Below are 256,301 nucleotides of genomic sequence, written 5' to 3'. Positions count from 1 at the left end.
CTTGACTGGAGTGTTTTAAAGCAAATATCAGAAATCACATCATTTTATCCCTAGAATCTTCTTTTTCTTAACCATGTTGGGGGTCCAACTCATGGCCTTACATAACCTGGGGAAGTACTCTGCCACTGAGCTACATCTCCAGCCTCTTATTTTTTTTTTTTTGTACTCGGAATTGAACTCAGGGGTGCTTAACCATTGAGCCAAATACCCAGCCCTTTTTTAAAATATTTTATTTAGAGACAGGGTCTCACTGAATTGATAGTGCCTCTCTGAGTTGCTGAGGCTGGCTTTGAACTCGAGATCCTCCTATCTCAGCCTCCAAGTCACTGGAATTACAGGCATGTACCACTACACCCAGCTCCACATGTATCTTTGATCTGTTACAGAAAATGGGTCTGTCTGGCCTCATACATGCAATCCTGCCTTAGTCTCCCAAATCACTGGTATTACAGGTGGGCTTCACCATGCCTGATTTCGAGCAATAAATTTGTGAATGACAGGATAAATGGATATCTGGACTAGAGTAGAACATTCTAGGGATATCACTATGAGATATGAGGGGATGAGAAGCAAGTGGAAGATAAAGGTTACTTTTTTTTTCCATCCTAGAGATTGAACCCATGGGTACTTAACCACTGAGCCACATCCGAAACCTTTTATTTTATTTTATTTAGAAACAGGGTCTCACTGATTTGCTTAGGGCCTCGATAAGTTTCTGAGGCTGGCCTTGAACTCATGATCCTCCTGCCTCAGCCTCAGGAGCCACTGGGTTCATAGGCACTTGCCACTGGGCCCAGTGATAAGGGTTACTTAAACAAGTTTATTCCAGTTCATTGTATTATCAATTACCAGTCTGACACCTCTCACAGTGGAATCTGTTTTCTTTCTTTTTCTTTTCTTTTTTTGTGGTGCTGGAGATGGAACCCAAGGTCTCACACTTGCTAGGGAAATGCTCCACTATGGAGCCACACCTTCAGCCCAAACATGTTTTGTTTTTCTTTTGTGTGTGTGTGTGTGTGGTGCTGGGGATTGAACCCATGGCCTTGTGCATGAGAGCACTCTACCAACTGAGCTAAATTCCTAGCCCCTAGACGTTTCCTTTTTTTTTTTTTTTTTTTTTAATAATTTTAAAAAAAATTTATTTTTTAATTGTAGTTGGACACATGTCTTTATTTTATTTATTTATTTTTATGTGGTGCTGAGGATTGAACCCAGGGCCCTGCATGTTCTAGGTGAGCATGCTTACTACTGGTCTTCAACCCCAGCCCCCAAAGGTTTATGAAACCTTTATATGAATCCTCATATACTGCCTTCCCAGTTCCCACAATTTTCCCTATTTCTTTTCTTCCTCTCCTCTACCACCAAGGCCTTCCTTTTCCTCTTCCTCCTCCTCCTCCTCCTCCTCCTCCTCCTTCTCCTTCTCCTCCTCCTCCTCCTCCTCCTCTTCCTCCTCCTCCTCCTTCTTCCTCTCTCTCTCTCTCTCTCTCTCTCTCTCTCTCTCTCTCTCTCTCTTATTTTGGGTGCTGGTACTGTGGATTGAATGCATACTAATCAAGTGAGCTCATGCTACTACTGAACTACACCCAAGCCTAGGTTCCTCTATTAATATCTGTGGAATATTTGTTACAATTGATAAATCAGTATTGATTGACATAGCATCACAACCAAAGTCCAAAATTTGTTGGAGTTCAATCTCTGTGTTGTACATTATTTGGATTTTGCCAAATGTATAACTTTTGGCAAAAAACTTTAGGTATCCATGACTGTAGTGTATAAAATAGTTTCACTGCCCTAAGCTTCTCTGTGTACCCCCTAGTAATACTTCCCTCCGTCCCGTTCAGAAACAACTGGTCATTTTATTCTCTCTATAGTTTTGCATTTTCCAGAATGTCGTATAGTTGGAATTATACAGCACATAGACTTCAGATTGGCTGTTTGAACTTAGCAAAATGGCATTTAAGATTCCACCATGTCTTTTTGTGTCTCTATTGTTCATTTTTTAAAAATATTTTTTTAGTTGTAGATGGACACAATACCTTTATTTTTTTATTTTTATGTGGTGCTGAGGATCACACTCAGTGCCTCATACATGCAAGGCAAGTGCTCTGCCACTGAGCTACAACCCCAGCCCTTGTTCATGTATTTTTATTTTGGAATATATTCCATTGTCTGGATGTTTCAGTTTGTTTACCCATTCACATATGAAAGGCCATCTCGACTACTTTGGAGCTGAATTGGTTTGGCAGATGGCTCTTAAAGGGCACAGCCAGCTGGGCCTGTAGCAGGTAGTGACCACTAGAGGGCAACAGAGTCCCTTATTCTCTCTACCCTGGTAGATGTAAGACATTTCTTTCTTTCTTTTTTGGTGGTGGTAGGGGGAGAGTTTACCGGGAATTGAACTCAGGGATACTTGACCACTGAGCCATATCCCCACCCCTATTTTGTATTTTATGTAAAGACAGGGTCTCACTGAGTTGCTTAGTTTCTTGCTGTTGCAGAGGCTGGCTTTGAATTTGCAATCCTCCTAACTTAGCCTCCCAAGCTGCTGGGATTACAGTATGTAATCCCAACATGCCTGGCAAATGTAAGCCATTTCTTGTTGATCTAGACTTGATCTGGTATTTGCTCTGAGCTAGACATTTGTGGGAAAAAGATAAGTTGGACTGACTTTCTTTGATGTAAATACCAGGGTTTCATGACTAGATGTTTCCTTGAAATTGACTACAGTTTTCTTACTTCATCATTTATTGAGCTTGTCTAGACTAGCAACTTGTCCCAAAGAAGCTAACCGAAATGCCAGCTGGACTGTTTAGCTATAGAGATGAGAGTGCGGACATCAAGGAGAAAAAGCTGCCCTAAGTCCTGATTTACTAGGAGGGCAATGCCAGGCAGCCCCTTGCCCAGGCATGCTTGGACTGGTTGAATGAGAAACCAGGGGACTCAGTACAAAGTGGAATCACTTGGTGTATTAAGTTCATTTCCCATTACTGTAATGAAATACCTGAGGCTGAAGACTTTATAAAGAAAAGAGATTTAGCTGGGTATCGTGGTACAAGCCTGTAATGCCAGCAACTTGGGAGACTGGGGAAGGAGGATCACAAGTTTGATGTCATCCTCGACAACTTAGTGAGGCCCTAAGTGACTCAGTGAGACTCTGTCTCCAAAAAAAATGTGTGTGTGGGGGGGTGGCACCAAGGATGTAGCTCAGTTGTAGAGTGCCCATAGGTTCATACCCTACTACCAAAAAAATTTTAAAAAGAAATACAAGAAGTTTATTTAGCTCAGTTTTTGAGGCCAAGATCCAGGATCAGGTGACCCCATCAATTCATCCTTTGGTTATGACCTCCTTGGCTGGATTGCATCATGGTGGAAGCATGTACAAGAGAAAGAGATCACATGCCAAGACAGAAGCCAGAAGGGAATGGGATCCCACAGTCCCTTCTGAGGTAAGCATCCCAATGACCTAACAACCTCTCCCCAGCTCCACCACCCCCAGCATCACCACACTGAAGACCAAGCTTCCAACATGTGAAACTGGGGGCACACACTCAAACCATACCCAAACCTCAGTATTTAGGAAACACTTTCTCACTCTAGTCAGAGGGACTTACCTCAAGAGGATGTATCCCCTGTCCAGTGATGTGTTGTTATTTTTAATTTTTTTTAAGTTGTCAATGGACCTTTTATTTATTTATATGCATGTGGTGCTTAAGATTAAATGCAGGACCTCACACGTGCCAGGCAGCCCTCTACCACTGAGCCCCAACTCCAGCTCCCCAGTGATGTGTTGAGCAGTTGTTGCCAGCTGAAGATGGAACTTTCTCCTAGTGTATAGGGAGTGCTCCTCAGGAAGCCTCAGACATGGGTATGCACAGCCACCTGAGCAGTGTTCATCATTGCCGTCAACAAAGCACTGTAATACAGATATTTACAGATACTGATCAGGTTTGGGGTTTTGTTTTGCTTTGTTTTGTACATTGAACCCAAGGGTGCTTTTTCAGACAGGGCCTCGCTATGTTATCACACTGAGTTGCCACAGCTTGCTTTGAACTTGCAATCTTCCTGCCTCAGCCTCCTGAGTCTCTGGGATTATGGGCATGTGCCACAACATGCAGTCAGAAAAATTTTATTTTATATTTTTTTTAATTTTTATTTTTTTTAAAGAGAGAGATTTTTTTTTTAAATATTTATTTTTTAGTTTTTGGCAGACAATATCTTTGTATGTGGTTCTGAGGATCGAACCTGGGCGGCACGCATGCCAGGCGAGCACACTACCACTTGAGCCACATCCCCAACCCCAGAAAATATTTTTAAATTGAGCGTTCTTTTGAGACTACAGAGAAGTCTCCAAAGTTTTATAATAGATGGTCACATATTGTCTTCAGAGATGACAGTGATGCTCACATTGCTGATTATCTATCTCAACTCCTTGAGGCATGGCTTTTTTCTTAAAAACAAAAAACCAGGGGCTGGGGCTTTAGCTCAGTGGTAGAGCACTTGCCTAGCAAGTGCTAGGTTTGGTTCTCAACACCACATATAAATAAATAAAGGTCCATCAACAAACTAAAAATAAATAAATAAATAGAAACCCAAAGAACTCAAGGAGTGGAAGGAGGAGAGGGAGGGTAGAAGTGTTGGAGAGTGATATCGGTTAAATTTTATTGTTATATTGTGTGCATGTATAAATATGTAATAACAAATCCCTTCACTATATACAGCTTTTATACACCAATAAAAATGTAGGGTCAGAACAAGGGGCTGTGGGTGTGTTCCAGTGGACCATGCACAGTTCCTGGGTTTCATCCCCAGCACCACAAAAACAAACAGAAACCCAAAGACCAAATGAGAGACTTAATGCACGTGCCACTGGCCATGTGTAATAGAACTGTACACCTGCACTGGGCTTTGGTCACAGATTGGGCCCAACACACCCAGATGCACAGGTGCAGCTATTTGCTGAGAAGATGGCAAATGAAGACCACTTGCAATAAACCTTTTTTTTTTTTTTTTTGGTGTACTGAGCATTGAACCAAGGGCTGTGTTACCATTGACCACCATCCCCAATCTTTTTTTTTGTACCAAGGATTGAACTCAGGAGCACTTAACCACTGAGACACATCCCCTTTATATTTATTTAGAAATAGGGTCTCGCTGAGTTGCTGAGCCCCAATCCTTTTTATTTTGAGACGGGGTCTTGCTAAGTTGCTGAGGGTCTCACCAAATTGCTGAGGCTGGCCTCCAACTTGTGACCCTCCTCCTGCAGCCTCCCAAGTCGCTGATATCACAAGCACGTACCACTGCGTCTGCATTGAGGCTCTGATTTTAGAAGCAAGAAATGCTGTTTTTGCAATAATAATAATAATAATATACATACATGCAAGCATACATATATTTTTGTCTTTCCATTCTGTTGGAAATTTTAAGTTGAAAGAAAAATCTAGATCTGGGCTTCTAAGGGAGTCTGAAAAGCAGTTCTGTGATATTCAATTCCACCACAACAAAGGGACCAGCAGATGATCCTTACATGGAAAGAAGTCTTTGAGCTGTGCACCAGGGCTGTTGCCTGATTGATGCTGTCTTAACTCCATTCTGTCACATGGAACCCGGAACTGACCTCAAAGGGCTAAGGAGGAGAATGTCTTGATAGGGATCTCCCTATCCCCTTGATTTTGAAACAGCCCATAAATACTGATGTCGTGATCTTGGACAGATGAAAATTCTCAAGAAGGGTGCGATGGTGCACAACTGTAATCTCTGTGACTCGGAGCCTAGTCAGGAGGATCACAAGTTTGGAACCAGCCTTAGCAATTTAAGGATGCCCTGCTTCAAGAAAAAAGAAAAAACAAAAATACTGGGTATGGCTCATAGTGCTCCTGGGTTCAATCCCCAGTACAAAAATAAATACAAAACCAACACATACACACAAACACACACACACACACACAGAGTTTTCCAAATTTTCCAGGGTGATCAGATAAACAGTCAATTTTTTATTATCTTGGGTAGATTATGTCCATTTGTAAGTTAGTACCATCTCTCAGTTGGCATCTGGGGTTGGTGGTGAGGACCTAAGCAACAGTGGAAATTAGAATGGTCTAGATTGATTGCTGTTTAGGACTTTTTTTCTTTTTTAAAGTTTTGAGACAGTGACTTGCTACATGGTCCAGGCTGGCCTCAAATTTGCTATCCTCCAGCCTCAGCCTCCCAAGTAACTGGAATTACAGGCATGTGCTATAGAACCTGGCTTTTCTTTTTCATTCCCTTTTCTATTTTCCCTTCCCTTTTTTCTTTTCTTGTGGTACTGGAGACTGAATCCAGGAGTGCTTTTTCACAGAGCCATGTTTCCTATCCCTTTTTATCTATTTTGAGACTGGGTTTCACTAAATTGCCCAGGATAATATCAATCTTGTGATCCTCCTGCCTCCTGAGGAGCTACACCACAGACACTGGCTTTTCTACCTTTAATAGTGAACATCCTAAGGGTGTGAGGTGGAAGATATACATGAGTTTTAGGAGGTTGCTTCTGCCTTCTTAAAAGTGTATCTTGTGTCTGTAAAGTCATTAGAAAATTTGGTGATCAGCCCCAGGGGAAAGAAACAACCAGATGAGCCCAGAACAAGATAACTTCCTCTGGGACCAACAGAAACACTGAAGCCCAGACTGGCTGAGTTCCCCTTTCTGAGGGAGCAAATCTGAAGGTGATGTTTACAGAACCCCAGCTTAGCTAGAGACAACTTCTTGTTACTCTAGTTTAGGGTTGGACAACCTGTTCTGCCACAATTTCACAGAAGCCATCCAGGCTTGCTTAACTTGTGCTTCAGAGTGAGGTCAGAGGGACAAAGGAAGGAGAATGTACAAGGAGAGACAAAAGAGGAGGTAGAGAGAAAGGGTAGGACAGCTGCTGGGTTCTATTATGCCCAGATCCTACTTCAGGATGTGTTTGCCACAAGTGTGGGTCCATTCAAACCCTGGGCTAGGTGATGAATCATTCTTGCTATGGCCTTCCCAGAAATGGGTAAAGTAGTAGAAGGGTTAGAAAGTAACTTAAATCATGATTGAGTGATTTTGCCCTCCTGGGGATTTCCGGTCATGTGTGGAGATATTTTTGATTGTCACAACCTGAACCAGTCCACTTTTTGTTACTATAATGAAATACTTGGAACTTCATAAAGAAAAGAGGTTTATTGAGCTCACAGTTCTAGAGGTCCAAGGGCACAGTGTCAGCATCCCCCTCAGCTCTGGTGAGGATCTCACAGTGGAGAAGGACAAATCACATGAGCAAGACAGAAAGCCACAGTGTGACACCATGGACTCTGTGAGGAGCCAAGCCACGGAAACCACATTACTCCCTTCCTAGGCCACAACCTCAATGACTTAAGGGCCTCCCACTAAGCTCCACCTCTTTAAAAAAAATTTTTTTTAGTTGTTGATGGACGTTTATTTAATTTAATTTATTTATATGTGGTGCTGAGAATCAAACCCAGTGCCTCACATATGTGGGGCAAGTGCTCTATCACTGAGCCACCACCCCAGCCCTAAACCCCACCTCTTAATATCACACTAAGGATCAAACATCCAACACATGAACCCTTTGGGTACACACTCAAACCATATCCAAACTACAGCACAATGGGTTTTTTTGGAGGAGGGATGGTGTTTCTGTCCTTTGAGGAGTTGAGGTCAGTGTGGCTGCTTAACATCCTACAATGATCAGGACAGCCTACAACAGCAAATTATCTGTCCCCAGTTATCAGTAATACTGAGGTTAAGAGCCCTGGCCTTATACCGGGCATGGTGGTGGTGGCACACACCTATAATCCCAGTGGTTAAGGAGGCTGAGACAGGAGGATTGTGAGTTCAAAGCCAGCCTCAGCAACAGTGAGGTGCAAAGCAACTTAACGAAACCCTGTCTCTAAATAAAATACAAAATAGGGCTGGGGATGAGGCTCAGTGGTTGAGTGCTTCTGAGTTCAATTCCTAGTACCCCCCCCCCAAAAAAAAAGAATCCTAGCATTACTAAACTATATTTCTATGTTGAATACATATATAAATATGTAACAACAAATCCAACCATTATGTTCATCTATAATGTACCAATAAAAGATGTGGGGGAAAGGAAAAAAACCTGTCCTTAGATCCTCTCAGACCCAACCCTTGGGAAAATAATGCAGGAAATGTGGGTCAAATCTCATACACAACTCCTAAATATTTTCTCTACACAGAATGGGAGAAAAGTTACATTTCTAGGTGTTTTCAGTTTATATTCTGCTACATTCTTTTCTGTTTAGTTTTGTTTGGCTCTGGGAATTGAACCTACCATCTGGTTCATACTAAACACATGCTCTACCACTGAGCTGCTCCCGCAGCTTATTATATATTTCAAAACAGCTGGAAGAAAGGATTTTGAATGTTACCAGAACAAATAAAATAAATTATAAACATTTTTTGGGGGTGGGCTACCAGGATTGAACTCAGGGGCACTCAACCACTGAGCCACATCCCTAGCCCTATTTGGTATTTTAGCGACAGGGTCTCACTGAGTTGCTTAGCACCTTGCTTTTCCTGAGGCTGGCTTTGAACTCTCGATCCTGTGTCTCAGCCTCTTGACCTTCTGGGATTACAAGCATGAACTTGTAATTATAAATTATAAACTTTTTGAGATGGTGGATATGCTAATTAACCTGATTTGTTCTCTCTGTTTTTATATGTGTTGAAGTATCACATTGTACCCCATTTCTTCCATTGTGTATCAATGGAAGAAAACCCATTCAGTTTCCTTCCTTTTTAATGCTGAGTTGTATTCCCACTTGGAATTTATCTAGTCATCCTTAATGGACACATGGGTGGCTTCTTTTTTTTGGTACTGGGGATGTAACCCAGGGACACTTTACCACTGAACCTCATCCCTAGCCTCCCCATTATTTATTTATTTTTATTTTTAATGTTAATTTAGTTTTTAAAAAAATTATACATAGCATAATACCTTCATTTTTCTTATTTATTTTTATGCAGTGCTGAGGACTGAACCCAGTGCCTCACACATGCTGGGCAACTGCTCTACCACTGATCTACAAACCCAGCGCCCTTAGTCCTTTTTAATTTTTATAAATTTTATGTTAAGACAGGCTCCTGCTAAGTTGCCCAGGCCTCAAACTTGATCCTTTTGCCTTAACCTCCTGAGAAGCTAGGATTACAGGTGTGTGCTTCTTCCATGTATAACATATTCATGTATCTGTTCAAGCCAACAGTGGTGATCATTAGCAAAATGATGTATTAGAGTTAGAATATTGACACTGATATAATTCACTGATCTTGTTCAGATATTTTCATTTTTACTTGTTCTCATTTGTATGTGTATGTACGTGTAAACTTCTTTATAATCTAACCATTTGTATTGTTTTGCATATTCACCATCATAGTCAAAATACCACAGTCCCAACCCCTCAAGAATCACTCTCCTTTTAGACATGGTGGTGCATGCCTCAAGAATCACTCTCCTTTTAGACATGGTGGTGCATGCCTGTAATGCCAGCAACTCAGGAGGCTGAGACAAGAAGGATCACAATTTCAAAGTCAGCCTCAGTAACTTAGCGAGGCCCTAAGCAACTTAGCAAGATCTGGTCTCAGAAACTAACAAGGACTGGAGATCAGGCTATGGTACAGTGCCGTTGGATTCAACTCCCAGGAAAAATAAGTAAATAAATAATAGGAAAATTTAAAAAGATCACTTTCCTGCCTTTTCACAACCACACCCATTTCCCTCTTGGCAATTCCTACTCTGTCTTTTGTTTTGTTTTGTTACTAGGATTGAACCCAAGGGTTCTTAACCACTGATCCACATCCCCAGCCCTTTTTTCTTAATTTTAATTAAAGAATTATTTTTAGTTATACATGACAGTAGAATGTATTTTTGCAGAATATACCTACATAAAGTATAACTTATTCTATTTAGGTCCTCTTTTTAAAATTTGAGACAGGGTCTTGCAAAGTTGCTTAGGGCCTCATTGCCTTTGAACTCACGATCCTCCAGACCTCCCAAGTTACTGGGATCACAGGCGTGCACCACCATGCCCTGCTCTGTCCTTGTTTTGAAAATGTTACCATTTCAAAAATGTTATATGGATGTAGTCAGATAGTATGTAACCCTTTAGGGGTTATTTGTTTTTCCCCCTCTGCAAAATTCCACAGCAATTCATTTACCTGGGCGGTTGTGTGTCTCAATATCCCCTTTTATTTTGGAATGGTAGTCCATGGAATGTATGGCTCTTGATTTGTTGAACCATTCACCTACTAAAGGATACCTGGACTCATTCCAGGCTTTGAATATTACAGATAAAGCTGCTGTGGGTATTCATATGCACATTTTTTTAGTTGTTGATGGACCTTTATTTTATTCATTTTATTTACACTCAGTGCTGACAGTTGAACCTAGTGCCTCACACATGTGAGGAAAGTGCTTTACCACTGAGTGATCACCTCAGCCCTCATATGCAGGTTTCTGTGTGAACATTAAGTTTTCTTTTTGGGGGGCTGGGGACATAGCTCAGTTGGTAGAGTGCTTGCCTTGCATGCTCAACGCTCTGGGTTCAATCCTTAGCACCATCACCAAAAAATAAAAAGTTTTCCCTTTACTGCTGGGTGTGGTGATGAATGCCTACAAACCCAGCACCTCTGGAGGCTGAGGTAGGAGGATCACAAGTTCATGACCAGCCTCAGCAACCTAGCAAGGCCCTGTCTTAAAAGAAAACAAAAGGGCTAGAGAAGTGAATCTGTGGTTAGGCACCCCTGCCTTCAGTCCTTGGTACCAAAAACCAAACAAACAAACAAACAAAACCCAAAGAAACAAACAAAAAAAAAAAACTCTTCTTTTTTCTGGGATAAATGCCCAAGAGTACAGTTGTTGCATCCTGCTATAACTGTGGTTTAGTTTTTTTCCAGAACGTATTATTTTCCAGAGTGGCTGTACCATTTTATAATCTCCCAATGTATTCTATTTGTGTTCCAGTTTTCCCACATCCTTACCAGTATTTGGTATTGTTGTGTTTGTTCGGTTTGGTTTGGTGCCAGGGCCTTGCTATGTTGCCCATACTGGCCTCAAACTCCTGCACTCAAGTGATCCTTCTGCCTCTGCCTCTCTCATTGCGGGGATAGTGGGGTGCTACCACATCCAACTAAATTTTTTATTTTAGTCATTCTGATAGGTGTATAATGATTGCTCATTGTGTTTTGTTTTTATTTGCAGTACTGTGGCTTAAACCTAAGATTTTGTATATGTCAGACAAGTACTCAACTGCTGAGCTACATTCCCAGAACTTTTTTTTTTTTAAAGAGAGAGAGAGAGAGAGAGAGAGAGAGAGAATTTTTAATATTTATTTTATTTTTCGGCAGACACAACATCTTTGTTTGTATGTGGTGCTGAGGATCAAACCCGGGCCATACGCATGCCAGGCGAGCGCGCTACCGCTTGAGCCACATCCCCAGCCCAAAACTTTTAATTTCTAATTTAATTAATTAATTAATTAATTAATAGTACCAGGGATTGAACTGAGGGGCACTCGACCACTGAGCCACATCCCCAGCCTTATTTTGTAATTTTATTTAGAGACAGAGTCTCACTAAGTTGCTGAGGCTGGCTTTGAACCTGCTATCCTCCTGTCTCAGACTCCCAAGGGGTTGGGATTACAGACATGCAACACTGCGCCTGGCTGTTTTTATGTTTAATATAGGGTCTTGCTAGCTTGCTGAGACTGGCCTCGAATTTTCAATCATTCTGCTTCAGCCTCCTGAGTAGCTAGGAGTACAGTGTGACCACCTCTCCCCACTCATTGTGGTTTAATTTGCATTTCCCAGTGGCTGATGATGCTGAACATCATTTCATGTACTTATTTGCCATCTGTCTATACTCTTTGGTGAAACGCCTAAATATATAAAATCTAGCCAAAGTGTGTGTATGTTTACTATGTATATTTTTATTTATAAAATATTTATTATATAATTTAAAATTTTATTTATTTTTCAGGACCAGGGATGGAACCCAGGGGTGCTCTACCATTGAGCTACAAGCCCAGCCCTTTTAATTTACTTTTTATTTTAAGACATGGTCTTGCTAATTTGCCCATTTCTTCTTGATCTTGTGATATTCCTGCTTTAGCCTCCTTAGTAGCTGAAATTACAGTTGTTTGTTTTCTTAAATTTTTTTTAGTTGTAGATGGACAGAATACTTTTATTTTATGTATTTGTTCTAATTTGTTATACATGACAGCAGAATGCATTTCAATTCATAGTATACAAATGGAGCACAATTTTTCATTTCTCTGGTTGTACACAAAGTAGTCACACCATTTGTGTCATTATACATGTACCTAGGGTAATGATGTCTATTTCATTCCTCCATCTTTCCTACCCCTATGCCCTCTCCCTTTTCCTTTCCCCCCTTTGCCCTATCCAAAGTTCCTCCATTCCTCCCATGCCCCCCCCCCCCCCCCCGTTTATTTTTATGTGGTGCTAAGGATCGAACCTAGTGCCTCACTCATGTGAGGCAAGAGCTCTGCCAGTGAGCTATAGTCCCAGCCCAGTTGTGTGTTCTTATACATAGCTAAATTTCACTTTTGGGGGTTTATTTATTTATTTATTTATTTTTGGTATCAGGGATTGAACCCAGGGGCATTTAACCACTGACAACACCAGCCCTCTTTTATATTTTGAGACAGGATCTTGTTAAGTTGCTAAGAACCTTGATAAGTTGCTGAGGATGGCTTTAGAAACTTGTGATCCTCCTGCCTCAGCCTCCCAAGTTGCTGGGATTATAGGTATGCGCCATTACATTCAACTTCACTTACTTTAGGAAACAAATTTTTTTTTCTTTAGTTGTAGATGGACACAGTACCTTTGTTTTTATTTATTTGTTTTTATATAGTGCTGAGGATCTAACTTAGTGCCTCACACATATTAGGCAAGCTACAACCCCAGCAGCTTTGCTTACTCTTGATGAAGGCCCAAAGTGTCACATCAGAACTAGTGACTTAGAAGTGCTTAATAAGTTCAACGTAAGATAAAACATAGTAGAATTAAGATAAAACACCTACAGCTAGGGGAAGCTCACTGGTGGAGTATGTGCTCAGCATGTACAAGGCCCTGGGTTTGGTCCCCAGAACCCAAAAAACATTAAAAAAACAGCTACAAAATATATGACTGTTGGACCAGCTAGTTCAACTCACCTGTGGGTGGTGGGATAGGGTGCTTTAGCATAAACACAGTGTGACATGCCAGTTTTCCACTGAGTTGTGTTAAAACTACAACTACATGTTGAGGGAAATCTATTGCCCTGAGTTTCTGCTTTGGAAGGACGACTTCTTGCTTTGGGCACCAAACATTTTTTAAAAATGTTTTTCTTAGTGCATTATCATTATGCCTAATAGTGGGGTTGATTCTGACATATTCATGAATATATTTAACATGGGTCAGTTTCAGTCCTTAGTAATTGCCCTTGAACCATACATATTAATAGTCAGTTTAGGGAAAATTTTTTTGTGTATGTGCACGAGGCCAGTATTCGAGGGCAGTATTCATATTTCACAAATACATGCATGATTGGTTATTAAAAAAGTGATTTAATGTTTCCAGGAAGATCTGAGCTGGGTGCTGTGGCGCATGCCTGTCATCCCAGTGGCCAGGGGCTGAGGCAGGAGGATTGCAAGTTCAAAGCTAGTCTCAGCAATTTAGAGAGGCCATAAGCAATTTAGTGAGACACCATGTTGAAGTAAAAAGGGCTGGGGATGTGGCTCAGGGTTAAGCACCCCTGGGTTTAATTACCCATAACCTACCCCCCAAAAAAGGAAGATCTGAAAATATTACTGAAAAATTATTCATCTTAGCAGAGGAGGATGCAGTTTATATTTTTAGGCGCTAGACTTAGATGAGCTTTTTATTTCAAGCTCTCAGTGTTGAGTCATCAAGAGGAATCCATTCTACCCTAAGATGGTTCATTTTATTTACCAACTTGACTAGGTTATGGTACCCAGTAATTTCTAAACACCAGTCTGGATGTTGTTGTGAAAATACTTTTAAAGATGTGATTGAGGAACTGGATGTGGTGGCAGAACCCTATAATCCCAGTGGTTCAAGAGACTAAGGCAGGAGGATCACAGGTTCAAGGGCAACTTAGCCAGACCCTGTCTCAGAATAAAAAAAAATTAAAAGGGCTGGGGATATATTCAGTGATAGTGCACCCCTGGGTTCAATCCCCAGAACCCCCCCACCCAAATATGATTGAGGGATGGAGACATAGCTTAGTGGCAGAGCCCTTGCCTAGCTGTGGAAAGTCCTGGGTTCTATCTCCAGCACTGCAAAACAAAACGGATGTGGTAACATTTTTTACTTTTATATTTTGTAGTAGTACTGAAGATTGTACCCAGTGGTGCTCTAACACCAAAATGCATCCCTAGTCCTTTTATCCTTTTATCTCAAAGTTGCTAAGGCTGGCCTCAAACTTGCTAACTTTCTCCTCAGCCTCCAGAATTTCTGGTATCATAGGTGTGTGCCACCACGCCCAGCTCTATAACAATCTGCTTTTGTGGGAATTCACCAGAGTCTCAAGAGAACCACATTAATCTCTTCCTTTTTTCCCCCCAGTACTTGGGGTTAAATCCAGGGGCACTGTACCACTGAGCTACATCCTCTGCCCTGTTTTTATTTTTGAGACAGAGTCTCACAGAATTCCCATGATTGCCTCAAGCTTTCAATCCTCCTGCTTCTGCCTCCCATGTCACTGGGATTACCTGTGTGTGCCACCAAGCCTGACTATGTTAATCCCCTTATGAGGGCAGTACCCCCAATGACCTAATTACCTTGCATTAGGCCACACCTCACAAGGGACCAAGCTTCCAACACTTGAATCTGTGGGGGGACACACTCAAACCATATCCACCCAACAACTCAATCCCAGGAAGGCCCCATATTATGATCTCATTCCACCCAGCGTTTTTCTTCATGCTATGGTGTATCAGGGTCATCAGCATGGAAGGCAGTCATCTAGTCTCATGGACTGTCCTTTCTATGGGCAGCAGCCCTGCTTCCTTGGCGCATTGCTGTGGGTCTGTTACTAGCTCAGAGTTTATTGGCATGTTTTTTGTTGTTTTTGGTACTGGGGATGAACCCAGGGGCACTTTACCACTGAGCTACTTCCCCAGCATGGTCTCACTAAGTTGCTGAGACTGGCCTCAAATTTGTGATCCTTCTGCCTTAGGCTCCTGAGCTGTTGGGATTATATGTGTGTACTACCACATCTACCTTACTGGCATGTGGAAGGAACTTCAACAGTGAGTGAGGAAACCAAGGTGCAGACCTCATATGCCTCAATAATACTACCTCAGGTTCAGAGAGCTACCAGGTGACCTGCTTTCACCAATTTTGGGTGCAAACATGTACTATCATTGTTTCCATTTTACAGATGAAAATAGTGAGGCATAGACTGGATCCAATAAACTTGCCAGGTATCATCCAGCTGCTAACAATGGAAGTCTAGTTTTAAACCCATTCTGACACCTGCATAAGATCTGACTTTCCTCTCTATGCTCCAACAACCTACACTGGAAATGGAAAGACCCAACTTGCTGATGCAGGTACAATGCTTGGCATAAAAATACACACATCAGGCAGGCAGTCTCATTTTTTCAACAGTGGTCCATCCCTGAGCTACACCCTTGCCTTGTTTTTTAAAACAGGGTCTGAAGCTGGTCTTGGATTTGTTATCGTTCTGTTTTAGCCTCCCAAGTCACCGGGATTACAGGCAGGCACCATAGAACCTGGTTCAGTACAGTTTTTAAAATTATCTAGTATGTGGCAGAGAGGGTTACTGTGCTAAATGCTGGGTATTCCCTAGAGAGTGAAATAGGTAACATTTTTGCCACTTACACTGGAGTAAGGGAGACATAACTGTTCTTATTGTTTTTTTTTTTTTCCAATATGGAGACAGAGAAAAGAAGGTGGTGATCAACTACTTGGCAAGGCTGAGATGGTGTCAGCTGAGACCTGAAAAAAACCTAGGAAGAGTCCAGTGTGATGGCGCATGCCTGTAATTCCTGCAATTTGCTAGGCTGAGGCAGGAGGATCCCAAGTTCAAGGCCAGCCTCAGTTTCAAAAAGGTCTGGGGATGTAGCCCAGTGGTAAAGCACCCCGAGTTCAATTCCCTGTACCCCCCCCCCAAAAAAAAAAAAAAAAAGCCCCCAAACAAACCAGAAACCTAGGGCATGAGGAAAAGGAAGCAGGGGTAGGGGTATTAGGAGCTGAAAGGCTACAGGATTTAAGGTTGTTTTGGCAGAGTGCTTGTTCCAGAGATTAGAGGTCTAGAGTCGCAAGAGTCTTCACGCTTGAACAAGGTTCTGTCCCTCTCCACTTTCAGGTCCATACTCACTTATTTCCTTCACATTGAAGCCTTCCCTGGCTGCCCTATTTAAAATTCCCATGACCCTCCTAGTGTCTATCTCATACACTGTGCATCTTACTTATTTTATCTTGCTTCTCATAGATCCTGAGCTCGACGTCCGCTGGGACACAGTAGCAGGTCCATAAATATTTGCTAAGCTAATTAACAGCACAAAGAAGGTTCTGCAGAGGAGGCTGTCACAGCAGGGCCCCACCTGGCCTCGAAGAACAGACCCTGCCGCCCCAGGCCAAGGATCAAAGCTGTTCCCAGGTCCGCCCATGGTCTGCAGGTCGACTGTCTGATCTTGGTCCAGTCTGATCATCTCTCAGCTTCACGCACAGCCCAGAGCTTTCAGACCCTTTGCCATCACTACCTGAAGGAGCTAGGACAGCATGGGTCCCCTCCCCCAACTCCCCGGCGCCGCCGCAGTGGTGCCCGCTCCACGCATGCTCGGCTGCGTGGGGACGCGCAACGTGCGGAGGAAGAAGGGCATCGTGCGCAGGCGCAGGGCCGTCCCGGATCGAGGTGGGAGGTACGTCGGGTGCGCGTGCTTTCTCTGGGTTCCGCCCAGTTCTCCCAGCCCAGGGCGGGTGCGCACGCGTACAGCGAGCGGAAGGGCGAGCAGGCGCGCGCACGAGGCCGGACGGGCGGCGGAAGCTGAGGCGTCCGCCCGTGGGGGAGGGGAAGCGGCGAGTGCGCGCGCAGCGGGGACGCGGGCGGTGTGGGGGGGCGGCCGAGACGGGCGCGCGCGCGAGGCTTCCCCTCGCTCGGCGGCGGCAGCTTCTTTGTTTCGTGAAGAGAGGCGAGACTCCCAATCTGCCCCTGGCCCCGCGCGGAGGGTTGGGGGCGGTGCCGGGAAGGCGACGGCGCCAGCAGCTCCTGGTAAGGAACGCGGGCTGAAAGTGCAGCGCGGCGCGGGGCTTGGGAGGACGGTTTGAATGGAGCCGGGGCGCCGAGGGAGGAGGGGGCCGCCGGCGCCGGGAGCGGGGCTGGGGTACGGCGGCGCCCGAGGGTCAAGAAGCCGGCCCAGCAGTCGCGCGCGCGGGGAAGGCCACAGTGTAGCGAGGCCGCGGCGGCTACAGTATCCGCGGGCCAGTGGGGTGGGGGGGCCCGGGCCGCGTGGAGGCCGCGCGTCCCCCGCGCGCGTTCTCGGCGGGGTCTCCGGACAAAGCTCGCCCCCCCTCGGCGATCCAGGGTCCCGGTCCCTCATTCGAGAGCTCTTTGGCCACTGCTCCAACAATGGCCAGGCGTCGGGGCTTTTCTGGCTACGTTGTAACGGGTCCGACCCGAATGCTGCATTTTTGGCAAGGCTGCGGTCGGGGCACGGTAGCAGACACCTCAAATGTGTACACCGTCTCCTGGACACAAACATTAGGAGCCCGCGTGGGTCTCCACAACTAAAATTTTATTAAAAATTGTATCGTTCCAGATTTTCAAGGAAAGATAAATTACTCCCCAGTCCTTTGCAGGCAGTTACTTAAAAATGTTGGCCCAAAGTGAGGGTCGATTCACGGCAAATGGGGGAGGACAGAGGGAGGAGACTGTCTGCTGTTGAAAGCATTGTTTTTCTTTTGCGTCCTTTTCCCTCCCTCACAATTGATTTTCCAGATTAACGCTTTTATTTTAAACCTGGTACTTTTAGGCAAATGTTATGTGCTGGTGCGGAGACACCACTCTTTATTTTTAATTTTTTTTTTTCCAGTGACTCCTTAGGGAAAGTAGACAGGGAATGAGAGGAAGAGCCACTTCCCAGGAATTTGAAACAAGTTTTCCGTCTCAGTTGACAGACTGGATTGGAGTTTGACTTCTGGCGCTGTTGGTCACTTAGCTATGTGAGCTTAGGCAAGTGGCTGAATCTCTCAGAGCCTCTTTGCAGAAGGAGTATAATCTCAGAAATGGAGTTGGTGAAAGTCTGTTTCAGGGTTCCTGGCAAGTGGAACGCATTGTTGTTTTTGACTGGTCTGATCTCTCATTGTTCAACAAATACTCAAATCCTAAGAGAGTCACATGTTTGGAGGTTGGCTCCCTGAGGAGCCTCTTCAGTCTTATAGGGGACAGGCCATAAATAAGGGAACAAACTCTCTGGCCTGCCAGTCATCACAATCTGCACTATGAAAGGGCTACAGTGGATGTGCAGGGGAGACATTGGGGACCTTTATTCAAAATTAGGGAGGATGCCCAGGCTTATCTTTTTTTTTTTTTTTTAATTATTTATTTTTTAGTTGTAATTGCACACAATACCTCTATTTATATGTGGTGCTGAGGATCGAACCCAGGACCTTGCACATGCTAGCCGAGTGCTCTACCACTGAGCCACAACCCCAGCCCCCCAGGCTTATCTTTTGACTTTCCCAGATCCCTTTGGACCAGTTACTGTTCCCCTCTCCTTATTCCCCATCTCTATGGTTCGTTCTTATGTAGCTGCCATTCCCAGTGCCATCAGAACATGGCCTATGTCTTCCTGGTTTGCTGCAGTGTACCCCGGATCTGGCACATAGTATTCCTAAGCAAACATATTTTGAACAAGGAAGGTCTTTGGGAGGATCACCTGAGTATCTGTAAAGCACTTGGCACAAAATTAATAAGCAATAAATGTTAGTTGCTGTGTGTGTATGTGTTGCTGGGTATTGATCCTAGGACCTCTCTCATACTAGGAGAGGCTCCCATGCAGCCACTACATTCCCAGTCCTGTTGATGTTTTGGAAGTTTCTAGGCCTTTGTTTTCCATCCCCCTAAGTGAAGTGTGGGGTGATTGTTTCTATGGGATGGTGGTGAGAAATCAGACCTCTTTGATTCAATGCAGTTCTCTTAAGTCCTAGCTCTACCTCTCGAAAGGCACTTACCAGTAAGTCCACTTGTGAAACAGGTATGCCCAGGATGCCACCTCAGATGGTGGTTGTTAGAGTTGAATGAGATGATCTGGAAGTCTGGCAGCACCTGGCATATAGTGAGTACTCCCACTTTTAGAGGGAGTATTGTTTATTTTATTTATTATGTTATAAACCTATCTTTTTCTTTTGGTTCTGGGGATCAGAGCCAGGCCCTCATGCATCCTAAGTCATGTGCTCTACATGTGGGCTACATTCTCAGCCTAATAGATCAATTATTTATTTTACATTCTAGTTCTAGAGCTGGGTTTTTTTTTTTGGGGGGGGGGTACTGGGGATTGAACTCAGGGGCACTAAACAGCTAAGACACATCCCCAGTCCTATTTTGTATTTTATTAAAGATAGGGTCTCACAGAGTTTCTTAGTGTCTCGCCATTGCTGAGATTGGCTTTGAACTCCCAGTCCTCCTGCCTCAGCCTCCTGAGCCAACTAGAACATTAAAAAAAATTTTTTTTTAGTTGTAGGTGGATACAATATCTTTATTTTATTTATTTATAAGTGGTACTGAGGCTAGAACCCAGTGCCTCACATGTATTAGGTGAATGCTTTACCACTGAGCTACAACCCTAGCCCCCACTAGAGCATTTTTTATAAGTTCTTTTTAGAAATACTTGTCAGTAGAGTATATTTTGACATATTATACACACATAGAATATAAGTTATTCTAATTAGGATCCTATACTTGTGGTTGTACATAATGTGAAGTTTCACTTGCCGTGCAGTCCTGTATGAACATGGGAAAGTTATGTTGGATAGTTTTACTGTCTTTCCTTGTCTTTCCTATTCCCATCCCCCTTCCCTTCATTCCCCTTTGTCTAATCCAATGAACTTCTATTCTTCCCTCTCCCTAAATCAACTATTTAAAAAACTAATCCCCCCACCCCATAATTTAGAGTTCTCTTATATCCCAGAACACCCAGGCTTGATGTGCTGTAGACTATATATACACACACGTAACATTTAAAAAAAAAAAAAAACTTTCTTTAAAATCATTGCATACTTGATTAGGAAAATAATAGGTGTTCCTCTGTGTGCTATCTAAAATCATTATGTACTCAGCCCTTTTCCCCACTTTACTAGAGATTGAACCCAGGGTACTTTTCCACTGAACTACATCTCCATGCCTTTTTATTTTTAATCTTGAGACAGGGTCTTGCTAAATTGCTGAGACTGGCCTCAAATTTGAGATCCTCTTGCCTCTACTTCCTGAGCAGCTATGATTACAAATGTGTCTACCACCACAACTGCCTAGGCACCCAGCCCTTTAGGAGACACTGATTTTGCAGGTTTTGATCAGGGGAGGTGATATCATTAAAACTGTGGTGTAGGATAGTGTAGTTGTCCCAAATTTTTTCTGTCCTTGAAAAGCACCCAACATATATGCATATTTATTTACAGATTATTTGCATATTTTTGCCACTCCTCATTGCCACTCCTTGTGGATCCTAAAAACATTGGGAGGTGACTTTAGACACATTCACTCCATGTCTTAGCCTTTTGTTGAATCTGGTAGACCAGGATGGGACTAGGTATTTTGGTGAATGTCTGCTGAAACCATTCTACCAGTGAAGACCAAAGTCCAGGGGCATTTTTTTCTCTAGGGGCTTTCAAGTCAATCAGTTGGGTTTTACTCCTGTTTCTTCAAATGACAGTCTCTGGCACATAGTAAGTCCTCAGATGTGCCAACTGTTGTTGGCCTGGTCACTGGGGCTACCATGGCACAGATGAACCATTCAAATTGAAAGATAGAACACATCATGACTGGCGCCCCCTGGAGTAGTGCAAGAAGTGACCCAGCCACTCATTCCTTAGTCATGTAGTGAACAAATGTGCATTGAGTGCCTCTACCAGGCACTGCTGGAGATTCAGTGGGGAACAGGCAGACAAGGGATCTGTTCTGGTATGTTTACATCTAGGTCTTTATTTGCAAAGGGGGACAGTAATAGTACCCAACTTGTGGGATTATTGCAGGGACTGAACCACAAAATTACAACTGTCAAGTGCTTATAACAGTGCCTGCACCACTGAGCTACATCCCCAGCTCTTTAAAAATATATATATTTTATTTAGAGACAGGGTCTTGCTGAGCAAGAGTTGCTTAGGGCCTTGCTAAGTTGCTGAGGCTGGCTTTGAACTGGGGATTCTCTTGCTTCAATCTCCTGAGATACTGAGACTACTGGCATGTACCAGCATGCCTGGCCAAGCTCTGGGTTTGATCTCAGGCACCACAAAAACAAAATAAAGGGCTGGGATTGTGGCTTAGTAGCAGAATGCTTTCCTTGCACATGTGAGGCACTGGGTTTGATCCTCAGCACCACATAAAATGAATGAATAAAATAAAGATATTGTGACCATGTATAAATAAAAAAATAATAAAAAATAAAAACAGTTGGTGGCTATTATCATTTATTAGGATTTCTACATCATTCTGGTAGAATGAGATAGGTAATATATTCTTGCTCTGTTGTAATGGTTCTGATCTGTATATTTTCAAGGTTGTTGCCAATAAATCAACTCCAGTTTGTCCTGAAGTTTTTTAAATTATGCTTTGTAATCTTATTATAGGCTTTGGAAAGAAAGGGATATGTTTGGTGGTATGGCTTTTTTTTTTTAAATATTTTTTTTAGTCATCAATGGATCTTTATTTTAATTATTTATATGTGGTGCTGAGAATGGAACCCAGTGCCTCACACATGCCAGGCAAGTACTCTGCCACTGAGCTATACAACCCCAGCTCATGATGGTATGGCTTTTTAAGGATATTGAACGATTGGGCATTGTGGCTCATGCCTGTAGTCCTGGAGACTTGGGAGGCTGAAGGTGCATAAGTTTGCAGCCAGCCTCAGCAATTTAGCGAGAACATGTCTCAAAATTAAAAAAAAAAAAAAAAAGTAAATGTTAGTTTTTCATTTTGTATATTTTTTCTTATAACCTGTGTGTAGTGTTGGTACACTTGAGAGACTTGAAATTTCTAAATAATCAGAATAAAAGGAATGTACAAAACCTACAAAAGGAAAATAACATTGGCCTGGAATATTGGGAGTGAATGAAAGAGAACATAATCAGAATCAAGGCTGAGACCAAATTGAGCTGCAGTTGCTGTCAGTCGAGTATTAGGATCAGTAATTTCCTGGGATTACCTCTTTGTGTGTGTGTGGTGCTGGGGATTGAACCAAGGGCCTTGTGTATCCTAGGCAAGCACTCTACCAACTGAGCTATATCCTCATCCCTGGGGTTACCTCAGCATGCTGCTGATACTAACCATCAGGACCTGGATTGGACAGGCATGTGAACTCCATCCTCCACTTTTCTTCCACTCCTCTTCTGGTATGGGAAAGGATCTTGAGGGAGAAGCCTAGGTGTAGCTGGGTTTGTTGGGAGATTGCATCCACAGGGCAGAGCAGAGGAAGGGGATGCACCCTTTTCCCTCAGGGAAGGGTTTTTTTTTTTTTTTAACGAAAACAGGTAGATGTTAGGAGAAATAAGCTAGCCCTGGCCCCTTCCTGTCTTTTGATCCCCAGACTGGTTTCTAGGGCTTCATTTTGAGACTTAGTTACTGTGCTTAAGGGGAATATTTTCAGTTTTTATAGGGAACATTTGTCCTTAGGAACAGCATGGGTTTTGCTCCTTTTGCATTCATTAGTTGTGTGTGTGATAAAGGAGAATGGGACCATTTCTTAATGATGGCTCTTTGGGGTTTTAAGATCTCCTTTGCCAGCTGGTCATGCCCTGCTGGCTCAGGAAGCAGGTGGCCAAATGACAGTTGTTGTCTCACTTATGACAGTGGGAGACTTGGGGGTGGAGCATCTGATGTGCACCACCCTGGCTTGCCCTGAAAGTCCCAGTACAGTGGGCTGGTGGATGATCTCATTGTGAGCTGGGAGTTGAATCTGAGTTCAGGAAGGCTGCGTGCTGTGCTCATCGCAGCCTAGACCTCAGAGCGCCCTGCAGCCCTGCCTGCCTCCCAGAACATCCTCTGGACACTCTGGCCCGTTGAGTGCTACCTTTATTTGTACTTCTCTCCCTTTCAGTCCTGCAGGGCTTTCTTCCTTGTCCCTTTTGATTCTCAGTCAGAATTACTCAGGCCTCTATTCCTTCCATAGTTTCAGTAAAAGGCCACCTTCTGTCACCAGTCCTGATCAAGAGGATAGAGTTAGGCCTGAATCTAGCCTACACTCTAGGGCTTGATCATTTATTTTAATTTTAATTTATTTTTTAGTTGTAGTTGGACACAACATCTCTATCTATCTATCTATCTATCTATCTATCTATCTATCTATCTATTTGTGGTACTAAGGATTGAACCCAGCGCCTCATGTGTGCGAGGCAAGCAAGGCATGCACTGTGCCGCTGAGCCACAACACCAGCCTTGCTTGGTCATTTTTAAAAATTTGTGGACTTATTTTGAGATGGGGTCCTACTATGTTGCCCATGCTGGTCTTTATATTTCAAACTCCTATACTCAAGTGGTCCTGCCTCAGCCTCCCTAGAAGCTGGAACTATAGGGCTAGCTGAAGCCCTGCTGCTCACCTTTGTTATTCTTTTTATTTTTTTAGTTGTAGATGGACATAGTTTGTTCGTTCGTTCCTTCCTTCCTTCCTTCCTTCCTTCCGCTGAGGTTCGAACCCAGTGCCTTATACATGCAAGGCAAGCACTCTATCACTGAGCCCCAGCTCCTCTTTATTTATTTTTATGTGGCGCTGAGGATTGAACCCAGTGCCTCATGCGTGCAAGACAGGTGCTCTACCACTGAGCCACAACCCTAGCCCTCCTCTCTTATTTTTGATTCCTCGTTCACATTCATTCCCTCAGCTTATCCAGAGAAATGGCTTTTTGTTGTTGTTGTTGTGTTTTCCTTACAGGGGATTGAACCAGGGCCTCATGCATGTTAGGCAAGTACACTACTACTGGGCTACATCCCCAGCCCCCTAACCCTTTTATTTACTTATTTATTTATTTTAGAGAGAGAGAGAGAGAGAATTTTAATATTTATTTTTTAGTTTTCGGCAGACACAACATCTTTGTTTGTATGTGGTGCTGAGGATCGAACCCAGGCCGCACGCATGCCAGGCGAGTGCGCTACCGCTTGAGCCACATCCCCAGCACCACCCTTTTATTTTTTATTTAATATATATGTGTGTGTGTGTGTACACATATGTAGTTGATGGACACAATACCTTTACTTTGTTTATTTTTATGTGGTGCTGGGGATCGAACCCAGTGCCTCATGCATGCTAGGCAAGCTCTCTACTACTGAGTCACAACCAAGGCCCTTATTTTTTATATTGAGGTAGGGTCTTGCAAAGTTGCTTAGGCTGGCCTTGAAGGTTTTTTTTTTGTTTTGTTTTTTAATGTTTCTTTATTTTTTATTTTTTTTAGTTTTTGGCGGACACAACATGTTTATTTGTATGTGGTGCTGAGGATCGAACCCAGGCTGCACGCACGCCAGGCGAGTGCGCTACCACTTGAGCCACATCCCCAGCCCTGGCCTTGAAGTTTTGGTCCTTCTGCCTTAGCCTCCTAAGTAGTTGTGATGATTAGACCCTGTCACTCCTCTGCCCAGAATATTCTAGTGGCTTCCCATTGCTACTGCATACAACTAGTATAAACTCCTCTTTCCTCACTGTGGCCCTTAAGACCTGTGATCTGCCCCCACCTGCTACCAAGACTCTCTTGCCCATTGTGATATAACCTGAAATACATTGGATCTTTGTGGCCCCCATATGAGTGATAGGAAGTTTTTTCTTATTTACATAGAACCCCTTTTTGGTTACTTCTGAGTTCATGCCAATGAGGTGATTTAGGGTGTAGTCCCTGGCTAACTCAGGCTGGGGCTGGTCACCAGAAAGTAATTAGAGAGAGGGCACATACAAAGAGGCCCTGGCATCATGTACCACCTCCCCTGTGCCTGGCCCTCTTCTATCTGGTTGTCACAGAGTTACAATTTTGATAATAAACTGGTAATAGTGAAGTGCCTTCCTTTGTTCCAGATAATTTTTCCATTATCTGGAACAAGGAAGGCACTTTAATAATTCACCAAATTATTGAAGGTGAGGAGAGGGTTGCAGGGTTAGAGGAGAGGGAAGCCAGACATGTGATTGGCATCTGAAGTGGTGGACTCTCTTGTGGGATTGAACCCTTAGCTTTTGGATCTAACTCTGACTCTAGGTAGAGTCAATTAAAGTGTAAGGCCTGGGGCTGGGGATGTGGCTTAAGTGGTAATGCACTTGCCTGGCATGCACGGGGCGCTGGGTTTGATCCTCAGCACCACATAAAAATAAAATAATGATGTTATGTCCACCGAAATCTGAAAAATAAATATTAAAAAATTCTCTCTCTCAAAAAATATTAATATTAAAAAAAAATAAAGTGTAAGGCCTGCTATTCATAGAGTTGGAGAATTGCTTGTTGTGGAAACCTCCCCCTCCCCCTACAGAACTTAGGAGTGTTCTTTGTTGAGAGAAAAAACTCTGGTTTTATTGGAGTTGGCATTAGAAGTGTTATGTGAGAATATAGAGAAATGAAGTGTGTTCCCACCCTCTCCACTTCGGCCACTTTGACTGACTTGCTGTGCCTCAGAATGTGCACAGCAAAGTCCTACCCCAGGGCCTTTGCACTTGCTGGTCCCTCTTCCCATAGAGGCCACGTGGCCCCTCACCCATTTCACTGTAAATCTCTGTTTTGATGTCCCCCCATTACTTAGACTGCCCCTGGCCACCATGATTGAAAGATTGTCTCCCTTTTGTTATCACATTAACCTGATTATTTTTTTCACAACACTTTACCCCCTGTGTAACACTGTGTCATAGTTAATCTCTGTGCTTATCTCTGTCCTTTGGTTGTCCACTCCACCAGGCAGGAACTTTGTTCTCTGCTAGTCATCTGCTTGGCACATTTGGTGATCCATCATTATTTTGTTTTTATTTTTAAAATATTTTTTAGTTGTAATTGGACACAATACCTTTATTTATTTATATTTATGTGGTGCTGAGGATCAAACCCAGTACTTCACACATGCTAGGTGAGCGCTCTACCACTGAGCCACAACCCAGCCCTATTTTATTTTATTTTTTAAATATTTATTTTTTAGTTGTAGTTGGACATAACACCTTTATTTTATGTGGTGCTGAAGATCAAACCCAGGGCCTTGCATGTGCTAGGTGAGCTCTCTACTGCTGAGCTACAACCCCAGCCCCCTATTTTATTTTTTAAAATTTTTATCTACTTATTTATTTTTTTAGTTGTATATGGACTCATAAGTTGTGCCCTTATTTGGTTTTATGTGGTTTTAGGACTGAACCCAATGCCTCATACTTACAAGGCAAGTGTACTGAGCTACAACTCCAGCCCCCTATTTTATTTTTTAAAATATTTTTTAGTTGCCAATGGATTTTTTTTTTTACTATTTGTTTATTTATATGTGGTGTTGAGGATCAAACCCAAGGCCTCACACATGCCAGGCAGGCACTCTACCACTAAGCCACAACCCCAGTCCCCCCTATTTTATTTATTTATTTTTCTTTTAAAAAATACTTCTTAGTTGTCAACAGACCTTTATTTTATTTATTTATATACAGTGCTGAGAATTGAACCGAGTGCCCCACACATGCTATTCAGGTGCTGTACCACCGAGCCACAACCCCAGCCCCCCTATTTTATTTATTTTTTAATATTTATTTTTTGTTTTAGGTGAACACAATATCTTTGTTATTTTTATGTGGTGCTGGGAATTGAACCCAGTACCTCACACATGCTAGGTGAGCACTCTACCACTTGAGCCACTACCCAGCCCCCTGCTCTTATTTATTTATTTTAGTTATAGGTGGGCATAGTATCTTTATTTTATTTCATGTGGTGCTGAGAATCAAACCCAGTGCCTCATACATGCTAGGCGAGTGCTCTACTGCTGAGCCACAACCCTAGCCCCCCTATTTTATTTTTTAAAAAATATTTTTAAGTAGATGAACACAATACTTTTATTTATTTATTTGGGTACTGAGAATTGAACTTAGGGGCCCTTGACCACTGAGCCACATCCCAGTCCTATGTTGTATTTTATTTAGAAACAGGGTCCCAGAGTTGCTTAGCACCTTGGTTTTGCTGAGATTGGCTTTGAACTCACAATCCTCCTGCCTCATCCTCCTGAACTGTTGGGATTACAGGTGTGCACCACTGCCCACCTTATTTATTTATTTATTTATTTTAAAAATATTTTTTGTAGTTGTAGATGAAAAGAATGCCTTTATTTTATTTGTTTATTTTGTGTGGTGCTAAGGATCCAACCCAGTGCTTCACATATGCTAGGCAAGTGCTCACTGTGCCACAACCCCAAGCCAGATCCATTATTATTTGTGGGGAAGTTATCATTAGTAAATCCTCTGCTCCGGTGGCTGGGAGGACCCGGGTGATATTTAGTAGGCTGGATTCTGTGTCTCCCTGCCTTCTCTGGCCACTGTTCTGCCCTCACTTATTATGCTTGAGGTTCAATGTGCAGCAGCAAAGCAGACCTTGGGGGCATCTAGTGAGCTTGATTAACTCTAAGCCAGACAAAGAATAGGGGCCATCAGTGTTTTCCAGGGAGCATGGGGCAGGGCAGATTTATGAAACTGGCTGCGGTTACTTGATGTAAATTTGTGTTATGACTCTGTTATGGTCAAGTGAGTCTGAAACAGACCTATCCATTGGATAGATAGGGTAGCGTTTGTGTTCATGCATTTAGACCAATATCTCTCTGGTGGATTAGAGGGAACTCCCTGAGGACAGAGAATCATCCTTCTTGTCTTAGATCCTCTGGCTTGTTCTGAGGTGCGTTTATTAGTTTGTTGCACTGGGGATTGAACGAAGGGGCACTTTACCATGGAGCTACATCCCCATCCCTTTTTATTTTTCGTTTTGAGATAGGGTCTCACCACATTGCTGAGGCTGGCCTTGATTGAGATCTTCAGCCACAGAGTCTTTGGGAGTACCTCAGTCACCACACCCAGCTGAAGTGGTTTTTCAAGGGAATGAAAATAAAAAGAGTGAAGATCCAAGTGAATGAAATGATACATAATTCCCAGTGCTAAAATTAATACCTGGTAACAAGTTGGAATGTCTACTGTATAGGTAGTACAGAGAAGACATCATGAAGAGATCCTCTTGTTTGTCTCCCAAGTAACTGGGATTACAGGCATGTGTCTAGCCAGACATTTCTTTCTTAAATGATTGATTGGTTTTTGCAGGATTGGAAGTTTAATACTGGGGCGCTTTACTTGAATTACATTCCCTTCCCTTTTTTTTCTTTCTTTTCTTTTTTTTTTGGTACCAGGGTTTGAACACGGGGCATTCAACCACTGAGCCACATGCCCAGCCCTATTTTGCATTTCATTTAGAGACAGGGTCTCACTGAGTTGCTTATCGCCTCACAGTTGCTGAATCTGGCTTTGCACTCGCGATTCTCCTGTCTCAGCCTCCCAAGCCGCTGGTGTGTACCACGCGCCCAGCCAAACCCTGTTTGTATTTTATTTAGACAGGGTTCCACTGAGTTACTTAGTGCCTTGCTTTTTGCTGAGGCTGGCTTTGAACTCGTGATCCTCCTGCCTCCACCTTCCAAGTCACTCACATTACAGGTATGTGCCACTGTGCCTGGCTCCCTTCCCTTTTCTAAAATTATTTTTTATTTTGAGACAGGGTCTTGCTAAATTGCTGAGGCTGGCCTTCAGCCTGCACTCCTCCTAGCTCATCCTTCCTGTACAGGCATGTGCCATCACACTGGCCCAGAGTACTTTTACTTCCCATCACATGGCTTCTGACTGCCTACCAGGATTTCCAGGCTCTGTTTCCTTTTCTAGAGGCCCTAGGCTCACCTGACCTGAGGCCCACACACATCTGGATTGGCTCCCAGACAGACACATATGCTACTTGCCTCTTTTGTCTGTGTGTGTTTGTCCTTGCTTCTTTCACTTGTGAGGTGTGGCCTCCTGGTTTGTTTCAGTGCCCATGAAGGAACTTGTAGAGGGACTCCAGGGAGCCTAGGTAGCACCATACATGCTCCCTGCAAGTTCAAAGACCACAGTGATGATCTTAGAGATTCAAGCCCTTTGCTGAAAATACCACCTGCTTTGATTTAGAAAGGTCAGGGATGGGAAACAAAAGGGTAGGGATTGGGGCATTGTCACCCTCTGATCCTATCCCTCTTGTTATTCCTGGCTGAGCTTGCTCAGTCCCCTCCCTGGGTAGGCAGCTTACTGGAGCCCAGTGGCATCTAGTTCCACAGTGTCTTCTTTTTGGGTGGGTGGGATACCGGGGATTGAATTGAAGGGCATTTGCCTACTGAGCCGCATCCCCAGCCCTATTTTGTATTTTATTTAGACACAGTGTCTTACTGAGTTGCACAGAGCCTTGCTTTTGCTGAGGCTGGCTCATTGAACTTGCCATCCTCCTGCTTCAGCCTCCCAGCTGCTGGGATTACAGGGTGTGGCCACTGCACCTGGCCATGGTGTCTTATTGTATTTTCTGTTACTATAATTGAATACCGTAAACAGGGTAATATATGAAGACAAATTTATTTGGCTTACAGTTGGAAGTTGGGAAGTCCAAGGGCATGGTATTATATCATGGTAGAAAAGAGACAGCATGTGGGATGCATTCACTTTTATAGTGATCCATTTTCATGATAACCAATCTATTCTCACATTAATGACCTTAATCCATTCACAAAGACTCAGTTTATCCTTTAGCCTGTTGTATAATAACAGGCTATATAAGCCTGCTATAGTATAGATGTTTGTGTATTACCAAAATTCCCATGTTGAAAATCTGCTGCCCAATGTGATGGTATTAGGAGGTGGGGCTTTATTAAGATGACTGTGCCCAGTCCTCGGGAATGGGATTAGTGTCTTAGAGATCCCAGGGACCCCACCCCTTACCCTTTCTGCCAATTGATACAGTGAAAAACCCAGACATTGAATATGCTGATTCCTTGATTTTACACTTTCACAGCTGTGAGAAATGAATTACTATTGTGTGTAAGCCACCCTGTCTAAGGTGATTTATGATAGCAAATTCCCTTTAATCTTATTTTTTGGGGGAAGGAGTCATCCTGGGGATGGAAAACCCAGGGCCTTATCAATGCTAAACAAGCACTCTACCAATGAGTGTACCCTTAGCCTTTCCCTTTAATCAAATGATTTAGTAATGCCATCTCATTGTTGATACTTAGAAAACACAAAAGTAAAGAAGCCTAAAATCACCCATGATACTTCCACACACAGGGGGTGAGTGTCTATTGTCCCTGCAAATGGCAAGGAGTTGTCTGCTCTCATAATCAGCTAAATTTTGTGGCACGCAACCACTGAGCCACATACCCAGCCCTTTTTGTATTTTATTTAGAGACAGGGTTTCACTGAGTTGCTTAGGGCCTCACTGAGTTCCTGAGACTGGCTTTGAACTTGTGATCCTTCTGCCTCAGCCTCCCAAGCTACTGGGATTACAGGCATGTGCCACTGCAACAGGCTCGTTTATTCTTGATGAAGGCACAGAGTGTCATCAGAACTAGTGACTTAGAAGGGCTTAATAAATTCAACCTAAGATAAAACACCTACATCCTGAAGGAAATTTGTTGCCCTGAGTTTCTGGTTTGGAAGAACCACTCCTTGTTTGATGTACCATACATCTTTTTTCTTTCTTCTTCTTCTTCTTTCTTCTTTCTTCTCTTCATTCTTTTAGTTGTCAATGGACCTTTATTTTATTTATCTATATGTGGTACCGAGAATCAAACCCAGTGCCTCACACATTGTAGGCAAGTGCTGTACTTCTGAGCTACAATCTCAGCCCTTTTTAAATGTTTTTATTAGTGTATTATCATTTTACATAATAGTGGGGTTGAAATTGAGGACATGGGCTGGGGATGTGGCTCAAGCGGTAGTGTGCTTACCTGGCATGCGTGCGGCCCGGGTTCGATCCTCAGCACCACATACAAACAAAGATGTTGTGTCCGCCGAAAACTAAACAATAAATATTAAAAAAATTCTCTCTCTCTCTCTCTTTAAAAAAAAAAAAAAAAAGAAAATTGAGGACAGGTGTGGTGATGCACGCCAGTTGATCTAGAGATTTGGGCTGAGGCAGGAGGAGCTCAAGTTTCAGGCCAGTTGGCAATTTAGCAAGACCCTATATCCAAAAAAAAAAAAAAAAAAAGTGTGTGTGTGAAAATTTATAAAATTTTTCATCAGGTTCGGGATATAGCTCAGTGGTATAGCAAGTGCTTAACATGCATGAGGAACCTGGGTTCAATCCCCAGCGTGCCACACATACATCTACACACACCAACCCGTGGTCCTGTCATAGCAAGCCTAATTTACCAATATCATCAGTTTTCCCTTCCCCAGTACTGGGACTAGAACCCAGGGCATTGCACATGAAAGGCAAGTGTTCTACCACTGAGTTACAACCCACACTCTTTATTTCAAGACACATCATTCTATTTTTAAAAAATATTTATTTTTAGTTTTAGGTGGACACATTATTTTGTTTTTATGTGGTGCTGAAGATTGAACTCGGTGCCTCTTGCATGCTAGGCCTGCACTCTACCACTGAGCTACAACTCATGCTATTTCAAGACACATCTCCAGGCTAGCCTTGAACTTAACCATTCTGCTGCAGCCTCCCAAATAGCTGGGATTACAGGTGTGTACCACCTTGACCAGTGTCACCAGAATTTTTTACATCTGTGGGGGCTGTGGGTTATAGTTCTGGGTATCAGTTTTTAGTTTACAGCACTATTCATCTTCAGACATTTGATATTACTGTCAAAGTGTATCATGGTGCCATTTTTTGAGTGATACTTACCTTTGTATTAGCCTACTTTTTTAAAAAATATTTTTTAGTTGTAGATGGATACAATTCCTTTATTTATTTATATTTATGTGGTGCTGAGGATTGAACCCAGTGCCTCGAATATGCTAAGCGAATGCTGTACCACTGATCCACTACCCCAGCCCCCAGTTTCCTTTTTTTGTTGGCTTGGTGGGGATTGAACTTAGGGCCTTGCTCTTGTTGAACATGTGTTCTACCGCTGAACTACACCTCCAGCCCTGAATTTACTTTTTGAATTTAAATTCATTTAATTAATTAATTGATTATTATTTGGTGCTTAGAATTGAACCCACAGGCACTTAACCATTGAGCCACATCCTCAGCCCTTTTTATTTATTTTTTTTTATTTTGAGACAGGGACTTGCTAAGTTGCTGAGGCTGGTCTTGAACTTGCAGTTCTCTTACATCAGCCTCCTTAGTCGCAGGGATGATGTGCGCCATTGTGCCCAGACCAGGTTCATTTATTTTAAAGAAACTTGTTCTCACTGTTTTCAGTGGAAAACGGGTGTCACTTGTCATAATATTGGTTTTGATTGAATTTATGAAGTTCTAATCAGATGCTGTTTGAGCCTTAGTTATGAAATATGAAGATTTGCAATTATTTGAGCAGTATGAAGGATAGATTAGTACTTCCTCAGGTGTTTTTTTTTTTTTTTTTTTCATTGTTATCAGAAAGATGTTCGGGGAGCTGAAGAATCTAGTAAGGCAGTGGTACATGGCCCTTATCTATGTGCCACCCCTTCCTAGGTGGACTGTGATTTGATTTATATGCCTGAGATGTATTTCTTTCTCCAAAAGGAATCAAGAACAGATGCAGGTCAGGGTAATGGCACTGTTAGATGGATGATTCTGACATGACTATTTTAGTCCTCCCTTGCTGCCCTTGACCTGCCTAACCCATTCCCCCAACCCCTAGAATGACTGGGACTTCTTTTCAGCAGGAGACCACCATCTGCAGCTCCCGTGAAGATGTCCACTCCAGACCCACCACTAGGTGGAACTCCTCGGCCGGGCCCTTCCCCAGGCCCAGGCCCCTCGCCTGGAGCCATGCTGGGCCCCAGCCCAGGCCCCTCACCAGGCTCTGCCCACAGCATGATGGGGCCCAGCCCGGGGCCTCCCTCAGCAGGACACCCCATCCCTACCCAAGGGCCTGGGGGGTATCCTCAGGACAACATGCACCAGATGCACAAGGTAGGGAGCTTTGTGCTCTTCATATCATTTACTTGCCAGTTTGGCTGACTCCCACCCCTTCCCTCTAGGCTGTGGGAAGCCTCTGAACTTGAGCCTCCCCTGAAGGCCAGTGGGAAAGCCTCCTTGTCAGTGGTGGCTGTTTTGGTCCAGATGCCTGCCCCAGGGTCCGTTGTGGGGAACAGAGGGGTCAGGCACACAATCTGACCTGAGCTGGGAGTGGGGAGCAACCACCCTACCCTGGATCCCCTGCACGCCTTGTTCTGCATGAGAACTTTCAGAACAGTACTCAACAATAAAGAAAAACGCCTGAATCACTAAAGGAGGCTTAAGGTACATGGTTTCCTTTTGGCTGCTCTGCCTACCTGGGGAATTCACAAAGCAGGGCACTGGTGTCTCAATTCCTGCCCACAACTTATGCTTGAGCTGATCAGAGCTGCTTTTGCTAGGAAAGTGGATACATTAATTTCCATCCCTTTATGTCATTTTACATCCATTTTTGTCATTGAGGGGGCTTGGAGGAGGAAATATCCCCTTGTATGTACCAGCATCTGTAAGAAATGGTGACATTTCTGTCAGGGCCCTCAGGAGGCTGGGGTCTGCATAGATACAGGTGGAGGGGTGGGTCTAGGAGTGGGTCCCACCACCTGGCACTGACGGCTCTTTACCTCCCTACTATTCCACTTGAATACCCCCAAACCCACTAGGTCTGGTGGTTATTACATAAATTTTATAGATAAGGAATCAGGGTTGCAGTCCTCCTGATGCCGCCCCCTGAGCCCTACATTTGTGCTGTTTCTGAGGCCTTCAATACATTGAGGCATTCCCTTGCCAACCCTCTCCATCTCCTGTACATTTCTCTCAACTTATGTATAATATCTGTCTTGACCCTTCTATCCTGGAAACTATTGGTAACAAGGTAGGGAGCCCTGTGCTCTTCATATCATTTGCTTGCCCTTTGGCCTGTCATTCACTCACACTCTTGGTTTATAAGCCAGCTCCTTCTCCAGCACAGCCCCCACTTTCCTTCTCTGCCCTCCTGGCATGGCACATACACACTGTACACCTCTGATGTATGTTTGTCAGACACCTGCCATATGTTCCACACCCTGCTAGGATCAGGGTCCCGTGCTGACAGGGTGCCTGTGACTGCGCAGAGCTCATTCTCTCCCATAACCAGGGAAAGAGGGGTGGGGACAGGCCCGTACCTTGGGTCTGGTCAGCATCCTGAGGGCCTAACCTGTCCCTCATGAAGCTTCCCCTTACCTGGCCCCTCTTCTCCTTGAGCACAGCACACATTGAGTTAGTTGTAGGTTTGTTTTGTCAGCTGTGAACTTGTGAGTTCCCAGAAAGGAGAATACTTGTGCTAACCTAGGCCTAGTGGGGGCCCACAAAAAGATTTTGGATGCCATCCCCTTTGCCAGCGGTTCCCCTGGAGGAATAACCTGCTACTGAGTGTAGGAGGGACATACACATCATCATTCTGCCAAGACCTGCCCTTAACTCCTGTGGGGGCTAGAACAGGTCTGTAGTCTCATTTTCTGCCAGCAACCAAAGAGGTGCAGAGTTTGGGAGACGTCCGACGTGTTTTTACAGTCCTTGTGGGCAGACTTGTATGTCTGTCTGATTTCTAGTCCCTAAGGAAGAGGGTCCTTGGTTCCCAGATTCATGTTCTGTCCAGTCACGATGAGCAGTGAGATTTGTGTCCTGGATGAAACCACTCCCTCCCTAAGACCTAGTGTCTTTTCCTTTCCTCCTGTGGTTGCTGACTGCCTCTAGAACATCTTCCTGCCCTCTCTTGTCCCCCTAGTGCAGTTGCTTCCTTGCCTCCAGGCCACCAGTTGTCCGGTTGGTCATCCTACACTGGGTGGCATTTGTTTTGTGTGTCTACCTTGGTGTCGTGTCCATTCCTTGGAGCTGAGCCCTTGGTCATGTTAGTGACTCAGTGGATGCTGTGGCAGCATTGGGTGGATGTTTGTTGTCGTCCATCTTCTTCCCAGTGATGCTTTGCTGTGTCGCCTCTTCCTATTCCCCTTGTTGACCCTGCCTTATTGTTGGCCACTTGCAGCCTATGGAGTCCATGCATGAGAAGGGCATATCGGACGACCCACGCTACAACCAGATGAAAGGAATGGGGATGCGGTCAGGGGGCCACGCAGGGATGGGGCCCCCACCCAGCCCCATGGACCAGCACTCCCAAGGTACTGTTCTGTATTTCTTCTTGCTTAGTGTTGGTCATACATAGTGAGCCCGTATACCCCTTTTCCTATCAGGGTTCCCATAGATGGGTTCTGTGATGACCTCAGGGAAGGCCCTGAGGTTAAGCTCCAGGGAAGGCCCTGCCATAAAGAGTGTCTGGTTGAGGCCAGGTGGTGGTCTGCTTTGGCCCTCTTGTTTTGGAGCAGCCCTAGAAGAGCATACATGGTGGGCAGAGTTGGGTGTTAGAGGAGATCTTGTTAGGAGCTCCAGTGCCATCTGGGAGCTTAGTGGAGATAGTGTCTCAGGGCTCAGGACTCGGCCTTACAAGCCAGTTGGCTTTTCCTTATGGGGATGATGGAGAAATGATATAGGAGATGACTTGCAGAGCGATTCCAGGCATCAGGGACAGGAAGCTCAGGCTCCTGAGGAATGGAAGTGAGAGGAATGGGTCTGGCTGATCTGAAGATGTGTACCCTGCTCTGCCCAGGCAGGAGGGCAGGCCTGGAAAGATCCTGGATTTCATTCATAGCTTCACCATTAACCATCTGTACTCTACTGAAACATGGGCCAAAGCACTTGACCATGTGGGCTGCTGGGCCAAGGCTATGAGTTGAGAATATGTCCTCTGGGTGCCTTGTGTTTGGCTCATGAGAATGAAGCCATTGGGCTATTCCGTGTCTTGGAGGATGAGACAGTATAGGTGTGACAGAACAGTTTACTGTCTCTGTCTTTATCTCAAATGTATGCTGCCAAGTGACCATTGGATTGGTCTTTCCTTGCAGGTTACCCCTCACCCTTGGGCAGCTCTGAGCATGCTTCCAGTCCAGTTCCAGCCAGTGGCCCATCCTCTGGTCCCCAAATGTCATCTGGGCCAGGAGGGGCCCCACTAGATGGTGCTGACCCCCAGGCCTTGGGGCAGCAGAACCGGGGCCCAACCCCATTTAACCAGAACCAGCTGCACCAGCTTCGAGCTCAGATAATGGCCTACAAGATGCTGGCCAGGGGGCAACCTCTTCCTGACCACCTGCAAATGGCTGTGCAGGGAAAGCGGCCAATGCCTGGGATGCAACAGCAGATGCCAACACTACCTCCGCCCTCTGTGTCTGCCACAGGACCTGGACCTGGCCCTGGGCCTGGACCTGGCCCAGGTCCGGGACCAGCACCTCCAAATTACAGCAGGCCTCATGGTAAGGCCCACCATCCCTGGTCCCTAGGGTGGGGAGGAAGTCCAGAGTGAACTGGCCAGAGCCTGGGTAGCAATGATAGATGATCCTGAGCTCTGTTGTTGGTGGGCTTCTCAAGTGATTGCTCAGGTGGCCAGGTCGTTGTCATGATAAATGTCATTTTTTCAGCTCCCCTTCAGATCTACACCTAAGGGCTTGTGGATAGGTGTGTGCCCTAAGCCAAGGATGCTCATGGATAGGTGTGGGTATGAAGACAGTTCACATTTTATTCTCCTTTGTTTGTTTCCCCCTGCATGTAGGTATGGGAGGGCCCAACATGCCACCTCCAGGACCCTCAGGTGTGCCCCCTGGGATGCCTGGTCAGCCCCCTGGAGGGCCTCCCAAACCCTGGCCTGAAGGTAAGATCACTTCTCTCTTCATCTGTGTCCTGCCTCTCTATTATGAGCTTGGAGCTTGCAAGCCCTGAGATGAGCCTGATCAGAGAGAATACTTAGGACACTCGCTTGAACAGAGCAGAAACCACATGTTTTCCTGTGGTGTCCTCTTGGTCTCATCTATCCCTGGTCAGTTCCCAAAGTCTTGGGCTCAGATCTGCTTCACAGTTGCCCTTCTGTGTTGTGGTTCAAGGTTATCCTGGGGTTTCTTTAAACCAGTAACAAGCAGAGGAGAGCAATGAATGGGTCGACCATGAGACTCAAGGGAAAGGCCTGAGAGGTGCACCTGGCACCACAGGCAAATTCCTTCCTGGAGGGCACATCTCAATCTGTCTTCCTTCCCAAGAACATCCCTGTGGGAGGCAGGTAGGATGATAAGAGAGTTTAGGGTCCTATCACCCTCACTGACTATGTGTGTCCTTGGTCCAGTGCTCTCTGAGGCTCCATGTCCACGTCTGTAAAAGTTGGTTATATTTCAGGGTCCATATATGTTTGGGATAGATATAGTGGGTAAGATGGATTCATTTGCAGCCATCTTAGAGTCTGAGGTGTATTGATGTTCATCAAAGAACTAGTCACTAAAATTGAATTCACTTTGAAGTAGAGTGTAGTGGTTCCCACTTTTCCATGGAGGATATATTCGTTCCAAGATCCCCAGTGGTTGTTAGCTACCATGGATAGGCCCAAACCAATCTCTCATCCTTTTCTTTTTTTCTTGGTGCCTCCCTCCCCATTTCTTTTGTAGTACTGGGGAACTGGGGATTGAACCCAGAGGTTCTTTACCACTGACCTACACTCCCAGCCTTTTTTTACTTTTTGCCTTTATTTACTTATTTACTTAACTATTTTGACAGGGCCTTCCTAAATTGCTGAAGCTGACCTTGAACTTGTGATCCTCCTGTCTCAGCCTCTCAAATAGCTGGGATTACAAATTTGTGACACCACTCTTAGTTATTTTTTACTTAACATGAATACTGGTGACAAAGTTTAATTTATAAATTAGTCACAGAGATGAGAGACAGCTAGCAATAAAATGGAACAATTATAACAGCACACAGTAGTAAAAGGTGTGAATAAGGTCTTTGTCTCTAAAATTATCTTACTAGCTAGGTGTAATGATGTGTGCCTGTAACCCCATTGGCTCAAGAGGCTAAGGTAGGAGGATGGCAAGTTCAAGTCCATCCTGGGAAACTTAGTGAGATCCTAAAATAAAATTAACCTGATCACAGTGGCACACACCTGTTATCCCAGTGACTTATGAGGCTGAAGCAGAAGGATCACAAGTTCAAATCCAGCCTCAGCACCTTAGAGAGGCCCTATGCAACTTAGTGAGATTTTGTCTCAAAATAAAACCTAAAAAGGGGGCTGGGGATGTGGCTCAAGTGGTAGCGCATCGCCTGGCATGCGTGCGGCCCAGGTTCGATCCTCAGCACCACATACAAACAAAGATGTTGTGTCTGCCGAAAAACTAAAAATAAATAATATTTAAAAAATAAATAAATAAAAATAAATAAAACCTAAAAAGGGCTGGGGATGTGTCTCAGTGGTTAAGTGCCCCTATTATTCAATCCCTGTTACCAATAAACAAACAAACAAACAAACTAATTAACTAAAGATGGAGCTCACAGTAAAATACCCTTGAATTCAATCCCCAGTGCCATAAAAAAATAAAAATACTTGGGCTGGGGATATGGTTTAATTCTAGAGCACGTTCTTAGCATGCAGGAGACCCTGGATTCAATCCCCAGTGCTGCAAAAAACAACACTGGTATATTGTCCTCACTCTTTGTGATGATGTGTGGTGATAAGATGGAGGGAGGCAAATGATGTGATGTGACTGCTCAGGACAGGTTACAATTTTAAATTAATGAGTTGTTTGTTTCTGGAATTTTTCACATGATATTTCAGACTGTGGTTGACTGAGGGTAACTAAAATAGCAGAAAGAGAAGCTGCTGATGAGAGGGGGGACTATTGTAGAGGAAAGACAAGAAAATGTGGGTCCTTAGAGGCCAGAGGCCAGAAAGATGTGGGTGAGTGAAGACTGGGGTCAGGGAGCGGAGTTGAGATCAGGAAGAGAGATGATCCTCGAGGCAGGAGGGAGGCAGATGCCTGGGTGAGAAGCAGGGTGGCATTTGGTGGGTGAGAGGAAGGAGGTGGGGAGAGGTTGGTCTGTTCCCATGTGGCAAGCTTTGCAAAGCTGGCAGGCTTTGCATTTTCACTGAAGAATTGTCCCTGGCTCAACATGTCCCCATCCTGCTCGCCTCTCCCCAGGACCCATGGCGAATGCTGCTGCCCCCACAAGCACCCCTCAGAAACTGATCCCCCCGCAGCCGACAGGACGCCCTTCGCCTGCGCCCCCTGCTGTTCCACCTGCTGCCTCACCTGTGATGCCACCTCAGACACAGTCCCCAGGGCAGCCAGCCCAGCCCGCACCCTTGGTGCCATTGCACCAGAAGCAGAGCCGCATCACCCCCATCCAGAAGCCCAGGGGCCTAGACCCTGTGGAGATCCTGCAGGAGCGGGAATACAGGTGAGACGTAGCCCACTGGCTCCACTTTGATTGGCTAAGGTGTGGTTCCCCATCCTGAGAGTCACTGGAGTGGTGATAGCTTTGCCCAACTCCCCCAGGAGCCTCCCAGCCTTCCAGTTTTGCAGCGCCTCCTTCAACATAGCAGTGTAAGTCCTTACAGTTGATTTACATCCATTTCTCAGGTTCAGACCACAAAAGTGGCTTCCCACTTTTGTCCCCATGTGGCCATTGAGGTCTCCCTTTGTATAGAAGCTCTTCCCAGTCCCCCTCACTCCAGGCCTTTCCTCCAAGCACTAGCCACTCTGGAATTAGTGGCAGGATTTACTCCTCTCCCTCCTCTGCCCTAGTGCTAAGGATGAAAACTATGGCCTTCCATCTTCGGCAAGCACTGAGTCACAGCTGAATCATATTCCCAGTCTACTATTTATTTTTTTATCCCTTTTGGCCTTTCTTCCCAATGAGATGGCAAGCTCGACGGGAGCAACAACCTTGATGGTCTCATTCAGTGCTGAGACTCCATACCCTAAAAGATTGATGCAGCATAGTAGGTGCTCTGTAAATAAGTGTGTGAAAGACTGAGCAAGAGGATTGTTTCATTTAACCTTCAAATCAAGCCTGTAGATTACTCTCAGGGGTGTCCTTAGTTTATGGATGAGGACAGTGAGGTTAATAGGCTCAACAGATTTCTTATATTTTTAGTTGTAGATGGACATGATACCTTTTTTAAAATTTATTTTTATTTTTTAAAAATGTTTATTTTTTAGGTGTAGATGGACACAACCAATGCCTTTATTTATTTATTTATTTTTATGTGATGCTGAGTATTGAACCCAATGTCTCACACTTGTGAGGCAAGCGCTCTAACACTGAGCCACAACCCCAGCCTGGCTCAAGAGATATAGATTTCTGTGTGTGTGTGTGTGTGTGTGTGTGTGTGCGCGCGCGCGTGCGCGTACTTTTGTTTTTATTTTGATTTGATTAGAAGCCTTGGAACTATTTTTTTTTTAAATTTTATTTTTTAGTTGTAGTTGGACACAACACCTTTATTTCACTTGTTATTTATTTATTTATTTTTTTAATGTGATGCTAAGAATCGAACCCAGAGTACGAGGCAAGTGCTCTACCACTGAGCCACAACCCCAGCCCCGGAACTATTTTTTTTAAATACATGACAGCAGAAAATATATGGAGTACAACTTTCCATTTTTGTAGTTGTTCATGATGTGGAGTTATACTGGTTGTGATTTTATTTTTTGGTACTGGGAATTAAACTCAGGGGCACTTGACCGCTGAGCCACATCCCGGCTCTATTTTGTATTTTATTTAGAGACAGGGTCTCACTGGGTTGCTTAGCACCTCGCTTTTGCTGAGGCTGGCTTTCAATTGGCGATCCTCCTGCCTCAGCCTCCTAAGTTGCTGGGATTACAGACATGTGGCACTGAGCCTGGCTCTTCTTTAAAACATATATGATTTTTAGTTGTCAGTGGACATTTATTTTATTTATTTATTTGTAGTGCTGAGAATTGAATTCAGTACCTCCCATGCACTAGGCAAGTGCTCTAACACTGAGCTACAACCCTAGCCCTGTTCGTGCATACATATATAACCATAGAAAAGTTATCTCCTATTAATTCTACTCTCTTTCCCATTCCCATCTGCCCCTACTCCCCAATCTAGTTAACCCGCCCCCTACCCACCGCCATTGGAGTCCACATCTGCATATCAGAACATTTGGCTTTTGGTTTTTGGGGATTGGCTTATTTCATGATAGTCTCCAGTTCCATCCATTTACCAGCAAATGCCCTAGTTTCGTTCTTCTTTATGGCTGGGTAGTATTCCAGCCATACATTATGTATATGCACCATATTTTCTTTATGCATTTATCTGTTGAATGGTACTAAGGTTGGTTTCATAGCTTAGCTATTGTGAATTGATCTGCTGTAAACATTGATGTGGCTGTGTCACTATTGTGTGTTGATTTTAAGTCCTTTGGGTGTATGCTGAGGAGTAGGATAACTGGGTCAAATGGGGGTTTCATTCCAAGTTTTCTGAGGAATCTCCATACTGCTTTTCAGAGTGGTTGTACCAATTTGCCATCCCACCAGCAGTGTATGATTGTACCTTTCCCCTACATCCTTGCCAACATTTATTGTATTTTTTATAATTGCCATTCTGACTGGGGTGAAATGAAGTCTCAATATAGTTTTAATTTGCATTTCTCTAATTGTAGTGATGTTGAACATTTTCTGGCTCAGTGGATTTCTGAGGCCCCATGTCTCATCCATGCCAGGGTAGGGACAGATTCTGATTAGTCTGATGCCAGAAATTCACTACTAATATGCCATGAGCCAGCCAGTAGGTGTCTTGATTTTTGTGGTTTATGTGGCCTGGTCCTAAGAAACTTTCTGGCTGCCTTCTCTGTTCTATCTTTTGGCTGGCATCCTTTTTGAGGGAGTTCATGTCTCAGAGCCAGGTCTGTCTGTCTTGAGAGATAGTCTTCAGAAGCTCTGGCTTTAAAGACAGGCACCAGGTGGCTTCTTATAAATATAGTCCCTCTTACCACCTATCCTTTTTTTCCCTTTCTTTGTGCCTAGGCTGCAGGCTCGCATTGCACACCGAATTCAGGAACTTGAAAATCTCCCCGGGTCCCTGGCCGGGGATTTGAGAACCAAAGCGACCATTGAGCTCAAGGCCCTCAGGCTGCTTAACTTCCAGAGACAGGTAAGTTCCAGTGTGGTCCTGGATCTAAGGAATAGGCCTTTCCCACCACCTGTCATGCTGAGACCCCAAAAACTTCTTGCGGGACTATCATCCAGAGTACCTGTATAGTTTAGGCAGCCATGCCAACCTGCATATATTTACCCACTGTCTTACCCTCTCCTTGTGTCTTGTTCCATGGTAGGGCAGTGCTGCTCACATAATATGCAAGTGTGGGCCTTCCCTAAGCTCCAGTTGCCCACAGAAGCAGGAGAGTGGAGTGACTCTCCAGTGTTTCATAAGGAATTGTGTTGTGTTGTGGGAAGACCAGCTGGAGACATGAGGCACAAGAAGATTCTCTGACCAGGTGTGCAGAATGCTCACCTTCTGCTCTTGCCTGCACCACCCATGGGTGCATAAGGCAGTTAATTAGGATCCTTTGGGAGGCAGCATCGCCTGCCTTGTATATGATCGGCAATTATATATTTCACTGTGGGCACAGTAGAGGTATCTTCCTCAGTGTCAGTGTTTCTTCTTCCTCCCTGAAGCTACGCCAGGAGGTTGTGGTGTGCATGCGGAGGGACACAGCCTTGGAGACGGCCCTTAATGCCAAGGCCTACAAGCGCAGCAAGCGTCAGTCCCTGCGAGAGGCCCGCATCACTGAGAAGCTAGAGAAACAGCAGAAGATTGAGCAGGAGCGCAAACGCCGCCAGAAGCACCAGGTTAGTTCCAGGCAGTTCCTGGGCTGCCTGGGTGCCTGCTCATTACAGCTTGCACCAGGATGGGACCTTATATGTTTTGTTTCTAGACACTAACTAGTCTTTTCTGTTCATTTTACCAGTCTCCTAGGCACTGAGAATACACTGGTGGACAAAACCGAGCCACAGGGAGGGGATGGGCAATAATGAAATCCCTGTATCCCATTGTGAAGGTGTAGGATCTGAGGAAATTACAGCAAGGAAAGAGTGAGGAAGACATGATCAGGGAAGTTTCTCTGGGAAAGTGAGATCTGAACAGAGAGACCCAAAGGAGGGAGTCACAGGGACATATGGGCAGAGAGCAGTCCAGATACAGGGGCAGATGAAAACGCCCTGGGGCTAGAATGTGCCTCTGTTTTCTTTGAGAAGCCAGGATCCCAGTTTAGCTGGAGTGGAGTGAATGACAGGGAGAGCTGAAGAGGTGAAGGCAAGGAGGTGACAAGGCAGACGGTATAGGGTCTGTGACCATGGAGAAGACTTTGACTTTTGCTTGGCGTGGGGTGAGAGCCACAGAGCGTGCTGAGCAAATGAGAGCCTGACATGACTTTACGAGGTCCGCTAAGCAGTCTAAAGTCCTCATCGGAGAGGATTTGGAGCTAATTCTGTGCATTTTGTTGCTCATTGATATTTCCTGAAGTTTTTAAATAACGAACATGTATTTCTGATATCTTTTAATATTCAGTGTTAACTACTCTTAACTTCTTTAAAAAAATTTTTTTAGTTATAGATGAACACAATATCATCTATCTATCTATCTATCTATCTATTTATTTATTTATTTATGCATCCTGAGGGTCGAACCCAGTGCCTCATGTGTGCAAGGGCAAGCGCTCAAACAACCACTGAGCCACAACCCCAGCCCTACTGTTAACTTTTTTTTTTTTAGAGAGAGACAGAGAGAGAGAGAATTTTAATGTTTATTTTTTTTAGTTTTCGGCGGATACAACATCTTTGTTTGTATGTGGTGCTGAGGATCGAACCCGGGCCGCACACATGCCAGGCAAGCGCGCTACCGCTTGAGCCACATCCCCAGCCCAACTTTTTATTATTTGCAATTTGAATACACAATTCCCTTTTTTGTGTATTCATGAATTAAAAGCTAGTTAAAAGCTAAAAACTTTTGTATGAAATTTACACATAATCTGTTTTTCTTGTTTATTTTGCAATGCTGGGGAAATTTTTATTATCTTTTTCAAGATAAAATAGCAGTTCATCACTGAGCTACATTCCCAGGCCTTTCTATTTTTTTTATTTTGAGGAGGGTTTTTTTTTTGGTACCAGGGATTGAACTCAGGGGTGCTCAGACACTGAGCCATATTCCCAGCCTTTTTTTGTATTTTATTTAGAGACAGGGTCTTATTGAGTTGCTCAGTGCCTTGCTGTTGCTGAGGTTGGCTTTGAACTCGCAATCCTCTTATCTCAGCCTCCCGAAATGCTGGGATCACAGGCGTGCTCCACTGCGCCTGGCCATGCCCAGCTTTTGTAAACGAACTGCCTACAGAGTCCTGTCTGACTCTGGGTGACATTGTGATGACTTCCGTTGAGTGTTCAGTCTTCTTTTGCACATGTCTCTTCAGGAATACCTCAATAGCATTCTTCAGCATGCCAAGGATTTTAAAGAATATCACAGATCAGTCACAGGCAAAATCCAGAAACTCACTAAGGCAGTAGCCACATACCATGCCAACACAGAGCGAGAGCAGAAGAAAGAAAACGAACGAATTGAGAAGGAAAGAATGCGGAGGCTCATGGTAAGAGTTCTGTTTTCTTGCTTTTGGTCCCTTGTGTGCTTTGAGTGTTTCGGGTACCAGCAGCCTGTTAACCCAGGATCATGCTAGGCATTCTGCTGCTTGGATTAGAGTTGGGGCTTGGGTTTGGGAGGGAGCGAGTCCTGGGCTCAGATCTTCTGGTCCCTCTGGCCATCAGAGTGGCTAACATGGTCTTAGGGCTTGTTCACTGACTGTCCTATGTCTCCGGAGAGAAGGAGCTGGTGCTCTCTGCCTTAGGTTGAGTGAGAGCCGCAGAAGATGCAGTCCACACTCTTTACCTTCAGAATAAACGTGTCTGACTGTTTATGAATGAGTCACTAGTTGGGCAGACATTGCTGGCCCACTCTTCCAGGCACTGCTGAGAGTACAGAGGATACACGGGGGAACAGGACATAGTCCCTGCCCTCTTGGGTGGTATGGGCACTTGAGAGAGTTAGTTTTTTGAATGAAATGAATATGCTAGTTTGGAATGATGAAAAGACAGTGCAGAGAACAGAGAAGGGGAATGAGAAGGCCTTAGAACAGAGGCTCAAAGGGTGAGCATGACCCTGCAGAGATGTGCAGGAAGGACCCCCAGAAAGAGAGGGCAGAAGTGGCAGACAGCCAAGTACAAGATAGAAGAAGTGGCCCTGTGTCTGTGAAATGTTGCTGTATTGGGGCAGGAAGTGAGGTCAAGAGCTTGCAAGGGCGAGCCATGTGGGCCCATGGGACCTGCAGGCCATTGCTAGGACTGGAAATTAATTCTGAACATAAGGGAATGCTCCAGGAGCGCTTCAGCTCCAGGTTGAAGTGGTCTCAGAAAGGAGAGGGGATTGCTGTGGGGTTTTGTGGCAATGATGTAGCTTAGAGAGGGTTTAGATTTGGGATGTGTTTTCTAGACTGAGAGGACAGGACTTGGTTGTGGTCTCTCTGAGTGGCTTGTGGCAGGTCCATGTCTGCTTTGGGGTCTAGCACTAGGTATGTGTTGAGGAGATACTGAAGGGGGAGCTGATGCCTTTGAAGCAGGGTGGGATCAGAGCCAACTGCTCTGAAATGTTCTGCGGGTTGCTGGTTAATGAAACCCCCAGTGGGGCTCTTGCCCCTGGGTTTGCTGGAGGCCAAGCAGATGTGCAGGTCCTACAAACCAGTGTCACAATCCCACACTTCTTAGGCTGAAGATGAGGAGGGCTACCGCAAACTCATCGACCAGAAGAAGGACAAGCGCTTGGCCTACCTTTTGCAGCAGACAGACGAGTATGTGGCCAACCTCACAGAGCTGGTACGGCAGCATAAGGCTGCCCAGGTTGCCAAGGAGAAAAAGAAGAAAAAGAAAAAGAAGGTGCGCTGGGCCCTGTCTGGAAGAGTGTCTATATGGGTGGCCTTAGCCTGTGGGGTCACCTATGTCTCTCTTTACTTCCAGAAGGCAGAAAATGCTGAAGGGCAGACACCTGCAATTGGACCGGATGGCGAGGTGAGGAAGCAGGGATTTCTTATGGAAATGCCAACAGCCCTGCAGTGTGGGTCTGTATAATTTTCTAGAAATTCTGGTTATGGAATTCAGGGTTCGTGTGTGTTAGCCTCCAAATGCTATATTACTGAGCTCTATCCCTAGCCCAGAAGTCTTTGTTTATTTTTAAAAGTATTATTGATTTTCTAAATTTATATTTTTCCTGAACCCTGTGCTTTATGCTAGGCAAGTGCTCTGTCACCAAAATGCATCCTGTCTCCAAAATCTTTTCTTTGTAAATCACAAAAGCCATATATAATGAGCATTTATAAGAATCCAGTGTGTACATCACTTTCATCCCACTTACTGGGTGTGTTTGTTTCCAGACCTTTTTTTTCCCCTTTTTTCTTTTTTTTGGTACTGGGAATTGAATCTAGGGGTACTTTGCCACTGAGCTATATCCCCAACCCTTTTTATTTTTTTATTATTTTGAGCCAGAGTATCACTAAGTTGCTTAGAGCTTTGCTAAGTTGCTGAGGCTGGCCTCAAACTTGAAATCCTCCTGCCTCAGCCTCCTGAGTTGCAGGGATTACAGGCGTGCACCACTGTGCCTAGCTAGGCCTATTTCCCCTCCCCACCAAACCCCGTTTTTGTGCAACTCCTGTCCTGCCTTATTTGTATATAGATTTTTTACTTTGTTGTTTTCACCTGTCTTCTTTCCTAAACAGTTTGAGAGTAAGGTACATGCTGACAGCCCTTCACTTCCCTGATTTTGGTGTTACTTCCCAAAGGCAAGGTCATTCTCTTCCATCTTGCACCCTGGTAGTTATAATGTTGATGTGATAGTCTCATCTTACATACACACCTTTGCATTATGATTTCCCCCATATCCCTCCAACACCCTTCCCAATAACAAAAAGCCCCCGATGGCACTTACTAGAGATCTCTTATTAGTCTGCTTAGATCTTGAACCTCTCTTTGCTTTTTCTATGACCTTCATGACCTTGATTTTCTGAAAAGCACAGGCTGGTATTTCATTTGGTGGTACTCAGTTTGGGTTTGATGTTTTCTTGTTACTAGATGCTTATGTGTTTTTGGCAAGAAGACCTCAAAAGTAACCCTTTGTCCTCCTCTGTGCATTATGTTGAAAATGTGTTGCATAGGTTTGTAATATCACAGATGACATTGACCCTGATCATTTGCTGTCTACCTCTGTTATAAATTTATTTTGCTTTTCCAGTAGTCAGTAAGTACCTTGTGGTACTAGAGACTATGTGAATATATTTTAGCTCTCCAACTTTTTCATGCTGCATTGTTTTTTTTTTGTTTTTTTTAATATTTATTTTTTGGTTGTAAGTGGACACAATATGTTTATTTCATTTTTATGTGGTGCTGAGGATCAAACCCAATGCCTCACATGTGCTAGACAAGCGCTGTATCACTGAACCACCACTCAGCCCTGCATTGGTTTTTGCGATGAAAGTTACCCCATCATTTCTGTGCATTCATTAGTTGCCTTTCTCCATAAATAAAGCTGCATCTTCTCTCCCATTTGGTCTAGGGGCCATAGTCTGATAACCCTTGGTATACATAATTTTATGGATTTTTATTTTATGTTTTAGATTTCATCGCCATCATTATCATCATCATTATTTTTTTTTGGTGGGGCACCGGGGATCAAATCTGGGGCTTTGCATATGCTCAGCAAGTTATTTACCTGAGCCTCATCTCCATACCTTGTTTGATTTAATGGGTTATAATCTTTTACTATTACTCACTTTGATTATTTGATTTGGGCCAGTATGATCCCCTTCATATTGGCTCCTGTGTTCTTTTGATATGTCCCTATCATTCTTTGTATGCGTCCTTCAACTAAGCTGCTTCCGTTGCCCATGCCCTGCCTGAGTCAGTCTCTTTTCTTAGAGTCCTGGTTCATTTTATTAGAGAAAAATAGAATTCAAATCTTGCTTTGGGTGTGCTTATTGCTGGTGGCTGTAATGGCTCTTAGGTTCTCTTAGCAGCTAGATTCAGGAAATAGATGTGTGTGCACTTAATTGCCACATGCCATCACCCTGATACCTACAATCCTAATCCCTTACCTCAGTGTTATTTCTTTCCTTCACCCTTTCCTTATTTCTGAAGTCAGTAACCTGGCTACCATCAGCCATGATACCCTTACTTACTAAGTTCTAGGATACACATAAAGCATACTAACCTGTAGTCTATGAAGAAGTCTCCCAGCTAGCATTAGTGTTTGCTTATTATCCTTCAGCCTGAGAGGATATGTTCTAGATGCTTTGTTGAGAAGTTACTTGGGAGGAATTCTTCCCTCATGACCCCATTAGTGGTAGTTTCCTCCATTCTTTATTTTTTTTTTCTTTATTAATATTTATTTTTTAGTTATAAGTTATAATATAAATATCTTTATTTTATTTTTATGTGGTGCTGAGGATCGAACCCAGTGCCTCATACATGCTAGGTGAGTGCTCTACCACTGAGCCACAACCCCAGCCCTTTCTTCCATTCTTACTGGTTTCATTTTTTTACACACATGATTTATTTATTTATTTAGAATATGGTTGTAGAAGTCAGAACAGTATGAAGTGGCTCACTTGAAGAGGGGTCACTATCCCTGCTTGCCTGTCTTTCCCACGTGATAATTACCTACCACCGTTCTCATTCCATGTGCTCATTTGGGGAAAAAAATATGTATAAAAAGATGAACAATGTGTTGGAATTGTAGCCCAATGGTAAAGCACTTGCCTGGCATGTGGCACTGGGTTCAGTTCTCAGCACCACATATAAAGAAATAAATATGTCAATTGACAACTTAAAAAAAAAAAAAAAGGTATGAACAAAGGGAGCATTTCCCATCCCTCTCAGTCCTTCTGGGAGGGAAACCATGGTGCATTGTTGGGGTGTTTGCTTGCTGTGCTGTACTTTTCCTCTCCATGCCTTTTTTTCTTTTTCTTGTGCTGGGGATTGTACCCAGGATGTCCTGCGCACAGAGAATATGCTCTTCCACTGAACTACACCATAGCTACCTCGTACCCTTCCTTTGTATGGCCCCTGAGTGTTTCTGATTCTTGTCTAGAATTGTATCTGAGAAGTCTTTCCAGATGACTTCATGTACTTTTTTCCCCCTTTGTCCGGGGTTTGAACCAAGGGATGCTTTACTACTGAACCACATCCCCAGTCTCTTTAAAAATTTGTTTGATACAGGGTTTCACTAAGTTGCTGTGGCTGACATCGAACTTCCAATCCTCCAGCTTCAGCCTCCCAAGGCTCTGGGATTACAGCTGTGTACCACTGTGCCTAGCTTACCTTGTCCTTTCTAAAGTTCCCTGATAGAGATGGCTGCCACCTGCTTAATTGAAAATCATACTCCCTGTAGGAAAAAAATGATCACATGAAACAAGCTCTCTCATAGGCTGGTGAGTCATAGACCTTTTTTCATTTAGGAGGTGTTTTGGGCAACTTTCCATATTGAGGCATGTACTTCTATTTTTCATGTCTTTCAAATTTTGAGACAGGGTCTTGCCATATTGACCAGATTGGCCTGGAACTCTTGATCCTCCTGTCCCATTCTCCTGAGTAGCAACACACCTGGCTCTCTGTTTTTGTTTTAATGTGTGTGTTTTTTTGGTCTTTAAGATTAATAACTTTTTTTGTGTGTGGTGCTGGGGATTGAACCCAGGGCCTTGTGCACACTAGGCAAGCACTCTACCAACTGAGCTATAGCCCCAGCTCAAGATTAATAACTTTTTAGAAGGTTGCTTTCAGTTCATAGCTGATGCAAAGGTGCTGCTCTGAACTGTTCTGTATCACACGTGCTTAACTCTTCTCCCCTAGGGACTTTCAGTTGTCTTCTTCCATCCTGTTGCACATTAATCTGTTGGCATCATTGTCCATTATGTTTTTTGTCTTTTTATATTTTGTGCTGTGTAGGCTGGCCTTGAATTTATAATTCTCCTGCCTCAGCCTCCTGAGTAGCTGGGACTTCAGGTGTCTTCCACTACACCTGGCTTGTCCATTGTATTTTCATGCTGTCATGGTTAACTTGTGTTGCCATAGTAAAGTAGGATAGACTGGGGAATTACACAACAGGCATTTATTTTCTCACAATTCTAGAGGCTAGGAGTAAAGATCAAAGTGTTCACATTGTTAATTGTTGGTGAGGGCTCCTTTCCTGGGTAATGGGTGGCCATTGCTATTCTCACATTGGGGATTGTGGTGTGGATGGGGAGAGTAGAAGAAATCTCTTGTGTATTTTTGTTTGTTTTGTTTGAGGCATGGTTTTTCTATGTTGCCCAGGCTGGTCTTGAACTTGTGGGCTTAAATGATCCCCTGCCTCAGCCTCCCAGAGTAACTGGACACCATACACAGTTGTACCTTCTCATTTTTTTTTTTCTTTCCAGGTGTTGGGAGTGACTCCCAGAGCCTGATGTGTGCTAACATGTGTCTACCACGGAGTTACAGCCCCTACCTCTTGGTGTCACATATGAGAGCACTAATCCCATCATGAGTGGGCTGCATTCATGATTTCATCTGATTTGATTATGGCCAATGGGCTCTGTCTCCCAGCACTGTTGTCTTAGGTGTTAGGGCTTCAGTGTAGAGATTTTGGAGAGACAAAATTGAGTCTTCAGCAGATGCATGTTTTTTCTACAGACCAGTCTCCCAGAAGTGAATGACTGTTGCGAGTTACCAAAGACAGAATTCTCTGAAACGATTTCACCTGAAAGAGTTCTATTGAGTTGTTGCTGTGGCACTCCCCTGTTCATGTCTGTCACAGGATGCTGTGTGGGGATTTTCTTTGTTCTCAGCCTTGGCTGTGCTTTCCGTCATCTAGGTAGCTTTAAAAAATTGACATGGCCAAGCCTCTCCCCAGGGCACATCAGTCAGAATTTTGACATATTCAGTATTCAGAGTTCCTGGTTGAGTTAATCTGTAGAGCCCATTGCTTAGGCAGAGGTGGGCTGCTCTGGGTGAGTTTTTCATGTGCATGGAGATGATATTCCTCGGAATACAGATGGTGTTGACAGTGAGTGCACCATTTTATTTTAATTAATTTATTTTTTTTAAAGAAAGAGAACTTTTTTTTTTAATATTTATTTTTCAGTTTTCAGTAGACACAACATCTTTATTTTATTTTTATGTGGTGTTGAGGATCGAACCCAGTGCCCCGCGCATGCCAGGCGAGCGCGTTACTGCTTGAGCCACATCCCCAGTCCGTACCATTTTATTTTTATTTTTTAAAAATATTTTTGTAGTTGTTGAGAGACCTTTATTTATTTTATTTATTTATAGTGGTGCTGAGAATTGAACCCAGTGCCTCACACATGCCAGGCAAGTGTGTTACCACTGAGCCACAGCCCCAACTCCATGAGTGCACCATTTTGAAAAATAGGTATACCAAGAGCTTCATTCTTATCCTGGAGGTTTTCTTTGGGAAATAATGAGGAACTGAAAAGGAAGAAAGCATTCATCTAAAGTTAATAGCTTCAAATGAGGAATTCTGTCTTTGTTGCTATGGGAAAATTTGTTTGTTTGTTTATTTATTGGTATTGGGGATTGAACCCAAGGGCACTCTACTACTGAGCTACATCTCTACATCTCCAGCCCTTTTTATTTTGAGACAGGGTCTCATTAAGTTGCTTAGAGTCTCTCAAGTTGCTGAGGCTGGCCTCAAAACTTGATCCTCTTGCCTCGGTCTCCCAGGTTCTTGGGATTGTAATCATGTATCACTACACTGGTCTAGAAACAAAAATTTTCTAAATTTATTTATTTATTTTTATTTTTTTGGTAGTGGGAATTGAATTCAGGGGTACTTAACCCCTAAATCACATCTCCAGCCCTTTTGATCTTTTTGTTCTGAGACAGTCTTATTCAGTTGCTTAGAGACTCACTGAGTTGCTAAGGCTGGTCTCAATCTTGGGATCCTCCTACTTTGACCTCCTGAGTCACTGGGATTAAAGGTGTGTGCCACCACGCCTGGCTAGAAACAAAAATTTTAAATAATATTTAAAATATTTCCCATCCAAATATGGGTTGGTTGAATGCAGAACCTGTGGACACAGAGGGCTGATTGTATAATTCGCCCATTTTTTTTCTATCAACAGCCATGTTTCTCCAACCTTTTCTGGGTGTGAGGTTGAGAGATTCCTTTCTCAGTTGGTCACAATTAGTCCTGTTCCCTCTGGGTGCCTCAGGGATGGAGCCCAGGGAACCTCAGTTCATGTGGTAAATTCTCTTTCAGCCTCTGGATGAGACCAGCCAGATGAGTGACCTCCCTGTGAAAGTCATCCACGTGGAGAGTGGGAAGATCCTCACAGGCACAGATGCCCCAAAAGCTGGGCAGTTGGAGGCCTGGCTTGAGATGAACCCAGGGTAAGTTGGACTTCGCATTCCTGATGCAGCCAGGTTACTAAGGCAACAGAGAGCTCCCTTTAGATGTTGATAGCTAGGGTTATTTTGCTTGCATTTGGATATCATTGTCGGGGAATGTAAATTCTGCAAGTTCTGAGGAGGTTTTATGTTAAAATACTGTTTTTTCTAGGTATGAGGTAGCTCCAAGATCCGATAGTGAGGAAAGTGGCTCGGAAGAAGAGGAGGAGGTAAGAGTCCACTTCCTGGCTTTCAAGACCCTCAGTTCTCAGTAGTGGGTCCTTCTACCTTGTGTGTGTGTATGTCACCCTGTGCGCCGTGACCTTCACTGGTGGGAAACCTTATGGGGCAGGGGGCAGCTGAGGCCCCAGCTGAGCTGAAACTTGATGCTCTAGATCTGCGCTGGACCCATGTGGTACCTTCATACCACATTGACTATTTCCACTTGAAGTTAAATTAATCATTATATAAAATTTAAATCCACTTTATTGCACTAGCCACAGTTCAAGTGCTCAGTCAACATCCCTGAATGGTCTTCTTTGCTTGCTCATTTCTAATCAGTTGTGAGTGTGTTTTAACTATGAATTTTATGCACTCCTTATATATATTTAGTCTCCGCCTGACACCAGCTCCATGTTCATCATATGTTTCTTTTGGCTCGTCCTGCTGTCACCCTTCCTTGTTGAGTTTTTGTTTTCCTCCTCAGGTTATCTGGAATTTACCAGCTATAGGGTACGCAGTGGAACTCTGATTTCTTCCCCCACTCTGAGTATTAAGTCAGTTAGTGTGCCATTTATTATATCCCTTCCCCATTGCCTTATGCTACTTAAAAATGGATATATTCTGTTTTTATATCCACTGCAATCTTCTGAGAGTCGCCTGTCATGTTCAGGTTTTTAAAAAATATATATATTCTAATAAGTCTCGGGTCAATAACATTTTGTTATGAATTTTTAACTATGACTTACATACTACAAAATGTACCCATTAGAAATGTTTCTTCATACATTTACAGTTGTGCAATCATCACCACACATCAGTGTTAATGCATTGCCATCACCTGCCAAAAACTAGCCTTTTGGCAATTAGCTCCTGTTCTCTCCTCCAGCCTCAGGACTCCACTGATCTGCTTTCTGTCTCTGTTGATTTGTCTTTTATAGACATTTCCTATAAATAATCTTTATTTTTAAAATATATTTTTTAGTTGTGGACCTTTATTTTTATTTGATGCTTAGGATCAAACCCAGCACCTGGTACATGCTAGGCAAGTGCTCTACAGCTAAGCCACCACCCTAGCTCTGGACATTTTTTTACGTAGCATAATTTGAGATTTATCCTTGTCATTGTGAGTGTCAAGAACTTATTTTCCTTTATATTGTGAGTCATATGTTCCATCAAGTGGATATCGCAATTTGTTTATCCACACACCCATTGATGGGCAGTTGTGTTTCCATTCTTTTTGCTATTATGAATAATGTTGCTGTGAACATTTGCAAACATGTCTCTGTGTGGACATATGTTTTCATTTCTCTTGGGTAGATACCTGGGAGTGGAATTGCTGGGTCATATGGTAAGTTTATGTTTACCTTTTTAAGAAACTGCCAAACTGTTTTCCAAAGTGGCTATACCATTTCACAGGTTCCTGTTCTTCCATGTCCTCACCAACACTTGGTATTGTGTGTCCTTTTGGTTATAGTCATTTTAGTGAGTTTGTGGTGGTTTTTCATTGTGATTTTAATTTGCATTTTCTTAGTAACTAATGGTGTTCAGTATTTTTTCATATGCCCACATGTACCATTCATATAACTCCTTTGATAGAAGTCTGTTCAGATCATTTGCCCATTTTTAATTGGGTTGTTATCTTACTGAGTTGTAAATCCTTTACATAGTGTAGATCTTCATCTTTGATCTCATATATAACTTGCAAATTTTTCTTCCAGTGTGCTTGGTTTCTAATTTTTTTTTAGTACTGGGATTGAACCCAGAGGCACTTGACCACTGAGCCACATCCCCAGTCCTATTTTGTATTCTATTTAGAGACAGGGTCTCACTGAGTTGCTTAGCACCTCACTTTTGCTGAGGCTGGCTTTGAGCTCACAATCCTTCTGCCTCGGCTTCCAGAGTGCTGGGATTACAAGCGTGCGCCACCGCACTCAGCTGGTTTCTAATATTTTTAAAATTTTTATTTTTTCATGATAAACAGGATTGAACTCAAGGCCATTGTACCACTGAGCTACATCCCCAACCCTAATATTTTGATACAGGGTCTCAATAAGTTGCCCAGGCTCGCCCCAAACATGCAGTCCTCCTGCCTCAGCTTCCCTATTCACAGGGGTTACAGACTTGTGCCAGTGTGTCTTGGTTTTAACAAATTATTATCACCACCCTAATGCCACCCCCTGGTGTGAGGGATGGAACCCAGGGCCTCATGCATGCTGGGCAAGTGCTGTACCACTGACCTGCACTCCCAGCCCTACTTAACAGTTTTCTTAATGGTGTTGAGTCTTCCAGTATGTAAATGTTGAATGGCTTTCTTTTCTTTTTTTTTTTTTTTGGTACCAGGGACTGAACCCAGGAGCACTTAACCGCTGAGCCACGTCCCTAGCTATATTTTCTGTATTTTACTTAGAAACAGGGCCTTTCTAAGTTGCTGAGGTTGGCTGTGAACTCCCCATCTTCCTACCTCAGCCTCCTGAGCCACTAGGATTATAGGTGTGCATCACCATACCTGGATGTTTAGATTATCTTTTAATTTCTGTGTGCAAAGTGTATAACTTTGCTACTTTTCAAAAATGTATTTTTATATATTTTATTCTTTTTGATGCTATTGTGATTAGAACTATTTTATTAATTTTTTTGATTAGTTTTAAACTTTTTCTGTTTTCTGATGTGGTGTGGATTCTTTAGTTTTTTTCACATACAGGACTATGTTATTGTTGAATAAAGTTTTCTTTCTTTCTTTTGTCTTATTGCTCTTGGTAAGTCCTCCAGTAGAATAAAAACTAGGAGAGCACAAATATTTTCTGCCTTTTCCATTTTAGGGGTAATATGTTCAGTCTGCCACTGTTGATATTAGTGATAAGTTTTTGATAGATGTTCTTTATTAGGCAAGTTCTCTTCTGTTTGTAGTTTATTGAGAATCTTTTGTCCAGGAATGGGTGCCAGATTTTGTCTCTCTCTCTCTTTTTTTTTTTTTTTTTATGTGCTAGGGATCAAATCCAGGGCCTCACACATGCCAGGCAAGCACTCTACTACTGAGACTTCCCCAGTTCCCTTGTTCTAAATATTTATTAAATGTTTTTTTTCTTTTTTTTGGTCTTTCATCTGTTAGAATGCTTTATTCGTTTAATTAATTTCTGGGCATTCAGTTTGTATTCCAATTTGTCGTAGTATGTAATCACACATATTATAATCATATATGTTGCTGTGTTGACAATATTTTTTTTTTGAGGTCTTTGAATGTGTATTTAGGAAATTTTTTGTATTTTAAAATTTTTTTAGTTGTAGATTGACACAGTACCTTTAATTTATTTTCATGTGGTGCTGAGGATCGAATCCAGTGCCTTCCACATGTGAGGCGAGCACTCTACCACCAAGCTGTAATCCCAGCCCTTGTTTTTGTTTTTGTTTCTGTTTTTGCCTTATGAATGTAGGCCCTCAAATATGCTAGAGGCAAGTGTTTTAGCACTGAGTGATATATATATACTCCCATCCCTGTGTTGCTGTTGTTTTCTTCTATCATTGTGTTTCTGTCTGATTTTAGGTTAATATAGACTCTATAAAATGGTTTGGGAAATATTCCCTCTTCCTCTGTTTTCTGAATTTTTTGTGAAAACAGGTGTTCTTATAATTGATTAGGTTTACTAGTGAATTACTTTAGGCCTGATCTTTTCATTGCAGTTTTTTCTTTTTTGGAACCAGGGATTGAACCCATAGGGTGCTTAACCAATGAGCCACATCCCAGCCCTTTTGATTTTTTTATCTTGAGATAGGGTTTTGCTAAGTTGCTTAGGGCCTTGATAAGTTGCCGAGGCTGGCCTCAAACTTGAGATCATCTTTCCTCAGTCTCCTGGGTTGTTAGGATTTTAGATATGTGCCTGGCAGTTGTTAAGATTTTTTAATCATTTTTTCAATTATTTGTTATGGATTCTTTTCAGATTTTCTGTTTCTTGAGTTCATTGTAAACCATTGTAAATTTTGACTTCCTAGGAATTGTCCATTTTTAGTTACCTAATTTGATTTTTTGGGGGGGGGTGGGGGGGTTTGGGCATTGGGCCCAGAGCCTCATTCAAGCACTCTACCACTGGTGCACATCCCCAGCTCTTTAAAGATTTTTCTAATTTGAAACAGGTTCTTGCTTAGTTGCTAAGGCTGACCATGAACTTGTGATCCTTCTGCCTCAGCCTCCTCAGTTGCTGAGATTATGGGCATGTGCCACAGTGCCTGGCACCAAGAATTTTTGTTGAAAAAAATCTATTTATTTAATTATGTCACTTTTTTTTTTTTCTTTTTGACTGGGGATTGAACCCAGGGTCTCGTGCATGCTATCACTAAGCTATACACCACAGCCATTTTTGTGGACGATCTCACTTAAGTTGCCCACATTGGCCTTAAACTTGGAATCCTCATGCCTTAGCCTCCAGAGTAGCTGGAATATAGATGTGTGCCACCATGCCCAGCTTTTGTTTCATGTATTTTGATGCTGTGTTGATAGGTGTGTGTTTATTCTGTCTTATATTTGTGTAGTCACTCCGGTTTTTTATGATTTTTGTTTGTATGGCATGTTTTTTCCATTTTTAAATTTATTTGTTTATTTGAATTTAAAAGAACATACAGCTGGTTGTTGCATTTATAGTGTCATGTGGCAGTAATTGGCCTGTCCCCCCTACAGGGGATTGAACCCAGGGGTGCTTAACCACTGAGCCACATCCCCAGCCCTTTTAATTTTTATTTTGAGACAGGGTCTTGCTCAGTTTTGAGGCTGATTTTGAACTCAGGATCCTCCTGCCTCAGCCTCCTGAGCTGCTGGGATTATAGGCATGTGCCACCGTGCCCAGCTCCAATAAATTGCCTTTTGGTTGAGTTAATTTTACACCATTAACATGTGATACAACATATGATGAGGTTAACATTTGTCATTTCTGTGTCCTGTTTTTGTTCTTCCATTTCATTTTACTGTCTTTTATTATGTGGGTTAAATGATTTTTAGTGTAAGGACTTATTCTGTAAATTTTAATTTTTATAGTGTTTTAAAAATTACTTGGTAGTCACTCTGCAATTATAATATGCACCTTAATTTATCACATTTTTCTTGAAATTAATACTCAGTTCTGATAAAATATAGGAATTTTGCTCTAATGTAGCTCAATTTCCTCCCTTTCCTTTGCTGTTTTGGTCATGTAGATTATATCTATATTGTACAGTCTTATAGTTAATCGTGATGTAGTCTTGTGAGTTTTTGTTTTCTTTTTTTTTTTTTCAGCAAACACCTTTAAAGGTCATGCTGTTGTTTTTTGTTTTTGAGAGAGAGAATTTTAATATTTATTTTTTAGTTTTCGGCAGACACAACATCTTTCTTTGTATGTGGTGCTGAGGATCGAACCCGGGCCGCGCGCATGCCAGGCGAGCGCGCTACCGCTTGAGCCACATCCCCAGCCCTTGTGAGTTTTTCTTTTTGGTACCAGAGATTGAACTCAGGGCCAATTGACCATTGAGCCACAATCCTCGCCCTGTTTTGTATTTTATTTAAAGACAGGGTCTCACTAAGTTGCTTAGTGCCTCGCTTTTGCTGAGGCTGGCTTTGAACTCATGATCCTCCTGTCTCAGCCTCCCAAGGAGCTGTATTACAGGCATGCGCCACCATGCCTGGCTATAGTCTTGTGAATTTTAAAGGTGTTAGTTGAGAAGAAATAACGGAAAACATTATTACCACTTCTGGTGCTATTTCTTCCAGTGCATTTCAACCACATATACTGTCATGTCCTGTATGATTGAAAGACTAATTCTAGTTGTTCAGTTTTTGTTTTTCCCCGTAAGGCTATTTGATAGCAACGTGATATCTCATTCTGTTAATCTGGGATGTATTTCTGTTGTCTGCATTCTGGAAGCATAGTTTAGCTGGACATAGAATTCTTGGTGTCAGCTTTTTTTCTTTCAGCACTTAGAATATATTATTCCAGTACTTGCTACCCATTTGTTTCATATAAAAATTTTGCCACCAAATAATTGTATTGCTGCTCTTCTTTATTGTAGGATACTTTGTTTTTCTTTGTTCTCCTTTCTAGACTTAGTCTTTGTCTTTAACTCTTAACAGTAGACTGTAGAACTCTGTTTATTCTTTTTGGTGTTTGGTTAACTTATTTTATGGGTAGTTTTGTTTTTTCATCAAATTTGGGAAGTTTATAATTTGCTTTCTATTGGCTTTCTATATTTGTTGTCTTTAGTTCATATCATTTCCTTTAGTTCCTTGAATATATGTACAATAGCTTTAGACATTTATAATAATAGCTGCTTTGAAGACTTTGTATGCTAATTCCAACATCTGTGAACAGAGGTTCAGTTGACTACTATTTTCCCCCTGTCCTTTTTTTTTTAAAAAAATATTTATTCTTAAGTTTTAGGTGTAAATGTAAAATATTTTACATTTATGTGGTGCTGAGGATTGAACCCAGTGCCTCATGCAAACTAGGCGAGCACTCTACCACTGAGCCACAACCCCAGCCCCTCCCTCTATCTTTTGAAGTTCATTTTAGCCCCAGTGGATTCTGACTTCCAACCCTTGGCAGGGGTGTGGTGGTATTTTTTGTCTTTTAATTACTGTTTGAACCAATTCTGTGAAATGTTTTCCTCATGATGTGTGCTGCATTCGATGTATGCTTAGTTTATTTTTTGTTTTCTCCTCTTTGAAAGTCCTGGCTCTCTAGGAACAGATTGTGTTTCTTGGTGACTTGGTGGTCATGAAGTGGGTAGAAATTGTGTTCAAATGCTTTGAGTCAGAAGCCTGTGTCCTTCAAAAGTATCTGCAGGTAGCAGAACACATTCCAAAATGGGGCCATTTTCATATCCGTATTGGCTAGTACTTGTGATAGGGACCTTTCTTGTCTCTTCTGCAAATGTGTACAGTGTTGCCAGTAATGTGCTCTCTTTTGCCATGCTGAGACCCCCCACCTTCTCCAATAGTGCCACTCCATGTGGGCAGTGCCATTACTGCTACTGTATGATTGAACCAACCTTCTGAGCCATAGCTGCCAGACCTCATGTCCTGCCCTGGCCAGCAAAATCTTCATGTTGAAGGCAGCGGAAGAAATAGAAGTGGTTCCAAGTAGCAGTACTATAAGCTCCCTCTCTCCTTTTCCCAACTCAGCAGTTTTTCAGAGATTAGCACTTTTTTGACTATCATATTTTTTTTTCTTTCTTTCTTTCTTTTTTTTTTTTTTAGAGAGAGTGAGAGAGGGGGAGAGAGAGAGAGAGAATTTTAATATTTATTTTTTAGTTTTCGGTGGACACAACATCTTTGTTTGTATGTGGTGCTGAGGATCGAACCCGGGCCGCACGCATGCCAGGCGAGCATGCTACCGCTTGAGCCACATCCCCAGCCCTTGACTATCATATTTTTGGTTGACTCTCAGACCTCTAAAATAGTCACTTTTGCCAATTTAGTCCAACTTTACTGTTGCCTTTTGGGGAAAAAATTTGCTCACCCCTCTTGGATTTAACCAGAATTCCCTTCCTTGTTTTAATTCCAGACATCATGTTATTAGTTTGGATAAGTTGGTGCCAGGTGCAGGTCTTTGCATTGTTCACCATTTATTTTAAATAATTTGGAAAACCATTTTGCATGTTCCACAGGATATCTTGCTGTTCTTTGGTTGGAATTATTTAACTGATTAACTACAGATGTTTTTTTAAAAACTCTGTAAACAGAGTTCCATTACAGATAAGGAAAATAATCCACTGTGGTATTAAATGATTTATACAGGAGTATGAGAATGGTTCAACGCTAAGAAATGTGTTTTTGTCTTTTATTAATCTGTCACGTGAAGTCCCAGTATCACTTGTTCAGTAAATGTAGAAAAGCCCTTTAAGGAAACCCAGTACTCCCACTTACTGTACAAGTTCATAGAAAACTCCTTAGTAAGCTGTCTGTTATCATTAGAATTGTGTCATATTGTAGATATTTGAACCATGTCAGTGAAGCTGGAAATAAATTATGAGCAGTACAAATTGAAAGTTGGCTATGAAGTACTTAAAATTTAGGGAATCCATGGGAATCAACTGAAAAACTGCTTGAGTAGGTCAGGCAACAAATAAAGTTTAATATTGATTACCTAATGGGGGTGGGAGGGATATGGTGTCTACTCTTCCCCCCAAATTTTTTTGTAGTTGAATATTATCAACTAAATAAACTTTTGTTTATTTTTATGTGGAGCAAAGGATTGAACCCAGTGCCTCACACATGCTAGGCAAGTGCTCTGCCACTGAGCTATAGACTCAGCCCCTGGTGTCTACTTTTAATAGCAACAGAACTATAGAATACCGAGGTACCTTTTAAAGAACTGTGTGGAATCAGTTAGAAAAACTAAAATAATTTACGGATTAATTAAGAGGCATGTCATTCTGGGCCAGGAAGAGGGAGTAATGGTTGTAAGAAATATCATTTGCTTCCAAAATCTCTTTATCTTGGGAGCCCTTCACCCCACTCATGGGATAAACTGGGATAACAACAAGCTTGTCTCTTGGTAGGAGGAGGAGGAAGAGCAGCCGCAGCCAGCACAACCTCCCACCCTGCCTGTGGAGGAGAAGAAGAAGATTCCAGACCCAGATAGTGATGATGTCTCTGAGGTGGATGCTCGGCACATCATTGAGTAAGGGATCCTGTCACAACCTCTCTCACTAGCTTTCTGTAAGATGATACTGGCAGAAGCAGTTGGAGCCCCAACTCTTCTTAGATGGGATTCCCACTGCCCCATCACCAGCCACAAGAGACCATAAACAGAACAACTTTCTTTACTGCAGATTTTATTTACTTTTATAGGATTTGATGTAGGAAGAACACTCATGGTTCATCATAGGCTATGAGGTACAGTAGGTTGGACAACAGAAAGCTTCTCTCTTCTCACCATTTTCCCAGCCCCTCCCCACCATTTTCTTGCTGAAGGAAGCTTATTTCCAGCATTATGTGTATCATCTTCCAGAGAGATTTGCTCCATTAATAAGCAAAATGTGTTTTTTTATTTGTATGCCTGAATCGAGGTCATACTGGGGCAAGCCTTATTTTTCTCATCAAGACATCTCTTCTATATACAGTCCTGTGTCCTTGCACAGGGAGTGTCCCCACTGTCTTCCATAGCTGAATATAACAAATAGCTGTACTCTAATTTTTCCTCTGGTGGTGGGCACTTAGATTATTTCTTAACTTTTGCTCTTGCAAGTGTAGTTATAATTAATGTGCTAATTTTATCATTAATTGTGATAAGGAGGTTATGGGGATTGTTACAATGAAATAGCACATCGAGAGTCTTATGTACATGATAGTTATGAAGGTTACTGCTAGAACAAAAAAAGATTGCAGGTTGAGCATCCCTAATCTGAAAATTCAAAATACTCCAAGTTCAGAAAGTTTTAGGTATCAGGACATTTTGGATTTCAGATTTTCAAATTTGGGATGTTCAATTAGTTACTCTATGTAAATATTGCAAAATCTGAAAAATTCCAAAATCTCATATACTTTTGGTCTCGAATATTTGCATAAGGAATTTTTACCGCAAACATGGATGTCAACAGAAGTATATTGGAGGCAAAAACCTGCACTAAATAAGAAAACACAGCTCACTGTGAAAGATTCCTAAGAACATAAAAACAGAAAGCCCAGTATAAAGTGAAATGTCAGAAGATAGATCACACATGTCTGATGTAAATAAATGTAGTTGAATATAGGCCACTTTTTAAAAAGGAAAGAATTCAGATTGGATCCTCAGACTGCCAAACTGTAAATGGTTCAGTGTGCATTTATTTCCCTGGAGGCTCTGGGAGCTTTCAGAGTAATAAATGAACTACATGATCAGTTTCTCATTAGCAGCAATGTTGCTAATGTGACAAGTATACTTAGGCTGCAAAGGTGGGATGGGGCCCCACAGCACCCAGTCTCTGGTCCTTCTGGGAGTGTGTTGGCTGCCCTTCCTGTCCTCAGGCTGTTGGTCGCACTTCTTCATATCTTCTAGTTTAGGCCACAGGTCATTGGACAGAAAGGGCCACTCAACACAGATTGCTTCAGCAGCACATTGCCAGAAATAGGAACGTGTGTCCTCACGGAATTTCCATCTTGCTCTCAGGAATGCCAAGCAAGACGTTGATGATGAGTATGGTGTGTCCCAGGCCCTGGCTCGTGGCCTGCAGTCGTACTATGCAGTGGCCCATGCTGTCACTGAGAGAGTGGATAAACAGTCAGCACTTATGGTCAACGGTGTCCTCAAACAGTACCAGGTAAGGCCAAAGGAGGTGGGGAGGCCCCACCAGCATAGCTATCTTGATAGAGGTTATCAGTATCTGTTGTACTCAGACCTGAGTTCATATTCCACTTTTTGTTTTTGGGCAACTCCCACCACCGTTTTTTGGTACAGGGGATTAAAATTTGAACCCAGGGGCACTTTACCACTGTGCTACATCCCTAGCCCTTTTTATTTTTTATCTTGAGACAGGGCCTTGAAAAGTTGCTGAGGCTAGACTAGAACTTGTGATCCTCCTGCCTCAGCGTCTTAAGTCTCTGGGAATACAGGTGTACACTACTGTGCCTGGCCCCTCTTCCCCTCTATAAAGCAGACATGATCTATTAACTACCAGAAGGAAATGAAGCTGCAGTAAATAATTTGTTGGCCGCCTGATCCATATAGGTAAAATTAGACTACTTCATCACTCTGGGTTTCTAAATCCCTTGATAGTCCTGCAATGTCGGCCCCACTTTCTCCTCAACATGTGTGATGATGGGGAGGAGAGCACAGAGGTTTAGTAATAGCTCAAAATCACATGGCTCAGGAATGGCCACATCTGTTGTAGAACTCACCACGACTCCTTTGTCTGTATCACCCAGAGCTCTGGGTAGGGCGAGAGTTGGTAGAGTTGGGAAGTTGCAGCCGTGGATGTACCCCTTCTTTGTTGCAGCAAGGGAGCAGGTCCTTTTTCCATGGCCCCACATCCCTACCTCATCTGTAAGATCCCAGAAGGTAACTGGCCTAACTCCAGCCAAAGAACACATCTCCCTGATTTTGTTTGGTTATAATCTCTATTCTCCAACTTTCCATAAGGGATTTCTCAGATCTTACATGCTCATATCAGCTTCCAAAATCCCACTGGAATTTTGCCAAGGCCTTTGTAACCAAAAGGATTGCAAATTAGCCAGAACTTACTTCCCTAATCATTTGGAATAACTTAAAAAATTTCCTTCATAATTTTGTATTTAGTGTAAAAGCAGTGTTCACTTTGATGCCTGTATTTTTGAAAGCTCCCAAGTTTCAGAAAGCCCATAGTTCATCCAAGATGCTATTTTGGGATTCACTGGTCATGGGATAGTGTCATCACCATGTGTCCCTGAAGCCCTAATAGTTTCTGGAATTTGAAAAATCACATTGTGTGGGCAGGCTTCCCCAGGTGCACTGTATGGGTCAGTGTCAGGAGGGTCAGATGGATATCATAAAGGTTAGAAATGAAATGTTCTAATGTGCACAAGAATCTTCATTTTTTTTAGGGTGTTAGTGATGGAACTAGGGCCTTGTACATGCTAATTTATCACTGAGCTAAAAACCTTACCCTTACGAAGTAGAACTTTTGTATACATACATTACTAAAATGCATAGCTACCCTGAGATTTCACAAAAAAGATTGCTAAGAACGAGACTAAGCAAAAAGGACTGGATTGGTCCAGAGCAAAATCTTTATTCAGGTGGCTATGGATGGGATGTGGTCTGTGTGGGTCTTGTGACTAGCAGTTCCTTGGAATCTGCCTGGGGTTTCAGTTGTAAGATGGCCATTTCTGTTCCTACAGATCAAGGGCTTGGAGTGGCTGGTGTCCCTGTACAACAACAACCTGAATGGCATCCTGGCCGATGAGATGGGTTTGGGGAAAACCATCCAGACTATTGCGCTCATCACATACCTCATGGAGCACAAGCGCATCAATGGGCCCTTCCTCATCATAGTGCCTCTCTCGTAAGTGCACCTGCTCCCGATTCCTGTAGTTGGACTTCCCTCATACACACCCCACCCCCCTGCCCTGAGTCTGCTGGGCTCTCCTAACAGTTTTACAGACTGGCCAGCTTAAACAATAGAAATTTATTAGGATGTTTATATTGGATTGGGGCTGTCCTTTGACCTCATTTTAATATCATTACCACTAAGGACCATGTCTCCAAATATGGTCATACTTTGAGGTATCAGTTATTAGAACTTCAGTATATGAAAAGTGAGGGCCACAAGTCAGTCCTCACCAGCCTGCCTCTGACTTCCAGGGGCTGGAGGAAGGGTCCCTGTCCATCCATCCCCTGGGGCAGCTTTTGCAAAATGTTTTGACTTCTCCTTTGTGCCCACAACCAGGCAGTTGTATACATGGGGGTTGCTGGAGACAAAAGCCTGCCATTGGAGATCAGAATGTCTGTGGCTCTGTTGAGCAAATGCTCTTTACTCCCTTGTTATCTTGTGCACCCTGCCAGGGACCCCAGAGCTCTCTTAGTCACATCCCAGTTTCTTCCACATATCACAGATGCTCAGGCATGGTTGGATCTGGGTACCCAGCAACTATCTGGGAGGGGGGGGGGTCTGTCATTTATCATCTCTTACCTCAACTGCTGTCTTCCTTCCAGCAGGCTAAGAGCCTGCCAGCCACCCTGGACATCTATCCCTCTTCCCAGTTTGGCACCTGCCACAAAAAGGGTTTTGCCTAGACCTTTTCCAGAAACCACAAGATGTCCCTCCTTGTCCAGCTAGGGTCCAACATCTGGCCCTAAACCAATCCCTGACCTGGTATGGTCTGCTCTACGTAGCCAGGCCTTTGCATGTTACCTGACCAGGTCCCGGAGCACAGCCCCCTAAGCCCAGCCAGATGCTCACAGGGCCACTTTAGCCTACAGTCAGCATTTTCTAGGCCGTCTTTGTCCTTCACAAGCTTGACACATCTGAATCCCGGGCAGGCATCTGGGAGACTGGCTCTTGGTTTGGGTTTGTCTGGTGTGACCTGTTGTGGTGCTCTGCCCTGTTCTGTGTGGTGGCCAAAGACACAAACTGCGAGGCACTCTGTCACGGGAGGATAACTTCAGTTTCTCAGTTATGAGGTGCCTACAGGTTTCCCTGCTATGAAACCTATGAGTTTCTCTTTGTAATTAGTATCTTGTGGGTGGCACTTAGCCTGTGCATGAATATCCGACTTCTCCTCCTTTTCTGTAATTGCAGTCACCAGTGGGTGAGCCTTGCCTGAAATGATCATTACACAGGAGTTGCCAGATTCATGGTCATGTGTTTCCATCATTCCTCTCAGCATGTTAGTTGAAATTTTGCCATTAAAAGAGTGTCCCAGGGGCTGGGGATATAGCTCATTTGGTAGAGTGCTTGCCTCGCATGCACAAGGCCCTGGGTTCAATCCCTAGCACCACACACACAAAAAAAGAAACTGTCCCACCGGGCATGGTGACACATGCCTATAATCCTAGCAGCTTGGGAGGCTGAGACAGAAGAATTGGGAGTTCAAAGCCAGCCTCAGCAACTGTGAGGCACTAAGTAACTCAGTGAGACCTTCTCTCTAAATTAACTACAAAATAGGGCTGGGGATGTGGCTTAGTGGCCGAGTGCCCCCTGAGTTTGATCCCTGGTACAAAAAAAAAGAGCTGTCCCTCCCCTCATTTATTCGGCTGCTCTGTTTTTTGCAGCAGAATGTGCTCATGGATATTTGATAATATTGATATATTTGTTTATTGCTTAAATTGTCCTGGATTTGGCCTAGGATCTCTTCAGCTGGTTCCTGTTCTTTTTACACAAGTCTGTCACTCTGTTGTAGAGTTGGTTCACAGTAGCTTTAGATTTACGGAGAGGTTGCCAGCTCCAGTGTGCTCTTGCCTGGTTTCTCTTACTGTGGATCCCTCTTCCCTTCCCTCTGCCCCATTGCCAGGACTGTGGAGCCAGTGCTAGCCCATTGTTACTAAATAAACCGTGTACTTTATTGGGGTTCACTTTTATTTTCCTCACTGTTCATTTATTTTCCAGGATCCCATGTTGTATTTAGCTGTCACCTTAACCTCCAGATCAGTGACAGTTCCTTCAACTTGCCATAGTTTTCATGACCTTAGAGTTTCTATAAGTTTGGTTTTTCTTTTGGTACTGGGGGTGGAACCTGGAGCCTTGTTCATGCTGGGCATGCTGCCTCCACTGAGCTACACCCGCAGCCCCCCAACATGACAGTTTGGAAGATTAATCAGGTGTTTTGTAGACCATTCTTCAGTCTTGGGTCTCCCTCTGGCCTTTTTTTTTTAGTGATTGACCAAGGGCTGACTTTTAGGCAGAAGAGCACAGAGGTGAAGTGCCCTTCTTTTTTAATTTATTTTTTAAAATATTTATTTCTTAGTTGTAGTTATTTATTTTTATATGGTGCTGAGGATCAAACCCAGAGCCTTGCACATGTGACGTGAGCGCTCTGCTGCTGAGCCACAACCCCAGCCCTGAAATGCTCATCTTAACTCATCGTGTCAAAGCTACACACTGTCAGCTTGCGGTCACTGCTGATCTTCAACATGAAGCAGGTTAATCACATGGCTTGCTATGAAGTTACTCTTTTTCCTCCACTTTCTTACTGTATTCTTTCAAAAATGTTCCTAATCTCAGTCCACACACAAGAATGTAGAGTGCAGTTCCAGCTTTCTGAGTAGTGAGGTTGTGGACATTATTGGAATTCTCCCCATTTATTACCTTTCTCAGTCATTTTACAGCAACGACTGATGGATATTTAATTTTTCATTGGACTACACACCATTACTGGACTGTGTTTTTTTTTTTAATTCTTTCCAGCTTTGGCCACTGGGAACTCTTGGGGACATAACTGCCCCTTTGACAGGCCCCTCACTGTGGTGGTTTGGAGATAATCCAGGCTTATCTGTCCATTTCCTGGAATTTGCCCATTCTCTTTGCATATAATAACTTTATTTTATTTATTTGTTTATTTATTTATTTACTTTTATCAATGCTGAGGATGGAACCCAGTGCCTCACCTGTGGTAGGCAAGTTCTCTACCACTGAGCTACAGTCCCAGCCTTGCCTCTTCTCATGGAGCCCTGCTTTCTCTAATAGGAGGATGGTGTTGGAAACCTTAATGGTAGAGCACTTTTGTAGCATGTGCAAAGCCCTGGCTCTAACCCCAGTACCACAAAACAAGCTAACAAAGCCAAAAAAAAAAAATCCCCACAAGCTGGGTTCCACATGTGCCTGTTGCTTTTGAGTGTCATTGTTCCAGGCCCTCAGAGTGGAGAGCACTAGAATGTGCAAGTCTCTGTACTACCCCTGTGCACACACAGTCTTTAGCGGCTTCTCTTTCATCTTTGGTTATGTTGAGCTGAACGCACTTAGCCTGGTCTGCGGGGTGCATGGTAACTCTCCTTCCTTGCTGACACATCCATTTCCAGGAGCTGCACAAAGCAGTTACAGAACAGTTCACCCCTGGAGAAGTCATTTCCTCACTGGAGTGCAGTGTGCTTCGTACCTTTCCCCTGTGTCCAAGCTCACAGATTGCAGTTAAAACCCCATTACCAAGGTTGTTGGTGCTAGCTTACCCTACTCACCTCAGTGAAGTTGTGCCCCAGCCTGACCTGTGGCCTTTTCTCCCCATGCCTCCCCCAGGCAAGCATCCACTCTGTCCAGCATCATCTCCTCCAGGCCAGAAGAGCTACTGTGCCCCAGGGTGTATTTGGTGTTGTGGCATCGGGCTGCCCTATTCCACCCGTTGGGACTTCACTACTCTGCCATGAACCTCTGGCCTTGCCTTAGATTGTTGTCACTCTGGCCTGTCTTCTCAGTTCCTTTCATGACATAGTGGCTCTTGCCTCACCTACTGTAGACCTTGGGCTTTGGCTGTTAGTTTCTCTCTCTGTCCCTCAACTGTCTCCTGTTGCTCCTTGTTATAGGAATAGGATCTCTGACTGAACCAGGGAGGTGTTTCTGATCATAAGGGGAGTTGCACGCCAGGCTGTCTGGGGCAGGTCTGGCAACTCTACAATGCCATCAGGTGTTCAGACTTCTGAAGTTTTCTGCTCACACCCTTAGCCAGTGACACCTGCTTTCAGGTTCTTGCTTCATGGTTGCAAGATGGTTGTACTGCCTTCACCATCTCATCTGAGTTCCAAGGCTGATAGGCAGGGCAAAGGGCAACAGTAGCTTTTGGCAGCCAAACATTATCAGATATTACCAGTCTACCTGCTTCCTTCCTTTCACCCCAGTGATTTGAGCTTCATCTCATTGGTTGGGACTGTGCCCACTCCAATGACTGGCTGCTAGGGAGCCTGGGAAGTGTGAGTTTGTGATGGACTCACCACCACCTCAGTGTGGAGGTACTTGGAGAGAGGTGCTAAGGGAGACTTGACCATGTCTGCTATTCATCTGTGTGTGTTGTGTCTTCTCTTTACAAATCACCTGGTCTAGATGTTCTGAGTGGCTTCCTTCCATTACCAAAAACTCATGTCTCAACCTTTCTCCCAGAATCCTACTCCTGTGATCTTAACTTATCATCACCTTCATACTCTCCTGAGTGTGTTCCCTCCAGGGAATGGTTCCTTGCCACTCCCTCCACCACGTTCCACCTGCTCCATGTTCTCTTGTATCTTCCCTCTCCCTCCTGTCATCATCTGACCTAGGTTGTCTAAGAGGAACAGCCTCAGCTTTTTGCTCCTGCCCTGTCCCTGCTGCTCTAGCCTTCCCCTTCCCCTAGCATGACCAGACTTCTGCTTATGGCCTGTATTCCATGTCTGACTGTCAGGACACGTCAGTAGTGCCATTTTCATTCAGAGATGGTGAAAAGAACCCTCAGTGTCTCCTACCTTCCCAGGGGGGAACAGCACAATCACTAGCATGGTTCTGAGCTTGAGACCCGGCTCTAAGAGGCTATGTGGTTTTCCTGGCACCAGTATGTGGTGTATTCCCAAAGAGCTAGTCTCCGGGTCTCCCATCCAGATTCATTCTGGCTTATCCCATCTGAGCAGCAGCTACCCGTCCTCATCACCAGTTGGCATGCTTCTGATCCTACATGCTTCTGGAGTGCCTTCCTCTTCTCTGCCCAACTGCTCCTTGGGGCCCCAGAGAAAGGGGCCTCCTAGTGCTTCCTGGCCTTTCTTCCCGCACTCAGCTGCTATGTGACAAATTCAGTTACCCTGTCACCTCGAGAGCCGTGACTATGTCAACCCTGATGTTTCTGACCAACATGAAACTTGACTATCCCTTCCTTGTGCCACCAGGACACTGTCAAACTGGGCATATGAATTTGACAAGTGGGCACCCTCTGTGGTAAAGGTGTCCTACAAGGTACGTGACAGCCTGCAAAGGTTTCCTGTGACTCTTTAAGGGATGTGGGCAGGGGAGGGGAGGGAAAGAGAAGACAGGCACATCCATGCACACTAATGGTACAGGATTTTTATGTGCATTTTTATATTTTGTATATATAGGGTCATAATATTGCAGAATTGGGGTCACTTATTTGGGGGTATAAATGCATATTTTTAAAAATTAAGTTATGGACTCGTTGTGGAATACAGTTTTCACATTGTGTACATTGAAACACATAGTAGACATTGATGCTTTGCTGGAGGATTTTGTGGTTTTCAACCAAGCTTTGATTAAAAATCCATTAGTGTATGAGGACCTAATGAACATACATCATGGGCTGTTGGGTGACAGGGTACACAAGGTGCTGTGGGCTCAGGTCAGGCCTGGTCAGCACCAGCTGCCCTTGCTGCAGATCTCCCAGGTCCAGGTCCTTCATCCTGTGCTGTGAGGCTCTCAGCCCATGGCAAGTTAGAAGCTTGACAGAGAGCACTTTGTGTTTGAGGGCCTAGAGAGGACAGCAGCTGTTGGGTTTGAGGGACCATGGGTAGCTCTATAGATAACAGTTTAGGGAGCCTTGAAGCTCAGTGTGTCTGGAACATGATCCTGGACAAAGCCCTGGTGTCCATCTTAGACCCTTGTCATGTGGGTTAGGGATTTGGAAATGAGGGACGGCACAGGTTTGTGGCTAGGGAAAAGGCTGGAATGATCACAGTGTCCGTCAGTATGCATAGGAGGGGCTCTAGCTTCTGGGTTGGGAACCTGTGAAGAGGGGTTGCTCAGCCAACAGGCATGCAGGTGATGGAGGGCCGGGAAGCAGTAGTCCCCTTTCTCTGGGGCCCCAAGGAGCAGTTGGGCAGAGAAGATGAAGGTACTCCAGGTAGTAGGCAGAACAGCTCCCCAAGGGGCCCCACACTCTGCTATCCTCTCCCTGTAGTTGGTGCTCTGCATATCAAGGTCAGCACCAACCAGTCCCTTACCCACCACCTTTGCATGCCACATCTGACAAGACCAAGCCCTTCTTCCCTGTCAGGAGTGCCATCCAGGCAGCTGCTGGGGTGCCACGCTCACTTGCATTGCCTGTGATGCTGAGGTATATTTGTCGTGTCCCCGCAGGGCTCTCCAGCAGCAAGACGGGCTTTTGTCCCCCAGCTCCGCAGTGGGAAGTTCAATGTCTTGCTGACAACCTATGAGTACATCATCAAAGACAAGCACATCCTAGCCAAGGTAATGTTTGCTGCCAAAAACACATCAGGCCAGGGGCTCCTGGGCTGCTGGGAAACTGCTGCTGCCTGATCCATGCTGTCGTGTGTGTGTGTATGCCCCAAAGCCCCTTGCAAGGGACTTCTCAGTGACTCACATAAATGTACACACATAAGAAGACAGCTACCCTGGGTGTGGAGGAGGTGACCACAGCTTTGCCTTTCTGAACGTCTCAAGGCTGGCCCCAGTTCAGATCCAAGGGTTGGGGCTGTCCTCAGAACATGTGGACTAGCTCCTCTTGGGTGTCTTCCTGAAGCTGCTTCTCATACAGTGTCTCCTGACCTGCCTGCATGTCCCACTTGGGCTGAGGATAGACTGGCCTTGTCGTCCCTATCTCTAGTAGCCTCAATTTCCCCTCCTTTGGGGCCATGCCGCCCACCAAAGACCATGAGACAGCTAGGGTTTGAGGAAGAGGATGACGGCTGAGAACTCAGGCTGAGGTGCTGTTGGCCTATCAGCCTCAGGCCTTTATGTTGGGGACTGCTCAGGCCTGGAAGTTTCTTGGGTGATGTGACTGAAGGCACCTCCTGCCTGCACTGATGAATTACTGAGCATGTGCCATGGTCCAGGTATAGGCAGATGCAGTCCCATGCCTGCTGTAGCTCCTCCTGTCTGGGAAACTTCAACTGAATAGTGTACAGCAGGCCTCATTGCTGACCATAGGGAGCACTGAGTGGAGAGTTTTTGACCCAGGGACATTTGCCATTTACCACACTCCTCACTGTATGCTGGTAATGGTGGTATCGGGCCCTCTGTGTGTATTCTGGGGTTGACAGGTGAGGAAACTGAGGTCCTGGAAACTGAGGGTAGAATCTTGTCCTCCAGCCTGTACTATAGTGTCTCTCCTGCAGGTGTAATATAAAGGTAGGCCCATCATGAGCCCAGGAACAAGGCCCTGAAAATCCTGTTTATCTGCCATGGCTGGATATTATTTGTAGAAGGAGGCTGCTGAACCCCCAGATCAGCACTGCCCTTGGGTACCCTGACCTGACATGTGCTGCCTTCCTCAAGCCTCACAGTATCCTTAGGAGGCGTGCATGGTTCCCATTAGAGAAAGGTTGAAGCTGGGCTCATTGTGATCCACAGAGACTTGCCTTGAGATACCCCAGAGCTCCTGCCTGTGGTCTCACACTGTGTCGAGCCCTGTTCCATCTGAGAATCACCCACAGACTCTCGGGGTGGCTGGATAAGGCAGGGCTCCTTGGCACTGGAGTGCCTCACGTTCCGACCTCCCTGGGCTCTTGGCTGCCCTTTGAAATATGCTCTGCTTATTGAAATAGAGCTGTCACCAACCTTATTGCACAACCCATACCCCAGGGGGCCTCACTGATCAGTGAGCATTTTCTATGTGCTATAACTAGCATATATATATATATTTTTTTGAAAACCATAATACTGTTCTGCTATGTGCTCTTTATCTGACAAAGTGGTCAGAGGCTCATCTCCCTTCCATGTATCCTGGAGCCTGTGTGGCTCTTCCGTGTGTGTGCGTGTTGGGGGTGGTACAGTGTAATGCCATGTTCTCAGGAGCTCTCCCTCACCGAGCCTTCCTGGTTGGTGGTGACCATTGCCTCTGTTTCCAGCATGAGGTCCTTCAGGGCAGCCCTGCTGTCCCCCTGACCACCTGTGCTCTGACCTGTAGATCCGCTGGAAGTACATGATTGTGGATGAAGGCCACCGCATGAAGAACCACCACTGTAAGCTGACACAGGTCCTCAACACGCACTACGTGGCCCCTCGGCGTCTGCTGCTGACGGGCACGCCACTGCAGAACAAGCTCCCCGAGCTCTGGGCGCTGCTCAACTTCCTGCTGCCCACCATCTTCAAGAGCTGCAGCACTTTTGAACAGTGGTTCAATGCTCCCTTTGCCATGACCGGGGAAAAGGTGGGTGTGTGCCTGGCCACACCCTGGTAGGGTGGGAAATGGTGGTCATGGTTATGCACCTTGCGTTAGCAGCCACACCTGCTTGGATCATCCTGGCTCAGCTGGCTCCCAGGATCAGTGTGTATTGTGCCCCCACAATACACTGCCCCTGGACCCTGAAGCTAGAGGAGCCACAAGGGGACCCTTGTGTAGAGATGGACAGATCAGGAGAGAAGTCCCAGGGGTTTATGTGGCCCTGGGATGGCCCTAGGCCCTCAGGGTATGAATGGCACATTGAACTACATCCTATTGGGCATTTCAGGGAGTCCAGGATTCACCCTGAGAGCAGGAGGGACCTGTAAGGTCTTGGTTGAGGCACCTGTTGTTGGGCTCTGTTTTATGTTGTTTTCAGAGATTGTTGTGACCAATGTTGAAATGTCTGGATACTGTGGTGGCATGGTCAGTCTGAAGGCCACACAGTGGCACATTGGCTGTGAGGGGCCTATCTACATGGTTGATAACATGTCCCTGAGCTAGCTCCGAGCACAAAGTCCACAGCACGTTGTGCTTTGGGGGTTTGACATATTGTGGGATGGCCTATGTGACCTCTTGTTAAGGTGACTTAAGCGGCCAGGCCCTGCAGACGTGGGCATAACTTAGGGTAGCAGTAGTGCTACAGCCCCTGGAAGTGGCCCTGCCACTCTTCCCGCTGGGCATCTTTCTGTAGATGTGTCCTGTTTACAGATGGGCCTTTACTGGTCTCATCCTCACAGTCCGCACTATCTCTACCACAGATCAAAATAGCAGCCCTTTTGAAGGAGAAACCAAGGCTTTCTTCAGGTCCTCATGATGAAGGAACCACGGTCCTTAGGCCCCTTCCCCAGATGCAGGACCAGATCCTACAGCTTCATTTCTTTTCAAGCAGGGCACTTCTACCAAGGGATGACCAGGAATTGACAGAAGAAAAGTTCAGGCTTTATGTATATTTTCTTCTTATATATATATTTTTTCTTTTTAAAAGAAAGAAATCAGTGAAGTGTGTTACATGGGCATTTTCTATGTGCTAAACACCAGCATATAGAATTTTTTTTTTTGAAAACCATAATACTGTTCTGCTACTTGCTCTTTATCTGACCGTGGTCAGAGGCTTATCTCTGTGGCCACTGTGTGGCCTTCAGTCTGATCGTGCCACCCACAGTCTCCAGACATTTCAACACTGGTCAGAGCCATACCACCCTGAACACGCCCAATCTCGTCTGATTGAAAAAGATAACTTTTGGCCAAGGAGCAGGCACCTGGGAAAGCAGTATTTATTTTACTTGTGTCTCCTCAGCCTGAGAGAGGCTTGGGGTACCTCGTGACAGACCCCTCCCTGGGAATTCTGCAGTTAAAGTCAGTTTTCTGTGTGCTCAGCCTGCTCCAGTGCTGTCGTGTTTTTGTTTGTTTGTGCTTTTAGGTTTGTAGACACACAAGTTCATATTACCCTTAGGGAAGCCATTCAGCAGGCTGCCACATTTTTGTGGGGAGGCATACACAGCATGGTCTCCCAATGCCCTTAGTTCCATCCCCCAAATTCTGTGGACAGCAGATCCGTCAGTCATACCAAGAAGGAGGGTGCACTCCTTGCCCCTGAAAGCTTAGAGCACTGTGGTCACTGCCTCCCCTCCTTTGGAGGTGACATTTGGATTTTGTTCGTGGGGCTCCAGGTGGACCTGAATGAGGAAGAAACCATCCTTATCATTCGTCGTCTCCACAAAGTGCTGCGACCCTTCCTGCTCCGGCGGCTCAAGAAGGAAGTTGAGGCCCAGTTGCCTGAGAAGGTAAGTTCTGCCTAGGAGAAGCCACTTTGCCACAGTGTACTGTCGGGTTTCCCAAGGTTGGGTATGCTCAGGGTCTCCCCAAGGTCCAGATCTAGGCCCTATTCCATCCAGCCTTTGGATGGCAACTAACCTCTGTTAGTAAGAGCCTCAGTTCCACTTCCTATCAGTGTCAATGCCTGCATTTCTTCCCTCTGTTATTAGCATGAGGCTCTAGGCCTCCAGTGTGGGAAGGCTCTGGGTTCTTGGTCTCTGTCTCCCTTGTCCCCCAGCCTCAGGGGATCCTCACCATCACCCCTTTGTTACTTAGTCAGAGCTCATGTCCTGAGGTTTTGGGTGCTTCCAGCAGGGCTTGGAGATATAGTTGGGTCAGGCGTTGGGGCTGCTGCTGCTCCCCTGAGCTCACTGTTTGCCCTGCAGGTGGAGTATGTCATCAAGTGCGACATGTCTGCTCTGCAGCGCGTGCTCTACCGGCACATGCAAGCTAAGGGGGTGCTACTGACCGACGGCTCCGAGAAGGACAAGAAGGTTGGCTCTGGGGATCCCTATTCTGCACTTGGATGTCCCAGGAGGGTGGAGCAGAGGCAGCCTGGTATTCAGGGCTGGAGTGTACGCTAACCAGTGTGGTTCTTACCTCCATAGGCTTAATTGTGCCCTGTAAGGCCCACCTGGCTGTGATCCCAAGGGCATTTAAATAGTCATGAGTATAAGTACCAGTGGTCTTTCTTAGGGGGCACTTTGGAGACACTGGCTCCTTCCTTGGCACTGTGGGGCCCATGCTAACCCCAGTAAGGTTTGAATATTATAGTGAACCGTTCCACCCCGTTGTTACAAAGTTACTTTGTCGAGGGCATATAGTGGTAAGGAGTCCGGGTCAGGTGAGCTCTCTCTAAGGGTACCAGGCCCCTCCTGTCAGATTCCTTGATCCCGTACCCAGGATCCTAACTCCCAATTACTTCCCCTCTGTGTTTATTTAGGCCCTTTCTTCTCTGACCTCATAGAACAGTGTGCACTTGATTTCTTCTCAGCCCAGAGCACCACCCTGGTAGTGCTCTGGGCTGAGCCTTCCCTCTACTCTGCAGCCTGAGGGACCCCTCCAGTGGCTCCCTGCAATGCCAAGGACAGAGCTGGTGTCAAAAAGCATTTGTGTTCATTCAGTTCAATCCTGCTAGCTTCCTACCCTAACCCTGTAGTATGCCAGGTGGTCTCTGCATCCCCCAGTGCTACTTATGACCTCTAGGTCTTCACATGAGCTGTCTCTGCACTCTGGGTTGTGTTCCTGGTTGCTCTGCTACAGCTGCAACCCCAGCTTCCCCAGAGCTCTTCTCCCTTTCTGCATGCCAGCTCCACCCTACCGCAGAGATAAGACCTGGTTTTGACCTTTTTGTCTGCCTCCCTAGGGCAAAGGTGGCACCAAGACCCTGATGAACACCATCATGCAGCTGAGGAAGATCTGCAACCACCCGTACATGTTCCAGCACATTGAGGTGAGGTCCCATGTGCCACACGCCCAGCCTCAGGGACAGCAGTCCCTGCTATACCCAGAGCTTGTTGGCAGCAGTTCTCTCTGATGGCCCCCATCCTCACTCTGTATGGGCCCAAAGACACCAGTCTGTGCTGAGCTCCTAGGTTGACTTAGGTTGCTTGTCTCAGATATCTGACTTTGCAAAAGTTTTTAGTATTTGGAATAGGTAATGCATGTATATCTGTCTGTTGGTTTTCTTTTTACAAATTATTTATATACATACGTATGTATTATTTATGTATGTACATATGTATGTATGTATGTTATTTACTTTTTTTCGGTGCTGGGGAGGGAACCCAAGGCCTTGCATATGCTAAGCATGTGCTCTACTACATGTGCTCATGTATGCTAATTTTAAGGAATCCAAATATTTATATGAGAGAAATAAAGTTCCTGAAACCCCCTCCCTGAAAGATTCCCTGAGACTCCTCTGTAGGGATGAGCCCTAGGAGTTGTGCCACATCTGCTCTTTGGCATCCTGGCCTTTTCCATGTGGGAGAAATACAAGCGCAGCCTCCTCATTTAATCAAGGGTGTGGACCAGAACCCTTTGGGAACTTAGTACTCTTCGAGAGTCTGTATTCTTGTTTCTGAAATGTGTACATGTGTCCTTATTTCTTGGCTTAAAGTTCAGTGTGGTTGAAGATCCCTCGTGCCCACCACAAGTGCCCCTGGGGTTCTGTTCCAGGGTAGTTTTGCACAGACACAGTCCTCTTGCACTCATGAGGGTGACCAAGCGTGTTGTATATTACTTCTTCCCTTCTGTTAGAGCTGCATGAGGCTCAGGATTTGGTGTGATAAGCAGTGTTCAGCATCCCTCTCTTGGCCTTGGTGCTGCCATGGGCCATTGCTGAGTGCCTGATATGAGGGCTCCATCCTTTTACAGCAGAGGCCTGGACCATGAGGTTGGAACAGATGGCCTGTCCCTGTCCCAGCACTGACCTGTCTCTTATTCCATTGCAGGAATCCTTTTCTGAGCACTTGGGCTTCACCGGTGGCATCGTCCAGGGGTGAGAAGCTGCCCAACTGTGTAGGGTGGGCTGCTTGTCCATGTGGAAGGGTTTGCTTTCTCGCTTATTTGTCTTTCTTGCTGTTGTTACCTTTGTCCAGTTTTCAAACCTGAACATTTAGAAAACATAGAGGAACCTAAAGAAAGGAGAGGGATCTTGTATACTGAGAGTTGATCACCATTCACCCCAAAGGCAGGATTCCTGAGGCAGGCTGGCTTCTGGACCCTGCTCTGCCACCTCCTTGCTCTGTGACCCTGGATAGCTTTCTCAGTGTCTCTGAGTCTACACATAATCCATTAATACAGAAATATTTTTGTACTGTGTGAATCTGTTTTCTGCAGCATCCTTTGTAAAAGCACAGGCCACACTTCTAGGATTGAACCCAGAGGCACTTAATCACTGAACCACATCCCCAGCCTGTTTTTATATTTTATTTGGAGATATCATCTCACCAAGTTGTTTAGGGCCTCGCTAAATTGCTGAGGCTGGCTTTGAACTCATGATCTTCCTGCCTTTAGCCTCCTAAGCCACCACAAGCATGTCCCACTCATGTGGCTAGGCCACACTTCTTGAAGTCCCTGGTATTAGACATGGATGTCGTCTCTAGAGTTTCACTTTTTTTTTTTTTTTTTTTTTAAGAGAGAGAGAGAGAAAGAATTTTTTAATATTTATTTTTTAGTTTTCGGCAGACACAACATCTTTATTTTATTAGTATGTGGTGCTGGGGCTCGAACCCAGCGCCGTGCGCATGCCAGGCGAGCACGCTATCGCTTGAGCCACATCCCCAGCCCCCTAGAGTTTCACTTTTACAAAAAGTCTTGCTACAAGTTCCTTTTATGACCCTGGATACTAAAGCAGTCTCAGGAACAGCATTACTTAATGAAAGGACAAGAAGTTTTGGTGTGTCTTGTTTTCATCGCATTGCATCATGAAATTTCTCTATGTGGGATCACCCTGTTCCTGCCCCCGAGCTTCAGTTTCCACATCTCTGAATCCAGGGGCTGTTGACTGGAAGAAATGAGAGAAGCTTCAGTGGTCCCCTTCTAAGTCTGGCAGGGTGTGGGCACTCTCCAATGTGAACATTTGTTCCTGAAGGTTCTTTTTTTTTAATATTTTTTTAGTTATAGTTGGGCACAATACCTTTATTTTATTTGTTTATTTTTCTGTGGTGCTGAGGATCAAACCCAGAGCCTCACATGTGCTAGGCAAGCACTCTACCGCTGAGCCACAACCCCAGACCCCCCAGAAGGTTCTTTAACAAGAAGGGAGATAAGGCCTGGGTTTCTGGGAGTAGCCCTGGCCCTGCCTTATTAAAAGTCACAGCTCTTTCATTCTCAGAGGAATCAGGTTAGATGATAAAGAAGTGATCACCCTTCTAATGTGCTCTTAATCAAGGGTGACCTGAGTTTATTTTAGTTGGGTTGAAGTGGCTTTGCTGAAACTGTAGTAGGAGGTCTGCTTGGGAGACCTCTGTGCCCTCCAGCCAGTGTGGGAACATGACACACTCCTATTCTTTAAAACACCCAGAGGTGGCATTTTTAATGTTCTGAATGTTCTTCCCTTCCTCCTGCCACGCCTTAGACTGGACCTGTACAGAGCCTCGGGGAAATTTGAGCTTCTTGATAGAATTCTTCCCAAACTGCGTGCAACCAACCATAAAGTGCTGCTCTTCTGCCAAATGACCTCCCTCATGACGATCATGGAAGATTATTTTGCATATCGTGGCTTTAAATACCTCAGGCTTGATGGTGAGTAGAAGAGAGACTTGTTAAGGGGCTTTGTTGTCCAAGGATACCCCAGCTTTATGCTTATGGGCCCCCCTCCAGTGCCACATTGAACCCAGTAGCACACTGAGCTCCTCAGGCTTGGAACTGGGAGGCCAGACCCTGGAGGTGTCATGGCAGGATCACAAGCTGAGACTCTGAACACTGGCCAACTTTTCACTACAGCACTGGGAGGAAGGGGTGCTTGGCGGTCCTGCTTAAACAGGAAGCAAAAAACCCATGAAAATGCATAAGGTAAAAAGCATAATTGGGACCCAAGGGTTTGCTTGCTTTAGCCTCAGTTGGATTCAGGTACAACAATAATGCTTCAGGGCTTTTCTCCAGCTCATAGCTCCGCTCTCCTTTAACTTGGCCTCATCCTCAGGCTTCCCCTACCTGCTCCGTGTCTCCAAAGCAGAGGCAGCTCAGCTTTCCCCTCAGAAGTCCAGGGCTGTCTCTCCTTTAGCTACTTGGAGTCATGTGCTTTTCGCTGGACTTTTACAGCAGCCATATGGCTGCGGTCCTATCACTCACTGGTCAGGCCTGGAGTTGGAATCAGGATTGACTGTACTAGAATCAGGAGCCACTGAGGGAGAGAAGCAGATGTTGCAGGGCAAGAGCAGGAGCTTCCTCCAGGAGGCGATAGGCCCTGACCCTGTGCCCAGTGGTCCCTCTAAATATTTCTGCTTCCCCTCACCTCCAAGAAGCGCTCCGGGGAGGAAGAGGCTGGGCAAGAGGTGGCCAGCACTTATGACTAGTCGGGAAGGCCTTAAGCGAGTTCCCCACCTTCTTTTTGCTTGAGTAGTGGACAAGGCTTACCAGAAAAATGGGGTTAGAAACTAGCAAGGATGCCAGGCACAGTGGTGCACACCTGTAAATCCAGCAGCTCAGGAGGCTGAGACAGGAGGATTGCCAGTTCAAAGCCAGCCTCAGCAACTTAACAAGGCACTTAGCAACTCAGTGAGACCCTGTCTCTAAATAAAATATTAAAACAGGGCTGAGGATGTGGCTCAGTGGTTAAACACCCCTGTGTTCAATCCTCAGTACAAAAAAAAAAAAGAAAGAAAAAGAAACCAGCAAGGTTAAGCAGTTCCCCTTGCACAAGGTCTTGGAGACTTTACTAAGTTCATGTGCAGGGTGTGTTGCATGGCAGGATACCCCAAACCTTTGTGCACCTCCCCTGGGCCCCCAAACCTGTTCTCACTGAGGATCTTTTAGAAATGTTGTTTCATAGACTCTGCTTGCCTGGCTGATCCTGCTGTCCCTCTCTGGACCCTTACCCAAAACATGGCCTGCACACTCACTCGCCCGACCTTCAGCCCCTTTTCAGAACTCTCCGGGTCCACCTTCACAAAATGCAAGTCTCCCTTGCTGCCCTGTCCTCTCTTGGGGCTTTCCACTGCTTTCAGGCTGTAGGAAACCAAAACCCTGGCAAGGCCATGTGTCTAGGTCTCTCCTTACTATGTGCTCCAACCTTCACGTTGTCTCTCCCATCTTCTGGAGGGCCAAACCCAAGCCTTCTGAGTGCTGACCCTGTCTTTGCAGAGGACAAGTGCTTCTGTTAACTTGGCCTCAGTTGCTTCTGTAGCACCTCATATATAGTCCCAGCCACGGAGGCAGAAAGTCTATCAAATGCAGAGGAAGACTGGGAGCTCAATGAAGTCATGACACTGAGTCTCCTGCCATGAGGGTGATGAATGTGAGGCACATGCTGGCATCTGGGGGGTTGTTGTTCCCCTCTCTCAGGTGGGATGGCTGTGGTTGCATCTGGAGCCCAAGGAAGGGTGGCATATGACAGGTGCTTTGGCTACAGTAGGTACCAGCTCTTGTGCTGTGCCTGGTGACACATGGACCAGTGGTAGGAAGTGTTTAGTTTTGATTGTGACACCAAAATGATTGCTCAGTGCACCAAAGGCAGCTTTTGTTGGCGCCGACAGAAGCCTGAGTAGCTTAAGACATCCTATGGATACTGTAATACCAAAGATCCACATCCTGGACTGTTATTTGAAAGTCACTGGGAACCCTTGTGGGCTCTCTTCTTAGGGTTGGGAGAATAGAGCCAGAGGGGTACCAAGTCCCCCTTATGAGGCTTCCCTGAGTGTGTGTGGCTCAGGGAAGAGCTCTTGCCTCACATATGCAAGGCCCTGGGTTCCATCCCCAGCATCACACACACAAAAGTAAAGCTCCCCTGCTCTCGCCCATGGGGATTCCCTGTGAACCAGCAGAGCCTGTTGCAGTAGGGTCAAGAGCACATGCCAGCCCTCTGGCTATTGGCTCATTTCCACAGCCACTATCCAACCGCATTGAGGCCCCTTGAATGTTTTTAGGAGGAGTAGTCTTGGCGGCATCAGCCACTCTGCCTCTTGCCCATAGAGCAGAACAGGCACTTGGAGAGGTGCCAGGGTCTGGTCATATCAATAGCACTGGCTAGGGCGTCCCTGAACTCAGGCCCAGTGCTCATAGTCCTCCCCGCATCCCATGTCACATGGAGATGCAGCCAGATTAGGGCACTGATGGAGCCTGTTTTTATCTCCTGGTATGGGAGAGGTGCCACAGTGTAGTGATGTTCTGTGCATCCAAGTCACTGGCTAATTGTATGTCCCACTTTTGTGGATAGAGTGTAGCTTTGGCTCTTGTGGCCTCTGGGTCATGGTTTCTGCTCTTGGGAGTTCCTGTGTGTCTCCTCCTAACCCTGGTCCCCAAGCCACCTGCTGACCTCCTTGTCTCCTGTGCCTGTCAGGAACCACAAAGGCAGAGGACCGGGGTATGCTGCTGAAAACCTTCAACGAGCCCGGCTCCGAGTATTTCATCTTCCTGCTGAGCACCCGGGCTGGGGGGCTAGGACTGAACCTCCAGTCAGCTGACACTGTGATCATTTTCGACAGCGACTGGAATCCGCACCAGGTAAAAGCAGCAGTGCCCTGGTGAGAGAGGGGAGAGGAGCTTCCAGAAGCCCTAGAGGGCTGACCCACAAGCTTTCTTGTGGGTCCCAGGAGCTGGCAGGAGCCACACCTACCCCAACTAAGTCATCAAGAAGCAGATTTCTCTTTCTGTTTCTAAAAGTAGATACAGCTTTGTCCTCTGGTTAGGAAAGCAGCATTTCCCCCACCCTTTTTTTAATTTATGGAATTACATAACAGAACAAGGTGGAAGGTGCTGTAAATCCCATTGGCTACATCCACCAGGTTATGGGGCACAGCTCTGCGGACTTGTTCTGTGTGGAACATTGACCCATGTGGAACAAAATCTGGGGCAGACTCTTGTTTCTTAATCACGTACTCCATGTTGGCCTCCACGCCAGTAGGTGCCAGGGCGTGCTGTTATATAGAACTGTGCGTTCGAAAGTGAGTAAAATGGTCTCTGTCTCATTATAACAATAATATGCTCTTGCTTTTAATTTTCAACGCAGATACAAATAACACAAAGAAAAGAGGCCTCTTTCTCTTCCCCACCAATCCCGCTCTTTGCTAAGCACCCTCCAGCACCTGTCTGCAGGAACACATGGATGTGCTGATTTTGACACAGTGTCTCCCGTTGGAGCACATGCCTCTTGTGTTCAGCAGCCAGTGTCAATTGCCTCTCCTCCAGAGGACACATCTCCTCCACTGTTGCATCAACTCCCAGATGTCCCGGTATATTTGGCTCCAAAACATCTTAATTCCAGCTCTGTTTCCATCTACCAGCATAGGAAACCCTCTTGTCCCTTTTGGGGCACACTTGTAAGGTCCTTCTAGCTGGGTCAGCCCTGAGAAGTGGGATCCCCATGCCTGTGGGAGTCTTCCCTTCATATTCTGGTTGCTTCTGCCCAACTATTTATACTTCCATTGGTGGGGTCCAGGTGTGCCCTCTTCTACATCCAGGTGTACCCTCTTCCACACCCTGGTAGCCCCAGCATGATCAGTGATTCACTCTGTTGGGTGAATGCCCTGGGTGAACCATCTGAGGTCTTTCCTCTGATCAGTCTGGCATGTAGTTCCAGCCCAGATTCTAATGACTGGCCAGTTTCCTGAAGGATGGTCAGAGTGTGCAGATCAGCAAGTAGACTGCAGTTAAAACCCCATTACCAAGGTTTTTGAGGTCAGCTCCTTACCATCCTCCTTCCTCCCCATATTTCTCAGTTTGAGGAGCATGGTACCTTGGTGGCCCATACACTGGGCCCAGAGACAGGGTTTCAGGGAGCCTCCTTGTTCTAAACTAGGGATAATTAAAATATTTGTGCTGGGCGTAGTCTCACGCATCTGTATCCCAGCAACTTATTGAGGCACTTATCAACATAGTAAGACCCTGTCTCAAATAAAATATAAAAAAAGGGCTGGAGATATGGCTCAGTGGCTAAGCACCCCTGGGTTCAATTCCTGGTCCCCCCCCCCAATTTTTTTTTCAGGAGCTGCTGTCGCAGTTGTTGGGCCACACTCTTGACACCTTTTCCTTCATGTATTCTATAAGAGCCATCAGAAGAGGGGCCGCATGTCATCACAGTGAATTCTGAGGTTGGGTCGGGAGGGTAGGCCCAGGCCTAGGTTGCACAGCAGGGAAGCATGTGGGCCCAAAACCAAACCAGGCCCTGCCACACTGCTGCATGGTATTAGCCCTGACCTCTGAGTGGTGCCTCAGTTGTTACATGGCCACACTGAGGACCTCTGGGTCTATGACAAGGGCTGCTTGGGACATAACCCCTTGTGGTTGTCCTCTGAAATGGCACTATTGCTGAGCACCTTCCAGCACCTGTCTGCAGGAACACATGGATGTGCTGATTTTGACACAGTGTCTCCCGTTGGAGCACATGTATTTGTCAGATCCCTGTAGGGTAGAAGATCACAACTGGGCTCGTTACCTAGTCCCCCCAGCTAGGTGATGCAGGCCAGGTCACATTCCTGAGCTCTGGCTCGTGCCACTAGTGGTGAAGAAGGGTAGAATTGAGGCTGGAGGCCCACACAGAAAGAAGACCCTGCCTTCGCACCCTCCTCCCCAAAGCTTCTGCCCTCTAGTTTGGAATTGACTCTTGCCTCTCCCCAGGACCTGCAAGCGCAGGACCGAGCCCACCGCATCGGGCAGCAGAATGAGGTACGCGTGCTCCGCCTCTGCACGGTCAACAGCGTGGAGGAGAAGATCCTGGCTGCAGCCAAGTATAAGCTCAATGTGGACCAGAAGGTGATCCAGGCGGGCATGTTCGACCAGAAATCATCCAGCCACGAACGGCGCGCGTTCCTGCAGGCCATCTTGGAGCATGAGGAGCAGGACGAGGTGAGCACAGCACCAGTTCCGACCCTGACCCCCGCCCCCCCAGCGTGAGTGGTGAACGCATGAGCGGCTTTCATTTTTGTTTTTGTACCTTTTTTTGCACTCTTTTTTTTTTTTTTTGCATCCCTTTGGAGTAAAGGGAGTGTGGGCTGAGCGGAAAGAGGATGAGTACTTGCTTTCCCTTTGAAGTGGTTTTTTTTTCTAAACTGCTGGTGACAGACGCCGGATTGACAGCCCTGGAGACTGAAGTCCTCTATTTATCCACAGAGCAGACACTGCAGCACGGGCAGCGGCAGTGCCAGCTTCGCCCACACTGCCCCTCCGCCAGCGGGCGTCAACCCCGACTTGGAGGAGCCACCTCTAAAGGTGAGAGGGGTAGTTCAGTCTCCACGCCCATCCAGTCCTCGGCTTCTCAGCTGGGACGGCCAGCAAGGGCCCTGATCCCACCGAGCGTGCGTGTGCGTGTGCGTGTGTGTGCCTCTCGCTGCTGTGTGGGTCCCCATCCACCGCAGCCGGACTGGGACCACCAGCTCATTTCCCATGGATCGCCACTGCTCGCCTCCGAGCCTGGCCGCCGCCCAGCCCAACCCCTCCACAGTCAGACTAAAGGTTTGCAATCTTGTAGGAAGAAGATGAAGTGCCCGACGACGAGACTGTCAACCAAATGATTGCACGACATGAAGAGGAGTTTGACCTGTTCATGGTGAGTGCAACATGCCGCCACAAGGAGGCTATTCTGCCCCCCACAGCTTCAGGGTGCCCTGCAGGGTGTATGTGCCCACCCTGCCAACACCAAAAACTATGCAGAAAGTCTCAGTGATGCCAGATGTGGTGGCCCATGCCTATAATCCTAGCTGTGTGGGACACTGAGGCAAGGAGAGTCACAAGTTCAAGGCCGGCCTGGGTAATATAGTAAGACTCTGTCTCACAATAAAATATTAAAAGGGCTGGAATGAAACACAGTGGTAGAGTGTCCTTGGGTTCAGTTCCCAATAAACTCCCAGGCGGAGAATGGACCTGGGGACATCTCCCAGTGTAGCCTGCTCATGACTCCAACTGACCCATCCTTGTTCATCCTTGATCTCCTGAGCTTGTCATAAGGACAGCCTGGTACACACTGGCCTCCATGCTGTACGTGACCCTCAGACTTGCCTGTCTTCCTGAGTCTGTTTGCTGACAGCTGTTAAGGGCTCTGCTCCCTTTCAAAGGGAGCCAAGACCATCAAGGCCATGGGACTTCGAGGGCCTCCATGGCAGGCCCCAGCCCCATAATGATGGGGCAAAATTGGAGCAGAGGTCCTCTTGGCTCGAGCAGGCCTGTGTCTTCCACTCAGGCTGTTGTAGAGCTGCCACCCTGTTGCCCCTTCCCTGGGGTCTGTGTTCCCCTCTTTCCCACCTTCTCCAGAGCCCCTTAGCAGGGTCTGTTTTAGCAGCTGCCAGGTCAGCCCCTGCAGTCAGAGCTGCTCTGTTAACTCCTGAGCCAGCAATGGCCTCTGTGGGCCTTGTGAGCCTTTGAGTCCCTACTGGAGCCTGCCCTGCTGCGCTCTCCTCTTTACTGACCCCTCTCTTCGCCCTCTCTCCCTCATTTTGCTTCTCGCTTCCCTCCTCCTCCTGCCCACACACTGCAGCGCATGGACCTGGACCGCAGGCGCGAGGAGGCCCGCAACCCTAAGCGGAAGCCGCGCCTGATGGAGGAGGATGAGCTCCCATCCTGGATCATAAAGGATGACGCGGAGGTGGAGCGGCTGACCTGTGAGGAGGAGGAAGAGAAGATGTTTGGCCGGGGTTCCCGCCACCGCAAGGAGGTGGACTATAGCGACTCCTTGACAGAGAAGCAGTGGCTCAAGGTACATGCTGGAGAGGGCCGTGCCTTCCCCCGGCAGGTGCTGGGCAGGGCCTACAGAGCGGAGGCACAGCCACTGGGGTGCAGCCTGGGTCCAAATGCACCTTCTAATGTAGTGAAGCTGGCTTCGTGAACAGCAAAGGGTCTCTGAGGTGGGCCAGGCCCCGCACTACTGCAAGTAGGGGGACACCATGACTCTCTGAGCAGCTCCAAGCCTATTGCCAGTCCTTAGAAGCCCTCTGAGTGTGAGGGTTTACCTCTTCATAAGGTTAAGAAAATGCTGCCACAGTGCTGTGTTCCAAGCACCTGTCGCTAGAGAAAGCATAGTGATAAGTCAGTCCGCAGGCGCCCTGGAGGTGGGCAGGAGTGCCGACTTGGGGCAGGGCCAGGCAACTCCGTATCAGGCAGGCTGCCCCTAGGAGCTGGCCTCTCGCCAGCTCTGAGGAAGGAGGGGATTATAAGCCTGAGGTCTGCTGAGCTGTCTGGCTCTGCCTGAGGCCACTGCTGCTTGTGGAGACGCCACAAGTCCTCATTTCAGCAGATGGCAGCTGTTCCTGCCATAGCAGCTGCAAATGGCTGAGTCAGAGCTTTGGTTCCTGCAGAGGTGGTCTCCCCCAATCTGGGGAACACTCCATCTGGCGTCAGTAAGGTTATGGTAACAAATCAGACCCTCCCCACTTCGGGGGCTCTAACTATAGAGGATGACTAAGAGCCCAGCCAGCCTGGAGTTGCATCTGGGCTGGGCGTGCTGAGCATACATCCCAGGATTAGCGATGAGGCCCTGCAGTGTGGCCATGCAGCCCTAGCCCCTTCTGGAAGCTCAGAACATCAGACTTGTGAGCCTGCCCACTGCACTCTGCACAGTGGGAACTGTGAGGAGACCCCAGCAAGCTAGGAAAAACTTAGGGTGGGTGCTTGCTTCCCAGGATACTGTAGGGCCAAGAAGAGGGATGTAGGCCCAGCCTCAGACCTATTTGGCAGCCTTTGTGCCTTTTAATTTAAAATTAGACCATCTGCTGATTTTGTGTTATGAGGGGTAATTTATAGGCCATACAGATTACCCTTTTGAGATATCCAATTCAATAATTTTTATATATTCCCAAAGTTGTTCAGCCATTATCGTAGTCAGCATTAGAACATTTCCTCCCTCCAGAAAGAAGCCTTGCTCCAGTTTAGTATTTTGCCTTAATTCCTTTGTCCCCCCATCCCTGGGTGACAGCTGATCACCTGTCTCTTCTCTAGTTCTGCTGTCCTGGACCATTCCGATCAGTGGCATCATGCAGTGTGTGGTCCTGTGGAGTTGGGCCTCTTTTGCTTGTAACATCTTTGAGGATTTCCGAGTGGTAGCATGTACTTCATTTTTTTTTTTTTTTTTAAGAGAGAATTTTTAAATATTTATTTCCTTTAGTTTTCGGCGGACACAACTCTTTGTTTATATGTGGTGCTGAGGATCGAACCCGGGCTGCACGCATGCCAGGCGAGCGAGCTACCGCTTGAGCCACATCCCCAGCCCTGTACTTCATTCTTATAAGGCTGGATAATATTTTTATCATATGGATCGTGCCACATTTTGGTTTTCCACCCTTAGTTGATGGACATTAGGGTTGTTATTATTTGAGTGCTGTTCTTAATTATGCTAGTGTAAACTTTTCATGTGTGTGTGTGTGTGTTATAGATGAACACAATATCTTTGTTTTTTTTTTTTTTTTATGTGGTGCTGAGGATCAAATCCAGGGCCTCACCGTACTAGGCGAGTGCTCTACCACTGAGCCACAACCCAGCCCACCTTTGCATATTTTTAAAATGTGCTGCCTTTTTATTAAGTTATGAGAGTTGTTTGCCAGAGATTTGCTTTCAAATACTGCTTTTCCAATCTGTGGTTTCTCTTTTCAACTTTTTCATGGTTGGCCTTTTTCTTTTTTTTGGTATTGGGAATTGAACCTAGGGACGCTTTGCCACTGAGCCATATCCCCAGCTCTTTCTATTTTTTATTTTGAAACAGGGCCTCATAAAGTTGCTGAGGCTGGCCTCAAACTTGGGATCCTACTGCCTCAACCTCCTCTGAGTTACTGGGATTACAGGCATGTGACATTGTGCCTGGCTCATGGTGTCCTTTGAAGCATAAAATTTTTTTGTTATACTTACCATTCATCTATTTTTTGTTTGCTTCTGCTTTGGTGTCATAATGTAAGAAAGCTCTGTCAAATTCAGAGTCACAAAGATGTACCCCTTTGTTCATTTCTAAGAGTGTTGTTCTAGCACCCTCTGCTGTGCTACTGGTGGGTGTGTAGCATTGGTGCCAGTTTTTGGTAGCTACTCTGGGTGCTGTATGTACCAGAAGCCGTCAGGATGCTCTGGCTGTTACCCAGCTTAGCCAACCCCTTTCCTTCATTGTTTCCCGTGGCTGCTGTGACAAGTGCTCCAACCATGGCGGCTTCATAAATCAGAAATACATTTTTTTGCTATTTTGGAGCCCAGTCTGAAATCAGTGTGTTGGCAGGTCATGAAAGCCACAGTTTAGGGTCTTGGCTTCTCCAGCTTCTGGGGGCTCCAGCAGCACTTGGCTTTGTGCCCACTGTACTCTGGTCACTGCCTCCCCTTGGCATGGCCTTCTCTGTCTTGCCCAGCTTGTTGCTTTCTATCTCTCGTGAGGACAGTACATTGGATTTAGGGCCCACCCTGGTGCAAGGTGATATTCATTTTCATCCTGAACCGATAACATCTGTACAGACTCTGTTTTCAGGGTCGCATTCTGTGGCCTCAGATGTGGGTTGGGAGGATAATCGTAAGCCCTCTTCTCTTCCCTGGGATGCAGCAGGACCTTCGGCCTCAGTCCTTCCTGCCTGTAACATCCCTTCCCTCCTCCCTCCCATTCTCCTTCTGCTCTCAGCCTAACTACATCTCCTCCAGGAGGCTCTCCCAGCCACCCTCAGACCCCACTCACTCCTTTTCCTCACCTCACCATACTTGTCACCAATTTCCATCTCCCTTTCACATGGGCAAAGGCCCCACTTGGTTCTGTTCTTTGCCAAACCCAGTGTCCAGACCTGCGGGCATTTCTGATTCCAAGATTCCCTAGAAACCTGGCTTCCCATCCCTTGGGATAAAACATACCAGTTAATTATTATCACTGAAAATTAATAGTCAGGGATTCTTGTAAGGTTAGTACTGTTCAGGCTCATGTCCTTTACCTCAGCAGTTCACCACGAGGAGTTTGTGTTAATGAGTCAGCTGTCAATCATGGCTTGACTTAGAACAGCCTAAAAAGGGGGCGGGGGAACAACTTGAAAAACTTGGTCTAGGGGTATGGCTCAGTAGTACAGCACTTGCCTATCGTGCCTGAACCCTGGCACGTTCTATCTTCAAAAATGAGAAACCAAGCAACCTAAATACCAAGAACAGGCCAGAGGTTAACCTATCCACTGATAGACTGAGCAGACATAGGAAAGTTATTCTGTGGAGATGACAGGAAAAAATCCATGACTCAGCACCATGGCATGTGGGCAGTTCAGGTGTTCTCAGTGGAGCAAGTGGGGGAACAGGAAGAGACGGGCTCTGAAGGTGACAGTGGTGATGTTTGAGCTCTGTGGTTAAAATCAGCAGTTCCATATTCTGTGTAATTTATCACGACTTGAAAAAATTGGTGGGAATGCATTTGGCAGGGTCGTTGATCATGACAGCTCCAGGTGAGAGGATTTCAGAATTATGTCCCTCCTGGTCTCAGTGCGGTGGGATAGGACCCCCTTCACTGGCAAAGAACAGATTTTTAAGGCTGGCTTGAGTGGGGGCTTTTGAACACTGCCTGGAAACCACCCAGAAGGCTCAGTGTGTGCTGCACCCCAAGCCAGCCACGCTGGGCGGATGATGGTGTGGGGCCTCCTCCCTGCCCCAGCCGGGGCCCCAAGTATGCGTCGCGGCCTCTTCTTGTCAACCTGGGTGCTGGCTGTCCTATTTTACTACTATTGACCCTGAAGGCCATCGAGGAGGGCACGCTGGAGGAGATCGAAGAGGAGGTCCGGCAGAAGAAATCGTCACGGAAGCGCAAGCGGGACAGCGATGCCGGCTCCTCCACCCCGACCACCAGCACCCGCAGCCGGGACAAGGATGACGAGAGCAAGAAGCAGAAAAAGCGAGGGCGGCCACCTGCCGAGAAGCTCTCCCCAAACCCACCCAACCTCACCAAGAAGATGAAGAAGATCGTGGACGCTGTGATCAAGTACAAGGACAGGTAAGTGGAAGATGGGCTCGGGCAGGGGCGTCGGGGCCTTTGCGCTCCAGCCTCCCGTGTACAGAGTGTGGGTTGTGGTTAATGGCCCTTTGCAGACAGTGGATTTTTGTCACACCACTTATGTTCTGGAACAGGGAAGCATGCAGCCATATGGCCATGAAAGGGAAGATAACACGCAGTAGTGAGAAGGGGCAGCTGTATGGGGTTCAGAGGAGGTGACATGTGAGTGTTCCCCGAGGAAGAGACAGTCTAGTCGGCCTGCCTGGCAGCAGCAGGTGGATCTGGGACCTGGTGAGATTGAGGAGGGATGCAAGTAATGCTTCTTGGTGGCTGTCCGAGAAGACACACGCACGTTCCTCCCTCTCAGGGCAAGGTGCGTGCAGCTAGGCGAAGGTCCGTCCCTGCCACCTCGGGGCTCACTCTCCCCCTGCTTTCTGCTGCTTGGTATCTTATTCTTCTTTCTGATCCATGCTAGCCAAGACTGACCCCATAATGGAAGGCTTGTACAGTTTGAGTTTATAGTGACAGTAAATAGTGGGTCAAGAAACTAAGCATCAGAGTTTGATTTATTTTTTTTTTTAAATAGTTGGACACAATACCTTTATTTTACTTATTTATTTTGTAAGTGGTGCTGAGAATCAAACCCAGGGCCTCACCTGTGCTAGGCAAGCGCTCTACTGCTCAGCCCCAGCCCCAGCCCCTGGACACAATATCTTTATTTTTGTTTTATTTATTTTTTATGTGGTGCTGAGGATTGAACCCAGTACATCATGCTTGTGAGGCAAGTGCTCTACCACTGAGCTACAATCCCCCTTTTTTTTTTTTTTAATTTTTCTAGTTATTATTAATTTTTTTAGTTGTTGATGGACCTTTATTTTATTCATTTATGTATATGCAATGCTGAGAATTAACCCAGTGCCTCACACATGCAAGGCAAGCAACTCCACCACTGAGCCACAACCCCATCCCAGAGTTGGATCTTTCATAGGGAAAATGTCAAGGTGTGAGCTATCATGCCCAAGTGTGGAATTTTAGGGAGTGGTGGTGGTTGTGGTACCTCATTGAATGAGTACAAATTGTCCTTAAAAAGACTAATTTAGTATCAGAAGAGAAACAAATAATGAAGTTCACCAGCTAGATCTGTAAATATAATAGTAGGTGTTTTGAAAAAATGTATTGATTCTGTATCTCTGGGGCAAATTCCACAAAGAAAGAAGTAGAAGGATAAGATAGCGGATATGCAAAAATCTAATGAAATAGACCTCCGGAGGTGTTTTATTTTGGTTTTGGAGACAGAACCCAGGGTCTCATCACATGTTCTGCCACTGAGCTGTCCCTCTGTTGATTTTCTTGAGAAGGAAACTTGAAATTACCACAGTGAAGTAGACCTTCTTAAGGTCGGTGAGGAAGGTAGGCTGGGCTTTGTAGTCAATCCTGCCAATGTTTTAGATTATCTACATAGAGAAGAACCATCTTGACGCCCACTTTCCACAATACACATATATTCCTTTGAAGTGGATTATGGAGAGAAAACTGAAAGGTAGAAGCAGTGTTCTATGTGTCAATGGAATGAAGATTGAGTCTCTGTAACAAAAAGACCACATACCCCAACACCAGGAGTTTGCATGGGGAGATCAAACTGTGGCAGCTCGTGCAGTTGGGATTATGATCACAAAGGACAGGATGGAGGCAGTGCTGAGCATGACTGCTGCAGCACATCATGCAGAGGAGGAGGACGATCAAAGCTGCTCAAGACAGGCATCAACTTTACAGAAGGTGGTCACCTTCTCCTTACTATAGTCGTGGGGGATAAAGTCTCGTTCCAGATCTTGAACTTAATCTCCTTGTCACTATTAAAGCATGAAGTTGAACACTTTCTGAAACCTGCCGTGGAGCTGGGATATTGTTGGTAGACAATATTTTTTATTGTCTCCTGTTTCAAAAATAAATTGTGCCTAGTGAAGTTAGGTGACTTTTTTACACCTTTAAAGATGAGTAATTTTGGTGGAGTTAAAATGCTGTTTTCATTCTGCATTTGTGTAGTTCAGTGTTTTGTTCAAAGTTAAAGTGTTTTCAGAAACTTCATTTAAAACTTCATTTCAAAGGTTTTTCAACCGAATCCAGGATATTCTGAAGATGGAAGCCTGTGTGTAAAATGCTACCAGATTGCATGAAGGAACAATAAACAGTTTTGTTTTGTTTTTTTAAATCAATGTTCTAAAAGAATCCATGGGAGATCTTCATGTCCTTTGAGTAGGCAGTCTTTTCAACAGGACACAAAGCCATGGGCCATTAACCACTGAAAAATTAGACTTCACTAAGATTAGGAATGTTCCGCAAAGGACACTCTTATTATGACAGTGATGATCCACTCCATAGACTGGGAAAGACCAGCTACTTTGAAGACCGACAGTGAATGTGAAGAGCCGCCACCGGGAAGGACATGCTACTGACTGCTCAGCATGGTGAGGCGCAGCCCTCATGACACGCACACCGCAGCCCCCGGAAGTACACATCAGAACCAGAGCTGCGGCCTCCACAGCCAACAGGAAGGCCAGGGCTCATGCTGGCAAGGCTGGGCAGCACCTGGACCTTGTGTCCTGCTTTCCAGGAATTGGCCATTCTCAGCAGCATCTAATCCTATCATCTCCTCCCAAGAGCCCAGTGCATGTCCCAAAAGAGGAATCAATCAGGCCAGCGTCCATCCTTAGGGGGACAGATGCTCATATTCCTTCGATGCAGAGATTTTTTTTTAAGCCTCCTGAGTAGCTATATGGGGAATCCTATCTTTTTGAGTGCAGGAAACAAGACACTAAAGAGTGCCAACAGTATACTTCTAGGTATGTGATTCATGGACTTGAAAGTTAAACCCTGTATACAGGGGAAAGCAGCACAAGTGCGCTCCTGGGATATCAGGAAAATTCTGGATATAGATGTGAAAACATTCCTGTCTGGATACCTCAATTTAAACAATAACACAAAGACCTAGAAAAAAGTTGTGGATGTTTCTCAGAGTAAATATTATTTAAATTATTATTCTGGGGCTGGGGATAAAGCTCAGTTGGTAGAGTGCTTGCATCACATGCACATGGTCCTGGGTTTAATCCTCAGCACCCCCCCCCCACACACACACACACACACACTATATATATATATTTTTTTTTTTTTTTTCCATTCCATGTCTCATTAGCATCATATTTACCTGTTTAGCATGTGACGAGAAAATGGCTCACCCAGCTGTTGAACATAATCCTACATAATCCTCTCCCAGCCTAGGACCTGAGATGATAAATCAACAGGAAGGTGAAAATAACTCCTAGGCTTTGTGAAAGGACTGACTTGTTGAGACAGTCCAGTTGCAGGACATCCAGTGTGCCAAGAAGACCAGCTGTGGACTTAACTGCACTCCTTGCTTCTGTCTTCTCATGGGGCACAGGGGTCCGTGTGTGGTTTCCACATAGCCTAGCATCCTCCTGGAACAGGTGGATTTGCAGAACTGGGAGTTACCTGCTGGGTATGGTTGATGCACATCTATAGTCCCAGTGACTAAGGAAGCTAAGGCAAGAGGATTACAAATTCAAGGCCAGCCTCAGCAACTTAGTGAGACCCTGTCTCAAAAAGGACTGGGGATACAGCCCCTGGGTTCAATCCCCTGTACCAAAAAAAAAAAAAAAAAAAAAAACCTGCGATTTACCGACAGACCAAGAGGGGACCATAGAGAAATGATAAGTGGCACAGCACTTATCAAGGGAAGCCTGCAGAGTGGACTTGGAGGAACACTTGGTGTGCACTCAGAACACCATTCCCTAGAATGTACTTTGCTGGTGGTCACACAAGACGAGGTCTAGCTGGACACATCAGCTAAGGAATGGGCATGCACGTGGGCAGGTGATGCACATGTGGAATCCCATGGGATCAGAAGGCAGGCGTTTGCAAGTTAGAGACCAGCCTTAGCAACTTTGCAAGACCCTGTCTCAAAAACAAAAAGGGCCAGGCATGGTGGCACACACCTGTAATCCCAGCGGCTTGGGAAGCTGTGGCAAGAGGATCATGAGTTCAAAGCCAGCCTCAGCAATGGTGTTTACACACAAAATTGACTCATTTAGCAGATATTTCTGACATCCTTAACTAAGTTTGAAACTACGAGGGTAAGCCAGGATAGGGCCAACCTGTCCCTTGTGAAGACAGGGAAAGTCTGGAGTCCCCATCCCTTCTACAGCTCTGAGGTTCTCTAGGATACAGGACTCACTGGAAGCTGTTAAACTCATGTTATAGATTAAAGTCAGCCAGAGGAAGAAGCATACAGGGCGGCATCCAGGAGACCCTCCAGCTGAGCTTCCAGTGGAACCGCAGTTAGCGCTTTCCTAGGAGCAGTGAGACAATGAAGTGTTTTCAACAAGAAAGCCTCGACTTTTGGGAGGAATTTTCTGGGATCAAGTAGACCTGACTGACAGCCCATATGACTGACTTCCAGCCTCTGCAGGTCAAGTTGATGCCCCATGACCCAGAGCTACCACCCTAAACCACCTTCAAGACATTCTAGGCCTAAAGCCACAGAGGAACAAAGCTACCCTGTTGGGCATGACATTTCAGGGGTTCAGAGATTCCTTGCAGGATCTTAGGACCAAGGCCACACCTTATTTTGGGACAAGATAGGTTCTTTACACTTGTTAGATACCTGGAAGGTTCCAAGCCACCAGCCACCATGGCAGGGGGTATTCACAAGCCATACCTGGTGCCCCTTCGCCCTGTATGCCTGGACCACACCCAGGAGAGCTTGAGAGGGATAAAATGAGACAGAGCATCGCAGTTCACTTTTTTCTCTCAAAAGTTTCTGTTGCTTGCTGGGCACAATGGAGCATGCCTGTAATTCCAGCAATTTGAGAAAGAAGCAGAGACAGAAGGATCTCAAGTTCAAGACCAGCCTGACCAGCCTGAGCAAGACCCTATCTCAAAATTTAAAATAAAATGGTCTCCATGTAGTGATGCATGCCTGTAATTCCAATGGCTCAGGAGGATAGCAGGTTCAAAGCCAGCCTCAGCAACTTAGTGAGGCCACAAGCACAGTGAGACACTGTCTCTAAATAAAATAAAAAAGGCAGGGGGAGAGCTGGGGGTATGGCTCAGTGGTTAAGTGACCCTGGCTTCACTCCCTGGTATCAGAAAAATAAATAAAGTAAAACAAAAATGACTAGGGATTTGGGTCAGTGGTAGAGCACCCCGGGTTCTATTCCCAGAACCAAAAGAAAAAGTAATATTCTATTCCTTTCCAAAAAAGAAAATTAAATGTTCAAGGAAACATTTGGACTTTTTGTTTGTTTGGTTTTTTAATTTGCCTTCCAGAACCCTCTAAGCCACTAAGTTCTATGAGCTGAACGTGGAGCCTGAAGAGGGGAGCAGTCATCACAACTCAGTTCTTTGTGAACATTGAAGAATGATTGGGGCCGCCTCATTTGAACTAATGTCAGGAGCCTGCCTTATCAAGCAGGAGTGCATGTTGCTGCTCGTACCATACCCGGTGACCTTAGGTGGCAGCTGCTTGTACCTCAGTGCAATGGCACCTAAGGGACAACAATGGCACAGCCATGTACCAACTGCTGTGTTGCAGCCAGACATTCATGGAGAGGCAGGGGTGTCCTTCCTCTCAGTTGCCATTCCAGATGTTGCTTTTGATTTATGAGGTGGAGGTTTGGCCCCCAGGCTGTGTTGACCCTGGCAGAATTGTGCTTGATATCGCCTTTGTATGACTCCTTCAGATGTTTGCAACCGTCTCGCTTAGGAAACTCTCCCTTCGCTCGTACTCCAACTTGTGGCCAGTGGGCCAACTCCTCCTGAGGCTCCCTGGCTGCATTTGGGGGCACTCCCTGGAGTGGTGTGTGCCCAGCCTCTGACACCGAATGCAGCGGGTGGATTGAAAAGACACTTTGTACTCTGGTGCTGCAGGAAAGGAAGACGGGACAGTTCTGCAGGTCCTTGTGCCTAGTGCTGGTCAGGGGCTAGAGGGCCTTCAGTGGGAAGGACCACCTAAGCAGAGCCTGATGAGCAGGTCCACTGGAAAAGAGGCAGAACGAGTATCACAGGCAGAGGGGACAGTGTGTGCAGAGAGCTGGAGGACACTGGCTTCCCAGGGTCAAAAGAAGCTGAGCAAGACCAAGGGGCTCAACAGGGACTGAGTCCATGCCAAGGAATTCCCAGGGGCCCCAGGCAGAGAATGCTTCTTGTGATTTGAAATCTCAAACCACATTAAGGAACTTCCAGAATCAAAATCAGAATGGTGCCTTGCAGCCGGGCGCAGTGGTACATGCCTGTCATCCCAGCAGCTCAGGAGGCTGAGGCAGGAGGATCATGGGTTCAAAGCCAGCCTCAGCAACAGCAAGGATCTAAGCACTCTGTGAGCCCCTGTCTCTAAATAAAATACAAAATAGGGCTAGGGATGTGGCTCAGTGGTTGGGTGCCCCTGAGTTCAATCCCCAGTACAAAAAAAAAAAAAAATGGTGCCTGGCATGTGCAAGGCACTGGGTTCCATCCTCAGCAAGAAACCAGAATAAAGAAATTAAATTGGAAGTAGGGATTTATACTTTGAAACTGAAACATGTGCAAAGTTAGGCATGGCTTTGAGGTCAGGGTTAGACTTTGTCAAGGCAGGGTGTGTGCCGCCAGATGGTATTTGGTTCCCTTGGGTCCTGGAGAAGCTGTTTGGTAGCTGGTGGCCAAGGCAGCAAGTAGGTGTCCTGTGTGCCCCCTTGGTGCTTTTGGAAAAGTTTGAGCAACACAACTGCTGGAAAGCACTGCCTCAGCAGGCCCGTCAAAGGAGTATCCATTGAACCCCTTCAGTGCTTCCAGCCACTGCTGGCTTATTGGGCCAGGCCAGGCAGGAGCAGAGGAGCTCCACCACGGCGCTGGCCTTTGGGGAGACCCCTTGCTGCACTGCAGGCTCTGTGCAGCAGCAGAGGGCCTGGGTCTCTGGAATTTGACCAGGAGGAGGCCATGTTAGAGAATGTGCTGCTTGTTAGGAGATGTGTATGGGCTCTAAGGTAAGGAGCAGGATGTCTACAGCTGGTATCGGGGCTCGGGAAGATGACATACATACAAACCTCCCAGGCTAAGCCTGGCCAGGGCTCTGAACCCCACTAGGCAGGCCCTTGGGCTCCCTAGGCCTCTCTGCAGTTCTCTGCCGTACCACAAACCTGGACCACTTCATGGAGAATCAAAAGTGGGTGACTTTACAGAGCCGAAAGACCACTCTTTGGACAAGAAAAACACAAGACGTGCAGATGGTTAGGCCAAGGTGTGCTCTGGTGAAGGAGGTAAGAGGCTGTATATTGGGCATGCCACACTCCTCAGGCCCCAGGCACGACCCTCCAAGAAAGGGAGCAGGGGGAGGATGAGTGGGTGAGGGGTCCCTTTTTGACAGGTCAGGAAAGCTTCAAGGCTTTCTGGCCCTCAACCTTTGGAGGAGGACTTTTCGGTAGCCCGGGGTGAGTGGGTAAGCACACTCCATCAGGAAGAAGTGGCCCTCTCTTCCAGGTATGTGGTCAGCATTGTCTGGCAGCTAGCCTCAACTTGCTACATGCCAGCTCTGACCAGATGAGGGTTTCCAGCTGGTGAGCCCCAGATAAAGTCAAGGGTCCCATGCCCAAATAATACCTGAGGCAGAGGGCTCAGAAACTCATAGAGTAAATCCCAGGAAGCCTGTGGCTGGGTTGTGTGTCTAGCAGAGCTGAGGTTCTGAACTTGCCTTGGAATTTGTTAGAAAAAGCTCCAGCTGCCCTATTTGTAAGGCTGACTCCATCCTGGGCTGCATGCCCTGTGCTAGGGACATTATATGCTCCCCGCCTCCAAATCAGCAGCTGTTGTATAAAAGTTTAAAAACATAAATACACATTTAACATAACGGCTTAAGGCAGATAGGGACCAACATAGGTGTAGGTGTCTGGCACCCAGGGGAGATGGATCTGGGTGGGCAGCCCACACATGTTTATTTCTGCCTGCCCCCCCAGGAGTGTCTTCGGTTCAGCAGCAGGTCCCATGTCCTGCTCCCTTCCCCTGCCAGCATTTGCCAAGCACCTGCATATGCCTTGTGGGCAGTACTTCAGTTGTACATCCTCCAAGCCCATACCCCAACACTCCCCTGCTCCTCCTGCTAGACCAGAGCACCCTGAAAACTCCTGCCCCCCAACCCCAGTGTCAGGATCCTTCTGTATTTGCCATTTCAAGAGGACCTTGGGCATCTTGTGAATGTCACTTGGTTTGTTGCTGGTTCAGAAAAGGAACTATGCATCTGGGGCTTCTGGCACCATCCCTGCAGTCAGGCCTTGTGTGCTCGACTCCAGGGCTGCCGCCTGGGGGGCTGCAGCTCGCTTCCACCTCTGTCTGCATCACTCCCTGGTCTGGAGAAGCGTTCTTGGCATGGCCACAGACCTGGGATCCCACCGCGCTTTTCCTGGAATGTGAAAGCACAGTCCCTGCCTGCCCAGTGGTGTTGGGGAAGCTGCCGCGGCATACGTGCCAGGTAGATGCCGTGCCTGGGTTAGATCCAGATGTGCCACCAGCAGAAGGGAGGGTGGGTGTCAGGATCTCATTATGAAACCCATAATAAAAAAGGGTGCTCCTGGACACATGGTCGGCTCATTAGAATCTATCAGCTTGTCCAAAAGTTGGCTCTTTGGGAACTGTGCTCATGGGAACTGCAGCCAGGCTGGCTCTTGGATGGGCGGACTCCAAGCTGCAGCTTCTGCCTTCTCTGTACTGGAAGAGTGCCGAGGTTGCAGGCCACTGTCATGGGGAATTGTGTTTAACTCGTACATGAGTGAAATGAATTTTTCTGCAAGTAAATTAATCTGCTCTAGATTTCTCATTTTTTAAAAATTCTCAGGGTGCTTCTTAACTTCATAATGTGTCAAGCATTGAACCTAGAAAATTGTTTTGTACTAAGAACGTACCTCTTTTATGTTTCATTTTTTAATTGTATGTGATTGTCCTTCAGACTATTGTTCTACTACTGAATCAGTTTTGAAAATCCTGAGCTGTTCTTTTCTGGGACTCTTGCTGGTTCTCTATTGATTTCAAGTCGAGAGAGACTGGTCTCAGCCAGGCACAGTGACGCACAACTATAATCCCAGCGGCTCAGGAGGCTGAGGCAGGAGGATCACAGTTCAAAGCCAACCTCAGCAACAGAAAGACGCTAAGCAACTAGATAAAATGCAAAATAGGGCTGGGGTGTGGTGCCCCTGAGTTCAGTCCCTGGTACCAAAAAAAAAAAAAAAAAAAGAAGATCCGTCTCCAAAACAGAGAGGAGAGGTCACAGAACGATGGTTTGAGTGGACCATAGGAAGGTGAGTAGAGCTGGAATCCTGTGTTAAATGAGCCAGGACCACTTCTGTAGTGAGCAGACAGGATCTAGGTTGAGCACCATCTTCACCTGATTGCTTTTGCCTCACTGAGGCCATTAAAACTCAAGGTATGATGCTGTGATCCATTTGCAGTGTCTGCCATGGCCAGAGGATTAGGAAACCAGGTACGTGTTACCCCTGATTCAGACATTCCTTTGTTGATTTTTAGGATTCACCATAGAGGTCAGTGAACCAAAACTGCAAATCAACATTCAAACAAAAACAAGAAAAGAGCCTGGCACAAGCCTGTAAGTCCAGGTACTCAGGAGGCTGAAACAGGAGGATGGAAAGTTCAAGGCTGGCTAGCCTGGGTAACTTAGCAAGACCCTGGGGATGTAGCTAGGTGGTAGAGGAACCCAGTCAGTGTTCAAGCCCCAGGACTGGGCAGAGAAAAAGTAAATAAAAACAAATTATGTACAGGAATATTTTAAGTTGCAAAAATCATCAGATTTGGGGGCTGGGGTTGTGCCTAGCATGTGTGAGGCACTGGGTTTGATTCTCAGCACCACATATGAATAAAATAAAGGCCCATCAATGTCTTAAAATTTTTTAAAAATCATCAAATTCAGACTTCATTGTTGACAAATGAAGTTTTATTGGAACATAGCCAAGGCCCATTCCTGTATATATGTGGTCCCTGGCTGTTGATTTTAGGATTCAGAACTGAGTAATTGCCGTAGTGTTTCAGACCCACAAAACCTAAAATCTCTCTACGCTATTTCAGAAAACATTTTCTGAAGCTGGGTGTGGTGGTGCACATCTGTCATCCCAGCAACTCAGGAAGCTGAGGTAGGAAGAAGATCATAGGTTTGAGGCCAGCCTCAACTTAGAGAGACCCTGTCTCAAAGTAATTTTGCTGACCCTTGATTTAGAACAGTAAATGAGAAAGTGGGTGGAACTAGGGTAGAGTCCATGACTCAGCCTGAGTCCTGCCACCAGCTTCCTGTTGGCAGCCTGCTCTCCTAACTTCTCTGGTTTCTCTACTAAGGGATATGGACACATGATCTCTCACGTTCTGTCTTATATCTAGAGGCGTAGTGGTCTCCCACCCTGTCTCTTCTCTTCTGTTGTAATTCGGGTTTAAAACTAAATACTACACTTGAAGAGATGTGTCAATTAGGACAACAAAGGTCCCCACGAAGGCTGCTTTCTCCAAGAAGGGCCTGTACCTCATCAAGACCAAGACCCCTCCCCAGGTGAGGCCTTGGTCACTCCGAGTCTCTACTCTAAATTGTGTCCCTTTCTAGGGAATGAGGTTGAGGAAATCCCTGCCCCAGGAGTTGATATCCAGAGGTAGGGCAACGAAGGTGGCTTTATCGTTGTCATTTTTCAGCAGTTGTTTCCAAGACAGTGAAACCTGGCCCTGGAGGCATTAGGCCATGGCAGCTGCTCTTATCTCTGTCTGGTTTGGGGTCACAGGGCTGATCCAGACGGCCTGCGGACACTTCACTAACCCACTGCTGCCAGGCCTTGGAGGTTCCCAGACAGTGCCCAGCCTGCAGAAGTTTCTCCCAGAACCACTGCCACAGAGACAGAAGGCTGCTCCCGTGGCCACCGCTGCATTGCAGGGAGCTCCTGGTAGAAGAGCAGAGTAGAAACGACCTCTCAGTAGTGGGGCACCTGAGGCAAGGGGCACCTTGGTGAGGCTGAAGTGTCCATCATTCAACAAATGTTTACTGAGCACTACTGTACCAGGCTTTGTTCCGGATGCCAGTGACAGAGCGGGCGCTCCTCAGGCATGGTTTGTGCCCTTGGGGCCTGTGTTCTGGCTGGGGAGATGCATGGTAAGGACGGGATGACGAGGGCTGATGTGGGAGAACTCTCCAGGGTTAATGGCCACAGAACTAATCATGTTAAAAAGGAAGAGATCAAAACTTCTGAAGAGAGAAAATGGAATTCCTCCGTGATCTTAGGCGTGGGTGGGTTGTGTGTGGGTGGGTGTGTGTGTGTAAGAGAGCATGTGGATAAAGAGGACTTAATTAAGATCCACTCAGAGGACACTGTGAGGAGACACACACAGCCGGGAGCAGAGATAAGCAATAAACATGTCCAATAACAGACTCCTTGGGGGGCCGGGCTGTGGCTCAGTGGTGGAGCACTTGCCTAACATGCGTGAGGCACTGGGTTCGATCCCTGGCACCACATAAAAATCTAAAAAAAAATAAGGTATTGTGTCCATCTACAACAACAACAACAACAAAAAGACCTCTTGGGGACACCTGAGCAAAAGATGGGCTGTGGTCCCAGCTGAAAGGCTTTGAGCAACCCACAGCCTGTAAGGCAGTGCTCGGCTTCATTGTGCCCCAGGAACATGGATCAGAGACACCAGGTCACGGCCATGCTATATAGAGAGAATTTTGAGGCCTGCTCATGTGTCACAGGGAGCAAAAACACTGGCTCAGTGTCTGAGCATGTCTCACCCTATGGCAAGTACTTACTTCCTCTCAGGTAAATCTCTGAGTGAAATATGAACCAAGCACTGGTATCTGAGTGCCCACAGGTATTGGCTTCTAATATCCAATGCAGAACACAGCTCAGGCGCTTATCACAGCAATAGTGGGTACCTCTTTGTGTGTGTCCACAGCGGAGCACAGAATAGCAGGGACCCATCTCCCAGCAGTGAGGCTGGCCAGGACCGAGTGGGAGCCTCCCGTGGGATTCCATCAAGAGGAGGCCAAGCCCAGCTAGAGCCAGGACACCCCAAAAGCCCAGGGTATAGCCAGTGGTGTTAATCTTGTGTTAGAGGTGTGAGGGGCTGGGCTGTGGCTCAGTGGTAGGACACTTGCCTGGCATGTGCCAGGCTCTGGCTCCATCCCCAGCACCGCACACATACAAAGAAAAAAAACGCAGCAAGAGAGCAAGGCATGCAGGTTTAGAAGAGGGAGGGCTGCCACTGAGCTTGCCAGAGCTGTGAAGTTGGTGTCCCCAGGTGGAGGGTGTGGATGTCCCTCTGCACAGTGCCAGGTCTGCTTCTCCAGAAGTGAGCAGCCAGCATGGCTGCTGCAATCTAGTTTTCGGAGCTTGTATAAACCAGTTCCATTTCCTGTGGCCAAACTCCCAGTCTGCTCCCTAGAGGCAGGAGGCACATCTCCAGGGGGGAAGTCTGGTCCCACACAAAGGGCAGGGACAGTGAGTGGCTAAAGATACAACCTGGAAGCAAGCACATAACCCCACATATGCCATGGAAGGGAAGCCTGGCAGGGAGGAATCCCAAGGCGGGTAGGGCATGCCGAACTTCCACCTGCCTAGCTAGCCCTGTGCCTCCGCCAGAGTCGTGTGTGGGGTCTGGCACAGTGACTGACCTCGCCCAGCATGGTTGTGGTCATGGCGGGGTGGGGGTGGGGGTCCCTGTCCATTGAATCAGGGCTCTGTGACACACAGAAACACCAAAATGAGCACAAGGGACCTAGGACCCAAGCTGTGAGCAGCCCTGGGAGGCAGGTGGCAAATCTGCCCCTTGAGGATGCAGAGAAGTAAGGCTTCATTTCTGCTGATAATTACAAAAGAAGTTTCGGGGACAACGCTGTGGTCATCCATTTTTCCCTGCTACCTGCCTAGGGTTTGACACTGAAAAGCCCAAGTGACAAAGCAGCCAGGAGGAGCAGGATAGCATATTGGACATAAAGCCCTAGGTGGAGCTCGTGGCAGGCATCCTGGGAGAGGAGGGGACCCTTCAGAACAGGATTGACTGGGTCACATGGCTTCTTGGATGGCCACCCCACATGCTGTAGCCTAGCCCACTGTCCACACCCACCCAACTGTCCATATCCTGCAGGAGCCCTGGGTAGGCCAGCCTGGACTTGAGGACAGAGGAGGGTGCTAGAATGCAAAGGGTCGTCTGCTTTCCATGTTCTTTTTTGTTTTGTTTCTTGTTGCTGGGCTAGAACCCAGGGGTGCTCTAACACTGAGCTTCATCCCCAGCCCTTCTTTTTATTTTTTGAAACAGGGCCTCCCTAAGTTGCTGAGGCTGATCCTCTCCCTCAGCCTCCAGAGCCACTGGGATTACAGGTGTGCACCACCACACCCGACCTATGTGTTCTGTTCCTGAAGCATCTGTCCACCCATCTTGGGCTGTGTTCTTAGGTGGTCCTTTTTGTAGGAGGCAGGGCTCCTGGCTTCACCAGGAGACAAATGCACACAAATGCACACCCAACCACACTTCGTGGCCTGTGGCTCTTTCCTCTGCTCCCTTATAGTAATTGGTACTCACCCAGTGGAAAGCCCTGGAAGACATCTTTCTCCTCAGATTCTTCCCACCGTTTCTGAAGGTTACAGGCTCACAGTGCCACCTGCAAGAGACACACCCACACGGGAACCCCGTGGTCTTTGGAATCATGTGTATGCTACCAGCACAAGCAAACTCCTGGTAGCATCAGATAGGAATACCAGCAACTGGTGAGGGGCTGAGCGCACCACCATTCCCTCCAGGGCTGGGGCTGTCCAAGACAGTGCACTTGTGGCAGCTCCCATGTCTACATTAACATCTCGTCCTCTCTGCTGTCAAATGGCATGGGGTGGAATCTCCCCCAGGAGGGCGGCGTGGGAATGACGTGTGCCATGTCCTGCCTTACAGTAGTAGTGGACGTCAGCTCAGTGAGGTGTTCATCCAGCTGCCCTCGCGCAAGGAGCTGCCCGAGTACTACGAGCTCATCCGCAAGCCTGTGGACTTCAAGAAGATAAAGGTAACTCCGGCCTGGGGTGGGTGTCAGAGCTCTTGGCGAGGTCAACCCCACATGTGGGGTGTGTGGGGTTTGGGGACAATGTGATAGAACCCAGAGGCTTCCATGGGTAGCCCCATCTGAAAGAGGCATATGGGAAAGATCATCAGGGACCTGGCAGGGGGTGGCCTTAAGCCTCCCAGCATGCAGCTGGTGTCCAGGGCTGCCTGGAGGTTACCATGGCCCTGGGCCTCTGAGTTAGCAAAGGGGGTTAGAGGCTGGACCGTAGGGTCCGCAGCACAGGGTGGGGGTAGGGAGAGGAGGCCCTGAGGTAAGGCCTTCCTTCTCCTGGCAGGAACGTATCCGCAACCACAAGTACCGCAGCCTCAGCGACCTGGAGAAGGACGTGATGCTGCTGTGCCAGAATGCGCAGACCTTCAACCTGGAGGGCTCACTGGTGAGTGGGCACCGCCTGGGCTGTCCTGGCCCAGCCACTTCACCCAGGCTCCAGACAATCTGCCCCTTGGTTCAGCCGATGGGATATGTATTGAGTCCAAATGCAACTAAAAAATAAATATTAAAAAAAAAAAATCCCATTCTGGGAACTTGGGCTGATGTGCTGTTTATAATAATAGCACGCAGAAAACAACCACCTGCCCCGCCGAGGAAATGGCTTCAGACCTGTCCCTCCAGGTGGAGGTGTTGGGGTTTAAATGCTCTAGGGGTCTCTCCTGGAAGGAATCCTGTGGGCACAGCCTTCCCTGTGGTGACTGGGTACGGCCCATACCCTCGTCCTGGCAGTTTTCCTAGTGTGTGTGGGATGGGCGCCTCCCAGGAGCGGGGTTTTCCTTTGAGGAGCCTGTGGAGATGGTGGCTTCTGCAAGGGACAGGCCTCACTACCCACCTCCTCAGAGATGCTTGCTGGGGGTCTTCAAAGGAGGGGAGGCGTGTGATCATTCAAAAATTAACATCCCAGCCCTTTTTCCAGGGGCCTTTAATAAGCCTGATGCTCTCAGGGCAGCCGTGGGGAGAGGACTGTGGACACGGGCACCCTGCTCTGTGGGCTGGGCTGGCCACTTGGTCTCCATGTAGAGGCTGGGGATAGGGTAGCCCTTCGGACCGTCCCAACTCAGCCCTGTGTCCCCACCAGATCTACGAGGACTCCATTGTCCTGCAGTCAGTCTTTACCAGCGTGAGGCAGAAAATTGAGAAAGAGGACGACAGTGAAGGCGAGGAAAGTGAGGAAGAGGAGGAGGGCGAGGAGGAAGGCTCTGAATCTGAATGTGAGTCCCGGGGAGGGAGGTGAGGTAGGAGCAGAGTGGCGGCGGACCTCTGGCTCCCCAGCTCACCCCCTCTCCTCTTCCTGGTCCCTCCGCAGCCCGCTCTGTCAAAGTGAAGATCAAGCTCGGCCGGAAGGAGAAGGCACAGGATCGGCTAAAGGGGGGTCGACGGCGGCCAAGCCGTGGCTCCCGGGCCAAACCAGTTGTGAGTGATGACGACAGTGAGGAGGAACAAGAGGAGGTGAGGTCCCCACAGCCCTGCAGCAGCCTAACTGGACCAGCCAGGGCCGGTGGGCAGCGGGGTAGCCAGATGCCACACCCCAAGCTGCTGCTGCAGGTCCAGGCTAAGGCAGTGTCCCCGCAGTCATGGCTGCTGGAATACCCTGCTCTGCAGTGAGGGAACTGAGACTGGCCATTAGGTGACAGGTCACAGCCAGTCCACGGCAGACCCTCTACCCCAGCCTGAGTCTGCGATTCCAGAAGCCAGTGGTCATCCAAGATGCGGGCACAGAGGCCTCGGGCTTCTGGTTACAGCCCAGTGTGGCCCCACCCTGGGACACCAAGGCCCCCATCCAGGCAGATGGGCAGGATCTTTTCCAGAGTTGGAGGCAGCACTAGCCAATCCCCTTGGACTGACGTAGCACCCTCCATGATAGAGGCATTCCTGGTGTCCTTGTCCCTGTGTAACTAACATGCCATGCCCTTGGGCCTCCGTTCCTTACTTCTGCTGTAGCACAGGCAGGACAATTTCCAAACAACTCCTGCGCATTAAAATAAAAAAAGGCTGGGGTGTGGCTCGGTGGTAGAGCACCTACAGGGCTCTGGGTTCTGTCCCTGGCACTGCTAACAACACACAGCCCCTAGACATGGTGATAGGCCTGTGCCACTGTGATGAGCCCACAGTCTCTGTGGGTCCCTGGACCCAAGGAGAAGTGCCACACTACGCCACAGTGAGCACACTTCAGCAGGGGGAGCTGGCAGGTGCCCTGGCTGTCCTTAAGCTTGGGACCTGGGAGGTCACTTTTCTCTCAGGCCTCCATTTCCTCTGGGGCAAATCAGAGAGGTCCTGCGGACTCCAGGGACACCACAGCTCAGGGCCAGCTGCCACTGAATCTCTATCAGCCCCCTTGTGTTTCCTGGTTTCTTCTTGTAACTTTTGCAATAGCTTCAAAATAAAGTCCCGGGAACGAATCTGACCTCTGAGGACATTAATGATGTCCTGACCATGAGAGGGCGGGCCCTGGGGCTGGGTTGTAACAGTGTTCCCTCTGCATAGTCCAGATCCTGCAGGGTATTCTGTGGCTCTTCCCAGACTAACTTGTTCACATGGAACAGCAGAGATCTCGTGTGGTCAGGAAGGATGCTCGTGGTTTTGAAGCCACAGATATTGGCACAGGGACAAGCAGACAGCAACAGAATGGAACATGGGGGGCTGCGTGGGTCCCCAGATCCCAAGGGGGAGGGATGTGGATGCAGAGCCAGGCCCCTGGGAAGAGCTCAATTTGCTCAAGTCACCCAGGGAAGGGGCTCTGTGGCCTGCCTGGTGCTTTGCTGGACAAATACATTTAAAGCCCAGTGGCCCAATGGAGTGCCTTGTCAGATGGGGTGACTCACACTCTCTCCTCCTGTCCCTTGTCCAGGACCGCTCAGGAAGTGGCAGTGAGGAAGACTGAGCTCCGACATTCCAGAGTCTCGACCCCAAGCCCTCGTTCCCGAGCCGAGACGGAGTAGCCCTTAGCAGTAACGGGTAGCAGCAGACGTAGTTCCAGACTTGGGGGAAACTGTATAAACAAAAAATCTTCCATATTTATACGGCAGAGAAGATGTAGGACTGTTTGTGTCTGGCCCTGGCCTGGCCTCCTAGCGTTTGTAACAGCATTAACTGTCTAAAGAGAGAATCATGCATTGGGGCGCCGCAACCGTTCTTCTCCCTGGCAGCACCGCAGGGCTGCGGCTTGGAGTCACTGTAGTGTAATGTGGGTGCATGTGTGTAGCCGTCCACTCCTCGTACTGTATTTTATTGGACAGGTCAGACTCGCCGGGGGCCAGGGGCCATGGGCCCGGCGGGGTATGTCAGTGTCACTGGATGTCAAACAGTAATAAATTAAACCAACAACACAACGCAGCCTGCCCTCTGCGCGACTCCTTCCTGGCTCCTGGGCTCCCGGCTGCCAGGAGTGGGGGCCACGCTGTGTCCAGGTGCCTGTCCTCCATCTCCAGGACCCGTGGGGTCCATTTCACAGAGGAGAACACTGAGGCCTCAGGAAAGAAGAAAATCTTGACCAGGTCACTGGCTTGGGCTCTTGGCTCTGCTGTGCTGGCAGCTCCATCTCAGCAGGCAGCAGCCACATGAGGACATGGTGCTCGGGCGCCCAAGTCCAGCGCGGACCTGGAGTTATGATGCGTCATTGTCGCCACTCACAAGCACTTCCTCAGGCATGACCCCTTTAGTTCTCTGGACAAATTTCAGCCTCTCAAAGTCTTAGGCCAGGGCCCCACCAGGCTCCACCGTGTCTGCCTGTTGCCCCTTTCACACTCGAGCCTCACGGCTGACACGTTATATTGCTTTGGACAATTTTGTCTAGTTTCATATTTTGTTTTTAGAAAGAGGATTTGCTGGGATCCTTGCTCCATTATCCTGGAAGCCCCCTTTCCCTTTGTTTTTGTAATAGACCTGATTCATTTTTCATGGTATTCAATATAAACTGGGACCAATTTTATTTTATTTTTAAATATACTTTTTGGATACTGGGATTGAACCCTGAACCCAGAGGCACTTTACCACTGAGCTAATAGCCAGACCTTATTTTTTTTTTATCTTAAGACAGTGTCTTACTAAGTTGCTGGGGCTGGCCTCAAACTTGCAGTCCTCCTGTCTCAGCCTCCCAGGCTTCTTGGATTACAGGTGTATACCACCACACTCAGCACAGAGGCCAGTTTTAAAAATTAGTCCCTTAAGCAGGGGGAAAATAGGGACATGTGAAACCTGTATATTGCAAAAGTATGTGTTATAATGATATAGTTTGTGAATGGCAACAAAATCCAAAATAATACTTAAATTAGACTTGAGATATGACTTCTTATCTCTTCGCTATCAGTCAGGTATTGGTGTCACATGGTATCAGAAATAAGCTTTTATGTAACTTCTTCACTGGGCACCAACCACCTTTTTGTTCAAGGTTATCTCATGGCCCAAGATGACTGCCATGGTTCACTCTAGCCAACCCACACTTCTGGCAGCAAGGACACAACAGGGAGAAAGGCTCACCCCATTCCCACCCTTTGGAGGTATCTGACACCTTACTTCCTTCCCACCCCACTTTTTCTTTGTAGTATTAGGGATCAAATCCAGGCCTTCACAAAGAGTGGTAGGCAGGAGCTCTACCACTGAGGTACACCCCAGCCCCTTTTTAAAATTTTACTTTGAGACAGTTTCCCAGGCTTGCCTCAAACTAGTGATCCTCTTGCCTCAGCCTCCCAGGTTGCTGGGATTGTAGGCATGTGCCACCATGCCCAACAAGGAGCACTGGCTAATAACCAGGGCCTTTGTCAATCTGGCCTAGTGATAGCTGCTTTCCAGCTACCAGCTCCCGGCCTGCACTCTCACCCTCCCTCCCCCACCTGCAGACCAGGACCTCTGCACAGATTCTCCCGACCCAGTGGAGTAGAGGGTTCAGAGAAGTTTAGCCACCTGCCCAAGGCTGCACAGATGGGAGCCCAGGTTTGGGCCCGGGGCTGGGGCCATAGCTCAGTTGGTAGAAGTTGGTAGGGTGCTTGCCTCGCATACACAAGGCCCTGGGTTCTAATTCCCAGCACCAAAAAAAAAAAAAAAAAAAAAATTCCAAGCCAACCAGAGCAACTTAGGGAAGCTCTAAGCAACTCAGGGAGACCCTGGCTCTAAATAAAATTTAAAAAGGGCTGGGATGTGGCTCGGTGGCTAAGTGCCCCTGAGTTCAATCCCTGGCACCAAAAAAAAGGCTGGGAATCCAGGTCCAGGCACAATGGAGCCCATGCAGGGCCCTGACGCAGCCTGGACTGGGAGGCCAGTGGTCAGGAATGCCCCGGAACATCCTGTGTGGCTAACAGCCACACATTCTCTCCCGCCCCAGATCTCCCCACTCCCCGACTCAAATCACAGAGTCTAATTTCCTCCTCTCGTTTTGGTGGGCTTGGGGCTCACTGGTACCTGATGAAGGATAGTGAAACAGCACCTGGCTGCCACAGGGAGGCCACCAGGGTACTGCCACTTGCACCCTTCCTGCTGGGACACACACTCAGCTTTAAGCCACTGGCTGCCATAGGACAGCCCAGCTGCCAGCAAGCCACCATCCTGTGCAGAAGCCAAAAAGTAGCAGCAGGACCATGTGGGGAGTGAGACCACTGGCCGGCCCTGGAGCCCTGACCCTCAACTCTCATCTGTAGCCTTCACCCAAACTTGAAGCCAGAACCACCGGGCTGAGCCTGTCCACAGAAACCAGGAGATAATAAACTGACCGTTCTTCAACCACTAAGCCATGGTGTGATATGTTACACAGCGACAGGAACTGGGGCGTCATGAAACAATTTTTAAATGAGACAGATCTCATGAAACTAAGAGCTTTAGAACATTGTCAGGATGGAAAGCAAGCTGGACCACGGCCCAGCCAGATGCCAGTTGGCAGAACAGTTGAGCTTCTGTCAGTGGCCTCAGGTTTCAACAGCAATAAGACAATCTTATCTTCCAGAGCAAGATCTTAACAAGGTGTCAAAGTCCAGTTAATCCACCTACTTCTGATTTTGCTTCTGTGTCCCCACCTCTCATGGGGCCCCACTGGCCCCACCATTTCCTTCGATGCAAGTGAGCCTTCTGTCCCTCCGTCAGGCCCCACTGAGCTGTCTCCACCTCTCCACCTGCCGCCCTGCATCCTTGCCCGCCCCACTGGTCCAGGCCAGTAAGGTCAGCTCTTCCCTGTGGTCTTAGCATCCCCCTCGCTCCCCTCCCTGTAGCCAGGGAACCCAACTCTCGCAGTTCCCAAATGCACGTGGGGCCCCACTGAAACTGCACCTCGCACATTTCCAGGTATTTGCACATGCAGGTTGCTCTTCCCATTCCCATAATGCCTCACTGGCCAATTTCCTCCCGAGCCTCATCTCAAATGTCACATTCTTGCCCTTTAAGCCTGCTTTGATAGTCCTGGGCAGAACATATTTGTAGCTCTCCTAGGAGAGGCTTCAAAAGGCTTGCTTTGTTTGGAGGTGCTGGGTGGGACCTGGGACCACACCTCCCAGCCTTCTTTTTTTAAAATTCTATTTTCAGACAGGTCATGTGCTACTGGAAACAAGGAAATCTGGGGAACGTTTTTTAATTGAGTGCCTTATAGCGTGAAAAAAGTCTGGGATACTACAAGTAAAAATGAAAATGGAATGGGCCCCAGAAAATGGGGCAGTACTATGGGAACAGTAAGGCAGCTCTTCAAAACACGAAGCATTAGAATCAGCATATCTGTGGGCCAGGGCTGGGGCTCAGTGACATAGCACTCACCTAGCACGTGTGAGGCCCTGGGTTCCATTCTCAGCACCACTTAAAAATAAATAAAAATAAAGGTATTTGTTCATCTACAACTAAAAATAATAATTTTAAAAAATCACCATATCCTTCGGCAATCCCACTTCTAGATATATAACTAGAAATAGTGAACCAGGGTCTCAAAGAGGTATGTATATACCCGTGGTCACAGCAACGTTATCACCGCACCAAAAATGGAGAGCAACTTGGGCATCCATTGATTGGTGGGTGATCACAATGGTGCATGCACATAATGGAATATTACTTAGCCTTTAAAAGGGAGGAGAGCTTAGGACACACTACATGGATGGACCTCAAGGTCATGCTCAGTGAAATAGCCAGTCCCAAAGAGATCCTGTGGGAGTACCCTGATGGCCAGTCCCTAGAGTGGTCAAGCTCAAAGACACAGGAAGTAGGATGGTAGGTGCCAGGGCTGGGGAGGAGGGCAGGGGGTTGGTATTCAATGGGGGCAGAGTTTTATGTTGGGAAGATGAGAAAGCTCTGGATTGCATGTGGTGATGGCTGCATCACAATGTGAACATGCTGAATGCCATGGACACCTAAATGTGGCGAGGTGGTAAAGGTTGTGTTGTGCATATTTTATCACAATCAGTCAAAACCAAGTAGGTCTACCTAACTTAAAACAGAAACACAAGGAAGGAGCCTGCCTGAGTGGCTGGCAGCTTGTGTGGCCAAAGCCCCCAGCAGGGAGTGACATCTGCTCCCTGAGGGGGATGGGCAGGGTCCCCAGGGAGGCCATGGGTTACCTGCATCCTCAAAAAGGACTGGGGTGGGGCAGGGGCTGGTACACAGCTCAGCTGGTAGAGTGCCGGCCTGGCAAATCCCCAGCACCACAAAAATAAATAAACAAACAAATAAATGTGGTTTCTGACGATTTTTTCTCCTTGGATTCCTTGGATTCCTGTGGGTTTCTGGTACCAGACAAGGTCACCAGACGAGAGATGACGGAGGCTGTGACGCCCTTGTGGCCCGTCAGCACTGACGCAGAGAAGCCCTGGATGCCAAGGCCAGCCAGGTGGCGTGGAGTTCTGAGCACGCTCCTGCCCTGCTCCCGCCACCTTCCTAACTGCAGCAAGATGAATATGAAGGCGCCATCCCCACCCGCCTGAGGGGCAGTTCGTGGAGCTAAGCTCATTCCCACTGTTGTGCAGCCGTCTCCACACCCACCTCCAGAGCTGTCCCATCTGCCCAAATGGGACTTCTCTGTACCACCGACCCTCCCTCCCCTCAGCCCTGCACCACTGGCCTGTCCCCATCTCTGTGCCAGCAGTGGACACTGCAGGAGCCCCCTGGTGACCGGCTCCCTCCTTCTTCTCAAGCCCACACTGGGACGGGATGAGCCCTTTCACCCACTTGCCTCTTAGCCAGGACCCAGGGCTACCGGTTCCCTAGGCTGAACCCCTGGATGGGCTGCTGTCCTGAACTCCCCAGGGCGCCCAGGCTCCTGCCCATGTCCCCCTCAGCCTTGGGTCTGCAGCTTTCAGGCAAATGTCCAGATGTAGAGCTCATTCCCAACCATTGTCCCCGCCACCAGGAAAGGGACACCGAGCTGTGCAGGCCTGGGAGGTCTCCCAGCCAGTCCTTTGCTGACAGGAGCAGACTCCTGGCCTTGACCTTTGCACCCATGGCATCTCTGCCCAAATAGAAATGGAATCTGACCCCCTCTGCCTCCCCCATGGCCCACACTGGCCCACACCCCTCATCTTCCCCCTGGACCACCACCTCCTGCCCTCACCCCCAATTTCCCAGACAACTGCAGGAGGGCATCAGAGCCCCCGAGGCAGAGTGCCACCCTCTTACCTCAAAACCCTTCACAGCTCTCACCCCACCTTGGGTAGAAGCCAATGTCCTCCCTTGCAGTGACCCACAAGGTCCTGCAGTTTTGCTTTGCCACCTCCCTGCCTCGCCTTCCCTGATGCCCGCCATGCCTACCACACTGGCCTCCCTTCTCCCGTGGAAACCTTCCAACCTCGTTTGCTCCCTGGGGGAACTTGAGTCTGCTCCTTCCAGAGCCCAGGTCACCCTTCCTTCAGCTGCCTCGTATCAATAGCCCTGGGCTCCAACAGCCCGTCCTCAGAGGGTCTCCCTGGCTTCCCACCACGGGACGGCCTGCAGGGCGGCATGTTGTGGGGCCGTATTCTATGTTTTGCTCTGTGGTGGTGGATGTGGTGATGGCTGGGGTTCAGGATACCCCACCTGAAATATGGCACCTTGGCACCCCCTTCTCTGCTGAAGCAGGCCATGAAAACTGGAAGGAATTCTGACCCCCCTCTCTCCTGAAGTGGGTTGTAAAAGCTCCCTGAACTTCCCCTGCAGAGGTCACAAGACTCATTCCAGAAGTGTCCTCCCTATACTGGAAGGAAAAAAATGTTCTGATCTCTGAAGACACAGAGACACAGAGAAGACCCAGAACAAACAGCCCTTGCTCAGTCCCACCAGTTTATAAGCATTTGGTCTTTCCCTCTGATCAGCCAGGCCTCTCCATGACCACCCACCTCACCAAGGTTAGCATCACACACAGATTCTAGGGCCTGACTATAGCTCCATGGTAGAATGCTTATCTAGCCTGTATGAGGCCCTGGGTTCCATCCCCAATACCACAAAGCAAACAAACAAAACCCCCCCCAGATTCTCCTGTTTCTTTGGGTCTTCATTAATAAAGGCTCATGTGTCACATAAAATTTTTATGAAGCCAGGCATGGTGGCACATGCCTATAATCCCTGTAATCCTACTGACTTGGGAGGCTGTGATTGACCCAACCTGATTTTTCTCTCAAAATTGGGAGCCATCTCGCCACAAAGCCATGAAAAGATAATTTCGGCTTTACTATAAATTACTGCAAATTCTGAACCTGCTTGGAATGCCTGCCCGTGCCTTGAACTCACCCATGCCTGGCTCTCTGACCAGATAGCAGCCCTCTCTGAAACTTTAGTGACACCTCATAAATATTGGCCTTCCCTGGCCAGACAACGACCCTCTCTGAGGCTCTAATGATCCTCATAAATTCTGATGTTGGGGCCAGCAAAAATGTAAACTACCATTAGTGTGATGCTCCTCAGAGTTTTGTTATCTGTAACCCCCCCTTTGTGTAACTTTCTGGGCTATAAAGCTGGGCTGCAGGAAAGCTGGGGTGCTGTCTTGTTCCTGCCGTTTTGGGAGGGAGAGGCAGCCCGGCCGGTCGAAATAATAAGCTTGCTTTATTTTGATTTTAATTGGAGTCAGTGATCTTTTCTTGCATCCTGGTCTAACAGCTGAGGCAGGAGGATCACAAGTCTGAGGACAGCCTCAGCAACTTAGCAAGACCCTGTCTCAAAAGAAAAACAAAAACAAAAACAAAAAAACAACTGGGCAGGCTGGGGATGTGGCTCAAGCGGTAGTGCGCTCGCCTGGCATGCGTGTGGCCCGGGTTCGATCCTCAGCACCACATACAAACAAAGACGTTGTGTCCGCCGAAAACTAAAGGAAATAAATATTAAAAAATTCTCAAAACAGCTGGGCATGGTGGCCCACACCTGTATTCCCAGCGGCTCAGGAGGCTGAGGCAAGAGGATGGTGACATCAAAGTCAGCCTCAGCAACAGCGAGGTGCTAAGCAACTCAGTGAGACCCTGTCTCTAAATAAAATATGAAAATAGGGCTGGGGATGCCCCTGAGTTCAACCCCTTTACCCCCCCCCAAAAAAAAAAAAAAGAAAGAAAGAAAAGAAAAGAAGCTTCTTTGGCTGGGCTGTGGCTCAGTGGCAGAGCATCTGGTTACCACATGTGAACCTATTCAGAACCTGGGTTCCGAAGCTATCGATGCAAAAAAAGGAAAAAAGAAGTTTCTTGAATAAGAAATAAATGTGAGGAGACTCAAAAAGGAGAAGGGATTTGTATGAAATGGTAGAAGTGACATCACCAAGATGGACCTCTGAAGTCTTCCTACTTACAGGCAGACCACTCATCTTTTTAAGCTTTCTAGGTACTTCTGGTTCATTCCAGATACTTCAAAACCAGTCATTAAATCCTCTAGCTAGGGCCTCGGGTTGTGGCTCAGCGGTAGAGTGCTTGCCTAGCACTTGTGAGGCCCTGGATTTGATCCTCAGCACCACATAAAAATAAATTAAATGAAGATATTGTGTCCAACCACAACTACAAAATATTTTTTTTTAAATCCTCTAGCTAGGAGTAGTCTGTAAACAATACACTTCACACCAACACACTCATAATCTAGGACAAGTCAAGGATGGTGAATGACAGAAATGTTAACTTCATGATTCATGTAAATTAATAACCAGCCTAGAAGTCTGAATAAGAGATGTAAATTTACTGCTTCCTCCCCGCATTCCTGCCCAGCCTTCCTGTCAATCTCCTGCCCCCCACTCCCGTGAAATAACTGAAGAGTCCTCTGCCCAAATTACAACTTTAATCCTGCCACTCCCAGGCTTAATGGTCTCCAGGTTTCTTACTGCTATAAATATAGCTTCCTTCATTCAAAGGCTACTCCCAGCCTCTATCTTGGCCCTATTCCAACCTCCCGCCATTCCACACCTGTCTCGGCCAACTTCTTTCCCTTCCTCTGCCTCTGCCTGTGGAAATCCTGACCATCCTGGACTGATTGCAAAGTTATCTACTCCAGAATGTGCCATAGGACACATTAGTGAGCAAAAGCAGAGGTGTGAGTGAGCGGTGCTACACTTTGTGGAGAAAATATAGAGGCACACTTCCTTGTATATGCCTAATGTTTCTAGCAGGATACCGCAGAAGTCCAAACTGTCAGAAAGGAGAGGACCTGGATGGATGGGAAGTGTGAGACCTCCAACAATGCTCCTTTTTCAAGATTGTTTTGACTATCTGGGACCCCTTGAGGGTCCATATGAATTTTAGGATAGACTGTTTATTTCTGCAAAGAAGTGGTTGGGAATCTTTTTTTCAGTGCTGGAGATGAAACCCAGGCCCTTGCTAGGCAGGAGACCTACATGGAGCTACACCCCCAGCACTTTCTGTGGCATCTTTAAAAGGGTTATTTTCATAGAAGATCATGTTGTCTGTGAACAGAGATAATTTTATTTCCTTTTTTTCAATTAGGATGCCTTATATCTCTTTATCTTGTCTACTTGCTCTGGCGAGGACACCTATAAGAGTGGTGGGAGCAGGCATCCTTGTCTTGTTCCTGATTTTAGGAAAAAAGTCTTCTTACTTTTAAACTATAGGAATGTTTCACCTGGGGCTGGAGTTGTGGCTCAGTGGTAGAGCACTCGCCTAGCATGCATGAGGCACGGGATTCAATCCTCAGCACCACATTAAAAATAAAGTAAAGATATTTAAAAAAGGAATATTTCACCTGCTCAAAATAAATTTAAATACGCTTTTTAATTTTTTTTTAATTTTAGATATTCATGGACCTTTATTTATTTATATGCGGTGCCGAGAATCGAACCCAGTGCCTCACACATGATAGGCAAGCACTCCACCACTGAGCCATACATAACTCCAGCCCCTTAAATATACTTTTTATCTAGTAGCTTCCCATTGCCCATAGTAGAAGCAGCCTCTGTATTATCTGGGTACTGCACAGGTCTGTGTTTATAGAGTACCTGCCCTGTTAATCTCTCAGGCTTTTTTTCCCCTCCCAGTACTTGGGATTGAACCCAGGGCCTGTACATGTTAGATGAGCTGCTACCACCAAGGTGCACTCTAGCCCCTTCACTTAATAGTTTCTGGTGCCATGGCCTAACAGGCACTAGAAGAAACCATAAGATCTGCACCCATGTGGCTTATGGGCATCTGGGAGAGATGGTGGTGGTGAGCCCAGGCATGTTCTGAGCCATACCCACTGGAAGGCATTGTGACCTGTGTAGTTACCCTTTCTGAACTGTCTAGCAGGCCAAAGGCCAGGCCCTAGCTGCCCTGACTCACCTTGACCAAAGCCTGTCTGGTTGGCCAAGGTTGGGGTGGAAATCTATTCTGGTATGAGGCGCTGCATGAATTAGAGGAAGAAACCAGGACAAATTAGATAGGCTGTTTGTTAGATCGCATGAGATACCTATGCCAAATCAAGATCAAAGACGTGGGATCTGGGGTGTGATCAGTAGTAAGGCAATTGTCCTGCATGCATGAGGCCAGGTTCCAACCCAGCAACACACACATACAAATACGGAAGAAAAAAAAAAGTAAAGGATCCCACAGAAGGATTACTTACTCAATGCCTACTAGAAGAAGGCAGGAACAGACAGCTCTTCCCCAAAGAGATTAAAGGGAAAAAATAATGCAGCACACAAAGGAGCCAAATAAAAAAGCAAACTATATATGGCATTTGTTATGTGTCCAGGGTGCTCTGATCATGTTACGTCCATCAGCTCACTCGACCCTCCTGAGAACCCTGTGAGCTGGGCAAGGAGCTTATGGAAGCTCCACAAAACAGAAGCAGAAAAATAGGGTGTGATCTGTCCTCAGGGCAACACAGTACCACAGCCTTGGGTGGCAGGGACAGGAGAGGCCTGAGATTTCTGTAGTCAGGTGAGAGGGCTAGGAAGACTGTCTTGGAAATGTTGGCAGATGGGGACATTGCGGTTAGAAGAGTTTGGAAGCCAGCACTGATCTTTAACTCTGCAGGTAATTTAAGCTAAGTCCCTTTGGGGAAGAGATGACTTACTGGTGACTGTTTCCAGGACTGTTAGGAAAGAAGGACTACTTCTATGTGGATAAAGAGAGATGGTTTGTGTGGTGGTGCTTGCCTGTAATCCCAGGGACTCCAGAGGCTGAGGCAGGAAGATCCCAAGTTCCCAGCCTCAGCAATGTAGCAAGGCCCTAAGCAACTTAGACTCTGTCTCAAAATAAAAAATGAAAAGGGCTTGGGATATAGCTCCGTGGTAAAGCAACCCTGGGTTCAATCCCTAGTACCAAAAAAAAAACAAGAGAGATAGCCAAGTGTAGGCACATGACTCATACCTGAAGTCCCAGGTACTTGGAAGGCTGAAGCAAGAGGACTGCTGGAGCCTAGGAATTCCAGACCAGTCTGGACAACACAGGGAGACCCTGTCTCAAAAGAAGAAAAGAAAGAAAGAAAGAGAAAGAATGAGATATCAAAAGAGAGCTTGTTATGGCTTGTAATTTTTCTAAAGGAAAACCAAGCGTAATGATTCAACTTTATTTATTTATTTATTTGTGGGTGGTGGTACTGGGGATTGAACCCAGCGGTATTCTGCCACTGAGCTACATCCCTGGCCCTTTTTATTTTGAGATAAGCTCTCACTAAGTTGCCCAGGCTGGCCTTGAACTTGTGAATCTCCTGCCTCAGCCTCCTGAGTAGCTGAGATTACAGAAGTGTGACACTGCACCTGGATGAATTTTTTTTTTTTTTTTTTTTTGCATATGGGATAAGGAATGAAATTCAGTGGGGACATGTTCATAAATGTTGTGATAACTTCTATAACTTGCTTATCCTTATAAACTTCCTGGGAGATTGCTATTTATCTCTTGTGACTTTGACCCTGGCAAAGAGGCTCAGGAATTATTTCCCTTTACAGGCTCAGAAAGCTAATTTACTTGCCCTAAGATCTGTTTTTTGTTTTAATATATTTGGTTGTAGATGGAAACGATACCTTTATTTTACTTATTTATTTTTTTGTAGTGCTGAGGATGGAACCCAATGACTCACATATTCTAGGCAAGCGCTCTATCACTGAGCTGCAGCCCCAGCTCCTAAGGTCTGTTTGATTCAGAAGGCTCCCCTTACTACTAAACACTCATAAGTTTCCGCCTCTGAATTAATCACATTTTCCTCTTCCCCTCCCCCGCCCTGTACTGGAGGGGTGCTCTACAACTGAACTACATCTGCAGCCCTTTATATTTTTTATTTTGAGATAGGGTCTCACTAAGTTACCCAGGCTGGCCTTGAACTTGTGATCCTCCTGCCTCAGCCTCCCAAGTATGGCCAGGTATGAGCCACTGTGTCAGTTATGAGCCACTGTGTCAGGCAATCATATTTTTCTCAGGGTTTAATTGTCCTCCTTTCTCATTTCTGCATTCTCTTTTGGGTTTCCCTAGAATCCTCCTGAGAGGTTCCCACCCCTGCTATAAACAGTTTGCAAAACCCCAGAACACTGGCTCATTCCCTGAGGATTCCTCCCAGCCTGTTAGATCCTTTGTGGGGGTACAGGCAAGTTTCTCATTGGTGCCTTTTAATTTTTTTTTTCCAGTGCTGGGGATGGAACCCAGGGCCTCACACATGCTAGGCAAATGTTCCACCACTACATCCCCAGCCCCACAGGCACCTTTTTAGCAGATGGCCTCTGGACACCCCATTATTCCAAAAAGATCTGGGTGTGGTAACACTTGCCTGTAATCCCAGCGGCTCAGGAAGCTGAAGCAGGAAGATTGCAAGTTCAAAGCCAGCCTCAGCAACTTAGCAAGACAACTCAGAGAGACACTGTCTCTAAATAAAATATAAAAAAGGGTTGGGGAGGGCTGGGAATATAGCTCAGTTAGTAGAGTGCTTGCTTTGCACACAGGACCTGTATTCAATCCCCACCATCATACACACACACACAAACACACACACACACACACATACACACACACACACGGCTGAGGATATGGCTCGGTGGTTAAGTGCCTCTGGGTTCAATCCTGGGCACAAAAATAAATAAATAAATAAATAAATATTCCAAAAAAAGACTCCTTGATTCTTCAAAGTTACTTTCCATCAGCCAGCTGTGGTGAAGGCTCTCAGGCTTCACTATGAAAGCCCTATTCCCTGTTTGGTTCTAATTTGGCTTTGAGGAAAGGAAACCATCCTCTGTTTGTTTAACTCTGCCCTAAAATCAATATTTCTATCCAGACCCCAGGTATTGGGCTAATTGATTTTTGAGATGTTTTTGGTCATAATTTATCCAAGTGCTAGCTAGATAAAACAAAATAATGTTTTGTCTGTACTTTCCTGAAAGTTTATTTAAATTCCTCATTAATTACTGTTTATAAGGCGATTTGGAATATCCATCAAAAACTATATGCAACTAAACTTAGAAATCCACACACAATTGCTAGAAAGGAAAAGGCAAATACAGAAAGGAGAGAAGAGGAAAGGAAGTTTCCAATATTTCTATTTTCCTTTTGCGGCAGAAAGGAGATCCTCGTTAGACCATGGGAGCATTTCAAAGGATGAAGATTATTCTTTGGGAATGAAAAAGAAACGTGGCAGTTTCAAAAGTTGAGACATTTCAAGGAATCTTTCAAGAGATGCATTTCAACTGAGGGGGGGAAATCTACTCTTCACGGAGGACTAAATCAAGCCCCTGTTTTGGAGCAGCTTTGAAAGAACTGGAATCCAAGTCAGGGCTTCACGGGTTAAAAAGCCGATGTCACATCGGCCGTTCGAAGCTCCTCCTCCGCAGTGAGGTGAAGAGTTTTGAAAATCACCCCACTGCAAACTCCTCCCCCTACTAGAAACCTCACATAGAAATGCTGCAAATGACTCTAGCCCCGCATGTAGTCGCCGCTGAGCTGCTCGAAGCCTTGGTTTCCAGCAGGGATAGAGGGGTTGTAGCCGGGCGGAGACACTGTAGGTGGACGCTGTGAACATGAGGACCGCCGACTGGGGGCTGCACTGGGCTGTCGCACTACTCTTCGCTGCGGTGGGGGCTAAAGGTAAGGCTTGCTCCAGGATCCCCTGCGGGGTAAAGGCAGCCCACTGATCTCCGGGAGCCTTTTGGTAATTTAGAAGTGAGGAGCGAAAGAGAATCACTCCTTGCTTGGGAGACTTGTGGGTACAAGGCACAAGGATCCTCCCAAGCGGCTGGAGAGAATACTCATGGGAGGGAGGAGCAAGGATTGTGGGAGTCACTGTAGGCTCAGTGGAAACCTAGCTCGACTATTCCAAGTCTCCGCCTGGGAAGGGGCCACCGCAAATTCCTCAGAGTGGGTGTAGGGACATCCAGGCCTAAATGTTGAGATTTCCACCCCCCATGCTTGGGGCAAGGGTGACTCGAAGCCCCACTGCCCAACTTGGAGGCCTGGTATACTCTTTCACCTCTGCCCACAGGCAGTAGGGTCCAGATGGGCTTTGTGCCGGCTGGAACTCTTGTAACCTCCCAAGCTCCCAGCGCGGGATAGCCCAGGGGTACCGCCCCAAGCCCCGCCTCCAGGACCCGCCCCCAGGCTTCCATTGGGTGCAGTCTGAACAGGCGAGCCTCGAGCCACTCCCCTTGTCCAATGGGAGTCAGAGGCGGATGTGTAAGGCATGGCTTGTGAATACGCAGGGCGGGACTGGCGTGGTACCCTGGGCAGGCTGAGTCCTGTCACAAAGGAGGCCACACGTTCTGAAGCTGCTTCCGGGAGCATGGAAAGGACCCGCTAAGCACGCCTAGGCAGAGGCTGCAGTTTCTTCTCCAGCTCCACCTTTTTCTTCACCTCCCCGTCAATTACACAGATGTGGCCCAGGCCACCCTTAGACCTCAGGGCTGAAATGTTACCTTAGAAACTCCCATTGCTCCTTGGTCCAAACCTGAGACTTGCAGCCAGGGTGGGGCGGGGACCACACCCTTTAGGGTGGCCGAGTTGCCCATGTGGCGATTTTTCCTTTTAGGAGGGCAAGTTTGAATTTAGATTTGGCCAAGAGGCCAGTTGGTACAAGATCCCGAGTTACGGCTTTCTTAGATGGCTTTAAATTAGCTTCCTAGAGGCAGTCGGCGCTGCTTTAGGCAAGAGCTAAATGGTCTTTTTCCTACTCAGAACCGCTTAAACTTATGAAAGGACAGGCAATGCCTGAGCAACCATGTAGAAAAAGGTTTTGTTGTTTTACTGGCTGGCGTTTGGCTTCGGAGGAAGAATTCTGAATGTCTTGTCTTGAAATTCCCACTGTGACACACCCATTTCCGCTGGGAGAAGGAGAGAGGATGCTTCAAAATAGCCAGCATGACTGTTGGGATATTTCAGCCACCTAGATGTATATATAGAATGGATAGAGCCAGCTTCCTCAGGGTGCACCAGATTACCTTGTCCTTCACTCACTGATCCACTTTAGAAAATGTGGCCAGTTAAGTCTTGAGCAAGACTAACATGAGTGGCTCAATTTCGTTTCCTGTCTCTCTGGTTGGCCAGGCTGAGGATCTGATGTGTCTTCTCTTCCCCAGGATGCTGTTTCCCCAGACTTCAGAGAGCCCCATCATACTGTATGTTTTTAGTAGCCCTAAGGGCTCCAGCTAGCTTCCCAGCTGTCTTCAGAGCACTTCCTGAAACATTTCTTGTCAGTTTCCTTTAAGAATGGAAGTAGTTGGAATCCAAACTGCTTGCCTTCATTTAGCTAAAAATCAGATCGGGATCATCAACTATTGTGTGTGAGGTGTCTACAGGGTGATCTTTCTTGAAATTAAAACCTTTCTGGGAGAATTAGTTCCTTATTCTTTCTAGGAAATTCCTGCTCTTATCTATAGGATTACACTTCTGATAAGATCCAACTCTAGATGCTTCTGTTGCTTGGTGCTTTTATGAGCCTTTTGATGTCCCCTTTTCATATTAAGTACATTAACAGCGTTCACACCCTTCCTGGATATCAAGCAAATGGCCTTTTGTTGCTAACTGACTCTGGAATTAAGCAGCCTTGAACAGTGACAGAGACAGGCTATCCTTCCCAAAAGGAACAGGTGACAAAATTTACCTGCCTTTGGGAAAAAGCATCCATGCACTGACCTGTCTTGTGGTTTTCTTTGTTGGTGCTGGAAATGAAATCCAGGGCCTCTCCTTTATTTTTTTATTTTATTTTTTTTAATTTTCCTTCATTTTTTTAGTTGTCAATGGACTTTATTTTACTTTTATGTGGTGCTGAGAATCGAACCCAGGACCTCACTCATGCTAGGCAAGTGCTCAACCCCTAGGCTGAGCTACAACCCCAGCCCTGATCTTGTTTTTGGTACTGAAGATGAAATCCAGGGCTGCTCTGCCACTGAGCTACCTTTCTGGCCCTTTTATATTTTTATTTTAAGAGTTTCGCTAAGTTGCTGAGGCTGGTTTCAAACTTGCAATCCTCCTGCCTCAGCCTCCTGAATCGTTTTCCCCCTTTTTAGGAGACAGAGTTTTTGCTATATTGCCCAGGTTGGCCCCTAAGTCCTTGGCTCAAGTGATTTTTCCCAACTCAGCCTCCAGAGTAGCTGGGACCACCAGTGCATGACACACTGCTCAGTGGTCAATTGATTTCTCAATTTCTCATTTATTTTCAATTTGAGTTTGCGACTGCCAATGGATTTTCTTTTTTCAAGGAAACAATTGTATACACTATTTTGTTTTCTCCGCACCACAACTATGTTCAATAGCCTGGGAAAAACATCGAAAGCATTCACCACCTGATTTGTATGTGGGCATGAAAAGCAGAAATGTGTGTTCTTCTTTTCTGTTTCGATAACTTTGTTTCTGGCTTGTCATTCATGACATGAGAGCGCTAAGTTTTGAGTCTAAGAGATGTTTTTTTTTTTCTTTTTTTTCCTTTTTTTTTCAATGCTGGGGGGTGGAACTATATATATATATATATAGTTTTTTCCATATATATATATATATATTTTTTTTTAGTTGTAGATGGACACAATATCTTTATTTTATTTATTTTTATGTGGTGCTAAGGATCGAACCCAGTGCCTCATGTGTGCTAGGCAAGCACTCTATCACTGAGCCGCAACCCCAGTGCCTCCCCTCCCCTGGACCAAGGGTATTTGCATGCTAAGCAAAGCACTCTGCCACTGAGCAACAGCTCCAGCCAGGAAACTTTTTTTTTTAAATTTGGTACCAGGAATCAAAACCAGGGGTACTTACACGGAGCCACATCGCCAACCCTTTTTTAAAAATATTTTTTATTTTGAGACAGGGTCTCAGTAAGTCGCTTAGGGCCTTGCTAAGTTGCTGAGGCTGGCTTTGAACTCACAATCCTCCAGCCTCAGCCTCCTGAGCTGCTGGGATTAGAGGCATGTGCCACCATGCCTGGCCCTTAGATCTTTTTTTAAGGGAGGGTGCAGTGCTTAGAATATCGTAGGCATCCCTAGCATGAGGAAACAGAGATCTTGAGCACCTGTGCTAAAAATCCGAATTGTAGCTAGGGGAAGACTTGATGTCCAGGGAGGGGATTTTATTTTATTTATTCATTTTTTTTTTTGGTGGTACTGGGGATTGAAGCCAGGGGTGCTAAACACCCCCAGCACTCCTTTTCCCGGACTCCTTAGTTTTTGAGACAGGATCTGGCTGTGTTGCTGAGGCTGGTCTTAAACTTATGATCCTCTTTCCTCAGCTCCTGAGAAGGTGGGCTAAAAGAAGTGTGCAACCACTCCCAGCTTCTTTCATTCTATAAGGGGCTTTTAGGTGTTATTAGTATTTCCAGTCCTTCAAATGGCACATTTAGTTTGTAACATGGTCCCTTATGCAAAGATGAGAGCAATGGATTGATGGTCACCAGAGCTGCTGTCGCCAGATGGGGTGACAGAAGCTCCTCCCCCAAGATCTTTATTGCCAGTGCCCCATGCCTGAACTTCCCTTTTTATTTATCGAAATCCTGGAATCCTAGTTGCTTTTTGCCCACTCTATGTGCGAGTGAGTCATTTCCTTCTTTTAGCCCGATCACTACTCAGCTATGAGTCAGTAGGGTGTGGGGTACATTGTAGCACCTCTAAGGGATTTATCCTGTTCAGATAAGTAATGGGGCAGTAGAATTATCAGTATCCTGTAACCACAGCTGACTTCAGAACTCATTTGCTTCTCTCTTCCCTTCCTGTTTTCTACCCATATTCCTATCATATGGCTCCCAACTGGGGCCACTCAGGACAGGCCTACTTGGAACTTACAGTTATCAAGTTCTTTTTATTCTTCTGAATCCTCCTTTATATCTCCCCATCATTACAACTTCCATCCATCTTTCAGCCCTCCTCATGCCTCTCCTAATCTCACCTGGACTGCTTCCTAACCTCTGCCAGAGGCACAGAACTTGAATCTGGAAGATCTTGGAAGATCTTTTCTTTTCCCATGCTGGGGATGGAATCCAGGGCCTTGCTCATACTAATGTTCTCTACCACTGAGCTCCACCCCAGCCCTGTTTTTTTTTTTTTTTTTTTTTTAATTGAGATACAATTGACATTATTAAGTGGACAGATATTAAGTGACCAGTTACATGAGTTTTTATCATTCTCTACATCCATGAACCACACACCTTCCATGAGGATACAAAATACTTCTAGCCTCCCAGAAAGTTCCATTGTACCCTTTTCCAGCAAAATCACTCCTCCCACAACACACACACACATCTCAGAGACAACCACTAATCTGATTTCTGGAATTAGAAAATTAGTTTTGCCTATAAAAGAATGGAACATAAATGCAGAGTATGTACTCCGGAGCAAAAGAAGTCAGAGACAACATAAGGTTTTTGGGATCTGTGTTGATTTGTGTGATAACCCTTTGGCTCTTATTTCTGAGTAATACACCATTAGATAATATGTTGGAGGAGTCAGATTATTATGATTTTACACATACATCTATATAAATCTCTCTCTCTTTTTTTTTTTTTTTTGAGGCAGTCTCCCTAGGTTGCTTACAGCCTCACACCTCACGAAGTTGCTGAGGCTGGCATCGAACCTGCATGATCCTCCAGCATCTGCCTCCTAAGCCATGGGGATTATAGGAATGTGCCACCATGCCCAGCCTGTACTGTATCTCTGCTTTTTTCTAAATTTTATTTAGTTTTTTTTTTTTCCTGGTGCCACTGATTGAATTCAAGGATGCTTAACCACTGAGTCACATTCCCAGCACTTTTTTTTTTTTTTTTTTTTTCAGTTTTGAGACAGGGTCTCACTAGGTTGCTTACAGCCTAACTAAGTTGCTGGCTTTGAAACTGCAATCCTCCTGCCTCAGCCTTCTGAGCTGCTGGGATTACAGGTGTGAGCCACCATGACTGGCTTATTTATTTTTATGTGGTGCTAAGGATGGAACCCAGTGCTTATTTATTTATTGGTACTGGGGATTAAACTCAGAGACCCTTGGCCACTGAGCCACATCCCACCCCTATTTTGTATTTTATTTATTTAGAAATAGGGTCTCAATGAGTTGCTGAGCACTTCGCTTTTGCTGAGGCTGGCTTTGAACTTGTACTCCTCCTGCCTCAGCCTTCCTAGCTGCTGAGATTATAGGCATGTGCCACCACACCTGGTTTATTTAATTTTATGTGATGCTGAGGACCAAATCTAGTGCCTCACACATGCTAGCCAGCACTCCACCATTGTGCTACAACCTCAGCCCTCTATATCTCTGCTTTTAAGTTGATGTTTATTACGTCAGCATCTGGGTGGGGTTCCTTTTTTGTTCTGTTCTTTTAATCCCCATGATACCCTTTGGGAAATAGGAACCGCTGTTCTCACCCATTTCACAGATGAAGAAATTGAGGCCCAGCAAGGTTAAGTCAGTTACCCAAGCTTTTCTAGTTAAATAGCTTGGAAAGTTAATTAAACCCAAGGCTGTCTAAGCACCTTATGACAGTGCCTCTCAGAGAATCTATAAAAATCCTGAGTGAGCTATCAGTGCAGAATGGATAAAGGGGCAGATATTTCTTACATGGATCCTTGTACCAGATATGTTAAGTCAGATGTCTCTGTCTGTCCATGTGTATTTGAAAATTCAAATAAATGCACAGATACATACATAAATAGAGAAGTAAATCAAAAGAACGGTCTTTCAAAAATCACTTTTTGTGTGTGCTAGGGATTAAACTCAGGGCCTTATGCATTTATAAAGAAATCAAAATATACCAAAAAGAACTAAATATTAGTTTAATTTTGATTCACAGATTTTTAGGCAGTGAAAGAATACTCATCTGGAAGTTTGGAATTTATAGAAGTAAACCAGGGCATGGTAATAATGTATAATAGGGGCCTGGACTAGATCCCCAGACCAAAACAAAACAAAGGAATAAAGTCTAACAACGTGGTGGTGTCCAGTTCTCTAAGGTGATTCTTCAACTAGATCACCCCCAACCCTAAACCCAAGGTCAAGGTTGAATGAGATGTTCAAGGGCATCCTGAGGTCTCCTGCCTCAGCCTACTGGTTAAAACTACCAAAGGCAACCAAAACAGCTGACAGCAAGGAGGGCTAAAGCCAGAGACAAGCACTGACCTACCTCTAGGTTCTCCTGTGCGATTTTTTTTTTCTTTTTCTTTTTGGTACCAAGGATTGAATTCAGGGGTACTTAACCAGAGCCACATCCCGAGCCCTTTTTTGTATTTTGAGACAGGGTCTGACTGAGTTGCGTAGCGCCTCGCTAAATTGCTAAGGCTGGTTTTGAAATCGCCATCCTCCTGCCTCAGCCTCCTGCCTCAGCCTCCCAAACTGCTGGGATTACAGGCATGCGCCACTGCACCCAGCCACCTGTGCGATTTCTTTTTCTTTTTCTTTCTTTCTTTTTTTTTTTTTTTTTTTTTTAAGGTTCAAGAATAAAGCATTCTTAAAACGAAACACTCCTAAAGCGAATACTAAAAAGAAGCCCCCTTGCCGTGATTTCCTATGTGACACCCAGATATAGCGGATTACTGGGAACTACTACAAACTTCTGCACCTGGCTTTTCCCGGCGTAGTACGTTGTGGGCCGCCCGTGTCCCCTGGTGGATGACTGACGTCACCCTTTCGATGGCTGTGGAGGAGTCACATTATCATATATTTTACTTGGATATCCATGTAGATATTCTATATATTAAAATATATTGTACATAAAGGAAAATTATTTAGCTCACGGTTCTGAAGGTTGAAAGGCCAGCACAGGACCGCCTCAACCTGTCCGGGCCTCGCGCAGCGAGGAAAAAGCTGAAAGGCAAAGTGTGCACACTGCGCATGCGGAGGGGACAAGCCTGGGGGGCAGCTTGCTTTATAACCGCCGGCTCCCATAACTGATCCAGTCTCGCGAGAACTGCGTGACTCCCTCTCACCAGCCCAATCGCTTCAAAGTCCCTCTAGTTCTCACATCCGCACACCGGGAGGGGTTTTCCTCTTCCTTCCTTCCTTTCCTTTTTTTTTTTTTTTTTTTGATACAGAGAATTGAATTCAGTGTTGCTTTGTCACAGAACTACATCCCCTGATTTCACTTGATTTTCTTTCAAAAAAATTAAAAAAAAAAATATCTATTTTCCAGTTGTAGTTGGACACAAATACCTTGATTTTATTTATTTTTATGTGGTACTAAGGTTTGAACCCAGTGCCTCACACATGCTAGGCAAGTGCTCTGCCACTGAGCTACAGCCCCAGCCCCTGATTTTACTTACTTTTTTAATTATTATTTTTTTTTAGTTGTCAATGGACCTTTATTTTATTTATTTATTTATATGCGGTGCTGAGAATCGAACCCAGTGTTTCATACATGCTAGGCAAGTGCTATACCATTGAGCTACAACCCCAACCCTGTTTTTTTTTTTTTTTAATTTTGACACAGGGTCTGGTTAAGTTGCCTGGGCTGACCTCTACTTGCTATCATTGGCTGGCCGCAGTGTCCTAGTTGCTAGGAGGAAAATTCCAATATGAATTTGGATGGATTGAATCATAGTCAAATCATATCCTATATTATATATATCTACATAGAGATCTATAAAACATAAAATATCTATAAAATAAATATGTATGCCTATATAATATGTAATATCAATATAAATGCATGTAAATCTATTATATATGTAATAGATACATAGGTATAAATATAAGCGTGAATCTGTACTACAAATATTTAACGGACATGGAAATGTAAATGCGTGTGTAATGTGATATTTTTATGATAGCCATATAATAGATGTATGGTTATAAACATAGATATAGGTAAATCTATATAATATTCTATAGATGCTCTGTATTTCATATATACTATGCTTACATATGTATATAATGATGTCTATAGATAGACTTTTTCCCTGCAGTGCTGCAGATGGAATCCACAGCTTTGTGCATGCTGGGCAGTTGTTCTGCCACTGAGCTCTGCTTCTAACCCACTAGAGATACCTTTCACATTAGATTATATTTTAATTATCTATTGCAGCATAGCAAGTTCCTCCAAAAATTAGTGCCTTAAAACAACACATTACAGTCAGTTGTGGTGGCACACATTTATAATCCCAGCAACTCTGGAGACTGAAGCAGGAAGATGGCAAGTTTGAGGCCAGCCTGGGCAACTTAGTGAGACCCTGTCTCAAAAGAAAGAAAAGAAAAAGAAACTGGCAGTGTAGCTCAGTGATAAATCCCCAATTTATCAAACAACAACAACAACAAAAATAAAGACATTTTTGTTTTGTTGTTTCTGTAGGTCAGAAATTTGGAAGCAGCATTGCTAAATGGTTGTAGCATGGGGACTTTCACCAAGTTGCTGTTAAAATGCACTGCAAAAACCATATTTGCAGGGGCTGTAGGTATAGGAAGGCTTGGCTAGGGTTAAAGGACCACCTAGTGGCTTTATTTACTGGTTGTATGGAGCTCTCCCTGGGACTGCTTGAGTGACCTCATGACAAGCATCTGACATCCCGTGCAGTAAGAGATGCAAGAAGCTACAGTGCCTTTGGTGACCTAGGCTCTGAAATGACTCCCCATCACCTTAATTTTTCCTATTTGGTAGAAGCAAGTCCCTCAATGTCTAGTACACACTCCTGAAGAAAAGCATCAGGCCTCACCTTTCAAAGGGAGCACCACTGAATTTGCAATAGTATTTTCAAATTACAGCCAGTTCTTCCTTCTTTTCACTATTATATAAAGGAAGGATTCACTGGGTATCCTTGAACTTACTATCTATGTGCATATGTGTTAGTATTTCTGCAGAATCATAAGGATTTACTTGGCATTTTAAATTTTGATAGATTCTGTCCTATTACCCTTTCAAGTGTGGAAGAGCAGCCCTTTTATCCAAGTCAGGTGATGAACCAGGCCATAATTTTTCTTTTCTCTTTTCTTCTCTTCCTTTTTGGTGCTAGGAATAGAAACCAAGGCTTCATGTATGCTAAGCACTTGTTCTACCACTGAGGCACCCCTGCTTTTTCCTAGGTCATGATTCTGTGCATACCTGTTGAATGCAGTGATTGTGTCCATGTCAGGAATTGGGCTGAGACTGCATCATGATGCAAGAATGACAATAACATCCCTTATTCTCAAAAAAAAAAATTTTTTTTTTTTTTGGTGGTGCTGGAGATTGAACCCAGTGCATGCGAGGGAAGACTCTACCAACTGAACTGTATCCCCAACCCTCCTCAAAGAGTTTTAATTCTGAGGGTGAGAAAAAAATATACTTGGAGGTCATAGTCCTAACCCAGTTTTTTATTGTAGCAGGTTAGCATCCATCTTGACCTGAACAAACAATGGGGGTTAACTGAGCAAAGGAGGAGGGGAAGTGCCTCAGAAGGGACCACAGTGGGGTTTGAAGTTGTAAAACATTTAGGTGAACCAGCATCAGAACTGATGACGCTGCACTTTCCATGCAGTTCTGTGAAAGGAAGGACCTTCTTTGATGTTGTCATTGTTAGTGTTGAGGGCCGGGTAGAGGGGTGAAATCTTGTGACCTCCTGGCATCTCTCTCTTGCTGGCAGAGGAAGTTTCTGACTGGTAATTTACAGATCTGCAGGTGGATGTGTCTGAGAGGAACTGAGATGGGAGGAGGAGTACTGGCCACAGATTCGTGGCCTGGAAAGATGTATTGGGCAACTTCTTTCTGTTTCTTTGGGGTAGTGGGTCATCTTCATCTGAAAATGGCTCTGAATCTTGGTAGAAACCACAATTCTTTATTTTAGCCAAGGATGTGCCTTGAGCATTGGTCCCAAGGTCTTGCCTTCACATAGCTTCCCCTAAAGACTTCTTTTTCCCAAATGGTCCATGGTCCATAAAAGTGTGTGTGTGTGTGTGTGTGTGTGTTTCTGGGGGGGATCCCAGGGCCTCATACATACTAGGCAAGCAATCTACCACTGAAGTCCATAAGTTCAGAAAACATGTTTTTCAAAATATTTCCAACATGTTGAATCTGTGGCTGAGGAACCTATAGATTTGAAAGGCCAACTGTGCTGTTGATTTGTGAATGTTTGCCTGATTCCAGTTCACATATAAATATAGAAATATATATATCTTAGATATATAAATATATGTATTTTTTTTTGGTATGGGTATGGACTGAGCACTACAGTCCTTTATTTTTTTGTAGTTGTAGATGGACAGAATGCCTTTTTAATTTTATTTGTTTATTTTTATGTGGCGCTAAGGATTAGAGCCAGTGCTTCCCACAAGGTAGGCAAGTGCTCTACCACTGAGCTACAGTCCCAACCCGCTCCTTCCTTTTTTTATTTTTAATTTTGAGTATTGCTAAGTTGCACAGGCTGGCAACTTGAACTTGGCTCCTCCTGCCTCAGCATCCCAAGTAGCTAGGGTTATAGGTGTGCACCACCACACCTAGCTAAATCAAAACTATATGCAGATATTAGCATTTTGGTCTCTTTTTAAATATACAAACATCATATACTTGGGGAAATTTCCTGGGTATTTACAGTATCTTCGCTTTTGTCTAAAAATTTAAGTTTTTACTTTCCTATGGAAGTTTATGTTATTTTATTTTTGGTACCAGGGATTGAACCCAGGAGGCAGTTAAACACTGAGCTATATCCCCAGCCCTTTTTTATTTAATTTAATTAATTTATTTATTTTGGTGCCAGGGATTGAGCCCAGGGGTGCTTAACTCCTTAGCTACATCCCAGCCCGTTTTATATTTTATTTAGAGACAGGGTTTTGCTAGGTTGCTTAGAGCCTTACTAAATTGCCCACACTGAACTCAATCTCGAGATCCTCCTGCCTCAGCCTCCCAAGCCAACTGAGATTACTGGCGCGTACCACCACACCTAGCTAATTTCTTTATTTCTGTGCACAGAAGTTCTAATATTTTGCTCCTATACCTCAATGAATCTGTACTTTGCATTCAATAGCCAGGGTGTCAGAACCTTCAATGTGATTGGCAAGTCTTTCTTTTGAGTTTATTCATTGCATCCTCCACTGTCCTTGGGGTTTTGATATTTCATTCTGTTTAATTTCCTGGGAATCGGACTATGATGGATGGGATTACATTTCTGTTTCATTCTTTGGTTGACAGGAAACAGAAATGCAAAATGTGGTCAGTTTCCGATTCTAGTTTTGAGCAACTTTCTTCTTCCCCTTTTCTTCTCTCATAGTGGAAGGCAAGTGTGGAAGAAACGAGTTTCAATGTCTGGATGGAAAATGCATCTCCTACAAGTGGGTCTGTGACGGCAGCCCCGAGTGCCAGGATGGCTCTGACGAGTCCCAGGAGACATGCAGTGAGTTCCTTTGAGCATACCCCACCATCTACCCCGACTCCACCACTGAGCTACATCCCAACCCCTCCTGACTCTTTTTAATAATGACCTGTACAAAAGTGGCCAAGTGAATGAATGAACCACAAATTAGGAGATGGGGAGAGATGTTCCAGGTTGAGCATCCTTTATCCAAAAATCCATGTTTTGAAATCCTTCAAAATCCAACCTTTATTGTTATTATTAGGTACTGGGGATTGAACCTGGAAATGCTATATCCCCAGCCTTTTTTTTTTTTTTTGGTACCAGGGACTAAACTCATGGGTACTTAACCACTGAGCCACATCCCCAGACCTTTTTTGTATTTTACTGAGACACCTGTCTCACTGAGTTGTTTAGGGCCTCAATGAATTGCTGAGACTGGCCTTGAACTTGTGATATCCCTATTTTAGTCTCCCAAGTTGGTAGGATTACAGGTGTGTACCACCACCTTGCCCAGCAAAATCCAAAACTTTTTGGGTGTTGATATATAAGTGGAAAATTCCACACTTGACCTCATGTGAAGGGTCACAGTCAAAACACAGGTGCTCTAAAGATAGTATATAGAATTACCCTCATATAAGGTGTGCATATAAGGTGTATGTGGAAACATCAATGGATTTCCTTAGACTTGGGTCCCATCCCCAAGACATCTCATTATATATATGCAAATATTATAAAACCCCAAATCTGAAACTCTTCTGATTCCAAGCATTTGCATTTCAGATAAAGGCTCCTCAGCTTGTACTAGAGTTTTCTTCCTTCTTTTTTTTTTTTTGAATGTGTGTGGTGCCAGGTTGAAACCCAGGGCCTCATGCCTGCTAACTAAACACATGCTCTACCACTGAGTGCTACCTCAGCCTCTCTGGCCATATCTTTATTGAGGTAAATTTCCCCTAATATAAAGCAAATAGCTCAGAAGCGTTAATGCCTTCACAGTGCTGCTCAGCCACCACCTCTAGCTCCTGCAAAATCTTTGCATCACCCAATGTCTATTTTTTAAAAAATATTTATTTTTTAGTAGTAGTTGGACACAATACCTGTATTTTGTTTATTTATTTTTATGTGGTGCTGAGGATCGAACCAGGGCCTCACACGTCCTAGGCGAGCGCTCTACTGCTGAGCCACAACCCCAGCCCCTCAATGTCTAATTTTTAACAAATACCATTGCATGACTTTCGTTTTGAGCTATAAAGTTAGGGTTGGCCTCCACTTTCTGAAAAGTTCTGGAGTTTTCTTTGACAAAGGTGGGCCTTGGGATACCAGCTGATCTGCATTCGAGTTAGGGTTTAATCTTTTTTCTCCCTTAGTGTCCGTCACCTGCAAATCGGGGGACTTCAACTGTGGGGGCCATGTCAACCGCTGCATTCCTAACTTTTGGAAATGCGATGGCCAAGTGGACTGTGAGAATGGCTCAGACGAGCAAAACTGTCGTAAGTGTGTCCCAGTAGCTTGCCCACCCCAGGCCATTTGTGTGTGACAGGTCCAGCCTGTGCCAGAGCCCACCAGGGCTCTGGGGAGTGGGAAGTAGACAAGCATTGTTCCCCAGGGGGCTGTATCTCACCTCTCAAATTCCACTATGACAAGGAGCACTGCAGTGGAGGAGCGAGTACCTGTCCCAGGGTTGCCGAGCACCCTCAGGCTGTTCTTTTTTGAGGGGGGACCCAGGATTGAACTCAGTGGCTCTTAACCACTGAGCCACATCCCCAGCCCTTTTTTGTATTTTATTTAGAGACAGGGTCTCATCGAGTGCTTAGGGCCCTGATAAGTTGCTGAAGCTGGCTTTGAACTCGCGATCCTCCTCCCTCAGCCTCCTGAGCCTGGGATTACAGGTGTGCACCACCATGCCCAGCTTCAGGCTGTTCTTGATGAGTGCCTGCCACCTGGCCCATGCAGCTGTGAGCCACCATGACCACTGCCAGCCACCCTGTGAGGCTGAGCTCAGTTATACATGACAGTATACCTCATATTATAAAATAACATTATATGTAATAAAATAATCTTATAAACATATTTTATTTCTCATAAAATAAAATAATCTAACAACATGATTTTTAATGAATTTTATATAAATTTATATAATAAATTATGAAGTAATATATAATATGATAATTCTAAAATATTATGAAACAATATTTTCAAATAATAAAAATATTATGAAATAATAAAAATGTACTGTATTAAAAGGAATTTAAAGCTTACAAGAACTGGGCTGTGGCTAGTGGTAGAGCCCCATCCTGCCACAGGTGAGGCCCTCAATGGGATCTCCTCCAGCTGCACACACACAGAGGAGAAACAAAACTTATGGGTTGTTTATTTCTAGATTTTCCATTATGTGTGTGTGTGTGTGTGAATATATATATATATATATATATATATATATATATATATATATATATATATATATATATATATATATATATTTGGTACCAGGGATTGAACTCAGGGTCACTCAACCCCTGAGTCACAGCCCCAGCCCTATTTTGGGTTTTATTTAGGGACAGGGTCTCACTGAGTTGCTTAGCCCTGGCTATTGCTGAGGCTGGCTCTGCACTGGCCATCCTCCTGCCTCAGCCTCCCGAGCTGCTGGTCTATTTAATATTTTTAGGCTAGATTCAGTGCTAGGCACCAGAACTGTGGAAAGTGAGGCCGTGGATCAGGGAGCAGGCCTGCTGTATGTTTATTTCTTGTTTTTTGGTGCCTGGGATCAGACCCAGGGCTGCTCACAATGCCGCAGAGCGTGGTGGGGCCTGCGCTCAGCCACAACCCCAGGTGACCCAGGTGACAGGGTGGCCGCCTCCTGTCTGTCTCCGCAGCTGCCAAGACCTGCTCCCAGGACGAGTTCCGCTGCCACGACGGCAAGTGCATCTCGCAGCATTTTGTCTGTGACCGGGACCGAGACTGCTTGGACGGCTCGGACGAGGGCTCCTGCCCGGTGACCACCTGCGGCCCCGCCAGCTTCCGCTGCAATAGCTCCGCCTGCATCCCGGAGCTGTGGGCTTGCGACAGTGACCCCGACTGCGAGGACGGCTCAGACGAGTGGCCTCAGCGCTGCGGGGGCCGCGACACATCCAGCCCCCAGCGGGACTCCGGCCCCTGTTCCTCCCTTGAGTTCCACTGTGGCAGCGGCGAGTGTATCCACGGCAGCTGGAGGTGCGACGGAGGCCCTGACTGCAAGGACAAGTCCGACGAGGAGAACTGCAGTATGTGTGCAGGGGGTCTTGTCACTGTCCCCTAGGCGGGGGGCTTGCTGCTAGCTGTGGGTGCTTAATAATTTTGAATTCCCCAGCAAGAAAGTTGGTTCTATTTCTTTTTTTTTTCGTTTTGGTGGTACTGGAGGTGACCCAGGGCTTTGCCTGTGGCAGGCGAGCACTTGACCCCGGAGCTCCCTCCCTAGCCCGAGTTTGTTCTGTGCTGCTTCTTGTGGTCATACTGATCCCATTAAGGAGGAAGTAGTCCCCAGAGCAGAATTGTCTTTTATGTTTTTGTGGTACCGGGGATTGACCTGAGGGGCACTTAACCACTGAGCCACATCCCCAGCCCTTTTTTGTATTTTATTTAGAGACAGGCTTTGAGTTGCTTAGCACCTCAATAAGTTGCTGAGGCTGGTTTTGAACTCACAATCCTCCTGCCTTAGCTTCTGAGTTACTGGGATTACAAGTGTGCCCCACGGTGCCCAGCCTTTTTTTATTTTTTTTTTTATTTAAGTTAGGATCTCACTAAGCTTCTGAAATTTCAAAGTTGTAATCCTTCTGCCTTAGCCTCCCAAGTAGCTGGGGTTACAGGCATGCTAATCTTTTTCTGAAAGGGGAGTATGCTAGTTCATGTGGTTTACAAAATACCTGAGGCTGGAAACTTTATAAATGAAAAAGTTTATTTAATGTAGTTCTGGGAACTTAAGGCATTGGCATCAGCTTGGCAGATGGCACAGGGAGTGTGTATAAGAGGGAGAGATTACAGGTGAGGCAGGAAATCAGAGACAAAGAAGAGGCTAGTGATGCGCTCTCACTCTGCACCAAATCTGTTTTTTTTAATATTAATTAATTAATTTTACAGTATTTTAGATGTATTTTGACATATACTACACAAATGGAGCACAGCTTCTCATTCCTCTGGCTGAACAGGGTGCAGAGTTGTTCCAATACTGTAATCATACATGTATATATAGTAATAATGTCTGTCTCTTTCTATCGTCCTTCTCATCCCCACAGCCCCACTCTTCCCCTCCCTCCCCTCTACACAAAGTTTCTTCATTATTTCATATCCCCTCGCCCCACTATGGATCAGCTTCTGCTTCTAATAAGAAGAAAAACATTCTGTTTTAGGGTTTTTTGGGACTGGCTTATTTCACTTAGCATGATATGCTCTAGTTCTGTTTACCTGCAAATGCCTTAATTTCATTTTCTTTAAGGCTGAGTAATATTTCATTGTGTGTATGTACCATATTTTCTTTCTTTCTTTCCTTTTTTTTTTTTTTGTACTTTTTGTATTTTTTAAAAATATATTTTTTAGTTCTAGATAGACACAATACCTTTATTTATCTTTAGGTGGTGCTGAGGAGCAAACCCAGGACCCCATATAAGCTAGGCAAGCACTCTACCACTGAGCCACAACCGTAGACCTGTTTTTGTTTATTTGTTTATTTATATATTTGTTTATTTATATATTTGTTTATTTATTTATTTATTTATGTGGTGCTGAGGATAAAACTCAGTTTTTCATATGGGCTAGGCAAGCACCTTACCACTGAGCCACAACCCCAGCCCCCAACATTTTCTTTTTCCATTTCTCCATTCCTCTGTTGAAGGGCATCTAGGTTGGTTCCATAGTTGAGCTATCGTGAATTGAGCAGCTGTAAACATTGATGTGGCTGTGTCACTGTAGTATGCTGATTTTAAGTTCTTTGGGTATAAACTGAGGAGTGGGACAGCTGGGTCAGATAGTAGTTCCATTCCAAGTATTCTAAGGAATCTCCATACTGCTTTCCATAGTGGTTTATACCCCATCTCTTTTTTGGGGGGGCAGGGGTGCTGGGGATTGAACCCAGGGTCTTGTGAATGCAAGGCAAGCACTCTACCAACTGAGCTACAGCCCCAGCCCTATACCCCAGCTCTTAGAGGTTCCACCACACTGGGTTCAAGCTTCCAGCACAGTAACCTGCAGGAGACAAATCACATGCAGAACACCACAGGAAGCGACCTACAAGTTGCAGTATTATTGACCCAGAAAGAATCCTGGGTTTCAGGTCTGGTTGGTAACAACTAAGTTTTGTGACCTTTGGCTGAGCACTTGACTTCACTATGCACTGGTTGCCCCTGATAGGGTTGGGTAACTGCATCGATCTTTATAGGCTTTGATTAGGTTCCAGGGCCACCAAGTGCAACTTTCTGCAGTGGTAGCAATATCCCAGGACCCTGCATGGCCAGTGTGGCATGTTCACCTGGCGAACAGAATTTTGAACTTTACTGAATTTTGTTTTTTAATATATAAGTTGCTGATATATATAAGTTGCTGATAGACTTTATTTTCCTTATTTATATGTGGTGCTGAGAAACCCAGTGCCTCACACATGCTAGGCAAGCACTCTACCACTGAGCCATAACCCCAGCCCAACTTTACTGAATTTTAAGTAATTAAAGTTAAGTAGCTATACGTGGTCAGTGGTTTGTGTGTTGGAGAGTTCAGATAAAAAACGTGACTCTGGATCTAGCTCAGTGTTTTGGTTCCTTAAACACGTTGGTTAGCTCCACTGTGTATCCAGAAGATTATTTCGTTTTTCTGGGGGTTTTCGTACCTATGCTCAGACACACAGCGGTGTTCAGAGTTAAGCACTGTGTGGGTGTAGCTACGATGTTTGGTTTTGTCGGTGCCGAGCATTGAACCCAGGGCCTTGTGCAGGCTAAACAAGTCCAGAGCTTCACCCCCAGCCCTACACTGGTTTTTAAAGTCACATTTTATAAAATGATCGATAGCATTCTGTGTGATTATTGTAAAACTTGACAGAAACTCATTTGTCCCCCATAATTCATGAGCAGGCTTCCTCCACCCCTCGTTACAGATGGGGAAACCTAGGTATAGAATGGCCATATAACCTTACCCTGAATTCAGACCATAAAAGCCAAAATCTCCTTTTCAGCCATTTCAGCCATCAGGTTTATGTTCTGATATAGGCACATTCAGGCTTGCTTTTTTTTTTTTTCTTAATGCAGAGATATACTGTGAGTTAAAAATGAGAGTTCTGGCTGGGTGCAGTGGCACACACCTGTAATCCCAGCTGCATAGGAGGCTGAGATGGGAGGATCCCAAGTTTGAGGTCAGCCTCAGCAACTTAGCAAGACTGTGTTCCAAAATAAGATAAAGTGCGGGGTGTAGCACAGTAGCAGAGCACTTGCCTAGCATGTGTAAGGCCTCAGGTTGAAACCCCAGTATCTCCCCCCAAAAGTTTAATTTATAAGTTATACAGAGGAAAAGATTAACAACAATAGCTAATAATAGGGTAATTATTATATAGTAGCAAAATTGTCACCATCACCATTCTAGTACTCTGGGAGCATTATTCAGGAAAATAAGGATTAGTTGAATAAGAACATTGCAGTACTGTGACAGTTGATCTGATAACCGAGGTAGCTGTTTAGAGACCATCAGGCTAGTAGCATATACAGCATGGATACACTGGAAAAAAAGATGGCTCACTTCCTGGGCTAGCTACTATGGGATGGCACAAGGCTTCATTGTGATACTCAGGGCACAATTTAAACCTAAAGAATTGTTGATATTTATAATTTTTCCATTAATATATTATATATTTATTTATTAGTACTAATCAGTTATACATGACCGTAGAAAGCCTCTTCTATTCATCGGACACAAATGGAGGAGAATTTTGCACTTCTGTGTGAAGTAGAGTCACACCATTTGTGCAATCATACATGTAACTAGGGTGATGATGTCCGCCTCACTCCACCATCTTTCCTACCCCTTTTCCATCTCCCCCCTCCCCTTTACACCATCCAGAGTTCCTCCAATTTATCCCATGCCCCATCCCCCATATGGATTAGGATCCACTTATCACAGAAAACATTCGGTCCCTGGTTTTTTGAGATGAGCTTCTCTTGCTTAGCATGATATTCTCCAACTCCCTCCATCCATTTACCTGCAGATGCCATAATTTTATTCACAAGTAATATTCCCTTGTGTATGTGTGCCATTGATATTTTGAGACTGCAGTTGAACGTGTGGCTGAAACTGTTGAAAGGAGAACTCTGGACAAAGGCAGAGCACTGTGTTTCATTTTCTCCAGTTGCCCCTCCTTGGAAAATCAGAACATTCTTTTCTTTCTTAGCTGTGGCCACCTGCCGCCCTGATGAATTCCAGTGCTCCGATGGGACCTGCATCCATGGTAGCCGGCAGTGTGACAGGGAGCATGACTGCAAGGACATGAGTGATGAAGTCGGCTGCGTCAATGGTGAGCCGAGCCCTGGTTTCCTGTTAGCATCGTTCAGTGCTTTGCTGTTTGTAAATGTTGGGGGACTGTGGGTCTCAGATGAGGGAAGGCACCCACCTGCTCACTAGCTGTGGGTTGTTGGGCAAGTGGCTTGATCCTCCTTACCCTCACCTCCACTGATCTGGAAAATGTGCATAAGGATAGCTGTGACTTCAAGACCCCCATGCGCACAGACCTCTGTCTCTGAGATCACAGTTGTATATAAGATCCAATTTCAGCTGGCTGCGATGGCGCACGCCTGTCATCCCAGCGGCTCAGGAGGCTGAGGCAGGAGGGTCGTGAGTTCAAAGCCAGCCTCAGCCACTTAGTGAGGCCCCAAGCAACTCAGCAAGACCCTGTCTTTAAATAAAACACAAAATAGGGCTGAGGATGTGGCTCAGTAGCCGAGTGCCCCTGAGTTCAGTCCCCAGTACCCGCCCACCCCCCAAAATAAAAAGATCCAATTTCACTTGTGAAGCCCTTCCCTGTATTCACGAGGTGGCTCTCCTCCTGGAAATGCCCTCAGGAGACAACTGTGTCCTGCACTAGGCTCTGCAGTGTGCCCTGAGCACCATGGAGCAAGACACTGGGTGCCACGTAAGATTCCTCAGTGTGAGATTCTTTTTTTTTTTTTTTTTTAATTTATTTATAGCAAAATACACACCATACATAATTAGCATCTCAGGCTTGTTTTTGTTCTGTTGTGCTGCAGATTGAACGTAGGGCCGTGGCACATGCCAAGCAAGCACGTAGGTATTTCTAACTGTGCAGCTCGGTGACATTAAATACATTCACATTGTTGTGCAGCCATCATCACTGTCCATCTCCAACGCTGTTTTCATCTCGCAAAACTGAAACTCTGTCCCCATTAATCGCTAACTCCCCATCCTCCTCCCCAGTCCCTGGCACCTGCCATTATACTGTCTGTCTCTGTGGGTCTGATGACTTCGTGGACCCCCTGTGAGTGGAATTGTGTAGTAGTTGTCCTTTTGTGACTGGCTTATTTCACTGAGCATGTCTTCAGGGTCCATGTTCTAGTCTGTGTCCAAATTTCTTTTTTAAGGCCAAATAATATTCCATCGATTGTGCTGAGGAATCCTATTACATTCACCCCTTGATGAATCCTTGGGTTGCCTCCATCTTTTGGCTGTGGAATAGTGCTGCTGGGAATGTGGGGGTACACAATCAATGACTTTAACCTGGTGGGGTAGCCACATGGTGGAATATGCTGCCAGGAAATGAGGCTTCAGCTACCAGCATTCACACGGGAGAACCTTACAACCTTACTGTTGGATGAAGAAGCAGTTTGAAGATTATGAGGAATTATTTTATAAGCTTCAAAAACAAACTAAATCATACACCATGTTTTTCCCTGAAGTATTAATGAAGTGGCTGAGAATGCAGCTCAGGAGTTGAGTGTTTACGTGACATGATGAGGCCCTGACCACCAAAAAATAAAAAATAAAAATAAGGAAACGATAAAGCCAAGATTCAGGATTTTTTTCTTTTTTTAGGGCCAAAGGCCGAGGATGTAACTCAAGGCCTTGCATGTGCTAGGCAAGTGCTCTGCCACTGAGCTAAATCCCCAGCCCCAGAATTCAGGATTCCTTTGAAGGCTAGCAGGATGGGTCAAAGCCTGCTAGAATAGTCTCCATTATTTTACCATAAAGCACCAGATAATAAATATTTTTGGCCTTGCAAGGTTCAGAGTTTCTGACACAACTACGCTGTTTCATACTCTGAAAGCAGCCACAGACTTTCTGTAAATGAATGGGTGTGGCTGTGTACCAATAAAACTTTATTTAAATAAACAAGCAGTGGGCCATTGTTGATCCAGGGCCCTCAGTTTAATGACTTCCTGCTCTAGGTGACATTCTCACTTTAGAACTGGGTGTTAGGTTCTCAGTGCTCAGTAACCAATTACTGGGCTGGGTGTAGCTCGGTGGTAGAATACTTCTAGTGGATCTAAGGCCCTGGATTCTGTACCCAGAACTGACAAAAAATTATCATGTTTTACTAACAGATACATTCATATTTATTCTTGTGTAAGTGAATTATTATGCTATAGAGGGTTAAGCAAGCTCCTGCAGCTCAGATGCCCCTGACTGTTCTCTTGGACTCTCATAGTGACACTGTGTGAGGGGCCCAACAAGTTCAAATGCCACAGCGGTGAATGCATCCCCCTGGACAAAGTGTGCAACTCAGCCAGAGACTGCCGGGACTGGTCAGATGAGCCCCTCAAAGAATGCGGTGAGTCCCAGATGTGGGCGTCTTGGGGAGTTTGTGGAGAGCCAAGGTGGGGGAACTAAGGTGGAGGGGACGGGAGGCCCATCCACTATAGCTCTTGGGCTCCTGTGCATCCTTAGCCCCAGGGGAGCTTCCACTCAGGGCAGGAGAGATGGGGCCAAATGGGGCGCAGTAGTACATGCCTAGAATCCCAGCTGCCCAGGAACCCAGGCAGGCGGGTCCCAAGTGCAAGGTCAAGGCCAGCCTGGGCAGCGGAGACCCGCCCCAGCCCCATCGGCCTTTTTTTTGGTGTGGGGAATTGAACCAAGGGGCCCATTCCCACTGAGCCACACCCCGGCCTTTTTTAATTATCATTTTTGAGAGTCACTGAATTTCCCAGGCTGGCCTTGACCTTGCAAAACTGCTGTCTCAGCCTCCTGAGTCCCTGGGATTGCAGACCTGCACCACTGCGCCCTCTGGCCACATGAACCATTTTGAAGTGTATGTTTGGTGGCATTGAATGCATTCACCCAGGTGTGACCACCCACCCTCCCTCCCTAGCACGTTTTTTCATTTTCAAAACCAAACCCCTGTCCTCATTCACCCACCGTCCCCTCCCCAGCACCTGCCTTTCTACTTCCTGTCTCTGTGGATCTCTCAGGAGTGGGATCCTCAGCACCTGGCCTTTGGTGACGCGTTTCCTTCCATCAGCACTCTGTCCCCAGGGCTCACTGTGTTAAACCGAGTGACAGTGCCATCTCAGTGCTCTCACGAGTCAGGCTGTGGCACTCCTCCGCAGTGGCAGGGGTGGGGGAGTGAGAGGCTCGAGGCTCCAGGGTGACCAGTGTGTGTCCTTCCCTCGGCGCAGGGACCAACGAGTGCTTGGACAACAACGGGGGCTGTTCGCACATCTGCAATGACCTCAAGATCGGCCACGAGTGCCTGTGCCCCGATGGCTTCCGGCTCGTGGACCAGCGCAGATGCGAAGGTGATTGCCGAGCAGGGCCGAGCTCTGGGCCTCCTCAGCCTTGTGCCCACCAAGTGCTCTGCCTCAGTCTCCCTGTCTGTGAAATGGGTGGGACGGCAGTCCCCAGCTGCTGGGCGGACACTCTGTGGGTGGAACCCTGGGCACAGACTGACCGTCAGTAACCGTTCGACTCCTCGGAGGAGCTTCCCTCCGGGCTTCACCGTTAGGAAATCTCTGCTGACGTAACTCGGCCCTCTGACCTGGGCCCCTGAAGTGAACGGTGAGGTCGGGTCACTTTGGGAGATGACAGTCACTTTTTTCTTTCCCAGGTCGGATGGGTTGTTTCTTAGCTGCCTCTGGGGTGCTGGTTCCATCCCTCCATCTGCCACCCTCAAAGGTGACACCTCATGTGTCTCTGTCTCCACTCAGATATCGACGAGTGTCAGGACCCTGCCACCTGCAGTCAGCTCTGTGTGAACCTGGAGGGTAGCTACAAGTGCAAGTGCGAGGAGGGCTTCCAGATGGACCCCCGCACCCAGACCTGCAAGGCCACCGGTGAGCACGGAGGCCGCGCTGGGGCGGCATTTCCTCACCTGAACTTTGCACAGGGTAAAATCAGCAGGGACCTCTGGCAGGTGGGACTCGGGCTTGCCAGGAACCTGCCACGTGTTACCAGGGGACAGCATGCAGGACCCAGCCCTGCCAGCTTAATAGGAACCAGTGCTCAGCTTCCAGGACAAGTTAGGGATGGATTTCAGGGGGCAAAGGGTGGAAAGCCATGGCATGAACTGCCCACGCCCCCTCCAGCTGTTCTTTTGTGGAGGACTGAACTCAGGGGTGCTTTGTCACTGAGTCACATTCCCAGCTCTTTTTATTTTTATGTTGAGACAAGGTCTCACTTATTTACTTAAGGCCTTGCCACGTTGCTGAGGCTGGCCTCAAGCCTGTGACCCTCGTGCCTCAGCCTCCTGAGTCACTGGGATTATAGGTGTGCACCACATGCCTGCCTGGCTCCTGCTCTTTTTTTTTTTTTTTTCAATATTTATATCTTAGTTGTAGTTGGACACAATACTTTTATTTTATTTATTTATTTTTATGCTGTGCTGAGGATCAAACCCAGGGCCTCGCATATGCTAGGTGAGCTTCTCTATCGCTGAGCCCCAGCCCCAGCCCTCCAGCTGTTTTTTGTTTTTTTTGAGAATTTTTTAATATTTATTTTTTAGTTTTCGGCGGACACAACATCTTTGTTTTTTGTATGTGGTGCTGAGGATCGAACCCGGGCCGCACGCATGCCAGGCGAGCGCGCTACCGCTTGAGCCACATCCCCAGCCCTCCAGCTGTTTTTAATAACTAAAAGAATGTATCTCAAGGAAACAAAATTTATTTAAAACAAAGACCAAAACAGAATAGCACATCATGGAACAAAATGGTAGAAACCAAGTCATCTCTCTGTATCTGTGGAGGACTGATTGGGTCCAAGACCCCCTGCAGCTACCAAAATCCATGGAAGTTCAAGGCCCTTATGAACTAACTGTTATAATGTTTGCATAGAACCTGCACATCCCACAGAGACTTGAAATTATCTCTAGATGACTTAGAATACCTAATACAATGTTAGTGCTGTGTGTGTGTTTATTCCACTGTTTTGTTTAGGGAATGAGATAAAAAATAATAATAATAATTTGCGTTTGGTATAGAGGCGTTTTCACCCCAAATGTTTTCAATCTACAATTGGTTGAACCTGAAGATGCAGAATCCACTCCTACAAAAGGAGCACTGTAATTGGATTTCCTTTCCATCTTTTTTTTTTTTTAATTGTTGATGGACCTTTATTTATTTAGTAATTTTTATATGGTGCTGAGAATCGAACGCAGTGCTTCGCCCATGCTAGGCAAGCACTCTACCAATGAGCCACAACCTCAACTCTCTTTTCCATCTTGAAGTTTGGGTTATAATCACTGCTGCGTGTCCATTCTTAGAATCCCCTTCATCCAGGGATCCCTTGCTTGCACGTGCAAGTGTCCTGAGGGAGTTGAGTTGTCTGCACATGCAAAGGCCCTTTGCTTCATGCTCTGTTCTAGCAATCTAATTACAAGGAGGCTGGATTTTGCAGAAATAACAGCCAGGCTCAGTGACACAGACCTGTAATCCCTTAGACTTGGGAGGCTGATGCAGGAGGATCGCCAGTTTGAGGCCAGTCTCAATGATTTAGCAAGACCCTGTCCAAAAAAAAATTTTTGGAAAAAAAAGAGACCATCAAATAAAATTTGAAAAAATTTTAAATTTAAAGAAAAACGTATAAAACATTGGGCTAGGGATGCGGCTCAGGGACAGAACACCTGCCTAGCATGCATGAGGCCCTGGACTCTGTCCCCAGCACTGGGGAATAAAAGGGGAAAAAATTATTAAAAAATGAATTAAAAAGAAAGGCTGGGGGTAAAACTCGGTGGTAGTGCACCCCTGGTTTTAATTCCCAGTATTAGGGAGAAAATAAGAAAAACTTTTTACGGGCTGCCTCTGTCTACCCCAGGGCCTTCACTGGCATATTAGTTGCTGCTATCACGTGTTTCCTTGGCTCTCGGCCTCAGTACCTCCCATGTGTTTCCTGGTTCTGCTGGGGTGGGGGGATGATGTAGTTCCTCCCACAAAATCCCTCAGGATTGGAGGTTGTGCTTTGAACTCCATTGTGATGTTAGCATTTTACAAAGATTTCAGTGGAGTTGAAGTAGAGACTTGGGAAGGGCTGTCTTGAGAAGTCCAGTTGCAAGATATAGTTCGTTTGTTGGTGAATATTGGTGTCACGGTTAGGGCACAGCTCCCAGAATTGGGCAGACCTGGGTTTGAATCCTGGCTCAGTCCCCCGCTAGGTATGTGATCTTGGGCAAATCACTTTCCCTCTCTGAGCCTCAATCTTCTCATCTGTAAAGAGAAATTAACTAAAACCTGCTTCACAGGAATATAAGGATTCCATTAAAAAACCTAGTAAACATTAGGCAAGGTCATTACTTTTTTTTTTTTTTTTCAATGTGCCAGCGATGGGACCCAGGGTGTCTATGGGCAAAGGCATGAATGGGTGAGGTCCTGTGAGCAGGCTCAGGATTCACAAGTGTGAATCATTTCCATGCAATCTGGGGCCTGGCACTGTCTTAAGCTGCCTGGTTCCTGGCTGTGGAGTGACTAGGGCAGGCAGAGAGGCCTTAGATGTCAGGGTTCCCATCGCCGAGGTGATGGCGATGTGGGCTCACTTTGGCCCCAAAGTGAGTCATTTCCTATTTCTAGGAGTTGGCTACCCCTGGGTGGGGCCTTCCCTGCAGGGTGACCGAGACCACAGGTGTGACTTGGCTAGTACACGGGGATTTCCACCCTGCTACTCTGGGTGTGCCTCTCCGATCCAGCCACACCCTGCAGAGGGACAAGTGGGGTCTCTCACCACCCTGACCGCCCTGCCCTTCCCCAGGCTCCATCGCCTACCTCTTCTTCACCAACCGCCACGAGGTGAGGAAGATGACCCTGGACCGCAGCGAGTACACCAGCCTCATCCCAAACCTCAAGAACGTGGTTGCCCTAGACACCGAGGTGGCCAGCAACAGAATCTATTGGTCTGACCTGTCCCAAAGAAAGATCTACAGGTGAGCCTCGGCCCCTCCGGCCTGCCTGACCCCCAGGTGAGGAGGGGCCCCTGGCCCTGACGGTCTGCCCTCCTCCTGTCTTAGCACCCAGATTGACAGAGCCCCCAGCTTGTCCACCTATGACACCGTCATCGGCAGTGACCTCCATGCTCCTGATGGGCTGGCTGTGGACTGGATCCACAGCAACATCTACTGGACCGATTCTGTCCTGGGCACCGTGTCCGTGGCCGACACTAAGGGCATGAAGAGGAGAACACTGTTCCAGGAGATCGGCTCCAAGCCGAGGGCCATCGTGGTGGATCCCGTCCACGGGTGCGTGCTTACAAAGGTGGGGGGGTGCAGGGGAATGAAGGGTGAACGTGCAGGCCGCAGAGCTGTTTAGGCCGCTGTTTAGGCAGTGTTTGCACTTGAGAGAAGTATGGGGTTGTCCTACGCTGTGGACAGGAGGTGGAATCAGGGCCTCTAGTTGTCTGTAAAGAAACAGGTCCAGGCACAGGGGTGCGTGCCTGTGATTCCAGCTACTCAGGAGGCTGAGGCAGGAAGGTGCAAGTTCAGGGCAGTCTCAGTAATTTAATGAGACCCCCATCTCAAAATAAAATTTAAAAGGCTGGGGCTGCAGCTCAACAGTAGAGCCTTACTTAGCATCTGCGAGGCCCTGGGTTCCATCCCAGGAACCGCAAACAAAGAGAAAGAAAGAAAATTAAGTGAGAAATTAAAAAACGAATTTGCTTAAGTATTTGGTGTCAATCTCCTGGGCCAGGATAAGGTTAGAGAGGGAAGACACGAAGGTCCTTCTTTAAGTCGGTTTGGGCAGCCCTGTGTTTGCGAAGCTCTGGCAAAGGGTGGCTGGGCGAAGGTCACTACCCTGTGAAGACCAGGAGCCCGTGGCTGACTCAGCACCTCAGCCACTGACCAGTGTCCCCTGGCAGGAGGCATTGCCCCTGTCCCCTGCCCACTGCATATTCTGCCCAGTAGGCTCCCTCTGCCACCTGGCATGTGACAGGACTCATTTCACAATTGCAGTGGTGTGTTGGTGATCTGGGTGGCACCCATCCTGGCACCACAATTGGAAGTGGGGGTACATTTGGCCCAGTGCAGAGGATGTGGGAGAAGGTTCACTTAGCTGTCCTCACGTGGCATCTGCAAGGGCAGGTCAGAGAGTGGCTGGGCGGGCAGAGCCTGTGGGTGAGGGCAGAGTCAGGCTGGGCCTGGATCCACCCACAAGAAAACATGCCCAGGGGTGTGGGCACCTGTTGGATGGAGGGGCGAGGCCACCTGGGTTTGGCCACACAATCTACAGGAAAGAAGGAGAGAGCATGCCAGTCCCACTGCACTCAGGCACGAGTAGTGTGCAGACGTGTGTGTACGTAGTGCCCGCTTATCCTCAGGTGGTTCATTCCAGGACCCCCGTGGATGACAAACCATGCTCAGTACTGACCCCTCTCTTTTCCTGGACATACACATCTGTGATGAAGTTCAAATTTCAAATTAGGCACAGAGAGATAAATAAACTAATAAATAATAATAAGATAATTAGAACAATGTACTATAATAAACTTTTGTGAATGAATGCATCCTTTTTGCAGTGATATGAGATGATAAAATTCCTGTGTGAAGGACCTGGGGTTGTAGCTCAGTGGTAGAGAGCTTACCGTGCATGGTGAGACACTGGGTTCGATCCTCAACACCACATAAAACTAATAAATAAAATAAGGTTTTAAAAATTCCTATGTGGGGACTGGGGCTGTGGCTCAGTGGTAGAGTACTTGCCTAGCATGTGTGAGGCACTGGGTTCGATCCTCAACACCAAATAAAATAAAGGCATCTACAACTACAAAAAAAATTTTTTTTTTTTTAATTCCTATGTGAAGAGATAGGTGAATAATGTAGGGATTGTGACATGGCATTAGGCCACTGTGTAAAGGTTACTTACACAAACACTGACACCTTAATAGTTGATTTGATAATGAGACAGCTACCAAGGGACTAACGGGTGGGTAGTATATACACTATGGACACAATAAACAAAAAGACAATTCATGTCTCCAGCAGGACAGGGCATGATGGTTTGAGATTTCATCACCTTACTCATAAAAATCATAGGAATTGTTTCTTTCTGGATTTTTCTATTTAATATTTTTAGACCATCATTGACTACAGAAAGCACAAACATGGATAAGGGGGAACAGCTATATTTTGCTCTCTTGTTTCTTTTTACTCAAATTATGCATTTCATTCTCTACTAGCTATGCAGTTCCCATGTCTGAGATCCTTCCTGTGAAACGTGGTTTATTCACTGGATAGGCCATGTTTTTCTGTGGGTTTAATTTGTAGAAGTTGGACAACATGTCAAAGTATATGTGCACAGAGAGCATTAAAAAAAAAAAAAAAATTGCCTGGCCTGGTGGCCCATGCCTGTAATCCCAGTATCTCAGGAGGCAGAAGCAGGAAGATCACAAGTTCAAAGCCATCCTCAGCAAAAGTGAGGCACTAAATAACTCAGTGAGACCCTGTCTCTAAATAAAATACAAAATAGGGCTGGGGATGTGGCTCAGTGGTCGAGTGCCCCTGAGTTTAATTCCTGGTAACAAAAAAATAAAAATAAATTATGTTATGTAAATTTTACCACAATTTAAAAGTTAAAAGAATATTTAAAAGGCAAATAAAATATTATGAATTGAGGTGCATATTCCAGAGCCCCCTCCCTGATTTTAGCATCAGAATCTCCTGAAACTACAGAATTTTTTTATTTTGTTGTTTTTTGCCTTTTTTTTTTTTTTTTTTTTTTTTTAAGCAGTTCTGGGGATGGAAACCAAGGCCTAATGAGGCTAGGAGAGGGCTCCACCACTGAGCCACACCCCAGCCCACACAAACACTCTAAAGTCCCTCCTGGCCATTTTGGGAGGAAAAAAGAAAAAGAAAAGAATCTGGAGTCCCCAGTGGGGCCTTATCCGGAGCCTTGGCTCCACTTAGGCAGACTCTCGCCTTCAGTGTTGGCAGGAACCTGTCCTGAGGAGCATCCTCATCTCTGTTTTCCCTGTTGTCCCCCCAGCTTTATGTACTGGACAGACTGGGGCACCCCTGCCAAGATCAAGAAAGGGGGCCTGAATGGTGTGGATGTCTACTCGCTGGTGACAGAAGACATCCAGTGGCCTAACGGCATCACACTGGGTACGTTGAAGGGATGCTTGGCCCCACCAGAGTCGGACCCCATCTGGGGGACACAGTAGTGGCCAGTTGCTCCCACACAAGCCCACCAGCTCCCTGGGGTTTAACCCACAGTTTTCCCTCCTCCTGACCCGGGATGTCAGCATGTGCCATGAGGCACTGGGGCGAAAGCCAGTGCCTTCAGGCTCATGTGGTTGGGGCTGCTTCTCTGGGAGCTTCTTTTCTACTATTTCTATGGGGGTTTCTTCTAGGGGGAGCAGAGTGGCCCAATTCCAAGGCTGCACCCTCCACCCAAAAATGGACAGTGCCCTGGAATTTTCTGGCCTATCTGATGATCCTCTCATTCTTGCTGCTGGTACCGAGTATCTGTATGTGACCGCCCCTTGTCCATCTGTGCATTCCAGATCTCTCCAATGGCCGCCTCTATTGGGTAGACTCCAAACTCCACTCAATCTCTAGCATTGATGTCAATGGGGGAAACCGGAAGACCATCCTGGAGGACGAGAAGCGGCTGGCCCACCCCTTCTCCTTGGCCATCTTTGAGGTGAGACCTGGAAGGAATTCACAGCTTATTTTTCATTGATTTAACTGTCGGAGGTTTAAGCGTGTGGGTAATGGTGGGCACGCCTTGTCTAGTTCCTCCAAGCCAAGACTAACTAGGAAAGCTGCTCTTGACCAAGGAGAGGTCTTAGAACTGAAGATACGTCCGTTTTCTTCTCAACAAATGCGAGAATGGGGACAGGTCAGGTTCCTAATAGAGCCTTAGAGGGGAAACCTGCTCTAAAGAAATGAAATGATGCTTTATTTGTACCCCCACGTTCATAGTGGCATTATTCACAATAGACACAAGGAGGAAGCAGGCCGGGTATCCACTGGTGAGTACATGAGCACAGTGCTACCCATGCTCACAGCCTTCAAAGGAAGGAAATCTTGCTGGGCATGGTGGTGCACATCTATAAGCTCAGCGGCTTGGGAGGCTGAGGCAGGAAGATCGCGAGTTCAAAGCCAGCCTCAGCAAAAGCGAGGGGCTAAGCAACTCAGTGAGACCCTGTCTCTAAAATAAATACAGAATAGGGCTGGGGATGTGGCTCAGTGGTTGAGTGCCCCTGAGTTCAATCCCCAGTATCCAAAAAAAAAAAAAAAAGGAAGGAAATTTTGATACATACTCCATTGGGGAGGAGCCTTGAGGACATCATGCTCAGTGAAATAATCCCGTTGTCCACTGATAGCAGGGAGCTAAAATAAGCAAATTCACAGAGACAGGCAGTAGAGTGGTGGGTGCCAGAGACTGGGAGTGGGGATTAGAAATCTTAATGGGGACAGAGTTTGAGTTTGATGAAAGTTCAAGAGATGGATGCAGTGTTGGTTTTACAATGAATGTGCTTAACACTGGTGAATTTTACACTTAAAAATAGTGTTGATGAGCTGGGCGTGGTGGTGCACACCTATAAGTCCAGTGGCTTGGGAGGCTGAGGCAGGAGGATCGCGAGTTCAAAGCCAGCCTCAGCAACTTAGCAAGGTGCTAAGCAACTCAGTGAGACCCTGTCTCTAAATAACATACAAAATAAGGCTGAGGATGTGGCTCAGTGGCTGAGTGCCCCTGAATTTAATCCCTGGTTTCCCCCACCCCCAAAAAATAGTGGCAATGAGGATCAGGGTGCAGCCACATGGAAGAGCATATGTTTAGCATGCACGATGCTAGCCCTGGGTGCTACCTAGCATCGTCCCCCGAGGAAAGCCTAAAATGGAAATGTGTTTTGCCATGATTGATGCTGTGACCTAGTATTGCTTCTTCCCCCAAAAGCCCCAGAAGTTAAGAGGGAGCGGAGGTCTGTGTCCTGTCCCAGTGGCTAATGGGATGGATCATCTTCCTTACCTTCGTACAGGACAAGGTATTCTGGACTGACATCATGAACGAAGCCATCTTCAGCGCCAATCGCCTCACAGGCTTGGATATTGACTTAGTGGCGGAAAACCTGCTGTCCCCCGAGGACATTGTCCTGTTCCACAACGTCACACAGCCCAGAGGTAATGATGGGCAGGCTGCACACCACCGACCCCCACCCCTGAGAAAGACATTTCCCTGCTAGTGCCCTGGAATTTTCTAGACCTTTCTGGTCTCTGATGGTATCTCATTCTCCCCTCATCTTTTTTTCTTCTTCCCCAGGTGTGAACTGGTGTGAGAGGACAACCCTCCCCAATGGTGGCTGCCAGTACCTGTGTCTGCCAGCCCCACAAATCAACCCCCACTCCCCCAAGTTCACCTGTGTCTGCCCAGATGGTATGCTGCTCGCCAGGGACATGAGGAGCTGCCTCTCAGGTAGGCATGGTTCTTCCAAGCCTTGCTCTGCTCATCTGGGCTCTGGGAGAACAGGGCATCCTAGGTCACGAAATGTGGCTTAGTTCTGGAAGCTGGGAAGTCCCAGAGCAGGGGTGAGGGACTTCTTGCTGCATCATAACATGTGGGGCGTCACACAGTGAGACAGAGGTCACACTGTGACAGTGTGCTCAGCTTTCTGGCCCTTTTTTTTGTGTGTGTGGTACTGGGGATTGAACCCAGGCTCTAACACTAAGCCACATCCCCGCCCCCAATTCTTCCTCTTCTTATAAAGGCACCAGTGTCATGGGGAGGTCCCTCTGGTGTCGGGGGGTGTCCCACCCTCATGACCTCATCTAATCCTACTCACCTCCCGAAGGCCTCATCTCCAAATCCAGTTAACATACGAATTCTGGAGTGAAGTTCCCAACATACAAATTGGGGGGACACAGTGAAACCACAGCAGGGGCCGAGGTGTCCGTAGCAACTCCCACCTACAAACACCTGCAAACCTAGTGTCCCACTAATAGTGCTGGAAGAACAGCACAGACAGCGATGGGTGTTTACATCCCGTGCGTTGGTGGCTGATGGCACTCGCTGCCTACTCGTCATGAGGACCACAAAGCCATCGGAGTGGTGCTCAGGCACGTGGCACTCAGGAAATGCCTATGTCTTCCCGCAGAGGCGGAGCCTGTAGTGACCACCCTGGGGCCGTCCACCGTCAGGCCCAGGGTCAGCTCCACAGCCAGGAGGCCCAAGCCCACAGACCACCGACCTGCTTCCAGCGCCCCCTGGCGGCCTGCGGCTGTTCCTGGGCTCACCACCGTGGAGTCGGCGACCATGTCCCACCAAGGTAAAGGCTGCGCCCACCCTGACTCCCACTGTGGTGAGGAGGATTCAGATGGGCCCCTTCAGTGGCTGCAAGCGACTTGGTGAAGAAACGGAGTGAGGGTGGAGTCCTGGCCCCGAAAGGACATCCCTAATTTGGGCTGTATGTCCAGGATTGCCCCTGGGTTCCATCCCCAGTACTACAAAAAAAAACAAAAAACAACTCAGAAATCCAATAACAGTTTAATGCAGAGTTTTTTGGTGCTGAGGTTTGAACCAAGGTCTCACACATGCTAGGCAAGGCCTTTTGTTTAGTTTTTAATTTTATTTTATTATTATTATGTTTTTAATTTTTTATTTTATTTTTTTACCTTTATTTTTATTTATTTTTATGTGGTGCTGAGGATCGAATCCAGGGCCTCGCACGTGCTAGATGAGTGCTCTACTGCTGAGCCACAACCCCAGCCCTTATTATTATTATTTTTAATTATTATTATTATTTTTTAGTTTTTGATGGACCTTTATTTATTTATTTATATGTGGTGCTGAGGATCAAGCCCAGTGCCTCACACATGCTAGGCAAGTGGTGTACCACTGAGGCACACCCCCAGTCTTTTTTTATTTTTGTTTTGAGACAGGGTCTTACTAAGATGCCGAGGCTGGCCTTGAATTTGTGAGCCCCCTGCCTCAGCCTCCCAAACCACTGGGATTGTAGGTATATGTCATGTCCTTTTGTTGATTTACGTTGCGGGGGGGATGGAACCTCAGGCATACTGAACGCATTTTATCACTGAGATCCATCCCAGCTCCCAGATCTTGTCTTCTGGAAAATTTGGATGATTTTTATTCATCATGGAGTTTTTGCAGCCATTATGGTATTTAAAAATAACATTAAAATAATATTGCAGCTGGGTGCTGTGATGCATACCTGTAATCCCAGCGGCTTGGGAGGCTGAGGCAGGAGGATCATGAGTTCAAAGCCAGCCTCAGCAAAGGCAAGGCACTAAGCAACTCAGTGAGACCCTGTCTCTAAATAAAATACAAAATAGGGCTGAGGATGTGGCTCAGTGGTAGAGTGCCCCTGAGTTCAAGCCCCAGTACCCCCCAAAAAAACAGTATTGCATTATAGTTGGCCCTCTATGCTACATCTACATTTTCAGATTCAATGTAAAATACAGATTGAAAATGTTTGGAAAAAATAATTACATCTGTACTGACCATATATGGATATTTTCCTTGTCATTAGTCCCTAATGATACAGTATAAAAATGGTTTAGAGGGCTGGGGCTATAGCTCAGTTGGTGGAGTGCTTGCCTTTCATGCACAAGGCCCTGGGTTTGATCCCCAGCACCAATAACAGTTACATTGTATCAGGTATTGTAAGTCATCTAGGTATGCCTTAAAGTCCACAGGAGGATGTGCCCAGGTGACATGCAAATAACACCTTATTTTATATAAGGTGCTAGAGCATCTTTGCGTTTTGGTGTCTGCAGAGGGGATGGGGTAAACCTGGAACCAACTTCCATTGATGCTGTACTGAGCTTTTTGGCTCCACCTTCCATTTTGTGGCTGTGGCCAGAGCCTGGCTGTCCTCACCCAACCCAGTGTTGGAACCCAGCTGGTCAGGGAATTAATCAGTAGCTCATCCATTTATCCACCAGGGGGTGCCCACCCATCATCAGCTGCAGAGAAACGGAACTCTTGACTCAGAGCAGGAAAAAAAAAAAGCACATCAGCAAGTTTCAGATCTTTTTTTTTTTTAAATTTCCTTTCACAGTAGCTGAAGGCTTTGTTCAGCCATTAAGGAAATAAAACGGGAACTCCTGTGCCTGAGGGAGAACAGGAAACCTTTTTGCTTCGTGGAGAGGGGAACTCCTAGAAAATACCCCCTCAAGCCTGGTGCAGTGACGCATCTGTGTAATCTCAGCCAGATGAGAGGGAGGTTTGCAAGCCCAAGCCCAGCCTGGGCAACTTTGCAAGACTTGGTCTCGAATTTAAAAAGGGCGGTGGATGTGGTAGAGTACCCCTGGTTTAAATCCATGGTCCCAGGGTGGGCGGTGGGAGGAAACTTCCACCAATAACCTCACCGAACATTAAGAATCCATCAGTGGATTTAGGACCCTCTGCCATCTCAGAGATGTTTCATCAATGTGAAGCTAAAGCAAGCTTTCTACCTCTGAGGTGAACCTCTCGCTCCTAGAAGACACTTCTCTTCTTTTTTTTTTTTTTGGCGGTGCTGGGGATTGAACTCAGGGCTCACACATGCTAGGCAAGCACTTTACTACTGAGCCACATCCCCAGCCCCTAGAATTTTACTTGATCTGATTCTTTTTTTTTTTTTTTAGAGAGTGGGGGAGAGAGAGAGAGAGAGAGAGAATTTTTTTTAATATTTATTTTTTAGTTCTCGGCGGACACAACATCTTTGTTTGTATGTGGTGCTGAGGATTGAACCCGGGCCGCATGCATGCCAGGCGAGTGCACTATCGCTGAGCCACAGCCCCAGCCCTTGACCTGATTCTTTACAACCCGAATTTTACTCAACCTGTTCTTTCACTATATCGTCATGTTCTACATTTGTGGATTCCACCAACTGCAGATTGAAAACTTTTGAATCTCAAGATGTTGGGTGTGGTTGTGCACACCTGCAGTCCCAACGCCTGGGGAAGCTGAGGCAGAGCATCACAAGTTTGAAGCCAGCCTGGGCAACTTAGAGATCTTGTTTCAATAATGAAAAATAAAAATGACTCAGTGGTAAAGTACCTCTGGGTTCAACGCCCAGTTCAACAACAACAACAACAAAAATTTTAAATTGTATCTGCCAGGCACGGTGGCACACACCTATAATCCCAGCCACTTGAGAGACTTAGGCAGGGAGATTGCAAGTTGGAGGCCAGCCTCTGCAATTTAGTGAGGGCTTTGGCAACTTAGTGAGACCTTGTTTCAAAATAAAACATGAAAAGGGCTGGGGATGAGGCTAAGTGGTAAAGCACCTCTGGGTTCAATCTATTGAGCACATACAGACTATGCTTTTCCTCATCATTATTCTCTAAACAATAGAGGACAGCAACTGTGTACAGGAGTATTTTCATTGTATCAGGAATTACATTGTCCCTTGAGATGATGTAAAATACATGGGAGGTATATGCTATATCAAAGTGTCTACATCTATTCTTCTGCCGTGTATAACTAATTAGAACAAATAAATTAGGGCTGGGGCTGTAGCTCAGTGGCAGAGCGCTTGCCTAGCATGTGTGAGGCAGTGGGTTTGATCCTCAGCACCGCATAAAAATAAACAAATACAATAAAGGCATGATGTCCGTCTACAACTACAAAGAAACATTTTTAATTAAAAAATAATAAAATTCATGGGAGAGTGTGCATATGTTCTAGGCAAACACTACTCCTTTTTAAAAAAAAAATATTTTTTGTTATAAATAAATGCAATATCTTTATTTTATGTGGTGCTGAGGTTGGAACCCACTGCCTCACACAGCTAGGCAAGCGCTATACTGCTGAGCTGCAGCCCAAGCCCAACTACGCCCTTTCCTATAAGGGAGTTGGGCATCTGTGAATTTTGGTGTTTGTAGAGGTTTCTGGAACCACCCCCTGTGGGTGCTGAGGGCAGCTGTGCTCATGAGTAAGCCAGCATGGCCTGACTTGAACTTGGGAGGACCTCCATGTTCCCTTGAACTTGAACAGGCTGATGGGATGTGTCAGCCATTCCTTTGCATGACCACTGGCTCTGCTATGTGATGCCTTTCGTATCTGGGCCTCACTGTGTCCCTTCTCCCCCGCAGTCCTGGCTGAAGTTGCCGACAGAGGGAAGGAGGAGAAGCCTCGGAGCGTGGGGGCTCTGTCCATCGTCCTCCCCATTGGTAAGCATGGCCCAGCACAAGTCCCCTGTGACCCCACGCTCAGCCTGCTGGGCCCCCCACCTCCCTCAAGCATGGAGCAGCCCACCATGTGGCCTGTTCACCACCTTGACCACTGGCTATCACCTGCTTCCTCTAAACCCAGCCACAGCCCCAGCTTCATTCATCTAACCAATATAATTAAGCACCGACTGTGTACTGAGCCCACTTCCAGACCTGTACTGGGGACAGAACCAGGAAGCGACGTCTTACCCCTTGGGACTGCCAAGGGGCACAGTCAGGCAGCCGAGGTGCCAGCTAGGGAGAGGGCAGCCTGGGTAGGTGCTCCCAGGGGGCCTCAAGCACACCTGAGGATTCCGCTGTGCCAATGCGGGCGTTTGCAGGTGACCTAACACTGTCCCTCTCGCCCCTGCTAATAACAGTGCAGTGACCTTTCTTTTTCTGAGGAAATCCTGTTGAGGGGGCCCTAGCACACTTGCAGAGACCCATGGCCTGAATTTTGGTGCCCAGTTGTGGGTTGACAGACATGGCAGGTCGGACCCTCCAGACTGGGGGTAACACCCACCTGGGGGTCTTCCCAGCAGAGCCCAGGCCTCTAGAATCATAAAATCCAGGCAGAGTGAGCCTTTGCCTGTCCCCTGGATCCACTGTGGTTGGCACTGTGGGACCCAGGGGCAAAGGCAGGGTTGCCGGGGCTGCCCCGTTCAGAGAGCAAGGAGCTAAGCACCTCCCAGCACTGGCTGTGCAAGAGACAAAGAGCCCCCTGCCCCCCTCACCGACTGAGGCCAAATGAAGTGGCCAGGTCAGGCACAGCTCAGCCTGACGTGCTTGAGGCTCTGCATTCCACTCATCTCTGCAAAAAAGAAGAGTGAATTGTGGCCCCATATGCAGAGGAAAATCCCATTTCTAAAAAAGCAGTTCCCCAGTGTGCAGTTAATCGCGGAAGAATCGAGGACAAGCAGCTACCTCTGGCTCGAGGCTCATCCAGTGGCGTCAAGTAGACCTCCGTCCTGTCTGTGGAGGGTTTCCCTTTGAACAACGAGAGAGGGCTGCTTTGCATTCAGAACAAAATCACTATCAGGCCCGAGGCCTGGGATAGGTGTTGTCAGTGCCACTAAGCAGGTCCCAGTCTCAGGGCCAGCCACGTGACAGGGCCACTCTCCCCTCCCACAGTGCTGCTTGTCCTCCTCTGCTTTGGGGCCTTCCTCGTCTGGAAGAACTGGCGGCTGAAAAACATCAACAGCATCAACTTTGACAACCCCGTGTACCAGAAGACCACGGAGGACCAGGTCCACATTTGCCGCAGCCAGGACGGCTACACCTACCCCTCGGTAAGAGGCTTAGGGAGGCCGGAGCCTGGGGCCCCCGCCAGCCCTTGGCAAAAGGTCCTCGAGGGCCAAGGCAGGCCCAGGGTAGACTCTTCTGTCCATGTGCCCACTCAAGCCTACCAAGCATTGGGCCTTCCCCTCAGAGTGCTGAGTTTCTTGACTGGGAGTGAGAGGGACATCGGATGAGCAAATAGAGGAGTCAGCTGGTGGTAGAGAAAAAGAAAGTCAAGGGCCAGGGTGCAGCTCAGTGGAAGAGGACTTGCCTACCAGGTGCAAGGCCAGAGGATGGCAGAGAAGGGTTTTGAGGGGTTGGGAGCAAGGGGATGTGATTTTAGATGAAGTAATCCAAAGCAAGCTTCTCTGAGTGAGTGGGGAATGTGCAGAATGCAAAAGTGGTCAGTGCAACAGCCCTGAGGTAGGACAGTGCCTATTGGTTTGAGGCCCAGGTGGATGGATTGGAGAGAGTGGGAGGAAGTGAAGGCAGGGAGGTGATAGGGTAGAACCCAGGAGGATCTTGTGGGCTGCAGGGAGTGAGTGAGGTGGGAGCCATGGAGGGTTTTGAGCAGAAAACTCTCCTCAGGTTTTCACCAACGCCCTCTGGTGGCTGTGCAGGAAAGAGACGGTCAGGGACCAGGGTGGAGTCGTCAAGGGCCTGGTCTGGGAGGTGAGAAGTAGGTGGACTCTGGCCATGTTTACTGAATGTTGGACTGATCATTTCCGGTGTTTACCATCTTGTTGACAGAGACAGATGGTCAGCCTGGAGGATGATGTGGCGTGAACAGCTGCTGAGAGCCCAGTCCCTTCCCGGAACCTGTTGCCACTCATGGGCAGGAAGGACACTTTCTCCCGGGGCCCTTGACCACTGGCTATCACCTACTTCCTCTAAACCCTTCTGGCACCCCCAGGGCTTCCGTCTCCTTCAGAGTCAGCAAAGACCAAAGGCGCCGCTGGCCACCAAAGCCTGGTGCCTGTCTGCCAGAGCTTTGTTTTATATATTTATTCATCTGGGAGGCAGAACAGGCTTCTGACAGCGCCGCGGAGCGGGTTCTGCTTGGGGTTTTGGTTTTTTCTTTCCGTATGAAGGAGAAGAGGAAAAGACCCGAGGAGCCGGGATGAGTCTCAGTTCCTCTAAGTTCAGCCCTTTTCTTTCCTGCATCATAAAGAAGCGGAGGACAGTGGAACACAGGAGGAGAGGCAGCAAGTGGCTTGGAACACGTGACAGCAGGTGTTCCAAGGTCCCAGGCACTGCCGCATCCACCCACCCCAGCCCACGCCCCTCCACACTCCGCCTCCCTGCTGCCAGAGGGAGCCTGACCCTGAAGGGGAAGGGCGCCCCCTACTGCTAAGGCAGCACCGTCCCGCGCTTTCCCTCGCCAAAGCTTTGCCAGTTCCCCAGGAAAAGCCTGAGTCACCAGTCGCCCTTAATACTCGTGAAGTGCCTGAAACACCCGCTTACCTTGTTCCTGGGGACGCCCTGCCTCCGCCCTCCATGACTCCGGACTGCGCCCTGATCCCGCCCACCGGATCCTGTGCTTCGCTTCCTTTGATCTCCTCGCACTTTTTCAGTTCAGGGTTGTACATTGTGTAAATGTGACATTCTTGTTATTTTGCACTGTTTTCTGTCACGTGTGTTGGGATGGGATCACTGGCCGGAGGTGGCCCGTGTTGGTGAATGCAGGAGAAGATGCATGTGGAGGAAAGAAAAGGTCAGATCACTGGGGACTGCTTCAAAGCCATGATTGCGAATATTTGGAATAGGCAAACCCTCCTGCATTATTTTTTTTTTCCCTTTTTGCCAGTGCAGAGGGTTAAACTCAGGATTTTATACAAGCCAGGCAAGCGCTCTGCCCCTGAGCTCCCAGGCCGCTTGCTTTATTTTCTTAACATCTGCCAGGTCACTTCTATGCAAAAGTCCCAGAGCCATTAACTTCCCTGTCTGTGATCCTCAAAGGCTGCACACGAGAAACTCACAGCCTTTCACCCTTTAGGGAATCTCCTCTAGGTCATTTGATGGAACTTGAAAAGCCAGGATTCTTCCTGAAATGGCCACAAATTTTATCATTGTATGGTTGCAGGGATGGATCAAAGATACAGGGGCAGCCTCCCGGATCCCCACACAGAGACATCTGAAGGGACTCTTACTGGCTCAGTACGCAATGATCAAACACTGTGACTCCAGTAGTAAACTGTGCTGGTCTTTTCTTTCTGAAGCATGTAAATAGATCCCTGTGCAGCTGGTAGCACTTGTGATTATGTTTGCACTTTGTATATTTTTGAATGTTATCATATATATATATATATATAAATTATTTATTTTTGCAAACCCTGTTTGCTGCAATCGTTGGTGACATTTCTAGGGGCTCTGCATTAGGGGTAGTGGTCTCTGAGATGTCTCATCTTTATGTACAAAGATTATTCACACGGACTGGACCGTGTAGCTTGTTTCAGGAGAGTGACATCCAGGTGTCCTTGTAGTTGCTTCAGGGGTATGGACACTTGCATTTTAAAACACTGTATAGAATTTTTTTTTTTTTATCCTGAATGTCTTACTGTGATAGATTAAATTTCTTAAATGAGCCATCTGGCTAAACCTGATGTGGTATTCCTCTATTTGCTTTCTTCCTTCATTGAGTAGTGGACTAGAGTCCTCCAGAGAAAGATCCAGAAAGGAGCACAGAATGGGCTGCAGCCTTCATGGAGTGCTGTGATTCCTTGTGGGTGATGTCACGCTCGCTGGTGATTTCATACTCCACCAGGTGCTTCTGTGAGTTAGGGCTTTGCCAGATTCCCAGCTCCATCCATTCACTTGATAAACATTTATTGAGTGCTTACTGTGTGCCAGGCACCGTTCTCAGCATTTGGGACAACTGTACGTTGAGTCCTACTGTCTTCATGGAGCTAACATTTTAGATAGAAGAGGAAAAATAGATACAGCTAACCCTCCATGTACAAGTTCCACATCCTTGGATTCAATCAACTGCAGATACAGATATTCGGGAAGAAAGGTTGTATCTGTGCTGAACGTGTGTGACATTTTGCCCTGAAGAGTAAAATGTAACAGTGATATCCCTGGCATTCACCTGGCAGTGGGTATTACGAGTCACCTAGAGCAGATGTTGGGAGGATTGCGTGGGTTCTACGCAGATGTGATTCCATTCTATATAAGGGATTTGAATGCCAAAGACTTTGGCATCTGTGGGGGTCCTGAACCAATCCCCCACAATAAGAGGGAAGATTACAAATAAGTATCTGAAAGGAATGTTCTGGAAAAAATTAAACACGGCAATGGGCAGACAAATGATTGGCAGGGAGAAGGGACTTCATCTAAGGAGGGCTTTTCTAAGGAGGTGACTTTTGAGTTTGTCCACAAGCAAGAGAAAGAACTAACAGGTGGAGACTTGAGTGTTTGGTTAAAGGAACAATGTCCCAACCCCCTCCCTCTGGCACTTGGTCCCATCAACACCATCCCCCTCTCTTTCTCTCTTCCTGTATTTTTTTTTTTTTCCAGTGCTAGGGACTGAACCCAGGACTCCCTGTACACTTGGCAAGTGTTCTACCACCCAGCTACACCCCCCAGCCCAAGGCCTACACTTCTGAAGGACTTTTCACTTCACGCCCTTTTCTAGACTGGTTGAGCTAAGATGAAGGCTAAAACTGACGGTCACATTCAGTGCTCGATATGAAAATTAAGAGATTTCACAGCCCAGTGCAATCATAAATTCTGTCAATCCTGGTCTTATTCCATGGAGGGATTGTCTGGTTAGAGTCCCGGGTCCCTGGGCACCAGCACAGCTGCCCACCTGAGCACCCTGCCCCTCCATCCTCTCTCATGCTCCCCAGCATTCCCTGCCTGGGCTTTGAGGGAGCTTCAGAGCTCTTGTCTCAGAGCAGGTACAAATCAAAGCCTGGGTGGCGCTGGCGTATCAATTGGGGCGGGGCCAGAAAGAGCCCCGCCGGGCATGGTGGTACACAGCCATAGTCCCAGCCACTTGGAGGGCTGAGATGAGGATCACCTGAGCCCAGGAGCTCAGGACCAGCCTGGGCAACATAGGGAGACCTTGTGTCTAAAAAAGTTTAAAGGAAAAAGAAACAGCCTACAGCAGACAAAGAACTTAAGCATTGAGGATGTCGCTCAGTGGTGGAGCCGTTGCCCACCTGCCTGGCACAGCCCTGGGCTCCATCCCCAGGCCTGGTGGTGGGGTGGGAGGAATAGAGGAAAAGGAAGGCTAAAAAGACAAAACAGAAAAAAAAAATCACAGGGAGGTACCAGCTCACACTTCTTGGAATGGCTGTAATTGGCAAAACAACATGAAACAACAGAAATAACCAACGTCGTCGGCAAGGATGTGGAGAAATCGGAACCCTGGAGCTTGGCTGGTAAACTGAAGGGGTGCAGCCACTATGGAAAGCAGTATGATGATTCCCCTCCCCGCAAAATCATCCAATTACCATAGGATCCAGAAATCCCACTTTGGGGTACAGACACAAAGACTTGAAAGCAGAATCTTGAACAGACATTGGCCCAGAAACACCATTCCTAGCCCAAAGGTGGGAGTGACCCACGTGTCCAGGAGGGACAAGCTGTGGTCCCTCCACACAAGGAAGAGTGACTCAGCCTTTGAAAGGAAGGGATTCCTGGCATCCTACATAGGGCTGGCCCTCCAGGACATTATGCTCAGTGAAGTAAGCCAGGCACAAAAGGGCGAATCCTGCCAGGAGCGGCATCCCAGCAACTAGAGAGGCTGATGCAGGAGGATCGCAAGTCTGGGCCAGCCTGGCAACTTAGCTAGACCCTGTCTCAGAATAAAAAATAAGAAAGCCTGGGGTTGTAGCTAAGTGGTAGAGCACCCCTGGGTTCAATCTCCAGTATCAAAAAAATTAAAAATAAAAAGAGAGGATGAGATGAATAATATCATTCCCCACACAGGAGGTCGCGCAGTGGTCAGATCTTGGAGACAGGAAGTAGGATGTTGGGAGCCAGCCACTGGGGAGGGGATGGGGCCTGAGTGTTTACTGGGGACGGTTTCAGTGTGGGCAGATGGAAAAGTTCTGGAGATGGACATGATGCACAACAATGGAGACGCTCCTAACGCCATGGACGGTGCATTCAAAAGGGTTCTGATGGCAGATTTTATATTGTGTATTATTAGAAGTAATACACTTCTAGCTGGACAGAGTGGCGCACAGGCATAATCCCAGTGACTCAGGAGACTGAGGAAGGAGAACAGCACATGGGAGACCAGCCTAGCAATTTAGTAAGACCCTGTCTTAAAAAATAATTAATTTAAAACAATTTTGTACTGGGGATGGAACGCAGGGACACTTAACCACAAAACCATATTCCCAGCCCTTTTTATTTAATTTTTTATTTTGAAACAGGGTCTCACTAAGTTGCTTAGGACCTTGCTAAACTGCTGAGGCTGGCCTCAAACTTGTGATCTTCCAGCCTCACCTCCTGAGTCGCCGGGGGTTCTAGGAGTGTGCTACTGTACCTTTTAAAAAAACAAATTTGGAGGGGCGGGCAGTGAGGCAAACTGGAAATGAACAGCCGCAGAAGCTTCTGGAAGGGTGGAGGGTGCCGCAGAGGGTAATATTGGAGACCCAGAGCTGCTGGGAACCAGACAAAGGATCTCTGCAAATGTTGTCCTGGCAGTGACAGGGGACAGACCACAGCCCATCCCTGCCTCCTGGCCCCCTACCAGCGCCTCACACTGGCTGAGCCCAACGGGAGCCACTTGGTAAAGGAGCCTGGGAAACCAAGGGGGGACACACCCGGCCAGCGACCTCGGATAACATCCTGGCCTTGCTCTGATTCTCTGGGTGTCCTTGGGCACCCTAGAGCCTCAGTTTCCCCACCGGAACCCAGCTCGATGCTAATCCCGGTGGCCGGGCCTCGCGAGGGGGTGGGGGCTCTGCAGTGGCCGGAGACAGGCACGGGGCCTGCTATCTTTTCGGTGTCCACCGGGTGGCACTTCCTTCCTTCCTTCCGCCTTTTGTTTTGGGAACGTTCCAAATCGCCTCCGGGAGAGAAAACCGAGCAGCCCACACGGGCAGCGTCCGGGGCCTGCACGCGGCGTTCGATAATTGCTTGATTGAATGAATCGATGCTCAACCGTGTGGCAAACAGGATCAACGAGCCGGGGTGGCTCCAAGTACAATGGGGAGGCCCGGGAGGGGGCGAGGGCGATCCGTGGGGGTGAGGACACGGGTGGCCCAGGCTGGGCAGGGAGGCTGGGAGCAGGGCTGGGGTGGGCAGGGTGGCCCGAAGAGGCCAGAGGGCATGGACATTCCTGACGTCTGGCCCGGGCTGCTTACTGCGGAAGAAGTTACGGAAAATCTTGGGGGGCTGGGGGCCTGGCTCGGTGGTGCTTGCTTAGCCCCTGGGTTGCATCCCCAGCACCGCAAAAAATAAATAAAATTAGACAAAAAGAGCATAGCTTCTCAGGGGTTAATTCTGCTTCTCATGATGGTTCCCTGAGGGAGGGACAGTGACAGCTGCCCATTTTAAAGAAGGGAGAGGGGAGGCATGAGGTCCCTGTGGCCGGGTTTGATGCTCTCTGCCTGCAGTTCTCTGGGTTAGAAGGGGCCCTAGGGAAAGGTGTCCGCTGCGGGCTGGTCCCCCCGGGTCTGCAGGGTTAGGGGTGCGGGCCCTGCAGGGTTAGGGGCTGTGTGCGCATGCGCGCACACGCGGATGGCGTGAGCGGTCAGGGTCTCTGTTGTCCCACTTGGAAGCTCCCAGGTCTGGCCAGGACAGGATGGGTAGTGGGAGGAAGCAGCTTCCCCAGCCTGACTCCTGACTGGCATCCCCCGGCTGCCCGCTCCTGCCCCCTGGGCTGACGTCCCAAGGCGTCCCAAACCACAGCTGTCTGCGGTGAGTCAGCCTGGAGCCCACGGGGCTGCACACAGGGCTGAGGGTGGAGGCCGGCGGGGTGCTGCCCTGACCCCAGCTGGCTGCGCCCCACCCCGCCCCCAGTTGCAGGCAGTGATTTTCCGTCATGAAGGGGATAAGAAAGCAGCTGAGGTTCTGTGTGACATGGCCCAGTTCATGTCACCGCACTGAGCAGGGCGGCACTCTCAGGCCTCCTGGGTTTTGTCCGGCTCCCCTCCTGGCAGCTCCCATTTCTGTGCTAACTCCTGCTCTGGGAATGGGGGTGTCCCTTCTTGCTGAATCCTGCTTCTCCCTGAAGCCTGGGTGCCTCTGGGATGGGGCTTGAGGGACTTGGAGGGAGATTTGGGGGTAAATAGTGAGATCAGTCACCAAGATGGCCCAGGCTGCTGCATGTGACTTATGTCAAGAGCTCAGTGGTAGAGCCCTTGCCTAGCATGCACAAGTCCTTGCGTTTCATCCCCACCACACACACACACACACAAAGGGGAGTGGTCAACGGCAGGCAGGTTCCCTTGGATCACTACAGGAATTTGAAAATTCTCCCCACATTCCACTGTGGACTGCAGGCCCAGTGTGATCAAGGTCCCCTCCAGGCCAGCTTCCTTGTTGCACTTTGAGCTTTCTGTCCCCCTGCCTGGGAGTTTGTCTCTACACCTTTGTTCCCTGGGGACTTAGGTCTGGGCCCAGTGACCTTCCGTCCTGGGGCCCCCTACAGAGTTCTCCCTCCCACAGCGTTTTATTTTCTTTAGTTCATTTATCACCAACTGAAATGATCTCATTCATGGTCGAATTAGCAGGACATGCTCTGGATTCAGAGGACTTGGATTCAAAAACCCCAGTTCTGTCACCTGCCTGCAAAACCTGAGATTAATGGCTTTATCTAGGGTTCCTTCACTGCCAGAAAACACGCGGCCAGGCCCACCGCCCTTGCGGGACCTCGTGTGGCCTTTACTGGGTGTGCTTCTGCGGGAGGGCTGGCGAGACCTGGGCAGCGAGCCTACCTTTCTGAGGAACAGGAGAGGCCACCAGGAGCGCTGAGAGTGCAGGCCACAGGAGGAGGCAAGTCACCTGGAGGCTCCAGTCTCAGACCCAGTCATGCCCACAACCCACCGCCAGTCCTCTTGGCTTCTTCTCAGCCTGTCGAGGGCAGCAGGAGGATGGTGGCTTTGCCTTCCACCACCTGCGCTGGAGTCCGGCCTCTGGACTTGGACGCCCCGCCCCTGTTTCCTGTCTGTAGATGGAGAACAACCTTGACCCTGCCTTTCCTAGTTCTGCAGGGTGGGTTCACAGTAAGGGATACCAGATGCCAGGCCACAGGAGGGCTCAAGAAAAGGACATGGCCACCCCTGCGCTGCCCTTGCTCAGTGGCCTAGCACCGTCTTGAGGATCCATCTCTTCCCTGCAAAACCTGGAAGGGCATCAGGAGACGCCCAGCTGGGGCCACCAAGCTGATCTCAGGGCCAGTGCGAGGGCTTGGCCTGCAGACCTGATACAATTGTGGTTCTGTTTTCCAGGGAAGAAACACTGATGTCAAGCCAGGCCACCTAGTGACACCACGCCTGCAACAGGACAGCAGGGCACTGCAATGTCAGCCTGATTTGTCCCCTTTGGGGCTCCAGCATGTGCGGCCATGGGTTCCACTGTGAACTCCCGCTTCCCTCCTGGGTGCTCTGCATTGAGGACAGACCCCTCACAGACCAGGTCCCACCTGGGAAGCGGAGATGATCCCTCAGCTCAAGTCTGATCTCAGGCTAGAAGTGAGAGCTGACCCTGGGGTCCCAGCAGTGTGGTTCAGAATCCAGGGTGTCACTCCTGTGACTTAAGGCAAGCCCCCAGACTGTCCGTGCCTCAGTTTTCACGTCTATAAAGGTGTCTTGGATGGTGCTGGGGCCAAGTCCCCGTCTTGCAAGTGACCCGATTCCTCATTCCCTGGTTGTGGGGACTTGAATTTCATTCCTACCTCAGCAGGTCTGGGCCCAGTACTTCGGGAGCCTCTTGAATTCGAGAACAAGCTAGTGGCGATGGGACGGCTCTGAGAGAACCACCAGGGTGGGGGTGGGGCTCGGGCTGGAGGCTGCAGGCCGAGGCTGTCCTGGGCACAAGGCCAACGCTGGGCAGTGAGTCAGGGCCCAGGCATGGGGAGAGCAGGGGCCTCCCCGTCCCTGTGAGATCAGGCACCTCCCTGCACCCGCCTGCCGGGCCCCACTCGGCCACGTTCCTCACCCACTCGCTCCCTCTGTAGGTCAGTGCTTGGGTTGGCCAAAGTGGCAGAGAAGCCGGGGAGCAGGGTGAGGGGCACATAGTCCCTCTGAGCTTGGGCGCAGCCTCCCTGAAGGGACTGTCTTCTTGGGGAAACAGGTCCAGGATGCTGGGGATGAGTGGCCAGCAGGGGACACCCCTCGGCCCCCTCCCAGAACAAAGCCAGGCTTCTCCTTCAGGAGGGAGAGCTGATTCTGGGGGAGGAGGGCACTTAGAGCCTGGGCCAGGGCCAAAGATAAAAGCTCCTTGTGCCCTTATCTGTGCCCTGCAGCCTGCCAGTCTGTTTGCAAGACCAGAGGGAAACACGCCTCTTCTCCACCCCTGGACTCCGCTGTGGGCTGGGGCTGCGCCATGCCTGGCTCCTGTGGTCCTGTGGGTGAACCATCTGGGGCGAGCATCCTGCCCCATGTTGGCAAGAATGGCCACCAAGGTGACAGCAGCTCCTCAGCCAAAGGCCAAGGGGCTGATGCCAGACTTGCAGACTGGCCTTGTGTGTCACTTCTCCCCGGGACACCCAGCAATGGCTGAGACATGTCCTGTTGTCATGAGAGAGCAAGAGCTACTAGTATTCAGTGGGCGGAGGCAAGGAAGGCGCTAAATGTCCCACATCATCCAGGACAGCCCTGACAGCCTAACCTGTCCCCCGTCACTGGGGCTGAGGAGGGAGAGCCACATCTGCTCCCAAACCTTGCTTGAGGTTGGCTGCTGGTGTGGATGGGGCTCTGCTCTCCTTTCACGTCATGTCTAAGAACCTGGGGTGCCTCCCAGTGGAGGGAGAGCACTGGCCTGCACACAGGAGGCCTGGTTCCATCTCCAGCATCAGGGGAAGAGAAGTGCACAGACTCTGTGGTCCTAGGCTACAGTGTCATTGTAAGGGGAGGTTAAGTCAGGGCCCTACAGCTGTGTAGCCCGGGTCAGGCCAAGATCCCACTGCAAAATCAGGGAGAAAAAGAAACATTGCAGCCAGGCACAGTGTCCCAGGCCTATAGTCCAGCTGCTCAGGAGGCTGAGGCAGGAGGATCCTACCAAGTTCAAAGCCAGCCTCAGCAACTTAGGGAGGCCCTAAGCAATTCAGACAGACCCTATCTCAAAAGAAAATATGAAGAAGGGCTGGGATGTGGCTCAGTGGTTAAGCGGCCTTGGGTTCAATCCCCACTAACAACAACAACAACAAAAGGATAATAAAAACTCCTTTTATATACAAACATTTTTTTCTTTTTTTATTTGTTCTACTTAGTTGTACTCACAGCAGAATATATACACATATTTAAACTGATCATCACGGAGCTACCCACTACCCGCCAAGGCCGATTCTGCAGGTCACGAGGCTCCTGGCTGCCACTCGGTGTCTACCAGGCTCCAGAGGTAGTCACTGATGAATTTCTGGGAGAGCTGGGTGCTGTCCAGGTGGATGGGCTGGGCCACGCTGGGGCCGTGATGGACTGAAGGTTCCAATGCAAGGAAAACCCCTCACACACCTGGCCCTTCCACAACCTGGGGGCGGGGAGGGGACTGCCATTTTAACATTTGATTTTTTTTTAACTTTTGAGAAAGGGTCTTGTCTTGCTAACTTGTTGAGGCTGGCCTCGAACTTGTGAATGTCTTGCCTCAACCTCCAAAGTAACTGGGATTACCTGGCTTGGCCAGCCTTTAAAAAAAAAAAAAAGTTTAAGATACTCAGGTCTAACACAGTGGAAAAACAAACCCCAAAACAAAAAAGATATTTAGAGGGGCTGGGATGTAGCTCAATTGTAGTTTAAGATTATGGGTTCAATTCTCAGCACCCCTTACAAAAAGATACTTAGAGACTAAAATACATTTTCATGAAGAAAAAATTAACATGCTATCTTCTTAAAAAGTGTGAAGTACGTACGGCTGCGTGTGGTGGAGCATGCCTGTAATACTAGCAGATTGGGAGGCTGAGGCAGGAGGATTGCAAATTCAAAGATAGCTTCAGCAGTTCAGCCAGGCCCTGTCTCAAAACTGGCTGGGGATGTGGCCCAGTGGTGAAGCACCTCTATGTTCACCCTGGGTTCAGTCCCTGGTACCAAAAAAAGTAAGGGGCTGGGGCATGGCTCAGGGGTAGAGTGCTTGTCTCCCATGAGCCAGGCCCTGGGTTCCATCCCTAGTACCACAGGAAAGGGAAAAAAAACAAAACAAAAAAAAAACCCAAAATACAGAACATTTCTTTAGTAGGGCATGGTGACCTGTGCATGGTTTTGGTCCCTGCTATTGGGAGGTAGAGGCAGGAGAGTCCCTTGAGTCCAGGAGTTAGAGGCCAACCTGGGCAATACAGGGAAGGCTCAGTGGTAGAGTGCTTGCCTAGCATGGGTGAGGCACTGAGTTCTATTCTCAACACCACATATAATAAATAAAGGTCCACCAACAACTTAAAAACATTTTTAAATAAATAAATACATACATACATAAATAAATATATAAATAAATGTGACAGAATCCACACCTTACCCACATTTAGGTCCCGTTCTTGGCGTTAAGCACCATGACAGTGCTGCGCAACCTCACCACCGTCCATCGGCAGAATTTCATTCCCAAACTGAAAGTCTGTCCCCATGGAACACCAGCCCCCCTCTGCCCCTGCTCAGCCCCTATGAAGTGGCCGCTGGCCGGGTGGAACTGCTCACAGCTGGCTGCCGCTTCTCTCCCCGGCCTAGGGTTCTCAGCGGCCTCTAGCCTCCAGACCTCCTTCCTTAGGGCGGTGCCCCGGGTCCCGGTGGAGCACAGCTTGCTCATCAACTCACCTGCTCACCCTGCTCACGATGTCAGACTGTCTCCTGGCCAGCTGTGACCAACGCTGCTGTGAGCGGGACACCGAGACTGCCACACCCTGCTGCTCTCCCTTCTTTTGTGTCTATTCCCAGTGGCAGGACTGCTGGATCCCAGAGTGATTCTATTTCTAGTTTTTGTTTTGTTTTTTTTTTTTTAATATTTATTTATTTATGTATCTTTAATTTTAGGTGGAAACATTAGTTTGTTTTTATGTGGTGCTGAGGTTCGAACCCAGTGTCTAGCGAATGCTAGGCATGCACTCTACCACTGAGCCACCACTCCAGCCCCTCGATTTCTAGTTTTTGAGGATCCCACACACTGTGTTCCAGAGCGGCTGCACCCCTTCATATTCCCACCAGTTTCTCCAAAAAAAATAAAAGGATACTGCCTTTGATCACTCCTGGCTCGCTCTCGTAATCCCACTCTATTTTACTAATTCGGTGATACAGTTGAGCCACGTACCTAGACAAGGGCGGGAGGGGGGGAGGGAGAGAGAAGAAAGTTACCCCTGCATCAACTTGAACCTGCAGCCGCAGGACGGGGCCGCAGGCTGAGCCCCAGCACACGTTCCTAGAACCTACACGGCAGAAGGGATGATGACGGTCGTGTCCTCATCAACGTCCCTCTCCTGTCTTTCCAGATCGGCCTCCAGCTCCCTGAGCTCCTGCTGCTCTCCGGTGAGCTGAGTGCGGCAGGTCGTTAAGGACCCCGGCTTGGAAGGAGACCACCGCACTGCCCGTCGGGCCCAGGCACCAGGATCCCGTCCCAGGGCTTGCTAGGCGAGTGCCCGCCCCGAGCCACACCCCAGCCCCATGCAAGGGATTTCTAGGGAGGACGATGGGCACGGTCAAGGATATAGGAGGCTGGCCTGCAGACGGGCATCGTCCTCAGCCGCCCTCTGGAGCTCGGCCTCCAGCTGCTGTAGCTCCGCATTCCCCTGGCAGTTGCGCTCCTTTGAGTGGAGAAGGCTTTGGGCCACCTCTTCCTCTGCAGCCAGTGTCTCTGCAGAGGGAGAGAAGGCTCCTTGGGGTCTGTCCCCCCACCCCCAGGAGGTCCCAGGGAAGGGCATCCCACCCCCCACTGCAAGCTGCATCGCCACTTCAGATCACAAGTCCATTTCCAGAGTTGCCGTCAGAACTTGCACATTTTTGCCACAACACATTTAAATACACCAAAAATTGTGAAATATGGGATCTGGCCCTTCTCTCTCCCCCTTTTTTTTGGTGGTACTGAAGACTGAACCAGGGGCAGCCCCAAGCCCCTTTTATTTTGAGACAGTGTCTCTCTAAGCTGCCCAGGGTGGGCTTGGCTTGTGATCCTCTTGCCTCGCCTCCTAGGGTACTGGGAATACAGATGTGAGCCACCATATCTGGCTCTGGTCCTTCCTGTAACACCTGATCTTTTATTTTATTATTATTATTATTATTTTTTTGAGAAAGCGTCTTTCCATGTTGCCCAAACTGGGTTCAAACCCACAATCCTCCAGTCTCAGCTTCTGGAGCAGCTGGGATTACAGGTGTGCGCCATCGCAACTGTGTGGATTTGGTGGTACTGGGGATGAACTGGAGCCTCATATTAGGCCCCGGCTCTACCATCAAGGCGCACCCCAGCCTCTAATCATAGTTTACAACAAAAACAAGTCGTATCAGGAAGCCTAGAACCCCGGGACTCAGTTTCCACTTCCTAGTCACCATCCAAGCCTGGCAGCTCCTGTCTGGCTCTGATTCTCTTCCTTCCTTGTGAGAGTCCACCGTCCCTCCAAGGCCACCCAACAGTTCCTAACTGTCCCCCTGCTTTGACTTCTCCCTGGGTCAATATGCTAATTTGTTCCCCTCTGGGCCTTGAGTGGCTGCATTAGAGGATGCAAAGTTGTGCCCTGCTCAGAGAAGGCTCCATGTCTCCAGGGTAAGGCTCAGAGGCACTGTAAGGATGGCCTTAGGCCTTAGCCTAAGCAACTCCCATTTTAAAACTCCAGTTTGAAACCTGGCAGGCAGCCTACACCAGGCAGCCTACAGAGCCCTCCATTATAAACAAGTCACTTCTCCCCACCCTGACGAGCTCAGAGTGAAGCCTCTGTCATGTTGTCCTCACCCCATAAGGGGGGAGAGGCAAGAAAATCAGGGTGGGGACTACCAGACCAGATGCTGTAACCCCAGGGCAAATGATGTCACTGAGAAATCCCGTGGGAGCTGGTAGGGATTGAAAGGGTGGTCAGAAGCCCCAAATTTTAGTATAAAAAAAGCAAATGAACAGACATTCAGCCAGCCGACACTGATGCCCTCACGCTGAGAGCCTGATGAGGACCTGGACTGACATCCCAACTCTTCTCATCTTTTGCCTGTTCCTCAGCATCTTCCTCACTGTTCTCAAACTCTACAGCCACATCTTGATGGTGAGAGCCACTTCTTCTCCCTAGGACCCTATCCTCAACTGGCTGTCAGCTCCACCCTAGGAGAATCCTGCCTTGGGTCCTGACCTGATCAGGGCGGTCTGAGTGAGTGTGCATCTGCTAGACTTAAAGCCTAAGGCTTGAGACTTTTGACCTGACACTTCGCTTAGTATGCAGAGGGAGTGTCTGTCAAGTGTATTTACAGTGCTTAGAATTAATCTAGAATTGTTTGCTGTGAACTGATTCTGTCTACTGCAGTGCCTAGCATTAAGGATTCCCATTTTCTTGATTAAGAACCTATAGAGTAGAATTGTATTGAGTGATTTGAGTGAATAAAGCATTGAAAAGGGCAGAAGCCCGTGGACATTCTTTATGCCTAAGTCACCCTTTGCCCATCGCGACAGGCACCTGAGAGTCTTTCTTTTTGGTTCTGACTTCGGGCCTCACCGTGGTGTCCATGCTGTCCTAGAACTTCTGGGCTCCAGCTATTTTTCCTGTCTCCACCTGCGGAGTAGCTGGGGCTTCAGGCAGGCACTGCCGTGCTGGCTTCCCGAGGACCCTCACCAGCTTCTCACCCTGTCACCTGCTGTCCTCCCCACCCTTCCTTCTTCAAAGGTGGAGTTTCACAGTTTTCACAGCCCTGGGCTCCCTTCTCCTGTGCTCCAGGATGTCCCTGTGCTCCTGCCTCCAGGCACACCCAGCCTTCGAGATCCCCTGGGAAGCTGGGCAGGGTAGCAACGGGCCTGTAACCCCAGGTACTCAGCCACTTGGGAGGCCAATGCAGGAGGATCCAAGTTCAAGGCCAGTCTTTGCAATTCAGCGAGACCCTGTCTCAAAACAAAAAATGAAAAGGACTGGGGATGGGGCTCAGAAGTAGAGCAGTGGATTCAATCCTCAGTACAAGAAAATAAACACAAAAATAAGGTTCCCTGGGAAACGAGCCTCTATGGCAGGTGGGCTGGCCCACACGCTGAATGATTTATCCCTTGTTTTCTTCCTTGAATCAGAAACCACATCTTTTATTCCCCATATATCTCCAGACACTACCCGGAATAAACACATGTTGAACAGAATACTGAGAAAAATCAAAAACATCTTAAGAAGGCTACTGTGTTTCTTCCAGAGTCGGAGCAATCTGCCAGCCCACGGAAGACACAGGTTAAAATGCTTCCAAAAGGGCCTGCATTTAAGTTCTCAAAAACTGACGTTAATGTTTCATCAAAGTATTTCGTGTGGCCAGGTGTGGGGGAGCACCCCTGTTATCCCAGAGGCTGGGGTGTCGATTGCAAGTACGAAGCCAGCCTCAGCAACTGAGCGAGGCCCCACAGAACTTAGCAAGACCCTGTCTCAAAATAAAAAGAGCTGGGAATATGGCTCAGTGGTGGAGCACCCCTGGGTTCAATCCCTGGTACCAAAAAGAAAGAAAAAAGTATTAGATGTATTTGTGACAACCTAAACACACACACACACACTCCTGCAGCACTCCGACCCTCGAGCAGCCACTGTGAACTCCCAGGGGTTCTCCCTGGCACCGACATCCACATTTAATTCGCTTATGTGGCCATTTCTCCCCATGTCTGTGGGGGATGGTGCCAACCGATTTCCTGTCCTGATGGCGGAGGGCTGGCTGGCAGACAGGCTTCCCACCCTTCACCACCCTCCCACTCAAAACTCAACATCCCTCCTTGCTTCTTCCCCGGATTGATCTCCCGCTGTGGGTGTCCATAAGGCAGCGCTGTTTGCTGGCGTGTTGACCAAGTGCCATGGGATGACCCAAGAGTTCTTTGTCCAAGCATTATCAAAAGCCCTCTGCAGAGGGTACTTTTTATTTTTATTTTGTCTGGTGCTGGAGATGGAACCCAGGGCCACACACATGCTCAACACTCCACCACTGAGCTACAACCCAGTCCCAAGGCGGGTGGTTAAACCCATCTCTCCATCTGGGAAGCAGAGAGACTTGCCCACTAAGCACACAGCTCCTCACCGGATGTGCACGGGGTCTGTGTGCCTCAAAGCCCAGGTTCCCTGGAACAATCTCAGTCCCTTCAATCCCCAAACCATCAGTGCAGGGGAAAGTAAAGAGGAGGGAGGGGGCCGGGCGCAGGGGCCCACGCCTGTAATGCCTGTAATCCCAGTGGCTCCAGAGGCTGAGACAGAAGAATCATGAGTTTGAAGCCAGCCTCAGCAATGGCGAGGCGCCAAGCAACTCAGTGAGACCCTGTCTCTAAAATACAAAATAGGGCTGGGGATATGGCTCAGTGGTCGAGTGCCCCTGAGTTCAATCTCTGGTACCATCCCCCCCAAAAAAAGAGTTGAAAACAATCTTGAAGAGATACATGCACACTCGTGATCATAGTAAAGCATTATTCAAAATAGCCAGTGTCCACTGACAGACCACAGATAAACACAGTGTGGGCATCCATACAGTGGACTATGATCCCCTACAAAAGGAAGGAAATCTTGTCACAGGCTGCAGCGTGGACAAACTTTCAGGACATTACGCTAAGTGGAATAAGCCAGTGAGCAGAGGGCAGTTGCTATGTGAGCTCACTTACCATCACAGCCAAGTTCATTGAGATAAAGTGGAGTGATGGGTGCCAGGGGCTGGGGAAGTGAGGAGGGGTGTTAGTGTTAATAGAGACAGGGCTCCAGTTTGGGAGGATGGAAATTCTAGATATGCATGGTGGTCCCCCAGCAGTGCGAATGTACTTAATTCTGCTGAACCTAGTGCTTAAAAATGACTAAAGTGAACTTTGGGAGGTTGTTCAGTGACAGCAGCAGGCTCAATGTCTGGACCCCATCCCTGCAAAAAACACACACACACACAAAGCTAAAATGGCAAATCTTATGTTTTTTTTTTTTTTTTTTTGGTGGGGGTGGAGGGGTACAGTTTACTGGGGATTGAACTCAGGAGCACTCAACCACTGAGCCACATCCCCAGCCCTATTTTATAGTTTATTTAGAGATAGTCTCATTGCGTTGCTTAGGGCCTCACTTTTGCTGAGGCTGACTTTGAACTCATGATCCTCCTGCCTCAGCCTCCCGAGCCGCTGGGATTACAGGCATGCTCCACTGTGCCCTTCTCTTATGTTAGGGTTTTAATTTTACCAGACCAAAGAAAACTTAATGGCCTTAAAAAAGCAAGCAAGTGGTAGAGTGCTCGCTTAGCACGTGTGGGGCCCTGGGTTCGATCCTCAGCACCACATAAAAATAAATAAACAAAATAAAGCTATTTGTCCATCTACAACTAAAATAAACAAACAAACAAACAAATAAGCAAGCAAGCAAACAAAAAACTCTGGCAAGGTTAACTGCAGTGACAAGGGCAGGCCCTTCCTGCTCACCTTGCAGCCGCTGCTCGGCGCCGTCCTGCGTCTCCAGCAGCCGTTCCAATATCTGCTCGTGGCGCCCCAGCAGCCGCCGCTGCTGCGCCTCGGCGCGGTTAGCGCTCAGCAAGCTCAGCAGTCCCTGGCTCACCTCCTCGATATCGCGGAAGGCAGCCATGACGACGCCAGGACCAAACCCGCGCAAATTTGACTGCCCGCGGGGTACGCCCCTTCCCGAGGGGCTTGGTTTCATTGGCTTATTTCTCAGTCAGTCAAAAGCTATGGCCAGTAGGTGCAGCGAGGGGGCGTCTCGGTATATGGGAGGACGCCTCCGGTTTGGCTTGGTGCGCTTGCGCTGGCTCTTCTGTCAGTCAAAGATGATGACCAATCGGAGCGGCGAGGGGACGTCTCCGGGAGGTCGGCCTGCCGCGCCTGCGCAGGGTGGAAAGCTGCTGCGCGACCTTGAAGTTTTTTTTTTTGGCGGGGAGGCCAAGGTCCAGTGCCTGCTGCGTGGAAGCAGCGGTTGCAGGGGCAAAGCTTCGGGCTGCTTCTTATGGAGCCGACGTTTTACAGTGTGTGTATAGGATACACACAACAAACAAAAAAATTGGTTACCAAAATGAAGTCTGCAGTCTCATTGGGTTCCAAATTCAGCTTTACAGTAGCTGTGCGCTGTGTTATCCTGGGCTAGTCACTTAACCACTCAGTGCCTTACCTTCCTTCTCAGTAAAAGGAGGGCCATAATTAGTGCCGAGCTCAGGGCTGGTGTTAGGATAAAATAAGGATTGTGTCTGGTATTCAGTAAAGTGTTATATATAGGTGTTAAGTGAGACTCACACATGGAATCGAGTGGGTGGAGTGCCTAAAATACCCTCAAACCTCACACTATGTGAGGGGTTACAGTTGAGGAAAGACAAAATTCAGTGACATGGTCCTCAAACTGTAAAGGTATCGCTTTGTGGGGGCGGGTGTCATGATTAGTATTTTCTACAACATAGAATAGAGAAAAATCAGTGCGTGGCTACAACATAGAATAGAGAAAAATCAGTGCGTGCACGCAGCAAGTTCCAAGCTCTGCTCCAGCTGCCAGGGAGCAAAGTGAGGAGTCACAGTGGAACCTTCGGCAAACTGTCAGGGTCCTGACGGGCTCCATCATCTCCCTCCTCAGCTTATTTACAAGAGACAGGACTTGCCGAGGGGCTGCTTCTATTTTTTTAATTGCTTATATAGATAGGGACACTGCTTTCCTGGGATTCCTTTGAAGTCTAGGAAAGCAAGGAGAGAGACTCATGTACACAACATCCATACATTTTTGGATTTTCTGCACCTTTTGGCTTGTTTGTTTTTGCAGTACTAGGGATTAAACCCAGGGCCTTGTGCATTCAAAACCAGTGCTCTACCATTAAGCTACATTTCAGCCCTTACACACCTTTTGGCGAGTTCTAAGACCCTGGAAGGCTATCCTTAGATTTCAAGTTAGGAATCACCCCAGCATGAGGTGTAGCTCAGCCATAGAGTGCTTGCTTAGCATGCACTAGGTGCTGAGTTCCATCACAGAAGGGAGGGAGAGAGGAAGGGAAGGAAGGAGGAAAGGAAGGGAGGGAGGGAAGGAGGAAAGAAGGAAGGGAGGAGGAAGGGGGCAGAGGAAACAGGCCCTGTGGCAATGCCTGTACTCCCAGTGACTCAGGAGGCTGAGGCAGGAAGATTGCAAGTTCAAGGCCAGCCTCAGCAAGTTAGCAAGACCCTGTGTGGCTCAGTGGTAAAGCGACCCTGGGTTCAATCCCCAATGTCACACGCACCCAAATCTTGGGTTCAGTTTCTGGCTGGGCAGCTTACCTGTGTCCTTGGCAAATTCACAATCTTTCTTTCTAAGCTCCGGGGCTAAAGATAGCCTTCTCTTATCAGCTGGAGCGGGATGTCCAGGAGATAAGCCATGCAAGATTGTGCAACCAGAGCCTGACAGACAGAAATACTGCCAAAAAAGGCCACCCACCTCCCTTCCAAAAAAAGCAGTGAGGTCCACCTGACAGTCATTAGGATGGCCACTATCCAAAACAAACCAAAAAAAATAAATAAATAAAAGGAGCCAGCTGATGAGGAGAGATTGAAACCCTCATGAACGCTTTAAAAATATTTTTAGTTGTTGATGGACACAATACCGTTATTGTATTTATCTTTATGTGGTGCTGAGGATCGAACCCACTGCTTCACACATGCTAGGCAAGTGCTCTACCACTGAGCCCCAGCCCCAGCCCGCTCTTGTGCACTCTTGATAGGGACATGAAATGATGCAGCTGCTCTAGAAAACAGTGTAACATTCTTCAAAAAGTTAGAAACAGGGATGGGCGAGGTGGCGCATGCCTGTGGCACATGCCTGTCATTCCAGTGGCTAGGGAGGCTGAGGCAGGAGGATCACAAGTTCAAAGCCAGCTTCAGCATCTTATTGAGGCCTTAAGCAACTCAGCGAGGCCCTGTCTCTAAATGTAAAAAAGGGCTGGGGATGTGGCTCTGTAGTTAAGTGCCTCCAAGTTCAATCCCCAGTAAGGAAAAAATTAGAAATCAAATCGTCCTACTAGGAATTCTACTCTTAGGTATGTGAAGATGGAAAAGCAGGGCCTGGGATAGAAATGAGCAAGAACGAGTTCATAGCAGCATTATTCACAAGAGCCGGGAGGCAGAAACAACCCAAGTACCCATCACTGGACGTGGATGGCGCGGTGTGGTCCATCCATAAAAGGAAGAGGATTCCACCTTGAGAAGGAAGGCGGTCCTGGCAAGTGCGAGGATGCCCTGGGGAACTCGGAGGGCTTTATGAGGGACATAAGCCAGACACCAAGGGACAAATCCTGCAGGCCTCCACTTAGAGGTGACCCTGAAAACAGTCAGATTCACAGATATGGAGAACGCAGGCTGCGGCTGGGGAATGGGGTGAGTGTTTAATGGGGACAGAGTTTCAGTTTTGCAAGATGAAAGGTGTTCTGGAGGTGGGTTGCACAACCTGTGGGTGTACTTCATGCCACTGAACTGGACACTTAAAAGTTCAAGGGGCTGGGGCTGTGGCTCAGTGGCAGAGCGCTTGCCTAGCACATGAGAGGCACTGGGTTTGATCCTCAGCACCACATAAAAAAGAATATATAAAATAAAGGTATCGTGTGCATCTACAACTAAAAAAAAAAAAGATTCATGGGGCCAGGCTGTAGCTCAGCAGTAGAGTATATACCGGTGAGGCCCCGAGTTGGATCCCAGGAAACCCCCCCAAAAAAAGAAATTGGTTAAGATGGTCAATTTTATCACATGTACATTTTACCAGAATCAAAAACATTCTGGGGCTGGGACTGTGGCGCACTTGCCTTGCATGTGTAAGGCACTGGGTTCCACTCTCAACACCACATATAAATAAATAAAATAAACATCTATCAACAACTAAGGGGAAAATATTTTTAAAAAATATTCTGGGCTGGAGCCAGGGACAGTGGCATGCACCTGTAATCCCCAGTGACTCAGAAAGCTGAGGTAGGAGGATCACAAGTTAGAGGTCACCCTGGGCATCTTAGCAAGACACTGTCTCAAAATGAAAAATAAAGAGCTAGGGATGTGGTTCAGGGGTGGAGTGCCCTGGGTTCAATCCCAAGTACGAAAAAAAAAATGTGTCTATATAATGACCTGGGGGTGCAGCTCTTGGTAGAGCACTTGCCCAGTATGCTTGAGGCCCTGGGCTCCATCTGCAGCACCACAAAAATGAAACACACACACACACACACCAAAAAAAAAAAAAAAAAGCAAAGAAACTCAGTGGGGCGGACAGGGTCTTCAGTAAGAGCTGACAGAAAACAAAGATGATGATAAACGGTCCTGGCAACGGCCTCATGAGAAACAATCCTTCATTTCCTAAAGGCCCCTTCTTGGCTCACAAAGTCCTGGGAAACTGAGAAGAGCCAAGGACCTTCCACTTAGAAGTGCTCTCCTTTGCATTAAATGTTTGGGACCTCCAAAAACTTCTGAAAGTCACCCATTCTGTGTCTCCTGGTTGAAGCCCAGGGGAAAACTGAAGGGAGTGGAGGAGTCAGGGGAACCTCCAGCCCCATCGCAGTTGGGAGGAGGGGGCTGGAGGGCTGCGGGGGAGCTGAGGGCGCTCCACTCCCTCTCCTGGTGCTGGTGACTGGTTTGCAGAAGCCACTTTTATGTACAACTTGTGCACAAAAGGTATGTACTTAAAACAATAAAAAGTAAGGGCTGGCCCATGCCTGTAATCCCAGGGGTTTGGGAGGCTGAGGCAGGAGGATTGTGAGTTCAAAGCCGGCCTCAGTAACTCAGCGAGGCCCTAAGTAACTCAGTGCGAACTTTTCTCTAAAGATACAAAAAAGGGCTGGGGGTATGGCTCAGTGGTTGAGTGGCCCTGGATTCCCTACCCAGTGCCAAAAAAAAAAAAAAAAAAAAAAAAGGAAGAGCTGGGGGACCAGGTGCCATGGTGCACACACGTAATCCCAGAAGCTCAGGAGGCCGAGGTAGGAAAGAGGAACGTGAGTTCAAAGCCAGCCTCTGGGAGAACCTGTCTCTAAATAAAATTTTAAAAAGGCCAAGTATGAATGTGGCTTAGGGTTAGGGGCCCCTGGGCATCCAAAAAAAAAAAAAAAAAAAAAGAGAGAGAGAGAGAGAGAGAGAGAAAACCTAGCAAGGGCCAGGGCCGCGGCTGAGGCTGAGCACTTGCCTGTCACGCACAAGGCCCCGGCTCCATCCACACACGGACAACTACAATGACACAAAGACAGAGGCGCATCCACATTATTTGTAGCTTTATTAAATTCTTTACGTTCTAAAAAAGAGATTACAAAAAAGAATACTTCATTTAGTGTAATACTGTCTTTATGGACGTACCGTGGTCAGAAAGTGAAATTAAAGCTCAGGAATACACGTGGGAAGAGGGTAGGGACGGGGCATGACCCGTGCAGCCCAATGGGCATGCAGAGAGGAATGACCGAGTGATGCGGGTGATGGGAGGGGTCAGCACGCCTGGGCCAAAGGGCTGCTTCTAGGAGCTTGGGTACAGCACCTGCTCGCTCACCTGGGGTTTTCTCTATTTTCACACGCACACCACCCACCCCGTCCTGGACCGCCCAAGCCTTCTTGTCCAAGCATAGACTGACCTTCTACAAAAATCCAAGCAAGCCAGGCTACAGCAAGCCCAGAAACCTGCTTCTCTAGGTGAGCAGACAGCTCCGGGCTCTATTTCATGAACCCGTGCGCTCCTGGGGCTCACTCTGTCCTGCTGGGCTGGGGCTTCAAAGCCCTGTGGACCTGGAGGGCAGGACGGCCTCGGGAGGCCTTAACAAGGCACACTGAAGAGCTTGGAAGCCTGATCTTTTTCCTGCTTCCCGAGGAAAGGAACAGGAAGGAGAACCACATTGAGATTCTGGGGACAAAACAGACCCAGAAGGAAACCATAAGCCTCTCTGGCGAGCCCTGTTTCCAGCAGGCTCTACTCCAGGCAGCTCCGGAAAGTCTCTAGGTTGTTTGAAAAAAAAAAAAACAAATGATCAAAAAAAAGATAAAAAAAAGAAAAAAAAAAAAAAATCCAGCTGCCCTTTGTTTGGTTTTCGGCAGAGGCCTGTCTCTTTAAGTTTGCGCTGGGAGTCCTCTGGGGGCAGCCAACTTTTAATTGTGTACACATGGGGTTTGTGGAGCCTGCCCTGTGCTTTGCCAACACACACATTCCCTGTTTTCTCTCCTTTGAGGAGAGAAATTCTGGAGACCTGTGGAGGAAGAGGAGGGCCCTGTAACCACGGTTCTGGGCTCTGGATGTAGCAGCCACTCTGAGAACTGGATCTTTTTCTTTCAACTCTAGGTCTGAAGGATTTTCTAGGAAACTGCTATTTGCCAGGGCCTCTGTACAGGGGCGGGATGGATTTCTGGGTCATTTCTCCTTGTGAACGGGTTACCTACAAGTCAGAGGCTACCAGGGCACAGGCCTGCGCAGGGTCCTGAGTCCCCCAACTTGAGTGGGAGTGATGCTGGCAGACACAACAAGAGAGAAGGGCTCAGCTTTCTGCCCAGGGGGTGATGTGACAGGGCGGAAGCTATTCTGTGAAGCAAGAGAAGAAATATCCCCCAGAAAGCCACCTGGAGTGGGGGCAACAGACGCTATAACTGGACAGTTAGTACGAGTGGGGGAGGCGGGGGGTGGGCAAAGCCACTCGAGTGATGACCCTGCCTTGACATTCAGGATTACAGGAGCACACGTAATTCCAGTGACTTTCAAATTTGGCAACACACAGGAGGATCGCGCCCCTCCCCCGACAATGATTCAAAAATATAAAATTTTCCCCTCCTCCGCCCATAATTGCCGGCTGATTGTTCTCAACGTTCTTTATAAAACCCACACCCCAGCCAACAGCCACTGGCGCCGCTTTAGACAAGAGTTTAGCTTTGGTCTGGGCCGCTGCTTTGAACTTGGGTGCCGGAAAACCAACTGGAGCAGGAGTCCCCTGCGTGTCCGTGTCCTGGGCTCCCTGGGGACGCGGAGGGAAAACTGTTTGCCTTCCAGACTTGGGCCTGGGGGCGTGGGAGGAAGCCCGAGGAGAGAGGGGCAGAGAGGAGACAGGACGGCTGGCGGGCCAGTGGCCCCAAGGGAGGCTCCGGCCTCCCTCCCTTGGCTACTCTTCGGCGGAGGACGATGCCAGGCTCTCGTCATCTGACATCGGGGCGAACTGTAACGAGAAGCCAGTGCTTTTTGTTTGGTGTTATTTCAGATCCCCTTTCTGAGGCGTGGACATTAGGGCTGGCCTGTGGATGTGGTGGGTGGGCCTGCCCTGCGGGAGGTGTAGCTCTTGGCTTCAAATAAGGGATGCCTTGAAGAAACAAAGGCTGGAGGACTGTCACTGGGGATAAGAGATGGAGGGGATGCAGGCAGAGCGTGTGTGTGTGCGTGCATGTGTGTGTGTGCGTGCGTGTGTGTGTGTGTGACCTAATCCCAGAGGCTGGCAGAGGCAGCTGGAGGAACAGTAAGTGCGAAGGTCCTGGGGCAGAAGCAGAGGAGCTGTGATACGGGTACCCTGGCAGGAGCGGGGAAGGGTGGCTGCATAGGGCCTGATGGGCTCCCAGAAGGACTGTGGCCTTTTCTCCAGTGAGGCGGGAGTCGTAGACTGTTGAGAGTGGAGAGAGGTGCCCTGACTCCAGTGTCCACAGTGGCCTCTGGCTGCTACGGGGGGACAGGCTGGAGGTCGGGGAGTAGGGCGAGGCCAGGAAGTGGGGGCCAGGGTGGAAGATACCGCAGTGAGTGGTCCAGGTGATGGATGAGGGTCTGTCCCTCAGGGGTCTCTGGGGACAGGGCCACAGGTCAAACTGCAGGGACATTTAGGACACTAGAGGCCCTGTCACTCCCATCTTCTAGTTGGAAGCAGGCCCACAGCGATTCCCTGCGGGACAGGACTGAGGCCCCACGGCCTGACACCCTGAGCAGGGCACAAGGGTAGTGGGGATGTAGGAAGGCGGGGCTCCGTGGGAGCTGGGGTGAGTGGGAGACGGGCGGCTGTCTGGGCAGTCGCGGCCCTGGGCCCCCTTAGGCAGTTCCTCTGTCTGTTCTGGGCATGGAACCCAGGGCCTCATGCCTGCTGGGCGGGCACTCTACCACTGACAGAGTCTTGCTCAGGTGTCTAGGCTGGCCTCAAACTTGCAATCCTCCTGCCTCAGCCTCCCAAGTTACTGGGATTATAGTGTGTGCTGCCATGCCCAGCTAAGGCAGGATTTGGGGAAAAAAAAAACAAACCAAGATTTCTGTGGTCAAATAAAAGAAATGCTGAGTACGCAGAGTTAGGTTTCTTTTCAGTGAGGTTTTCTAGGACTTTAATATGCTGACATGTTGAAGTCTAAGCCAAAGTCCTCACTCTGGCCCACCCTGGTCTCCCACAATCTGCCACATCACTCTGCCCTTGCCTCTTCCTCTTGGGCTCCCTGATGTTTCGTAAATGCATAGGCACATTCCTGCCTCAGGGCCTTTGCATGGCTGCCCCTTCTGCTTAGATGGCCACGTGACCCACTCCCTCACTTCTTCAGATACAGGCTGAAATGTCACTTTTTTTTTTTTAATATTTTTTTAGTTGTTGATGGACCTTTATTTTTTTTTTAAATTTATTTGTATGTGGTGCCAAGAATCAAACCCAGTGCCGCACGCATGCCAGGCGAGCGCGCTACCGCTTGAGCCACATCCCCAGCCCCAGGAAATACAGTCTTCAAGCTATGGTTTGACTTATGATTTCTTTGTTTGAAACACGGTCTTGCTATGTTGCCCTGACTGGCCTTGAACTCCTGGTCTCAAGCGATCCTCTTGTCTCAGCTTCCCATACCTTATGATTTTGTGGGGAAGGTACCAGGGATTGAACCCAGAGGTGCTTTAATACTTAACTACATCCTCAGTCCTTTCTGAGACCAGGTTTGGTTAAATTGCAGAGGCTGCCTCAAACTTGTGATCCTCCTCTCTCGGCCTCCCAAGTCACTGTGATTACAGGCGTGAGCCACTGCGCCTGGCCTACCACCCACTCTTCACATCCACCTGTCACCTCCCACCCTGCCTGAGACTCACCGAGCACTTGATGTTCATGCGGGAGTACAGCATGGACGCGATCTCGCTCTGCCCGGCATCCAGGGCCACCATGAGAGCGGTGCTCCCATCCTGCAAAGAAGCCGCTGCTGTGCTACTGCCTGGTCACACTCCACCCTCCCAGGGAGCCCCTGGGCGGGCACTTACGCGGTCAGTGAGCGAGATATCACAGCTGGGCACAGCCAGCAGCAGCCCCGCGATCTCCTTGTGGCCGTGCTCACAGGCACACATGAGCGCCGTGGAGCCGTCATCGTCCTGCACGTTGACGTCCGCCTCGCAGGTCAGGAGGGCTTTCACCACATCCACTCGCCCGTGGCTGACCGCCAGCATCAGGGCTGTCTGCCCCGCCTGGGCAAGGACCATGGTCATAGTCCATGTGGGACCAAAGGTACGAGGCCCCTGCTCCAGAACCTTCCAGGGCTTCCCTGTGCTCCTGTGCTGAGCGCCCCCACGTGCTGCATCCCCCCTTCCCAGCATCCCATGGGGTCTTGGCTGTCCTTCTCTTCTTTTTTTTGGGGGGGGGGACAGTGCTAGGGATGAACCCAAGGCCCTGCGGCCACACGGCAGGTCATGAAGAGCAGGGCTCTGCAGCTGGACCACAGTTCAGATCCCACCTCCTGGACTCTGACCTCGAGGAGTGAGGCAGCCCTCTGAGCCTGTGGAGTGGCCGCTCCCCGGAATGGGAGCTGAGGGCACCGCTGGGCCTGGCCCGCAGTGGGGGCTCACTCAAGGGGCCAAGCTCCCCAGGCCTGTGCAGGCCCAGGGCCCCTGTACCTACCTGGCTGGCTTTGGCGTTGACATCTCCAAGCCGGAAGAGCTGAATGACAGTCTCAATGTCATCCTGGGTCTTCAGGGTGGCCAGGGCGGTGAGCATGATGGGGCTGTAGCCCGCGCGGTTCTGCTTGTCCACCTGGCAGACACCTGCGTGGTGGGGAGGGGACCTGGTGGATGAGAGCCCTGGGACCGCTAGGCCTCCGCCATCAGAAGGGAAGCTGCCTTCCCTCCCGGCCCTGAGCGCCACTGCGCTCTCCTCCTTCCGTCTAGGCGCCGCCTAATTGCTCCCTGGAAGTCCTCCCTGCCCCGGGGGTCCCCACTGCCATCATACAGCTAGACGAGGGGTCCTTACGAACAGAAGGAGACGCGCCTCCTCCACCAGAGGGGAGGCTGTGTCCCCCAGGGAGGCTGGGCCCCCTTCGGGCCACCCACGCTCACCGCTGTCCAGCAGCTGCCGCACCACAGGGAAGTTGGCGTGTGACACGGAGTAGTGCAGCGCCGTGTTGCCGTTGCTGTCGGCGATGTTGACCACGTAGTCCAGCAGCCGCGCGGACATGGCCCGGAAGGTGACCAGGTGGCGCCGCACCAGCTCGGGGTGTGCATCGCTGCGGCAGGCCAGGCGCAGCCACTCCTGCAGCACCGTGGTGTAGGCCACTTTCTAGGTGGGGGAGGGGCGAGAGGGACAAAGGCCCGGATGGGGGAGGTCTTCCCCCCAGAGGAGCCGCTGGAGCCAACTGAGGTGCCCCCCACCCTGCACGGGGCTCTGAGGGACAGCACCCCATCTCACTAAGACCCTCAGGGCGGGTGTAGACACGGGATGCCTTCCCAGAAGGCCGCCTCTGCCTGGAGACCACCTCCGAGGGCAAGAGCAAGGCAGCCCCTCCCCTCAGGCCGCAGAAGCAAGAGCAACCACTGAACCGGGGGCCCCCTCTGCCTCCCTGGCCCGTCTCCAGGGTCCACGGCTCAAGTCCCACCCATCCCAGAGCTCCGGCTATGGGTCTCAGGGTCCTCACTAGGCAGATGGAGGGGGCCACCCAGGGCAAGCAGCAGCCAGGAGTGGTGGGATGGGATGGGGGTCTGCTTAGGGCTCAGCCTACCAGCTCCCGCTCCGTGAGGGCGTTGGGGTTGCCCAGGTACTTCTCCAGGGCCAAGCAGGCCGAGATGAGGTCGGGGCTCAGCTCCATCCTGCCAAAGAACAAGAGGACCTTGGTCTGAGCGCCAGGTCCCTTGGACTCCTGTCCCCACCCCATGCCCAGCTGGGAAGCTTGAGGAGTGCTCTCCACTGTGGCACCCATGAAGTCCTGCCAGGGTCAACTGAAGGGCGGCACTGCAGACCCTCTTCACCAGGGTCATGGGGAACACACAGGTTACAGGACAAAGTGGACATGTGGGCTGGGTCATTCCAAATGGCCAGGAGTGAACAGAAAGTCTTTCCTCAGGGCAGATTTTTTATCAGGGAAAAAAAAAAAAATAGGAGACATAAAAAAGTAGAATGGGTGTTAGAGTACATGCCCCAAAGAAGAGGAGTGGTAAGGAGAGACTTTTGTCTCCTAAAACCTAACACCAGGAGCTAGAAAGAGGCTTTGATGGCCTCCAGAACTTTGGATGCTCAGGAGAAAGCACTTGTTCGCTAATTCCCACTACAGTGTGCATGACTGGTAGGTGGGCTCTCAGAGGGCTTGGCTGGATCTGAGAAAGAGACTCACCCGTCCTCACCCTCTCTGAATCTCTCCCACCCAGAAAACTGACCGGATCTCCTCCTCCGAGTTGGATCCCGAGGCCCCCTCAGCCGTGGGTACGTGCTGAGACTCCCGAGATAACTGACACTCTTGCCGGCTGGTCTTGGCCATCGCTGTCCCTGGCCTGAGCTGGGGCACTGAGGCCACACTTGGAACCCTGTCTTCGGGCTCTGTGGCCTCGTTCTCTGTGCTGTCATTATCTGAGAAGTTCTCAGCTGTGCTGGAGTCTTCCGATGAGGACTCATACCTGGGGAGGAAGGAAGGCAGGTGAGGAGATGCACATCCAGGAAGGGACGGCAGCTGGCATCCCGTCCAAGCTGCAGGAACAGCAGCTGTGACTGGCCACGCCGGGTGCTGCTCTACAACTTCTACTCTCTATGCCCCCTGCCCCTGCCCCGTGGGTGTCACCAACTCGACCTGCACCTGCCTTGCACAGGACTTTCTGGGCTCCTTGCTGCTCCTGGACACCCTAAGCTCCTGGGTGGCACTGGAGGCTCCCATTGGCCATGGCTGCCTCGGCGTCCTGCTTCTCTATCTGCCTCCTCCTGCCTGGGCTGGCGCCTCTATCAGCAGCACCCTCCCACACCCCGCCCTTCACTTTGCCTGCTCCTACTTGTCCTTTGCTTCTGGGACTCCTATGGGTCAGGGCCAGCAGTGCCTCCTCAGAGGCTCCATCCGGCCTGGAACCTGCTCTCAGGACCCACTGCCCCACTGGATCAAGGCTGCATCAGAGCAGGGAGTGGAATCGGCATCCCCCAGGGGCTAGGCCAGCCACAAGCTCTGGAGCCAGGGCAAACTCCTGGTCACTGAGTTTTGTTTTTTGGTACTAAGAATTGAACCCAGGGGCCCTTTACCATTGAGCTACACCCCCAGTCCTTTTTTATTTTTAAATTTTCAAACATGATCTTGCTCAATTGCTTAAGGCTTTGCTAAATTGCTGAGGCTGGCCTCAAACTTGCCATCCTCCTGCCTCAGCCTCCCTCACTGGATTACAGGTGTGCACCACCATACCTGGCCTCCTGGATCACTACCCCTGCTAGACACGCAGCTTCCTCAGGCCTGTCTCCTCATCTACCTGTTGTCATTTGAGTCAATGGATTAGCCCAAGTGGGGGACTTAGAATAAGGTGTTTATTATGCTCTTTCTTCTGCATGAATGAACTGAAAAAAAGGGAAGGGCTGAGGGATGGGGGTCCTCTCACCCGCCGTTGACGCCCACGAACTGCAGGCTCCTGCGCCGGGCCTCGGGGTCCGCGGGCTCCTCTTTCCGCTTCATGATGGACCGCACTCCGGCCAGGGAACCGCCTAGAGGGAGGACTGCGTCACAGAAAGAGCTCAACCCATCCTGGTCACCCTGGTCCTGTCCCCCTCCATGGCCACCACCCCTTACCTGCACCCCTGGCCTCCTCCGATTCACTAGAGGCCACCTGCCTGGTGGGCTCCCTGCTGGTGCAGTCACCCGTGGGCACCTGGCCTGTGCTCTTCTCGGGCTCCACCCGGGCGGCGGCTGCTGCAGACCCTGGCGGGGACGAGGACTCTGTAGGTGCCTGAGAGAGACCTGGAAGGACACGAAATGAGGCGTCTGCTGAGGGTCACAACAAGCAAATGACAACAGTTGTGACAGTTGCTGCTTGTCACTCACATGTCCTGAGCCAGGTGCTCTCACAAGGGCTAAGTCTTACATTGTGTCATCTGGAGGGTCAGGCTATGGCAGGGGAGGAAACTGAGGCATAGCGACTCTTAGAGGTGAGGCTGGGACAAGAGCTCCAAGGTCACCAGCAAGTGGGTGGCAAAATCCTACACTAACCCTAGTCTGTGGCTTGCCCTGCAGCTGATCAGGGACAGGGTCCCTGTGGCCCTACAGGGCTGGCTTGGGAGTCCCCGCCCTGATGCTGTATGAAGTATTCAAGCAGATGACACATCGTACCTCATGGCATCACCACTGTGCAGACGAGAGAAGGCAGAGTGACATGAAGGGCTTACCACAATCCCAGCATGTCAAGAGCCCTGGAGAAATACTTGCTACTTCCAGATTACTGTAAACTCCTTTTTTTTTTTTTTTTTTTGGTAGTGGGGATTGAACCTCAGGGGCTCTCTACCACTGAGCCACATCCCAGTCCCCTTTTAAGTAGCATTGTGTTTTAGAATTCATTTTGTGTTCAGTTTTTCTTCTTTATTTATTGGTACCATGAACTGAATCCAGGGGCACTTAGCCACTGAGCCCCAGCCCCGGCCCTTTTATGTTTTGAGAGAAGGCCTTGCTAAGTCGCTCAGCACCTTGCCACTGCTGAGGCTGGCTTTGAACCTGTGATCCTCCTTTCTCAGCCTCCCTAGCTGCTGGGATTACAGGTGTGTGCCACCACGCCCCCGTTTATTTTCTTTTTTGGGCTGGAACCCAGGGCCTCGTGCATGCTGGGCAAGTGCTCTTACCACTGAGTGACATCCCTGGCCTCCTGACTTTTTCTTTTAGACCTTAATAATAAATTCACATTAAACACACTGGATAGCCAAGTGGAACATGTGGGGAGGCAGATGACCATTCCCAGGCTTTGTATTTATTATTTGGTACTGGGGATTGAATCCAGGGGAGCACAACCACTGAGCTATACCCATCCTTATTTATTACTTTTTTTTACAGGAAGGGAAAAAACCACAAAGTGTATCTATGAGCCAGGCACAGTGACACATGCCTGTAATCCCAGCGGCTTGGGAGGCTGAGGCAAGAGGAACACAAGTTCAAAGCCAGTCTCAGCAAAAATCAAGGCACGGAGCAACTCAGTGAGACTCTGTCTCTAAATAAAATTTAAAAATGGGCTGGGGATGTGGCTCAGGGGTCGAGTGAGTGCCTGAGTTCAATTCCCGGTGCTGCCCTCCCCCCAAAAAGCATTACATGCCTAAAGCATGGGAGTGTTGGATCCCCTGATTTGACGTTAGGCAGGCATTGCTTTAATCATCAGGAAAGTGAGGCCGCAATGGCTATTAGGAACCTAGGACTTGGGGCTGAGGTGCAGCTCAGTGGAGGAGCACCTGCCAAGCCCAGGAGACCCTGGGCTCCATCCTCAGCACTGCAAGAAAGAAACAAAGGTTCAACTGGTAAGTTTTACGTGTATTTATCACAGTTGAAATGCTTCCTAAGTAGGTTGAGGACAAAGGTGACTTCCTAGGCACAATCCCTGGGTCATCTGCCGCCCAAGCTGGGATAGTGACAGCAGGGGGCTAATGCACCAGCCCAGCAGGCGGGAGAGGGAATGACCGTCCAGCCTCCGCTGTGCCAGGCTGCCCTGTCTCAGGATCCATTCAGGCCCCCAGGCCCACTTCCGCGGGGTTTCCCCTTCCTGCCACTGGGCACAGCTGCTGAAGGCCAGTGCTTTGAAGTTCCCTTAATGGATACAATCTTCTTGACACATGCAGTATGACTTCCTTAAGTTCACACGCAACACTCAAGGGTAGCAGAGAAGGGAGAGAGGCCCCGAACACGCCAGGGTGGGAGGGCGGGGCTGCAGGTGACACTGGGCCTAGGGACAGTTGGACCCAGGGTGTGGTCGAGGCTTGCACTCCCATGGGAGTCAGAGGCAAATGCCAGTGTACGTGAATTCCCCGATTATTTTATTATATGTTTAACATTTATTGTTATTTTTTATGCAGTATTGAAGATGGAACCCAGGGCCTCGTGCATTCGAGGCAAGTGCTCTACCTCCGAGTGACACACGTGGCCTCGTTTTCTTTTAAACCTCGACAATAAACCCACGTTAAACACACGGTATAGCCAAGTGGAACGTGTGGGGAGGCAGATGGTCATTCCCAACCTTTGTGTTTATTTTTTATTTTGGTGCTGGGCACTGAAACCCAGGGGCGCACGGCCACTGAGCCACATCCTCAGCCCTTTTTCTTTTTTTTATTTAGAGACAGGGCCTCGGTAAGTTGCTGAGGCTGGCTTTGAATTTGCGATCCTCCTGCCTCAGCCTCCTGAACCACTGGGATTATGTGCACATGGTTGTCACTCCCCATCTCTGCCCCAGACTCAGGGCTCCTGACTTAGAGTCACAGGAGAGAGAACAGATGAGACGGAAGCACAGGCTCGTGAAATCGGTCAGACATAAGGCGCAGACAGACTCCACTCACTGGAGGTGCCAGAGTCACCAGGCCAGAGAGATTGAAATAGAGTAGGCAGAGCGGGGTACAGGGCTGGGGCTGGGGATCAGCGTTTAACGGGGAAAGAGGTGAACGCTCCGGAGCTCGAGGTGGGGATGGCTGAACGACAGTGGGAACTCCCGGCCATGAATGAACAGTCCCCTTAAAATGGTTCAACTCATAAATTTTATGTTGTGTGTTTCACCATCAGTTTTTGGGGGGAGGCGTTGCTGGGGACGGAACCCAGGGCCATGGGCACTAGGCGAGTGCTCCGTCCCCGGGCTCCACCCTGGCCCAGTTCCATTGCTTAAAAATATAAAAACATTTCTCAGCTGAGGGCCACAAAAACAGGCGGCAGGTCATCGTCTGCCACTCCCTATTCTGGATGATGCCAAGAACCTCTGAAAGTTCCTCCTAGACAAATGGACGAAGGCTCATTAGACACACAGGGAGATGCTCAGCCGCACTGGAAACCAGAGAAATGCAAATTCCAACAAGGAGCGAGAACTCTGCACCAGCAAAAGGCGGGCAAAGCAAGAAAGGTGGATGGGCCTCGTATGGAGACACGGGGAGCCAGGCAGCAGCCCAGGCCCGGCGGAGGGCATCCCACGGGGCGTTGGCACAGACCACCAGACAGGACCCGGAGGCCAGGGAGAGAGTGGCCCTAGCATCGTCCACAGGAGCCAAAGGTGGAAGCTACCTCCTGGCTCCCAGCACGAGGGGAGGAGATGGGGAAAGGCTGGAACTCACCCAGGACAGAAATCTACTCAGCTTCTCGAAAGTGACAAACCAGATTTAAAAACACCAGTGTAGGGCTGGGGTGGTGGCTCAGGGGCAGAGCACTTGCCTGGCATGTGGGAGGCACTAGGTTCCACCCTCAGAACCACATATAAATGAAATAAAGGTATTGTGTCCATCTACAAGGAAAAAAAAAACAACAACCCACAAACCCACCAGTGTACGTGGAGAAAGGACGGGGTGGGGGACGGCTCAGTGGGAGAGCTGCAGCCAAGCTGCGTGAGGCCTGGTTCCATCCCCAGCACAGGGGGAAAAAAAAAAAAAAGAGGAGGAAAAAAAATAAGAAAGAGATTTTTGTTTTTCTGAAACACAATACCATTTAAGGAAATTAAACACACACAGGGCATATTTTCCAGTGACACCAAATATCTAAATAAACTTCTGAAAGGTGAAGAACCAGGAATGATAGCAAACGGGAGGGGAGGGCCGGGCGTGGTGGCATGCGCCTGTAGACCCAGCCACTGAGGCCGGGGGATCACAAGTTTGAGGCCCGCCTGGGCAACTCCGCGAGACCCTGTCTCAAAATAAAAATGGAAGTGCTGCTGAGCGGCAGAGCACTTGCATTCCATGTGAGAGGCACAGGCTCAATCCCCAGCACCACATTAGGAAAAAAAAAAAAAAGATGGGGGGAAGAAGTGGTGGAGGTGGGGGTACCTGAATGGCACAGAGGAGAGATTGGGAAGGTGTGGTCTATGGGCACAGTTTTTCTTTTCTATTTTTTCTTTTTTGGGTCCTGGGGATTGAACCCAGGGGCACTTAACTACTGAGCCACACTCCCACCCCTTTTTTGGTATTTTATTTAGAGACAGGTCTCACTGAGTTGCTTAGAGCCTTACCAAGTTGCTGAGGCTGGCCTTGAACTTGGTGATCCTCCTGCCTCAGCCTCCCAGGGTTGCTTGGGATTATATGCATGTGCCACCATACCAGACAGTTTTTACATTTTTAAGTGGTTTGGGAAAAAAATAAAAGAATAAATGCTATAGGACATGTGGAACATATTTTAAAAATCGAATTTCAGCATGCACAAGTAAAGCTTCGCTGGGGCACAGCCAAGCTTGTTCCTTTAGCCCTTGAGAAGGGTCTAGCTAAGTTGCCCAGGCTGGCCTTGAACTTGCACTCCTCCTGCCTCAACTTCCCCAGCTGCGGGACCAGAGGTGTGCACACAGCACCAGGCACGCCTGTTCCTTGACGTCTCACCGATGGCTGCTTCTGCACCATGAGGGCAGGAGGAGGCACTGAACTGGCTCAGCGTCCATACTTAACACTTGGGTTTTTTCCTTAATATTTGATAATATCTCAATAAGGCAGGGAAAACGGAACGGAGACGGGTGAGCTGACGAGACAGAGAAGGTAGAGCCTGCAGAGTTGCAAAGCTGTCCGGTGGAGGACAGAAGGGACAGAGAAGAAATATACCAAAGCAAAGCAGGAGACCAGCGGGTGTGGCTTGCAGACTGGAGACTCAGGTCAACTCAATGCTGGGAGAATGTCTCGCGTGGTCCACCTTCTTTGCTTACGACAGGTTTCAGGAAGGGTATTTTCAAGGGCCTTCATGTCTTTTACTGAATTACTTTACATGCCCACGGCCTGGCGCTCTGTCCACACTTGGTGCAGTTCAATGACTTAAATTTTTAAAAATCAATTCTGGGCCAGGCATGATGGTGCATACCTGTAATCCGGGCTCCTTGGAAGGCTGAGGCGGGAGGATCACAAGTTTGAGGCCCTAAGGAACTTAGTGAGATCCTTTCTCAAAACAAAAAAATAAAAAGGGCTGGGGATGTGGCTCAGTGGTAAACTGCCTGTGGGTTCAATCCCCAGTATCAATTAATCAATAATTGATTGTTTTGGGGGGCTGTAGCTCAGTGGTAGACCACTTACCTAGCACACTCAACACCCTGGGTCCCATCCCCAGCACCACAAAAGAACAAGAGAAAAAAAATGGTGTCAGTATTTAAAAAATAGCGTGTCCAAAGAATTTGGACGAATAGAGAAAATGCTCCTAGGATCATGTTAAACTAAAGACAAAGTTTCAGCGTTGGCTTTGAGAACCCTGGGCAAATTCCTTTACCTCCCCGGGCCTGGGTTTCCTCATCTGTAAAACGAGAATTAAAACACCAACACTTCATAGGGTCATTGTGAATTCAAAGGAATAAAATAAAATATGAAACAGGCATTAAATAACACCCTGGAATGCCATAATTTTCTTTTTTTTTTTCAGTACTAGGGATGGACCCCAGGGTGCTCTACCATGAGCTATGTCCCCAACCCTTTTTACTTTAATTTTTGGAGGTCAGGCCTCACTAAGTTCCTGAGGCTGGCCATGAACTTGCAATCCTCCTGCCTCAGCCTCCGGTGCGGACGGAGTGACTGGTTCTGTTCGACACTTTGAGGAGTCCTTCTTCACCTCAGGGCCTTTGACCGCTCGGCCCTTGCCCAGAACACTGTTTCCTTTACTCCTTTGCCCACCTGGCTCCTTTGCATCTTGGTTGGGAGATGCCACAAGGCCTGGAGGTGACCTTGCACCCTGCCTCATGCCCTGGGCCCTGCTGACCATTTGACATGATTCCCACCTTTTTTCCCCTTTTTTTGTGGTGTTGGGGAGGGAACCTAGGGCTTCACACATGTAAAACCCTTGCTCTACCACTAAGCCGTGCCCTTGGCCGTGACAGAAGGCTCAGAGTGTTTCAGTAACAGACTGGCAGGACCCCAGTTTGTGGATGAGGACCTAAGGCACAGAGGGCTTACGCAGCATGCTGCGGGACCCAGGAGCAGGGAAGTCAGAGCTGAACCCAGGCCACCACCCTATCTAGCTGTCCCCAGTTCCACGTCTCTACTTTTTTGCTTTAAACACGTGAATTCCCTGAAGTGACATTTCCGATCACTGCAGTCTCTTATTCATTTGTTGCAGGGGCTTTTGTCTGTCTAGTTCACGATTGCATTCCCAGTGCCTACAACAGTCCAGCACCGAGTGGGCTCTCCATAAAGGTCTGCTAAATGAGATATCGAGATGAATGAATGTACTCCAGCTCTACCCAAGCAAGGCAAAGACCAAGGTTGCCTGCAGCAAGAGGGAGTGGAGTAAGCCACCAGGAAGGACCTTCAGGGACAGCGGCTTGCACAGGGGGTGGACACTGCTGTGTCTGTATGTCCTGCAAGCAGGAGGCCCCATGGCTGCCCTGGGAAGCATGTCTGGAATGGAGGGTGCCTCTCAGAGATTCCGAGGCTGGGCCGGGCGGGACCGCTGGCTGAAGGCCAGAGTCGCAGGGCTGGGTGTTTGGATGGACACGGAACAGAGGAGTGGTGTCCGGAGTTGGCCAGGAACAACACAGGGAAGTGAGAAAGCACAGCTGGGTCCCTGCCCTCAGTCCCTGCCATCCGGATGTTGGTTGGGCGCTGGGCAGCTGACCCTGCAGGCGGGAGGAGAATCTGGGACCCATCTTGGAGCCCTGCCCCAGGTTCAAGCTGGCCTGGGCTCAGATCCCGGCTCAGCTGCTTCCTGGCTGTGACACAGGGCAAGCGAGTGAAGCCTCAGTCTCCCCAGCTATAAACAGGTTGACCTAAAGTTACTAGCAGAAGCAGCAAGAAGCACTGATTGAGCACTTACTGTGTACGTGAATTCACCAGGGTTTCAGAGGTGGGAACCAGTACTATGCTACTTCACAGAGAGGTGAGCTGAGGCCCAGAGAGGTGGTATTGCTCACCCAGGTCACACAGCAGGAAGTGTAATCTAAACTCAGGTCCTCTGGCTGCACAGATGACCCCCCCTTGGGTAAAACACTTTGCACAGCATTTAGTACTCCTCAGCGGGTACTCAATAAAGAACAGCTGTCATTATTATGAGTCATTCTGGTAGCTTCTCCCTGGGCCCTCAGGGCAGCAGTGGCTGGGCAGCTGATGTTCTGCACACCCTGCACCCACTTTCCTGGCATGAAGATTCAGCCCTTCTTCTGGAGCACCCCCTTCCTCTCTTAAAGGCCACAGAGCCTGGGTGGGGCTTCTCTTCCTTCAGGATCCAGGAATAGGCAATGAAGGGTGCAGTGACTGGCTCAGTCAATGAAGGCCACTCCTGGGACTTCGACTGGTACTATTTAGACTAAAGGGCTCCCTTTCCACTGAGCTGGAAGGAAAAAGCCCTGGAGTGATGGGGCCACCTTCCTCTGCCCATCTCCAGGGTAGGAAGGAGAATGACATTAACTTACAGATTCCTGATGGCATCTGAGCACTTGGATCCAGCTATACCTGAGGCTGCCGGTTATATGAACAACCTGTTTCCTGTACCAGACATTGATTCCCGCCGCTTACTGAATACACAAGGAGGGTTTCTGCCCAGCTAACCGACAGACTTACACAGAGCCACCTCCAGATAACTCCTGTTCTGAACTTCACTATGAGCTATGCAGAAGGTCCCACGCTAGACACCCAATTTCTCCACATGGTCTCTACAGCCCTTAGGTCAGTGGCTCACTTGTTTGTGGATGAAAAGACAGAGGCTCTGAGAGCTGGATGATGCGGCTGGTGAAAGGCTGGGCCCTGCCACTCCCAGGGTGCAGGATGAGCAGTGGAGAGAAAGACAATCCACAGACTCTCCCCTCCCCCCGCCGCACTCACCTGCCGCCCCTTCGCAGCTCCGCTCTGTGATGCTGATCTTCTTGACCACGTGGACGTTGCTAGTGGACGCAGTGGGCACTGGGCACATGGTCTCCACCACCTCGTGGCTGCGGAACACGGGGGGGTTCTCTGCCCCTCCTGATGTCGCCAGGGCCCTCAGCCCCACTCCGTAAGGCTCCAGGCTCTGCGCTCTCTGTGCAGGGGCCCCAGCAGCTGTGCTGGCCGCCACCTCCACCTCCCGCGGCCCTTCCACCACCCGGACCGTGTCCACTCGGATTGGGCTGTCGGGCGGGGGCCAGGCCTGGGGCTGGGGCTCGGCCTGCCTGGCCTGGGCTGCCTGCAGCTCCTGCAAGGCCTTTTTGAGCTGGGTCTCCAACACGGCGATCTTGGCATTCAGCGCCGCCTCCCCGTCGGGCACGCCCAAGTCCCGCTCGCGGACCCAGGTGCCCACACTCCGGGTCTCGAGCGCCGCCGGGTCGTCGGGCGGCTCCGGGAGGTCCAGGCAGAGCTCGCTGCGGCTACGGCTCCCGGTGGGGTGGCCCAGGAACTTCTGGCTCTTGAGCTGCACCGTGAGCTGCCGCTTCTCCTCCTGCAGCACCGACAGCTTCACCTGCAGCACAGGGATCAGCTTCACCTGCTCCTCCAGCTGCCTCAGCTTCCGCAGGGCACCGGCCATCTGCTCCCGCACGTGGGCCAGGTGCCCGGCGCTGGGTGGCACCGGCGTGGACAGTCCCGAGCTTCGAGGCGTGGGCGGCGGCAGCCCCACGCCCACCAGGGAGCCCGTGGAGCCGGCGGCGCTGGGCGTCAGGGAGCCCAGGCCGGGGGGCGCGGCCGCCTGGTCCTCCAGGCGGCGCCGGGCGTCCAGCAGCGTGCGCTCCACGCGCGGGTTGAAGCCGGAGCGCGTCTCCAGGGCGCCGTACTGCGGGTAGAAGCCCCGGCCGCAGTAGGAGTAGGCCGAGTGGCGGCTGTCCCCGCTGGCGTTGGAGCACAGCGACTCGGTGGACGTCCACCAGGAGCCAGGGCCTCGCGGCAACGAGCCCAGACGGGGACGGCGCTGCACGGCCACCCGCCGCAGCGTGTGGCCCTTCTCGATGTCGTCCACGTACTTGAGAAAGTCCAGGTCCAGGCGGTAGCCGTAGGGGGTCTCCACTGAGTAGGGTGGGTCAGGCTCCTTGGCGGGGAAGGCAGGCGGGGAGGCTGGGCCCGGGGTCCCTGGGGTGGAGAGAGAGGCCAGCACCTCTAAGCACTGCTGTCCCCCTGCCTGGGCCCAGGCTGATGCCCAGGAGGGCCAGGTTCCATGTGCCCGAAGGCTGGAGCCCACCTGGTATTCCACAGCGACTCCAGGTCACCCTCAGGCCTCCCAGGGCAAGGCTAAGCTCCCTGGAGACTGGGCGTCCTCCTGCCTGCCCTGAGACAGAGGGCCCGGACTGCCTCCCTCTCAGTCCCCCAGCAGGGCTGTCTCTCCCCCACACTCTCCCAGGACAGCGGGGCCCACCCCCAGAAGGAAAGGGTGTCCCACTCTGACTCTCTGTGCTGACCCTGTCTTGTGCCTCCCAAGTCTCCCAGCACAGGGATTTCTGGCCCCTTCAAACTAAACCCCTTCCCAGGGAGAAGTTTCCTTCCTTCAGATCCCCCGGCCACGGCAGGGCTGTACTTCTCCTGCCCAGGACCCCAGTGCTGCACCATGTCCCCCAACAGCCTCCCAGGACAGGTCCCTATCTCCCCCTTGGGTTACCCCTTCGTCCCAGCAAGATTCTGTCTCCTTCAAGTCCTCCCAGGGCTGGGCTGTGGCCTCCCCCTCGGCCCTCAGGGCAAAGCCCTGGCCAGAACTCCCAGGGCAGGGCCCTTCCCCCTCCCCCCCAGACCCCTGACCTGGGAAAGGGGCGGGCACATGCAGGACTTGGGCCATCTTCTTGTCTGCAGTTGTTCCTCAGGAGTCACTTGGGGGACAGTGAATCAGACTGCCTGCAGCACTGGCTGAACGTTACCTGGGGAGAGGGGGTGGTGGAACGGGTCAGGAGGAGTCAGTCTGCAGGGGGAGGGGAATGTGGCCACACAGTGGCCCCACCCAGGTCTGGGACCCTCTCATATGCACACACCCTGCCGAGCCAAGGAAAGGCCCGGAACAAAGAAACCAAACCTAAGGCCTGCGTGCACATCTGTCCAGCCCCTGGACAGGCTCCAGCTGTTCCCACAGCCCTGCCTCCACACACACCAGGGCCGGGGGCCCCAGGCCTGACAGCCCCACCCTTCCTGAACCCCCTCTCCTTAGCCCAGGCCTGGAGCTGGCCACAGAAAAAATTGGGGGCTAAGACAGGCTGGGGCGCTAACGGAGGACAGTCTTCCTGCAAGGATCTAAGAAGCCACACAGGGGTAGTGGACCCCTAGGCGACCCCAAGGCAGAGAGCCCTGATGGGGGGTAGGGAAAGTGGGAGGCACAAAGCCCTTCCCCTTTATGGAAACAATTTTCTCTAAAAATAAACAGTTTCACTGCTGGGCTACACAGAACTTCCTGCCCCCCCAGGATGTGTCCGGGCTTGGGGGTGCAGCAGGGATAGAGGGCTGGGGCGGAGGCCCGGGAAGCCATGGGGTGGAGGGGAGGAAGTAAGAGGGGGCGCCTGGAGGCTGCAAAAGGGAGGAACAATCAGGGCTTCTCACTAAACCCCCCTCAGCCCTGGAGACTAGCCAGGGCCCTTTTGTCCCCCAAACCCTGCCTGAACTTGGCCAGTCCTTTCTGCAATCTGACTTCTAGCCACCTTGCTGCAGAACCCATAGCTCATCCCACAAAGAAAGTGAACCCTTTCTGGCATGAGGGTACCTGGGCAATGGGTACCTGTGAAGATGGACCAAGTGGGGCACCTGTTGGGCATGAAGGCAGGGTTGGGGTTCCAGGGACAGCTGAGTATGTCTTCTTGTCCTGTCTTGCTTAGTCTCTCTCCACGTCTTTCTCTTTCCACTCTTCTCTGCCTGTCTCTCCACCTCTCTGTCTCTCAGTCTCTCCACTTCTCTTTGCCTGTCTCTCCACGTCTCTGTCCTCGCTTCACTGGCTTTCCACACCTGGAATGCACGGTCACCAGTTTTTCCATCTGCCTGCAGCCTCACCCCCATGAGCAACAGGAAGTTGATCTGAAACATTTTCTGGGGACTTAGGAGAGACCTAGAGACAGGGAGCAGGTTTGGTATAGCCTGGGGCAGGGGGAGCAGGTACACCCAGTAGGTGTAGCAAATAACATCAACACTATAACAATAGTCAAGGTGGGTAGTTATTTCTCTGGCTTACAGATAGAGAACCTAAGGGGGCAGAAAAGTGCATCGACTTGTTCGGGTCACTTGGGCAATGGAGAAGCCAATCAACTAGAACCCACCAAGCCACTCCCTGTAGACTCCACGGCCCTCTACCCATTTCCCAGACATGGAGGTCTGCAGGTCTCCAATTATCTGACCACCTTCCATGGCCAAAGAAAGAGACACTGGGAGTGTGGGGTGGTAGCATGTGGGTGGAAGGACTCCTGGGAGAACAGGAGGGGAAAGAAGGGTCAGGTAGGGGAGCTCAGGGAAGGGGTTAGGGATCTCCAAGAAGGGTCAGGTGGGGGAGCTCAGGGAAGGGGTACAGGGGTCTCCAAGAAGGGTCAGGTGGGGGAGCTCAGGGTAGGGGTACAGGGTCTCCCCAAAGCACCTCCCTTCCAGCCAGGACATCTCCGGGGTTTTTCTGCCCCTCTCTCCGCCCCAAAGTTGGGGGCGAGGATACCCCGCCCCATGCAGGGAGGGGCGGGGCCTGCGGGGTCCCAGGCTAATAGCAAACAGCTGCCGCTCCCCACGCCGACCCAGCCGCCAGGCCGAGGCCCAGCCCGGCCGGACGCCGGGCCGCCTTCCCGCCGCCTGGGGCCTGGCCCCGCCGCAGAGGGCGGGAGGAGGGACAGAAGGGCGGGAGGGCAGGACAGGGGCCGAGAGAGGGAGAGAGGCCGCGAAGGAGAGAGGTAGAGGGGAGGCAGGGGTGGGGAGAGGGACAGGCAGGGCACGGTGGAGGGATGGAGGTAGATGCGGGAAGTGGGGCTAGGGTCAAAGATGGGGAGGGGACAGGGGCGCGAGACCGAGATGCTCTCAGTCGGGAAAGTTCGGGACAGTTGAGGTTGGAGGCAGTGGTTCCTAAGGAACCACGAGGTTGTGCCCGGAGTTGGAGGTGGGGAAGGAACCGCACACGAACTCCGAACCCGACTCGAAGCCCGACCCAAGCCCGGGTCCTACTCGCCTGGCGCGCTCCGGCCGCCGCCGTCCCTGCGTCCCGCCGCCCTTGCGTCCTCCGCGCCGCCGCCTGGCCGCCCGGCCCTCGGGCTGGCCCCGCCCCCGGCCCCGCCCCCGGCCGGCCCCGCCCCTCGGGTGCCCCAGGCCAGTAGGGTCAGGGGAAAGGCGGAGTGGTGGGGTGGACGCGGTCTCACCTGCACGGCAGGTGTGTGTGCACGTCGCGGGTGCCCGACTCGTCCCCCTTTGTCCCCGCCAGCCGTCCCAGGGGCTGGATCCCCCATCGCTGGCCTCCCCCGCCCTCTGCATCTGGGCGGCCGCGGGGGGCGGGGCTGGCCGGGGCCCAGCTCGGGGAGGGCTCTGGGGCGGGCGCGGCGGCGGGAGGTCACCCTTCCCCCCCACCCCCTGCCCCGCGCAGGGCTGGAAGCGGCCCAGCACAGGCCTGGTACACGGTGGCGTGACCATCGCGGGCTGGGAGGGGGGCTGCTCTAGCGCGAGGCTGCATAGGCGGCGGCTAAGGCCTGGGCGCCAGAGTCAGCCAGACCTGGACTCCAATCCCAGGCTCATCCATCTTTTATTGCACCGAGCCCAAGTTTCCCCATCTGCAAAATGGGGCTAATCATGTCGTCAATCTGACAGGAATGTTGAGAAGATTGCTTAACCACTAGGCAGGAGCCCAATAGAGGTCCCTCAGTAAAAAAGCCCATAAATGGGGTGGCCACATTTTTTAAACTTTAAAAAAAGTTTCACCTTGCTGGGACTGAACCCAGGGCCCCATGCCTGCCAGGCAAATGCTCTGCCACTGAGCTACACCCCCATCGCGGGGTGGCCGGCTCTTCTGGAAGCACTCCGTGAGGACTTGATAAGTGTTGTTATTATTCCCAGTGGATTTGTGGATTATTTGTGTCACTTTCCCCACTAAAGTGTCAGCTTCACGAGGGCAGTCACCACTGTACCCAGCACCCAGGAGGTTATCAGTGTCTCAGTGGGTGTCACAGGACACATGGCTGTGAGGGGATGGACTGTACACACGTGACCCATCCCCCAGTGACCACATCATACAGGCTGCATATAAAAACCATTTTAAATTAAAAAAGGGAGCATCAGTGCACACAGACAGGAGCAGACAGACAGAGGAGCAGAGGGCTCAACCCCAAGTACAGTGCAGACACCCTGAGGCTGAGAGGGCAGTAGGGGCGACTCCCAGCAAGGCACAGACAGCTGAGGCCTGGATGCTGGTCCTCTGGGCTCAGAGGTCTGCCCTCCGAAGACTTGCTCTGTTCAGAGAGTTCCTGGGGGAGGAACAGGGTTAGTCAGCATGGGTCCCCAGCAGGGCCTCCAACTCCACAGGGCTCCCCCCTCCACCTCCTCTTATGACACCGCCCCTCCTCTTCCAAAGATCTTTTTAAGATCTCTCCTGCCCCTTTTATCTTCGCCCTGATCTGGCTGTGGGGTTTGCAGATTCTTGGAATCCGCCATGAGAGGTATGAATCCGGCCAGTTTCACAGATGTGGAAACTGAGGGTCAGACAGCTGAAGACACATGTCAGGGACATGGCCTCCCAGAGACTGCCCTGCCTTTGTACGTATGGAGATATGCAAAGCTGTGAGCTCCGCCAGAGTTGCTATGCAAGTGTGTCTGTCCTGGCCAGCCTCCGCTTGCCCTCTGTAGGGTAGGGGGCCCAGGTTGGACACCTGAGGCTGGCTGGGGTTGGGGCCAGCAGCTGGGGCAGGCGCTGGGTGAGCAGGGGCTGCAGCGCTTCGCGCAGGCGGCAGTAGTGGCGCTCCAGTTCGCGGTGGTACTCCTTCTGGTCAGGCCCAATCAGGGCTTTGTTCTTCCGCAGAGCGTCCTCACATCTGAGGGCCAGAGGGCAGGAGATGGTCAGCAGAGAAAGCAAGTCCCTGAGGACCCAGCCTGCAGGTAGACCCACCAGGGGGTCAGGCAAACTGAGGAGGAGCTATCAGCAAGAGTGGGGGCCCGTTAAGTGAAGAGCTGGAATGGGGGACACAGGAGCCTTCGGGAGTGTCAGACCTACTTCTTGCAGAAGTCCTTGAAGCAAAGCCGCAGTTTGTTATGATGCCGGAAGAGCTTGGGGTCTTCTGGGATCTCTGCCAAAAATACCTGAGCCACCTCCAAGGGACCCTACAGGGTGACAGGGACCCATGAGGGTGCCTGCATGGGGCCTAGAGTCGCCCTGGGAGCCTGCACCCCCCGGACCAGCCGTGCCTGGTTCACAGTGGGCCCCACAGAGCCCTGCAGCACCATCTGTAGCATCTTGGCATCTGGAGGGTCCTGTTCAGTGGCAAAGGCCAGCTCCCGTGTCTTCTTCTGCATGTCCTCGATGGCCACCTCCACTGGTGTAAGCACTGTCTGCGGGTGAGGGAGGGTGTATACACTTGCTGGGGCCTGATGGTGTCCTGACCCGGTCAGCCCAAGGAAGCTGGGATCCCACTGAGGGCAGAGGGCCCGAGAGGCTGGCGATGAATGGGCCCTGGGGGCTTCTGTCTGCTGGGCTCTGCTATGGTGGGGGTACTGGAGCAGCTGCCTTTGACTCTGTGGTGGCATGGTTAGGGTCCAGCCTTAGAGGTTAGGTCTGGTGCCCTTGAGTCCAACATCCCTATGTCTAAGGTCTCCAGGCCTCCCTGGGTCTGGAGGTCAGAGTTTGAGGTGCCCCCCACCTCTCCAACCCAGTTCTGGGGTACTTGAGCCTCTTCCTGGATCTGGGGTCTCCAGGCCTTTCCTCTCTGGCTGGAAGGGGATGGACTGTACATCCAAACCTCTCTGGGTTGCCCTGGGCCCACAGTTCACAGCACCTCTCCTTTCTGGGTCTTCCTTGATCTGGGATCCCCATGCCACCCCTTTCTAGGTCTGGATTGCTGAGCCAACCTAGGTCTAGGGTCCCTATACCTCCCCTTCCCAGAGCCCGCTGAATCTGATGCCCCCCTCCCCTCCCTGCACCCACCTCCTCCCGGTGGCACACACGGATGCGCGTCTTGATGTAGGGGAAGGCGTGCTCAGTGCTGAGCAGGGTCTTGCGCTTGTGCTGCTCGGGCAACTCCCCGTGTGCGCGCCCATCTGGCGTGAAGGGCGTGCAGAACAGGAAGGCTCGCAGCCCGTAGTTGCGGTCAAAGTAGGTCACGCGGTCCTTGAGCTCGTAAGTGTCAAAGTGCGGCTCCACATAAGTGATCTGGATGTAGGCCTGGGGTGTGGGGTGGGGGTGAGGGTTCCACAGCCCCAGCACAGACACCTGGGGCCCCAGGCCTGGGGAAAGAGGCCCTGGCTGCCCTGAGTCTGGGGGCTTTTAATTCTAGGGTTCCCAGGTCTTCCTACATCTGGATGACTGGGACTGCCCTGAGGAATAGGCTTTAGGAAAATAAGTTTTGGAGTTGTGTAAGAGAAATAGGATTTTAGCTTCTCTGGGAAATAGTATTTAGAATCTCCTTTTATACAGGATTTTGGGAGGATGGTTAAGAGCCCACCTTCTGTGGATCCAGCTTGGACTTGTCCACGGGGTTAGAATCTTTGATGATCTCCACCACATCGTCCCCAAACCTCTCTGTGTAGAACTCCTGAGGACATGGGGCTGACTTGGATCTGCACAATTGCAGCCCCCACTCCAGTCCCCAGGCAGCCTGGTGTCCTGCCCGCCCCCCCATCCCCCAGAGACTGGACTTGCCTCTAATCGGTGGGAGATCTCAGCCAACTTGGTGATTGAGGGCTCCTTGTACACAAACTCCTGCTCGTCCAGGTCCCCAAAACGTGCGCCATAGAAGCCCACTCGGAAATACGTCCCGAATACACGCTGGGGCTGGGAGAATGGGGTTTTGAGGTCTGGGAGGCATCTCTGGAGGCCTCCCTAATCCAGAGATGGGTGTCCTTGTGCCCCACAAGGCAGAACGCAGAGGGAAGCAAGATAGGGCTGGGGAAGAAGTTGGCATGGACAAGGGGGACCCCCGAGAACATCAGGAGGGGGTTATGAGGACCTCAAGAACATCCAGTCAAGAGCACAAGCAGAGGACCTGGAGAATGTCAGGGCGTAGGTCTGGACCACAGCCAACTGCCCATACTCCCCGACCTGTCTACCTCCCCAAGTTGTTGTTCTCATTTAACACCCCAGACTTCTGTTTTTCCCGCCTCTCTATGCAGCGGTTCATCATCTGGATCCCAATACCAAATTAGGAGCGGGACTGTATTGCTCATATCTGGGTCCCGATGCCCATGGGGCTGGTATGTAGCAGGTGCTACATAAATGCTTGAATGGCTGAAGGGTGATCGGGTTGTCTTTTGCTTTGGGACAGAGGCTCTGGCTGCATTGTTCTAGGGCATTTCTCTCCTGCCAGAGCCTGACGTTTAAAAGAAGGAATCCCTCTTCACCCCAAGAATGCCACCTCCCCCAGGAAAGGAAGTTGGGTGCTCAGGTCACTCACCAAGGCAGATCCGGGCAGGGCGGAGCAGACACGGTGGGGCCGGAGGTGGGGGGTGCACAGAGAGAGACAGTCATGGCAGGGGTCAGATGTCACCCCCCTCCCCTCGGGTCCTGGCCATGGCACCCTATGAGAATCACTCCATGGGCAGAGATCAGGGCTTTGGGGAGGGAGGGGCCCCCACCCAGCACGCCTGCCAGGACTCTGGGTTCCTGCCATCTTTGGCCAGAAAATTCTCCCTAAACTAGGAGATGCCTAAAAATAGAAGGGAAGAGGCGGGACTGGGGGGGCATTAACCAGAGATGAGGAGCAGAGATCCTGTGGGAAGCTGGGAGTTGTGGAGGCAGGACAGAGACTAGACACTTAGAAAGGGAGAGCCAGAGTGACAGGCCAGAGACAGCTGAGGAGAGACGGAGGAGAGAGACACAGGCAGAGGCTGAGAGAGGGCGAGGGAGACCCGCAGCCCCTCCCTCCACACCCCCCATGCAGCAGCAACAGCTAGCCCTGCCTGCGGGAGGGGTGCCTCGAGAGCCACCAGTTGGGTGACTCACATACTGCCCTGGAGATCTGGGGCAGGGGGGGACGTCTGGGGAAAGGGGGGGAGGTGGAGGGGGGTGCGTCATCACCCACAGAGCCTCGGGCCCCCTTGGCCAGTGGTCACGCTCTTCTTGTGCCCCCTAGTGGTCCCTGACCGCTGCTGACCAGGCATCACAAGGGTCCCTGAGGCAGGTGGCCTTGGAGGGCAAGAGGACTCACCTCCCAGCCGGAGCTCTGTGGGGGAAAGTCAAGGTCAGCTGGGCCTGGGATGGGGATGGAAATGGGGGGCCCGAAGGCAGTCCTGGGGATCGTGTCCTGGGCCCACCTGGTGCATGATCTTTGTGAAGGCTTCCTGCAGCTTGCCGTGGACTGAGGCCAGCTTCTTATAGTCACGGTGGGCTTCCAGGATGGGGATGAGGTTCTTGTAGACTTCATTCACTGCCTCATAGAGCCCACCCTGGAGTGGGGCGGTGGAAGGCATGGGGTCAGGATCCCCCAAACCCTCTGTGCTGCCTAGAACCCCTGCTGGCTTTGCTCCTGTCCCCCCACTCTGCTCCTACTAGCTCTCCCTCACCTCTTACAGGAAGTCCACCCTGACCACTGTCACCCAGATGGGGCACTGGCCTTTCTGCTTGGCCCCCACAGAGTCCTCTGTGCTCTCTAATTTGTAACAAGCTTCCAATGTCAGATGCTGGGTACATCTGTATTTTGTTCCTTTATTGCTGAGAGGAGCTCTGTGCTCCTTCTCGGTGGTGGTGGGGAAACTGAGCCTCAGATACATGAAGGGGTTCCTGAGGCCAGGATCTAAACACCAGCCCATCTGGCCTGGTGCCCGACTTCCATGCCCAATTGTTTCCTGGCACGTGACAATAATCATCTGTAGGTGCCCCTTGCCCCCAGCTGCGGCCAGCATCTAGCCTGGCACACAGCAGGTACCCTTAAGTGTTTGTTGACTGACTGTCAGAAAGTCTGTGTCCACTCTCTGGCTTCTACCCAAGGACATTGTCTTTGAAGACTCCAACAAAGTGACAATAATTAAATAATTAAAACATCACTAGAGGAGTTGGCATATTGAAAAAAATCTCACTGGGAGGGGTGTGGGTGTACCTAGTGGTAGAGTGCCTACCTGGCATGCCCGAGCTCTGGGTTCCTGGGTTCCATACCCAGCATGACAAAAAAAAAAAAAAAAAAAGCATAAAACCTTATTTCAAAAATATAGGGAACTGACTGCAAACGGATTCCTCAGTTTTTGTCTTTTTAGATTAAAAGACTTCAGAGTCAGGGCAGTGAAATTACCTTGTATGATACTATGATGGTGAATGAATGTCACTGTACATGTATCAAAACAACCCTGCTGTGAACTATGAACTCTGGGTGACAATGTGTCAATGTAGGTTCACTGACTGCAGCAAATATGTCACTTGGAGAGACGTTGATAGTGCAGAAATCTCTGTGTTGGGAAGGAGGATATGGGAAATCTCTGTACTTGCTGGTCCATTTTGCTATAAACTGAAAACTACTCAAAAAAAAAAAAAAAGTTTATTTTAAAAAAGTATTTTAAGTCAGGTCCAGTGGTGCATGCCTACGATCCCAGAGACTCGCAGGCTGAGGCAGGAGGATTGCAAGTTTAAGGCCAGCTCCAGCCATTTATTGTGAGGCCCTCAGCAACTTGGTGAGATCCTGTCCCAAAATAAAAAAATAAAAAGGGCCGGGGATATAGTTCAGTGGTAAAGAGCCCCTAGGTTCAATCCCTAGTACCAAAAAAAAAAAAAAGTGTTTTAAAAAGACTTAAGATGCATAACACTAACTATTAGCAGGATGATGAAGCTAACAATAAAGTATCATACATTCCCAAATAGCTGGAAGATGGATGGGTGCAGCTCAGTGGTAGAGAGTTTGCTCAGACTGTGTGAGGCTCTGGGTTACATCCCAGCACCATCAAAAAAAGGAAAGACAGAGGACTTTGAATGTTCTTAACTGAAGAAATAATAAATATTTCAGTTGATGGAGACACTAATTACCCTAATTTGCTTATTCCATACTGGTACCTGATTCATATGGTATAGACATTGTATCTATGCTTATATCATCGCATACTTGTACCAAAACATCAGGCAGGAGGATCAAAACCAGCCTCAGCAACTTAGCAAGACCCTGTCTCTTAAATAAAATATTAAAAAGGGCTGCGGATGTGATTCAGTAGTTAAGCAGCCCTGGGTTCAATTCCCAGTACAGAAATCACATTGTACCCCATAAATACAATTCCCAGAAACAGAAATCACATTGTACCCCATAAATACAATAATTACATATCAATTTAAAAATTTTAAAAAGGGACTGGGGCTGTAGCTGCAGCTTAGTGGTACAGCACTTGCCTACCCTGTGAGAGGCCCTGGGTTCCACCCCCAGAACCCCACCCCCCACACGCAGAAAGGCCCCCATCAGCCATAGTAATGATGGGCCCCTTATGGACCCTGGTTCAAGATAGGCAACTGAAAAAAAAATCTATGTACACACACACAGTGTCAGCGACTGCATCCAGGGCCCTGTGCACGCTAAGCATGTGCTCTACCGCTGAGCTGTACCCCCAGTCTCCAAAATGATAACTAGGATACATCAGGGACATCCAAACGTGGACCGGGATGAAGTGATAGTAAAGCATTCCTATGAACTCGCTCCTAAGGGAGGAGAGTTTTGTAAAGGGCTTTTTTCTGTCAGTGAGGGCCACACACAGAGGCAGTGAGCACATGACGGGCGACAGCTGGGATGTGTTTCAGGCCGGAGTGTCTCAGGCGTGCACAGGCGTACGAGTCTTTGGGGTCTCGTTTAAGTTCAGGGCCTGGTTGGAGGGTAGCAGAGGCCAAGGACTCTGTGTTTTTTAAGTATGTTTTTAGTTGTAGATGGACACAATACCTTTATGGGGTGCTGAGGATCGAACCCAGTGCCTCACGGGCACTAGGCAAGCACTCTACTGCTGAGCTACAACCCCAGCCCCGGATCTGCATTCTTAATAACCCCCTGGGTGATGTCCACTACCAGCTGGACCATGTTGAGCGGGGGGAGGGTTTAAAATGCACTAGCGGCATGTATTTTATAAAAACTGTGAACTCTGTCCATTTATACGTCAAAAAACCAAAAAATACTCTAAAATAAACTCCAGGAAAAAAACGTTAGGGACGAAGAAGAGATGAAACACAACAGAATAACACAGGTAGCTGCAGAATTGGGGTGATGGGTATGGGGCAGGGGGCATATGACAACTTTCTTTAAACTCCCCCCACCACCACCCAGTACTGGGGGTGGAACCAAGGGCCTCACACATGCTAAGCACGCATTCTACCAATAAGCTACATCCCCAGTCACTTAAAACTGTTAATTGGCTTTATTTTCAATTCCAGAATTGGGCCACACTTCATTCCATAAAATGGAATAGGTGTTCCAAAGAGTGGAGTGGGAGTTGCTTTTATATTTTATTTATTATTCTGCTGTATAGGGGATGGAACCCAGGGCCTTGTGCCCGCTAGCTAGACAAGTGCTCTACCACTGAGCTACATACACCCCCAGGCCTTTTAATTTTTTTTATTTTGGGACAAGGCATTGCTAAATTTCTAACTTGCGATCCTCCTGCCTCAGCCTCCTGAGTAGCTGGGATGACAAGTGTGAGCCACGGCGCCTGGCTCAGAGGCTGGTTTTATAAAGGACAGAAAAGGGCAGAAGCAATAAGCTTCTGTCTTCCTTCCCACTGCTGCAAAGGTTCTATGGAAACAAACCTCCCGTTGCAGCTGTGTGTGGAAGGAGGGCTGGCTACAGCCAGGCCTGTTCCAAAGGTGTAATGGGGAGAAAGGCAGGAAGAGGGCTTCTGAGGAGCAACATCGTCCTTGCTAAGTCCCCAGCAGGGAAAGGCACGGGCAGAGGTCAGCTGACACCCCGGCCGAGCCCTGTGCTGCAGCCCCGGGCCTCACCATGGTGAAGTAGGCGGCCGCCTGCTCCAGCAGCCCCACCAGCCCCAGCTCGGTGAAGTGCTTCCCAGAGCAGAAGCCCTCCTCGTCAGGAGACAGGATGTCGTCGGAGATGGCGGACTCCTCCAGCACGTTGGACGAGATGTTCTGGGGTGGGAGGTGGCGTCAGACCCTGGCCTGGCCCACCTGGCCTTCCCCTCCCTGCTCGCCACCCCCACCCGCTCACCTGGAAGGACACACAGCCCACAGGCAGGTGGCGGCTGTCTTCAAGCAGGGCCAGGTACTCGGCCACCAGGGCGGCGGCGTGCACCATGCACTGGGCGGCTTCTGCGTGGTTGCCCAGCTCCGCGTGCTTCCCCGCCATGTTCTGCAGCCACGTCAGCCGCAGGTCCGGGGAGCCCTGGTAGCCCCGGGCGATCCTGGTGTCCAAGTGAGAGGGACGTGAGGACGGGTCCCTCCCACACACCATCCACCCACGAGGCTCACTACCCCACCCTCTGCCATGGGCCGCCCATCTGCTTACCTGGTCCCATGTACCCATTTGTCCCCCACCCATCCCCCTGCCAGCCCATCCCCCACCTGCCTGTCCCCTCATCTATTCCCACACCTGCCTTCCGGCTCACCTGGCCCCTCCTGGCCCACCTCACCTCTTCCCCTCATCCCTCTCCTCACTTGTCCTCTGTTACCTGTTTCCTGGTGACCTATAAGTCTCCTCTGCTGCGCCTCGTCCACCTTCTGCTTACCTGACTCCACACTTATCTCCCCTCCTCCCCCATCTGCCTGTCTCCTCACTTATCCCACCCCCTCCTTCTTTCTTGTCCCCTCAACTGCCACCCCATGTCACTCTCACTTTGCCTGCTCATGAGCTCACCTGTGGAACCCTGACCCCCCTGAACTCACCATTCCTTTCTGTGCACCGTGTCACCTGACCCCCGTGGGCACCTCCCAGGTGCCCTGCCATCCCTATCTCCAACAGGTGGGTCCCCCTGCCCAGCTCCCAACTCCACGTTTCTTTTCTTTCTTTCCTTTCCCTCCTGCCCCCCCTCCCTCTCTCCCTCCTTCCTTGCACAGGGCACTCGACCTGAGCAACCTCCCCAGCCTTTTCTAAAATTTTACTTTGACACAGCATCTTGCCAAGTTGCCCAGGCTGGCCGTGAACCTGTGATCCTCCTGCCTTGGCCTCCCGAGAACCTGGCACTACAGGTGAACTCCCCTCACCTCTCCTCCCCTTCACTTGTCCTGGTTCTCATCTGTCATTCTGTTATCATCTGGAATTCCCCCCACCCACTGGGGATGGAACCCGGGACCTCGCATGTACCAGGGAAGCGCTCCGCCACCCAGTCATCTCCAGCCAAATACAGCTTGGATCTCAGTGTCCCCTAGAGCCCATGAAGTAAAGGCCTGACCCCCAGAGGTGCTCTCAGGAGGTGATGGGTCTCTTAAGAGGTGGGGCCGCGAGGGATGTCATCAGGTCACTGAAAGCCCTGAAGGGGATCTGGGGCCCCAGCCTCTTCCTCCTCCCCGGTGTCCTGGTCACAGGGAGGGGCCCTGCTCTGCCACATGCTCCTACCATGTGTCTCTCTCCACGGCACAAAAGGAACGAGGCTGATCACAGACTAAGACCTCCAAGACCATGAGCCTGGAGGAAGCTTCTCTATGAGCTGACAGCTCGGGTCCCTGTCACAGTGCAGGGGAGCTGGGCCGCACACACGCTCCGCGGTGCGTTCCCTGGTGGTCCCCTGTGTCTCGTCGTCCCCTCAGGGGTCTGTCTGCTGGCCGGCCAGCTTCACCTGTCTGCTCTCCTGCCCCTTTACTTGTCCCTCCTGTCACTGCAGGCTTGCTCCTCCCTGCCGCCCCTTCTCTCCTGGGGCCAGGAGGCACGGGGCAGGGCCGCAGGCCGGGCGGGCGGGCGGGCTCACCGGTACATGAGGTCGATGAGCATCTCGGGGTCCTCCTGGTGCTCCTTCATCTTCACCGTGTCGGTCAGGATCATGTGCAGGTTGAACATCAGGTCCTGCACCTGGAGCCAGGGAATGTCCACGGCCAACGAGGGTGGGGTCAGGGCTGGGAAGGGGAGGGCAGACCGCTGGCCCAGGGTGGGACACGGGCGTCACCTGCTCTGCGAAGGTGCTATCCCGCAGCCCCACGTCCTCCTCAGCGTAGGTAAGGATGGTCTTGAGGGACCGTCGCAGGTGCTCTTCACTGAAGTTCTGCGTTGTCCCCACAAGGGACGACAGTGACATGGTCACCTGCATCTTCACACGGGCAAAGTTCTGTGGGGCAGGGGAGATAGAGTGGCCCGGGAGCCTGGACACCAGGCCCCATCCAGCACCTGCCCAGGCTGCCGGCTGCTACCCCCATCTGCATGGAGGAGCCCATCCCACCTGAACCCCTCATCCTGACCCCTCTGCCCACCCAAGATGCTTGAGATGCTCGGTGACTGCCACCCCTCCCTCTTTCCCCTTGGGACACTGCGACCCCCACAGTTGCCCTGCCCCAGCCTGGCCTAGGCAGCCCCTCCCCCACTCACATGGCCGATCTCGTAGTTCTGGCGCATGAGCAGGTACAGGGAGGCGCTGGCGTGCGTGCGGATGGTGCTGATGCGGCTGCCACAGTGTCGCAGGAGCCTCAAGCAGAGGTCGGCACACAGCTCCGTGTCCTCCTCGAACAGCAGCTCTGGGAACTGCCCCCGGGACCCAGAGGACACTGTTTAGCCCTTCCCCGTCCTGGCTCGGGAGCTGCCAGATGGGGCTGGGCAGGGGCATCGCTGTTCTGCCCTCTTTGGCCATCAACAGTGGCCTGTGAAGTCAGAGCTGGCTCTGCACCCTTGCTGTGTGACCCGGGGGAGTGGGGTGACCACTCTGAGCTTCAGTCCCTTCCTCTGTAAACTGCAGCTAAGGAGACTGTTTCATGAAACTGTCAAGTAAATGCCCAGTGAATGGGCAGCTATTATGACTCTGTGAATTGTGGAAGTCAAGGGGTGCTCACCTTGGACACCAGAGCCCGCTGGGTGGCCAGGCCATGCTGCAAGAAGAGGGCACTCTGGGCGCTGCCCAGACTGTACAACACAACCTTCAGTACCGCGCCCAAGACGCTTTCTCGCGCCTCTGACAGCATCACCGTCTTTGGGGAAAGGGGCCAGAAATCCAGGTATTAGAGACTGGGGTGGTTACAGGCTTAGGGAAGGAAAGGGAGCGTAGAGTTGGAGATCACAGGGCACTGTGTGGGCACATGCTGGATCAAACCCTACCTGAACGATGATTTCCAGCGTGTCCAGAACCACCAGGCTGGCCTCTGTTGCCAGGTTCCCATCCACCAAGGCCTCATGCTCCATTTCATCCTTGGTCCTGAAGGGGAGATGAGGTCTTGTGAAGCCACTCAGGGCCAGATCCCATGTCACAACTGAGCTCCCTTCCTCCACTGGTTGCCCAGTGGGGCAGCAGCTCTCTAGAACCCCTCCCTGCCTGCTGCGGTTCGATATAGTTTGCATGTCCCTCAAGGGCTCATGTGCTGACAGCTTGGTCCTTAGTATGGCAATATTCAGAAGTGGGGATTAGCGCAATGTCCTTACGTCCCTCAGCAGAGATTAAGGTCGTTCTTGTGGGACTCCTTAGTTCTCAAGAGTGGACTGGTGGAAAAGCCTGGTTCCACCCACACAGGCTCCCACCACCATGATGCCATCTGCCAGAGGCAAAAACTGATGGGGTCACCTGGTCTTGGACTTTCAGACTCTAAACCATTTTTCTTTTCTTCTTCTTTCTCTCTCTCTCTCTTTTTTTTTTTTTTTTTTTGTATGTGTGTGTGGTGCTGGGAATGAACCCAGGGCCTCAGGCGTGTTAAATAAGTGCTATACAACTGAGAAACCTCTTTTCTTTATAAAGAGCCTTCCTGGAGTAGCTTGTTACAGTATCACACACACTGGACCTACTTGTCCACGCGGTCTGATGTTTGTTTCCAGTGTGTAACGCTCTTGCGCCATCGAACATTCTCCTGGTTCCCAAATGGGCTCCTCTCTGCGATGTGAGCGCGTGTTCATAGATGTATAAAAACAGGACGACACACATGAGCATGGGAAAAACACAGTATGAAGACACTGTCATGGGAAAATCCTGAGGGATGCTGGGCAAAGCTAAACCTTGCGGAGTAGGCAGGCACCCCAAACCCAAATAACATGAGGACAGATGGAGAATATGGACACTAGTGACACATGGGGGACTTCCTTTTTTGTGTGGGACTGGGGATGGAACCCAGGGCCTGAGCGAGGTAGGCAAGCCTCCACCAATGAGCCACACCCCAGCTGACAGACTTCCTTCTGGGCAAAGCTTGCTGCTGGGGGACTGAGGTGGCCTGCTGGTGGGGACGGGTCCTCCTCTCACCGCGACTCCTCCGCACCATCTCTTGCCGCGCCCCGATGGTGCCCAGGATGGCCTCCTCTAGCCGGGCCTTCATGTCCAGTGACTTCTTGAACGTGAGGCTGTTGATGCGCTCGAAGGCCTTTTTCCCCTGGGGGCCCAGAGGACTGGGGTTCAGAGTGACCTCTGCTCTTTCTGGGCAGCCCAGTCCTTCTGCTCTGGGCCCCATACAACCTCTAAGATCTTCGCTAGAAGATGCAGCTCACTTCTCTCTTTCCCATCTCACCACCTTCCAAATTCTATTCTTATTCCTTGGCTGACACAGAACTAAGCCCTTTTGACCTCAGCCTGGCGGGAGCCTGTGCGCAGACACCCCAGCCCTGCGCGCCAGCCCACCGGGCCCCTTGAGCCTGCCCTGCACCACAGCCTCGCCCATTCCCTCGGACCTTGTACTCGAAGGCCGCCAGACAGAGGTACAGCAGATCCAGGAGCCGCCCCAGCTGCGGCAGGGCCAGGTCAGCAGCCCAGCGCTGCAGGAGGGCTGGCTCTGCGTTTTTCAGGACCCACAGCACGCACACCAGCAACGTCCGGCTGGACTCAGCAGAAAGCGGGCAGCCGGAGCGAGATGCCTGGGGCCAGAGAGGGCCAGAGCCGGTTCATTTTCTCCACTTGAGACGAATACTGGCCCATGTGTTTCTCATGACATGACTTCTCTCAGCCAGTTGGATGGTGTCCCCGGGCACAAGCCTCATACTTACGGTTGGAGGGCCCTGTGAGATGCTGGTCCGGGAGCCAGGGGCCAGGGGGCCACCCGCAATGGCCATGGCCACCGATGGGTTGATGGTACTTCCAATATCCCCTTCGCCTTCAGTGTCTGAGTCGAGCATGGAGGCCAGTCTTGACCGCTGGCCTGGGCCCTCTGCAGGGAGGTGGGGATGGGGGAGAAGAATGAGTCCTCAGCAAGTGCCAAACCCGGGCCCCAAGTTCCAGAAGTCTCACATCACCCCCTCCCCACCAGGTCAGGCTGGGATCTGACTTCTACACCCAGAACCTACTTTCTGCTTTTAATTAGATATTCTAATTATGCTACTGTTTGTCAGACCCACAGAAGCCTGGGCTCTGTCTACTCTGGGCACTGCTAGGTGCTCAATGGCTAGACCACAACCTGGCCCACAGGACTCTTAGGGACACAGAGGGCTGCGTGTGGTGCTGTGCACCTGTAATCCCAGCTATCTGGGAGGCTGAGGCAGGAGGATCCCAAGTTTAAGGGCAGCCTGGGCAACTTGTGAGACCCTGTCTCAAAGTAAAAAGGGCAAGGATGCACCTCAGTGGTAGAGAGCCATAGGGTTCAGTCCCTGGGACCACACACGCACACAAACAGCAAAGAGGATGAAGACTGTGACCACAATAGTAACAGCAGCAACACGGTGGCTGTTCGTACAGCACCCATTTGTGTTTCCGCAGCCTCCTGCTCTAATCAGTCGGCAAGGCCCCGGGTTCAATCCCCAGCACTGACTGCAAAAAAAATTTTTGTTTTTTTTAAATTAACTCTTAAACTTCAAAAGAACCCTGAGGCAGGTACTTTTATTATTCCCTTAAGGATGAGGAAACTGAGGTACAGATAGGTTACTTGTGCAGGCTCACAAAGCAGGTAAAGAGAAGAGCTAAGAGTTGAACCTCAACAGTCTGATCCCTAAATCTATTATCTTGAAAAATATCCCTGGCCTCAAAGAACTGTCACCAGAGGGAGGAGCTGAAAACAGATGTACTACAGATTTTTTCCCTAGAGTCTCAGTCTCTCTCTCTCTCTCTCTCTCTTTTTTTTAAAAGACTGGGCCTATGCTGCCCAGGCTGGTCTTGAACTCCTGGGCTCAAGTGATCCTCCTGCCTCAGCCTCCCGAGTAGCTGGGACCACAGATGCCCCCACGTCTGCCTTGCGCTGGAGACTTCTGAAACTCTAGCCCAGCTCAGCGTAGGAGGGGATCCGCCCCTCACGGCCTCTGCCTGACAGCGAAGGGAAGAGCTCTCTGGGGAAGACCACATTGCTTCAGCCCTGTGGTTCCTTTGTATACAGCGTCCAAAACACAATAAAAAAAAAAACCACAGGACACATGACCAGACAGGAAAATGAGACGGAGGAGAGGAAAAGGGGCAGCAGAGGCAGACACACGAATACGACAAGCTGATGTCCGCAGATCTGCCACGTGTGGGGTGTGAGCTCCAGTCCCAGCTGGGGATGACTTGAGCCCAGAGATTTGAGACCAGCCTGGGCAGTGCAGCAAGACCCCGTCTCAGAAATCAGTAAACAAATTAATAACGTAGTTAAAATCAGAGGAAAGGACAGGCACAGTGGGCCAAGAGATGGAGAAATTCAACATCAAGATGAAGGCTATGAAAAACAATGAAATTGGACATTTTTCAAATGAAAATATAATATCTGAAATTCAGAATTCAATGGCAGGGTGGACAGAGACCGGAATGAGTGACCTCAAAGACAGGTGGGCAGAACACTTCCCAGGTGAAGCACAGAGGTAAAGGAGTGGGCACAGCTGACGTGTGACACCAGGCGGACGTACGTGGAGCGGAGTCCCAGGAGCGCGGAGAGAAAGCGGAGCAGGAAAGAAGTTCAAGAGAAAACCGCTGAGAGCCTCCCCGGAGGGTGGACGGGACTGACCCCCAAGGCCCGGTCTGTGCTGCCGGCCGCTGTCTACGAGGTCCCTCTGTGGCCCGGGGCGTCTGCTGATGAGTGGACGCACAGCCCCACCTTCCTCTCACCCAGTCGCGTCCCACTGTCCCCCCACACCCCCTCAGGAGGTGTCAGGACAATGCCACTTGTGGCTAGGGGCTGACAGTAGGTCAGAGCTACGGTACCTCAACTGCTCTGTGAAGTCACTGGTGCCATTACTGTCCCCACTTTCCGGGTGAATCTAAGGCTGGAGAGGCTGCGGGCTCCACAGAGCCTGCGGTAGAACTGGCCTCTCGCCCCTGCTCTGACCCGAGAGCTCTGGCCTTTCCCACCCTGGCCTTGGGGGACCGAACCCTGGACCACGTGACCCACCCCTCCCTGGCCTGCTGACCAGCAAAGTCATGTAGCCGTGGCAGAGTGTCCCGTGCGAGTGACAGCAGCGGCAGGTACAGCTCGGCCACGCGGGCCTTCACGGTGGCTTCGGCGTAGCGGGGGTCCGTGTCGTGGCTGCACAGCAGGGTGTGCACGGCGCTGATGGCCTTCTTGTGCAAGAGGGATGCCCTGCGGGGCGACGGGGTGCTCAGGAGGGAGCACGTGCTCCCGGCGCAGCCACTTGCCCTGGGGTCCCGCAGAATCTGGGCTCACCCTTCGGCCTCAGGTTCCAGGGCCAGAGCCAGCTCCGTCAGCAGGAGCCCGGCCAGAAAGTGCTGCTGCCGGAACAGTCCGCTCAGCTCGAACATGCTGGCCACCTTGGGGTCCGGGGCCTGGCTGGAGAAGGTGGAGCTCTGCAGAGGGTCGGGAGAAACGGGGGACGGCAGAGTGCCTGCAGTCAAGGGGCGGAGGTGAGGTCACCTCAACGCCATCTTGGAGTGACTGGAGTTATGATATCATGAGATGAGAGACTGGGGTAACTCATCTGGAGGTGACAGCATGGGGTTAAAGCCAGCACTGAGAGTCTGAGGTCACCTATCTGTAGGTGACAGGTCATGGGGTCAAAAGTCAGAAGACTGAGAAACAGCAGGTGGAATGTCACTCTCAGATTCAGGGGTGAAAAAATCAAGCTTTACTTCCAGGGAAACTGCCAAGACTGATGGGCCAGGGTGAAGGTTCAGAGGTGAAAAGTCAAAGGTAAAGGGTCAGCCCACCTTGGCAGCAGCCCTGGGTCTCAGCGGTCCAAACAGAAATGAGGGAACCACAGAGGATGGGCTGAGGTGTGTTCCAGGCCAAGGGGAGGAGGCAGAAGTGGAGGCCTACCTACCTGGGAGGTTGTGGAGGACACAGATGGGGAAGGCGAGGCCGGGGGTGACAGGGGGCAGCAGGGGAGGTTGAGGGTCACGTAGTGCTCGTGGCTGCACAGGATGCGGGTGAAGTCCAAGCGGAGGGTCAGCAGCGCTGTGGGGTTAGGGGCGGACTGTAGCCGCGTGGCCACCTGTAGGGAAGGGGCAATCACTGGGGATGCCAACATTGCCCTGCGCATCACCCCACGTGTCCTCCGCCACGTCACTGGCCACACTGACGCCTACCTGCTTGTAGTGAGCTCGCACCAGGTTGAAGACGAAGCCGCGGTCTGCCAGGGACAGGAGGTCACTGAGGAAGAAGGCCAGGCTGGCGTTGAGGCGTTCGGCCAGCTCTGCGTCCTGGGGACACAGAAACTCTCAGTCCAAATCCATACTGCCTTGCTGGGCTGTCACCAAGGCCACTAGTGACCTCCACGAGCTGTGCCATTGCCCCCAAGCCCTGGGTCATCCTGACACCTCCATCTCTGGGCTCGAGGAACTCAGTCCCTTCCTGGCTGTCCTCCCTGACGTCCCTCCCTTCCCCATGCTCCATCCAGGATGCTCTCTTCCTTCCACTCTCACCCAGATTTGAATAGCATGCCAGCTGCAGAGCTCGACTCCACTCCAAGATACTGCAACTTTGTCCAGAGTTCAGAACTGGGCAGACTACATTTCCCAGCCTCCCTTGCAGCTGAGCACAGCCATGTGACCACAATCTGGCCAGTGGGATTGAAAAGGAAGTGAGGCGACCACTTAAGTGGAAAGGTAGGTTTTCCCCTTCCCACAGCCTGCAATGTCTGATGTGGGCGCCATGGTGAACCCCCAGGGCCAGGGCCAGGGCCAGGCCACACTCTGGAGCTCCTTGTAGCCTACATACGCTCAGAAATAAACTCTGTGATCAAAGCATTTGAACTTTGTGATTTTTAAAGCATTTGTGATTGTGTTCAAGCACATTAATCTCTGCCCTGATACACACATAGCAATCATTTAACAAGCATCAATTGAGCACCTGCTGTGTGCTTAACCCTGTGAATGAGACAGACATTGTCCCGTTGCTTGTCTAACACACAGTCTCATGTGGGGAAGAAAGACAATAAACAAAGGAACTGCAGGTTCAAAGACAATAGAACAGGGCGAAATTTCACAATTTCCAAAGGATGAGAAAGAGCCAAGGGGAGAACGGCATTCTAAGTAAAGGGAACAGTGAGTGCAAAGGCACAGAGGCAGAATGTGCCTGGAAAGTATGAGGAACAGAAGAGACCAGCAGGACCTGAGATCTGGTGGGGCCTTGTTCTGCCCTCCTGCTCTTGTCAACCACTTGGTGGCCTTACAAGTTAGCCTCAGTTAGTTCCCTGCGACCCTAAAGGAACTGGACTCTGAGTCCACAGGAGGACAGAGACTAAGTCAGCCTTCTGTATGGAGGCTGATAGTATTTGGCAAATATTAAGTGAGTGAATGAAACACAGTGGCTGTGGCTGATGTCCCCTGGGGGCAGCCACAGTGCAGCTGCTCAGGAGCATGGCTCTTCCCTGCAGGCCCTCTGGGGCTGGTTTCTGCACAATCCAGGTCAGCCCTTGGAAAGGCTCCCGTGAAGCCAGACCTTCAAGACCAGCCAGAGGTCACATGGGATTGTGCAAGGGCTGGCTTGGGCCAGAATGTGTTTCAAAAACCAGAAAGTTCCTTTTGAATCCTAAAGTGCTATTTCTCTTTAAAATCAGACATCAGGTCTCAGCAGAGACATTCCTGCGGGGTTTGGGCTGGCGGGAGCTGAGCAGGTTGCCCATCTGAAGCATTCTCTGGTCACCATCAGCCCCCCTCTCCTCACTGAAGCTGGCAGTGAGGACCCAGGCTCTGCAGCGGGTGGATGGCTTCAAGTCCTCATCCAACCCCTTTCCTGTGTGTGGCACCAGGTTAAGCCAATCAGTTATGCTCTGCCTCAACATCCTCGTCAGTAAAATGGAGACAACAAAACTAATTTCATAGTTTTCATTGTGGCATACTCATAAATCATGTCTGTAAAATACTTTCAAACCGAAATTAAATAATTTTATTTTATTTATTTATTTATTTTAATATTTATTTTTAGTTTTCTGTTGACACAATATCTTTATTTTATTTTTATGTGGTGCTGAGATCGAACCCAGCGCCCTGCGCATGCCAGGCAAGCGCGCTACTGCTTGAGCCACATCCCCAGCCCAAATAATTTTATTTTGCTCTTAAAAATTCAAAAGAAAGGGTCTGGGGCTGTGGCTCAGCGGTAGAGCACTCGTCTAGTACGTGCGAGGCCCTGGGTTCGATTCTCAACACCACATAAAAAAAATAAAGGAATAAAATAAAGGTATTGTGTAAAAAAAAAAATTAAAAGAAAGATTTTGAGCAAAAAAAAAAAAAAAACAACTTAACTATGGGCTGGGGCTGGGGCTCAGCAGTAGAGCACGTGCCTAGCACGTGTGAGGCCCTGGGTTTAATCCTCAGCACCACATAAAAAAATAAATAAAATAAAGGTATTGTGTCCAACTACAACTAAAAACTAAATATGGGGAAAAAAACTACCTTCATGTGCAATTAGGAGAACTTTTTTTTTTTTTGGTACTGGGGATTGAACTCAGGGGCACTTGACCACTGAGCCACATCCCCAGCCCTATTTTGTATTTTTTTTTTTTTTTTAGTTGGAAATGGACACAATACCTTTACTTTGTTTATTTAGTTTATTTATGTGGTGCCAACGATCGAACCAGTGCCTCACACATGTTGAGCAAATGCTCAACCACTGAGCCCAAACCCTAGCCCACTATTTTGTATTTTATTGAGACAGGGTCTCACTGAATTGCTTTCTGCCTCGCTAAACTGCTGAGGCTGGCTTTGAACTTGCTATCCTCCTGCCTCCGCCTCCCAAGCCACTGGGATTACAGGTGTGCTGCACCGTGCTCAGCCCCAATTAGAATTTAATAGCATCTAGGTACTATACCTAGATACACAGTAAGTACTCAATAAATGCTCCATTTAATTATTATCCTGATTATTACTGTCTGCCCAACTCTCACAGGTATTGGAATTGGTGATCTCAGAATAGCAATATCTACTTATTATGCATCTACTGCATACCGGCCCTGTGCTAAGAGCTAATGGATCTGCTCTGCTCACTCCACTCCAGCCATACTCGCCTACTCAACGCCAGGCACAGTCCTGCCTCGTGGCCTCTGCATCTGCTGTTTCTCCTGCCTGGACTGCTGTTTCCCCGGTTCCCAGAGATTGTTCCCTCACCACCTTCAGTCTCCCCCTAAAACTCAGCTGCAAGAGGGCAAAGCTTTTGTTTTGTTTACTGATGTGTCTTTACATCCAAAATAGGGCTGTGTACCCCAGGTACTCAAGAAACAGGAACAGACCCATCCAAAGGCTGGCCTTGTGGCTTGGCAGCCGTAGGCATGGGGCAGGACTGGTGCCTCACCTGGCTGGCCCCAAGCCTCGCTTAGCCCCTCCCCTCACTGAGGTCACGAATCTCTCACCTTGTGGACGCGAGTAATGACCTCCATGCCCACAGAGCCCACCAGGGCAGTGATGTCATCCAGGAAGCGCCCAGGGAAGCGCAGCTTGCGGGGCGTGTCCAGCCGCTGGCCCAGAAGCAGGTGCAGAGCCATGCTCTTCACCTGGGGGCGGGGCGAACAGGCGAGGGGCGGGGTTTTAGCGGAAGGACCGTGGGAGTGGGGGTGGGGCTGAGCCCTGTAGCCAAGGCCGAGGGAGGAGCCTGAGGGCTCTGGGTGGACTTTGTGGCGTGGGCGGGGCTTGAGGAGCCACGGGCAGAGCCTCCGGGGGTCCTCAGCCCTGGGTTCAGGAGTGGGAAGCCTGGGGTGGGGGAAAGGCTTGGGCAGTCTGGGGGGGCCAGAGATTAGGACCCGTGTTCCGAGTTTGAGGGAGCCCTGGGTTAGGTTTTGTGGGTGCATTAGGGGTCTGGTGATGTGGCCACATCCTCTCAGGAGGGGACCTCTTAAATTTCTGGAGGTGGTCTCAAGCCTGATCCTTCTCTGTGTGGGGACACCTCTTCGAGGAGGGAGGTCCCCTCTCTGAGTGGAAGTGGCTCATGAGAGTGACCTGTCTCCCAGTCTCCCAGGGAAGCGGGGTCCTCTCTCTGTGAGCATCTCTGGAGGCCACTTCTCAGGGGGTCTAAGGTGTAACCTCAGGGATTTTTTAAGGGTCTTGCCTGGGGGTCTCTTTCCTTGGGCCGAGAGCAGGGGTCTCACCATGAGCTGGAAGAAGAACCAGGCGTGTTGCAGGACGGCCTCGCGCACAGCGCTGCTGCTCACCACCCACTGCAGGGCCAGCTCCTCGTGAAGCAGCTGCAGGCAGGGTGGGCGTCACCAAGAGCCAGGTGCCACCCCCTCCCACACCGCCCCTGGAGAGCATGGCAAGGGAGGTTGAGGCTCGAGGACTGGGGTCAACAGCAGAGGCCATGCGGAAGGACAGGGGCAAGAGCAGCTGAGGTGCCAGTTCCCAGGCTGGGCTCTGGATCGGGGAGCAGCTCTGGATCCCTTTGCTGGGGGCCGGGAACAAAAAACATGGAACCCACCCGTCCCCCCCACTACCTTCTGCACAGTGGGTCTCGGCTGGGGGGCTGGCAGGGCCGTGGAGGAGGCCTCGAGGTAGGAGGAGGCTCGGCTAGAGCTGCAGTCGATGGCCTAGGATGGGATGGGATGGAGAGGATGGATGGCGAGGAGAGCTGGCGTGGGGGGGGTGGCAGGGACATGGTGGGAGAGACAGAGGTCCACGTGGACTCATCTGAATGGAGAAAAAATGTGTCCTCATGGACATGGGTAGGAGGAAAAGAAGAGGAAAAAGCGCTTCCACGTGGATGTGCGCTGTGGTCTTAGTGTGTCCCTGAAGTGTCATGATTTGTGAACTTAAAACCCAAAGTCACACATTGATAGTGCTTGGGGATGGGGGCCTCGGGGAGGTGATTAGGACTGGATGAGGTCAGAGGGTCGGCCCTCCTGATGGCATCGGTGGCTTACAAGAAGAGACCTGAACAAGTACCTTTGTGTCTTGCTGTGACACAAAAGTTAGGATACAGTGATCACAAAAGTCCCCATCTGATGCCAGCACCATCCTCTGGGACTTCCCAGCCTCCAGATCTGGAGCCACATAAATTAGTCTCAGGTATTTTGTTACAGCAACAGAGAACGGGTTGAGACAGTGTGTGGGGGCCATGGGGGGCTGGTGAGGGCAGAGGGGAGGAGGCACGGTCTGTGTGCACTGGCCGGGGAGGGGTCAAGGTGGTGTGGGCTGGCCAGGGTGGTGGAGGCGAGGATCGAGAAGGAGTAGCTAGAGTCAAGTCGATGAAAAAAAAGTGACACGTAGTGAGGAGGTGACAAACCAGTGTGACCAGAACAGGTGAGAATGTGGAACCACCGACAGGGGAAGGTGGATAGACTGGGTCCCAGCTCGGACCGAGGTTGGCCAGTGCGAGTGGCAGACAGCACAGGGGGGAGGAGATGAAACCAGAGGGGCTGTGAAGGGGTTTGGAGCCACAGGAGGTGACCACGAGAGTGGACGAGGCGCAGAGTGTGAAGGAGTGGTGAGGTGGGCTGCATGGATGGAAGAGGCGGGTGCGACCAGAGGAGAAAGCAGATGAGCACAGGAGGCGAGATGCTATCGAGAGCCCCAGGTTCCAGGCCGGGCCCTGCTCCAGCCTCGTGTGGGGCCTCAGCTGGCCTCGGTGATTCCTGCCCGTGGAACAGGTACAGAGGCCCAAGCTCCACCCGCCCCTCTCCTGTGCCGGACAGGAGGGGAGCAGATCTCATGATGGAGACCTGCCCTGGCACTTGGGGGCCTCCAGTTCCATGGTCCAGCCACGTCCGGGCTCACCCACCACAAGGCCAGCCTCAGCGCTACTCCTGCCTGGAGGGCCCCCTTCCACAGCCTCATCACCCCCCACCTGCTCTGCGAGGCCTCCCTGATTCTTCAGGGAACTGAGAATGTTGACGACAGCCCTGTGAAAAGTGCTAGGGCAGGGGCAGCTGGGTGGCAGAGCACACGCTCTCAGCAGGCACAAGGCTCTGGGCTCAATCTTCAGCATCCCCCAAAAAATGCTGAGGGGGGACAGGCAAGGCCCACGAACCCAGACTTTGAGATTGCCAGTGATCTGGGAGAGGTCTGTGCAAAAGTCCCCTGCCTGTGCTGCTGACAGTTCCCCAGGTGTGGCACGGGAGGCAGGTGGCAGGCTCTGGGACCAGGCGAGCAGGGCAGCCTCCTTTTGCTGTCCGGTGTCATCTGAGCTGGGTACCATCTGTGTGTGCCTTTCCCTCTGCCTGGAACCCACACCCACTCGCCCTGGCTCATCTCACTCTTCAGGTCCAGCAAAAAACGTCCCTTTCCTGGAGAGGTCCCCCCAGTCCTCCAGGAGGAAAGCTGGTGCCCTGTTCTGTCTCCGTTCACCTCCTCTCAGGCTGTTCCTCCCCAGAGGTACACACCTGCATGTCTGTGTCTATCTCCCTGACTAACTGGGGACTCGGGGTGGGGCAGGGCGCGGAGCATTCCTCATAGTAGAACCAGCTCTGCCTCGGCCCAACTAGTGCCCAGGCTTGGGACTGTGCTGCTGTGCCCTTTTCTGAGCGCCTCTGCCATATCTGAACACCCAGGGAGACGGCCCCATTGAAAATGGGGACCAGAGAGATTCAGCCCATTGCCTGGAGCACCAGCTGGGGACATGGCACAGCTGGGACTTGAACCAAAGCATCTCCCAGGCCAGATGCATGGTAGAGGGGAGCCTTTGTCTGAAAGGGATGTGGGATTCCAGGGGTCCAGTGCTTCACCCTTGACACCATTCAGTTGCCTATGCCAAGGAGACAGCTGAGAGTCCCCCGGACAGAGGTGGATCAAAGGGAGGGAACAGGCCATGCAGGGCAGTGAGGTTATAGGTGGCTGGATTTGCATATAATTTACATGCTCTTTGCATATCACCCCAGTGCTGTGTCTCTGCTGAGGCTGTGGCCTATGTGACAGCAAAAGGTAGGTTGAAACAACCCAGCAATTCTTGCAGCACAGACTCCACAGCCCCAGACAAAGGCAGGAGGGGCTGCCACCTCCTTCAGGCAGCCCCCCTAGGTTAGTTGGTCACAGCCAGGAAGGTGGGAGGAGCTCATGCTGAGATGGAGTCACATGCATTCAGGGCAGGTAAGAAGGGCACCTGTCTGGGGTCGGCCCCACAATAAGGGGGCGCCCGCCGCAGCACAGCCTTGGTGCCTCCTGGAGCATAAGCAGAATTCACCCAGGAGTGTGAGCGATCGACGCCCTGGAGATACACGGGGGGGTGGTAGCGTCCCGAGAGGAGGGCGAGGAGAGCAGCACAAAACACCCGGAACTAGATGTGTGCCCACACAAGTGTGTGCACCCGTGCATGCAAGTGCGTGGAATGCATGCACATATGCAGCCACGCACATGAGCACGGGCATACACACATATGCGCCGTGTGTGTACGAGCAAGGTACAGATGCGTATGCAGTGTGTACGAGCGTGGGGTGCATGTGTATATGCACCCGTGTACATTTGTGTCCGGGGCACATGCATGTATGCGCCTGCCACGCTGGGTACACACGACTCTTTGGTCAGGCCGTCCAAGCTTCCACCACCCATCCTCGGGTGGTGGCTAGAGCCAGCACAAAGTCTGACCTGCAGCCCCCCTCCATGACAGCCACACGCTGGCCGGCAGCCAGGACACGTGTCCTCTCCAAGTCGTGCTCTCTGTTTTCCATTCTCATCAGCAGTGGGATTCCTGCCCCCCGCCCCCGGCCCACTCGGAGGCCATGGCCACTTCGCCCTACCTTGCTGGCCAGGATGCGGGAAACCTCATCATCCACGGAGCCAGGGGCCACAGCCAGGTCGGGGTTGCTGCTGCTCACACTCTTAGAACGGGCCAGGTAGAGGCTTGCAGGGCGGCCGGAACCACGGGCCAGTGTGGCAGCCTGCACAGTCACCGGAGGGGCCCCTGGGGATGGACGGAGTAGGGTCAGCCCTGGCCCACCTGCCTGATGAGTCTCAGCCCCCTCCCAATCCTCGGCCCTCGCTCGATACAGCCATTTTCCTTCTCTGCGCTTCCAGGTTGTAAAATGGGCATGAAAATAGCAACTGCTTCATAGCAATTTGCACAGATTGAAGAACACTGGAAATGGTGCCTGGCACATATGATTTAACTATTCAACAGCAAGAATTTGCCAGGCTTGGTGGTGCACACCTGAGGCAGGAGGATCATAGAGTTCAAAGCCAGCCTCAGTAAAAGCGAGGCACTAAACAATTCAGTGAGACCCTGTCTCTAAATAAAATACAAAATAGGGCTAGGGATGTGTCTCAGTGGGCAAGTGCCCCTGCATTCAATCCCTGGAACCAAGAAAAAAAAAAATAATTCTAATTTTCTTTATGGTTCAGGGAATTGAAGCCCAGGCCTTGTGCATGCTAGCCATGTGCTCCACCGCTGAGCTACACCCCCAGCCCAAATCCAGTTTTTACTGGACGTTCACTCTGTACCAAGCATTCTGCATGGATTAGGTTAGTTATTCTTACCAGCATCTCCTCGAGGCTGGTACTGTTATTATCATTGTTGTTTTTTTTTAATACTTATTTTTTAGTTGTAGATGGACACAATACCTTTGTTTTATTTATTTTTATGTGCTGCTGAGGATTGAACCTAGGGCCTCACATGTGCAAGGTGAGCGCTCTACCATTGAGCCACAACCCCAGCCCTATTATCACTGTTTCACAAATGGGAAAACAGGCTCAGAGAGGTCAAATTCCTTGCCCAGGGTCACAGAGCTTGCAGGCAACAGAACAAGGATTTAAATGCAGGCACCCTAGCTTGAGTCCCTGCCACAACCTAATGAAGATGCTTGCTGAATGGTCGAATCAGCTGCCAGTCCAGTGTACAGGGGTCACACTCCTGTGGCTGGGGCAAAAGTGGGTGAAATGTTCTCTCTTGCAAGTTGCCAGCTCAGTGCAGGCCTGTGTGGCCCTGGGGCCTTTGCACACACTCTTTTCTCTGAGTTGCTCTTCTCAGATTTTTCTTGTCTCCCAGGGTTTTCCACCATCACTTACCACCTGGAAGGCTGGGCTCAGCACCAGGAAGGCGAAAGGCGTAGTAGATGTAGGCAGCCAGCAGCGGGCAGTGACCACGGGCATCCTGGACTGCCTCCAGGCTCCGGTGGACGAGGCTGACTACATGGGCCATTGCTTCAAAGGCTCCACGGCCCAGGTTCACTGCCGGGCAGAGCAGAGTTCAAGTTCCAGGGCCCAAGGCCTCTTCCCTGCCTACTGACCTTCCAGAGGAAGAGTCATTAGGGTCGAAGGACTTAAGTGGCTATCAAGGGATTTCAGAGGACCTGCTCTGGGTGCCGGAGACTGGGGCCATTTTTCAGATAGGAAAACTGAGGCCAGAGGAAATTAGTTGACTACAGGAGGAACTCAGGATCAGGGCACTGAGGGGGTCGCTCTCTGGATGGGGAAACTGAGGCCCGAGGCCACCCTTGCTCACCCATCTGGCCACTGATGACGGGGGGCCGCACCACAAGGCGCACGAGCTTGTCCAGCACATGGTGGGAGAAGGCCACCAGGGGCTCGGGGCTGGCAAGGCGCAGCGCCGACAGGCTGGCCCGTAGCTCCTGCTCCACGGTGCCCTCGCTCAGCACCGCGTCCTTGAGTCGGAACGGAAAGGCCCCCTCCTCCAGCACGTGCACCAAAGTGAAGAATTTGTCCAGGTGTGGGTCCTGGGTGGGGGACACAAAGGGAGCCGGGCTGCCGGTCCAGGAAAGCCCCGGGGACCAAGGCCACTTCCATCTGAGTCAGCAGCTTCCCTGAGAGCCCGGCCAGCTGATCAAAGTCACGTCCACGGCTCGAGGCCAGGCCTCGCTGGCCAGCGACAACTATTACCCAACTGCATAGCAACCGGGAGGGCAGCAGGGCAGGACTCCTGGGTTCCCACCCCACCCCATACCTGGGGGTGGACAGAGGACGCAGCCATGAGCTCCACGCTGAACACACCCTTGTGGCCGTCCACCCAGCGCATACCCGGCAGCGCCACCTGCGGGAGGGAGGTGCCTGGTGGGCACTGGAGGACCCTCCCCCACAGATCAGGCCACCAGGCCGCCCCAGCCATTGCGACACCATGGCCTGAGCGTGGCCTAGCCCGAGGGAGCAGACGAGCACCCTGCCCCCAGCCCAGTCCCGGTGGACTAAGAGGGTCCGCCAGGCAGAGAGGACACCACGCACACGAGAGGACAGATACGGGTGAAGGTTAATTGGAGGAAACGATGAGTCAGGAACGCTGTAGGGGGCCTGAGCCCCCGGGTGTTGACGGACAGCTGGACAGGAAGAGGGAGGGCCACGCACACTAACAGGGGTGGAGGGGCAGAGGCAGCCCTGGACGAACTCCTGGGGCGCAATAATCAGCGAAGTGAGGCTGCTATGGGGTCAGTGAGCGCAGAAGTGAGGGCCAGTTAGGGGAGAGAAAGGGACACGCAATGGGAGGGAGGGGAGGACACCCCAGAGGACGAGGCTCCCGGGGGACTGGTGGAAGTCAGGTGGGGTCTCGGGAACGCTCGCCCGTGGGGTTCTGCGAGGACAGAAACGTTGACAGAAGGTGGCCAGGGCATCAGTGGGCGCTACAGGGGACAGCGTCAGGAGGCGGGCAGCCCAGGCGCGTACGTCGGGTGTGAGCACGGAGTAGCTGGGTGGCGGCTGGTCCACGGACACAGGGAGGCAGAAGGGGCCAGTCCTCAGGCGGCCGTGCTGCAGCAGCGGGATCCACTGAGGAGAGAGCAGGGGTCAGGCCTGGGCGCAGCATCAGGAAGGGGACAGGCAGGGCTCCGAGGGCGGCTGGGCTCACAGTGAAGCCCACGGGCGTCTCCAGGGCGGTTCCCGGCCGGGGCTGGCAGCTGACGTGGTAGAAGGTGAAGAGCAGGTGGTGGTTGTCGGTGACGCAGGCCGGAAGGCACAGCTTGAACTCCTCGTAGAACTCAGGGGACCTGGCAGGGCAGGCTGGGGGTCAGCTGGAGGGCTGGGGCCCCACGTCGGGTCCAGCATGGCGGGGTCCTCTCCTTGGCCTTGGCGGCCCCCAGAGGGCTCTGGGCACTGCACCTCCTTTCTTCCTGGCTCCATGCCTAGGTGTGTCCCTGACCCCAGGAGTGTCTGCAGGTCCTCCCCTGTCCCTTCTCCCTACCGTCCCTGCCCGGCCCCATCCCCACCTACTTGTTATGGTAGACCACAGGGGTGAAGGCCTCACGTGTGAATTCGCTGCAGCTGGACTTGCCAAAGATGACCTGGGGGAGTGGGGACATGAGGGACCCGCCGGGATGACCCATCCCTGCTGCTCCCCGGGGCGCAGACACTGACCGGCAGGGCCTGGCTGGGGTCCTCGCCAGCCATGTACTGGATTCGCACAGTGAGGTTGCGCACGGAGCCCTGGCGGCTGCTGAAGTTGAGGCTGTGCGGGTACACGTAGAGCAGGTTCCTAGGGCGAGGGCAGGGCTCAGAGGGACACAGTCACAGGGGGAAGGGGGTCACAAGGCTGGGGCACTGAGCTGAGGGCAGGCCGATCCAGCACCAGGCATGAGATACGAATGGCAGAGGCTGGGGAAAGATGGGCACCTTCAGGGCACAGGTGGGAGTCTAGGGAGGCCGAGGAAGCCAGGTGGCCAGCAGTGCAGCCTGATCCCTGCCAGGCTGACCTGCCCGGCCACAGAGGCCCAGACTGACTAGGTTCTTCGGGCCCAGCTGTCCTTTCCCCAGAAGAGACCTGTAGAGTTATGTGGCCTGTCCCTCAGGTGGGAAAACTGTGACCAGAGTTGGAAGGTGGGGCTGGGGTCAGGGTGCTGCCTCCTACCCTGCAACTCTGGATAAGTCCCAACCTACCCGTGGGCCTCAGGTTCCCTATCTGTATAATGGAACATCAGGCCACTCAACCAAAAATTTACAACAGCACCAATGATGACAGGTAACTCCAACAACAATCACTGCACCAAACACTTATGTGGCACCTACTGGATGCCAGGGTTAATTCTGTATTTGCCCAGGACTCAAAATGAAATAATTCACTTACTTCTTACAAGCAGCCAGCAAGGTGGGACACACAGCACCCCCACTTTACAGGTAAGGAAACTGAGGCACTTGCCCCCAGTCATCCAGGGAGTAAAATGGCACTCATGCTGATCTGAGGCATACGTGGGCCCTGGAGTGAATCTATGTGTCCTTGGGAAGGATTCTGCCACATGTTCAAGCTCCCTGGCCACCAACCAGGTCCACAAGGACTCCGGTGTTGGGGTGAGAGTGTGGCCGGGGGCAGAGCGCTGGCTCAGCACGCCCAGAGACCTGGGTTCCCACCTAAGCTGCAAAGCAAAGACCCCGCATTGCAGGCTGGGAAGTGCCAGAGGAGAGCTGGTGCCGCGTGGCCACTGGAACAGCTCTAGGTGAACCCCGTGTCCACACAGTCACCGCTGTCCTGCTGCCCATCAGAGGGAAAGCATAAGCTTTTTCAGCGTGAGCCCCAGGGCCCCTCCATGGATGCCTGGGCCAATCCCTCCTAGTGCCCCCAACCCACAACTGGCCCTGAGCCCCAGCCAGCGTGATCTCAGCGTGGCCCGGCCGGACACTCGCCTGATGCAACTATTACGCCCCTGCCAGGCCCTTGCACAACACGGGGCAGCTGGTGGCCAGTTAACGATTGACTGGGGGTTAATGGCAGTGTGGGGACATAAAAGGCAGCGGCAGCAGCACTGTGCCCACACCCCTGTCCTTCAGCCATGCCTGCACTCACTCTGTGCCTCCTGTGGGCTCTGGCAGCAGTGGCCCAGCCTGCCCCAGTGGCCCCCATGGGTGGCCTGGAGCCGGCACAGCATGAGGAACTGACCCTGCTCTTCCACGGGGCCCTGCAGCTGGGCCAGGCCCTCAACGGCGTGTACAAGACCACGGAGGCCCGACTGACAGAGGCCGGGCAGAGCCTGGGCCTCTATGGCCAAGCACTGGGGCTCTTGGGACTACAAGTCAGCCAGGGCCGGGACGCAGCTCAGGAACTTCGCACAAGCTTGCTGGAGATACAGGTGGGTAGGGCAGCGGGGGTGTTGTGGGGGTGGGTAGGAGTGTGTAGGGTGTCCAGTGGCCCCAGTTTTGCCCAGAACTGAAGAGGGTCCCAAGATGCAAGACCTCAGTGATGAAACCTAGCGAGTCCTGGGCAAACACAGAGGAGCTGGCTCCTAACACCCCACTATCTCCCGAACAGCTAGAGGAGGATGATCTGCAGCTGCAGGCAGAGGCCACAGCCCAGGTGCTAACGGAGGTGGCCCAGGCCCAGCGGGTACTGCGGGACAGCGTGCAACGACTGGAAGCCCAGCTGCAGGGTGCCTGGCTAGGCCATGCCCGCCAAGAATTTGAGGCCTTAAAGGTAAGGGGCACTTGGCCCTGGGAGGATTGAGACTCTGACTTCTGGCCAGAACTCTCTTCTGAACCTTGAGTCCTAGATACTTCCCAGCTCTATGACCTCTACTCTGTGACCCTGAGCAAAACCCACATCCCTTTCCATGCCTCGGTTTCCCCATTTGCAAATAGAGCACAGTTGATATTTCAGAGCAATTCAATTCAAGGGCAGGGTACATAGTAGGTACTCAATATGTGCTTATTACTAAGGTATCTGGTAAGTCGTGAGTGCCCAATAAGTATCTAGAACTGTTCGATGCCCTTTAATAGACCATGTGATGCTCATAACTTCACAAAGAAAGTCCCGTCTTAAACTCATCTTACGGATGGGGAAACTGAGGCCAGAGAGCATCACTGACTTGCCCCAGTCAATGTAACAGGGAGGCCTGGGCAGGGTCGGGGGATGAGAGGTGAGGAGGCCCCCACTGAGGTTCTTCCCTACCACACAGGCTCACGCTGACAAGCAGAGCCACTTCCTATGGGCCCTCACGGGACACGTGCAGCGACAGAGGCAGGAGATGGCAGCTCAGCAACACTGGCTGTGGCGGATCCAGGAGAGGTGAGCCTGGTGGGGGCCTGGCATGCAGGGCAGCTGGCTGGGGCACGTGCAGGGAGCCGGAAAGGGCCCCCCACTTGGTGTCCAGTGGCCCCAGTTTGGCTGAGCCAAACTCCCCGTCTCCCTCCCCAGACTCCACACGGCGGCACTTCCAGCCTGAGCCTGCCTGGGCAGAACAGAGGACCAGTCGTGAAGCAAGGGACACTTCTGTGCTCCATGCGGCCCCCAAGCAGAGAGGAGCTGCCTGTCCAGTGGGGCCGGCCAGGGCACGCCGCTTCCAGCCACAGAGCAGAGACAGAAGCAGGCGGGGTGGATGGCGGAGGACATGGCCTCCCTGGGCGGGTGGAGGAAGGACGCGCATCCCTTTGTGCCCACACATCCTGCACTAAAGCAGAGCAGTGGCATGTCACCCTGGGTGTCTGTGTGTGTCTGTGGGAAAGGAGACCTTGCCTGCCAGGACTCCTGAATGTCCCCCATGCCAGGGCCCAGCCACTCCAGGGACGGTACCTGTAGCAGGTGTGGGGAGAGTAGACCTCGCGCGCAGGGAACTCCATGATCTCCTTAGTGGGCCGGCCCCGGGGGTCTGGGTAGGGCTTGACGTGAAGCAGCTCAGGGGAGAGGCAGAAATGGGGGTTCTCAGGGGCTGGGGAAATGTCGATCTTGAGCTGGGCTGGGGAGGAGGAAGCAGTTTGCACCTGTCTGGGAGCCTCTGGCCAGGGGACCCCCCTGGGGCTACGCAGGTGAGGCCCTGTCTCCCCCGGCTGCCTGCTGGTGGCTCTGATCTTCAGGTGTATAAAGCTCCAAGTCACCCTCAACTCCTCTCTCACCCTCAGAGATGACGTGACCGCCCCCCATGATCCCTACTTGACGCTCATTTTTTTCTTTTATCTGTGGCCTCCATTGAAAGTTCAGCCCCTGAGTTGGGGAATTTGTCAATTACGGTCAGAGTTGAGTCCCTGGCGCCTGACACAGCAGGTGCTTAGTGCGGGTTCACTGAACCCTCCCTTATTGACAGGGGCACCACGCACCGGTCACAGGCCGCAGACGCCGCAGCAGGGACGATGGACGCCGCATGTCCGCCAGGAATTTAAAGAGGTCCTCATCACTGAGCCGTTCCGCTTCCTGCAAGGGACAGGTCCCCATGAGCCAGGGATAAAGGGCTGAGTCCCCAGGATCCAAGCAACCACAAGGGTGGGGAGAGTCCCCAAGCACCTCTCCTGGCAGTCCCCTGCCTCCCAGTCAGACACCTGCTTAAAAAAGTTGGTGACAGTCAATGTGGCCGGGCGGAAGCCAGAGAAGCTGCAGGTATCATCCCCGCTACTCGCTCGGTCCTGGGGTCCCCGACGGCGGCGGTCAGTCCAGGCGGGTCGGCGCTCTAGGAGACAGTGACAGTGACAGGAGATGAGGGACAAAGAGACGCGGAGACCCAGCTGTAGTGCCGCGCTCGGCCGGCAGAGGGCGCGCCCCTGCCCACCGCTCCGCCCCGGCCCCGCCTCCTCACCGCCCTCCGAGTCCGAGTCGCGGTCCGGCTGCCCCGCGCTGCTCACGATGTTGGCCAAGTGCACCGCCGTCCAGGCGAAGGGCATGCGGTACCGGCCCAGGCGGGTGCAGAACTGCTCGGCTGCCAGGCGCAGCTTCTCCAGCTTCTCTTTGTTCTGAGGGAGACCCCCGACCCCACCAGCTCAGTGTCCCAGGCCTGCCAAGTGCGGCATCTGCCCTCCGCCAGGTCCAACTTCCACGCTCGTACCTTGGCCGTGTCCACCTCCTTCATCACCATGTAGGGCTCACAGCATTCACTGATGTCCCCTTGCTGGAGCACCTTCTCCAACTGTGGGGCAGGAAGGCCCCATGAAGAGCCCCCTCTTCATGGGGGGTTCCTGGACCCCCAAACTCTCCATCCCACTGCTGGAGATCAACCCAGGGACATGCTAGGAAATGGCCTTACCACTGACCTACACCCCCAGTTCACCCTGGGGCTTGTGCTCCAAGATCGCCCATGTCTCCTGCTGTCCCTGGTACCAGCACTCTGCCTGCCTAGTGGCCACCTCCTCACCACCCTTCCGACCACCCCAAACTGTAAGTCGCAGCTCACACTTAGCTATGGACATTTTCCTGGCATAACATGTATTAGCATAAACAGGCTGCCGCTCTGAGTCAGGAGGCCTGGACTCCTTCAGTCCTGACCACTCGGGTGTTGGGACCCTGGGCAGGTCTTTAACCTGCTCTGCGCCTTGAGTTTCCACATCTATAAAATGGGGGCACAGCAACTCTCATCTTGGGGGCTACCGTGAAGACTGCACCCCTGTGACACCAGGCCATGAGCAGGGTCTGCTTGTGGGCACTCGACCCATTTCATTATTGTACCTAACTGAAGGTTTGGGGAAGAAACTGACCCCACCTGGAAAGAAAATCCCACATCAATGTACTGACCATGTCTTTCCTGCCCCAATTAACTGAGCAAGTCTTGGCTTAAAAAACACTGTCATCATCATCCACAAACCTCCTAACATCTCACTTGCCTCCCCACTGGGACCCCCCATCCCAGGCTGTTGCATGTGCCTGGGATGTCCTTTGTCCACAGGCCTATCTGTCCATGGGTCTCAGCTCAGTTGCCACCTCTTCAGGAAGCCCTCTGATTTTCCCCCATCCAGGTTGGGGGGGCTCCTCTTTCTGGTAACATGTCTGCCTCATCCCCTGAGGGCAGGGACTGAACCTGTGGCATTCACTGTTATTACCCCCTTGCCCTGCCCCACCAGGCACCTTGATGACCAGGAAAATGTCGGGTGAGGGATAGGTCACGGAGAAGATGGCGGAGCGGGCCAAGGTGGAGATGGCGGGGTGGGTGCCATGGGCACGAAGCAGCCCCTTCATGGAATCTGAGTTCAGGTCAAAGTAGAAGTTTTCTGAAATCTGGGGACACGAAAGGCAGCTTAGCCACTGTCTCCAGGAAGCCTGCAGCCCCTGAAGCCCAGAAGGAAGAGGAGCAGCAAGAGGAAAAGGGGGCTCCTACCTTCTTCTTCTCCCGCACGTCGTACAGGGCCAAGATCCCGAAGATGGGCTCAATTTCTATCTCGAACCTGTGGGTCAATGGGGACCAAGCTCCCTGACACCCACTCTGTCGAGGCCCAAGGAGAGTGTGGTGGAGGGCACCTGACTCCCGGGGGTCTTTGTGGCTTGTAGGACTAATGTGTCCCATTTTGCAAAAGGGGAAACCGAGGCACTAGAGGTTTGTCCCCCCCTCCTCTCAGCAGGCGACATGTACCCAACCCCACCTGCAACCACGCCTGGCACCCAGGTCACAAGGAGGTGGCTCTTGGTCCTATTAACCCACTTGCAATGCCCTCGGTCCCCATCTCTGGAATGACTGCTGCCGCCTCTGCCACCAGGGTGGAGCCCAGTCCTGGCACACCAAAACCCTCTCCCTGCTACTCCACTTGGTAAAGAAGCATCTTGGAACCTGAACCTCCTCATTGTCCTGAGAACAAAACCCCACGGGGCCCAGCCCTGCCCACCTCCTGGCCTGTCTTCCTGCTCCAGAAGGTGAGGTGCCCACGCACTCCTTGCCCCACTCCTCACATCCTTCCCTCCCTCCCATTTGGCTAGTTCCTGCTCATTGCTGGGCCTTAGCTTAGGTGACTCCTCCCCAGGGAGCAGGGCAGCCCCAGCTGGGCCTACAGAGCCCCTGGGTATGTCCTCTCCGGGCTCCATGGGTCCTCGTGGGGTTCTGTGTCCTGAACAGCGTAGGCCCTCGGAGGGTGTTTGCTGAATGACTGCGTGAGCCCACAGAGCCTGTTCCAGCCCTGGGATTGAGGTGGGAGGCCCACCCAGGCCTCGGGCCAGAATGGAACCTCCTTTTCCTGTCCCTATCCAGGCAGGAACTGGGGGCGGGGAAGGGCAGGGCCTGGCGGGGGCCCAAGTCCACATCCTGTTCAGCTCTGTTCCCACGCACTCCTCTGCTGCACTTCTGGCTGCTCCCTGGGGTCCCACGTGGAGGGGGCCTTGTGCGGCTGGGAGCCGGGCCCAGGATCCTTAGCACCCAGGTCACCCTGGCTCCCAGCAGCAGGGCAGGCAAGTGCCAGACTTGGGCCCCATGAGTCGTGTGATCTTGGGCACAATTTTGTGAGCGTGTGCCTCAGTCTCCCTATCTGCACCCACTTCACAAGGTTGGGGTGAAACTGATATAGGCGAGGGGCTGAGAGGAGAGCCTGGCACCTAAGGGATGGCAGCTCAATGCCCCGCTGCCCAGGGCCAGTCTTGGGACCCAGGGCCTTGCACATGCGGGGCGAGTGCTTGACGGACCCACACGCCTGGCCCAGGAGCAGCAGTTCCAAATGACAAAGGGAATCTTATTTTCCCCGTGAAAGCTCCTGGTGGCCTCGCAGGCTGCAGGTGCCTGAGTCATGGTGCCACCCGTGTGGCGGGTGACTATACACTAAAACAGCATGGCTGAGGGGAGGGCAGGTCAGCATACTCACTTGAGCGACAGACACTTGACCAGGATCCTCTGTCCAAAGTGCTCTCGGGGTGGCTCCGGGTGGCTACAGCGTTCTACAGCCTCATCCTGCCAAGAGCCAGGTGGGACCCTGGGATACGTCCTCCAGGAAGGCCCTGGAATGCCTGGCGCGGGACCAGCGCCACCCTCACTCAGCCTCACCAGACTTCCCTCGGTGCCTTGCTTCTGAGCCCCCGCACGTGCTGTTCCCTACCTGGAATGCCCTTCCCTCCTCCTCCTCGTCTGGTAAGGTCTGCTGGCTGCTCAGGGCCAGGCTAGCTGGCACTTCCCCAGGAAGCCTTCCCTGACCCTCGGCCCTAGACAGGCACCTCTTGCAGGTGCTCCCCATGCCCTGCCGCTGCAGGCCCTGGCTGGGGCAGTGTGAGGAACAAGGACGGGTACTGCAGCCTGGCACCACCTGTTCACACTGTGATTTCCCAGTGAAGGGTCTTTCTTCTACTAGACCGAACTCTGAGGACAGGGACTGGGTTTACCCTATTCATGGTAATGTCCCTACCATAGAGCAGACACCCAGACACGTAGGTCCAATAAATACAGAGATACAACAGGTACAACTCAACACTGGATTAACATAGGCATGTATAGAAGACATTTAATAAATGCTGATTGGAAAAAAAAAAATATATATATATATAATTGAACCCTGGGGTGCTCTACACTCTACCCCTGAGTCCCATCCTCAGCTCCTTTCGTTTTTTATTTTGAGACAGGGTCTTGCTAAGTTGCTGAGGCTGGCCTTGAACTTGTGATCCTCCTGCCTCAGCCTCCTGAGTTATTGGGATTAGAGGCGTGTGCCACCAATTCATAATTTTTGACTTGATGTGCAAAAGCACACCTGTATAATCATTCTGCTTTTCACTTTTGGTATGAACTCAATACCTTCCATGAGCTGTTCAGCACTTTATTATAAAATCGGCTCTGTGTTAGACGATTTTGCCCACTGTAGGGTGACACAAGTATTCTGAGCACATGGAATATAGGCGAGGCTAAGCAAGGGCCTTTGGCGGGAAGGTTATTAAATACATTTTCTACTTACTATCTTTTTAACTTATAACAGGTTTATTGGGCTGTAACCCCCACAGTAAGTAGATGAGCATCTGTATACTTTAGGAACCTGATAAATACAGGAGTATACAGTAGGCACTCAATAGCTAAATAAAAATACAGGCATATGCAGTAGGTGCCAAACAAATGTTGGTTGGATAAATACAGGCATGCATGGTAGGTGCTCAATACATATTGGTTGATTATATAAAGAAGTATACAGTAGGCATAAGTAAATATTGGTTGCATAAATGCATACTGGATAAATACAGGATGCCTAGCAGGTGTGCAGTAAATGCTATTGACTCAGGATAGTGCATACAGTAGGCACCCAGTAAGTGTTGGCTGGGTAGTGCCCAGGGATGCAAGGCGGCTGGACGAGCCTGGCCTCGGGCTCAGGGCGAGGCCACGGGCACCCACCTCGTCAGGTGCCGGGTAGAGGGTGAGCAGCGCGCGGGGCCGGTTCTGCCGCCGCTGGGCTTCGTTCCGCCGGTCCACGTCCTCGGGGGCCGCCCGCTCCAGCAGGGAGGGCAGCAGGGAGTCGGCTGCCAGGTTCCTCAGGTCGAAGATGCCAGAGGCACCGCTGCTTCGAGGGGTGTCCTCTGGGGAGCCAGAGCAGCGCCGGGAGTCATCCTGCCAGGAGAACGCACAAGCACTGAGCGCCAGCTGGATGCACTGCTCTATGGCTAGTCTATACACAGGGAAGCTGGGGAAGAGCAGCCAACGACAGGGTCACCCGGGGCTTTGGACGCTTCAGGAGGGACTTTGTCCAGGGACCTGTCCCTTTTACCGCGTTGGGAAGGCCGCTCCTCCCACACTCTGGCTTCAGAGAACTCGGCCAATCGGGACACACCCACCAGCCCCCGGGATTGGCTCCAAAGTAAGGCCGTGCCGGGGCTGGACCAATGAGAGCCTTTCCTGGGACTCTGCTCACTGCTGCCAGGGGAGGAGACAAGCCCTTCCATCCGCGGTTGTCACCTGCCCTGGGCCCTACTCACACTCCACCTGACCACTCAGGTTCCAGCTCAGCTCTGTGACAGTGAGTCTCTGACCATCACTAAAGGCCTGTTTCCCCATCTACGAATAACAACAATGGACACAGTACCACCGATGCCTGCAGTAACTACCGGTAGTGTGCCAACAGTGTACTGGTATCAAGTAGGTGCTCAGGATCCTCTAGTAACTTTATCATGCCTTAGTCTCTCTACCTGCAAAATGGGTGCAACAATTTCCCTGATCCATTAGATAAAAGAGAACAAGTGACTTTAAGTATCCACTAAGCACTCAATGAAAATTGTAATTACCACCCACGACTTTTCACTCATGGGGCAGGTACTCGTGGGCCTGTCTGGAGTTCAGCATTGACAGGGTCATCTCCTGAGACTATACAAATGCTCCTGCAGTGACCCGGGCCAGGGGTGTCCTCACCGAGTCCTCCAGGCCCGATCTCTCATCCCCAGAGGTGTCCTGCTCGAAGACCTGGCGGCTGAGGCCCTTCTGCCGCTCCCGCTGCGTCTCGGTGGTGATGGGGCTGTACGCGGCACTCAGGTGCTGGTACCTAGCAGGAGGTGGGGCCGGACAGGTAGCAGGGCTCAGGGCTCCTAGGACACTGATATGCTTGGTGAGGGCCACGTGGGGCCTGCAAGGCCAGAGTCCTCCTGGGGCTCTATCTTAGGAGTTCAGTTGCCCTTGCGAGACAGTGGGCAGATAAACAGGAGCACTGGCCACAGACAATGGCTCAGACCCAGACTCTTGATCCTCCACCCACTACTAAACTGTCCCCAAGTCGGACCAACCTTCTGCACACGATGACCCAGTCCTCCGTGTACATCTCCACAGCAGCCCTCGCCTGGGCATCCAGTTTTCTACAGCAAAAGAAATCAGGGTCAACAGAGCCAGGCCAGTGCAGGTCCTTCCCGTGGCCTGGGAGGCTAGGACTGTCCTTCTGCCCATTTCAGAGGTGAAGAGATGGAGGCTCAGAGAGGGAGGATGAGTGGTCCAAGGTCACCCAGCAGAGCCAGGAGTTGGACTTGGGGCTGCTGGAACCTGCAGCCTGCAGGAGAGGGGTGTGGAGGGGTGGCCCAGGTGGTGGAGTGGCAGGCAGGGGGCGTGGGGCAGGACACACCCATCCTCTGGGATCCCTGGCTCTGTGGTCCGGCACTCCCGGGGCTGCCGCTGCAGCTCCAAGTCATCACAGGGGAATTCCACCAGCTCCCTGAGGGGCCCGGGCTCAGCGTCTGGCGGCCGGCTTAGGAGCACATCCTCGAAGTCCAGGGGTTCAACAACCTCCGTCAGGGGGACCTGGGTCAGTACAAAGTGGCCATGACCTGGGTCAGGGCAAAGCAGCCGCTTCCCCCTGGGCTGGATGTGGAGGTGGGTTACCACGGGCCTGGGACTGGACTAGGAGGGTGGTGGGAGCCATGGAGGGCGTTGGAGCTACAGAGGGTCCAGAAAACAATGACCTCAGACTTTCCATCCAGCACGGTGGCCCCACCCTTCCCTTCAGGGACTCCAGGAAGGAAATCACAAGCTGCTGTCTGAGGAGGGAGGGATCCGATGGTGGAAGGAATGGAACACAATTCCTCAGGCCCACAGGCAGGTGGCCCACCCCTTCCCACTGCAGCAGCAGGAAGCCGTGTGGGTGGTCCAGGGGGCAAGGGGACCTCCCAGGGACCACCCACGGGCTCCCAGCTCAGCCAGCCTTCCCAGTGCTACCACTGTCGGAGCCTCGGTTTCCCTCAGGGACAGGGCTGGTGGCCCAGCCATTGGAGGGCAGGGCTGCCCCTACTCACCCCCAGGGAGCTGCCACTGCGCCGGCTGGAGTGCGGGGAGCCGCTGCGCTCCCGGGACACCTGCTTCCGCACCTCAGAGGCCACCGTCCTGGGGGGACAAGAGGAGAGCCTCTGGGGAACAGGGAAACCCAGGCTTCGGGCCAGCCTCATCCTAAGTGAGGAGAACCCAGACCAGGGAAGCTGCGCCCAGGCGCAGGCGCCACACTCGGGCTGCGAGCCCGGGGCAGTCGGCATCCTGCACCCCAAAGGGGATCTCGCACCCCCTCACCACCCACAGTCCCACCAGGACACGTCAACCAGCCTGAAGGACCCACTGGTCCTGCCTCTGCTCCCTCTGCCCTCCCTGGGTTCCCCAAATGCCCAGCCCAGCCCCGTGCGCCCCATCTAGGACCTGCACCTCGTTCCACCCGAGCAACAGGCCTCTCCAATCACTCCTGCCCAAGCCCAGCCAGTCCCCCCGCATAGCTGCTCTGAGCTCACAGGGGGGCTGAGATGGGATGCCACCGTGGGGGCCAGCATGACCCCAGGCCAGAGAAGGGGAAAGGTGGCGGTGTTTTCCCAGTCAGGGGGATGCAGCCCGGAGCCCTCTACCATGGGCCACATCCCAGGGCTTTTCACTTATTATTTTGAGACAGGGTCTCACTAAACATAGCGTTGCCAGGCTGGCCTTGAACTTGCAATCCTCCTGCCTCCGCCTCCTGAGTCGCTGGGATTACACCCGCCGGGCAGAGAGAGAACTTTCACACACACCCAGCCCCCAGGTCAGCACGGGGCCTGCCCGTATCTGAGCTGCTCTCTGAATGGCTGAGACTCACAGGGAAGAAGGCCAGTGCAGGAGTTTGGGGGCAGATCCAGTGGGACATGGATCACCCAGGCCCTCCATGCCTTCAGCTGAGCTTGGAAGGACAGGAGAGGGACAGAGAGCCATGGGGTTACCTGGGGGGACACTGTGTAGGGCAAGGGAACCGCAGGTACAGAGGCCCTTGGCTGCACTCTGCACTCTGAGCATGGCGACCCTGTTCCCAGGGCTCAGCGAAGGCAGGAGCTCGGGCTCCGCGCTTCTCACAGATGCTCCAGCTTCAGGGCCCCCACATACTAGGTGCTCAATAAAGTCTTCCCGATGGAATGGGCCAAACCCTCACACTTGCCAAAATCTGCTGACTTGGGAAAAACAATAGATCCTTTTAACTATGTGACTTCGGGCAGGTGGTCACCTCCCCTGGGACCTGTCTTTCTCACTTACTTTTGTGCATGTGGACCTGTGTGGCTCGTGACGGGACTCAGTCCTCACACCTGTGCTCCTCTACCCCTGAGCCACCCCCAGCCTCTGTCCCTCTTAAAAATCAAGAGGCCAAAACAAGAGTGTTCGGATTCCATTCCTTTCGCTTCCCACTTTTTGTGACCCTTGGGAAATTCCCATAATGAAAAATTGTGCCCTACGTGGGTGTGGTCGCAGACACCCGTAATCCCAGCAACTCAGGAGGGTGACTGAGGCAGGACACCACAAGTTCAAGGCCAGCCCCACACCTTAGTGAGGCCCTAAGCAACTTAGCAAGACCCCGCCTCAAAACAAAAAATAAGAAGGGCTGGGGCTGGGGCTCAGTGGTTGAATGTCCCTGGGTTCAATTTCCCACACCAAAAAACTGTGCCCCCCAAATGCACTGGTGACAACCACACACCCCATGACCCACAGCCCACCGATGAGATGACAGCGTGCGGCGGACCTGGTAAGACCCTCAAGGCAGGGTGGGCATGTGGGAGACTGAGGCCACCTGGGACCTCAGCCCTATGTGGCGGCCTCTGAATTCAAACCCGTGTGGATGAAACAGAACCTGGCCAGGACCCGGCGTGGGGGCGCTCCGGCCAGACAGCCCAGCCTCAATCTTGGGTCTCCATGTTCTGCCCACTGTTTCTGTCAGCAGCCCCAGAACTTGGCTTCTGCCGGCTGCAGGGTGAAAGAGCTTCTCAGAAATGCAAAGTGTTAAAAATCAGGGCTTGTGCAGCTCGGCCAGCATGTGCGAGGCCCGGGGTTTCATCATGGCACAGCAAAAAAAAAAAAGAGCTTTGTGCTCACAGTCGGGCAGCCTCCTCTGAACCCTGGGCACGCAGGGCCTGGGGGAGATTTATTAAAGATGCCAGCCAGGGCACAAGGCTGTGCTCAAGTCCCAGCTGTTCTGCAGCTGTTACCCCAGAGGGGACGGAGGAGGGACGGACGACCTCCGGCCTCACTTCCCACTGGCCCTGGGTCTCCGGCCCGGGGGTCAGCGGGCTCTGCTGCTGCACTCTGCGTGTGGCGCTGGTCAAGCATGGACGAGCGCTGAGATTTGGATCTGGGGTGAGTGTGTGCCCCAGGGCTCACGTGTTGAAATTTAATCCCCACTGTGAGGCGCCGAGAGGGCAGAAAGACTGTTCAGCATGGTGGGCACACCTCCGATCCCAGTGACTTGGGAGGCTGGGGCAGGAGGATCACAAGTACAAGGCCAGCCTCAACAATGTGGCAAGACCCTGTCTCTAAATATAAACAAGAAAAAGGGCTGGGGATGGAGCTCAGTGGTAAAACAATCTCTGGGTTCAATTCCCATTAAATAAATAAATACATTCAAAATTAATCCACCTGTGGTGTTTAGAGGTGGTGCCTTTGGGTGGTGATTAGAATTAGGTGAGGTCAACATGTCAAAAGTTGGTGTGAGTTAAATAAACCTCTTTTCTTGATAAAGGTACCTGACCTCAGATACTTTGTTAAGGTACATGAAACAGACTAATACAATAAGTAACTTCTCCTCCTGGCCTCTGGGTTCAGGACAGTGCCTACCTTATTAAGCTGTTCTAAGTACAGAGCATGGCACATAATAAGTGCCCAATGAAGGCTTGCTGTCACTATGTGGTGCTCAAACACAATCCTCGGAAAATGAGTTTTCTGGCTGTTTTCCCCCCAACCCAGTATTAGGGATTGAATCCAGGGCCTCGGGCATGCTAGGCACTTGCTCTACCACTGAGCATAGCCTTAGCTCTTGTTTATTCTTTCATTTTGAGACAGTCTTGCTAAGTTGCCCAGGGTGGCCTCAAACCTGTGATACTCCTGCCTCAGCCTCCCCGTCACTGGGATTACGATGTGCACCACCCAGACCTGTTTCTACATCAAAGTCAAGTGAGACTCAGAAGGGGCTTGTGACCCACCCAAGGCCACACAGCCAAACTTGGAAGTGTCCAGAATAGCACTCTGCGGTGTGTGTGGGGGGGAGCAGGGCCAGGGACGAGGGCTCCAGCACCCAGCTTCTGTCTCCGCGCCCTCCATCCGCACCCTCCAAGACCCAACAGCATCTAAATGAGCGGCGGATCCAGATCCTTGGGTCTGTCCCTCAGGACCACACGTCCCTTTCATGCCACGTGGGGTTCTTGGAGGCAGACGGCATGTGCTGCGGCCACACCACACCCTCTAATGACAGCTGACCTCGCCCGGGGTCCACACCTAAGAAATGTCCCTAATTCCTCCTTTTCTCACCCCCACATCAAACCGGGTTCAGATGCCCCCAACAAGGCAGATTTAAAAATAGGAAGCAAAATATTAAGCTGAATTTGGTGGGTTTTCCCAGGAGACAACCTGGGGAAACTGAAATGGGAGACAGGGTAACAACTATGGACCGCATCCCCCGGGAGGCCAGATCAACCAAGGTCTACCCTCAGAGGGAAGGAGCATACTAAAGCCAAAAACAAGAACAACAGAAGCCTCAGGCACTGTGTGTTCCCACCAGTGCAAAAAGCAAGGGAAGAAAACAAATCCAAATAAAATCATATAAACCCGCCATCGACAGGAAATTCTGAAGACAACAGGAGCATCAGCGAGGAGATGAACAGAACTCTCATCCACTCTGATGCTGAGTACGGCGACACATCTGGAACGATCATCTGGAACGATCAAAATGCGCCATCGTCAAGCACGACCGAAGATTCCCGGATCCGGTCGAGCACGGTAGCACACACCTGTGACCCATCTGCTTAGAAGGCTGAGGCATGAGGATGGCAAGTTCGAGGTCACCCTGGGCAACTCAGCCAGACCCTGTTTCAAAATAAAATGAAAAGGGCTGGGGACGCAGCTCGGTGGTAGAGTTCCCCTCCATTCAATCCCCAGTACTGCAAAACTTAAAAGTAAAAAAAAATAAAAAAGATACCTGAATCCAGCAATTCCATTCCAAGGCGGAAATACTCAAGAGGAAACACATGGCCAGGAATGTTCACAGCAGTCCTGATCACAAGAGTCCCAAAGGGAAACAACCCACATGTTCACTGATCAGACACAGGGAGAACACAAACAGCAAACAGTACAGACGGGAATAGTATACAGCAATGAAAAAGAACAGCAATGAGCCTTCCAAAATGAGCACACTGCATGAAAACTGTGCCCAGATTCAACAACCCAGTGTTTGTTCACATGACGTTCTCAAACAGGCAAAACTAAGCCACGGCCGACAGGGTGCCAACTGGGATGGAGGAACCATAATGCCAGTCGCAGGAGCCATAGGCATAAGGGTTGCTGTGGGGCTGTTGGGCCCATGTCAGGAGGGGCTGCTAGAGTTGGAGGGTCCCCATCTTTGACCCACGGAGCCTTTCTCCTGATGTTTGCTTTATAATTACTTTAAAAACTTTGTCCTTTTCTGTATGGATGTCAAATGTCGCTATTTTTAAAAAGGTCAAATAATAATAGTAATGATATAGTCAAGTGCTGGATATTGACATTAGAATGACAGATTGCATGTACGAGGGTGGGCCCGTAAGATTACGACGTGGCTGAGTTGCTTAGCGCCCCAATATTGCCAAGGCTAGCTTTGAACCCGAGATCCGCCTGCCTCAGCTTCCCGAGCCACTGGGATTACAGGTGTGCACCACGGCGCCCAGCCTGGGTTTGTACTATGCCTTCTCTGTGTTCAGATACGCAAACACCCTGGTCTACGGTACTCAGGACAGTTAATGCGACACAGGTTTGGAGCTTCCAGCAGTAGGTGATGCTAGGCAGCCCAGGTGGGCAGCAGGCTGCACCACTTAGACCTGTGTAAAAGTCCTCTGTGATAACTTTTCAGTAGTGTGTGATACAAGCCTTTTTAATTTTTTTTCCTTCTTCCCTTCTTTTCTTTTTCTCCCTGTCGTACTGGGGATTGAACCCAGGGTCTTACATATGCAAGGCAAGGGCTCTACAAGCAAGTTACATCCCCAGCCCCTATATAAAAAATTTTTATTTTGAGTCAGTGTCTTGCTAAATTGTCCAAGCTGGCCTCAAATTTGCAATCCTCCTGCCTCAGCCCCCCAGTAGCTGGGATTACAGGCGTGTGCCACTGAATCATTATTTCTTTAAACAAAGAAATGTAAACTGTACATATAAGACAACACAATCCCAGAAAGAATATGCTACAGTCAGAGACTCCGGTGAAGAGTTCAGCAAGCATGCTCTAGGACATATGGAGACAGGAAGGGGTGTGGCTTCCAAGATTCTCCTGGGCTTCAGGGCCACAAAGTCCAGACCTTTCACTTTGAGCTTCGGTTTCAACAGTCACATCTGAGCTCACAAGCTACAGTGACAATTTAACAAGGGATATCCCAAAAGGAGACCAAGTGCATAACAAGCATTAAAGTTTATCAGCATTGTATACTGTATTTGACTTAAAGTATCTGTTCATGCACACGTGTAATCTCAGCTAATAGGGAGGCTGAGGCAGAAGGATCGCAAGTTCGAGGCCAACCTGGGCAACTTAGCAAGACCCTGTCTCAAAATAAAATCTTTAAAAGGGGCTGGGTGTGGCTTAGTGGTACGGCACTTGTCTGGCAGGCAGAAGGCCCTGAGTTCAATCCACAGGATGGGGGGAAACAAAGGAAAAGAAAGAATCTGCTCGTTGGGAAAGTGGAGAACTACCTAATATTTGGGTTAATCTGGTATTTTTGAACAACTGAATGAATGGATGAACGCAGGTCCAGGTCCAGCCTAGACACCTGGGTGCCCACTAGCCTGCTCTAGAAGCTGTGGGCCACTGGCTGACAGTTCAGGAAGGCCTCAGGATCTTTCTCTGTTCTTACCCTGGGTTCTCCAGCATCATTCCCAGGACAGGAACCAAGACCCCTCTTTCTCACTCAACTGAAGCTAGGACTCAAGGATATAGGGACTGAGTCGTAAAGAGACCAGTCAATGAATATTATCTCCAGGCTTGGAGAAACCAAGAGTCCAAACAGAAACAATTCAGAAACAAATAATGGCAGATCATAAAAATTGCCCAACCATAATGCCCCAGATACCAGGTTACATCCCTCCTCTGTTCAAAACCCTGCCTGGCTTCTATACACTGGAGGTAAAGTCAAAGTCCTCTCCACAGAAAGGTTCTGAAAGCTCTACTGCTACTGTCCCCCTTGGCTTGGGCCTTTGCACTTGCCACTTCTCTTGTCCTACACCTGGGCCTGGACCGCCCTGGCCTCCAGGTCTTTGTTGAAATGCACCTGCTGATCCACACCTTCTCAGCACAAGAGAACTAAACAGCCTCCAACCTCCCCATCCCCTTCCCTGTCAAGTAGGTCCTCCGTAGCACAAGGGCACTCCCACAGCCACCTTATCATGCTTTTCATCTGTCTCCCCCGCTGTATCTACCCCCAAGAGCAGGGTCTTTTCTTATGTTTCCATCAGGGCGGGACCTCAGGATAGCTCTTTGACCTGAGAAGGTCAGGGCAGGTCCCCCATGGACAGGATACTTGAGCAGATTCTGAACCCACCCTAGCAGCAAAGACCCCAGTTGTCAGCCCCAGAGAAGCTGACATCCCCCACTCAGGCTGAATCTCTCACAATCCCCGGTGGCCACGGAAATGGATCCCCCAGCGCCTGGCGCCTGTCCCCTCCCCCGTCTGCCCACCAGCTGGTTCTGTCCCCAGCCCCCACTCTGTCCATTCAGTCGCCCATCATCCATCCCCAGCGCGTCCAGCCCGTGCTGGGAGAGCCTGAAGCAGGAGGTGGGGGGCTGTCCACAGCTGTCCCCTGCTCCCCGCTCCTCCCCAGACAGCTGGGCACTGGACCCTGGGGCGGGGGGAGGGCTCGGGAAACTTCCCGAGGGGTTCCAAAAGCCGCCAGAGCACCATCCCTGTTCCGTGCCGCAAGCCAGTCACCCAGCATAGGACAAAAAGTCCCTCCACCCCAACCCAGCGGGCGCGAGGAGGACGAGGGACCAGCAGAATCGGAGCCCGCGCCAGCGCGCAGGATAGGCGCCGCCGCCTCCAGGGAGCCCCCCGGACACGCCCCCGAGCGTCCTCCGGCTCCGGGGAGCGAGACCTCCGCCGCCGCCGCGCTGCCAGCCAAGGCACCACGCCCAGCCGCGCTCCGCGCCTCCTGGGGTCCCCAGCCGGCAGGAGGAAGCGCTCGGGGGTCCCTGGCGAGCGGAAGGGGCTGAGCGCGGCGCGCCGGTGGGGAGGGGCGGGTCGCCGGGGCGGGGCCAGCAGGGCCACCGGGTCCCCGCCGCGCTACCTGTTGATCTTGTGCGCGAAGGCGCGGCGCTCGGCGGCCGCCATGGCGCCCGGTCCTCCGCCGCCGCGCGCTCGGCCCCGCGCTCCGCGGCAGCCGCAGGTTCTGGGCGGCCGGGCGGGGCGGGGCGGGGCGGGGCGGGCGCAGGAACGGGGCGGGGCCAGGTCTGGGGGCGTGGTCAGGGATGGGCGGGCCGGGGCCGGGGTCCTTCCGGGTGGCCTCGCCTAGCGCTCAGCCTCTGCCGTCCGGGGGCGCCTCCGGGGCGCCCTGGGGCTGCGGGGAAACCGAGGATCGGAGTGCGGCCGGGGAGTGAGGCTCGAGGGCGGAGGCCCAGCGTGTCCCGACGCCCGTCCCGGGACGTCCTCTCCGCGCTCCGACTCCCGCCCGAAACAATATGAAGTTCACGCGAATAACTGCCCTACGCGTACCCACGGACAGCGTTGCGCGCGGTCTGCGGCGCACGCACGTGGGACTACTGGCTTCCCGCCTCGTACAGCCGCGTCAACTGAGGCTCGGGTGTTCGACGCTGGCTCAGAAGGACGCCCAGCTGTCTCCAGGGACGTCCTGGGGTGTGCCCCGCCCGCAGGCGGGAGTTGGGGTGAAGAGGTGGAGGGGTCTTGCTGGGCTCTGGGGTACCGGAGACGTGACGCCGGGATCTGGCAGTGAGATCTGAGATTCAGTCCGGAAGCCTCGGTTCACCGGAAGGAAGCTGTGGGGATATCTTGGTTAATTTGTGGTCCCAAAACTCTCCCCTTTGGCCCCTCTCCTAGCCGCGCTAGGAGTTTAGAAGAGTCTCCAGCCCTCGCTCATCTGTGGATGTGCCAGCCCTTTCCCACTCCGTGCCTTTGCATGGGCAAGTCATCCAGTCCTCCTGAACAGCCCTTCCAGCCGTGGTTGCAGAACGTCCCATGGAGGAGTGTGTGTGATGGAACTTATCTATAACATTACACACAAAAAAAACTTGTATGTATTTTTGTGCGTTGGTGGGTGGTGCTAGAGATTGAACCCAGGGTCTCCCACATGCTACTAAAGTGCTCTATCACCGAGCTACACCCCTGCCCTCCTAGGGAGAATTTAAAATTGAATAATAATAGGAAATGTTCTGGCTCAGGCCTTCGCAGGTATTACTCTCTTCCCCACCACGTATGGGTGCTGGCATTATCTCCCACCCACAGATAAGGAAATGGGACCCAGAGAGACACAGGGACTTGCTCCAATTGCCCAGTGAATCAGTATCACTGTCTGAGGAGCCAGTCCCACAGGAAGAGGCCTGCATGGCGGAGGGTCCACTTAACCCTGCCGTTTTGGCCCTGGATTCTGTCCTGGAGGGTGAGGCCACATCAGGGCTTCTCCCAGGTTGACACCTGACTGCTACCAGGTTGGTACCTGTGATGTACACACAGGTGGCAGCAGCCCACGCACCTGCCCAGAGTAGTCCAGCCACTTTGGCCTGGGAGACGTCGCTCCACCCACAACTCCCTGCTGGGCCTCACCCAGCCTGCCAAGCTGCAGCCCCTGCCTCACCTCTCAGACTGCTGGAGCCAGGCTGGGTAGGAAACAGATTTACAGCCTTCTCTTCTCCCCTCGGCCTAGTTCCAGTGACCCCCTTGTATCTGGTCTCCCCCCTCCCTCTAATGGCTCCCCCCACCCAGTTGGTTCCCCCTTCACTGCTCAGAAGGAGCCTGGGAACACATAGGTAATGTCATGTCCCTCTTCTGTGCAGAACCCTCCATCTCTCCCACCTCACTTGAGATAGAATCCCAAGTCCTCGACAGCCTCAAGGCCCGGCATGATCTGTCTTCATCACCTCCCTACCCTAATCTCCCTCTTTCTCCTTCAATCACTCCACTCCAGCTGCCCTCTCTTGGCTATTCCTTTGGACCCCGGAACACAGCTCCAGGGACTTTCCACACGCCGACCCCTTTCCCACAAGTGCTGCATGATCTGTAATGCCAGCAGATGAGGGAAACCCAGAGAAGGGACCTGCCCTGTATGCCTATGAATCCATGTCAGATCCATGATTTGGACCCAGGTAGCGTGTCCCCAGTTGTTTTTAGACTAGCTAAGTTCCAGACCTGGCTGTGTGACCTAGGGTAAATTTTTCAACCTCTCTGAGCTTCAGTTTTCTCATCTGCTCCATGAAGGCTCCAGGTAGGTCACAGCATGAGGAACAGGCAGCAGGAGGTGGATGGGGCCCTGGACCATCAATTCCCTAAAAGCCAGTGGGGGCCGTGAGCCCAGGACACCAAAGCACTGTGTTGGTGGACAAGTGGTTTCAAAGATGCCTCTAAGCAGAGCACCTAAGCTTCCTGGAGCTTGGCACCTGCCCTGGTTGGTGCCTGCCAGACCTGATTGTTGAGGCTGTTCTCCAGGGCGCAGCCAGGCCTGACTCAGACAGGTGGGGCTGGGGGTGACCCTAGCAGCTGCTCAAACAGGGTACTTTGGCCTCCTCTGGCTGCCATCGCAGAAGACACATTGTCGGGGTGTGAGCAGGGTGAGTGACGGGTCTGGAGAGCAGTGGGGCTGAGGGGGTGGCAGGAGCTGGGTGGGACTCAGCAGCCTGGCTGGCGAATCCCATCTCTGTGAGTGAGGAGTGTTGAGGACGTCTCCCTTCAGCCACGCCACACCCCACTGCTGTTCCCTGTGCCTGGAACACTGTTCCACCCACTCCTCATTTGCTTGATCCCTTTTTCATCCCTGGATCTCAGCTTGGACACTGTTGTCCCCCACAGCTGCCTGTGGTCCTGACTCAAACCTCCATCCTACTGAGTCTGGGTTGCTGAATTTTTCATCTCCTCGGGGTCTCCTGCACCTGGCATGTAGCTGGTGCTCTCTTAATATCTATTTCTGGTGTCTCTTATTTTCCTGATCCGCTACTCAGTGCTGCATCCGGGGCTTGCCATTTGAAGCATTGTAGCATTGGAACGGGCTTTTGCATTTTTCTGTTCTGTGCAGTCTCTCTGGACCTATGCATTGGTTGTACCTTGAAATGCTGTGTCCCCCTACTTTTTGTTTTTTGGTACTGGAGTTTGAACCCAGGGGTGCTCTATCATTGAGCTACATCTCCAGTCTTTTTTAATTTTTATTTTGAGGTAGGGTCTCAACAAATTGCTGAGGCTTTCCTCAAACTTGTGATCCTCCTACCTTGGCCTCCCAAGCTGCTGGATCACAGCTGTGTGCCACTGGCTCTGGCTTCCCCGACTCCTTACATTTCTAAACACCTCTCATTCCTCAGGTCTCTGCCTTTTGGAAGCCTTCCTTGACCACCTCCCTCCACTGTTAAAACTGGGGTCAGGGGCTCCCCTCCCTCCAGCCTCTGGTTTCTCCCCTGATAGTCCTGATCACACTTGGCTATAACTGCCTGTCACTGGTCCCATTACATCTGTCCCTGCACTTGAACGTGAACTCCATGAAGGCAAGGATTTCTCTGCCTTATTCACTGTTGTGTCCCCAGCACCCAGCACAGGCCTGTGCATACTGTAGGTGCTCAATAAAAGGATGAATGAGGCTGAATGCCCTCCTATCCCCCGTGCCAACTATCACTACCATTAGTTTGGAGGGATCGATTTCTGCCGGAGACGAGGCTCCTGGGCCTCCCAGACTGAGGGGTGCTGGGGGCTACATGTAGATGCCCACTGCCCCCTGGTGCCCTTGGCAGGACTTGCCCTGTTAGGTTCACAGGCAGGGAGCTCTGGTGCCTCCACATGCCCCAAGAAGGTAGTAAACAGGTGAGCCTGGGTGCGGGGTGGCATGCAGGGGACACCCATCCATCAAGCCCTCAGTGAACACCTGCCACTCACAGGCTCCCACGAGCCCCAGGAGGTCATCTGCCTACAGGTGCGGGACACTGGGCTGAGAGAGCAGATCACACACTGGAGTCACAGGATGCATCCGTGCCTGTCGCTTTCTGGGACATCTCCCCCCTGGTTCTTCAGATGCACGTTAGCAGTTCAGTGAATCACTGGACAGAGGGATGGATGGATGGATGGATGGTTGAATGAGTGTGTTTTGGAGTAGGAACAATCATAAGTAGGACTTAGAGTCCAGAGATTCTTGGATTGGGGTCCTGCCTTAGTCACAGCCAGACTGCATGACCCGGGGCCTCCCTGGGCTTCAGTCTCCTCATCTGTGAAATGGGTGGGGCAGTCTCTGCACTGAACCTCCATGGCTGTGACTGCTGTAGGTGATGTATGGCCAGGACAGCCCCAAACACTGGGGGACACTGCCCTGTCGGATTGTTTTTCCTGCTGCTTCCGGAGCTGGGAAAGGAAGCTGGAAGCCATCTCAGGGTGTCCAGGCCTGCCTTTGGGATTTGAAGTCACAAAGAGAGGCCAGCAGGGCAGGCCGCAGGCTTCCTGTTTTCTTTGAACAGATGGCCCAGTCACCTAACACTTGTCTGTCTGGATGCTTGTGCATTGTCCCTGGAACTCATTTCTTTTGGAAACTATAGATTTGTTTATTTTTTTTAATCAGCGCATCAAAATTATGTATGTATGCATGATATTCATGACACTTCCATTCCCATCCACCACGGGTAGCACTCAGATCAGGGCACTCAACATTCCCGTCGCCTTCGACATTTACCATTTCTCTGTGTGCCAACCTCAGACTCCTTCCTCCCAGATCTTTAGAAAACACATGATAAGTTGTAGACTCGAGTCCTGCTCCTGTGCTGTGGACCACTAGGCCTTATCCCTGCTGTGCAACTGCATTCGGTGTCTGCCATCCCACCCTCCGTGTCCCAGCCTCCAGCACACCCTATTCTGCTCTCCACTGCTGTAAGATCGATTTTCAGTCTCCATATGTGAGCAAGAAAATGCAGAATTTGTCCTTCTGTGCCTGGCTTATGCTACTTGACATAGCATCTTCCAGTTCCATCCATGTGGTCACAAATGCCAGGATTTCCTTCTCTTTTATGGCTGAGTAATATCGCATTGTGCACGCAGATCCCTTTCCACTTTCATTGAGCCTGCTCATTCTCCAGGTATTCGCATCCAGCCTGACGTCCGGGACCCCTGACACCCAAAGGTGTGTCAAATAGAATTGGGAGGAGGAGATCCATGAACAAGGAAGAAACCAATTTGCATCTTTATTTTCACCAACCTCCTTTAAACATGGGAGCAATGCTTGGGAGGCTGAGGCAGAAGGAGCAAGTTCAAGGTTAACCTAAGCATCTAGGAAGACTCTGTCTCAAAATTTAAAAAGGCTGGGTTTGCAGCTCAGTGGTGCAGCATGTGGAAGGCCCTGGTTCAATCCCCACTGCTGCAAAACAAACAAACGATTCTGCAGAGATAAGGAGGTGGCCCCGCATAGTGGTTAGACACCTGGATGCTTGGGTTCGAGTCCTGCCGTGCGTCAGCTTGCCCACCTATAGGACCTTTGCTTTACAGCATTCAACTGGCTGATGGCAAAGCCCAACTGAGGGTACTGAGGGCTGGGGAGGATGCAGAAAAACTGGAAAACTCGGAGGCTGCTGCTGGGAATGCCAAATGGGCAGTGGGTGACTCAGCTTGGTGATCCCCTCCCCCACCCCCTCCCTCCTTTCCTTCCTTGACAGGTTTTTGCACGTTGCCCAGGTGATTCTCCTGCATAGCCTCCCACGTAGCTAGGTCCACAGGAGCAAGCCACCATGCCTGGCTTGCTTTCTTTTCTTTTTTTAAAATATGTGATGGATCTCATTATGCTGCCCAGGCTGACCCTGAACTCCTGGGCTCAAGTGATCCTCCTGCCTCAGCTTTCATTGCTGCTTGCAGGTTGAGTGACTCTGAACCCCCCTGGGCCTCAGTTTTCTCACCTGTGAGTTGGAGATACCTAGGTCAGAGGTGTGGCCACCTCAGCCTCTGAGTTTTCCAGGTGCGGGTGGATAGTTCTTAGTCACGGGGACCGTCCCAAGGATTGGAGGAGGCTGAGCTGTGTCCTGACTTGCACCCAGTAGATGCCAGTAGTGTCCCTACTCCCAGATGTGACAACTGAAATATCTCCAGACATTGTCCAATGTCTCGGGTGGGTGAGTGAGAACCACTGGTGGGGGAGGGGGATTAACTGAATCCAGACAGCTCTGCCCAGGGCTGGTTCACAGTGGGCGCTTAATAAATGTTAGCTGTTTTTGTTTTGTTTTGTTCTGTTGCGGTGCTGGGAATGGAACCCAGGGCTTCAGACACGCTAGGCAACCCCCCACAACTCAGCTACCCCCAGCCCCAACATGAACTATTAAGAAAGAGAGATCTAAGGAGCTGGGGGTGTATTTCAATGGCAGAGCACTTGCCCGGCATGTGGGAGGGCCTGGGCTCCCTCCCCAGCTCTGGCTGAGGTTAGAGAAGGCCCTAGTCTGCAAGTCTTCAACAGCAGAGGTTCACTTCTCACAGTTCCGGAGACTGGTTGGTTTGATTCCTGGTGAGGGTTCTCATGTGGCCTTTGGTCAGCTCGGGTCTCTCTTTAGCTCTCTCTTTTTTTTTGTAGCGGGGGCACCGGGGACTTAACTCTGGCACTTGCCCACCGGAGCCACATCCCCAGCCCTATTTTGTATTTTATTTAGAGACAGGGTCTCACTGAATTGCTTAGAGCCTCACTAAGTTACTGAGGCTGGCTTTGAATTCACAATCCTCCTGCCTCAGCCTCCCAAACCACTGTGTCACAATGGTCAAAGGTGTGACTTATGCAGTCGAGAGGAGAAATAAAGAAGGTGTTCATGTGTTTCTGCCCTTATCAATGCATTATTCTCTCAAAATCACTCAATACAATTCACTCAATATGTTCTTAATCAAGAAAATGACAATCCTTGATGCTGGGCACTGCGATCGACATAATCAAGTCAAAGCAAACAGTTCTAAGTTAACCCTAAGCACTGCAACCACGCTTAATCATGACGGACTTATTACAGACACTCCCTCTGTATGCTAAGCTCAAGTGCCCGATCTAAAGTCTTAAGTCTTAGGCCTTAAGCCCAGCAGATGCACACTCACTCAGACGGCAGCGACCAGGTCAGGAACTGGTGGAGGCTTCTTCTGGAGTGGAGTTGACGGCTGGTTGAGGAGTCTGTCATAAGGAGAAGTCGCAGTTCTCACCAGGGTCAAAGGCTGCTGTAGAGTTTGAGAGCGGTGAGGAGATGCAGAGGATCAGGCAGATGATGAGAAGTGTTGGATGTCAGTCCAGGTCTTCATCAGGCTCCCGGGCTTGTGTGCACCGTATCGGCTGGCCGGATGTCTGTCCTTTTGCTCTATTATTTATGCTAGTTTTTGGAGCTTCTGCTTGCCCTTTGGGTCCCTATCACTTGTCACCAAGTTTCTTAGTGACGTTTTACACCTTAGAGCCAAGTTATATGGTTTGGTGGCTTCTGCCCTGATTTTACACTCTGACCCTTATCAAGGTTAAGGCAAGTGACATGTTTATGCCAAGAGACTTCACTCTGACTCTTACTAGGGTTGTGAAAAGTGACTTGTTTGTGGCCTGTTCCAGGCTGTGCCTGATGACGTATTGGAGGGCTCTGCAGGCTTGTGCCTGGGAGACTGCAGGTTTTTAAAATAGAGTTGCTCAGGCTAAGGCCCAAGGCTATCCTTACACACTGGGATTACAGGCGTGTGCCCTGTGCCGACTTAGACTCAGCTCTTTAATCTTGGTGCTGTGCCATCTGTCCTACCTGGCACCAGGGCTCAAGCTCAGAGGTGGTGGCCCTGCAGCCAGGCAGGTACCAAAGCACATCATCGAACGTCCTCGGCATACCAGGAGCGGACTGGGCGTGGGAGAGGCTTCCCTGCATCTCTGCTTCCTTGGCCCACTCGGTTTCCTTTCGTTAGGTTGATCCCTTATTTTCCTAGGACTGAGTTCAGAGTTCCC

General features: G+C 49.7%; 6 protein-coding genes across 18 annotated transcripts; 3 read left to right on the top strand and 3 right to left on the bottom strand.

Moving 5' to 3' along the window:
- The first annotated feature begins 17,138 nt into the window (after window positions 1-17,138).
- Smarca4 (SWI/SNF related BAF chromatin remodeling complex subunit ATPase 4) lies at window positions 17,139-108,302 on the top strand. 5 transcript variants are annotated; one of them, XM_071602548.1, is made up of 35 exons: window positions 17,139-17,305; window positions 33,105-33,354; window positions 35,420-35,552; window positions 36,333-36,737; window positions 37,034-37,132; window positions 39,441-39,699; window positions 42,294-42,420; window positions 42,945-43,118; window positions 44,732-44,905; window positions 46,074-46,241; window positions 46,323-46,373; window positions 52,609-52,739; window positions 52,909-52,966; window positions 61,479-61,600; window positions 63,068-63,218; window positions 64,774-64,937; window positions 70,211-70,277; window positions 71,412-71,522; window positions 73,201-73,443; window positions 75,129-75,242; window positions 75,660-75,767; window positions 76,640-76,726; window positions 77,727-77,773; window positions 79,355-79,521; window positions 82,277-82,440; window positions 84,553-84,780; window positions 85,045-85,143; window positions 85,403-85,480; window positions 86,405-86,623; window positions 90,594-90,847; window positions 104,813-104,921; window positions 105,253-105,354; window positions 106,048-106,180; window positions 106,276-106,418; window positions 107,818-108,302. In XM_071602548.1, the coding sequence occupies exons 2-35, from the start codon at window positions 33,133-33,135 to the stop codon at window positions 107,848-107,850; spliced, it is 4,944 nt and encodes a 1,647-aa protein (XP_071458649.1). In that variant the 5' UTR covers window positions 17,139-17,305; window positions 33,105-33,132; the 3' UTR covers window positions 107,851-108,302. The 5 variants fall into 5 exon arrangements, with proteins under 5 accessions (XP_071458649.1, XP_071458651.1, XP_027811163.1 ...); XM_071602550.1 differs by having other exon boundaries at window positions 33,102-33,354; window positions 104,816-104,921; XM_027955362.3 differs by having other exon boundaries at window positions 33,102-33,354.
- A 12,864-nt stretch (window positions 108,303-121,166) lies between these two features.
- On the top strand, window positions 121,167-161,460 carry Ldlr (low density lipoprotein receptor). The gene is made up of 18 exons (XM_027955302.2): window positions 121,167-121,369; window positions 132,910-133,032; window positions 134,358-134,480; window positions 135,864-136,250; window positions 140,390-140,512; window positions 142,658-142,780; window positions 143,625-143,744; window positions 144,153-144,278; window positions 147,181-147,352; window positions 147,437-147,664; window positions 150,405-150,523; window positions 150,925-151,064; window positions 152,407-152,548; window positions 152,688-152,840; window positions 153,520-153,690; window positions 157,463-157,540; window positions 158,711-158,868; window positions 159,608-161,460. Exons 1-18 carry the CDS (start codon window positions 121,303-121,305, stop codon window positions 159,641-159,643), a joined length of 2,589 nt encoding a protein of 862 aa, XP_027811103.2. The 5' UTR covers window positions 121,167-121,302; the 3' UTR covers window positions 159,644-161,460.
- A 7,760-nt stretch (window positions 161,461-169,220) lies between these two features.
- On the bottom strand, window positions 169,221-176,725 carry Spc24 (SPC24 component of NDC80 kinetochore complex). The gene is made up of 5 exons (XM_071610009.1): window positions 176,537-176,725; window positions 171,661-171,805; window positions 171,385-171,489; window positions 171,189-171,265; window positions 169,221-169,455 (listed from the first exon to the last, which is right to left on the bottom strand). Exons 1-5 carry the CDS (start codon window positions 176,694-176,696, stop codon window positions 169,334-169,336), a joined length of 609 nt encoding a protein of 202 aa, XP_071466110.1. The 5' UTR covers window positions 176,697-176,725; the 3' UTR covers window positions 169,221-169,333.
- A 5,337-nt stretch (window positions 176,726-182,062) lies between these two features.
- On the bottom strand, window positions 182,063-201,494 carry Kank2 (KN motif and ankyrin repeat domains 2). 4 transcript variants are annotated; one of them, XM_071602525.1, is made up of 13 exons: window positions 201,407-201,494; window positions 199,976-200,214; window positions 199,030-199,145; window positions 197,158-198,369; window positions 189,014-189,181; window positions 188,826-188,928; window positions 187,635-187,871; window positions 186,983-187,070; window positions 186,324-186,543; window positions 185,890-186,032; window positions 185,259-185,459; window positions 185,094-185,183; window positions 182,063-183,222 (listed from the first exon to the last, which is right to left on the bottom strand). In XM_071602525.1, the coding sequence occupies exons 3-13, from the start codon at window positions 199,064-199,066 to the stop codon at window positions 183,169-183,171; spliced, it is 2,553 nt and encodes an 850-aa protein (XP_071458626.1). In that variant the 5' UTR covers window positions 199,067-199,145; window positions 199,976-200,214; window positions 201,407-201,494; the 3' UTR covers window positions 182,063-183,168. The 4 variants fall into 4 exon arrangements, with proteins under 4 accessions (XP_071458626.1, XP_027811072.2, XP_071458633.1 ...); XM_027955271.3 differs by having other exon boundaries at window positions 199,991-200,214; XM_071602532.1 differs by having other exon boundaries at window positions 200,017-200,214.
- Window positions 201,495-202,462: 968 nt separating this feature from the next.
- Window positions 202,463-248,570, bottom strand: Dock6 (dedicator of cytokinesis 6). Of its 6 annotated transcripts, XM_027955164.2 has the most exons (50): window positions 248,472-248,570; window positions 240,983-241,070; window positions 240,316-240,491; window positions 239,987-240,055; window positions 239,619-239,748; window positions 238,611-238,823; window positions 237,109-237,194; window positions 235,644-235,710; window positions 235,394-235,543; window positions 234,381-234,461; window positions 234,135-234,288; window positions 233,881-234,008; window positions 233,662-233,755; window positions 233,141-233,303; window positions 230,002-230,119; window positions 229,858-229,928; window positions 229,496-229,634; window positions 229,315-229,416; window positions 228,605-228,691; window positions 228,146-228,377; window positions 227,710-227,871; window positions 226,446-226,609; window positions 225,812-225,916; window positions 223,212-223,304; window positions 222,870-222,965; window positions 222,138-222,278; window positions 218,878-218,991; window positions 218,613-218,783; window positions 218,000-218,139; window positions 217,746-217,915; window positions 215,427-215,587; window positions 215,115-215,297; window positions 214,693-214,819; window positions 214,245-214,329; window positions 213,567-213,663; window positions 213,305-213,439; window positions 212,847-212,999; window positions 212,431-212,589; window positions 212,236-212,336; window positions 210,543-210,735; window positions 210,320-210,463; window positions 206,683-206,814; window positions 206,577-206,591; window positions 205,073-205,198; window positions 204,876-204,965; window positions 204,359-204,595; window positions 203,623-203,766; window positions 203,432-203,538; window positions 203,091-203,252; window positions 202,463-202,688 (listed from the first exon to the last, which is right to left on the bottom strand). In XM_027955164.2, the coding sequence occupies exons 1-50, from the start codon at window positions 248,513-248,515 to the stop codon at window positions 202,646-202,648; spliced, it is 6,342 nt and encodes a 2,113-aa protein (XP_027810965.2). In that variant the 5' UTR covers window positions 248,516-248,570; the 3' UTR covers window positions 202,463-202,645. The 6 variants fall into 6 exon arrangements, 4 of the variants coding, with proteins under 4 accessions (XP_027810965.2, XP_027810966.2, XP_071458596.1 ...); XM_027955165.2 differs by lacking the exon at window positions 223,212-223,304; XM_071602495.1 differs by lacking the exon at window positions 225,812-225,916.
- Angptl8 (angiopoietin like 8) lies at window positions 231,371-233,042 on the top strand. The gene is made up of 4 exons (XM_027955167.2): window positions 231,371-231,704; window positions 231,884-232,045; window positions 232,527-232,636; window positions 232,766-233,042. Exons 1-4 carry the CDS (start codon window positions 231,408-231,410, stop codon window positions 232,791-232,793), a joined length of 597 nt encoding a protein of 198 aa, XP_027810968.2. The 5' UTR covers window positions 231,371-231,407; the 3' UTR covers window positions 232,794-233,042.
- Window positions 248,571-256,301: the final 7,731 nt, after the last annotated feature.

Source organism: Marmota flaviventris, chromosome 1, assembly GCF_047511675.1.
Source record: "Marmota flaviventris isolate mMarFla1 chromosome 1, mMarFla1.hap1, whole genome shotgun sequence".
Taxonomy (NCBI): domain Eukaryota; kingdom Metazoa; phylum Chordata; class Mammalia; order Rodentia; family Sciuridae; genus Marmota; species Marmota flaviventris.
This window is presented reverse-complemented; position numbering and strand designations above follow the sequence as displayed.

Coding starts and splice junctions, on each gene's coding strand:
- Angptl8 (XM_027955167.2), top strand. CDS start 231,408: ATGCCTGCACTCACTCTGTGCCTCCTGTGGGCTCTGGCAGCAGTGGCC. Junction 231,705..231,883: donor CAAGCTTGCTGGAGATACAG/GTGGGTAGGGCA, acceptor TCTCCCGAACAG/CTAGAGGAGGATGATCTGCA. Junction 232,637..232,765: donor CTGTGGCGGATCCAGGAGAG/GTGAGCCTGGTG, acceptor CTCCCTCCCCAG/ACTCCACACGGCGGCACTTC.
- Spc24 (XM_071610009.1), bottom strand. CDS start 176,696: ATGGCTGCCTTCCGCGATATCGAGGAGGTGAGCCAGGGACTGCTGAGC. Junction 171,806..176,536: donor CGCCGAGCAGCGGCTGCAAG/GTGAGCAGGAAG, acceptor CTCCCTCTGCAG/AGACACTGGCTGCAGAGGAA. Junction 171,490..171,660: donor CGTCTGCAGGCCAGCCTCCT/ATATCCTTGACC, acceptor GACCTGCCGCAC/TCAGCTCACCGGAGAGCAGC.
- Smarca4 (XM_071602548.1), top strand. CDS start 33,133: ATGTCCACTCCAGACCCACCACTAGGTGGAACTCCTCGGCCGGGCCCT. Junction 42,421..42,944: donor TGCTTAACTTCCAGAGACAG/GTAAGTTCCAGT, acceptor TCCTCCCTGAAG/CTACGCCAGGAGGTTGTGGT. Junction 85,144..85,402: donor TGGAGGAGCCACCTCTAAAG/GTGAGAGGGGTA, acceptor GCAATCTTGTAG/GAAGAAGATGAAGTGCCCGA.
- Ldlr (XM_027955302.2), top strand. CDS start 121,303: ATGAGGACCGCCGACTGGGGGCTGCACTGGGCTGTCGCACTACTCTTC. Junction 140,513..142,657: donor TGAAGTCGGCTGCGTCAATG/GTGAGCCGAGCC, acceptor GGACTCTCATAG/TGACACTGTGTGAGGGGCCC. Junction 152,841..153,519: donor CATGAGGAGCTGCCTCTCAG/GTAGGCATGGTT, acceptor GTCTTCCCGCAG/AGGCGGAGCCTGTAGTGACC.
- Kank2 (XM_071602525.1), bottom strand. CDS start 199,066: ATGGCCCAAGTCCTGCATGTGCCCGCCCCTTTCCCAG. Junction 198,370..199,029: donor TGTGCCCGCCCCTTTCCCAG/GTCAGGGGTCTG, acceptor TCTCCACCCCAG/GGACCCCGGGCCCAGCCTCC. Junction 189,182..197,157: donor GAGCTGCGAAGGGGCGGCAG/GTGAGTGCGGCG, acceptor GTGTCCTTCCAG/GTCTCTCTCAGGCACCTACA.
- Dock6 (XM_027955164.2), bottom strand. CDS start 248,515: ATGGCGGCCGCCGAGCGCCGCGCCTTCGCGCACAAGATCAACAG. Junction 235,711..237,108: donor GTCAAGTGTCTGTCGCTCAA/GTGAGTATGCTG, acceptor ATTGACCCACAG/GTTCGAGATAGAAATTGAGC. Junction 204,596..204,875: donor CCAAGCTGGATCCACAGAAG/GTGGGCTCTTAA, acceptor CCCACACCCCAG/GCCTACATCCAGATCACTTA.